The sequence below is a fragment of the Carcharodon carcharias genome, chromosome 15 (assembly GCF_017639515.1).
Source record: "Carcharodon carcharias isolate sCarCar2 chromosome 15, sCarCar2.pri, whole genome shotgun sequence".
NCBI classification, from domain to species: Eukaryota; Metazoa; Chordata; class Chondrichthyes; order Lamniformes; family Lamnidae; genus Carcharodon; species Carcharodon carcharias.
This window is the reverse complement of record NC_054481.1, coordinates 87,668,997-87,957,354: the sequence shown is the minus strand read 5'-3', so window position 1 is coordinate 87,957,354 and position 288,358 is coordinate 87,668,997. Positions and strand designations below refer to the sequence as shown.

The following is a 288,358-nucleotide window of genomic DNA, read 5'->3' as shown; positions in this document are numbered from 1 at the left end:
GTGTAGGTGTGTGTGTGTGTAGGTGGGTGTGTGGAGGTGTAGGTGTGTGTGTGCGTGGGCGTGTGGAGGTCTAGGTGGGTGTGTGCGTGGGCGTGTGGAGGTGTAGGTTTGTGGGTGTGTGGAGGTGTAGGTGGGTGTGTGTGTGGAGGTGTAGGTGGGTGTGTGTGTGGAGGTGTAGGTGGGTGTGTGTGTGGATTTGTGGAGGTGTAGGTTTGTGGGTGTGTGGAGGTGTAGGTTTGTGGGTGTGTGGAGGTGTAGGTTTGTGGGTGTGTGGAGGTGTAGGTTTGTGGGTGTGTGGAGGTGTAGGTTTGTGGGTGTGTGGAGGTGTAGGTTTGTGGGTGTGTGGAGGTGTAGGTTTGTGGGTGTGTGGAGGTGTATGTGTGTGTGCGTGGGTGTGTGTTGGTGTGTGGAGGTGTAGGTGGGTGTGTGGGTGTGTGGAGGTGCAGGTGGGTGTGTGGGTGTGTGGAGGTGCAGGTGGGTGTGTGGGTGTGTGGAGGTGCAGGTGGGTGTGTGGGTGTGTGGACGTGTAGGTGAGTGTGTGGGTGTGTGGAGGTGTAGGTGGGTGTGTGTGTGTGGGTGTGAGGAGGTGCATGTGGGTGTGTGTGTGTGAGTGTGAGGAGGTGGGTGTGAGGAGGTGTAGGTGTGTGGAGGTGTATGTGTGTGTGTGCTTGGGTACGTGGTGGTGTAGGTGTATGTGTGCGTGGGTGCGTGGAGGTGTAGGTGGGTGTGTGCGTGGGAGCGTGGAGGTGCAGGTGGGTGTGTGGAGGTGTAGGTGGGTGTGTGTGTTGAGGTGTAGGTGGGTGTGTGTGTGTTGAGGTGTAGGTGTGTGTGTGTGTGTGTGTGTGGAGGTGTAGGTGGGTGTGTGTGTGTGGAGGAGTGTGAGTGGAGGTGTAGGTGTGTGTGTGTGGAGGTGTAGGTGTGTGTGTGTGGAGGTTTAGGTGTGTGTAGGTGTGGGTGTGTGTGTGGAGGTGTGGGTGTGTGTGTGTGGAGGTGTGGGTGTGTGTGTGGAGGTGTAGGTGTGTGTGTGTGGAGGTGTAGGTGGGTGTGTGTGGAGGTGTGGGTGTGTGTGTGTGGAGGTGTAGTTGCGTGTGTGTGGAGGTGTAGGTGTGTGTGTGTGGGTGTGTGGAGGTGTAGGTGTGTAGGTGTGTGGAGGTGTAGGTGTGTAGGTGTGTGGAGGTGTAGGTGTGTGGGTGTGTGGAGGTGTAGGTGTGTGGGTGTGTGGAGGTGTAGGTGTGTGGGTGTGTGGAGGTGTAGGTGGGTGTGTGTGTGGAGGTGTAGGTGGGTGTGTGTGTGGAGGTGTAGGTGTGTGTGTGTGTGTGTGGAGGTGTAGGTGTGTATGTGTGTGTGTATGTGGAGGTGTGGGTGTGTGTTTGTGTGTGTAGGTGTATGTGTGTGTGGGTGTGTGGAGGTGTAGGTGTATGTGTGTGTGGGTGTGTGGAGGTGTAGGTGTGTGTGGGTGTGTGGAGGTAGAGGTGTGTGTGTGTGTGGATTTGTGGAGGTGTGTGTGTGTGTGGATTTGTGGAGGTGTAGGTTTGTGGGTGTGTGGAGGTGTAGGTTTGTGGGTGTGTGGAGGTGTAGGTGTGTGTGTGTGTGTGGAGGTGTGGGTGGGTGTGTGTTGGTGTGTGGAGGTGTAGGTGGGTGTATGGGTGTGTGGAGGTGCAGGTGGGTGTGTGGGTGTGTGGAGGTGCAGGTGGGTGTGTGGGTGTGTGGAGGTGTAGGTGAGTGTGTGGGTGTGTGGAGGTGTAGGTGGGTGTGTGTGTGTGGGTGTGAGGAGGTGTGTGTGGGTGTGAGGAGGTGTAGGTGTGTGGAGGTGTATGTGTGTGTGTGCTTGGGTACGTGGTGGTGTAGGTGTATGTGTGCGTGGGTGCGTGGAGGTGTAGGTGGGTGTGTGCGTGGGAGCGTGGAGGTGCAGGTGGGTGTGTGGAGGTGTAGGTGGGTGTGTGTGTGGAGGTGTAGGTGGGTGTGTGTGTGTTGAGGTGTAGGTGTGTGTGTGTGTGTGGAGGTGTAGGTGGGTGTGTGTGTGTGTGGAGGTGTAGGTGGGTGTGTGTGTGTGTGGAGGTGTGTGTGTGGAGGTGTAGGTGTGTGTGTGTGTGGAGGTGTAGGTGTGTGTGTGTGTGTAGGTGTGTATGTGTGTGGAGGTGTAGGTGTGTGTGGGTGTGTGGAGGTGTAGGTGTGTATGTGTGTAGGTATGGGTGTGTGTGTGGAGGTGTGGGTGTGTGTGTGTGGGTAGGTGTATGTATGTGTGTGTGTGTGGGTAGGTGTATGTGTGTGTGGGTGTGTGGTGGTGTAGGTGGGTGTGTGGAGGTGTAGGTGTGTGTGCGTGGGTGTGTGGAGGTGTAGGTGTGTGTGTGCGTGGGCGTGTGGAGGTGTAGGTGGGTGTGTGCGTGGGTGTGTGGAGGTGTAGGTTTGTGGGTGTGTGAGTGTGTGGAGGTGTAGGTGTGTGTGTGTGTGGAGGTGTAGGTGGGTGTGTGTGTGGATTTGTGGAGGTGTAGGTGTGTGTGTGCGTGTGTGTGTGGAGGTGTAGGTTTGTGGGTGTGTGGAGGTCTAGGTGTGTGTGTGGGTGTGTGGAGGTGTGTGTGTGTGTGGAGGTGTCGGTGGGTGTGTGGGTGTATGGAGGTGTAGGTGGGTGTGTGGAGGTGTAGGTGGGTGTGTGGGTGTGTGGAGGTGTAGGTGTGTGTGTGTGTGTGTGTGTGTGTGTGTGTGTGTGTGTGTGTGTGGAGGTGTATGTGTGTGTGTGTGTGGAGGCGTAGGTGTGTGTGTGTGTGTGTGTGTGTGTGTGGAGGTGTAGGTGTGTGTGTGTGATGAGTGTGGAGGTGTAGGTGTGTGTGTGAGTGTGGAGGTGGAGGTGTGTGTGATGAGTGTGGAGGTGTAAGTGTGTGTGTGAGAGTGGAGGTGGAGGTGTGTGTGTGAGTGTGGAGGTGTAGGTGTGTGTGTGTGTGTGTGGAGGTGTAGGTGTGTGTGTGTGTGTGGAGGTGTAGGTGTGTGTGTGTGTGTGGAGGTGTAGGTGTGTGTGTGTGTGTGGAGGTGTAGGTGTGTGTGTGTGTGTGGAGGTGTAGGTGTGTGTGTGTGTGTGTGTGGAGGTGTGTGTGTGTGTGTGGAGGTGTAGGTGTGTGTGTGTGGAGGTGTGTGTGTGTGGAGGTGTAGGTGTGTTTGTGTGTGGGTGTGTTGAGGTGTAGGTGTGTGTGGGTGTGTGTGTGAGTGTGTGGAGGTGTAGGTGTGTGTGTGCGGGTGTGTGGCGGTGTATGTGTGTGGAGGTGTAGATGTGTGTGTGTGTGTGTGGAGGTGTAGATGTGTGTGTGTGTGTGTGTGGAGGTGTAGATGTGTGTGTGTGTGTGTGGAGGTGTAGATGTGTGTGCGTGTGTGGAGGTGTAGGTGTGTGTGTGTGTGTGGAGGTGTAGGTGTGTGTGTGTGTGTGTGTGTGTGTGTGTGTGGGTGTGTGTGTGTGTGTGGAGGTGTAGATGTGTGTGTGTGTGTGGAGGTGTAGATGTGTGTGTGTGTGTGGAGGTGTAGGTGTGTGTAGGTGTAGGTGTGAGTGTGTGGAGGTGTAGGTGGGTGTGTGTGTGTGGGTGTGAGGAGGTGTATGTGGGTGTGTGTGTGTGGGTGTGAGGAGGTGTATGTGGGTGTGTGTGTGGGTGTGACGAGGTGTAGGTGGGTGTGTGTGTGGGTGTGAGGAGGTGTAGGTGGGTGTGTGTGTGTGGAGGTGTAGGTGTGTGGAGGTGTAGGTGTGTGGAGGTGTAGGTGTGTGGAAGTGTAGATGTGTGGAGGTGTAGGTGTGTGGAAGTGTAGGTGTGTGTATGCGTGGGTACGTGGAGGTGTAGGTGTATGTGTGCATGAGTGTGTGGAGGTGTAGGTGGGTGTGTGTGTGTGTGTGTGTGGAGGTGTAGGTGTGTGTGTGTGTGGAGGTGTAGGTGTGTGTGTGTGTGGAGGTGTAGGTGTGTGTGTGTGTGGAGGTGTAGGTGTGTGTGTGTGTGTGGAGGTGTAGGTGTGTGTGTGTGCGTGGAGGTGTAGGTGTGTGTGTGTGCATTGAGGTGTAGGTGTGTGTGTGTGGAGGTGTGTGTGTGTGTGGGGGTGTGTGTGTGGAGGTGTAGGTGGGTGTGTGTGTGTAGGTGTGTGGAGGTGTAGGTGTGTATGTGTGTCTGGGTGTGTGGAGGTGTAGGTGTGTGTGTGTGTGGAGGTATAGGTGTGTGTGTGTGTGGAGGTATAGGTGTGTGTGTGTGTTGAGGTGTAGGTGTGTGTGTGTGTGTAGGTGTATGTGTGTATGTGTGTAGGTGTAGGTGTGTGTGGGTGTGGGGAGGTCTGGGTGTGTGGAGGTGTAGGTGTGTGTGGGTTTCTGGAGGTGTAGGTATGTGTGTGTGTGTGTGTGTGTGGAGGTATAGGTGTGTGTGTGGAGGTGTGTGTGTGTGTGTGTGTGTGGAGGTGTAGGTGTGTGTGTGTGTGGAGGTGTAGGTGTGTGTGTGTGGAGGTGTAGGTGTGTGTGTGTGTGTGTGTGTGGAGGTGTAGGTGTGTGTGTGTGTGGAGGTGTAGGTGTGTGTGTGTGTGTGTGTGTGGAGGTGTAGGTGTGTGTCTGTGTGGAGGTGTAGGTGTGTGTGTGTGTGGAGGTGTAGATGTGTGTGTGTGGAGGTGTAGATGTGTGTGTGTGGAGGTGTAGGTGTGTGTGTGTGATGAGTGTGGAGGTGTAGGTGTGTGTGTGTGGAGGTGTAGGTGTGTGTGTGTGTTGGTGTGTGGAGGTGTGTGTGTGTGGAGGTGTAGGTGTGTTTGTGTGTGGGTGTGTTGAGGTGTAGGTGTGTGTGGGTGTGTGTGTGTGTGTGAGTGTGTTGAGGTGTAGGTGTGTGTGTGGCGGTGTATGTGTGTGGAGGTGTAGATGTGTGTGTGTGTGTGTGTCTGTGTGGAGGTGTAGATGTGTGTGTGTGTGTATGGAGGTGTAGGTGTAGGTGTGTGTGTGGAGGTGTAGGTGTGTGTGTGTATGTGGGTGTGTGGAGGTGTAGGTGTGAGTGTGTGGAGGTGTAGGTGGGTGTGTGTGTGTGTGGAGGTGTAGGTGGGTGTGTGTCTGGGTGTGTGGAGGTGTAGGTGGGTGTGTGTGTGTGTGGAGGTGTAGGTGGGTGTGTGTGTGTGTGGAGGTGTAGGTGGGTGTGTGTGTGTGTGGAGGTGTAGGTGGGTGTGTGTGTGTGTGGAGGTGTAGGTGGGTGTGTGTGTGTGTGGAGGTGTAGGTGGGTGTGTGTGTGGAGGTGTGTGAGTGGAGGTGTTGGTGTGTGTGTGTGTGAAGGTGTAGGGGTGTGTGTGTGTGTGGGTGTGTGGAGGTTTAGGTGTGTGTGTGTGTGTGTCTGGGTGTGTGGAGGTGTGTGTGGGAGCGTGTGTGTGTGGGTGTGTGTAGGTGTAGGTGTATGTGGGTGTGGGTGTGTTGAGGTTTAGGTGTGTGTGGGTGTGTGGAGGTGTAGGTGTGTGTGGGTGTGTGGAGGTGTAGGTGTGTGTGGGTGTGTGGAGGTGTAGGTGTGTGTGGGTGTGTGGAGGTGTAGGTGTGTGTGTGTGGAGGTGTAGGGGTGTGCGTGTGTGTGTGGAGGTGTAGGTGTGTGTGGAGCTGTAGGTGTGTGTGTGTGTGGAGCTGTAGGTGTGTGTGTGTGTGGAGCTGTAGGTGTGTGTGTGTGTGGAGGTGTAGGTGTGTGTGTGTGTGTTTTTGTGGAGGTGTAGGTGTGTGTGTGTGTGTGTGTGTGTGGAGGTGTATGTGTGTGTGTGTGTGTGGAGGCGTAGGTGTGTGTGTGTGTGTGTGGAGGTGTAGGTGTGTGTGTGTGATGAGTGTGGAGGTGTAGGTGTGTGTGGGTGTGTGGAGGTGTAGGTGTGTGTGTGTGGAGGTGTAGGGGTGTGCGTGTGTGTGTGGAGGTGTAGGTGTGTGTGGAGCTGTAGGTGTGTGTGTGTGTGGAGCTGTAGGTGTGTGTGTGTGTGGAGCTGTAGGTGTGTGTGTGTGTGGAGCTGTAGGTGTGTGTGTGTGTGTTTTTGTGGAGGTGTAGGTGTGTGTGTGTGTGTGTGTGTGTGGAGGTGTATGTGTGTGTGTGGAGGCGTAGGTGTGTGTGTGTGTGTGTGTGTGGAGGTGTAGGTGTGTGTGTGTGATGAGTGTGGAGGTGTAGGTGTGTGTGTGAGTGTGGAGGTGTAGGTGTGTGTGTGAGTGTGGAGGTGGAGGTGTGTGTGTGAGTGTGGAGGTGGAGGTGTGTGTGTGAGTGTGGAGGTGTAGGTGTGTGTGTGTGTGTGTGTGGAGGTGTGTGTGTGTGTGTGTGTGTGGAGGTGTAGGTGTGTGTGTGTGTGGAGGTGTAGGTGTGTGTGTGTGGAGGTGTGTGTGTGTGGAGGTGTAGGTGTGTTTGTGTGTGGGTGTGTTGAGGTGTAGGTGTGTGTGGGTGTGTGTGTGTGTGTGAGTCTGTGGAGGTGTAGGTGTGTGTGTGCGGGTGTGTGGCGGTGTATGTGTGTGGAGGTGTAGATGTGTGTGTGTGTGTGTGGAGGTGTAGATGTGTGTGTGTGTGTGTGGAGGTGTAGATGTGTGTGTGTGTGTGTGGAGGTGTAGATGTGCGTGTGTGTGTGTGTGGAGGTGTAGATGTGTGTGTGTGTGTGTGTGGAGGTGTAGATGTGTGTGTGTGTGTGTGGAGGTGTAGGTGTGTGTGTGTGTGTGTGGAGGTGTAGATGTGTGTGTGTGTGTGGAGGTGTAGATGTGTGTGTGTGTGTAGTTGTAGGTGAGTGTGTGTAGTTGTAGGTGAGTGTGTGGAGGTGTAGGTGGGTGTGTGTGTGTGGGTGTGAGGAGGTGTATGTGGGTGTGTGTGTGTGGGTGTGAGGAGGTGTATGTGGGTGTGTGTGTGGGTGTGAGGAGGTGTAGGTGGGTGTGTGTGTGGGTGTGAGGAGGTGTAGGTGGGTGTGTGTGTGTGGAGGTGTAGGTGTGTGGAAGTGTAGATGTGTGGAGGTGTAGGTGTGTGGAAGTGTAGGTGTGTGTATGCGTGGGTACGTGGAGGTGTAGGTGTATGTGTGCATGAGTGTGTGGAGGTGTAGGTGGGTGTGTGTGTGTGTGTGTGTGTGGAGGTGTAGGTGTGTGTGTGTGTGGAGGTGTAGGTGTGTGTGTGTGTGGAGGTGTAGGTGTGTGTGTGTGTGGAGGTGTAGGTGTGTGTGTGTGCGTTGACGTGTAGGTGTGTGTGTGTGGAGGTGTGTGTGTGTGTGGGGGTGTGTGTGTGGAGGTGTAGGTGGGTGTGTGTGTGTAGGTGTGTGGAGGTGTAGGTGTGTATGTGTGTCTGGGTGTGTGGAGGTGTAGGTGTGTGTGTGTGTGGAGGTATAGGTGTGTGTGTGTGTGTGGAGGTATATGTGTGTGTGTGTGTTGAGGTGTAGGTGTGTGTGTGTGTGTGTGTAGGTGTATGTGTGTAGGTGTAGGTGTGTGTGGGTGTGGGGAGGTATGGGTGTGTGGAGGTGTAGGTGTGTGTGGGTTTCTGGAGGTGTAGGTATGTGTGTGTGTGTGTGTGGAGGTGTAGGTGGGTGTGTGTGTGGAGGTATAGGTGTGTGTGTGTGTTGAGGTGTAGGTGTGTGTGTGTGTGTGGAGGTGTAGGTATGTGGTTGTGTGTGTGTGGAGGTGTAGGTGGGTGTGTGTGTGTGTGGAGGTGTAGGTGGGTGTGTGTGTGGAGGTGTGTGAGTGGAGGTGTAGGTGTGTGTGTGTGGAGGTGTAGGGGTGTGTGTGTGTGTGTGGTTGTGTGGACGTTTAGGTGTGTGTGTGTGTCTGGGTGTGTGGAGGTGTGTGTGGGTGTGTGTAGGTGTAGGTGTATGTGGGTGTGTGGAGGTGTAGGTGTGTATGGGTGTGTGGAGGTGTAGGTGTGTGTGGGTGTGTGGAGGTGTAGGTATGTGTGTGTGGAGGTGTAGGTATGTGTGTGTGGAGGTGTAGGGGTGTGTGTGTGTGTGTGGAGGTGTAGGTGTGTGTGGAGCTGCAGGTGTGTTTGTGTGTGGAGGTGTGTGTGTGTGTGTGTGTGTGTGGAGGTGTATGTGTGTGTGTGTGTGTGTGGAGGTGTAGGTGTGTGTGTGTGTGTGGAGGTGTAGGTGTGTGTGTGTGTGGAGGTGTAGGTGTGTGTGTGTGTGTGTGTGGAGGTGTAGGTGTGTGTGTGTGTGTTTTTGTGGAGGTGTAGGTGTGTGTGTGTGTGTGTGGAGGTGTAGGTGTGTGTCTGTGTGGAGGTGTAGGTGTGTGTGTGTGTGGAGGTGTAGATGTGTGTGTGTGGAGGTGTAGATGTGTGTGTGTGGAGGTGTAGGTGTGTGTGTGTGATGAGTGTGGAGGTGTAGGTGTGTGTGTGTGGAGGTGTAGGTGTGTGTGTGTGTTGGTGTGTGGAGGTGTGTGTGTGTGGAGGTGTAGGTGTGTTTGTGTGTGGGTGTGTTGAGGTGTAGGTGTGTGTGGGTGTGTTGAGGTGTAGGTGTGTGTGGGTGTGTGTGTGTGTGTGTGTGAGTGTGTGGAGGTGTAGGTGTGTGTGTGGCGGTGTATGTGTGTGGAGGTGTAGATGTGTGTGTGTGTGTGTCTGTGTGGAGGTGTAGATGTGTGTGTGTGTGTATGGAGGTGTAGGTGTGTGTTTGTGGAGGTGTAGGTGTGTGTGTGTATGTGGGTGTGTGGAGGTGTAGGTGTGAGTGTGTGGAGGTGTAGGTGGGTGTGTGTCTGGGTGTGTGGAGGTGTAGGTGCAGGTGTGGGTGTGGGTGTGTGTGTGGGTGTGGGTGTGTGTAGGTGTGTGTGGGTGTGTGTAGGTGTGTGTGGGAGTGTGTAGGTGTAGGTGAGTGTGTGTGGGAGTGTGGAGGTGTAGGTGTGTGTGTGGGTGTTTGGAGGTGTAGGTGGGTGTGTGTGTGTGGGTGTGTGGAGGTGTAGGTGTGTGTGGGTGTGTGGAGGTGTAGGTATGTGTGTGGGTGTGTGGAGGTGTAGGTATGTGTGTGTGGAGGTGTAGGTATGTGTGTGTGGAGGTGTAGGGGTGTGTGTGTGTGTGTGTGGAGCTGCAGGTGTGTTTGTGTGTGGAGGTGTGTGTGTGTGTGTGTGTGTGGAGGTGTAGGTGTGTGTGTGTGGAGGTGTAGGTGTGTTTGTGTGTGTGTGGAGGTGTAGGTGTGTGTGTGTGTGGAGGTGTAGGTGTGTGTGTGTGTGTGGAGGTGTAGGTGTGTGTGTGTGTGTGGAGGTGTAGGTGTGTGTGTGTGTGTTTTTGTGGAGGTGTAGGTGTGTGTGTGTGTGTGTGTGTGGAGGTGTAGGTGTGTGTCTGTGTGGAGGTGTAGGTGTGTGTGTGTGTGGAGGTGTAGATGTGTGTGTGTGGAGGTGTAGATGTGTGTGTGTGGAGGTGTAGGTGTGTGTCTGTGTGGAGGTGTAGGTGTGTGTGTGTGTGGAGGTGTAGATGTGTGTGTGTGGAGGTGTAGATGTGTGTGTGTGGAGGTGTAGGTGTGTGTGTGTGATGAGTGTGGAGGTGTAGGTGTGTGTGTGTGGAGGTGTAGGTGTGTGTGTGTGGAGGTGTAGGTGTGTGTGTGTGTTGGTGTGTGGAGGTGTGTGTGTGTGGAGGTGTAGGTGTGTTTGTGTGTGGGTGTGTTGAGGTGTAGGTGTGTGTGGGTGTGTGTGTGTGTGAGTGTGTGGAGGTGTAGGTGTGTGTGTGGCGGTGTATGTGTGTGGAGGTGTAGATGTGTGTGTGTGTGTGTCTGTGTGGAGGTGTAGATGTGTGTGTGTGTGTATGGAGGTGTAGGTGTGTGTTTGTGGAGGTGTAGGTGTGTGTGTGTATGTGGGTGTGTGGAGGTGTAGGTGTGAGTGTGTTGAGGTGTAGGTGGGTGTGTGTCTGGGTATGTGGAGGTGTGGGTGTGGGTGTGGGTGTGTGTGTGGGTGTGGGTGTGTGTAGGTGTGTGTGGGAGTGAGTAGGTGTGTGTGGGAGTGTGTAGGTGTAGGTGTGTGTTTGGGAGTGTGGAGGTGTAGGTGTGTGTGTGGTAGTGTTTGGAGCTGTAGGTGGGTGTGTGTGTGTGGGTGTGTGGAGATGTAGGTGGGTGTGTGTGTGTGTGTGTGTGAAGATGTAGGTGGGTGTGGGTGTGTGGAGGCGTAGGTGGGTGTGGGTGTGTGGAGGCGTAGGTGGGTGTGTGTGTGTGGGTGTGTGGAGGTGTAGGTGGGTGTGGGTGTGTGGAGGTGTAGGTGTGTGTGTGTGTGTGGAGGTGTAGGTGGGTGTGTGTGTGTGGAGGCGTAGGTGGGTGTGTGTGTGTGTGGGTGTGTGTGTGTGGGTGTGTGGAGGCGTAGGTGTGTGGAGGCGTAGGTGTGTGTGTGGGTGTGGGTGTGTGGAGGCGTAGGTGGGTGTGTGTGTGTGGGTGTGTGGAGGCATAGGTGGGTGTGTGTGTGTGGGTGTGTGGAGGTGTAGGTGGGTGTGTGTGTGTGTGGGTGTGTGGAGGTGTAGGTGTGTGTGGGTGTGTGGAGGTGTAGGTGTGTGTGGGTGTGTGGAGGTGTGGGTGGGTGTGGGTGTGTGGAGGTGTGTGTGGGTGTGTGGAGGTGTAGGTGGGTGTGGATGTGTGGAGGTGACGAGATGTAGGTGGGTGTGGGTGTGTGGAGGTGGCGAGGTGTAGGTGGGTGAGGGTGTGGGGGGGGTGGAGGTGTAGGTGGGTGGGGGTGTGGGGCGGTGCAGGTGTAGGTGGGTGTGGTTGTGGGGGCGCGCAGGTGTGATGGGGGTGCCTGGCATTATGTGGTGTGTGTGCTTTATAATTTTGAAATTACAGTAAAGTTCCACCATTCGTGGGGGTTCTGTTCCCATGAAATCTCTCAAAGGGTGAAATCACAAACGGTGAACATACTTTATAATGGGAGTGAATTAGATAGGTTCCAGCCATCCCAAAATTTGACCTTTTTTAAAGGAAAAAACAATAAAAATGTGTATTTGCGTACATTTAAGACAATTTTACTGCAGAGATTGTTTGGCAACTCAAGAAAACAAGAACAATGTAAAACATATCAATTACAGAATATTATAAATTACAGTACATGACTGTACTGTCCAGGTACCATATTATACTTGCGAGTGGAGGTAGAGGGAGTGGGTGACGTGGCTGGTGCAGGCGTTGATGTGGCTGAAAAGAACAACATTATTGTTGACCGCTCCACCTTCTGTTTTTCAATTCTGTTAAGTTCTCTGTAAGGAGCTATAGCTGTCAATCGCTCAACAGAAGGCAATGCTTCTTTCCATTTTTGTATCATGATCTGTCACCTGTTTCTTCAAATCTTCGGCTGACCTTATGAGATCTGCTTGGTTGTGAATTGTGAATCTTAGTTGTGAATTGAACCTTTTTAGGCTCTACTTCCTGCTCCTGCTCCTGTTTAGGCTCATTTAATCTCATCAATTCAATCAATTCTTCTGTAGAAAGTTCCTCTTGATGAGATTGAAGCAACTCATCCACTTCAGCTATAGTGATGTCTTCAAAGCCCTCCCCTCCAACTTGTTTCACCAAGTCAACAACCCTGGCCACTTCAGAATCCACATTGGGAATTCTATGAAATCATTCACAGTCTCAGGCCAAGTTTTTTTTCAGCAGGCATTTATGGTTGAAGCACAAACTTCATCCTGTGAATGTTTAATTATGCTGACTGCTATGAGGATGTTGAATTGCTTCCAGCAATCACAGGATGTAGTTGACTGGTCTGCTTCCAGAAGATGAAAGATGTGGCTGAAACTTCATTGGGTGTAGTAAGCCTTGAATGAGGCAGTGACCCCCTGGTTCACTGGTTGGGTAAGTGAAGTTGTATTTGGGGGTTTAAGCAAAATGTCAACACCTGGATGGTTCTCAGTGAGAAACTGTGGAGGCCCAGGTGCATTATCGAGGATTAGTAAAATTTTGAAAGACAGGTTCTTTTCCCTCGGATAAATGCGGACCTCTGGCACAAACTGGTCTTCAAATATGGGTAACCCAGGCATTGCTGTTAGCCTTCCTAAAGACTGGCAATCAATATTTATTTTTCCCTTTGAAAGTTCAAAGGTTTCCTGACCTATAAACCAGCGTTGGTTTACGTTTAAAGCCAGCCACATTGACACATAGCAGAAGTGTCAACCTGTCCTTTGCTGCTTTAAACCCAGGAGCTGTTTTTTCTTCTTTTGAAATGTAGCCCTACTTGGCATCTTCTTCCTGAACAGGCCAGTTTTGTCTGTGTTGAAGACCTGCTCTGCGTGATAACCTCTCTCCTCAGTGTATTCCTACAGCATCTTGGGAAACTCTCCTGCAGCTGCATGGTCAGCTGAAGTGGCCTCCCCCACCAACTTCACTTTATACAACCGAAAAGCTTTTTAAAGCGATCAAACCATCCAGTGCTAGCTGAGAATCCTTTGGAAGTCAAAGGAGGAGCACCTCCTGCACCACCTTCGTCATCTTTACTACTCTATGTACTGGTACAATTCAAGTGCTTTGTTTCAAATGATTGGACCATTAACTGGGGTCAGCCTTTGATGCTGGTGCTCTATTCACATAGAGGAAATAGAGAAGCTACTCAGTGTGGATCTCTCCTGCTCACAAAAGTTAACCTGGCAGTATGACTACCAGAAACATTGACACTGGCACTTATTTTTCCACCAGATCTTATGGATGCCATTTGTGCAATAATCAGGAGATAGATCCAGTTTGGGTGGAGATGAGGAATAATAGGGGAAAGTGGTCACTAGTGGGAGTGGTCCTAATAGTAACCACAATGTAGGACAAACAAGAATAGAAGAATAAATATTGGCTGTTTGTGGTAAGGTCACAGCAATAATCATGGGTGACTTTCATCTACATATAAACTGGGAAAATCAGACTGGCAGTATTAGCGAGGATGAGGAGTTCATAGAATGTTTTTGAGAAAGTTTCTTAGAGCAGCACGTTCTGGAACCAACCAGAGAGCATGGCATGCTATATTAGACTTGTTATTGTGTAATGTGACAGGATTAATTAATAATGTTAGGGTAAAGGCACCCCTAGGTAGCAGTGACCACAAAATGATTGAATTTTACATCTGATATGAAAGGGATAAGAATGGGTCTAAGACTAATATTTTAAACTTAAATAAGGGCAACTATGTGGGCATGAAAGCTGAGCTAGCTGAAGTGAACTGGGACACTAGGCTAGGGATATATTAATAGAGAAGCAGTGGCAGATATTTAAGGGGATTTTTCAGAATACTCAGAATAAGTACATTCCTACTACAAAGAAAAATTCTAAAGGGAGAACCCACCATCTGTGGTTAACTAAAGAAGTTAAGGAAAGCATTAAACTTAAAGAAAAAACATATAACTGTGCAAGGATGAGTGACAGCTCAGATGATTGGTTAGAATATAAAGAATGGCAGAAAATGACTAAAAGGTTAATCAGGAGAGAGAAGTTAGAGTATGAGAAGAAGCTAGCTAGAAATGTAAAAGAAGATAGTAATAGCTTCTTCAGGTATTTAAAAATGATAAGAGTAAGTAAAGTGAGTGTTGGTCCTCTAGAGAGTGACAGTGGGAGTTAATAAGGAAATGATGGATGAAATGAACAAATATTTTGCTTCTGTCTTCACTACAGAGGATGCAAAAAACGTTCCAGTAATAGTTGTAAATTGGGAAGTGGAAGGGAGAGAGAAACTTGGTGAAATTACAATCACTATGGAAGCGGTAGTAAGCAAACTGATGGAGTTGCGGGCTGACAAGTCTCCGAGTCCACATGGACATCATCCTAGGGTCTTAACAGAGGTGGCTAATGAGGTAGTAGATATGTTGGAGTTAATTTTCCAAAATTCTCTAGATTCTGGAAAGGTTCCATCAGACTGGAAAGTAGCAAATATAACTCCTGTATTCAAAAAAGGAGGGAGGCAGAAAACAGGAAAGTATAGGCCAGTTGGCTTGACATCTGTCATGGGGAAGGTGTCAGAGTTAGTCATTAGGGGTTATAGCTGGCTAGCTGGGCACTTACAAAAACACAGGATAATGGGGAAGAGTCGGCATGGTTTTGTGAAATGAAAATCATGTTTAACCAATTTATTGGATTTCTTTGAAGGAGTACATGCAATGTGGATAAAGGGGATCCTATAGATGTGCTTTACTTGGATTTATAGAAGGCATTTGATAAGGTGCCACATTAAAAGTTATTGCGGAAAATAAAAGCTCAAGGTAGAAGTGGTAACATATTAGCCTGGATAGAGGATTGGCTGGCTGGCAGAAAACCGAGCATGCATAAATGGGCCTTTGTCTGATTTGGCAGGATGTGCCTAGTAGAGTCCTGCAGGAGTCTCTGCTGGGACCTCACATTTTTACAATTTATATCAATGACTCGGATGAGGAGAACGAAGGCATTGTAGCTAAAATTGCAGATGAGACAAAGATAGGTAGGAAAGTATGTTGTGAAGAGGACATAGAGTTTGCACATGGATATAGATAAGTTGAGTGAGTGGGCAAACATCTGGCAGATGGAGTATAATGTGGGAAAATGTGAAGTTGTTCACTTTGGCAGGAAGAATAAAAAAGCAGAGTATTACTTAAACGGAGAATGACTGCAGAATTCTGAGCTGCAGAGGGATCTAGATGTTCTCGTGCATGAGTCACAAAAAGTTAGTATGCAGGTACGGTAAATAATTAAGAAAGCTAATGGAATGCTATCCTTTATTATGAGAAGAATTGAACATAAAAGTAACGATGTTATGCTTCAGTTATACAGAGCATTTTGAGACCGCAATTGAATATTGTGTGTAGTTTTGGTCGTCTCATTTAAGGAAGGATGTAAGTAATTTGGAGGTGGTTCAGAGGAGTTTCACTAGTGATACCTGGATTGAGTGGGTTGTCTTATAAGGATAGGGTGGATAGGTTGGGCTTGTTTCCACTGGAGTTTAGAAGAGTGAAGAGTGACTTGATTGAAGTATATAAGACCCTGAACGGCCTTGACAAGGTGGATATGGAAAGGATGTTTCCTTTTGTGGGTGAGTCCAAAACTAGGGGGCAATGTTTTAAAATTAGGGGGTCGTCCGTTTAGGACAGAGGTGAGGACAATTTTTTTCTAAGGGTTGTGCGACTTCGGAACTCTCTGCCTCAGAAGGCGGTGGAAGCGGTGTCACTGAATATTTTTAAGGCAGATTCTTGTTAGGCAAGGGGATCAAAGGTTATCGGGGGTAGATGGGAATGTAAAACTCAAAACACAAACAGATCAGCCGTGATCTTATCAAATGGTGGAGCAGGCTCAAGGGGCTGAATGGCTTATTTCTGCTCCTGTTTCGTATATTCATATGAAATACATTGATACGCTTTATAAGCACATAATATGCAAGGTTTTACTTAACATCAACCAGTTACTACATGGATGAATAGTTTGTGGTCATGCAATCCTTATTGACATTGACTTCAGCATATCCAAAATTCCTCTGCCCGTACCCTAACTTGCACCAAGTCTCATTTATCTATCATCCCTGTGCTCACTGACCCACATTTACTCCTTGTTCTGCCACACCTCAATTGTTAAAATTCTCATCTCTCCTTGGCCTTGCTCCTCTCTGCAACCTCCTACAACCCTTCTCGAACTCTGCTGGTCTCTAACTCTGGCCTTCTGTGCAACTCTGATTTCCTTCACTCTGCCATTGGTGGGTGCACCTTCGGCCATCTAAACCCTGTGCTCTGGAATTCCTCTTCGTCTCTCTATCACTCTCCTTTAAGACCATCCTTAAAATCTTTGATTAAGCTTTTGGTCACTTGGCACCATGTGTCCTCCTTTGCTTCTGTGTCAGTATGTTTCTGGTTATGCTCCTTGTCTTGAGGCATTTTACTACTTTATGGGTCAAAAACTCATTTACGGCACAGAAGGAGGCCATTCAGCTCATCGATTAAATATGATGGTTCAGATCTTGTATGAAGCAGTTATCATGATCGGATTGCTGCTCTTCTCAAACCTTTCCATGCCCAGAGGCTACTCCATATTTCTTGCTGGGTCTTTCCAGCCTGGCTTCTCCAGAAATGCAGAGTGCAGCAATCATCAGAGAGCTCCATCACAGGACCGTGGCATTGTGGGGGGAGACAAGTCACCCCATCTTTTTACAGCATTAGCTGCTGTATGCTAAGTTTAAAGATCCCATGTGATTGTTAGTGAATGGATGAAGGTGTGTGAATAGGTGAGTAGATAAATGAACTAATGGGTAAGGTTAGGAGGGGTAGTTGGGTGATCGGGGTAGTCGGATCTGGATGGGAGGGACAGCCATCTGGTGGGGGTCGGTGGGGTGCTGGTCAGGATAGGAGGGATAGTTGGATGCGGGGGGTAGTTGGGTAGTCGGGTCAGGGGAGTAGTCATTGTGAGTATTGGGGAGCTATAAATTCTGTAGTTAAACAGAATTTGGACTAGGTTTTAATCTGTCAAACATTTCCTGGGTAACTATTCAGCTAAGTTCTGCAGAACTGTCTGAAGTCTCTGACTCTAACTCCGAGTCGGAGGCATTCATGGAGGGTCCCAGGGAGGAGAGGAAATTACCCATTGGCAGTTCAAACATCCAGGGCAATTCCCACAGAGGTCAGTATGTCGGGACTTCTGTGGTGTCCCAACGTACATCTTGGATTATATGTCTGGGCTCCAACTATCCGGAGACCAGAAGGCCTGAGTCATTAATACTATAATAAAGCTATAATAATATGAAGAAATAATGGAATACTAGGACACTAGGCTAAATGGTTTCTTTTGTCCAAGAACTTTGTTTTGCTTTTGATCAGTTAGCTTGTGGTGGAAATAATTTCTCCTGCAGTGATATTTGTGGGATGTTGTTCTGCTGTTGGGGTTGTAGCAGAGTTTTGTCAGTGGAGGGAGCTATATTCTCACTTATCCACGAGGTTGATTTTAATACCACATGCCCAGTGGCGGGTGAACAGTTAAGAATGGGCAAACTACTTGCCTGCGCAGTACTTGGCCCTTTCTCGTTCTGCATATGGATCACATGCCTACCAAAAAAGGGCAGGAATCTCTGTAAATTGGGTCTTCCTGTGCCATCATATTCAGAGTCTGAGCTTGGATGGGTTTTACTGCCAGGCTGAATCAGGTTAGAAGCTGGTGGGAAGGGAGAAGAGGCTATCCAGGTTAAGTCAAAAAAAATGTCCTTTTTGAGAGTCCAGGAGGAACAGAAGTGCTCCTCTGGACCCTGTGAGGAAGATCACGCTCTCATGAGACCGTCTGAAATCCTAGTCCCACGTTTAGCTAGCTGTAAAGTTTGTTTAATCCTTGCCTGTTTCCAGCCACACTGTTTCCATAATATATAAAGCTGAATTGTGTTTTTGGCTTGTTTTCCCTAGATAATGCAAATGGAAAGGAGATATTAGATTTCTTGGACCTGTTGAAGTTCCACGTGAAAATTTGTAACCATGAGTCCATTGTGAAACTGTTGGGATGTCGAACAGAGACACTGCCCCTTTACCTGTTTCTGGAGTATGTGAGTGGGGGATGTCTATTGCATTCCTTGTGGCAATTACGTGAGGTTTGTGAATAACTTATTGTGTTGTATAATTCCCGAGCATTTAATGAGGTATGACTGAAAGTGTCAGTTCCCTCCAGTCAATCTCCAGTCAACCAAGGGTCACTTCCACAGGTGCTAACTTAAAAACACACAGTTAAAAAAATCCACACAAAATTATTGATTTCATCACAATATCCTTGTAATTGCCTTTATTTAAGTTTAAATCACTAGTTTCAGACAGAGATTTCTTACCCTCAAACTGAAAATGGAATTCATCGTGCGATGATTACTTTTTTCTAGAGGACCCTTTTACTATTTGGTAATTATTTAAACCAGACTAACCACTTTACCGGATCTCTAAAATTGCCTGGCCCTTGGTTCCAGAATATGTTGTTCTCAAAAAATGCCCCAAATATATTCTATGAACTCATTGTGTAGGCTACGTTTGCAAGTTTGATTCATCTAATCAATATGAAGATTAATACCTCCCATGATTATTGTAATTCCTTTTTAAAAGGCATTTGAAGTGCTATATAAATAAAGGTTGCTGTTACAATGAGTACCAAAAGTAATGGTAAAAGTTTTGCGGAATATATTTCCAAAGTGGAAATGGGGGTGGGAGGAATGTGTGGTCCATTACAGTGAGATGCATGTGAAGCTGTAATAGATAATTAAACATAACAGACTAGCTAATTGATCATATTGCATTCATTCTCACAGAGGAATAGAACCAAACTTCTGTGGTACAAGTCAAGGAGAGGAACTTACTGACTTAATATAATTAAGAAATGGTAATGGAAAAAATAATCTGATTTAAGACAAACAACCCTCCAAGAGCTGATGGTTTCTACCCCAGGGTAATGCAGGGAAATAGGTGAGGAAATTAGAGGCATTGTTACAGAAGCAATTTCCCAAAGCTGTCTGGATTCAGTAATTGTGGCTTTTGGAGTGTCAAATCGCAAATGTTGCTCAATTGTTTGAGAGAGATGGGAGGTGAATACAGACCTGGAAATTACAGATCTACCAGTTTAATGTCTGTTGTTAGGAGTTTACTGCAGTTTATAATTTGACCGAGTAGTTGGACAAAGATGAACTGATCAGAAAGAGTCAGTGTTAACTTGTGAAGGGCAGCTGATTATAATCCATTTGAATTTTATGAGGAGGTCATTAACATGGTCAATACAGGAGTGTCTATGGATGTTGTCTTTATGGACTGCTGAAAAACATTTGATTATGATGCTCTACATTAGAGGTTATCAGCAAAAATTAAATCGTACAGAATTGGGGGTAACCTTGTGACATGGATTGGTTAGTGGTTGGGAGCTAGGAGATGGAGAATAAGGATAGATGGTAAGTAATCTGATTGGCAGGATGTGTAAAGTGATGTTCCCCAGGGATCTCCATTGCAGGCCAGATCAATGACTTGTATAAAGGAGTAGAGAGTTGTTTATCCAAATTTGTAGATGACAGCAGGAACAATAAGTCCTGTAGATGAGAGGATAAAGTTAAAATGGACATATATTAAATGAGCAGGAAATAGAATTCACTGTGGGAAAATGTGAGGTTATTCACTTTGGCCCAAGAAAGAAAAATGGGATGATTTTCATAATGGAAAGAAACTTGATATATATAATAAATTATAGTAAATATAGTAACTAAGAACAGGAAGTGATGGAAATACTCAGCAGGTCTGGCAGCATTGGTGGAGAGACAAACAGATCTAATAGGCCCTAACTTCCGAGCTCTCCAGTGTCGTATTTGAGGGGTACCCCAGAGATGCGCTGGGAAATCTTCTTTGGAAGTTCCCAGGTAACAGTTTGCACGGCAATTGCCCAGAAGCGCTGACTTCTTCTGGGCAATTGCCCTGCATGGAAACATCTGAAAATGCAATTTAAATCGCAAACCCCAGATGGTTCCAACCATGTTGCACCAGTAGTTACCCAGAAAAAGCTAGAAAAATTAAAACCTCTTCTAACTTCTGGGTAACTATTGTACAGATCCAGACCCCCTGCCCCACAAACGGGGCTTCACCCATGCCCCTGACTAGCCCTGCCCCCCCCACCCCCATACCACAGTATTCCCCACACTCCTGACATCCCATCCTAGGAGGAAAAAACTGTTAAAACTGGGAAATAAGAATACTGGTCTGAACAGGGCTTGTATACTTTAAAATGGAACATTAGTAAAACTAGTAAATATGAGCACAGGTCCAAACTGTTTTTTCCTTCTGGGATGGGATTCACTCCACCTGCACAGGACTTGTCCCTGCCCCCCAACCCCACCTCTTCTCTCCAGGGGCCCAACTCTCACCCCCACACACACATATACGCACACTTCAGGCCTTCCCCACCTCCGCAGGCCCAACCTGACCTGACCCAATCCCCCATGCAGGCCCTACTGGAACCTGATACCATATCTCCCAGCCTGGCCCTAACCCCACTGACCTCCTATCCTTCTCCCTGGCCAGTCAAGCACCTTTAAATTTTCAATAGGACCTCTAACTTACCTGGTTTATAGCAGATCGTGCTGTGAGAAAAGGGGCATGTCCTTCACTTCAACGGAGCTGGATTTGGGTGCTGGGCCCAGGGGAAGAGCTGCACTGCCTAGAACTTGCCCAGCGTGAGTCGGAAGTCCGGCAAGAGAGGATTGGAAGAAAAATCACATAAGTAATTGGGCACGAAATGGCAATTTGATGCTGATTGCCACTCCGAGGAAGTTACGGCCCAATATTTCGAGTCGAATATAACTTCTTTGGCACCGAAGGGAGCTAGAAATGTGATGGGCTTGATGCTGTTTAAGGTCAGAGGGAGAGATAGAACAAAAGGGATAGGTTAGCGGGAGTGAGAGATTAAGTAGCAAATATGTTATGGAACAAAAGGCAAAGGGAGTGGTAATGGTTGTAGTAGAGAAACAAAGCACTGGTTCAGAGTTATTTAACCATGATGAAAGTGTTCATTTCTACTGATTTACTAAAAGCAGGTATGCTGGTACAAGAACTAATCCAAAAGGCTAATGGAATGTTGACCTTTTAAGTTAAAGGAGCTAGAATGCAAAGTAATACTAAAGTCTTGGTCGGGTCCAATTTATTAATACTGCACCTGAGGACAGATATATTGGCCTTGGAAGATTCACCAGAATACTAGGGTTTGAAGAGTTAAATTATGAAGATAGATTGCATAATGTTTGAATTTGGAAAGTTGAGGGATAACCTAATTGAGATATTTAAAATGACAAAAGAATTAAAAAGGGTAGAGAGAGAAACTATTTTCAGGCTTGAAGAGTTACTATAATGGAGACAGATTTGAGAAGTTAGGGCTTTTCTACTGGAGCTGAGAGGGTTAAGAGATGACTTCCTAGAGATCCTCTAGATTTACAGATGGCTCTGGTAAAGTAAGTATCATAGAACAATAGAAATCATGGAAATTTACAGCACAAGAGGAGGCCATTTGGCCCATTATGTCTGTGCTGGCCGACGAGGAGCCATTCAGCCTATTCCCACTTTCCAATTCTTCTGGTCTGTGTAGGTCCATGTAATCCTTGTAGGTTATGCCACTTCAATTGCAAATCCAAGTACTATTTTAAATGTTATGAAGGTTTCTGCCTCTATCACAGCTTCTGGCAGTGAATTTCAGATCCGCTGTGGGTGAAAATGTTTTCCCTCAAATCCCCTCTTGCCCTAAATCTACACCCCTTGGTTACGGACCAATATGGACTATAGTGTATCGGGCCTTCCTGTCCACCATAGTGGTGAATTCTTTTGCATGTCCAGTGAAAGCTTAAAAGAGAACACAATGTTTTAAGATAAAGGAAAGGGTAGAAACATTTCTTTGTAGAGGATAATTATGATATGGAATTTTCTTTCACAAACCACTGTTCAAACAATGCAGAGAAATATTTTTAAAAAGGGAAACTAAGTTGAGTGTGTTAGTCAAATTGGACTGAGCAGCTCATAATATACTGGCATAGAATGGATGGTTTGACTTGCCTGTTTCTGTACTGGACCATCCGATATTCTATAGTTCTCTCAGGTTTTGCAACCACTTTTTCACCCTTAATATTTGTGAGGCAAATCTATTCTTTCCCCCTCTTCACACCTGTCAGTCATTTCTAGACCATGAATGTGAATTATCCTTTTGCAAAAGTTTTTAAATAAGAACTTGTTTATGTGTCTCTGGATCTGCACCCAACCACCAATATTCAAAATAATGAGCATTAAAATACTCTACAATGAACATTTTGTTCTAATCCAGATTTACAGTTTGCACCATCTTTCTAAATTATGGAATAAAGCTGAAATTTATTGTATTCTCAGGGAATTCAATGTTTGGGCCATGTTAGATTTTACCTGGAGTACCCGGTTTATTTTTCTAATGTCTATTTTTTTTCTCTATTAATAGACTGAAGCTAGATCTGGAGAAGTTGTACTGAGACTCACAGAAAAAAGTGTGTACAGCATTGTAAAACAAGTAGCATGTGGACTGGTAGGTTTACACTTAGAATTTTGCTTTAATTTGTGTGCACCACAGATAACATATGGATTTCTGCCCTGTATTTTCATTAGTGAAACTGGCTAGATACTATAGTTAGTCACCCATAAAGATATACAGTGAATTTTAATTGTTATAAATGCTTAGTCTGACTGGGTTGTACTGGTTTATATTCTTTCATTTCTGAGGCTTGATTTTGAATCTAGCCCAAACTCTAGGTAAAAAGCCATTTCTTTTCACCAGCTGGCCTTAAGAGTCTGAAGTGAAATAAGCTGGGGCCGTATCGCATAAATTCCTTATCAGGTCTATCCACTAAAACCGAGTTTACCAAAATTTGGAATAGCCAGCATTATTTTAGCAAGAGAAAGTACAGCTTAACTACCATAACAAATAGTCACATTCACATTTGGGATGATGCATCTAATTGTCAGATAAGTGTTCTGCACTTGGCCCAGACTTAAACTAATTTTACAAAAGCAAAATGCCAAAGAAGCTGGAAATCTGAAATTAAAACAGAAAATGCTGAATATATTCAGCAGATCAGGCAGCATCTGAGGAGAGAGAAACAGAGTTAATGTTTGAGATGTATGACCATTCAGCAGATCATGAGAGATATCAGTGCCAGGAACTGGTTTCTCGCCAAAAATATGTATAAAGTGCCAATGTCAGATGCTTAGTTTGAGTGACACAACCAATTGAATTGCCAAGATTCCCTGTGCTGTTCCGCCTTCTTTCATAAAGGGAAGAAGGCAAATTATAAGCACAACTCAACCCCAGCTTCTCCTAAAACTTGTTGCTTATTCACTCAGGAAGATGCTGGATGCTTTAAACATGTGTTCCCAAAAGGGCAAATGTTTCATTAATAGCTTATAATAGCAAGGATCCATGAGTTTGTAATGAGAAGGCATGGATTTAAGATCATCAAAAAAGCAAAGGAATTTAGAAGGATTTCTCTTTATGCAGAGAGCTGTTAACATGGAATGCCTGACCAGAACTAGTGGGAGAAGCAGAATCTATAATAGAGTTTAAAAAAGAAATGGATAAATACTTGAAACATAAAAATTGAGTATGGAGAAAGGGTAGAGGAATGAAACCAGTCGGGTTAGAATGGGTTGCTGTTTCGGAGAACCAACACTGGTGACATGGTATGACATGTGTGCTCTAAAATTCTAAATTAATTTTAGAGATTTTTGGATGCCAATACATCTTTGATGGAAGGATATTAATTCTTGAAGGGCTAATTCATCAGGTAATGATTCTAAATTTATAAATTGGAAACTGCAATCAATATTAATCGACAGTAGGCATTTAGGGTTAATCAAGGAGAGCCAACAGAGAGGCTAGCATGGCCTGTTTGACTAACTTGATTGAATTCTGTGAGGCAACACTAATCTAAGTAGTGCAGTAGATGTTGTGTATATGGACTTTCAGCAGGCATTCAACAAAGCATGGAACTATATAAAACATTAGTTAGGCCCCAACTTGAGCACTTGTGTGCAGTTCTGGTCACCTCATTACAGAAAGGATATAATTCCATTAGAGTATGTACAGAGGAGATTTACAAGGATGTTGCCAGGACTGGAAAATTGCAGCTACGAGGAAAGATTGGATACATTAGGGCTGTTACCTTTGGAGTAGAGGAGGCTGAGGGGAGACTTGATTGAGATGTACAAATATGTGAGGGGCCGGGACAGAGTGGATGGGAAGGACCTATTTACCATAGCAGAGAGAGGTTATTGACTAAGGGTTAATAGATTTAAAGTGACTGGTAGAATGATTAGAGGGGAGATGAGGAAAAATAAATTTCACTGAGAGGGTTGTGGGCATCTGGAACTCACTGCCTGAAAGGGTAGTAGAGGCAGAAATCCTTAACTCATGTAAAAGGTGCCTGGATATGCATCTCAAGTGCCATAACTTGCAGGACCAAATGCTGGAAAGTGGGATTAGTTTGGGTGGCTGGTTTTTCGGCCAGCACAGGCACAAGTGGCCTCTTTGTGTGCCGTAAGCTTTTTATGATTCTAAGTACCAGACGAGAGGCTTATTAAGAGGAGATGGAAGCCCATGGAATTAAGGGGTAAATGATGGTATGGATTAAGAAAGGGTGGAAAGAAAAAGTGGTTTTGGGTGGATGGTCCTCAAACTGAGAAGTGGTTTTGGAGGATGAATTTTGTGTTCATTACTCTTTTCAATTTTTATAAACAATCCAGACTTGGGTGTAGGGAGCAGCATTATTAAGTTTGTGGATAATATGAAATTTGGTGAAGTAATAGATAGTGATGTGAACAGTTCTAGGCTTCAGTGTGAAATAGACAAGATGGTGAAATGGGCAAAGGTATGACAGATAGACTTAAATGTGGAGAAATGTGAAGCAATGCACTTTTGAAGATCTAATAAGGAAAGACAGTATGCCACAACTGGCAGGATTTTGAAAAATGTTGATGAACAGAGAGACTTTGGTGTTCAAATTCATGAATCCTTAAGGGTGACAGGACAAGTTGATAAGGTAACTAAGAAAAAACATATAGGTTAATTGGGCTTATAAGTTACTACTTAGGCCTCGGCTGGTGTATAGTGGACAATTTTAGGCACCACACTTTGGGAAAGATGTAAAAGCCTTAGAAAAGCTGTGGAAGAGAATTGCCGGGAATGAGGGAGTTCAGTTGTGGGGTGGGGTTGATAAAGTTAGGACTGTTTCCCTTGGAAAAGGGAACGTTAAGAGCTGGTGGATTAAAGGTTTTCAAGAACCTGAGAGGTTCTTCTGGAGTAGATAGAGGAAAATTATTTCCTTTAGATGTCAGCCATGGCTCAGTTGCCAACACACACGCCTTTGTGGGTTCAAGTCCCACTCCAGGACTTGAGCACAAAACTCAAGACTGAGTCTTCAGTGCATTACTGCAAGAGTGTTGAAATTTTGGAGGAGATGCACTGTATTTTGGAGGTGATAGTAAACAGAAACTGTGTCTGCGATCTCAGGTGGACGTAAATGACCCCATCGCACTATTTTGAATAAGAGCAGGGGAATTATCCCTGAAGTCTTATCCAATATTTATCCCTCAAACAACATTACAAAAAATTCAGATAACCTGGTCATGATCACATTGCTGTTTGTGGGAGTTTGTTGTGTGCAAATTGGCTGCTGCATTTCCTAAATTACAACAGTAACTACACTTCAAAAAATACTTCATTGGCTGTAGAGGGCTTCGAGGTGTAGCTGTGAGAAGAGCAATATAAATGCTAATCTTTAATTTTTGGGGAGTGGGGCAATAACCAAAAATCATGGATTCAGATTCATTGACAAAGATTAAGCAGGGAGGTGATTTTTTAAAAATTTACCCAGACAGCTATCAGAACCTGAAATGTTTTATCTGAAAAGATGATGGAAGCTGATTCTATAGATAACTTTAAAAGTGAGTTGGACAATTATTTGGAGTTGAGGAACTTACAGGGTCATAGACAAAAAAAATGAAGTGTGGGTCTAAACATAACTTCTTTCTTAGAGTCAGGCGAAGCACTTTTACAGTTTCTGGGCCAAAATCCTGGAACTCCCTCCCTAACAGCACTGTGGGTGTACTTACACCACATGGACTGCAAAGGTTCAAGAAGGTGGCTCACCACCATCTTCTCTAGGGCAATTAGGGATGGGCAATAAATGCTGGCCCAGCCAGCGATGCCCACATCCTGTGAATGTGCCTTTTTTTTTAACTCAATGTGCCAAGTGGCCTGCTTCTGTATTTCTGTGATTTTGTTGTTACTTTCAATGCTAGAATATGGAAGGTCAAATTTCAGAGCAAAAAATGTTTGTGCTGGGACGTATGTTGTATATGGTTGCCCCAAGTCAGCAGTGTCCATCCAAAGGGGTGTGGGGGCACTGCTTTCATTGGAATCCTAATCTAGAAGTTCAAGGCTCTTAATCAAATTCTGCCTCTTTAATGTACTGGCTCTAATTATATTGCATTTGATTAGTTAGGTTACTTTCAGCAAAATGATTCTAAGCTTAAAATATTGAGTTGTGCCCCTAATCTCCCATCTTTCAGGTGGGGAAGTTTTAATGCTCATAATTTCCTGAATTACTTGGTACAATTTGACCTCTTTCTGTGCCTTTGGAAACCTCTGGGTGGTGCTGCATTGACACATGTTTGAACAAGGGTGTTTCTGGCAATAGGACTGAATAATGAAACCAATACCAAAATGGACATTAAGGGGGGAAAAAAAAATTATCTGCTTTTCTGTACATAGTTATGTTGTCCACATCTAGGGTTCAAGGAGAAGTTTCTCCACGGATTCGTAAGCTGATAGCCCTTTATATATTAACACAAACCAAAATCTTCCCATACTAGTTGTAATTAGTTTTGTTCCGGGAACAGGGTCATGTTTCATTTCTTCCACTTTGCAAAATGTTCCGGGCCAGATTTTCATGTCCTTGACAGGGGCAGAAGCGCATATGGCGGGTAGGGCCCGAATCCAGGATTTTGCCCCCATTCCCAGCATGAGCAATTTTCATTAGTGCAGGATAAGGGGATGGGTTGGGAGCCCACATGATGCAGTTTCAACGTTGTCGGTACTATTGTAAAAGTGGGCATTTCAGACCTTCCAAAATTTTGATAGAGGAGGGTGGGTTTTTGTAGGTGACTTGAATCACACCATCACCGAGGTGTTGGAACCATGGTTTGGAGCTGGAAGCCATATGAAAGGTAAGTACAAAAGGTGTTGTCTACTCCACAAGTCATTATGAAATGCTGTGACATAAATTATATATGGTTTTACTACAGTGACTAATAATAGGGATTTGATTTAAAAAGGTCAGTGGACATTAAATAATGTGGATGCCATGTTGTCCCTTCTGACAACTGGCAAGCTGTCAAGGGAAAGACCAGTATTGTAAGTGTGGAAAAGTTTTCAGCTGCAATGGAGTACATTATTGTCTGGATAAATTGCTATTCTGAATTGTGTAATATTCAAAGGCTAGCCCACTTTGGAATCCAGATATGATTGTGTGAAATGTCCCATTGCTTTCACCTTTTTTCTTGAAGTTCAGCTCAGCCATCTGTTTGGCTTTTTCAAAGCTTTGAACATCGCCAGAAGCTCAGCCATCTGCAAAGACTCTAATGGATTCTGCTCAGCAGGACATGTTGAGACAGCTGTCCAGGGGAATGTATGCTTGTTCTTTTTGACAGATTTATGAGCCTATCAAAGAGGATTATGGTTTTTAAGTTAATCTAGTAATGTTTGTTTATTAGTATAGAGAGAAGATTGACTAGCTAACAGGAACAGAGAGTAGGCATAGATGGGTCATTTCCTGGTTGGCAAGATGTAACGAGTGGTGTGCCACAGGGATCAGTGCTAGGGCCTCAACTTTTTATAATTTGTATAAATGATTTGGATTAAGGGACCAAAGATATGGTTGTTACATTTGCTGATGATACAAAGATGGATAGGAAAGTAAGCTGTGAAGAGGACATAAGGAGGCTACAAAGGGATATAGATAGGTTAAGTGAGTGGGAAGAGATTTGGCAAATGGAGTATAATCTGGGAATGTGTAAAATTGTCCATTTTGGCAGGAAGAATAAAAAAGAAGCATTATCTAAATACTGAGAGATTGCAGAGCTCTGAGGTGCAGAGAGACCAATACATCAATCACAAAAGGTTAGTATGCAGGTGCAGCTGGTAATTGGGAAAACTAATAGAATGTTCTCATTTATTGCAAGAGGAATTAAATACAAAATTAGAGACTTTATGTTTCAGTTCTACAGTACATTGATGAGACAATATCTGGAGTACTGTGAACAATATTAGTCTCCTTATTTAAGGAAGGATGTAATTGTGTTGGAAGCATTTCAGAGGTTTACTAGACTAATGCCTGGAATGGGAGAGTTGTCTTATGAGGAAACGTTGGACAGGCTAGGCTGGAGTTTAGAGGAGTAAGAGCTGACTTGATTGAAACATATAAGAACCTGAGGGGTCTTGACAGGGTGGAATTGAAGAGGATGTTTCCTCCAAGTGGAAGAATCTAGAACTAGGGGTCACTGTTTAAAAATAAGGGGTCGTCCATTCAATTTTTTCTCTGAGGGTGGTGAGTCTTTGGAACTCTTCCTCAAAAGTGTTTGAACATTTTTAAGGCTTAGTAAGATAGATTTTTGATAAGCAAGGGGGTGAAAGGTCATCAGGGGTAGGTGGGAATGTGGGATTGAGGTTGCAATCAGATCAGCGATGATCTTGCTGGGTGACGGAGCAGGCTTGAGGGGCCAAGTGGCCTACTCCTGTTCCTAAGTCATATGTTCAAATTTTGACTGACTATGAGCTTTTCACAGACTTCCAAATGTGGTTATAGGACTTGAGTTCTGTTTATAGTGGATACTGGGTGAGTTGGTGGGGGCTGAGGGGGTGTATGGGAGGTATGCAGAATGATGGTAGGGGTGGTGGGGGAGGAGGGGGATGAGGGGAGGGTGAAGAGAGGCATATGGGGTGAGAGGTTCAGCAGGGGGCAGAGGGTGAGGGTTGGGGGCCTCACACTGATCTCCAGAACTGGGCTGATGTCTCAGTAAACAGATTTAATCTGGCCACCTTGATGTCAGCTTGGCTCTGCTGCCTTCTCTGAAATCTACTTTGGCTATTATTATAAACCAGGCCTCATGTGAAAATAAAAGCGTCGGCTGTTCAAGACTCAAAGCACTATAATTTTAAACGAGGGGACCATTAGGTATTAAAATGGTGTAAATTAGTTTGGGAATTAGTTCCAATTTTCCAAAAGAAAAGCTTTGCAAGTGGTTCAATATTGTTTAAAATTTAACTGGAGCAGCTGGCCAATAAAAGAGACAGCTTCTGAAGACTCGATTAATAATGGAAGCAGGCCCAACTCTGTCAGATGTAAATAGTGCAGGCGGGCACGACCGGATTGGAAGCACGATCGCGACATTGGGAAATCTCCGACTCCCACCTCTAAGATGACTCAGTTATTGCATGGAAAGTCCTTTGTTCCAGCGTTAACACTTTTTCTTTTAGATTTTTGAACATTGAAACAAGAAAGCTCTTATGAAAGATTTTCCCCTGTGATTTTGGGTTGAAACATTTGAAGTTTCATTCCATGTTCATCCTAGTGATATCTTTATGCCTTGGCCTACTGAGGTTTGATGGTTTGGAGATAGTTGAACAGGTTCTGGCTGCTAGTGATGATGACTAATTTAAGGATTCCAGTGAATAGAAGAAGAAGTGAGAGGAGATCCAATTGAGGTATATAAGATATACAAAGTAGCGTGGAACGGATGTTTCCCATTGTGGGGCATTCTAGAACAAGAGGCCATAGTTTTAGGCTAAGGGGGGGGTTAGATTTAAATCAGAGATGAGGAGGAATTACTTTTCTTAAAGGGTTGTGAATCTGTGGACTTCACTACCTCAGAGTGCAGTGGATGACGGGATGCTGAATAAATTTGAGGAGATAGACAGATTTTTAATTAGTAACGGGTTGAAAGGTTATGGGGAGAGGGCGGGAAATTGGAGTTGAGACTGAAATGAGATCAGCCATGATCATATTGAATGGTGGGGCAGACACGAGGGTCTGAATTGCCTACTCCTGCTCCTAGTTCTTATGTTCTAATATTGTGGAATGTTACCTATGATCAATCATATTTGCATTTCCTCTTTATATTGTCTTCTAATAATTCCTACCTGTAAAGGTGTTTAGCCTGATGCAATTCTTTACCTTATCATACTGCCTGCCTTGTTTTTAGTGATTTTCGTGAGGCTGAAAGAGCGCACGGCTTTTAAGGAAGTCTTGTTCTGCATAGTCTGCAGTGATCCGCAGTGATTGAGAGCACACTGCCAAGGTAGAGAAAGTGTTTAATCTTTGAGGCTGATTGCACAGATGGAGGTACTTGGAATCACATCTATCTGATTAATGGAGGTCTTGAGTTTTTCAAAAGGTTGGACTTTACAGGGGGTGTGGGGGAGGGGCTGCAGACTGCTTGCCCCTCTCTTCCTCCCTGCCTCTACCGGAAGGAAAGTCGGTTGGCAGCTAATGCACTAGAAAGAAGCCTGTCCCACAGGCACCTAACATGGTGCTGATGGGTTAAACTAGGTGAGAGTGGGATTTCTGCCCTTCAGGAAGTCTCACCCTTGAGAGCTGCTGGTCAATCTGATTGGCCGGCAACTCTAGCAGTCCTGGCAGTGTCAGAGCTTGGTAGTGGGCACTGCCAATACTGCATAAGGAGCAGGAACAAGAGCAAATGATAAGTCTCGGGTTTTTAATGTGAGGAGGGATTCGAGAGCCCAGGGAGGGGAAGGAGGGTGGGGTGGGTGGGACAATTGGCTTTAAATATGGTGGGTGGGCTGTTGATTTTGGTATTATGAGGAGCAGCTTGGGGGTGGGCAGGAAGGTGGTGGGCTGGGCACCCCTCATATTTTATGTTCCCCCCTGCCCGGTTTGGATGGGGGCGGTGGGGGGGGGGGGCGCAAAAATAAAGCCCATAGTAATTATGAGGCTAAATTGGGATACAGCCATTGCAAACTAATTCACCGTGACCTGAAATTATTTATTTTGTGTGATAGAACACAGTTCATGATTTGGTTTTTCGTGGTGTTTATTGGGACTTCAGTCATGCTCAAAATGTGGGAGGAGGGGAACAACATTAACTTCTGTGCACTCGTACAGTTAGAGAGGGATAGTGAAAGAAAGATTTACAGGGCAAAGACCACAGAGAAAAATAATTGTTGTTTCATGTGGGTTCCAGAGTCCTGAATCAAAGTCCAATGAGATATTCCTTCATGGAGGTGAGCAGGCTGAAATTGATGCAGGTTAATTCACTTTTCTGGTGGTGTTGACTTCACACAATGAGGTAGGCATGCAGAAGTGAATCAGTCTTAGACTTCTATACCATCTGCTATCAGTAGAAACAGTGTAGTTGGGGCCATGTCACATGACTCATCTCTCTACACCACCTTTGACAAAGGACGTGTATCCCTTGTCTGGGCCCCCAACACTGTTAAATATCCCAACCATTAAGAATTGAAAGGAGACACAGTGCCCTTTGTCTTAGCAGACTCTGGTTGGCCAGCCCGGGATATGAAATGTAGATGGCCTTTGTATAGTTCTATTTGAATTTGGTGTGTGTAGCCCATGGGGATAGTTAGAGCTTGTCTAGAGATAACAAGGTGTAAGTTTCCCTGATACTGTCAGGTAGCTCTTTTTGTTCAAGGGTCACGGACTTCAGCCATTTTAAAAGACCTTTGTCCAGGTTTTAAAATTTTAGAAATAGCCATGAGGACATCTGTATGTATTTTATAAAAAAACACACAGGGTGAGGTCTTAATCTCACAAATGGCTCAAAAGTTTCCAAATTCTGATTCATCCTCTATATTTCTGGATTGTAGTAACAGATCCCTCTTCAATCAGGGACTATCTATGGCCCCCATGGTAGGGTAGGAAGCCTGATCTGTCCAACCATTTGTTCTGTTACAGTATAAAAGGCAAGTGTCTCAAAAATAATTAAAATATTTTCACTTTGGAAGTGTGGTTGTGTCCCCAGCGAGTAATGCAGATACTTTTAGCATCCTTCTGGGTCACTGGGTGAAATGGAGTGGTTCAGAGCCATAAAGTGTTTCTAGCTCCAATTCCTGTCAGAATTACAGCCATTAAACTTGATGAGCTGACCAGATTCAGATTCTAGCCCCATTTGCTGGTCATTCAGCCAGTTACATCAGGAGGAGACAGCTGTTTGGAGAGGAAACTCAAATGTGTTTTGTGGGAATGGGAAAATAAAATTGGAAAGAAACATTTAATTTTGTTCATTTACAGGATGTGGATAACGCTGGCTAGGCCAGCATTTATTGTCCATCCTTAACTGCCCTTGAGAAGGTGGTGGTGAGCTGCCTTATTGAACCCCTACAGTCCCTATGGCGTAGGTATACCCACAGTGCTGTTAGGGAGGGAGTTTTTGGATTTTGACCCAGCGACAGTGAAGGAACGATGATATATTTCCAAGTCAGGATGGTGAGTGGCTTGGAGGGGAACTTCCAGGTGGTGGTTTTCCCATGTATCTGCTGCCCTTGTCCTTGTAGATGTAGTCATTTTGTAGTACAGAACTTAAGTATTGTTGAAAAAATTGATTTTTTTTTCTTTTTTCTGTTGAAGCTTTTCGTCTTGTACTCATCAAGACAATTTGCAAGAAAATACCAATGTCAGGGGAAACAATACATTTATACTGTATGACAAGAGAATGCTGATTAGTTGGCATGTGGACTCTGGTAGAGGCATTGCCATGGAGAATGCATCTGTTGATGGTGACTGGCAGTTAACTGCCAAGCATTGTTTGAAATTTAAACCAGGCAGCTTGACTCTGGTCAAGGCATTGCCCTGGGGAATGAACCAGCGAATGGCTATAACTTATTTTGTTTTGTTGAAACAGGCGCAATATGTGAACATGATCTTTCAGTCTGCAAAGAACAAAGCCTTTGTATTAATATATGTAGCTTCCAGTACACGCAAATGTGCCACACTGAGTCCGATTGGCAATCTTAAATTGGTTGTCAGTGTAATTCTTAGCACATGCAGAATTATTTAGCAAATGTTGTCCAATCGCGGAATCAGATCTAATGTTGGACACTGTGTTTTGAGATTTGCAAACATGGGCTGGTTGGGTATCTTGCCCATTGTGAACAGTGGCTGGGACGTGTTGCTTGATGCGATCCGCCAGTCATTGGGACGTATGGCCTACATACCTAGCATCACACTAGCATTGAAATTCATACACCATATTACTCATTTGTGTGATAGGCAGGATGCCTTTTTGGCTTGATGGCAGCATCCTGTTAGTGGCGAATACCACTCGTGTTTCTACTGCATAGTAGCAGCATGAAACAGCTAGCTTTACCTGTTGCTCAAATTTTTGAGATGCAGATGTGGCATTTTGTGTCTCATTTCTGCCTTGCTAAAAAAACCTGTTCAATTTGTGGGCAAGAAGTTCTGTTGTGTCTGCAGAAATACTAAACTGTTGTGACTGAGTCAGATTAATAGAATGTCAGGGACAAATTCACTGGTAATTTGTAAATCACTATTCAAGTTTACAATAGTTTCAGAATTAGTTAGTAGATTAGGTAGATTTCTGGGACAAAACCTCTTTGGTATCCTGGTTGTTTGTCATAGCTGATACTTTTTGATGAATTAACTGGCATAAGCTGGTCACAGAGAGAGAATGGCAATCCTGGCCCTGTTGGTGTCATTGGCAGATTAACTGTTGTTTAGTTTCTTCAGCAGAATCACTGTCGCGTTCATATTAAAACCCATTTAAATAAGACTTCCAACACCGTGCATCCAAAACATTATTCAGACTGTCTATCCATTTGGAACAGGATTATCTGACTACAAAACACAAACTAATCCATGGGGATATTGCTGCCCGGAATATTTTGATCCATGAAGATCTGACTGTTAAGCTCACTGGTCTGAGTCTGGCATTTGATGTTTACAAAACTGGAACCCTGTCATCCCACAAAGCAGCCCAGGTTCCGATTAAATGGCTTGCACCAGAGAGGGTCATAAAGCGGCCAATCACAGAAAAGAGTGATACGTGAGTATGAGATAACTTATTTCAATTGGGAAAGGGGGACAGAGTTCAATTGGATCTAAACCATTGTGAGGTGTAACATGGGTACACAGTGGGAAAGGGTACTTTATAGATTCTGGGCACCACTGGGGTATTATTGAATTCTCCCACTTCCATTTTTTTCTTCTGGATTAGTATTTTACTTATTCCTTCATGAGATGTGGGCCTCGCTGGCAAGGCCAGCATTTTTTTGCCCCATCCATTGAACTGAGTGGCTTGCTCGGCCATTTCAGAGGGCGGTTGAGAGTCAACCACATTGCTGTGAGTCTAGAGTCACATGTAGGCTAGACAGAGTAGGAATGCCAGATTTCCTTCCCTAAAGGGCATTACTGAACCAGATGAGATTTTATGACAATTGATGATAGTCTCATAGTTACCATTGCCAATGGCTAACTTTCAATTCCAGATTTATTAATTAATCGATTTTCAATTCCACCAGCTGCCGTGGTGGGATTTGAACCCATGTCTCTCCAGCATTAGCTTGGGCCTCTAGATTAGTAGTCAAGTGACTTTATCACTATGCCACCATCTCCCTTCGTTATCATTTGTGGACTAGATCACGACACTTTCAGGAGCCACGAGGTGGAGAGCTCAGTCAAAGATAGTCAAACATGTCAGTGTCATGTCACATGTTAAATGGTCTTTGTGTCTGTGATTTAAATTCCTAGCTCACTTCTTAGCTACAGCCTGTTTGTTTGAAACTGAAGACCATTAAATAATGCTTTCTAGGAAGTCATTGCTAAATGGTTGTGATATTAACCCTTAATTGTACTTTTGCCTAAATATCCATTGATGCTTTGAAAGTGACCTTGCTCCTACACTGAAGGTGAAGAATTGTATTTCAATTTTGTTTTTATTCACAGGTGGTCATTTGGGATCCTTATCTATGAAGTAGTTACTCTAGGTATGTAACTCTGTAAACAGACTAATTTAATGAATTTTAAATGCATAATTCTATTATTGCTCTGCCACCCTCTCTTCTGATGTCTCTGATGGACTTTTGTCTCATGTTCCTAATTGATGTTAAGGACTCAATGTGAAACTCTTCTTTAAAAATATTCAGAAATACAGTTTTAATAAAGGCATTGAGACTTTGATGATATCACTAGTATTGAATTTCTGCAGAATTGGCCTCATGGAATTTCTGTGCTGCAAGCTGCTTAGGTGTCATTATGCAATAATAGCATTTGTATCATGCTATATATCACTACAATAATCGTGTAGATCCAGCCTCAATTCAGAGCCACACCCACAGCATGGAAGAAGGAGTCTCACTACACTTCACTCCAGAATCAGGTCAGGACTTGATACTGCATTTACATAAATCTAGAGTCAAATCTTGACATTCTGGTGTGGAGTGAAACTCCTTCCTCCATGCTGGGGTGTGATTCTGGATTTAGGCTGTATCTACACTGTTACTGTAAATTTATGAATTTAAAATTCACACTGGAAACCACTTTGTACCAGAGGCCTGGCATCATTACAAAGGTTTCCTTAACCCTTTGAAGTAGAAAGGTAGGAAGATATGTTGAATATGTACTTCAATGTAGTGGTTACTTCATGTTCCCTAAGTGATGTTTAAACTGCTGATTTGAAACATGGCTTTGGTTCAAGTACTGTCACCAACAGATAGATGTTTCACACACTACTGATGCGCCATCTAAATTCTATGTCTACAGTAAGTGTTTGACCCCCTAATCATTTTGCTTTACAGGTTCTCCTCCATATCCTGAGTTTCAGCCTCTAGAAATTTTTCCAAAGCTGCAGAGAAATTACAGAATGCCCAAACCATCTAACAGTAGCAATGCACTGTAAGTAAATCGCCATTTGCTATCTGAACAGAGAACTTTCACCTATTTTTATTGTATATATTCAGTTGTTCTTCTGTAGGAACGGGGTAGATCATTTAGCTGCTCCAGTTTGTGATCTCATTTGATTACATTATGGTTGATCTGTACCTCAGATCCATGGCAGCTTGCCTGCTTTGGCTGGTGAATAGCTGCTCAGCCGGCACCTGGCTAAGTTAGCCAGTGGTGGTGAAGAATTCAGAAGGATTTTCAAAAGGTCATTAGGGCTGGGGTAGGGGGTGGAACCGGAAGTAGCAGTGGAGTCCTGAGCAAGCACAGCTGTTCCTCCTGGCCCCACAATCATAAAATCTTAAAATAGAGAAGAAAGCCATTCAGCCCATTGAAAGAACTGTCAGGTTAGTTCCATCCACAGTGAGTGGACCGCTTTGAAATTAACTTCTCTTCCAGCCAATTTCTGACAGGAGGAGGGTGTTGAAACTCTCCCAGGATTTACTGTGTGGAAGATTACAGAAACTGTTGTCAGAAGTTCAATGAACATTAGCGATTACCGCCCATGTAATATATTTGGTGCAATCAGATGTGCATTGTTTTTTTAATATTTTCTGGATGTGTTATCACTGGCAAGACTGCATTTATGCCTGACTCCTAATTGTCTGAGAGGGTGATGGTGGGCCATCTCTTAAGACTGCTGAGATCCATGTGCTGATAGGGCTCCTGTGATGGTATAAGGTAGCCAGTTCCAGAATATTGACCCAGTGACGTTGATGAAATGGTGATGTACGACCAAGGCCTGAGTAATTTGTGCAGAAATTTCCTCCTGGCTTTCTTTTTATTCTCCTATTTGGAGTGTAATTAATCTAACGAATCTTCCCTCTTAGGGAGACTGCAGCTTCCAAGAATTTGGGAGTCCCTCAATTATTATCTACTCACTATTGGCTTGCGAGCTCTCCAGAATTGTCCTGGAATCTCTAGGAAATCAAGTTTGGCTAATTGAAGTTGACTTGCCAACCAATCAAAACCCTTTTCCCCTGTAGTATAAATTATTGTGATGGTTCAAAATTTGGTATTCTTGCATTTGTCCTGATGAGTGCAAGACGAAAAACTTTGGCAAAATGTGTCATTTCAGCAAAATTGAAGATTAATCGCTAGGATGGTCTAGAAAAATTATAGGGACATTTTAAGAAAATGTTTTGCTTGTTCTCTATTAATACTTGCATATATCAGTTATAAAAGTATTGGAGATGGGGCAGGAAAGGCTGTTTCACTTACAGTCACTATGAATCCAATTGAAATATCTGAGGAGATTGTTCGCTTTCCAGTTGGCCATGGAAAGGCAGTGTGCCTGGAAGGTGGACCAATGGTGGAAGTGTGAGGGCAGAGCAACTTGGGACAGGAGGCTATTTGATGAAACCTTCATAATTGAACCCAACCAGATTTTATAACGATATAGAGGCATCAATCGCTCATAAGGGATTGTGCAAACATGTTGTGGGTTCATTTATTAAGAACAGGCACATGTGAACATATATATAGAAAGCTTGAAGACATCAGCAGCAGGGATGTGCCTGCTGTGTTCTGTTCCAGACAAAAGTGAAACTGAGGCTTGATCACATGAGACAATGCGATGGCATGCTGCTATGCCTTAAAGGCATATTGCAACCAATTTGGTAACCCAACTCACTAGCCATCTACTATTTAAATACTGCAAGGACTCGCGTGGAGTGTCTTCTCCCCTCACTATTCCCAATCCCTGGCAGATGCACAGGTTGCCTTTTTTTAAACAGACAACAACCACTGGTCCTGTTCTGTGTCTGTATTGTAGCAGTATATTGTTCTAGACTTTTATTTTTTCCCTATCTAATGGATTAAAGGATGTGACTCTTCCATTTCCTAGTGTCCTTAGCAGCCAAGGGAAGTGGTGGCATAGTGGTATTGTCACTGGACTAGTATTCCAGAGACCCAGTGTAATCCTCTGGGGACCTGGGTTCCAATTTCATGGCAGATGGTGAAATGTGAATCTAACAAAATTCTGGAGTTAAGTCAATGAAACCATTGCTGATTGTTGTAAAAATCCATCTGGTTCACTAAGGTCCTTTTAGGGAAGGGAATCTGCCATCTTTCCCTGGTCTGACCTACATGCGACTCCAGACCCACAGGCCAGGATTTTCCCCTCGGCGATTTGGGGGCAGGGTCTGGCTGCCGAGGGGAAACTGATGCGGGATGATGTCGGGAGGAATCCCCAACGTCATCCTGAGCCATTTAAATTCTTAGGAAGGCGGGCAGACAGTGAAATCAGCTGTCTGCCCGCCGACCTGTCAATGGCCAAGTGAGGCCATTGACAGACTAGTTGAAGCACTTAAAGAACTGCCTGGCCAACCTTAAGGCTGGCGGGCAGGCCAGGAGTCCCAGCGGGCTTCTGATTATTTATGAAACTTCATCCACTGGCGGGATGAAGTTTCATGTCTGTTTTGTGCAAAAATAATAAAGTTTATGTGTTCTTTATTAACATGTCCCATCTTGTGTGACATTGTCACATGAGGGGTACATGTTAATAACTTTTTAATGTTTCTATTTTTAATGTTTTTACTACTGTCAGTATTCTCCCTGAGACAGGACTTTGCCTCAGGGAGAAGTGCGCTCTTTTGTGCACATGCGTGAAAGAGCACACTTTGACAGATGGGGAATCCCTTCCCCCACTCGGAACAGGAAGCGCTTAGCGCTTCCCGTTGGTGTTGCCACTGGGTGGGCCTTAATTGGCCCGCCAACTTAAAATGGCGGCGGGCCCTGTTTCAGTGGCAGGGGTTGGCTGCCTGCCTGCCATCCAAAGGCAAGATTCTGCACACAATAATGTAGTTGACTCTTAAATGCAATTGGGGATGGGCAATAAATGCTGGGCTAGCCAGTGATGCCCACATCCCATTAACAAAAGCCTTATTTTATCCTGTTTATTTCAGCTGCTATCCATGGTTAACACTGCATGTTGGACACCTTTCCTGATGAAGGCAGGCAACTGGCCTGCTTGCAGGATCTTGACCGCCTTGCTTTGTAAAAACTAAATAGTGAATCTGATGCACTTTTAAGCTCCATTTATCACTTCCCACAAGTCACATCAGAAGCTTGCTGTTTTTTCTGATTCAGTGATTTTTTTTTTTGCTCTCACTTTATTTCATCTTTGTGGTTTTGGATTCCATGTACATATTTCCAAACCATTTTAATTATGAATGATTTAAAGATAAAACATTAAAAATGACATTCTGTTTAAATAACTTATAGCTAAACAAGTTAACTTTTTTATGTTCTATGAAATATTAAATCTGGTCCTTTTATCATTAAGTTGCTCACTATTTGATGGTGGAATGTTTAGTTTAATGGGAAGCAATGTAACTCTGTCTGAGGGCAGAATCGTCCCAGATTTACACACAGTGCGATAGTGGGCGGGAAAAAGGACGTTTTACCCGCTGGCCACACTGGTGGCTTTTTGCGCTCTATCATCCCGTTCCCGGCATGTCCTGCCTCATTAATTATGCATTCACGGGGAACACGATGGCTTGCTGGCGGGCAGGCTCAGATTTTCCCACCACACTGTGATCTCAGAGCTTTCTCGCTCTGGGTGCCATTCTTAAAGTGCACCAGAGCACAGTCTACTTCATGTCTTTAGACCAGGACTGCTCCAGGTGACAGATGGCTCCGAAAGCAAAGAAGACGGCAGCCCCCAAATTCAGTGATGTCACTCTGTGTGCCTGCTGGATGCAGTGGAATGCTGCTGCAATGTCCTCTACCCCCACTCTGGCTGCAGGAGATCCACCAGGGTCACCAATCCGGCTTGAGAGACAGTGACAGTGGCAGTCAGTGCCACGAGAGCACAGAGGAGGTCAGCCATTCAGTGCAAGAAGAGGATGAATGCTCTCATCTGTTCCATCTCATCACCGTCAACTCTCACGCTCAGAAACCCATCACACATCCACAGGGATCTCACACCCCAAGGGACAACACTGCTAGTCCTCTCAAACATGCTCACATCCCCATCAGTCTCATATCCTCTGGAGCTCATGTCCTCATCCAGTCCATGGCTCCGCTCACCACACAAACGTTCCACGCCAGAATCCTGCTCTCACTCTCTCCACCTGTTTTCATATAGGAGAAGCTGGGTCACAACAGCAGGGAGAGGTCCCAGATCAGGGGTGGAGTGACGCACGTTAGGCCCCTCACTCACTGAGGGTGTGCCATCACACTGACTGGTGAGGACGTGGGCCGTGGCTGTGGTGACAGTGATGTCGGCGGCAAATACCCATGTGAGGATCCTGCACCACATCATCCCTCTCGACGCAACTTCGAGTACTCCCTCCTGCTTTTGACACTGCTGTCATGCATTAATTATCTATACTTTGGTTCACAGGGAGCTCTGCCAAGTGACTGACACCCTCAGCCAGCCAGTCTCTCAGCTCCATCCATGTACTCACTTCCAGCCAAGAGGACACCTCCTCCATTAAAGAGCTGGAAATAAGCAGCCGTCCCAGCACTTACCCACACCCTCCACCAGCGCAGAGAGATACACCTCGGTGGGACCTAGATCTAGAGCAGGCTCGGGTCACCACAATGGCACGTGTATGCAGCAGGAGAGCAGGTTCAGCCAAGCGCCCTGACATTCTGAGGACTGCTGGGGAAGAGGTATCTGTGAGCTCTGAGTCAGATAACGAGCCTCTGGATTTGGCCTTCCAACTCATTGTGGCGAGTCAGCAGAAGACGGGGGAACATCACACAGCTGTTGGAAACCCTTCACAGGGTGGCTTGTGAGTCAAAAGTACATCCACCTGCTCTCTGATGAAGTGGTGCTCACATATGCGTGGAGGTCTCCTTGGGAAAGCCATAGAGATCCTGGTTCAGCAGAACGTGGAGATGTGCGCAGACCTGCGCTACATCACGGTAGCCACTGGTGAGTTCCTGCACTGGCCACATCAGAGGGAAATGGGGCACCTTGATATCCCTTCAGGTACTCTCTCAAGGAGTCATGTCAGGGCCCTTGGGCACCCGAAGGGAGGAGGAGCTGTAACTGGACACCTGTAGGTCATCCACTCAAGAATCTCGGAGGCTATCCTCTTCCTCCAAGTCCCCTTTGCCTGTGACCCCTTCAACTTGGTCCTCTGTAACCACAAAGGGAGCAGCTGGCCCACAGGTGGACAGCCAAAGCAAGCCAGGCCCTCAAGGACTCGGCTGTACAGAGGACATACACCATTGCCATCAAAGACAATAGGGCCATCCATTGCACAGGCTGTCTCCACCCCTCCTACGGATGTCAGGGCAGCACCTAGGAGAAGTAGCAGGCCTGGAAAAACTAAGAATTTCTGATCACAAGTAGCTACACGGGTGAACACATTTTGTCACTTTATATTCTGAAAATATATTCACATTCACTGTGTAATGTCTTTCAGCTTTATTTACAGGTTTTGCAGGTCCTTGCCCTGCATTCTACCCCACTAGCCGTTCAGCTGCATGCAGCAGGACTACAAGGGAGCAGTGTGTGTGTGTTGGGGCCTTTCTGATTCTCGTGCAAGCACTCTCCTACGTAGGCAGAGCATTCCTCCATTACACTCATCTCAATGTCCTGAGCATTTTCAATGCTGCCTGCTGGGGTTCTCTTTCAGTTGTCCATCTGAGCTGAGCTGCATCTCCGCCCAGCCACTGATCACACTCCCATGCAGCACCTGTGCCTGTCCAACACGAGGCTATGCTTACTTTCCATTTGAGAAAAATGGTAGTCATCATGTTTCTGCTCAGCTCCCCTGTCCTTTTCCAGTCATCCATGTCCTTACCCTCATCACAGTCGAGGGGTGGTGGAAAAGGAGTCGGGGGAGCAGGGGAGAAAGGGGGCAAGGGGGGAAGGAGTCACCCGTGTCCTGTCCCTTATCACTGTTGACCGCCCCCTCCCCCCCAACATCACCTTCCACCTCCCTACAACCCCGAACCCTTTTCTTTCCAGGATGTACACGTGAACATGCATGTTTCCTTCCTTTCTGAGAATCCCACCCGTTCAACATTGACCTCCCCAACTTCCTCCATCCCATCCCCGGAGTCTGTGTCTGCCTCCGAGTCCCCACCAACCACCTATTGCCGTACCCTCTACTGCTACTGTCGCAGACTCACCCTCCCACCCTTTCAGCTCACTCTGCCCCCTTTAACACTTGCCTTTCAACCCTACCAAGCCCACCTTCAGTTCGTTCCCCAAGAGGCAGGCATTGACTCCACAGACCTCTCCCTTCCACATTCACCTGACACCACCAGCCCCCTTACTCACTCACCCATACTTCTTCCCTCTTTCCCCCTCCACTGCCCTCTGACTCCTTCCCCTCCGCTGCCCCCCCAACTCCCTTCCCCAATGCACCCTCCAAACCCCCGCCTCCGAACTCCTTTTCCACCACCACCCCCGACTCCCTTCCCCACTGCACCCTCCAAACACCCGCCCCTGAACTCCTTTTCCGCCCACTCCTGGACTCCTCCTCCCCGCCGCCTCCCAACTCCCTTCCCCACTGCACCCTCCAAACCCCCGCCTCCGAACTCCTTTTCCACCACCATCCCCGACTCCCTTCCCCACTGCACCCTCCAAACCCCCGCCCCTGAACTCCTTTTCCGCCCACTCCTGGACTCCTCCTTCCCCCCCCCCCCCCCCCCCCCCCACCCCCCCTGGAATTTTTGGCATATTGTGCCTCCCCCCCCAGTAGCCTGAACTTTAAATGATTGTGGTGCGGCATTACATTGAACACTTGGGAGCAAGAATAGTTGTTGGAGAGATTTATTGTGACGCTTTAGACGTGCAAACAATTTGGAGATGAGCAAAAAGATCTGGCATTTTACTCGCAATTAAATGTCAAATATGTTCTTGCACAATTACAACTTTAACTCTCCCTTTCGTCTATTTGTTTTTTGTTAGGAATAATGTTTTTGATTTAAGTATGAAGTGCTAAGGACTTGGTTATAAAACCATGTTTGGACTAACTGTGGAACCCAGTGAGTTGAGTGCACAAGCACAATTGAAAATAAGTAATCACTGCAGCAATCCAGGTTAATGAGTTCAACAGATATTCAGCTGTCACATCGTTCATCTCAAGAGCTCATCCAAGCCTGTTCCTTCCCCATCTTTATGTTGCCATTAGTGTTCTGTGTTCAATCAGCTATATTTTTCTTCTAGGCTATTATACAGATCTAGGAATCATTTTTTCTATTTTAATAGGTTAATTATAGGGTAATTTTTGGTGCCTAGCAAAGCTACAGAAACTAAGAAATGTTGCACAATTTGAAATACTTTTTCTCCAATTTCTTTCCTTCCCTTTGAATATATCCTGAAGATGTTTATGGGTAGGCTTCGGTTCTGTAGGCTGTTGGTAAGTGCGGTTTGGTTTTACAAGCTGATAAGAGTATGATTTGGTTCTACTGACACCAACATCCTCCTGGTACATTGGTTAAGTGGTTATTCTTCACGTGTGACCCTCAATGCCGACAGGCTACTTGACTAAAGGAAAGTTTACAAACAAACCACAATGGCTTTCAACTTGCATCCACATAAACATTTTCCAATAAAAGGATGTGCACTTTTATGCTTTTTGTTCATTCATGGGACATGGTCATCACTGACAACACCACCATTTGTTGCCCATTCCTAATTGCCCTTGAGAAAGTGGCAATGGGCTGCCATCTTGAGCGGCTGCAGTCTGTAGTGTAGGTAAACCCACAGTGCTGTTTGGGAGGGAGTTCCAGAATTTTGACCTAGCGACAGTGAAGGAACGGTGAATATAGATCCAAGTCAGGATTGTGTGTGGCTTGGTGGGGAACTTGCAGGTGGTGGTGTTCCAATGCATCTGCTGCCCTGTCCTTCTAATTGGTAGAAATTGGTGGTTTTAAAGGTGCTGCTGAAGGAAACTTGATGAGTTTCTGCAGTACATCTTGTATCTGGTACACACCACCGCCACTAAGTGCCAGTGGTGGAGGGGATGAATGTTTAAGATGGTAGGTGAAGTGCTAATCAAGCACTCTTGGTGTCAAGTTTCTTGAGTGTTGTTGGAGCTGTACTAATCCTGACAAGTGGAGAATATTCCATCACATCCCTGACTTGCGCCTTCTAGATGATGGACAGACTTTGGGGAGTCAGGAGTTTAGTTACTGCAGAATTCCTCATCTCTGACCTATTCTTGTATTCTGCTCAGTATTTATGTGGCTGCTCCAGTTAAGTATCTGGTCAATGGTGACCTTCCAGAATGTTGATGTTGGGGGTTCCGTGATGGTAATTCCTTTGAATGTCAAGGGGAGGGAGGTGGTTGAACTCGCACTGGAGATGGCCATCTCCTGGCCTTGTGTGGGACAAATGTTCCTTGCCTATTCTCAGCCCAAGCCTGAATGTTGTCCCGTTCTTACTGCATGCAGACAGGGAATGTTTCAATATCCGAGGAGTTGCGAATGACACTGAGCACTTTGCATTCACCACCAAATATCCTCACTTCAATAGTAAACCACACCTTCCCCATAACAAATAAAGTCTATGCAATATCTCTAGGAGATATGGTAGTGAGGAGATGTGATAATTGGGCTCTGCCTGGAATTGGGGAAGTAATAATGACCTGGAACACGCTCCTAGAGGTCCACCCAGACCCAGACTCACAGAGCAATACCCAAACATTCTGAAGCTCCTTGCTCTATTTTTGAAGACACCTGATGCTTCCAATTTGGTTAAATTTCAGGGACTCTTAGTAAAACACCTTGGATTCCAAATGGTACACAATGTACAAAGTACCCTAATGGACTAGTGTATTTCTATGCAAGCACTATATGCTTGCACATGGAAAACATCTGTAAGCGAAGAGGTTTTCAAGATGATTAAATATTTTAGAGAGCAAATAATGAAAGATTGCTTCTGTTGAATGGTGAATCTGTAATGAGTGGGAATCGAGTCAGGATTTTCTGAATGAATGAAGGGGAAGTTAGAAAAGGCATTTACGTACAGGGTTATTAACATATGGAACACTTTACTACAATTGACTATTGAGGCAGAGATTATTACATTTTTTAAAATGGAATTTGAAAAGCTTTTGAAAGCAAAGAATATAGAACGATGAAAGGAACAATCAGCGATCTGACCAGGCACAATGGGCCAAGGGTCATCTCTCTGTGCTGTAATTCTTGCGCTTCTACACCTGTAAGTGAAATTAAAGTATTAATGAAAGATGATAAATGGAATTGGCAATCAACTATATGAGATATGGAACACTCCAAGTTAGAGTTTAGAAGTTATAATGGTAAAAGTGAATATAGATTAGCTTTATGATCCATCAATGATTTTCTGTAGCTGTGGACTTCATGGGATGACTATAACCAGCTCTGGCTATCACCAGAAACCCTTCATTTCTCCATCCAGTGTAATGGAACACATTAGTCCTGACAATTGATCAACAAAACCAATATCAGTGAACACATTCAGCACTAAATTACCATTGATGCTGTTTGTTAACATCTGACTGAGTATGATCATTCACCTTTACGGGTGGGATCAAGTGTTAATTTTTCATTTGTTAAAATCTGATTCTTAAGCCTTGCAACTACTAGATCCTTCACCATTCAAGTGTAAATGTTGTCGAAGAATTCTACCAAATGTTATACACTGTTTTGCCACTGTTTCTAAAATCCAAATGTTTTTGAATTGTTCTGGTGTTTAAAACTTCTGACTTTCTCTTTGGTGTTCGAGGAGCAGTAGTTAGAAAACTTTGTCCATTTGGTCTTGAGATATTATTCAAAATAAAGATGTTTTGAGACTTGCTGCTTTGATTTTTAAAAATAGGTGTTTTGTATTCATCGTTCTCCACATAAAACGATTGATCCTAATTGAATTAGCCTTTCTTTCCTCTAAACCCCTTCTGATCATGAGGGATACATTCAGTAAAACACTCTGAGAAATTGTCCAAGTCTGGTCATATAGTCAGACAAGGACAACAAAACAAAATGGGCTAACTGACCCAGGAGAGTGATGCTGAACTCTTTGATGAAACCAGAATGGCTGGCGCTAGGAGGCTTAACTGGCCCTTGCCAGGTGGATCTCAGTGTGACTTCTATCAGAAGGAGCTGATTAGTTGGATTCACTGCTATTTCCCATGCTATATTCACCCACTGGTCCAATGTGACAAAATCAACAGGCGCAATTGGAAAACTGGTATTCAATTCACAGATCAATTGAGCTGCCCTGAGGTGGTATTGCCAGATACATGAATTGGGCATGTATTTTCTGTTGCCAGTTATTGCACTCTAGATTGTTTGGTGTGTAATTATTCATCTTCTGTAAAAACAATGCATAATCCAAACTCATTTTAAAATATTTAATTTGATCTCTGAGGTTGAAAAAATGCATAGAATGAGAAAAGAGCATTCAACCCATCAGTCCTGTTCCTTCCACATATAACTTGCTCCATCATAGCTTGCCCGGTTTATTTCATCTCCCAACTGAACATAGTCATGATGGCATAGAAGGAGACCATTTGATCCATCGAATCCATGCTGGTTCTCTGTAGAGCAAACCAATCAGAACCACCCCACCACTCTATGCCTATAGCCCCGCAAGTTTATTTCCCTCACATTCCTATTCAATTTCTTTTGAAGTTATTGATAATTTTCACTTCCACCACCCCAGCAGGCCGAGAGTTCCAGGCCATTATCACTTCACATTTCTATGCCCTCCCCACACCCCACCAGTCATCATAACTCTTGCCTTGGATCTCAGTCCTCTTGCCCCGGTCCTGTACCATTAGCTAGGGGGAACAGCGTTTCTTTGTCTACCTTATCTAAACGTAACATAATATTGTAGTACTCTATCAAATCTCCCCTCAATCTCCTTTGCCCCAAGGAGAACAACCCCAGCTTCTCCAAACTAATTTTGTAGCTAAAACCTCTCATCCCTGGAATAATACTGGTAAGTCTCCTGTGCACCCTCTCAAGGACCCTCACATCTTTCCTAAAGTGTGGCGACCAGAACTGGGGGCACTATTCTAGTTGTGGCCGAGCCAGAGCTTTATAAAGGTTCAATATAACATCCTGGCTTTTGTACTGGATTCATCCATTTATGAAGCCCAAGATCCCATTTGCTTTGCTAGCTACCATCTCCTGCTTTCAAAGATCAATGCACATAAATCCCCAGATCTCTCTGTCCTTGCACAGAACAGATGAAACACAATGATCAAAAACCTACCCCTGACATTATAGCAGTGACATCCCCCAGTTACTGATCAATAGATATTAGTAACAGGAGGCCCTGCACTATTGGTCAGTAGCGATATTTGTTCTGAAAAGGAATTTCATGCAACAGAGAACAAAGGAAAGATCAAACATTTCTTCAGAAGAACTATTATCATGCCAACTATGAAAAGGAAGAATGTTCAGCACCTCTTCCACATAGTAAAATAGAATTGACGTCTCAAACACCAGCGTGGAAATTTTATGAGCTATATTCGTTTAAAAGAAACTTTTTTTTCTCTGCTTTGCCCTCCAGATATGACTTGATGAAACACTGCTGGCAATGGAAACCCTATGACAGGCCAAACTGGTCAGAGTTGATCAATAAGCTAGAGTCCTTGATGAACAATGCTGATGGAGTTAAGTTGCTGCAAGTAGCTGATGACCTTGACCTCAACCAATACAAACAAGCTGCTGGGGTTTTCTAACAAGAAGTACAACAAAGACAACAAGGCTGTGGGCAATTCATAAACTGAAACTAAATGCTCAATGGTGGCCACAGTGAGCACTAAGCTGAATAGCAGAATTTTTGCCTAGCTGGAGGAAAGTGGGAATTGCAGACTAGGTGAAAGCCGTGAATACAGGTTGACGAAATGCTATTATTATTAATCGAAGAATTTAAGGGGCTACCATCAGCTGAGGTAACTAAGCAACACGAATATACTCTGCTGCCAGGTGAATTTGCTGTGATGGCCGAGCTTTCAATTTAATGGAAAACCAGTTGTTCATTTCCAAAAGCAGCACTGATGCTCTTTGATGTTTGGCAACCGCAGAAAGTGGAATACTTTAGAAGAGATTGTGATTGTCGCAATGAGGGCAGTAACAGCTGCAAGAGATTAAGAATAGTTCAGGATATAACCTTTAAATGCCATCTCTGAAGTACTGGGGTAATGATCAGCAATGGGCTGAGTTCACATGTTAAAGGTTAAGTAATGCAAAAGTTTGTTGTAAATAATTGTCTGTACTCGTATCAGTCTTTCTCCTAAGGATAACACATTGATTTGGGAGTAGCACGGAGGAAATGAGGACGGGGCCAGTTTCCTTGTGACTTCTCTGCCACCACTTGTGGTTTCCACCATAGTTCCACTAATAGAATATGAGATGTCTTGAGGAAATTCACCCCATAGTCGATTTGTACAACTAAGGCACTTTTTGGGGGGAGTTGGGAAGAGGCCGTTACAGAAAAGGAGGGAGTTGTCACTTTGTACTATTCAATACCCTGGCAGTTTTCCTGAATCCTACAGGGATTCCTGTATTTCACGAGAACAAAGGTACAGAAAGGAGAATTAAATAAGTTTAGAGAGTTAAATTATATCTTGTTACTAATATTAAAACCAGCAAAGGGGAAATGTTTGAAATGGGAACCCACTAGGCCCACTTTCTCCCTGAGGTACTGACAATGGAGAAATCAGAGTGGAGCCATCTGTTCTTGTTTATCCACACCAGAACAAAATGCCTCAGCCGAAATTTTTTATTATTTAGCCTAAGGGACTCTTTAGCCTAACCAATTATAATGTTCTAATTCCCGAACTGCTGATGATCAAGTAATTCAGCACAGACCAGGAATGGCACCTGGGAACTTGAGATGTGAATAAATTTGAACTACACTGATGCCATCTTTACTCAGTAGGAGCTGGAGAAGTTTAATTTTCAAACTTAAGGCTTCTGTATGGAGTATATATCTGCAGTCATAGAAAATATTCATGACCTAAGAGCATTGTTAACATGTCACCCAATCTTTGGGAAACTACATTTAGCAAATGTGATTAGCTGTTGGACTGGATTAGTAACTAACTCAGAAGACGGAAACATATTATAGCAATTGGAGATTTCTCAGCTTACTGCAATTCTTACTGGGGTTCCCACTTTAAGGATTCTTAACTTGACTCAGGTTGATACAGAAAGCATTGGGTGAACACTGTGGGTCATCTTCGACATTGAAAATCTGATAGAATGTAAGTATTAAATATTAATATTAAAATAAATGAATGAAAATAAACCTTGGCCTGAGTTTCACTATTGGCTATTACTGTTGTACAAAATGTCTCTTTAGATAATATAATACAGCAGTCTATGAATGCCACCAACATCCCAACAGTGGTACTGAAGACTTGTGCTCCAGATCTTGCCACACACCTAGCCAAGCTGTTCCAGTATGGCTATGATACAGATATCTACCCTGCAATGTGGAGAATTGCCCAGGAATCTTCTGTCCACAAAATGCAAAACAAATCTAATCCTGCCAATTACCACACCAGTAGTCTACTCTCAATCATAACCAAAGTGATGGAAGGTGTCATCGGCAGTGCTATCAAGCAGCTCTTACACAGCATTAATGAGCAGGTTATTGCTCAGCTTCAGTCCTGAAAAGATCACTCAGCTTCTGACCTCGTAACAGCCTTGGGTCAAACATGGAAAAAAGAGCTGAATTTGAAGTGAAGTGAGAGTGACTGCCCTTGACATCAAGGCCACATTTGACCAAGGGCGTGGTGTCAAGGAGCCCAGCAAAATTGAAGCCAATGGAAATCGGAGTCTGTGGGGCGGGGGGGGGGGGGGGGGGGGGGGGGGGGGGGGGTGGGGAGCTGCGGTGGTGGTGGTGGTATGGAGCTCTCCACTGGTTGGTATCATACCTAGCACAAAGGAAGATGGTTGCTGGAGGACACTCATCTCAGTCCAAGAACATTACTATGAGAGTTCTGCAGGATAGTGTCCTCAGCCATTTTCAGCTGCTTCATCAATCAACTGGGCTGTTTTGCTCTGGATGGTGTCCAGATTCTCATGTGCTGTTGGAGCTGTACTCATCGAGGCAAGTGGAGAACGTTCCAATAAGTTCCTGACTTGTGCCTTGTAGATGCTGGACAGGATTTGGTGAACCAGGAGGTGAGTCACTCACCACAGTATAGCTAGCCTCTGACCTGCTTTTGTAGCCACAGTATTTATATGGCTAGTCCAAGTAAGTTCCTGGTCAATGGTGACCCACAGGATGTTGATGGTAGGGGATTCAGCAATAGTAACGATGTTGAATTTCAACAGGAGGTGGTTAAATGTTCTCTTATTGGAAATTGCCCATTACTTATGAGCCACAAATGTTTTTATACCACTTTTCAGGCTTAGGTTGATTATTGTCTAGGTCTTTCTGCATGCAAATGCTTCAGCATCTGAGGATTTATGAATGGTACTGAACACTATTCAATAATAAGCAAACATCCCCACTTTTGATGGAGAAAAGGTCATTGCGGAAGTGGCCGATGATCGTTGGTAAAAGTTGCCATTTCCTCTTTCTGAAGTTCTAATTAGCAAGAACATGTATTTGTTCCTGCAGCTCTATAGCATTAACACTGGACTCAATTTCCCAATTTTCTATCAAAGCAATCCCTTTCCTTTATGTTGTCATTAACTGTGACTCCTGTCTCTATTGGCTTTGCCATATCTTGTACATGCTTTATCTGCATTTTCAATTTGGGCTGTTTTATAGCTTCTCCAACAGTCATTAACTTTTCCCTCTTAGCCTGATGCTCCAATATCCTTTCTAAACTAGCAGGCCAAGCTTCTGACTCTCAACACATCTTTAGTCAGAGCATCAATTTTAACATTGGGTCCACGAAATAAATTTGTTTCTCCGAGTCACAGCCTTCCCTGAAATACTTCAGTTTCAGCATCCTCAGCAGGTTTTCCTAAAACCACTGGAAACAGCAATACTTTATCTCCAACCAAGTCCTTTCCCAATAAGAAATCTACCCCTTCAATAGGTAAACTAGGACAACCCCCACAGAAAAATGATCATTAATGTAATCACATCTTAACCTTACGCAGAGGAACAGGTAAATGATTTTTATCAACACACCACATCAATACTTATGCATTCAGCAAACTTTTTGGAGAAAGCTTTATATCACCTGCGTTCCTCTAAAGATAACAATTGCCTTGTCTGCCTCACCAGACAAAATTGGGGACACTTTACCCTTAGGGCAGTACCCTATGGGAGCACACTGTGCAACTGTACTATTGCTATAGACTTGCTTTTCCACTTCCAACATTCCACCTTTACATGTTCTCTTTTGTGACAAGGATAACAAGACATTCCCTTGAATCAAACTTATCCCCCAGATTTTCCCTTTTAGCAAACTGAGTACCTCCTATTTTTTTACCTTTGCCATTTTTCTCACCAAAACGAGCTATTTTTTCACTATTAAGTCCTCTATCTCTCCGGTTTCCCTTGTGAGTTTCCAAACTGGGGCCTGTTACCAATATGCTTGGGTCAGTTTGTGATTACCGCCATTTCGGCAGCATCCTTTATTTTGCGCGCTTTAAGTTTGTCTAGTTGGGACTTTTTACCCACAGGAACACTTTTTTTTTAAGATTATTCCACCAGAATCACTTGCCTGATGTTCTCAAAGTCTTGTTCAACATTCATCGATCTACACCACCTATTAAATGCCAATTCTTTGCTCCAGCAAATTCCACAAAGTCCCTCTGTTTTCTTTACAAATTTCTAAATTTCTGCCTGTGGCTTCTGCTACTAACTCAAAGGCACCGAGAACAGTATTTTTACTCTGTCAGTCACCTGATTGCCCTTCTGAAAGGAACCTCTAAAGCTTCCCCCTCCCGAAAACGCCCTGTAGGTGTACACTCCAGTCTTTTTTTAGGCCATTTCAGTTTTGTAGCAACTTTCTCAAATGACACAAAGTACATTTCTACTCATTCCTCACTAATTTTAGGCACTAAGCAAATACTCCTTACTAATTCAAAATGATGAGTTGTTGGCCCTGGGTTACCCTCACCATTCCCTTCCAATGCACGTGCTCTTTCCAATTCCCTGCCTCTTTTCTTACTCCTTTCCTCCCTTTCTCAGTTCTCCCTTTCTAATTCTAACTAAAGTTTTTACATTGCTCCTTCTCTTTCCTTTTCTGCCCTTTTAATTCATTTTTTTTCATTTCTTTCTGCAACTGACAAAATTTAAGTGTTTTCTTACTGTCTGTGATCTAAGTGGTTTGTTATGTGAGGTGTATGTATGTTCTTACCCTCAGAGTGATTGTCTCAATTTAAGTAATTCCTGCAGCAAGCTTTTTTTTAATTTAAAAATAAACATAGTTATTTATTTATTATTTCACGCTTGTTCTGGAGGTTTAAAAAAGCAATGCCTTGCTCATCCATCTTACACGGAACAGGTACAGATGAAGAAAAAATATATAATCACAAGGTATAATTGTCTGTTTGTTTTATGGCAGGCCTATAGTTTGTTAGATGAATTGGTGCTTTTAGTTGAAGTGAAGATATTGTAAACAGAGACTTCTGGTTATATTTCCAGGAGATTGGTTCTCAGATGAATGCGAAGTTGGAATAATTTGGGAGAATCTTTCTCCCACTTTCATGGTATTGCTGTTTATTAACTTGTGTAGTTGACTTGCAGTTGGTTCGATGTCTTCTCTGATGGACTTTGATGGAACTCTGTCTCTGCAAACAGGTTTTTCTGTTTTTTTAAAGCAGACAAAAACATAGCTGTTCTTGGCATTTGACTTGTACAAGTTCAAAGTTCTTTGTCTAAACAAAGGTGGGATGTTGATTACACACCCTGCGTTGTCATTTGACACATCGCAATTCACCCTGTCTAGTTTGGATGACAGAAATCATCATAATAAAATGGAGGGTTGATGAGATCCCTTTTACATTTGTCTAACATACATCGAATTTTGATGTTTCCTTTGTCCATTGTGAAATAGAAAGATGAGTTAGCTGGAATGCTATAGTTTTGTTGTTGATGGTCCATTCTTAAACAAACATGTGTGAATTTCCCAGCTGGCTGTGAATGTCCATTCGACTATCTGCAGCCCAAAATGCCAAGGATCACGTGAGTTCGGTGGCCATTTTAATAGTCTTATTTGGGTCCAAAATTTTAAAGTAATGTCTGATAGTTCATAATATATTGGCGCATGGCACTAATTTCATCCTCTCTCTAATTCAATGTTTGCTAATTCGACCTGAACATTTGTAGAACCATCCTTTTCTTCCTTCGGCTCCAAGTGCTGAGCAACTATTTCAACAATCGCTGCATTCCTAGTTCCTGATTTTCATGTTGACTCCTAATTCATCTTCAAGTTAACCTTTGTCAACTGTTCTAAAGCACTAACAGACAAATCATCTTTCTCCAAAAAGGCCTGAGCATGAAAGGTAGCCAGTTTTATTCCTAATGAAGACACAGAAGTAAATGTGAAATTTTGTTGGTTAAAATTCTGGAAAATTCCAGTGTACCTGTTTTCCTGCCTGTGTTTTGAGATCCTGGCTGAGCTCCAATTTTGTTACGATCCCCACAGAGACCAATACCCTTTTGAAAAAAAGGAATCCACATGAAACCAGTAAAAAGAAAACCAATAGACAGGATTTAATTTTTTCTTAAATTCCTCATGGATGCGCAGTTTTGAGTTGCTAGTTTATCGGTAATGTCACAGAACAAAATGAAGGAGGGTGTCATCAATGTGAAGACAGGACTTTGTTTCCCCAAAGCCTGTGGGTGATCACTCCTCGCAATGCTGTCATGTTCAGATGAATCTGCAGCAAGTTCATTGGCAAGAACGAGGTCAAGCAGGACTTCAGTAAGCTGAAGACAGCAACTCATCATTGAGTGCAGCTAGTCACAGAGTGTGAACTTGAGAATTTGCTCATATAAAACTAGATGGTCTTGCCAAGCGCACAAAGAAAGCAGCTTATCACTGAGTGAAACTTGTGACAAGAGTGTGAGCTTGGAAATTTGGTGAGTAAGAGCATTTGGTGCAGTGAGGGAAGAGAGAAGTAAGTAAGTGATTGGTTGGTGAGTATTGTGCTCATTTATCATACATTTACTAATAAATTAATAAAAAGTTTCAAAAGTGCTAATAAAGTTTGCTAGCAGTAGTAGAGCCCACTGGGAGTAGTAGGATTTATTAATTAAGAAAATGATAATTAATTAAACATTATAAATATGTGAGAAAAGGTGATATATTGCGGCTGCAAAATATGGGATTTCCTGGCCACCAGTGTGATCCAGGGTAAGTGTCCCTAGTAAGTGTCAGCAGCTTAAGGACCTTTGGCTCAGAATCATTGAGCAGGAGGCCTAGTTGCAGATGCTGCAATGCTTCAGGGAGGGGTAAGTTTCCTGGAGGCTTTGATTCAGGAGGCAGTCACACCCCTTAGGTTAGGGCCTGCTGATTTTTTCAGGAACAGGAGAGTGTGACTGCAAGCAAGCAGGTAAGGGGATCGAGAAGGTAGATATGGAGGAGCATGAGCCCATGCAATTGCCCAATAGGTTTGAGGTTCTTGAAACTTGCAGAGATGAAAGTGGAGCTGCAGGGTGGTTAAGTGAAGTGACCTTGGAACCGTGGTACAGGAAGTTGTTCAAGTGGGGGGTAGTTAATAGAACGTAGTGGCATTAAGGGACAATATAGTTAGGGGGATTGACACAGTTCTCTGCAGCAGAGAGTGAGAGTCCAGACAACTGTTGCCTGCGCAGTGCCAGGGCTCAGGACATCTGCCCAGGACTATAGAGGAACTTGCAGTTGAAGGGGGAGGATCCACTTGTCATGGTCCACGTTGGTACGAATGACATAGATAAGATGAGGGAAGAGGCTCTGTTTAGGGATTATGAGCAGCTAGGGGCCAAATTTAAAAGCAAAACCTAGAAGATAATAATCTCTGGATTATTACCTGAGCCTTGAGCAAATTGGTATAGGGTAAATAATGTTACAGAAATGAATGCATGGCTCAAAGTCTAGTGTGGGAGAAATGGGTTTCCATTCATGGGGCATTGGCACCAGTACTGGGGCAAGTGGGAGCTGTGCCATTGGGGCAGGCTTCACCTGAACTGTGCTGGGACCGGTGTGCTGGCAAGTTTTTTTTTAATATTCACTTATGGGATGTGAATGTCGCTGGCTAGGCCAGCATTTGTTGCCCATCCTAACTGCCCCTTAATTTGATGGTGAGCTGCCTTCTTGAAGTGCTGCAGTCCATGTGGTGTGGATACATCCACAGTGCTGTCAGGGAGGGAGCTCCAGGATTTTGACCCAGTGGCAGTGAAGGAACGACAATATATTTCCAAGTCAGGATGGTGAGTGGATGGAACTTCCAGGTGGTGGTGTTCCCATATGCCTGCTGCCCTTGTCCTTTTAGATGGTAGTGGTCGTGAGTTTGGAAGGTGCTGTCTAAGGAGCCTTGGTGAGTTCCTGCGGTGCATCTTGTAGATAGTACACACTGTTGCCACTGTGCATTGGTGGTGGAGGGAGTGAATGTTTGTGGATGAGGTGTCAATCAAGTTTTTCGAGTGTTGTTGGAGCTGCATTCATCCAGCAAGTGGGGGGTTATTCCATCACACTCCTGATTAGTGCCTTGTAGATGGTGGACAGGCTTTGGGGAGTCAGGAGTTGAGTTACTCGCCGCAGGATTCCTAGCCTCTGACCTGCTCTTGTAGCCACAGCGTTTATATGATTAGTCTAGTTCAGTTTCTGGTCAATGATAACTCCCAGGATGTTGATAATGGGTGATTCAGTGAAGATAATGCCATTGAATGTCAAGGGGTGATGGTTAGATTCTCTTTTATTGGAGATGGCCATTGCCTCGCCTTTGCCACTTGTCAGCCCAAGCCTGGATATTGTCCAGGTCTTGCTGCATTTGGACATGGACTGCTTCAGTATCTGAGGAGCTGCAAATGGTGCTGAACATTATGCAATCATCAGCGAACATCCCCACCTCTGATCTTATGATGGAAGGAAGGTCATTGATGAAGCAACTGAATAGGTTGGACTGAGGGCACTAACCTGAGGATGTTGGTAAGGAGGATTTTTGCAGGGTCGATAGGGCTGACTTTGTCATTGTCATTTCTGGTGCATTGGTTGATGTTAGCTGGTCCGTCCAGTTTCATTCCTTTTAGACTTTCATTCCTTTTAGACCCACACCTTACAAGCCATTTCAGAGGAGTCATGTAATGGCAGGATGGCAGACTAGTGAACTAGATGGATTTTTACAACAATTGACAATGGTCATCATTAAATTAGATAAAAGCAAAATACTGTTGATGATGGAAATCTGAAACAAAAACAGAAAATGCTGGAAAAACTCAGCAGGTCTAACAGCATCTGTGGGCAGAAAAACAGAGTTAACATTTTGAGTCTGTATGACTGAAGAAGAGTCATACATACTCAAAATGTTAACGCTGTTTCTCTCTTCACAAATGCTGTTAGACCTGCTGAGTTTTTCCAGCATTTTCTGTCTTTGTATCATTAAATTAGACTTTTGATTCCAGATTTTATTGAACTCAAATTTCACCATCTGCCCCAGGGCATTACCCTGGGCCTCTGGATTACTAGTCCAGTGACAATGTCACTGCACCAATGCCTCCCTTCAAATAACTAGTCATATAACTAGTGCAGTAAAGAGGGCTTTAAACTATATAGTGGAGGGGAAGGGATTGTGTGAGAGGAGATGTTGTAAATCAAGGGGTAACAACGAAGTACTAGAGTAGGGTAGTGATTTGGTTTAAGCTAACCAGAGTGTGGCGCAGGAAGGGGCAGAGAATACAAACTTAAGAGTGCACCAGCAGATGAGGCTAGAGATTACAAAAATGGTAAAAAGATAGAGTTAAAAGCTCTGTAGTTGAATGTATGCAGCATTTGTAACAAAATGGACGAATTGTTAGCATAGACAGAAATAAATATGTTTGACCTGATTAGCCATCATAGAGACATGGTTGCAGGGTGACCAAGATTGGGACCTCAATATTGAAGGGTGTTTGACATTTCAAAAGGTAAGAAGTTAGGAAAAGGTGGTGGGGTAGTTCTGTTAATTAAGGAGTACAGTAGTGAGAGATGACCTTGGCTCGAAAGAGCAAGATGTAGAATCATTTTGGGTAGAGATAAAAAATAGGAAAGGTAAAAGGTCACTTGTGGAAGTAGTTTATGGGTCCTCTGAGAGCAGTTATACTGTAAGACAGAGTATACAGGAAGAAATAAATGGAGTGTGCAAGAAAGGTACTGTAATTATCATGCGATAATTTAATCATGTAGATTGGAAGAATCAGATTGGCAAACGTGGCCTGGAAAATGAGTTCATAGTGTATATGGGACAATTTCTTACAGTAGTACCTTCTAGAACCAACTAAGGAACAAGCTATTCTAGACCTGGTAATGAGCAATGAAATAGGATTAATAAATAACCTCCTGGGAAAGGAGCCTTTAGGTGATAGCAATCATAATACGGTAAAATTTCATGTTCAGTTTGAAGAGTTAAAGTATGGGTTTAAGACTACTGTTTTAAATCTGAAAAAAGGTAATTATAAGAGTATGAATGCAAGGCTAGCTAAAGTGAACTGGGAAACTAGCTTAAAAGATAGGACAGTAGAGATGCAGTGGCAGACCTTTAAAGAGATATTTAATAAATCTCAGCAAAGATGCATTCCAGTAAGAAAGCAAGACCCTTTGAGAAGGATGCATCATCCGTGGCTGAATAAAGAAGTCAAGGATTGCATCAAATTGAAAAAAAACACTACAAATCTGCAAAGATTAGTGGTAGGTCAGAAGGTTGGTCAGATTTTAAGTGAATGACTAAATCAATGAATGTCTAAAAAAATAAAGAAGGAGAAAGTGGAGCATGAGAGAAAGATAGCTAGTAATATAAAAAGTTTCTACAAGTAAGAGTTTCTACAAGTATTTAAATAGGAAAAGTATAACTGAAGTTGGTGTTGGTTCTTTAGAGAGTGAGTATGAGGAATTGGTAATAGAAGACAATGAAATGGCAGAGGTGTCGAATGGGTATTTTGTGTCTGTCTTCACTGTAGAAAACCTTAGAAAATTTCCCAAATATACTTGAAAATCGAAAGGTGGACAGGAGGGAGGAACTTAAAACAATACTCATCAAGATGGAAAAGGTGCTAGGATAAGTATTAGACCTAAAGGCTGGCACGTGCCTAGGACACTGCAGAGATGGTAGATGCATTGGTTATAATCTTCCAAAATTCCTCAGATTCTGGGAGAGGTCCCGTGGCATTGGAAAATAGCTAATGTGACACTTTCATTCAAGAAAGAAGGGAGAGAGAAAGCAGGCCAGTTAGCCTAACACCTGTGACAAGGAAATTGTTAGAATCCACTATTAAGGAGGTTATAGCAGGATACTTAGAAAATCAGTGTGGTCAGGCAGAGGCAACATGGCTTTGTGAAAAGGAAATTGTGTTTAACTAATTTATTTTAGAGTTTTTGAGGAAGGAACAAGTAAGGTGGATAGAAGGGAACCTGTAGATGTGGTATACTTGATTTCTAAAAGGCATCTGATACGGTGCCACATCAAAGGTTAATACACAAGATAAGAGCACATGGTTTGGCGGTAACATATTAGCATTGATAAAGGATTGGTTAGCTAACAGGAAACAAAGAGTAGGGATAAATGGGTCTTCTTTGGGTTGGCACGCTGTAACTAGTGGAGTGTCATAGGGATCAGCGCTGGGGCCCCAACTATTTACAATCTATATTAATGACTTGGATGAAGGGTATGGTAGTTAAATTTGCTGATGGCACCAAGATGGGTGGGAAAGTAAGTTGTCAAGAGAAGGTAGAGAACCTGCAAAGGGATATAGCCAGGTTAATTGAGTGGGGGAAAATTGGCAGATGGAATATAATGTGGGAAAATGTGAACTTGTCAATTTTAACAGGAAGAATAAAAGAACTGTATACTGTTTAAATGGAGAGAGATTGCAGAACTCAAGTAAAGAGGGATCTGGGTGTCCTGATACATGAGTCACAAAAAGTTAGTATGCAGGCAACTGATTGGGAAGGCAGATAGAATGTTGGTGTTTATTGCAAGAGGAATGGAATATAAAAGTAAGGAAGTTTTGCTGCAGCTGTACAGGGCCTTGGTAAGACCACATCTGGAATACTGTGCACAGTTTTGGTCTCCTTAACTGAAAAAGGATATAACTGTGTTGGAAGCATTACAGAGAATGTTCACGCAATTCATTTCTGGGATGAAGGGCTTATCCTATAAAGAAAGGTTGAACAGGTTGGGTCTATAGCCATTGGAGTTTAGAAGAATGAGAGGTGATCTTATTGAAACATATTAGATCCTGAGGGGACTTGACGGGGTAGATATCACACATAGGGGAGACTAGAACTAGGAGACACAGTTTAAGAATAAGAAGTCTTCCTTTTAAGACTGAGAAAAGGAGAATTTTTTTCTGAGGGTTGTTAGCATGTGGAATTCTCTTCCGCAGAGAGCAGTAGAGGCTGGATCATTGAATTTATTCAAGACAGAGTTAGGCAGATTTTTGATAGATCAGGGAGTCAAGGGTTATGGCAGACAGGTGGCAAAGTGAAGTTGAGACCACAACCAGTTCAGCCATAATCTTATTGAATGGCTTGCAGGGCTGAATGGCCTCCTCCTGCTCCTGAGTCATATGTTCCCTTGTGTTGGTTTGTTCACCAACTGCCACAGGCCCAGCATGGCACATATGTCTTTGAGGACTCCACTAGTTCAATCAGTAGTGGTGGTACTGAGCCATTCTTTGGTTTTGAAATTGAAGACCATCCACCTGTGCCTTTGCTACCTTTGGTTTTTCTTTGAAATGGTGCTCAACATGGAGGAACACTGACTCATAAGTTGAGGGAGAGTGATGCGTAGCAAGCAGCAGGAGGCTTCCTTGCCAGTATTTGACTTGATGCCATGGGACTTCATGAGATCTTGAGTCAAAATTGAGGACCCCAAGGGCCACTCCTTCCCAACTTATACCACTGTGTGATCACATCTGGTGTATCTGCCCTGCCAGTAGGTTGGTGATGGAGGAGTCTGGAATATTGGTTGCAAGGTTGGCCATGTGAGTAAGTCAGGCTGTTGCTTGACTAGTCTCTGGGACAGCTTTCCCAATTTTAGCATAAGTACTCAGATGTTATTTGAGAGGACTTTGTAGGGTTGACTGGGCTGGATGTCTTTCATTTGTGCCAGAATCTGGTGCTGAGGTCTATGCAGGGCGATCCATTCAATCTTGTTCTTCTGGAGTTTGGTAGTGGTTTGTTGAATCTGAGTGGCTTGCTGGACCATTTCGGAAGGAAGTTCAAATATGTTGCTGTGTTTCTGAATTAATGTATAGGCCAGACTAGGTAAAGACAGCAGATTTCCTTCCCTCAAGGACATTAGTGAACCAAATTTTTATTTTGCAATAATCTGGTAAATTCATGATCACAAATACCAAAGCAAAATACTGTGGTTGCTGGAACGCTGAAATCAAAACAGATAATGCTGGAAAGACATGTCAGGTCTGGGAGAAGAACTCTCCACAGAGGTTGCTGAGTATTTCCAGCATTTTTTATTTTATTAACTGACATTAAGGGCTAGATATTCACCAGACTCTGTGGACTTTTAAAAATGGTAGATGGGACCAGATTCCAGGATTTGTGCCCCCATTCCTGGTGCCCCCAATTTTCACTAGTGTGGGAAAAGGGTCTGGGAAATGAGTCCACACCCTGCACACCCAACCTGGCCAACTCCATTGTAGGGGTGTATCTCTTAGCACCCTGAAATTTTTGAGGAATTTTGCCAGCTTCTCAAGGGCTTGTGGCTCATGGACCCTCAGAGGTGTAGTAAACTATAGGGTGAAATCGTCCGTGCCCGCTGGCATCGGGCGTGTTCAGTGGAGTGAGCAGACAATATAACGAGGAGGCCAAAAATTGGTTTCATGACATCGTGCAACCAGTTTACAATCATCCACTCTGCCCATCGATGGTGAGCATTCCTGGCCATCGGACATTGGGAACCTCATTGTAATACATCTGCATATCATTAAAAGGCCAGCTCGCCAGACTCATCCACCCCACTGGATCATCTGCCCAATCATGCCGACGTGTTTCACAATATTTAAAAGGTGTGCCCTTAGTGGGCTGCACTTTGACGGGGGAACTTGGAGGTGAGTGCACAGTAACATTGCAGGGCGCTCATGAGGGATGCCTGTTGGACTTCAAGGTTGAGGCGTATTGGGGGGTGGGGGGGGGGCAAAGGCTGCCCTGCAATTGAGGCACATGGTGGGGGGGAGGCTGCCCTGCAGTTGAGGTGCGTTGGGGGGTGGGGGAACAAAGGCTGCCACGTAGTTGAGGTGACTTTGGGGGAGTAGGGTACAAAGGCTGCCTTGCAGTTGAGGCGCGTTGGGGTGCTGGGTAAAGGCTGACCTGCGGTTGAAGGTAGCGCAAAATCAAGTGCAGCCTGATGGGGGAGGAAAGCGGCAACGCATTAGGGACACCTTGTATAAAGTGAACATTTCTCCGCAGCTGAGACAGTTCGGGGGCAGCCACGTTGATATGTATGGAGTCGGGCCTCTAGCTTATCTGCCCACTCAAGCAACACAGAGGCTTGAAAATGCCACCAAATGCTCCAGAACTTTTCATCCGTCGGGTACAGACTGCAAACTAATGAGCATCTTAGTGGACTGCAGAACAGTTGGGTGACTGGGCACATTGTACACTCTCCTTGCTAAAGCTGGCCATGGAACAGTCACTGGTGGAGGAGCTTACAGCCCCTTGCAATGTTGTCAACCCTGTTTAGCCCAGTCTCCCCCATGTTCAAGCTAACAGTGCAGCCTTGCAGTGTGGGTTAGGAGAATGCCTGAGCTGAGAGCACAGCATGCAGTCTAATAGGCAAAGCTGCCACCAATTGGTCGGGTGGAGTGGGGTGGAGGAAGGTGGGGTTTTGGGCAGTTATGCAGTGCGCTAATATCTGGCCATCCAGGTGGTGGCCAGCACTCCAGGGTGCATTCAGGGGCCCTCAGACTGAACAAATACAAGTTCTTAGTGCAGCCATGCTCATCCACACGTCTCTCTCTTTCATCCTGCAGCAGGAGTACATAAGGGGCATGGAGCCTGGCGAACGAGCTGTATGCCTAATGACGCACAGAGAGTGAGGACGATGGAGAAGAGAGCAACTGAGGCACCTAGCCAAGCAGAGGGAGGAGCAGCGCCTTCTAGTAAAAGGGGTGGCTGGGGCTCCTGCACACTCTATCAAAGAGCACAGCGAGCAATCGCTGATTGGCGCCTAGCTAGACCCGGGGTCTATAGATGCCACCTTTCGCTGCAGATAACCAAGAACCAGTATCTAAGGAACTGATCTGTGAGTTACTGCAGGATTTAGCGCCACGGGACATGGAGGGAATCCACTGCCTCTGGCCATCCAGTGGCACTCAATTTCTATGCCAGTGGGTCCTTTCAGGGGTCCACAGGTGACCTCTGTGGGATATCACAAGCCTCCACCCACAAATGCATTCAGGAGGTCACAGATGCCATCTTCACGAGGGCACACAACTTTGTGCATTTCGCACAGGACCAGGAGAGCCAGATGCAAGAGCGATTGGATTTGCCCAGATCTTGGGTTTCCCACAGGTGCAGGGTGCCATCTACTGCACTCACATGATGCGCAGATCTCTGTTGCAATACACGGTCAACTATGTTAATTGCAAGGGATTCCATTCGGTGAATGTGCAGTTGGTGTGTGACCACCACAAATACATCCTGCAGGTCTGCACATGGTTTCCAGGGAGTGTGTATGATGTCTGCATTCTCAGTCAGTTGCATATCCCTAATGGTTTCCAGAGTCCACAGATGTGGCTTCTCGGGACAAGGGTGACCTGCAGAGGACGTGGTTGATGATATGCGTGCGGTGGCCTTAGACTGTAGCAGAGCGAAGGTATAACGAGGTTCATGCTGCAACTCGCGACTTGGTGGAGCAAACCATCAGGTTGCTGAAAATGAGGTTCCAGTGCCTGGACTGGTCTGGTGGGGTCCTGTAATATAGTCCACAGAGGTCGTCACGTATCGTCGTTGTCTGCTGCGCCCTTTACAGCCTGGTGCTGCAGTGGGGAGAGGAGCTAGCTGAGGAGGAAATGGAAGGAGCTGGAGGTCTCCTCCAATGAGGAGGATGTTGTTGGTGATGAGGGTGAGGAGGTCCTTGAAGGTGATAATGATAGCTTATGAGGCCCTCGCACTGGCCAGACAAGGCAGGCATGCTCGAGAGACCCTCATAGCTGCTAGATTTGTGGAGGATGATGACGACACCAGAGATCCTCACATTGCATCCGTGAATGTTTGACTCCAGTCTGGCTTATGGCAGCACACATACCCTCTGTGATAAAGCTCCTGTCATGGAAGTGCAGCAGAGGCCCTCTAATAGTCAAAGGCAAAATTCTGCAGATGCTGGAAATCTGAAACAAAAACAAAAAATGCTGGAAAATCTCAGCAGGTCTGACAGCATCTGTGGAGAGAATGACAGAGTTAACGTTTTGAGTCTGTATGACTCTTCTTCATATGGACTCAAAATGTTAACTCTGTCTTTCTCTCCACAGATGCTGTCAGACCTGCTGAGATTTTCCAGCATTTTTTGTTTTTGCCCCTCTAATAGTTGCTGGATACCAGGAGGATGATGACCACGACATACAATGAGGACCCTCCATAGATCTTCACATAGCCTCGGAGAATGTCTGACTCCTGTCTGGCCGAGGGCTGCTCACTTGCCTTCCATGATCATGGAGATGCAGCCATGAAACTTTAGAGGCACCTAATCCTTTGTCCACCTTCAGCACCTGGGCCCTTCAGGAGCACAGCGAGACTGGTCACAGATACTGAAAAGATGGGGGCCAGCCCCTCCATAAAGGTGCTGGGAGCACACAGAGAGAATGAGAACATTCTGTGGCATCTGCTCACGACATTCTGGCAGCAATGACGAACACTGTCGCGGTGCAGGCATCAGTAATGTGTCCAAGGAATGTGAGGCCAGACCATAACTTTGGTCTGAAGGCTGCACAGAGCACAGGGAAGAGGCCTTGGACTGAGACACCTGTCTTTATCTTGTGCAGAAAGATTTCACATCTGAGTGACATGAATATTGCTGTGTGGCAGTGCCACCCTCTTCAAGCTTCTGGGGTCACAGGAAGAGGAGATTCGGATGGGCTGGACACTCCCAGAGTCACCTGGATGGATGGCCCCAGGGTGTGCACCTGCTGATCCTCCTCCCTACGGGTGCACAAGGCTGACTCCTTGAGGAGAAGGGGAAGCTGGAGGGATATTGAGCTGCCCCACACTCCTCTTGAGTTGACACTGTTGGAGGCCAGCAATGGTGTCAGCAATGGAGTTCAGCCTATGCACAGCTGAAAGATGTCTTGGACCAAGATCTCCATGGCGTCCGCAATCCTACCAGTGTTGACCTCAGTGCATTGGCATGCCTGTGCTATCACCTTAGACTGAAGGCAGATGGACTCCTCCATTGTACCTTGCGATCTGAGGAGAGCAGTGGACATCCCTTCCTGATGTTCCTGAGCATGCCTCTGCAGCTCCAGCAACTGAGGTATGATCGAGTCCAGGGCCTCATGACCTAATTTGGGCTCAGCAGATTTCTGGTCTCCAGCAATCCTCCGAATGCCGGAAACCTGCAACCACCTGCTATGGATCAGACAGTGTGATATGCTCACCAGATTGTGACCCTGAGGCTACCTAAAGCTAGGTCCCACTGAGGTGTGTGCCTCTGCACTGGTGGAGGGTGTGGGTGGATGCTGTGATGGGTCTTCACTGAGAGTTGCAACAGATTCCACTCCTGAGGTGCCTTTGGGGCTTGAGTCGTGGACTACCTCAGCTGTTTCCTAGATGTGCCTGCAAAAGCAAGGAGAGATAATTAGTGCATGACGGTGATCTGTGGAACAGGACACATCACTCACAGAATGGTTGTTTGATGAATGTTGCACTGCTGGATCCTCACTTGGTTGAGCACTGTCAGCACAGAAGTGGTCCAGATCTTCGCTGGCCAGCTGGATGGCTCTGTTTGCAAGCCCATGGGGACCTTGATTTCAGGTATTCCTCCACCAGTCTGTGACCTCTCCCTTTTGTGTGCCAGCTTTTCCTGCATGAACAAAGATGGAGAGAGTGTAACAAGGTGCCTGCCAGGCCAGATGATAAGTACGCCTGGCATGTGTGGGTGGTGAATGCTCCCGTGGATGAGATGAGGACAATGAAGGTGTGTGTGGGAGAGAAAGTGAATGGTGATGTCCTTTGAACTGGCAGTGCATGAGATCCCTGTGGATGCGTGCGATGGGTTTGTGAGAGTTGAGATTGATGAGAAGAATGATTTACCTTAGCAGAACAGAGGAGATTATTCATCCTGTTTTGGCACTGGGTGGCAGTCCTCTTTTGCAGGGCATTGGCACTGACCACCACTGCCACTGTATCCCAAGCCAGATTGGTGGTACTGTTGTCGCTTCTGCCAGGGCTAAGGTACAGGTCATCATGGTGGGCATCCACTGCGTCTAAAAGTCATTTCAGGGATGCATCACTGAATCAGGGGGCTGCAGTCATCTTGCCTTTTGGGGCCACATCGGGGTTAGAAACACTGAGGTGTGCACACAGCTGCACTTTAAATATGGTGCCTGGCGTGAGGAAGCGGTGAGGTGATGGTGTGGTGGAAGAATTGGAGGCTGTCTGCCAGTGAAATGGCGTGTTTGTGCATGATTAATGAGGCAAGATTGGTGTGGTACGGTGTGAAAAGCCACTATTGCGGCCAATGGGTAGAATGTTCTTTTCCCTGCCCTCTACCGCACTTAGTGCAAATCTGGGATGATTCCACCTCTAGAATCAGCTAAGTAATAGATTGCCTCTGCAACTTTATTGATTCTATCTTCATGGAATGCTTACTCTACATCATTCTAACTGTGTTTCCAACAAAATGGCTAAACACGTTGTTTTAGTCAGGTTTTGACAGTTTGCCACCTCACTACGTTGTGTTTGAAAATGCCAACAATTACAAGATTAGTTTATTTATAATAGACAGTCTTCCTCATTGTGTTTAATTGAATGAAGTTAAATCTCCCAGTCACCCCCATCTGTTTCTGGTCAGTTTTGCTTTACTAAATTGCACTTTAAGGCACTATGAATCGAGTAGTAATATGGACCCTGGGTTGATACAAATTCTGCACAATTCTAGTGTCTTTTGCTGCTGTTAAGCTGCCAAAGGCATATTAATTCACCAATTCAGAGTCAGGAGAGGATAGCCCACTTGTACAACACACCAATCAGTTTTTCAGAGGCCTTATGGGCATTTTGTACAGCTAATTGATCATCTCTTTAGAAACCGGGGGTTTGACTGTGTCTGGTACATCATGGGCACTTTTGGAAACTGGGGGTGATTGCTGGAAGATCACTGGAGCAGTTGGAAAGGACTAGAGATCACTGGAATGTTAGAGGAAACACAAGGATCAGTCAGAAAGTAACAGAAAGAAAGGGAGTGGAAGAGAGGGGAAGAAAGTAACTAACACCAAAGTAAAAGTAACTGTTGCAGAGAAAAGGAGGGAGTAATGTACCAGGTGAACAATAGAAAACAGAGTAAGAGAAATGGGGATAATGTAACAGGGAAATGAAAAGTAAGAGGGAATGAATAGCAGATACAAGAAAACATAGCAGTAAACAGAAGAGTAAAGGGTTACTGATAGAGGTGGAGTAGTAGATAGGCATACTTAAATTGATTTTAAAAACCAAAATTGGTGTCCCATCTGTTCCTTAGTAAACTTGATTAATTGAAAGCTGAACTTTGCTCATATTTGCTTGCTTTATCATGTTAGATTTACCCATGAAGCAAAGCACATCCTTAAAGAGGACAGGAAAATTGCAGGTAGCATCATTTCAAACTTTCTGGTTTATGCTGCCTAGAATAACAGCTGACATCTTAGCACTCAAATAGTACACTTGAGGAGGATAGCGGGATCTACAAAGCAACGCTCAGGAGACTCCTCTCTCGTTATATTGAACCAGCCCTGAAATAAATTGTTTTAATATGAAAGTGGTTCTTTCCAGTTTCCTTGGACCCTAAGCTGCTGCTTTTGCCAGAAAATTCTCAAAATAGGCATGGAGTAAGGACAAGTGCAATATAATTAAAATAAGAAAAATATATAGTTTTATTTTAAATTACGAAAAGGAGTGAAACAGAGTTGAGTGTTTAACCTGGAATTCATATCCAAAATCAGCTATTACCTGATCATTCAGCCTTCAGAGTGCGATGTTTTGTATTAAATTCAGTCATTCTGATGTGTGGAACAAAATAAGTTTTGATACCTGCGAATGTCTTTAATCAACTGGCAGTGCTGGATTTGTCAAAGAACTAACAGTTGGCAAAATCACAACATGGAGTATCTCAGCCCACCACAACATCCCACCACCAGCCCCACTCACCCACTCCCTTGGCCAACTCTCCCTCATTGTGTTTCTGTCCCTGTCACTTTTTCTATGCTACCAACATTTGATGTTCATCAGCGAATGTCCCCACTTTGCTGCATAGGTTGGTGGGAATATCAATGAAGCAGTTGAAGGTGATTGGACCTACAACACTACCCTGAAGAACTCTTACAGAGATGTTCTGTTGCTGATTTGATTGGCCTCCAATGACCGCAACCATCTTCCTTTTGTGCTAGACGCAACTCCAATCAGGGGAGAGTTTTTGCCTGATTTTGCTAGGGCTCCTTGGTGCCACACTCGGCCAAAAGCTGCCTTGGGCTGTAAAAGGGCTGGTTGGCTTGGAGTTTGTCAAATGTGTTCAGGAAAGTTTTCTAAATCAATATATAGAGGTACCAACGAGAGAGGATGCAATACTTGATCTCCTATTAGGAAACCAGACAGGTCAGGTGACAGAAGTATGTATAGGCGAACATTTTGGGTCCAGTGACCACAATGTCATTAGTTTTAAGTTAATTATGGGTAAGGATAGGTCTGGTCCTTGAGTTGAGATTCTAAATTGGAGAAAGGCCAATTTTGTGGAAATGAGAGAGGATGTAGGAAGAGTGGATTGGGATAAGTTGTTTTCTGGCAAGGATGTGTTCAGTAAGTGGAAGGCATTCAAAGGTGAAATTTTGAGAGTGCAGAGTTTGCATGTTCCTGTCAGGATTAAAGGCAAAGTTAACAGGCATAGGGAACCTTGGTTTTCAAGGGATATTGGTGATCTGGTTAAGAAGAAGAGAGAGGTGTATCGCAGGTATAGGCAACAAGGAGCAAATGAGGTACTTGTAGAGTATAGAAAATGTAAGAAAATTCTAAAGAAAGAAATCAGGAAGGCAAAAAGAAGACATGAGGTTGCTTTGGTAGATAATGTGAAGGTAAACCCGAAGGGTTTCTACAAGCATATTAAGAGTAAAAGGGTAGTAAGGGACACAATTGGTCCCCTTGAAGGTCAGAGTGGTCGTCTATGTGTGGAGCCTCACGAGATGGGGGAGATCTTAAACAGTTTTTTTTTGCATCAGTATTTACTCAGGAAACTGGCATAGTGTATAAGGAAGGAAGGGAAACAAGCAGTAGTGTCATGGAACATATAGAGATTAAAGAGGAGGTGCTGCCTTACAGTGAATAAAGGTAGATAAATCCCCCGGGCCTGACATGATATTCCCTCCGACCTCGAGGGAGACTAGTGTAGAAATTGCAGGGGCCCTGTCAGAAATATTTAAAATGTCCTTAGCCATGAGTGAGGTGCTGGAGGATTGGAGCGTAGTTCATGTTGTTCTGTTGTTTAAAAAAGGCTCCAAAAGTAAACCAGGTAATTACAGGCCAGTGAGCCTGACGTCAGTAGTAGGTAAATTATTGGAAGGTGTTCTGAGAGATCGGATATACAATTATTTGGACAGCCAAGGGCTGATTAAGGATAGTCAGCATGGCTTTGTGCGTGGTAGGTCGTGTTTAATGAACCTTGTAGAGTTTTTCGAGGAGGTTACCAAGAAAGTAGATGAAGGAAAGGCTGTGGATGTTGTCTACATGGACTTTAGTAAGGCCTTTGACAAGGTCCCACTTGGGAGGTTAGTTCAGAAGGTTCAGCCACTTGGTATCCATGGAGAGGTTGTAAACTGGATTCGAAATTGGCTGTGTGGGAGAAGACAGTGGTAGTGGATGATTGCTTCTCAGACTGGAGGTCTGTGACTAGTGGTGTGCTTCAGGGATCTGTGCTGGGACCATTGTTGTTTGTTTATATCAATGATTTGGATGATAACGTGGTAAATTGGATCAGCAAGTTTGCTGATGACACTAAGATTGATGGCGTTGTGGACAGCAAGGAAGGCTTTCAAAGCTTGCAGAGGGATCTGGACCAACTGGAAAAATGGGCCAGAAAATGGCAGATGGAATTTAATGCAGAAAAGTGTGAGGTGTTGCATTTTGGAAGGACAAACAAAGGTAGGACATACACAGTAAATGGTAGGGCACTGAGGAGTGCGGAGGAACAAAGGGATCTGGGAAATCAGATACATAATTCCCTGAAAGTGGCGTCACAGGTAGACAGGGTTGTACAGAAAGCTTTTGGCATACTGGCCTTCATAAATCAAAGTATTGAGTATAGGAGTTGGGATGTTATGGTGAGGTTGTAGAAGACATAGGTGAGGCCAATTTTGGAGTATTGTGTGCAGTTCTGGGCACCTAACAACAGGAAGGATATCAGTAAGACTGAAAGAGTGCAGAGAATATTTACTAGGACATTGCCGGCTCTTCAGGAATTGAGTTACAGGGAAAGATTAAACAGGTTAGGACTTTATTCCTTGCAGCGTAGAAGAATGAGGGGAGATTTGATAGAAGTTTACAAAATTGAGGGGTATAGACAGAGTAAATGCGAGTAGGCTCTTTCCACTTAGATTAGGAGAGATAAACACAAGAGGACATGGCTTTAGGGTGAAAGGGGAAAGGTTTAGGGGGAACATTAGGGGAAACTTCTTCACTCAGAGAGTGGTGGGAGTGTGGAACGAGCTGCCATCTGACGTGGTAAATGCCGGCTCACTCTTAAGTTTTAAGAATAAATTGGATAGATACATGAATGGGAGAGGTCTGAAGGGTTATGGACTGGGTGCAGTTCAATGGGACTAGTAGAATAATAGTTCGGCACAAGCTAGAAGGGCCAAATGGCCTGTTTTTCTGTGCTGTAGTGTTCTATGGTGTCAAGGGCAGTCACTCGCTGAGGCGCGAGTGCGATTTGGAGCTCAGTTCCTTTACCCAAGATTGGTCAAAGGCTGCAATGAGAGTCTAGAGTTGAATCCAAACTAAGCAGTGGTGAGCAGGTTATTGCTGAGTAAGTGCCGCTTGATAGCTCTCTCAACAACACCTTACATTGCTTTGCTGATGCCTGAGAGTGGGCTGCATTTGGCTGGATTGGATTTGTCCTGCTTTTTGTGAACGGGACATACCTGGGCAATTTTCCACTTTCTCAGACAGAATAATTAAATCTATGAACAAATTTGTTTGGAAGTTTGGGTTCTTGCAAAAATAAATTTGGCATAGCTAATATCCCCGACGTGAGGGACAGCGGAAGTAGAAATATTGTTTGTTAGCAAGAAAAGGGTTTGTTGTTGCCACAAGGCATTGTTGTACTGTGGCCTTGTTGCCTATATGTATTAGAGTTGATCTGCAGACAACTTTCTGAGTGGAAACATTAGGCTTATTTACAATATAGCCAACAGCAACTACTTTCAACTCCACCTCCAACTCCATACTGATTGTGGAGGCAGCCCATGCTGCCAACACTTTGTTTTACTCCAGTCATGTGATTTTATATCACAGGACTATTCTTAAAGGTACAGTCAAACATTTAACAAAACCATAATTACTACATTCCTCCCCCTTTAACTTTGCTGTACATATTTTATTTACAAATATATTTACCTTATGACATAATATTTACACAGGTCATGAAGTTTACAAGTTCAGTCTTTCAGGTGGTTTCCTGATTCATGTGGAATGTTGCAGCTCCACGACTTCCAGATTCCTTTTCAGGAACCACATTCTCTGGAACCGCATGAACATCAGGTACCTTGTTGGGCACTTGCAGTTCAGTGCCTTCCACTCTGATAGAGACATCAGACATGTCAGTCCTTGGTTGAACATCTTCAACAGGAAACACTGATTCAGTAATGGTTACAGATGGAACCATATTTTCTTATGCTATTTCTTTTTCTTAAAAGATCCACATGCTTACGGATGATTCAGCCTTTCACTTCCACATGGCATGATAATGGTGCAGTCACTGAACTTACTTTATCTGGTAAGCGCTTCGGTCCTCCACTGAAATTCTTTACTTATACTGATTCTCCAACAGTAAATTGTCTCTCACAGCTATGCAAGTTATGTGTAGCTTTTTGGTTTCCTTGACTCTCTTTTCCACCTTCCCCTCCAAATTTGGAAATATTAGGCTCAGTCTTGTCCTAAGACGGCGCCTCATCAACAATTCTGCAGGTGTTGCTCCTGTCGTTATATGGAGGGTCGTTCGGTAGTGAAAAAGAAAGCAAGCTTGGTCTCCAACGAATTACCTGTTAACTGCTTCATGCCCGCCTTAAAAGTTTGAACTGCCTTTTACACCAGTCTGTTTGATGATGGATGGTATGGTGCAGTGCTTACATGGGTGATAACATTGAGGCTGATAAATCATTGGAACTCAGCACTCATGAATGCAGTGCTGTTATCGGATACGGCTGCTTCTGGTAGTCCGTGGGTGATGAAGCTCTGGAGTAGTTTCTCTATTGTAGCGCCCGATGTTGGTGATTTCACCTCATGAACATCTAAGCACTTGGATTGGGCATCTATAATCAGTAGAAAAATGGTTCCAAGGAACAGTCTGACTTGGTCGATGTGTAATCGCACGCAGGGTCTACCTGGGTGCCACTCCCATGGGTGCAATGGAGCTGCTACCGGCAACTTTTGCATTTGCTGACATTGCACACAGTGCTTTACCACATTTTCAATATCATCATCCACCCCCAGCCACCATAGCTGCACGCTATGGTCTTCATTCAGGAAATTCCTGGATGGGCACTGTGTAGTTCGACTAAAAGTGGCTCCCTTCCCTTTGGAGGAACTATTACAATAGAATGCCATCTTGACTGCTCATCTCTTCTTTGGTTGAAGAACGGTTTCATTTAATTGGAGACTGGCTCCTGAGGCTAACCATGTAACCCTTGATCTCTCACTCGAGATAGGACTGGGTCCCCACTCATTGAGTTTCGGGATCTGTCTGGCACATACTGGCAAGGCATCTAGAAAATTTAACAATAAAATGAGTTACTATGGAACTAGGACATGTTCCTCATTCTCTTGTAAGGGCAGGCGACTCAGGGCATCAGTATTTGCGATGAGGTCAGAGGAAGATGGGATTCGGATGGGCTGAACACTCATGGAGTCACCAAGGTGCTGATCCTCCTCCCTATGGGTGCCCCAAGGGTCCCTGGCTGACTCCTTGAGGAGAAGGGAAAGTTGGAGTGATATCGATGTGTCCCACACCCTTCTCGCATACACAGTGTTGGAGGCCAACTATGGTGTCAGCGATGGAGTTGAGCCCGTGCAGGAGTGAGGTCCTAGACCAAAGTGTCCATGGCGGCCACCATCCTACCAGTTTTGACCTCAGCTCATTGGCCTCTGAGCTTGCCATTCTAGCTCCAGCAACAGTGACATAACTGAGCTCAGAGGTTCGTCATCTGACTCGGACTCAGCAAATTTCTGGCTTTCAGCAGCACTTCGAGTGCTGGACACCTGGGAAGCCCCTGCTGCTGCCTGCTGTGGATCAGAGTGCAATGTGCTCATCAGATTGTTATCCTGAGGCTACTCTAAAGCTCCGTCCCGTCAAGGTGTGTGTCTCTGCGCTGATGGAGGGTGTAGGTGAGCGTTGTGATGGGACTTCAAGGAGGGTACATTCAGGTACCTCTTCAGAGAGGTTTCTTCTGGGCTTGATTGGAGGCTGTGGGCTGAGGACTCCGTCGGCTGTTTGGCAGATGTGCCTGCGAAAGCAAGGGAGATAATTAGTGCATGGCAGTGGCCTGTGAAACAGGACACATCACTCACAGCATGGTTGCTTGATGCATGTGGCACTGCTGGATCCTCAATGGTAGAGCAGCACCTACCTCACTATCAGCACAGGTATGGTCCAGATCATCGCCGGCCAACTGGATAGCTCTGTATTCAAAGTCCGTGAGGACCTTGATTTCAGGCATTCCTTCACCGGTCTGCCCTTGTGTGCCAGCCTGTCCTGCATGAATAGAGATGGAGTGTAAGCAGGACGCCTGCCAGCCATATGATAAGTATGCCTGGCATGTGTGGGTGATGAGTGGTCCCATGGATGGGATGAGGACAATGAAGTTGTGTGTGAGGGAGTGAATGGTGATGTCCCTTGAACTGGCAGTGAGTGAGGTCCCTGTGGATGTTTGTGAGTGTGTGAGTTGATGAGAAAAGTGGCTTACCCTGGTGGAATGAAGGAGATCATTCATCCTCTTGCGGCAATGGTTGGCTGCCCACTTTTACAGGGCGTTGGCGCTGACCACCTTCTGCCAAGCCGAATTGGTGATACCACTGCCCGCCCTGCAGCCAGAGCAGGGTAGAGGACATCAACTGAGGAAAAAGGAAGGCATATTGGAAGCACAAGTATTGTCCGAATAGGTGCGTCAGAATCGGAGAAACCGGGAGAAAGGAATTGAGTCTTACAGGAAGTTTAGGATAAGGATGTGTAGTCAAGGTAGCTGTGGGAGTCAGTGGACTAATAGTGAATACTATTTGATAGCCCATCTTCAGAAATGGAGACAGAGAAGTCCAGGCAGGGAAGGGAAGGTGAAAGTGAGAGAAGGGTGGAAATTGGGAGCAAAGTCAGCAAAATTTTTCAGTTCAGGGCAAGAACAGGAAATGGCATTGGTTCGGTGAGGAGTTTAGGAAAGCGTGCCAGAGCAGCACCAGGTATGCAAAAAAATTAAGATGAAACATGGCGCAGCTACAACACATCACTACTTGCATGCTAAACAGCAGAAACAGCATGCTATAATAGAGCTAAGCGATCCCACAAACAACTGATCACATCAAACCACCCCACTCTGCCAAATCCAGTCATGAAAGGTGTGGTCAGTCAAATAACTAACCGAAGAAGGAGGCTTCAAAAACATCCCTAAATTCAATGATGGGGGAACCCAGCATGTCAGTACAAAAGATAAGGCTGGAGCATTTGTACTTATCTTCAGTCAGAAATGTTCTGCAGTTAATCCATCTCGGCCTCCTCTTGGGTTCCCCATTACCATCAATCCCAGTCTTCAGATAATTAGATTCACTCCATACGATATCAAGAAATGGCTGAAGGCACTGGCTACTGCAAAGTCTATGGGGCCTGACAACATCTTAACTGTAGTAATGAAGAATTATGCTACAGAAGTAGCCGCACACTTAGCGGAGCTGTTCCCGTAAAACACTGGCATCTACCTGACAATGTTGAAAGTTGCCCAGGTATGCCCTGTCTGCAAAAAGCAGGACAAATCCAATGCAGTGTATTATCAATCATCAGCAAAGTAATGGAAGGTGTCATCAATGGTGCTTTTAAATGGCACTTACTCAGCAATAACCGACTCAATGATACTCAATTTGGGTTCCTCCAGAGCTACTCAACTCCAGACCTCATTACAGCCTTGGTCCAAACATGGACAAAAGTGCTGAACTGAAGATATGATCTGAGAGTGATGCCTTTTGACATCAAGGCAGCATTTAACTGAGTGTGGCATCAAGGAGCTCTGGAAAAATTGAAATCAGTGGGAATCGGGGGAAAATCTCTCCACTGGTTGGAGTCACATGTACCACAAAGGAAGATCGTTGTTGGAAGCCAATCACCTTAGTCCAAGGGAACTGTTGCAGGAGTTCCTTAGGGTCCTATGCCCAACAATCTTCAGCTGCTTCACCAATAACCTCCTCTCCAGCATAAAGTCAGAAGTGGGATGATTGCATAGTCGTCAGTGCCTTTGATAACTCCTTAGACTCTGAAGCAGTCTGTGTTCACATGCAGTAAGACCTGGACAACATTCAGGCTTGGGCTGGTAAGTAACAAGTAATATTTGCGCCACACAAATGCCAGGCACTGACAATCTTCAACAAGATAGAATCTAATCACAGATCCTTGACATTCAACAGCATTACTATTACTGAATTCCCCACCATCAATATCTTGGTTGGGGGGTCGGGGGGGTTACCATTGACCAAAAACTGAACTGCACCAGCCATAAAAATACTGGCTGCAGGAGCAGGTCAGAGGCTGGGAATTCTGCAGTGAGTAACTCACCTCCTGTTTCCCCAAAGCCTGTCCACCATCTATAAGGCACAAAACAGGAGTGGGATGGAATACTCTCCAATTGGCTGGATGAATGCAACTCCATTAACACTCAAGAAGCAGCCTCCAATATCAGCACATCAGTATTACCTTAAACCGCTACTCACTTGATCAGTGACGCACATTTGCCACAGTGTGTGCCTTTACATTATGTAATGCAACAACTCACTTAGGCTACTTTGACAGCACCTTCCAAACCCTCGACCTCTACCACCTAGGTCATGGGCAGCTGCTGCATGGAAATGCCACTATCTACAAGTTCCGCTGCAAGTTGCACACCACTCAGACTTGGAACTATATCGCTGTTTCTTCACTGTCACTGGCTCAAAATCCAGGAACTCCTTCCTAACAGCACTTTTGGTGTACCATAGAAAAGTTACGGTGCAGAAAGAGGTCATTCAGCCTGTCATGCCTGTGTTAGCCAAAAAAAAAGAAACTAGTCCACTAATTTTTAATCCCACTTTTCAGCACCCGGTCCGTAGCCATGCAGGTTACAGTGATTCAGGTGCAAATCCAGAGTCTATAGAATCTTGGAAGATGACCACCAATGCATCCACTATTTCTAGGGCTCTGGGATGTAGATTATCAGGCCCCAGGGATTTATCGGCCTTCAATCCCATCGATTTCCCCAATACCATTTCCCTACTACTACTGATTTCTTTTAGTTCCTCCCTCTCACTAAACTCCGTGTTCCCCAACATTTCTGGTATGTTATTAGTGTCCTCCTTTGTGAAGACAGAACCAAAGTATGTATTTAGTTGGTCAGCCATTTCTTTGTTCCCCATTATAAATTCTCCTGTTTCTGACTGCGTTTGTCTTCACCAATCTTTTTCTCTTCACATACTGAGAAACTTTTACAGTCAATTTTTATGTTCCCTGCAAACTTACTCTTGTAGTCTGTTTTCCTCTTCTTAATCAATCCCTTGGTCCTCGTTTGCTGAATTCTAAACTGCTCCCAATCCTCAGGTCTATTGTTTTTTCTGGCCAATCTGTATGCTTCTTCCTTGCATCTAATACTATCTCTAATTTCCCTTGTAAGCCATGATTGGCCACCTTTCCTATTTTACTTTTGCACCAGGCAGGAATAAACAATTATTCCAGTTCACCCATGCGCTCTTTGAAAGTTTGCCATTGCCTATCCACTGTCACCCCTTTAAGTAACATTTCCCAATCCATCATAGCCAACTCATACCATCGTAGTTTCCTTTATTAAGATTCAGGACCCAAGTCTCAGAATCAACTACACCACTCTCCATCTTGAAGAATTCTATCATATTATGGTCGTTCATCTCCAAGGGGCCTCGCACAACTAGATTGCCAATTATTCCTTTCTCATTACACAATACCCAGTCGAGGATGGCCTGTTCTTTCATTGGTTCCTCAATGTATTGGTCCAGAAAACCATCCCGTATACACTCCAGGAATTCCTCCTCAATGGTATTGTTACTAATTTGATTTGCCCAATCTATAGGCATATTAAAGTCACCCATAATTACAGATTTTCCTTTATTACATGTGTCTCTAATTTCCTGTTTAATGCCATTCCCAACATCACTACTACAGTTTGGGTCTATATACAACACCCACTTGTGCTTTTTGCCCCTTAGTGTTTCTCAGCTCTACCCTTCCAGATTCCACATCGTCGGAGCTAATATCTTTCCACACTATTGTGTTAATTTCCTCTTTAACCAGTGCCTTTTCCTTTTTGTCTGTCCTTTCTAAATACTGAATACCCCTGGATGTTTAGTACCCATCCCTGGTCACCCTGCAGCCATGTCTCCGTAATCCCGACTATATCATACCAGTTTACATCTATTTGCGCGGTTAATTCATCCACTTTATTGCAAATGCTCCTCACTTTAAGGCACAAAGCCTTAAGGCTGGTCTTTTTAACATTACTTGTCCCGTCCCCACTATTGTTCACTGAGGCCCTATTTGAATTTTGCCTTTGATTTCTCTATCACTTCTCTTATTCCGCTTTCTGTGTTTTGTTCTTGTCTTTGATTCCCCTTCCTCTGACTCCTTGCATAGGTTCCCATTCCCCTGCCATTTCAGTTTAAACGCTCCCCAACCACTCTAGCAAATGTTGCCCCTAGGACATCAGTCCCGGTCCTGCCCAGGTGTAACCCGTCCAGTTTGTACTGGTCCCACCTCCCCCAGAACCGGTCCCAATGCCCCAGAAATCTGAAACCCCTCCTTCACACCATCTCTTCAGCCATGTGTTCATCTGATATATCCTATTTCTACTCTGACTGGCACATGGCACTGTTTGGAATCCTGAGATCACTACCTTTGAGGTCCTACTTTTCAACTTACTTCCTAATCCTTATATTCTGCTTTTAGGACCTCATACCTTTCTTTTACCTATGTCATTTGTACCAATGTACATCTAGCTCTCCCAAACACAGCTGGACCTTCCTCTCCACCCCCTCCTTGGCAATCATCCACTTGGAGCAGACTCTCGATGGTGACTTCCCTGAACTGCTTCACAGCGGACCCATGTCCATTAGAATCCGCCCAGCATGCAATAGATGTTCCTCCAGGTTCCCCTGCTGTCAGGCTCCAGCGCCTTCTGTTCTTCGGTTGTTTGTGATGTGATGGTAAATTTTGAGTTCTGCATTTCACACTTGTCAAGATGAGTTCTGCACCGGCGTGTTTTTCCACCAAAGTGGGTGGATGATGCAGCGTTGGGGGATGATTCCAGTGGGCTGGGCTTGTAATGATATGCAGATGTATTACAATGAGGTTCCTGATGTCTGACGGCAAAAAACACAGCTCACCATTGGCGGGCTGAGCAGACAATTGCAAACTGGTTTCACAACTTTGAACATGCCTGATGCCAATAGGCATGGAAAATTTTGCCCCACACCTCGAGTAAAGTGTACAGTTTTGGTCTTTTTTAAGAAAGGATATAAATGCAATAGAAGCAGTTCAGAGAAGGTTCACTTGACTGATTCCTGGGATTGGGAGGGGTCGGGGGTATCTTTTTGAGGTAAGGTTGGACAGGCTGGGCCTGTATCCATTAGATTTCAGAAGAATGAGGTGGTCATTTTGAAACACATAAGATCCTGAGGGGTGGATGCTGAAAGAATGTTTTCCTTTCTGGGGCAGGTTAGAACTAGCAGACACAGTTTGAAAATAAAGGGTCTCGCATTTAAGATGGAGATGAGGAAAGCTTTTCTCTGAGCCATGACTCTTTAGAACTCTCTTCCTTGGAGAGCGGTGGAGGCAGGGTCCTTGAATATTTTTAAGGGAGAGTTGATAGATTCTTGACTAACAAAGGAGTCAAAGAATATCACAGGTAGGCGGGAATGTAGAGTTGAGGTCACAATCAGATCAGCCATGAGCTTATTGAATGGGGGAGTAAGCTCAAGGGGCCGAATGGCCTACTCTTCCTAATTTGTATGTATGTTTGCATCATATAGCTTGACAAATACATGTCCATATGTGAAGAGGGAACCAGTGTATTGGTTTGCAGTTCCATTAGAAAAGCTGAAAAGTCACAGCACAAAATAAAAATATAAGCTGGTCAAGTTGTTTCTAAAGAGAACTTCAATGTTCCTTCACTACGTTCGATTATTTTGGTTAAGTTCTTATAACTCTAAACACAAGAGGTGTAATTGTGTAATATGAAAAGGCAACTTGTACAGTATCCAACAAGCCATTTGTTAAAAGTTTATGATAACTTGTAAAGAAACTGTAAAGCTATTGTAAACAAACTTTCATTATTGTGAAACTTTCTTTTTCCCAAGGGGTGGAATTGTGAGGAAGTCAATATTTTTGTCTGTTTGTTTTTATAAGTTAGCACCTGTGGGGATGACCTTTGAATGGAGATTTCTTACTTAAAGTACAGAATATATCAAGGTTGATACATTAGACCCTGGCTCAGAGCAGAGAGGAACTTCGTTCCGAGATATTAACAGGTCACACGGATCAGTTCAAGGGGCAGAGGGAACAGCAGCCTGTGGTGAGCAGTGATTGCTCAAGTGAGTCTGGACCTGGAGAAGACCAGAAGGTTGCTAGCTTTGTGCTGCTGAGGCGATTCAGGTTAAGAGTAGCCCAGGGCAGTTATCAACCCAGTGAAGCTGAAGTGAAAGGCAGTCGTTGATTCTGCTCAGAGTAACTAGAGAGCTGAAATTGTGCCAGTAACTAGATGCTGAGGTGCACCCTTATGAATCCAGTGGGGCACAGTGTTGGGAGGAGACTGAGCAACTGGGATGTAAGCAGTCATTGGGCAGTCTGAGTTGGAGCGACTATTGAGGGAAATCAGCAGATAGATTATCAAAAGAGTGGTGCTGAAATCCCTCAGGAGCAAGACAAAGTTTTAAAGACTTGCTGACATCTGGGTGTGTTGTTGAGAAAATTCAGAGGACCTGGCTACGTTGTGACTGCCATGTAATGTCCAGTTTGTGATGTGCTTGATCACAGTTTGCCTGTTAATTCATGTTTATCTCATATTAATTCTGGATGTTAGAGTATACGATAGGTGTTGTTGGCTGTTTGCTTTGCTGACTTTTGTATAGCAAAAGTTTGTTTAAAGCCATGGAATCTTGTGGCTTTATTTTCTTAGTAAGTAACTGGGATTTCAAATTTTCTCCACCTTACAACAAAAGTTACTGTTACTACCCAGATCCTAACAAAATTTGGGATTCTGGTGTGGGATCATAACACATGGACAAGATGAGCTTTGGGAACTTATGGGGGGAGATAGGATAGAGGCTATAGAAAGATGCAAGTTCCAGGCAAGGGCAGAGGGAGCTTTAGAAGAAGTTTGGACTGGCAGGCTAATGAAAGGGAGGGAAATGTTTGAGGCAGCTGATTGAATGATCGCATTCTCAGTGACAAAAAAGTCAATAAGCTCCTCACACATAATTGGAGGTGAGGGTGGAAAGGACAGTGGAAAGGAGTTTAAGAAGACAGTTGCCGTAGAACAAAGAAGTAGTAGGGTGGGGGGGTGGGGGGTAGGGAGGGCGCGCGTGGGGTGATCCAGGAATAGTGAGCAGTTTTAACAGACGAGAGCAAGGCCTGATAGAGCTTTTTGTGGTCCAGATCTGGTAGCAAATGACTAATCAGTTGTCCACATAATCCTTTCATGTCTGCATCCTTTGTACTTAAGGGGGTTCACTTAAGGTGAAGGCTGTACCAGGGGAACAGTCAAGGAGAGAGAGAGAATAATGATTTTATTGGGGACTAGGGTAGCAAAGTTTGAAGTGAAAATGTGGCTGAGGAAGTCCTGCTGGCTTCAGTCCATCTGTGAGGGATGATGGGCATACAGCCTTGGAATTTAAGTGCGATCAGTTGGGATTATCTACTGCACTTTTTTTGGTGGCTGAACAAGTCGATTTTAGAAAGGCGAAGTCTGCCACAAGTGTCACACATGAAGTTGTCCCTTGTTGGTGTTGCCGGATGATCTCTGCTGACGCCTTGTTTGCAAGGCTGCGCGTCAGCTTTGGAGCTTCAAACCATATGTCGTTATGGTAGCTGATTTCATCATTTGCATCGATCCTCAGCTAGAGTTTCGGATTGTCATTATTGATGTTGAGAGCTTTCATGATATTTTTGACAGCATCCTTCAATTAGCGCTTAGGGTGCCCTGCTGGTCTCTTGGGATGGGCTATATCCCTATATAGCATATCCTTGGGGATGTGGCCATCTTTCATCCTGGGCACATGCCAAAGCCAGTGAAGCCCTCTTTGTCTGATTAATGCTAGGCATGCTTGTAGAATGGACTGCTTCATTTATGACTTTGTCTTTCCATGTGATGCCAAAATGCATCATAAGCCCCGAGATAGAAGTTATTGAGCCTTTTTTCTTGGTAGGTGTAAATTATTCAGGCTTTGCTGCTATACAGTAAGGTGCTGAGGATACAGGCCTTGCATATAACCATCTTGGTCCTACGAGTTTGTTGTTTTTCCATGCCTGCTTGTTCATCAGCCAATGATGGTGGCTGCCTTTTCGATCTGTGAGCTGAGCGCTTTGTCAACAGGCAGGCTGACACTGTAGATCCAAGGTAGCAGAATTTACTGACTCTTCCAGTGGTTTATTGTTGGGTCTAAGCACAGGCAGAGACACAACAGTCTGTCTCATAACTAATGTTTTTTTTGACACTGATGGTGAAGGAGAACATGACAAAGGCATGGACAGATGATCCATGAATCTTTGGAGCTGGCCTTCTGTCTGAGCAACTAGTATTGCATCATCAGCACTGTTATGAACAGGGAAGGGGAAATAGCTGAAACTCCTAATTCCTTTCCTCTTGCTACCCTGTAATCAATGAGGTTTTGGAGAGGGAGATACGTGTGGTTCTTAGCGCCCAGTGTGTATGTGGTGAATATAGAAATAACAGCAGCAAGTGTTTGTAGATTTACATAAAGAGGGTTATTTATTCACATTCTACCTGAAAGTCTAAGTGGTTTATCAATCACTCCCACACACAAAAAAGCGCACAGTTAAAGAAAATGGTATACATTTACAAATTGTAAACAAAAGAATAGTTCATTGTTCATGTGTCCAGCTCATTGTAGGAAAGCAGTCTTTGAGGGTCTGGTGAAGAAGGAAGTCTTTTATATCTTGAGATGTAGTTTGGACGATAGTTGGAGTTGGGTATCAAGATTATTGTAGGATTTCCTCTATGAGATGAATTTTCAGCAGGTCATGAAGCTAGGCACTTGTGGCTTTCGTGTCAGGACGTCCAATTTATTTGCAGGTGGACTTGAATTTAGGAATCAAGCTGTGAGGCTTTTGAAGACTTTACAGCCTCCAGGTTCTTAAAGGGAAAATATGGTACTGCTTTTTCCACAGCTGTTGTCCTTTTGGAGTTTCTCTGCAGACTGCCCAGGTCTTTTTTAAAAGGGGCCTTTAGATCAAAACTCGTTTTCTCCAGCTGGGTTTCCATCAAATGAACAATATTGGTATTGTTTAACCAGAATGGTTTGGAAGTCCAAAGATGACATTTCACAATAGGAGATAGATTTACTTATTTACTTAGTGAATACAAATCCCTGAAGCATGTGATAGCCTCCTCATTTGCTGAGTTCAAGGTGATTAAGGAGATAGATTGTAGTCTTTCACACTTGTGGATAACTGGTCACTTCAGCTCTCTGGTGTGAAGCATTGATCTTGGAGACAAGGTCTATTGATTGAGTTTGGAATAAACTTTGAAGAATGGCAGGGGTAAATTCCACAGAGGGTGGTATCTAGGCAGGCCCATTCAAGGGGAAGACCCCCCACGCAGGATGATTTGATTGGAACTTTCCGGAAGCTTGAGATATTCTATGTTGAAGCTGCAATGGTTACCTGACCCTTTGGCAACCATCTTCGCCACCTTGTGGATATCCATTTTAAAATATAAAAGACAGTTCCAGAAGCATCCACAGGAACACAATCCAGGTTTGAAGTCATGAATAGGACATACATTCACTGGGCATGACAGCCATACAGAAGTTCTCTGATCAGGACATGCCAATCTTTTGGCTTGGCTTTCAATCTTGAAAGGTTGTGGAGTTTCCCATCTTATCATGTGTGGAGGTAAACTCCTCCCATGTCAGCAGGCAAAGCACAGGTTAGTAGGTCAAACAAAAAGATACCAAACAGAGTAAGGGCTAAAACACAGTCCTATTTCACCCCATCCTTGATCTCAAAACCATTAGGGGTGGAGCTGTCAGACAGAATGGTGCTATGCTTATTATCGTGGAAAGATCATATGAGACTGTGAAGCTTGGGAGGACAGCTGGTAGAGACATGTCCTGCTCACAATGTCAAATGTTTTTGTGAGATCCACAAAAACAAGGTGGAGTGGTGTTTGCTGCTTTCTGCACTTCTCTTGAAGCTAACATAGGGAGAATATATCTACCATAGTTCAGCCTGTTCTGAAACCATCTTGTGCATCTGGGTATATTCAGTTGGCTAATCAATGAAACTTCCTTAGAATGACTCTGACGAAGGACTTCCCAGTGATGCTGAAGAGTGAGGTGCCCCACCAGTTGTTACATTACCATCAATCGCCCTTATTCTTGTACAACACGATGATCTTTGAGTCACAGATATCCTGTGAGACAGAGCCTTCTCTCCAGCAGAGGAGCAGGAAGTCACTGAGGATGGCAACAGGTGTGGCTTTCCATTCTTGTGTTGCTCAGCTGGTATTCTTTCCTTTCTAGGTGCTTTCCTTGCTGCTAGGGAGCCAATGGCCTTTTCAAGCTCAAGTAATGAAGGTTTTGCATCAAGCTCAGACATGACAGGTAGCTGCAGAAGATCATAAAGCACAGGCAGAGAGATGTCCATCTCATATGAGTATAGCTCAGAGTAGTGCTCTATCTAGTGGGCCATTTGCTTGTCCCTGTCATTCAAATGGGCAACATTGGTGATGATGGGGATGAGTGCTTTTTTGATACCGGCATACATAGCACAAAGGTGCCATTGTAACTAGCAGTTTGTATTTTTCCGCATGGATTTATCCAGTACTTTTTGGCACAGTGCCTTGTTGTTTTCTACACAACTGCCTTGGCGAGCATGAGATTGTCACATGTTTTAGGGTTAGAAGACATGATGCAAAGCAGGTGAGCTGTGCTCTTCGCTTCACTGACAGGACTCATTTCTGTAAGATGGTTCTCGAACCAATCTTTGTTCCAGTTTCTTCCTTTGCCAAATATGTTTACTTTAGCTTCATAGATGATTGACCGTTGAGATTTCCATGCTTCATCAGCATTATCCGGTGACTCCCCCTCCCCTGGTGGAAGGTACTGCCCGGGAGTTTCTGACATTTGTTGTCTTTCCTTGTATTTTCTGTGGTTGCACCTTCACCCTGCTACTGATAAATAAGTGATCAGTATCGCAGTCTGCATTGTGATAGATGTGAATGTGAAGAATGCTGGACAAATCATGTGTTCTGGTGATTATCAGGTGAAGCCGGTGCCAATGACCAGATCTTGGATGGCACCTTGACGTCTTGTGTTGATGTCTGCCCTAGAAGAAGCTGTTGGTAACACAAAGCCCATGCCAGGCATAAAGTTCTAGTAGCCACTATCCATTTTTGTTCATCTCGCCAACAACATGATGACTGAGGCACATTTGTCATGAAATTCTGTCTGATCCAACTCTTACGTTAAAAGTGCCCCAGGAGAAGTAACTTTTCTCCATTGGCAGATGCTGTAGCGTATCAACCAGAATGTTGCAGAGTGATCTTTGTCTTTGGCATAGGAAGCTGGTGCATAAGCACAGACAAAACCTCCATCTGATTACCATCAAATGGATGCGAGTCATTCAAATGTCGCAACAGGCCTCTCAATTAGCTCTGTCAATTTGTTGTTGACAGCAAAGCCAACTTCATGTTCACAGTGGTTATTGCACTTTTGCCATGATAGTAGAAGGCATAATTGGCCTCACGCATTGATCCAGTGTTCACCAATCTAGTGTCTTGGAGAACAGCAATGCCGTTGTTGAACTTTTGTAGCCCTCAATCAATCAGAGCCATCTTACGTACATTGTCTGTTGACTGCAAGCCATCACACAGTCCTAACGTTCCAGTTTTCAAGCCAGAGAATCTTCACCTTTTGCTTCATGGATATCCATTTAGCATCTGCTTATGAGGGTATGATATTTAATCCTCACACAGCTAGAAAGGAAAGCAGATGTTGCTGGATCAGTTACTTATTGGGTCGGGGTAGTCCAGCTTGAGGTGGACACTGACCATTAGAATGCGATGATCTTTCCCAATGTCACCAATTTAATGGGGCGTAAAACCCAGAAACTGCAACCTCCTGTTTGGTTCCCTCTGATAGCATTAAGGATGAAGTGTCTTCTGTATTTGTTATTAAGGGTGAAACGCTCTCTCCATTGCTGTGTGTTGCCATGAAGAAGGCACTATCAGGCGTCATGGTGATGCAGAGGCTGTGTATTGGCAGGGCAGACTTAGGCTCTCGGCTCTCTCTTCACAGTAAGCTAACCAGCGGCAATGGATCATGCAGCTGCACTTGACACACAAAATCATCATGTGGTAAACCAGTGACATACTGAAATCGATAGCTACAGAAAGGTTGTGGTAATTGGGAGTTGCAATTTTGAAAGCGCAATTGCAAGCGAATTCAAGCATTGTTTTTCCAGGGGTGGATACAGAAGGAAATTAAGTTTGGGCTTGGAAGGGTGATGCGGGTGGAGAGTGATACAGGATACAATGAATTGATCAAAGATAGCCTTATCTGTTATTGGTATGATGGAAGTAGCAAGAGCATGTGAAATGGCAAGGTCAAAAAGTGGCAGTAATTTGGTGATAAGCTCCAAACTGACAATACGATGGTCTTGATGGAATAACTGGTGCAAAGTATAGCCAAGTGGGGAGGCTTTACTTAGAAAAAAGATGTCATCACCCCTCAGTCAGGTTTCCATTACGGCCATGATGTCAATGCAACCATCCACAATAAATGAAAAGGGCCTTGTTCACATGTGAACAGAGATACGTAGAGAGCTGGTGAGAGCTGATCCACAGGGAGATCCCTAGCAGGAAGGGTAAGTTAGACGGGAAGAAAATTGGCAAGATTAGCTCCCAGTGGATGTACTGGGTGACAAATGCCTCCACATGGAAGAACCCTTGGAGGGATGTTTAAAATAAAAATTCAGAGGCTCTTTGGATTGGTGGGGAAACAGATCTTCATGGTTCTGGGAGGGGGATGTGGGTGGGAAGGGTGAGAGCTGCCTTTCCTAACTGTGGCTCCCTTTTTGGGGCATGGCACCTCCTGTTCTGATGGCCCCCCCTCTAATGCCACAGGGGCGGTGCCTCCAGATGGCGTCCTCTCAATGTAGCAGGGCACCGCTCTTCTGTCAGCAAAATGCTGGTGGGCAATTTGATGGCAGATTCTTCTCAGCTAAAGGTCATGGGAAGGCTTGTCCCTGTGGATTTTTGCATGATCATTCATGTCTGAAGAGGCCAATTCTTGATCTGCAGTCTCTTGAGCTGTTGGGCAACTGGAACTCTTGGCTTGGAAGGGGTCTGATATAGGCAGTCTCCTTCGGCACTGTGTGCCTTTCTTTCACAGTTTTGCATCTGTTTGCTCTGAACAAGTGGTTTGCTTTCCTGTTGTTGTGCGCATCAATGTCACCAGCCTCTTGCTCCCATACCCATCGGTCAATGTCAACCAGAGACAGCTGTCATTTCAGCTGGTCTTGGAAGTGTTTGTGAGGTGCACCTTGATCTCTCTTACTGAAGCATAGTTCACCATAAAGCACCATTTTGGCATTCTAGGATCCTCCATGTGTGACACATGTCTTGCCCAGTGCAATTGGTGTTGGAAGAGAATGCATTAAATGCTGGGCAGATTGGCTCTGTTGAGGACTTCATTTTTTGTGATGCAGTCCTGCCACCTGAAGTTTTGTGAGGTAAGCAAAGGAGCCATTGGCCTTGGACGATGGATTGTCTATGTCCTTGGTGGCAGTGGTATAATTTGAGATAATGTTACCTAGATAGGTAAACTGTTCTCCTGCACTGAGTTTGCTGCAATCAATACTGATCTGCAGTCAATTGTAATTTCCTCAGGGCCATGGTTGGTACAGCACTTCTATTTAGACTAATAGTAAGGCCAAAGGCATTTGCCGCCTCAGAGAAAATGCTTACAATGAGTTGCATTGCCTCCTGTGTGTCTGTCAGAATAATCAGAAAACAGAATCTCCACTATAAGCTCATATGTGGTTTTGGCATGTGCTAAATAGTTTGAAGGGGCTACTGTCTGTTTGGAACAGGTTGTATATGTTCTCTGTCAAGCCTGCCTTTGCCTCTTGAAACATCATACTAAAGAAAATAGAGAAAAGGGTTAGTGCCAGCACACACCCTTGCCTTGCCTGGATGGCAGTGGTTCAAGATGTGTCACTGCCACCTTCTCAAGAGCAATTAGTGATGGGCAACAAATGCTGAGCTTGCCAGTGAAGCCCACAAAAGAATAGAAAAAATACACCACGGGAGATAGAAGCTGGTTGAGAGGGGTTCATTCTGCTTGATCTGACTTTTGTGGTCTTTGTGCAGTTGTCAGAGAATGGTGAGGAATTTTGGATGACACCCCAATCTAGATAATGTCTGGCTGGCTATATTGAACACATTGGTGAGATCTACAAAAGTAGCATACAGGCCCATTTGTTTTTTTTTTTGCTGGATCTGTCTCAGGACAAAGGTTATGTCTTTAGTTCCCCTCTTGGGTCTGAATCCACACTGACTTTAATGGAGCCTTTCTTCAGCTATTGTTGGAACAAGTCTATTTAGAACCACTCTGGCCAAGATTTTGCCTGCCAGGATAGTAAGGTGATACCTCTGAAGTTTGAACAGTCAGATTTCTCTCCCTTGTTTCCGTAGAGGGCGACAATCACTGCATCTCGAAGGTCCTGAGGCATTGTCCCTTTCTCTCAGCATGCTGTAAACATACCTATCTAGAATCACATATCCTCCCTGTTTATAGGCTTCAATTGGAATCCCATATCTTCTGGGGGCTTTGTGTGATTTTAATTGTGCCGCAGCAGTCTTGTTCTCTTCATTGTTCATCCAATTCAGATTTCATTTCTCACTGGGAGATCGTTGTAATGGACATCACCTACACCATCTGCTGGTCACCTAATAGGTTCTCAAAGTGTTCTGACCATTATTGTCAGATGGACTCTTTATCCATAAAAATATGAGAAATAGGACCACGAGTAGACAACACAGCCCATTGAGCCTGCTCTGCCGTTCAATACAACCATGGCTGATCTTGGGCTTCAACTCCATTTTCCCGCCCACTCCCCAAATCCCTTAATTTCCTGAGAGACCAAAAATCTGTCTATCTCAGCCTTAAATATATTCAATGATGGACAATGAAAAGGGTTGTACCATCAGAAGATTTTAGTGGTGCCTGCATCTAATAGGGAGGTCCAAGGCTTTGTAGAAGGATCTCATCTCCCATTTCTGCAAACATTTTATTCCATCAACAAGTGCTGTCCACCAGTTATTTTGGATGACTCAGGGATTGTTTTGTATATTCAGTTCTTCTTGTTGCCTGGTCATCAGGGTGTGAAAGTAATCTATTGTGGAGAGTGTTTCTTTTGAAGAAGTCATTTTCATCAAATCAGTCTTGGTATCTTCCGGTTGAGAAGCCAACCACTTCCGCAGTTGTTTCTTTGAGTGGATTTTAACTGTTCCTATTGCTCTGTTGGATTAACATCACTGCCCAGAATTGGGTCATTGCAGAATCTGTCTTCAAGCTTTCACTGGAAACTGCTTTTACTTTTGCTAGATAGAATCTATGGACTTGTAGTTATCTTGTTTGTGGGCCTTTCCTTTTGGGTGATGGTTTGATTCTGAAAGCAACGATAGCTTGAACCAGCCAGCGGTCGGTGTAACTGTCAGCAATGGGCATAACTCTGCTGTGTAATACATCCTGTTGGCACACCAGAATATAATGCAAAATGTTACAGTTCTTTGAGCATGGGTGCCTCCAAGTGATCTTCAATCTGGCTTTCTGCTGGAATACTCATTGCAGAATTCTGGCAGAAGTTGACCATTGTCATTGCATTTGCCAATACCATATCTGCCTAAAACAGCGTGGACATAAATTTCCCCCGGGGGGGGGGGGGTTGTGCAGGGGTGGGTGGGAACAAGCGTGAACACGATTGGCACCCCCAATTGGTTGTGCGCCGCCATTTTACGCGGGCAGGTCAACTAAGGCCCGCCCAGAGTGACGCGCTCCCTGTGCGGGCGGGGGGATTCCCTGAGTCAGGGCCTGCATTCTCTTGCGCATGTGCGTGAAAAATACGCAAAAATCTCACTGAGGCACCTCCATGCCTCAGGGAGATTAGTTTAAGTTTTGAAAAATGTAATAAAGGTTAAAAAAAAATTTAAGGACATGTTCCCTCATATGAAACTGTCACATGAGCTGGGACATGTCCATTAATTTTTCAAAAAAATTTATGTAATTAATAAACCCTTGAGACCAAGATGTTCGCTCAATTAAATGGTACTGAAATTATCAACAGCACAAGCAGATGGACTCAAAATTCTGGAGTCAGTTTAAAATTGCTCAAAACAGAATTGGTGGGCTTAGCTTTATTTCAGCTCAATAAAATTGGAGTAATTATTTTGAAGCTGACTTCATCACTATACAAAAGACACAATTTGAGCAGTTTGCTTGTTTACCATTTCCTATTGTTCTACTACCTAAAAACATTCAGCACAAAAATATCACAATTCATTTAACAGTAATTTTGTTTTATTTTACTGGCGAAAACAGTAGTTTTATGTTCAAAAATGTGTATTTGAACTACAGGTATTACATTTATGAAAATTTCAAACTTCTAAGCTGCTACCAAGAACAAGAATGTTTTGTCATCAGATTGAAACTCTAATCCAGTGTTGGGAGAAAGCAACCACAAATTTGTCAATAGTAGATTTAGTTAGTTGCTACCTGCATTTCGTTACAAAGCAAAATGACAGATCAATAGTAGATTCCACATTTGTTTCCTTGTTTACAGACAAACTTTGTTTTTCCTAAGCCAAGTTAATTGAGTCTTCCCAAGAGGCCTGACTGCTGGCATAAAGCATTGCATAAATTTGTTGTTTCACCAAATGTTAAAGTGAGTTTGCAACAATTCCACACGATGCAAATTCCCAATCTCAGGTAGGTTAAGAATCTTCCCTGCAGGGGAATGGGGCAGAAAATAAAATATGAGGCAGTTCAGATGTTATTGTCCACCCCTCACTGACTCATTACATATCAGTATCAGCTGGTCTCCAGAATAAGGGATTGTAAAAAAACAAGAAAAATAAAAATTCTTTACTAAAAGTTGGCAGCTAACATTCAAAGCGAATACTTCAGTGATCTGGATGCAAATTAAAATCACACATTGCAACAACCCCTCCACTGGAACACTTGTAGCATAGTAGTTATCTCTCCACAAAATGGCTACTTTCATTCATAGGCAACTATCATCTTTTCTTAGAAAAACATAAAACATACCAAGTTTTTACATATAACAGAACAGTGGCTGAAGCAGCCCAATATGTGCTGCTAGTACCAATTCAGTATTGAGAAAATGTTTTAATCGCTGTGCCATTATGATTTGTTTATGTGTATTCTTGTCAAAGATCCATGCTGGCACTAACTTTCAAGGTAACTCAGTGTGTTACATATGATAGGGCAAGATTCTGTAGTAATTAATTTGTATATACATTTTCATAAGACCACAAAGTAACCTATCAAGCTTCTCCCCACTTTGGATGTTGTTGATATTTGTTGAATGCTGTTTAAACACTTACGGCATTCAAAACAAAGTTATGTAATTTTTCAGTTGCATGGATACTTATCCAATTCTTTACCAGAAGGTCCATTTTAAAGTACTCACAATTACATTGTGCAAACAAGTTTATATTCTGAACAACACACTATGTACAAAATGGAAAAGAAATGACAAGATAACTGCTTTTACTGTCAATGGCACATATCAGAAGTAATATTTATCTCAGTTTGACTAGGTTGCTGTCACAAAGTTTGTCTAATAGAATGGAAACAGAAATAGCTATCAAGATGAAAACAGTTCAGCATTTAAATCAGATTTGCAACATCCACCTTTAGGTTCTTAAAGAATAGGAATTCCCCATAAAACATGCATTCTTATTTTTATAGAAAATACCTTTATGGTTCAAAAGCAGTTCACAATTTCTAGAATACAAAGAAAATTGGTCACAGTTCATTTGAGTTTCTTCAGTTAGAAGCCTGCAATTGGTTTACCTCTTTGCATGTCATTCACAAACCAATGTATTGAAGTTTCATCTGCCTGAACTGCCCAAAACATGAATTTTTTGGAAAGAAGAGTCTTGAGTTAGTTTGAATACAACAAACCCCTCAAACAGAAGCTGGTTCATATGTATTAAGCTGACTTCAATGTGATGTTTATATAGCTTAAGCTAAGCTGACCCCAAACGTGCTCTGGGAGTCTTTAGGCGTATTTACACACAAGTTCTGATAACTAACTTATATACACAACCCTCTAAGGTGTATGACAGTGTTATAGATTTTCAACATTAAATGAATGACAGTTCCCTCTATGGGTTTTATGTTTTTGGCCATTAAACAGTGAATCCATTGTCCCTTTAGTCTTAAGGATGCAACTTTCTCATACCTCATGAATGGTGTTTACATTTTACGTTTTGTTTTCTGTGGAGAGGGACTTTAGTGTTCACCTCCCCTCGTATTTTCTAAAAATTAAAAAAGAAAATCATGCATTAACATGATTGTTCTGTTCTGTACACCATCATCTATAACATTTGCAACAGGATATGGAGGGAAGAGGGATTTTATCTACTAACTAAAAATGCAAGACTAACTTGTGACCAAATATATATTAAAAACTATATTAGTACACATATGCAGATAGAATAAACCAATGTAGAATTCCATTACTGTTCCATGAACAACTGTCATGCTTTCAAAGGCCTTAAAATCAAATTGAGTTCAATCCAGTTCAAAATATTTGAATTTAATCTTTGAGCACTAAAAATACATTTTTAGCAGCCACGAAATGTTTAAAGAGAGTTTAAAAATGAGAATAAAGTTCGTCATGACTTAAAGTAATCTGAGCTTTGAATATTTTGATTCTCATCACCCATGGATATTGACAGAATGTCTTCTTATATTATGGAATAGAATATTACCAAGAAAGAAACTGAACAGATCCCTAATTTAGTGGAGAGCAGGAAATAACTATGCGCTATGCAATAAGCTCAGGCCTAGAAAGAGGACCCAATAGTGTGGGAAGTTGGCTAAATTCAATGACCTTTTCCTGTTCTTTTATTTCACTCCTAGCTCTGCTGGAATATATCTTTTCCCATAATTTCCATATGCAGCTGTAACATTCTATCAAATGTTAATAAAGTAAAACTTAAAATGTGTTAGGATACAAAATCAATTGACGCTTGTTTGGTAATGATGGCTTTTTGGCACTAATTCCTTTCTATATGCCTATCACAGAATATTTCTCACAAATATTCTAATGGATTTTCACATATAATATTTGATAAATGGGATGAGAAATCATAGCGAGAGTCAATCATCAGTCCAAAGTAATTTGGGTAACTGACATTTCATCCTCTCCCCTCTAATTTAGACTTGCAAAAATACTACATATAAAAAGAAAACTGCATGGCTGATGCTATGGAAAATCCTCTTCAATCATTTAATTTATTTAACAATATGTTTTGTCAACCTTATGTATGTAATTTTTGTTCTGATAAATGAAAAGGTTACTCAGTTTTTGTACAGTAGATACTGTTTATGAATGGGCTACAAAAAATATTTGGCACAGAAGCAGAAATGCATTTGCTATACTTGAAGCACCACGTACAATATCCTGGCACAGAATTAGAGAGGTGTTGTAATTATGTCATTTAAAGCAGAACTCACCAAAGTGCCAAGAGATATATTTAATGATTTGAAAGTTATTTTGCCTAATAAATGAGTTCTCGCTTTGATGGTGATGGAATGTTGTGGCCGCAGCCATTAGTATGGTTAAGATCTTTGTGGTCTCACAAGATAAGTTGAACCATAATGTCCAACATATTTCCTAATTTGATTTCACAATAGCTTAGGCACAACATCATGCTATCATTTACAAGCCATGTATAGGATATAAACCCAGTTACTCATTATATCTTCTGTTTATACCACATTCCTGTAATAAAAACTAAAACCAATATAAATTTTTCATTTCAATTACAGATTACAAAGATTTGTGGATTGTGGACTGATTCCAGAAATTATGACTAAAGTTACAGGTTTAAGATTTTCAAGGGAAAAATGTTGAGTTTCACACAATATAATCCTTAAATACGGGAACCACCCTCCTGCAACCCTGCACCCCAACCCCCACCACCCCAACCCCCCTCCCCACCACAATGTAATAAACAGGATTTGACTTATTACATCACCATAAATCGTATGGCCTGATTACAAACAGATAGAACTGTAGAATACAATCCCTGAAACATTTACAAAAATTTCTGAAGCCTCAAGTGCTAAAAACTGAACTTATTCATTCACCAGTGGCACCAACAATGTTGATTCATTGCTTCAGTGTGAAGTGTTCTCAATTGTGCTGCCATTATGTGACATGAACTACCAGAAATGTTTTAACGTGATATCTTCATATATAGAAAATTGAGTTAATTAAAGCTAATCTTTATGCATTTAAATTTTTATGTTATGTAACAGAACACACAATAGATACTATTTGATCCTGTGGCTACACTTCTGCAAAGTCTCAAATGAAAGGTCATGCATCTTGGACCAAGATCCAAAGCAGTTGTAAAAGCATATCAATTGTATTGTTCATTCATAGTTGAAGCAATTAGTAAGCCAAAGTGCTCCTGAAAAGCACCCTCTTTGTTTCAATTTGTGAATATGCCATGATGATTCTTTCTGCGTCCACAGTCTAATGCTGGTATTAACCTGTTTAAAATAGATTATTTCTGGGCCTGGTCATCCTGAAAGTGACTCTCTTCCACCATACAATGAACTCTCAGTCACCATGGGTGGTGATATATAAAAGGGCTGTCAATTATAGTTTGCAACCTGACATAATGATGTGTTCCGAATTTCACCTTTGTATGTCTGTGGCCAAGTTGGGGCAATTTGCAACAGAAGTAACAAATCAAGAGTTGGCAAGAAATCACTGTGAGAGACCTTGTTAAAGTTTTCATTGCATCCAATATAGTAGCTGAAATAAATCTGATGTTTGGTAAAGCAAGCTGGTAGCTAAAATGAATGTGAAGGAAAAAGGAACCTGAGACATTTCTAGTACAACTGCACGGGAAATGTTCAGGCGGTCAGTATTCTCTTATGAACGTTTTATCTAGGCAGGAAGCAGTTACCATCCTGAATATCTGCATGTCAATCAGGTAGCTGAAGTCTCATAGATCAAAAATCAGGCATGTAGTAGTGTCCTTCATTTATAATACAAAAAAGGTGAAGTGCCTCCTTCCTCCACTGTGTTAAGGGTGAAATAATGCAGCGACATTGTCTAAACTGCATCATCCTCAATCAGGGACTGATTGCAGCAATTAACTTAAGCAACAATGTGAATATGAAAAATCATTTAAATGGATATCATTCAAACCTCATCATTGGTTGCACACTGGAATTTCAGAGAAGTTGTAAGAAAATCAACAGTTTGTTATGGAGATAAAGTTTTTTCTGATCTCCCTTTTGCTGTAGTCTTATTTTAGGATTCAGTGCATTGATAACAGGATCTTTTCTGAAGATTTGATGCTATAATAGGAGGATCTCTTTGCCACTATAGTGTGAAAGAAAAAACTACTGATTTGCCTCAGTGCACATGGTTGCACGAATGGCTTTGAATTATTTTTCATAAATTTTATATTGTATTTAAGGAACTTTTGCAGCAGGTAGGTAGTCATCAATATAAGAATTTCCAAGAGATTGGTCTGATCAATTGAGAAACTAAAGATGCAAAGGCACAAGTAATGGCAGTAGTTCAGGTGACCATTTCCTATGCTTCAAATAGCATACTGATCTGAGATTTTTAAATTTGAGGTAGCAAAAGTGTGCATTTGTCTCATCATCAATTAGGATAAAGTTCCATTCAGTAAACCTAGCATTATGCTATTCTTATCTGTTTTATGTCATGGGCCTAAAGCATCTCTCTCAAGTCCAAGAATTTAGGTTCCTTTTCATGAAGTATAGAGTAGCTCACTCCAAAGAGAGAATTCCTAAAATTTCTCTGCACCAAATGAAGTATAGAAGAAACAGCCCAAAGTCTGCTGGCCATAGTGTACGATTCTTTATTCAGGGCCTGGTATAAACAATTTCATGGAAGGAAAATAGAGATTTATCTATGGTCTGCCAAAGTCAGTGTACTAAGCCTTCAAATGCCCAGGAACAAATATTAAAAGGTGACTTGGGTTGAAACTTCCAAAGGGAGTGAGAACAGAACTGTTTTATGTGGCTTGCGTTGATAGTGTATGGAAATGTAGAACTCTTGCATTAAGTTGATCCAGGGATTTTCAGGAGTGTATCGCTGGCCTGGGATCCCTACCCTTTGGTTCATTTGAAGAATTTGGCTGAGAAAATGGAAAGACCATGCCAGGGAATGTGCATCATGCAGGACAGTCAATTCCATTGTTCAAAGACAGGATCCTTCACTTCACTAGGCAATTAAGAACGGTTGGTAGAAAAAATTAAGACCCCAAAAGTGTTATTCCACTGGCCAATGCAGTTCAACATTTGCTCATTAGGGTAAACCATAAGCCAGCCCAGCTTGTAGCTGATGTGACTGGAAGAAGCATGTTTTCTTATGACTAAACCAGTGAGAGATGAGTTATAAGGAAGGCATATGTCTTTCACTGGACCTGGTCTGAAGGTGGTCAAGAATAGCATGACCTCTACTAAATTAGGAAATGGAAGCTTCTGAAGTTATATATCCTGACTCTGGGCCAGCGAAATGCACCTTAAAACAGCAAATAACATTCAAGGAGAATTTCATTATGTCTGACTCTGGAGCTAACAATGTTTGAAAGCTAACTCAATTTCAACTGTTGTTGGGCTCTGTCAGTGGCAGCATGCCTCAGCAGTCCTCAAGTGTAGCGTGAGTAGCAGTGTGTCCAATGCTTTGTACCAAGATAGATGGTCATTTCAGTTTAGTGAACAGCTAAGCAGGTGTTGCTGACATATTCAAATCAGGCGGCTGTAAAGGGTGGAAATGCCTACTGGAATTTTACACAATGTATTTATCCACTGGATATCCTTTTTTGCTTACATTGCTGGATGAAAGACAGGAAAAGAAAACGTTAAAAGTAAACCTGAAAACAATTATAAGCTGTTACTCTGGAAAGAGTTGCAGAGTATCTCTGAGGTTAGTGGTGAAGGCAGGAGTGAAAAAAAATGACTAAAAGAAGCATGACTTTATATGATATGGGAAGATGATTTAAAGGACCGCTGCTTAAGTTATTATTGATCACACAATTCTCCAAAACCTTGGGCTTATTCTAATTACCAGGTATCGTGGCGAATAAAACTAAGCAAATTGTTTCACTTTATTAAAGTGAAAGTACAGAATTAGGAAAAAATACTATTCTGAATACATTAATACTTCTCTGAATATATTAAAAATGTGCTCAAACTTTTAATGAGCAATTTCAATATAGTGATCTCATTCCCCAGAACTCAGAATTGGAATGGAGGAATAATATGTTGTGTGCCTGTTTTTTGGGGAAAACATCAGAAAGAGGGGATTTATATCCAAAAGCAAATGCCTGTGAATGAGCAAAACTGTTACGGAATGTAAAATAAAAAGTAAAAGTACCTCCAGAATCTTCAGAAAAATTAAACAGAAATGGAGATTATATCAGCCTGTCAGCTAGGTCAGAAAGATAATCCTTCTACAGTTTTCATGCATGAGGCTGTCTTTTTGTCATTTGACAAGAATGACTCTTGGGCTCTGGTTGCTGAACTGCAGCACCAAGCCTGTCCCTGTGAAGGGAAAGCATGAAACATGGAGTTACCACTTGCAGCTCCACAGAGTAGATGGGAAGAGGGTGTAGGAGAAACACCAAATCAGATAGTATATGCAGGCCAGCTTTAGCGGACAGCAAAACAACACCATCAGACCTAAAAAACAGAGGAGAAAAATAGTTTAAAATATTCAATATAGCCTCTATTTGCTTCTAATTACATTTGCTATTAAATAAAGCACTTGTTTAAGATGAATTCATTCTAAAAAATTGATGGAATTTAATTCTTCTTCAAACAATTTTTATTTTATGATTTAATAGGCTGGATTTTTACCTTGTCGGGCGGGCGCAATGGGCGGGCCTGGGATTGGTTACGAAGCCAACTGCTGCCCGTGATCGGGCCCCAACATTGATTTCACGCTGGCTGGCCAATTAACGGCCAGCTGGCACGAACCATGCGCTGCAATGCTGAGTGCAGCTGGGGTGGGAGGAGGACAAGCATGGAAGTTTGCACGTGCATGCGAGTGTGCACAATGAAAGCTCCCTGAGACACAGAGCTGCCTCAGGGAGAGGAAGGTTTTTAAAATCAAAAATAAAGAAGTTACAAATGTTAAAAACATGTCCACTCGTGACTCTGTGATATTTCAATGTTTATTATTTAATTTTTAATTCCTGTTGGAAACCTCATTCTGCCCATGGATGAGGTTTCATAAAATATCCAAAGGCCCCTTGGCCTTTTTGCTTGCCTGCCAACTGTAAGATTGGACAAGCAGTGAAAAATTGCATTCATTTACTACTTTAATGATTGTAATGGGCCTGTTAATTGTCAGCAGCTGCACTACCAACTCCTGCGTGTGCCTGCTGACCGAAATATCGTGTGTGTGCAATGACGTAGGGACACTCGCCTGACATCATTGTGCATCATTTTACACTCGAGCGCTTCGGACATGCGCCTGCCCACTCATCGAAAAATTCAGCCCAATGATTACACAGTGTGTTAATTCATTTGGTTTTTACAGTATAGCATATGTGCATCCTCGTTAGAATATTAAATATATTAAATTCCACTCTTTGGGGCATCAACATTTTTGAAAGTTTGCATTAAGTTGCTAAATCCTGATTTTATGATTTACAGAATTATTTGAGCGCTACATGCTATCTGTTATTTTGGATACTTTAATATGCTTGTTACCATACACCTTAAAGGGAACGATATACATCCTGTTATGAAATATGGTTCACAAAGTGATATTAAAAATTTGATAATGATTACAGCACTTAGCATTCACAGTATGCATGTATGTAAACCAAAAACTGAAAATGCTGGAAACTCTCAGCTGGTCTGGCAGCACTGCTGGAGCAAGAAACAGTTAATATCTAAGGTCAATGACCTTTCTTTAGAACTAGATGAAACAGACAAATACATTGTAGCCTGAATAATCCCTGATTTTAAAAAATATTTAATCTGTGAAAGATCTTCTGAGTCTGTGTTTACTTAATAACAATTGAACTTTTTCAGAAAAAATCTCAAATTTGACCTGCAATCCAACCAATCATTCATTTGAAGAATACAGAACAATTGCACCCATAAGCCTTAAAAGGGCTGTTACAAATTGAGGTTTGACATAGACACTTTCTCATGGTTCAACGTGCTAGTTGTTCACATAAGTGTTTTTATAATGCCAATCAACCTCTGGCCCAGGAATGGAACAATTTAAACTGTCCAATATCATTCCAGCATGTAACATCTAAGTCAATGAAAGGAACTATTTCTGTAACAATAGCAGCATGGAACCTCTTTATATTACAAAATGGCGAGCACTTTTGGCCATTTTTACTAAAATCAATGAAGAGGATATGAATCTGGAATGAACTAAAAATGCATACCCTCAGCATGTACACAACCTCATTGTATCTTGACAGTTCTACCCACCTCCAATGAAAACTACTTTTTTCCAGATCTGTGACTCTAAGACCTTGTCATGGGGGTAGTTGCCCTGGTCAGTCATGAAGAGAATCATCACCACTGCAGCAATATACAGGAGAAAGCGATTGCCTCCAGTCAACAGAGAAGTGCAGGCTAGGATGGCTGAAGCATAAGGACATGGAAGGCCACGGTAAACAAATGCGATTCCTGAAAGAAAAATGGTACCAATAAACGTTAATATCTCAATGTCAAGACTCACTTCTGCAGTATAACGATCTGGCACATGTAGGGTTAACGTGAGACTGAGTACAGCACTGCCCACACAGTGATGGAAGAGAACACATAACCCACACCTAGGGGTCAGTGTTGTGTTGGACAGAGAAATGTGCACAAGCAAGCATGGAGACAGCTTCTAGCTTGAACCCTTTTACTGTGTATATGTACATAGTTCCTGCAGTTAATAACTTACTCCCAGGATTTGCCTTATATTACTCCAGTCAACTCTCAGAAGTATGCACTGTCCTGTGTATCAACTTGCCCTCCTGAACCTGATGCAATGTTTCCTCAGTGCTGTGCTGTTGGGAACTCTACGTAGTGGAAGATTAACCTGCACTGCAGTACATTATGACTAGAGCTCATAGCACAAACAAATCTTCTAATGTTCTGTTGAAGAGTCATACGGACTCGAAATGTTAACTGTGTTCCTCTCCGCAGATGCTGCCAGACCTCCTGAGTTTTTCCAGGTATTTTTATTTTTGTTTTGGATTTCAAGCATCCACAGTTTTTGCTCAAATCTTCTAATAGTTGAATTAGCTCTGTTTGGAAGGTTTTAAGAGAGCAATATGGGTTGCTGGCACTGTAGGCAACCCATATAATACTTAGCGTAAACTAGGAAAATATTTGCAATCTCAGTACGTACAGTAATACTTCATTACTTATAAACCAAAGGAAGTGAGCTCTTACCACTAGAAAAGAAGCAGAGGCGTGCAAACACAGCCATAACATAGCAGATGACAAACACACCATTTAGTATGCCTTGGGCCTGCAGCAACAGTGAGGTAGCAATTCCAAATGTTGTGAAATCTGCAAAATCATCCAATTTGGCTCCTGTAATCAAATGAAAATCGGACTAGTAAAATAATATATGCTATGTAGTACAGCAATTTGAAGGTGGCAGCTTCATTATGCAAACTGCCATACAGTCAGACCTGGGTATCAAGTATCTATGAATCTGAACAAATTTTCCTGACAAACTCCAAAACCCACTCCAAGTCAGAGTTGAAAGACAGCATGCATGTCATATATCCTCATTTTTATTCACATCATATCTAATCATTATTTTTCTTTACTCATTAAACCAAAGCAGCTCTTCTTCAGATTTATCTATTGTCACATGGAGAGCATAATTTTCTCCTAACTGTTCTTGGTTCCAGTTCTTTTCTATTTGAACACAGGCTTGAAGTGAGGAATTTTGGTCAGGTTTCAGATTTAAGCTATATGGGTGTGATGGCCATCTCAACATAAGTTAAAAGTCTTTTTTTCAGATATCTGAATAATATGCAGAAACGTTGCTGCCTTTGGGATCTGCTACACAGGGATTTATTTATTATTAAGAAAGCACATTTCGTCCCCAGGATGCCTCAAAGTGCTTTACAATGGATGGAACTTGTCATGCCCGCTGGCATCGGGCGTGCTCGGCGGCATGAGTAGACAATATGATGAGAAGGCCAAAAATCCATTTCATGATGTTGTGAAACCAGTTTGTGATCGTCCAGTCTGTTGATGGCGGGCTGCTTTTCCTGCCGTTAGACGTCAGGAACCTCATTGTAATACATCTGCAAGCCTGCCGGACTCTCCTCCCATGCTGGATCGTCCACTATAGGTTTCACAACTGCACATTAGTGATGTGCACCTAGCAAGCTGCACTTTGCTCGGGACATCGAGATTTGTTTTGCCTACCTTGCTTCGGGCAGCACTCGCAGTCATCAGCGCCAGACTTTGCAGACAGCACCATAGCACTTTTAGGGAGGATCAAGGGCAGGTTGCTACCTACCAGACCAACCAGAAGACAGGATTGGCTATGTCCAGCTGCAGGGCTAGTGCTTGCTTGCGGAAGGGGGAGAAGTGGCCTCAGGCAAGGGAAGAGGCTGCAAGGTGAGGGCTGTACTGAGGAAGGGGGTTAGTCCAGAGTTTGTGTGGGCGCACAAGTTGATCTGTGCAAGTGGTCTCAAGATGGTGAGGGTTGAGGAGGCAGTCTCCAGAGCAGATGAGGCCAGCTGGAAATGTGAGGGTGTGTGTGAAAGGGTGAGTGGTGATGTTCCTTGAGCTGGCAGTGAGTGAGATGCCAGTGAATGGTTGATGGGCTTGAGCGTGAGAGTTTAGAGTGATGAGATGGTTGCCCTACCATGGAGGCACGGATCATTCATCCTCTATTCTGCATTGGATGGCCAACCTATTTTGTGCAGCATTGGCACTGATCACCACTGCCATTGTCTACCAAGCCAAAATGGTAATATTGCTGTCCCTCCTGTGGCCAGAGGGGGTAGAGGGCATCATAGCGAGCCTCCACAGTGTCCAAAAGGCACTCGAGGGACATGTCACTAAACCTGGAGGCTGCAATCTTCTTGCTTTTTGGGGCCGTGTCTTATTTGCAGCAGTCCTGGACTGGAAGCACTGACAGCACCTGGCGTAATGACATGGCAAGGTGACAGCATGGCTGGCAAATCAGAGCAAATTGAAACAGCGTGTTTCCTGGGAATGTATAATTAATACGGTAGGCTTGGGACAATACGGCATGAGAAGCTGCCATTGCAGCCAGAGGGTGAAAAGTCGTTTTATTTCCCCACTACTGCAAATCTGAGGTCCGCCCAAAGTAACATAGGCGCTGTTATAATATAGAGAGTGCATGTAGTGTGAATATGGCATGACCTTGAACATTTCCCAACTATTAAAGGAACATAAATTAATTATGAACACTGTGTCGTAAACTAAAATTTTGCACCAAAAACTTTAAAGGTTTTTGAAACAATATCTAATTAATCAGATGGTATGCAATGTGAAATAAAATTACAAAGTGATTTTGGTCACATCATCTGTGACTGTATACAGTAAAAATTAATGATGTACAATGTGCAAAAATACAGTGCACAAGATGCATTAGTGCAATATTAAGGGAATTAGAACCTGGCTCTACAATTTTCTAAGTAACTTGTAAGTAACACTGTTTTATGACACAGTTTTGCTTGATTAACCTGGGGAGTCCTGGAGATAGGGTCCCTGGAGATGGGTTGCGGAACTCGACTCCTGAATATTAAAACTTGGATTTTCCATTGCTGCTGTGGTGCAAATCAGGCAGTCAGTAACTGAATGCGGGCAGGAGTTCCAACTGCCTCATAAAGTTGATGAATATTAATTTGTCTGATCTATCCTGCAAGAAATTTCCTGTCATTTACAATACCAGACCTAAATAAATGTTCATTTGAAAAGGGGATCCAGCGCTGATATGTGATGGAATAATATACAGAAAGTTATGAAAGGGACAGATAAGTATTAAGGTAAATTGTATTTCAACCTCTTAACTACTTTTATTTTTTTCTCCTGTTGGTATGTAGGTTCTTGAGACATTGGCCTGAATTTTCACGCAGTCAGAAAGACTCTCTGTGAAAATGCCCGCAGAGGCCCGAATCTAGAAGTCCTGCCTCTAAACCTGGCCTCCGCCATTTTTGTGGGGTGGGGGGAAATGGGGGCAGGTTCTAAATAGCACATTTGTAGTTCTTGCGGGCAGCTACCTATATAAATCCTCAGCTGCCTCCACTTATGTGAGTTTGGTGAGGTCTGAAACTTGAAGTGTGCAGATTAGACTTAGTAGAGTAGGTCTGAACCTTGTGGATTCGTTTGGGTAACCAGAATATCCCTTTGAGAGGTAAGATACCCCTTGCAAGCAGTAAGGCACCCTTTGGGAAAAGTCATGTACCCCTTGGAATTGTTAAAAGTAGAAGTGATTGTGCATAAAAAGTGCATAAACCCATTGGAACTGTCAAGCTGTCAAAGAACTGTCAGGCTGCCAAAGAACTGTCAAAACTCATTGGAGCTGTCAAAGCTCTAAAGAGATTTAACTCTGCTGGTCTTTAAATTAAAAGAAGTGTGGCGTTTCAAAAAATCAATGCTTGATTTTTCACACTGTTGACATAAGGCTGAGGACTATCATTATGGGAGAATTTTCCTCCCGTCGGGGATGGGCACGGACCCGATCGGCACTCCAAATCAGGTCCGCAACGCCATTAAGGCCCACCCAGCATGATGTGCGCCTGGAAGCGCTGTGAACTCCCTGTGCGGGTGGAGGGGTTTTCCTGAGTCAGGGCCTGCGCTCTTTCGTGCACGCAGAAATCTACCTGAGGCACAGAAGTGCCTCAGGGAGATTAGTATAACTTTTAAAAATTTATAAGAGAAGAAAAAATGTTAAGACATGTTCCCTCATGTGACAGTGTCACATGAGCTGGGACATGTCAATTTTTATAAAAATTTTTATTCAATTTATAAACACTTCATAAAACCTCATCCTGCCGTGGATGAGGTTCCACGAAAAATGCGAAGGCTGCCTGGGCTCTTTGCCTGCCTGCCAACCTTAAAATTGGACAGGCAGCTCAGTTTATTAGCTTAATTAGTTTTTAAATGGCCTTAATAGGCCTTTGACAGTTTGGCAGCGTCACCCCGCGTCATTTGATGCCTCAGCGAGCGAGCTTGCAAAGCCGAAAATTCTGGCCTATAGGCTTTATGCTGCATGACTGATTTTACAACCTAACATTATCACAGTGGGGTACGCGTTAAGTTAGCAGTTTGGTTGACAACTCCATTTGGTTATAGAATAGAAATGTTTATTTTCATAAGAGATTAGTTGAAGGAATTTCAATGCATTGAATCTTTTTTAATCAATGAAAGTTTTTAAATAGTGGTGTCATCAATAGTCGCATGATTTTATTTTATCTCAGCATGGCACCTGAGGTTGGCCCATGGATACTAGGTGAACTGGCATGTAGGGGGTAAGGGTAAAGTGTGGTGGATGGGGTCATGGGTTGGCATAACTTGATGCTAAGTTGGCATGGGGCTGTAAAGGGCTATGGGGGTGAGTGGGATCCATGGTTAGGCATGAGGGTGTGAGGGGCCATAGAGGTGGGTGGGGGCTATGAGGTGGCATAGGGGGATTGAAGGACTGGGTAGAGGGGCAAATGGTGGCAAGGGGGTAGATGGGGCCATGGGGGTGGGTAGAGCAGCATAGGGAGTATGAGGAGCCATAGGAGGTTGGTAGAGAGGCATAGGGTAGCATAGAGGTATTAGGGACCATGTTGGGTGAGTAGGGAGATGAAGTGGCATGGGTTGGCATGGATGGTACATGGAGAGTGTATGGGGGGGGGTGAAGGCTCGATGACTGTTTTTTGATTTGTTCATTTTTTAAAAATTTAGCAAAGTGACAGAGCACAGAGACAGGCCTTCCACCCAGCTTGCCTCCACACTTATTCTGGGAGCAACAGGCCGAAGTTCTGATCCAGCTCACTCTTCTGGAACAAAAATTCCAACTTCCAGGCCTCTTTTACTTGGGTGGGGTTGGTGGAACTTGAAGTGTCCCGTCTCTGCGGTCCCACCTCAGGAGCAAAATCCAGACCATTGTTAAAAATACAGGCCATTGTTAAAATCCAGGCCATTGCTCCCTCCCCACATCATTACCAGTACTAATGGGCATTCCAGTGGGAATCCCTATCCAAACTATTTGGAAGAGGACCAAAAAATGTTAATTAATTCAGACTGCACAAGAGGTGCCTGCCTACCAGCACCCACACACCAGCAAATTAAGATAGAGGTGAACACAGTTTGTATAAGTAGGCAGTGAAAGCAGAGGCTCCTATTCTTGAAGCTGGGAAAATAGACCTATTACATGTTATGATGCTGATCGATGAGGATGCATTGGCACAGGGGCCATTGTCCTAGCATTCATCTGGTGCAACAGCACTTCAGCACTACAAAACATAAGGTCAAATACTGAGCTGCTTTGTCATTTTCCAACAGACTCATGCCTACACCTTGAGTTTCCTTTTGCTGAATGTTACCATTACTATCCTTAGTCTCCTGGATTCTCAACAAAGGATGATGATGTGTTGATGTGTTTTTTGAGGTTCTTCAGAGGCTTGTAGCTTATTGTCCTTTATTGGGGGACAACTCTCTAAGCGTAGTCAGTCCCGAAAATTTCATTTACACACAATTTTCTATTGCTGCTCCTATTGTGGTCCCTACATATCCCTCCATCCCAGGAATTAGTTTGGTGAACCTTTGTTGCACTCCCTCTATGGCAAGCATACCTTTCCTAAGGTAAGGAGACCAAAACTGTACACAATACTCCAGGTGTGGTCTCACCAAGGCTCTATATAATTGTAGTAAGACATCTTTACTCCTATTCTCAAATCCTCTTGTAATAAAGGCCAACATACCATTTCTTCTTAATTGCTTGCTAGGTTTCAGTGACTCATGAACAAAAACACCCAAGTCCCTTTGAAGTTCAACGTTTCCCAGCCTCTGAACATTTGAGAAATATTCTGCATTCCTGTTTTTCCTACCAAAGTGGGTAAGCTCACATTTCTCCACATTGTATTCCACCTGCCAACCTTTCTCCAAATCTCCTCGACGCATCTTTGCATCCTCCTCACAACTCACACTTCCACCTAGCTTGTGTCATCTGTAAACTTGGAAATATTACGTTTAATCCCCACATCCAAATCATTGATATAGGTTGTGAATAGCTGGGGCCCAAGAACTGATCCACTCGTCATAGCCTGCCAACCTGAAAAATGACCCATTTATTCCTATTCTGTTTTCTGACCGTGAAAACCAGTTTTCAATCCAGGCCCTCAATCCTATGTGCTCTAATTTTGTTTACTAACCTCTTGTGTGGGACTTTATCTAAAGCTTTCCAAAGATCTAAATATACCACATCCACCAGTTCCCCCTTATCTATTTTGCTAGTTACATCCTCAAAAAACTCCAACAGATTTGTTAAACATGATTTCCCTTTCGTAAATCCATGTTGATTCTGCCCAATCCTATTATTTTCCAGTGTCCTGTTATCATGTCCTTTATTATAAATTCTAGCATTTCCCCTTTTATTGATGTAAGGCTAACAGGTATGTACTTCCCAGTTTTCTCTTTACCTCCGTTCTTAAATAGTGGGGTTACATTTGCCACCTTCCAATCTGCAGGAACAATTTCAGTCTATAGAATTTTGAAAGATGGCCACCAATACACCTACTATTTCTACGGCCACCTTTTTCAAATGCTGCGATGTACATAATCAGCTATAAGTCCCATTAATTTCTCTAGCTACTTTTTAAAAACTAATATTAATACCTTGCAGTTACTCATTTACACTAGTCCATTGATGCTCCATTATTTCTGGAATGTTTTTTGTATTTTCCTCCGTGAAGACAGATGCAAAGTTTTTGTTTAGTTTCTCTGCTATTTCCTTAATCCCCACTATAAATTCTCCTGACTCAGTTCGTAATGGACCACATTTGTTTTTGTTGATCTTTTTCTTTTTACATACCTATAGAAGCTTTTGCAATTCGTTTTTGTTTCCCACTAGTTTACTCTCATATTCTATTTTCCCTTATTTAACCCTTTTCTTGATCCTCTTTTGCAGAATTCTAATCCTCATTCAGGCTTACCATTTTTTTGGGGCAATTTTATAGGCCTTTTCCTTTAATCTAATACAATCCTTGATTTCTTTCGTTAATCACGAGTGGAACACTATCTTTGCTGGGCTTTTGTGCATTAAAGGAATGTATTTTTGTTGTGAACTATGTATCAGTTCTTTAAATGTTAGCCATTGTCTACCATCAGACCTTTCAATGTAGTTTCCCAATCTACCACAGCCAATTTACTACTTATACCTTCATAGTTTCCTTTGTTTCGATTTAAGACTCTTGTCTCTGATTGAACCACATCACTTTCAAACCTAATGTAAAATTCTATCATATTATGGTCACACTTTCCTGAAGGCTCCTTTGCAACAAGATTATTAATTAGCCCATATTTATTTCACAACACTAGATCTAAAATAGCCCCTTCCCTAGTTGGTTCATCTATGTACGCCACAGAAAACCATCTTGCATTCCAAGAATTTGTCTTCCAGAACATTAGTACTAATTAGGTTTACCCAGTCTATATGCAGATTGAAATCCCCTGATTACTGTATTACCTATGTTATACACACCTCTAATTTCCTGAATTATACTGTGATTTACATTACCACTACTGTTTGGTAGCCTATAAACAGCTCCCACCAATGTTTTCTGTCCCTTGCTGTTTCTTAGTTTTACACAACTGATTCCATGGGCAGGATCTTCTGTTTGGCATGCGGGGGCGGGCCCCAAACGCCGATGTGTAAAATGACACACGGTGACATCGGGCACATCATTCTGATCTTCCGTTTGGCAGGCACACACTGGAGTCAGCTGTGCGCCCGCCAAACTGTCAAAAACCTGTTAAGGCCATTAATAAACCAATTAAAGTAATTGTCAGGGCTGCCAATCCAACCTTAAGGTTGGCAGGCAGGCGAAGAGCCCAGGTGGCCTTTGCATTTCTCGTGGAATCTCATCCACGGGTGGGATGAAGTTTCCTGAAGGGTTTATTAATTAAATAAAATTTTTCATGAAAATTTATAAACATGTCCCAGCTTATGTGACACTGTCACATGAGGGGTCATGTCTGAATAATTTTAAATTTTTTTTTCCATCTTTATAACTGAACTTAATCTCTCTGAGGCAGCTCCGTACCTCAGGCAGATTATTGCACTCTTTCGTGCGCATGTGTGAAAGAGCGCAGGCCCCGACTCTCCGTCCTCCTCCCCGCTGCACAGGTAGCGCTGAGCGCTTCTGGGAGCCCACTCACATAAAATGGCAGTGCGCAACCAATCGTGGGTAGCGATTGGCTCCGCATGCGCTCGCTCCCAAACAGCCCTCCCGTTGGGGAGAAAATACTCCCCATGTCTTGATCTTTAGAAGGTCATCTTTCACTACAGTACTAATGACCTCTTTAATTAACTGAGTTATCCCATATTTTCCCAGCTTCTTGCCCTTCCTGAATGTCACGTACCTTTTGGATATTCAGATCCCAGCTTTGGTTTCCTTGTTGCCATGTCTCTGTAATGCCTATCAGGTAATACATACAAATTTCTATTTGAGCTGGACAATTCATCTGTTTTATTGCGAATGCTGCAAGCATTCCGATACGGAGCCCTTAATTCATTTTTAAAAACTGTTTCTGTAAATTCCGGCCCTATCCTAAGTTTGCAATCACTGTCCCTTCATGCCATGTTCTGACTACCATTACTTTTTCTTCTGCCTCGATCTATTTCCTTGTTATTTCCCTTTAATTTACTCATTCCTCTCCTTACATGATCCTTTTCCCCATCTATTTAGTTTAAATCCTTCCCTACTTCCTCAGTTATTGGACTTGCTAGATCACTGGTCCCAGCACAGTTCAGGTGAAGTCTGTCCCAATGGTACAGCCCCCACTTTCCTCAGTACTGGTGCGAGTGCTTCATGAACCAAACCCACTTCTCCCACACCAGTGTTTGAGCCACACATTCATTTATCTAATCTTATTTACCCTATTCTAATTTGCACATGGTTCAGATAATAATCCAGAGATTACTAACTTTTGAGGTTCTGTTTTTTTAGTGCCTAGCTCTTCATACCCCCAATGCAGAACCTCTTTCCTAGTCTTACCTATGTCGTTGGTAATCACATGGACCTGACAACTGGATCCTCCTCCTCCTCCCACTGCAAGCTCCTCTCCAATCCTGAGCATATATCCTGAACCCTGGCACCGGGCAGGCAACATATCCTTCTGGATTCCTGCTTTCAGCTGCAGAGACAGTGTCTATACCCCCTGACTGTACTGTTCTACTACCACTAGAATCCTTTTAACACCTCCCACTTGAATGCCTTCCTGTATCACGGTGCCATGGTCAGTCTGTTCATCAACACTACTGTCCTTGGTCTTGTCCATAAGGGCTGCAAGAACCTTAAACTTGTTGCTCAATTGCAAGGGCTGAGGCTTCTCGACTCCCACCTTTTTGATCCCCTTACCTATTTGACTCCAAGTCACACCCTCCTGTCCCTAACTACTGACCAAATCAGACAATGCTAACCCTGACTGTCTGTGTAACTGCCTTCTGGAACAAAACATCCAGGTAACTTTCTCCTTTCCTGATGTGTTGCAATGTCTGCAGCTTGGCCTTTAGCTCATTAACTCTGAGCTGTACCTCCTCAAGTCGCAGACACTTATTACAGACATGGTTGCCATGGATTGCAGTGGCATCCAGGAGTGCCCACATGCTGCTGCTGTGACACACCTATCCTGCCATCTTTATTGTGTTAATTAGATTTATTTTTCTTAATTAATTTTAAGTTCCCCATTTCACCAAACTCCCTCACTCACCAAACTGCCAGCTTCACATTCTGTACTCAAGCAACACTCAGTACAGATAAGCAGCAAAAGCAATTATGAGTCAGTTTTGCTAAAGCTCAGAAACCAGTTAAAGCTAGCTACATAATAAACTAGTTACAGATGCTCTGAGAGCTTGTATATCCCTGTTTAAGACTGGAAGGAAATTAACTTACATCTTAAACAGTAACATTTAGTTAATTGCTAAAGGAGGGTTTCCCTGGAACATTAGAGGCAGATAAGTTCCCAATGGTCAAAGATCTCTGAGGCATTGTTGAGCCATGTGCAGACAATGAGGCTCCATGCAGTGTATGTGCATTGTTATATTCAAAGTTTTGAGTCCTCCATTGAGGGGGTGGTCCAACCCTGTTGGAAAGCCATATGCAGCACCACTTTGAGTGGATGCAGGAGTAGTGTGTGGAGCAGCGCACTGATATGCACAGGAAGAATGACGTTCTGCAGCATGGACCACTCAGCACCACTGGTAGTACAGAGATGCTTGGAGTGGATGCCACCTGCGTCCCAGTCAGTGGCCTCATCCAGGATTCAAAGAATAAAAAAAAAAGTTCTCCCACATCACAGACCATGGCACCACAGCAAACCCAGGCCCCCCAACTCCCACATGTCCATGCTTGGCCTGCTGCAATGTTCCAGTGAAGCTCAACGCAAACTGGAGGAACAGCACCTCATCTTCCGACTAGGCACTTTACAGCCTTCCGGACTGAATATCAAGTTCAATAACTTTAGATCATGAACTCTCCTCCATCCCCACCCCCTTTCCGATCCCCCCTTTTCCAATAATTTATATATATTTTTCTTTTCTCGCCTATTTCCATTATTTTTAAATGTATTTCCATCCATTGTTTTATCTCTACCTTTTAGCCTATTTCGATCCCTTCCCCCCACCCCACCCCTCGAGAGATATCTGTCCCTTGCTTTCTACCCTTAATGTCACCGTTAGCACATTTCGTGGCTAATATCACCGCTGTCAACACCTCTTTGTCCTTTTGTCTATGACATCTTTTGACAATCTCCACCTAGGACTGGCCCTCTATCTAGCTCTACCTGTCCCAACCCCCTTAAACCAGCTTATATTTCACCTCTTTTCTATTTTTACTTGGTTCTGGTGAAGTCATACGGACTTGAAACGTTAATGGTATTCCTCTCCGCAGATGCTGTCAGACCTGCTGAGTTTTTCCAGGTATTTTTGATTTTGTTTCAGATTTCCAGCATCCGCAGTTCTTTGCTTTTATCCCAAAGTCCTTTTCCCTGTTTCCATCAAGCATTAATAACACACAAGTCTGACTGAGAACATAAGCAATTATTACAGGAAAGGAAACGAACAAATTGTGACATGATCGAGGTGACCCATCAAGTGCAATGGCACACTAATGGCATGGCACCTTACAATCCTGTCCACTTCCACGGAGTGCCCCTTCTGTGGCTGCAGAAGTGGTGAAGGCAGCTTGCTCCATTGCCTCCACGGTTTCTTTTATTTTTTCAGGGGCTTTGAGCATCGCTAGTAAGAAGAGCATTTGTGCTCTTCCCTAATTTCCCTTGAGAAGATGGTAATGAGCCACTTTCTTGAACGGCTGCAGTCCATCTGGTATAGATACACCCACAGTGCTATTAGGGAGTGAGTTGCAATACTTTGATCCAGTAACAGTGAAGGAACAGTGATATGGTTCCAAGTTAGGAAGGAGTATGGCTTATAGGGGAATTTACAAGTGGTGGTGTTTCCACGTGTCTGCTGCCTCTGTCCTTCAAGGCAGTGGAGGTTGTGAGTTTGGAAGGTGCAGCAGAAGGAGCCATGGTGAGTTGTTGTAGTGCATCTTATATATGGTACATACTGCTGCCACTGTGCGATGGTAATGGATGGAGTGAATGTTTAAGGAAATTGATGGGGTGCTGATCAAGGAGGCTGCTTTTTCCTGGATTGTCGAGATTCTTGAATGTTATCGGAGCAGCACTCATCCAGGCAGGTGGAGAATATTCCATTACACTCCTTACAGGTGGAGAGGCTTTGGGGAGTCAGGAAGTGAGTTACTCGCTGCAGAATTCCCAGCTTCTGACCAGCTCTTCTTGTAGCCATAGTTTTTATATGGATGGTTCAGTTAAGTTTCTGGTCAATAGTAACCCCCAGGGATGTTAATTCAGTCATGGTAATGTTATGAAATGTCAAGAGGAGATGGTTAGATTCTATTGTGTTGGAGACGGCCATTACCTGGTACATGTATGGTGTGAACGTAACTTGCTACTTATCATCTCAAGCCTGGATATTGCTGCATATGCACACGGACTATTTCAGTATCTGATGAGTTGAATGGTGCTGAATATTGTGCAATCACCAGCAAACGTTCCCATTTCTGACCTTATGATGGAGGGAAGTGTATTGATGAACCAGCTGAGGATGATTGGGTATAGGACACGACCCTGAGGAATTCTTAGAGCAATGTTCTGGGGGTGAGATGTTTGACCTCCAACAACCACAACCATCTTCCTTTGTGCTGGGTATGACTCCAGCCAGTGGAGAGTTTTCCCCTAATTAGTTTCAATTTTGCTAGGGCTCCTTGATGGTCACATTGGTGAAATGTTGCCTTGATGTCAAGGGCTGTTACTCTCACCTCACCTATCAAGTTCAGCTCTTTTGTCCATGTTTGGACCAAGGCTGTAATAAGTTAAGGAATGGTGTGGCCCTGGTGGAATCCAAACTGAGCATTGGTAAGCAAGTTTTGCTGTGTAAGTGCCACTTGATAGTATTGTCAACAACAGCTTCCATCCTTTTGCTGATGATTGAGAGTAGACTGATTGGGCTGTAATTGGCCTATTGGATTTGTTCTGCTTTTTGTGGACAATCATACATGGGCAATTTTCCAAATTGTCCAGCAGCTGCCAGTGTTGTAGTTGCAGTGGAACAACTTAGCTAGGGTTGCCACTTGTCTGGAGTACAAGTCTTCAGTACTATTTGTTGGTACTTTGTTAGGGCCCAAAGTCTTTGCTATATCCAGTGCCTTCAGCTGTTTCTTGATATCACATGAAGTGGGCTGAATTGTGATTTTTTTTTGGGGGGGGAGGTTTCAGGAGGGGGCTAAGATGATTGAGAAGGGGTTGTTTTATGAGGAAAGGCTGATCAGATTGGGCCTATACTCATTGAAGGTTAGAAGGACGAGAAGTGATCTAATTGAAACATGTTAAGATTCTGAGGGAGCTTGACGGGGTAAGTACTGAGAGGATGTTTCCTTTCATGGGGAAATCTAAAACTAGGAGGCCCATTTTCCAAATATGGAGTCTCCCATTTAAGGCTGAGATGAGGCGGAATTTCATCTCTCAGAAGATTGTTAATCTTTATAATTCTCTACACCCGAGAGCAGTGGAAACTGGATTATTATATATTCAAAGCTGAGTTAGACAGATTTTTGATTGACAAAGGAGTCAAGGGTTAGGGGGAACAGGCAGGAAAGTGGAGGTAAGGCGACATTCAGATCAGCCATGGTCTTTTTAAATGCAGGCTTCAGGGGAAAAATGGTCTCTTCCTGCTCCTATTTCTTGGGATCATCCACTCGGCACTTCTAAACAAAGATGGCTAAAAATGTTTCAGCCTTATCGTCTATAGTCACATTCTGGGCTCCCCTATCATGAGGATGGGAATGTTTGAAGAGCCTCCTTCTCCAGTTAGCTCCAATTGTCTACCATCATTAATGACTGGAAGTGGCAGGAAGACAATTCTGAATTATTGGTTGTGGGATTGCTCAGCACTATTCATCGCATGCTCCTCTCCTCGTTTGGCATGTGGTCCTGTGTTGTAGCTTCACCAGGTTGGCACCTCGATTTTACATATGTCTGGGGCTGTTCCTGAGGCATTCCCTCCTGCAGTCCTCATCGAACCAGGATTGATTTCCTGGTTTGCTGGTAATTGTGGACTGAGTGATATGCTGGACCAGATTGTGATTGAATACAATTCTGCTGCTGATGGCCCACAGTGCTTCATGTGTGCCCAGTTTAGAACTGCTAGTTCTGCTCTGAATCAAACCCATTTAGCACAGTGGTAGTGCCACATACATTGATGGATGGTATCCTTAGTGTGAAGACAGGACACTGTCTCCACAAAGTGCATTGGTCACTCCTATCAACACTGTCATGGACAAATGCATCAGTGACAGGTAGATTGGTCAGGACGAGGTTAAGTCGGTCCTTTTGTTTTCCCTCTTGTTGGTCTCCATACCACTTGTTGCAGTTCCAATCAGGCAGTTATGTCCTTCAGGCCAGCTTGGACAGTAGTGGTGCTACCGATACATTCTTAGTGATGGGCATTGATGTTTCCCACCCAGAGTACACTCTGTGCCCTTGCTACCCTCAGTGCTTCTTCCAAGTGGTGTTCAACATGGAGGAATACTGATTCGTTAGCTGAGGGAGGATGGTAGATGGCCGTGCGCAGGAGGTTACCTTCCCATTTTTGATCCAATACTAGGAAACCTCATGGAGTCCACAGTCAATGTTGAGGACTCCCAGGGCAACTCCCACCTGATAGTATGCCACTGTGCCACCACCTCTAGTGGGTCTGTCCTACCAGTGATGGAGGAGTCTGGAACATTGGCTGTGAGATAAGATTTGGTGTGCATGGCTTTGTCAGGTTGTGGTGCACAGTTTCCCAATTTTGACACAAGCCCCCAGATGTAATTAAGGAGGACTTTGCAGTATGCCGTTGTCATTTCCGCTGCCTTGGTCAATGCTGGGTAGTCCATCAAGATTTATTCCATTCTGACTTTTTTATTGTGGTTTGCTACAACTGAGTGGTCTTTTTGCAGAGTGGTTAAGAATCAACCATGTGGTGTAGGTCTCGAGTCACATGTAAGGATGGCAGATTTTCTTCCCTACAGGGCATCAATGAACAAGGAAGGTTTTTATAACAATCAACAATAGTTTTGTGGTCATCATTACAGAGAATACCTTTTATTGCAGATTTATTAATTGAATTTAAATTCCAACAGCAGCCATGGTGGGATTTGAACTTGTCCCCCAACCCCATCAGAAAATTAGCCTGGGCCACTGGATTACGTTTTGAAGAAGAGTCATCTGGTCTTGAAACGTTAGCTCTTTCTCTCCACAGATGCTGTCAGATCTGCTGAATTTTTCCAGCAATTTTTGTTTTTGCCTCTGGATTACTCATCCAGTAAGACTACCACCACACTACTGTCCCCACTGGTAGTGGAGACCCCATTCTCAATATTATTGGAATGCAATAAGATTCTTCGGATGTTTGTGTTTGCCAGATGATTTCTCTCCACAATGGAAGGCGATTTATCAGTCATAAGGCTGAGAGATACTCCAGTGAAATGTTACTGAATTAGGATTGGCCATGCTAGCCTGCCAATTGTTGTGAGGCTTGGGACAGCCTTGTTGGTCTCCTTCCAGTGCCTTGGCACCTCTACAGCGCCCCCTTCATTCTCCTCTTCTTCCTCCACCTCTCTGTCCTCTTCCAAGGAAGAGTAACACTCCAGGTCCTACTCTTCATCCAGCTCCAGGCCTCTTTGTATAGTCATGTTTTGAAGTGGACCTGTCCACAGCTGACTCTGCTGCTCACCCAAGCTTCCCATTTTAATTTTCACTTAGTTCCAACCGAGGTCAGTGTGCCTTTGCTGGTGGGTGGTGGCAGAGGAATAATGTGAGGGTGCAAACCCTGTTGAGTCTCCCCTCACCGAGGTCAGCGATGACTGTTAAAGACACACAGCTCCCCCTCTGCTAGATGCCCTGTGTGAAACACAAGGTGGTGATGAGAACTCGGGCGACTCAGCAGGTGCATCAACTTGCGTAACTCCATTAATGACAGCTGTCTAAGAGCCACAGCGTACACTGAGCAAGAATTTCCTCCATGCCCTTTGCCTGCAGATAGAGCAATCAAACAACCCTGCTTGTCATGGCCTCCCATCTAGCCACTGTCCATGGCCTGCTGCAAAAACACCCTCTCAATGTCCAGTGCCACCGCCACCTCCATCGGTGTCAGATTGTGCTGGTCCGCCACCCGTTCCAGACATCTTGCAATTGATGTGAGCTCTTTTTTCCTGCAGCATGAGAAGCTTGGCCTCCCTCACCTTTTACAGCATGATGCTGATATGGGCAGTTGTGCTCCTCAGTGTTGCCCCCTTCTCAATTACACCCCATTGTGAGGGTAGCTGACTTCTCAGTGATGCAACTGTCCATTTACTGTGACAATGTTAGGAAGAACTCCATGCACTCAGTTTGCTGAGCTCATGTGCCTGCTGCTGCATACAGAGTTAAAGACCTGTCACCTGTATGTCGGTTACCACTGGCCTTTCCAGACCTTATCAGATTATTGAATCTTTTCCAACAGTGGACCCACATCTTTCTGGTCACTCCTCTACTGCTGATCTCTGTAGAAACTTCCATCAAGGCCCTTTGTTGAGTCTGGGTGGATTTCTTCTGCTAGATGCCGGTAACAATATCTCTTGCCCCTCAGTGACTGTCTCAGTTAACACCTCAAGGGAGGCACTTGAGAATCTTGAAACTCTCTGTAGATGCCTGTCTGTGTCAAATCTGGAACTTTGCCAACCTTCCTCTGCCATCTCCTCAGCAACCAGCAAGCACAGTCATGACTGCTATTCCCCTTTTCAGAGCTCTCCATTTCTAGGTCACACTTCTAGGCTGCTCCCAGTGCCATCAATTGAGTGCCGAACTTGCCCCTAAGTCAATTAGGCCCTTTGCATTTTAAAATTGCATCACTGGTGTTGAGGTAACACAGGGACAGGGCCTGGAATTGTTCCAAATGTCGGGTTTCCGAACCTGGATGGAAAATCCACCCTCTCTTGTGCCACTTTCCTGCATAAGGGGCCAGGCCTAAAGTATGCCTATAGATAAAAGTTGAAAAAGCAAACCACTGTCAAATTGATCTGTTTTTAATAGTGGCAGAAAATCACAAAGCTTTTGGTTTTTACTGTTTGGGAGAAAGAGTTTAATAAAATTTAATTGAGCTTTTCTTTGTTCTTTCATGGGATACGGGTGTCACTGGCAAGACCAGTATTTGTTGTCCATCCCTAATTGCCCATGAACTGAGTGGTTGGCTAGGCCATTTCGGGGGGCAATTAAGAGTCAACCATATTGCTGTTGGTCTGGAAACACATGTAGGCCCAGACCAGATATGGCTGACAGATTTCCTTCCCTAAAGGACATTAGTGAACCAGTTGGGTTTTTATGATAATCAAATATAGTTGTCTTGGTCATCATTACTAAGAATAGTTTTATATTCCAGATTTATTAATTTAATTTAAATTCCACCAATATATAAAGCATCAGCATGGCCTTCTAGATTACTCGTCCAGGGACATTATCACTATCGCCATTTCCTCGTATGTCAGCTGCACAGGACCATTGAGGAATTCCATAGATTCAAATGGGCTCCCAGGACATGGTGGAAATTTTTAATGACTGCTTTGCATCAGCCTTTACTTCTGCAGTCCATGTTCAATTTTTATTGATGCACATTGTAGTTGGCACTAAAGTTGCAAATGTCAAAATGGATGTTCACCTGATTTTGAGGAGCTTCATGAGGAGCAAAAGGTGTCTCAAATCAGATGATATTTACTTGAGGTTGTTTAAAGAAATGGGAATTGTGTTAAGTGAGCTGTTTGCTCATATATCTTACTGCATGCTGGGGTCTAGGATCATTCTGGATGACTGGAAAGAGGCTAGTGCACTACTATTCAAAAAAGCAAGTCAGAACCGATAAATTATAGATCTGTTAGCTTGATGTCAGTTGTAGGAAAAACGCTAGAAGGGATCATTAGGGATGTTCTATATGACCTCTGTTGTTATGCTACCTGCATATGGCCTCCTGTTTTTTTTATTGTGATTGTATTTACATACACTGTCAAGTCAAGCGCGTTGGCTTAAATGTTCTAACCATCCATTAGCTGAGTGAAGGATATTGTTTGTCAATTACGGAACCATGCAGCCCCTATTGTGAGATGCAGTCTGCAAATATGGAACCACATGGTTACTGTGCTTGCTGGTGAGCTGACTGCAAAGCAGCAATGACTTTGCTGAAGTCCCATTAAAAGCAGTTTCTGAGCAAATCAGATTAGCATTTCAGCCTCTTCTAGGAAAGGCAGTACTGTAGACAACTCTGGAGGAACCACCTACTAAGGCAGATTGCAATGCTTCCATTCCAAGCTCTTTAATATGAGCTCCACACATAGAGTTTGTGATGAAAACTGGTAGGTAGGCAAGGTCCTCTAATGATTCCAGCAATGTGCCATGCATGAAAAACAACCTTTTAAAAGCTGACCAATGACTGGTTGAATGGTATGATCAAACAAATAAAACAAATTTAAAGCCAGAAAATGAATTTGTGTAAGACGGATTCATTATCAAAAGATTTTCACAAAACAGTAAAGAAAAATTGTGAATTGAATATAGCAAAATAAATAACAGATAATAAAGACATTTTTGTTATATTAAGGGTAAAGGAAAGTTGAATGAAATAGGATCAATGAAGTGGGATTGTGTGAGGGCATGACAACTGAAGCTACAAAGATTACAAAAGTGCTACAAAAATAAGTTATTTTGCCTCAATATTTACCAAAAAGGAGATGGATGTCTTATTTTAAATATAAAGACAGTACAGGATGCAGGGTCAGTTTTCATATTTTTCACATTAATTGTGCAACTTTAAGGTAAATAAATATCAGGAGCTGAATGATGTATCTAAGAATCCTTAAGGAAAGAAAGGAAGAAATTGCAGGAACTCTGGCACAAATCTTCCAAAAACCATTGAATACTGGACTGGAAAAGAGCAGGAGCTACTCTACCTTTTTTAAAAAAAAAGTAGAAATGACCCAGGAACTATAGACAATGGAGTTTAGTGTTCATTAGTACAGCACAGAAACAAGCCACTCAGCCCAGTGGCTCTACGCTGGTGTTTATGCTTCACACAAGCGTCCTCCCATATTATTTCAGTTCATCCATCTATATATCCTTCTATTTTTTTCTCCTTTATGTACATATCTACCTTTCATTTAAATGGATCTATGCTATTCATTTCAACCACCCACCCATTCTCATCCCTTTTTAACTAAAGGTACTTATCAAGATTTCTTCATTGGATTTACTAATAACCATCTTAAATTTATGGCCCTCAGTTTTAGTCTACTTCATAAATGAAAACGTCTTCTTTATGTCTACCCCAATGAACTCATTCATAATTTTAAATTCCTCTTTCAGGATACTTCTCAGTCTTCTCTTTTCTAGGATAACGAGTCTGAGCCTGTTCGGTCTTTCTTGATAGTTGTACCTTCTTTGTTCTAGTATCATCTTGTAAATCCTTTCTGTGCTTTCTCCAATATTTTTATATCTTTCGTGTATTGAGATACGAAGTGTGCACAGTATTCTAAGTCTAACTGACTTCTATATATGTTTAATATAGCTCTTCTTTTGAATTCTATTCCTCTAGAAATGAACCCAGGTGCTTTGCTGGAAATTTTTATGACTTTGCTAACCTGTTGCTAATTTTAATGATTTGTGAATCTATACTTCGAGATCCATTTGTGTTCTGCCCCACTTAAACTAATATCCCATGATTTCTTCATTCCTCTGACCAAAATGCATCACTTCACATTTATGTATATTGAAATGAATTTGACATTGACATGCCTATCCTGCAAGCTTATTATCTTTAACAGTAAGGAAGACTGTGACAGGATAAGCTATACTGACCTCCCCTCTCCATATTCAGTGTCATCAGCATATTTTGATATTGTGCTTGATTTCAGAGTCCAAATTATTTATATAAATGATAAACAATCATGGTTCCAGCACTGATCCCTGTCTGAGTAACTAACTTTAACTTGCACTGTCTTTTTATTTTATAGCCAGTTACTGTCCATTCTGCTACATAATTGCACCTCACTGTAATTTACAAATGAATGAATCAATGCTATTGATTTCCACAGTCTCCCTAGGAAGCCTGTTCATTCGCTCCAATATCCATTCTGCCATTTTCTCCCCAGACCTCAGTCATTAGTCTACTGAGAGGTAACTTTAGAAAGTCCATGCGCTGAAATTTCAGGTTCCACCATGGCAGGTGTGGGTTGTACAGGGCGTAAAAATACTGGCGCGGCTGGCATGCCAGTTTCACCAACTTCGGCCAATTATTGTGGTTGATGAGCTAATTAAGAGCTTGTTAACACGGAATGTTGAGATTTCCATAAGGATGAACAGGTTGCACAAGCTATCTAGGGCAGACCAGGTGATGGGAGGCGAGTCCACAGTGGGGAGCCAGTATGGCTGCCTCAGAGAATTACCATGACCCCATAAAAGGATGAACGTAGCAGAGAGAGACTCGGCCACTGTCATGCAGGTGCCATCAGCTCAGTGCAGATGGTGGGGTGAGTGGACAGTAAGTGCATGGGCATCATGAAGCACAAGGGAAGAGGGCTAGACTGCCTTGGGTGAAAGCTGAAGCTGGCAATGGCAGCATGACCCTCTGATTCTGCAGGAAGAACAGAACCTAGGCATCAGTGGGGCAGGGGAGAGAAACGAAGGGAAAGAAGGACATAGAGACGATACCTTTAACATAGGTTCTACTGATGAAGGCAAATCTACCCTGACATGACCAAAGAACCAGTGCCACAAGAGACTGCGACTCTCCAGTTGGATGGTCACAGACATCTGTGTCCTCGTCACTGAATACCTTACATCTTGTAGCGCTACCCTGCCAGTAAGCGTTTGTTTCAGGCTCCTTCCATCAGCTGCAGATCTTGGCGGCATCTCACAAATGACAGCAGACCACGGCACCTCACAGGTCACTGATGACCTATTTTCCAGGGTTGGACAATACATTCGTCTCATGACAGGAGGCACAGAGAGCATTGGATTTCACTACCATCACTGGATTCTCCCAGGTGTAGGGCATCACAGGTTGCACCCATGTGGCCGTTATGACACCGAGTGAATGCACAGTGAAATTCAACAGGAGGGGCTTTGATTCTCTCAACGTTCAACAGCTCTATGACCACAAGGCATATCCCTTGAAGAGAAACAATTCACCCCTCTACAAAAGCCCCAGACAGAGGCACAGATGTGATACAATTAATGCCCCCTGCTTACCAGGACAACCCTAAGCAGGCCATCGAGCTTCTGAAGATGTGTTTCTGGTGCCTGGGCCTCTTGGGTGGTGCTGATCAGTGCTGGGGCCTCAACTATTTACAATCTATATTAATGTCTTTGATGAAGGGAAGGAATGTATAGCTGCTAAATTTGCTGACAACACAAAGGTAGGTGGGAGAATAACTTGTGAAGAGAACATAAGGAGTCTGCAAAGAGACATAGATAGATTAAGTGAATGGACAAAAAACTAGCAGATGGGAGTATACTGTGGGAAAGTGTGAACTTGTCCACTTTGGAAGGAAGAAGAGGAAACAGCATATTATCTAAATGGAGAGAGATTGCAGAACTCTGAGGTACAGAGGTATCAGGGTGTCTTGGGACATGAATCACAAAAAATTAGAATGCAAATACAGCAAGTGATTAGGGAGGCAAAATGGAATGATATCATTTATTGCAAGGGGAATAGAATATAAAGGTAGGGATGTTTTGTTACTGTTGTACAGGGTGTTGGTGAGACCACATCTAGAGTACTGTTTATAGTTTTGGTGTCCTTATTTAAGAAAGGACATAACTGCATTAGAAGCATTTCAGAGAATGTTCACTCGACTGATCCTGGGATGAGGGGTTATTTTATGAGGAAAGGTTGGACAGGTTTGGCCTATATCCATGGGAGTTTAGAAGAATAAGAGGTGATCTTATTGAAACATATGAGATCCTCATGGGCCTTGACAGAGTGGATGCTGAGAGGATGTTTCCCCTTGTGAGAGAAACCAGAACTAGGGGACTTAATTTAGAATTAAGGGGTCTCACATTTAAGATTGTGATGAGGAAAATTTTTTCTCTCAAGAGGGTTGTGAGTCTGTGAAATTCTCTTCCTTAAATAGATAGAGGCAACATCTTGAATATTTTTAAGACAGGAGTAGACAGGTTCTTGGCTAACAAGGAAGTCAAAGAATATTGGGGTATGCAGTAAAGTGGCATGAGGCCACAATCATAATCTTATCATAATCAGTCATAATCTTACTGAATGATCAAGCAGGCTTGAGGGGCAAAATGGGCTACTCCTGCTCCTAATTTGTATATTTGTATCATTGTGGTGGTCTGCTGCATCCTCCATAACAAGGCCCTCAAGAAAGGTGTGAACTTGGAGAACAGTAAGGCTCTGGAAGGACACAGTTCAGTGGAGAAAGGGGAGGGGCAGGAGGTGGAAAGGGATTATACAGAACACAAAGGTGCACCGACCGCACAGGGAAGTGGCTGGGCACTGCGTGAGGCATGAAGGAATCATTGGGATGCCATAAAGGTCCGGAAGCAACTTCTTTAGACAGGTGGCAACTGAATCCTTCTGACCCAGGATGAAGGGCATGATATGCAAGCCACTCTGAGGTACCTGTGCTAACAAGTCAATTAAAGACCCAGCCTGCAGCATATAAACACTTACCGCCAATGAAGGAAGCACATCTGCCCAGAGGCTTTGCTGTCACCATAGAGCTACCCTTGACCTCCTTTATCACCTCATACCACTTTTTTTGTTCCACTATCAATGAAAAGAATCTCAGACATGTAGGTTAAAGTGCAGTGTTCAAAAGAGAAACAATGCACAGATAAAGCAGTGACCCCTCAGTGCTCAATACTGTGCTTCTATGTTTGGTCACCCACATCCCATGAATGAATAAAAATACTGGATGGACTCCTCCATTCTCTGTCCCTGACTCTGCACTGCTTCAGGGAATTCTGACATGTGGAAGCACGTCTACTGTTAGTCGAGGTTGAACATCCTTTCCAGTAACTCCTGAGACTCTGCATCTGTGCCCAGCTGAGTAGGGCTGTGACTGTCCTCGCTCTTCTGAGGGGAATGGCTCACAATTGCCTCTGCGTCTGACACCTCCTCTTGCATACTAGTGCTGTGCTCCTCAACCAGTACCATTCTATCTAAATGTACACGAGGACCCACCAAGCTGACTATCTATGCTGGTGGACGGTGCGCTCATAAGATGTGATGGCGTTCTTTGGTTCCTTAGTGGTTATCTGATGCCGAGGAGGGAGCGGAGGTGGGTCTCATGAGGCGGCCACCTATTCTTTTGGGAGACACAAGAAAAGATCATGAGAGCTAGCCCTGGAAAGCCAAAGCCTCTGTAGTGCTGGGGCTTCCCAATGTAACTCAGTATTTGCCATTATGTTCATCAAACAGACTAGAGTGCAGGGCTTCCCTTAATGAGCATTTTTGTCCCTGAAATCAGATCATAACCAGGAGTGCCCATTTTGCCAGGACCAACTTCTTCCTGGTCCACGATAATGGTTATCTTTACTGCTTGATCCTCCATTGCCATTATGATTTTAAAGGGTGGTACCCTCCGTGTGGCCTTTCACAGGCATTAATTGCCTGATTCTCTTGTAAGGACAACAGAGAACATAATAAGGCACTGCTGTCCTCAATGGCCAATGGCATCTGCTCCAATTCATTAGAAGCTGCATGTATCAGTGGTTACAGGTCCCCAGCAGCAGTCTGGCACTGACCATTTTGGGGAGCAAGTGACCTCTGTCCTCCCATGTTCAGGAATAGCATGCACCCTGATGCCCTTCAGCCTGTGTGTCTGCTGGAGGGTGATTATACAGAGGCTGTCCTGTGGGCTCAAGGTTATACCCACCTTGCCAGAACATATGAAGTTATTGAACTTTTCCAACACTGCATCCAGGATTGTCTTACAACACTTCTGCTGCTGACAGTTTTGACCCAGTTTTGTGTGAATGGCCTCCTCCTCCCACCCTGAGGGAACAGGATTTTCCTCCTCTCTATTATGACCTAGAGCATCACTTCTAACTTATCTGAAAAATGAGTTGCTGCTGTGCCCTGGGTTCCAGGCCTCTAGCCCTCCTGAGACATCACGGAAGACAGCAATATAGACCAAAGCTCAAGGAGAATCTTCTCTGCACTGTTTCAGCAGTGTAATGGCAACCACAGTAATGGCTGCCATGAGGACATTAAACTGGACTTGGACTTCAGTTGGCCTGAGTCCATTCTCACTCCCGCTGCAGCTAATTGGCCACCAAATTTGTCTGATCAATTAAGGAGTCTTCCCTGTTAAAACTGTGATTCAATTCTGTCTTCCCCTTGGTGGCAATTTGGGGTCCAGAAGTCCTGACTTCCATTTCCTGCCCCAACATGAAAATCCAGTCCTATATATATTACATCCACTACATTACCCATATTTGCTATGGTTGTTACTTCTTTGAATAGTTCAATAGCTTGGTAAAACATAACCTTGCCTTTGAAATCTATGCTGACTATTCTTTATTATATTATCTGATTTTAGATGTTTTTCTATTGTATTTTTGAGGAAAGATTCCAATATCTCCCCTTTCACCAACATAATGCTAACTGGACTATAATTCTCTGGGTCATGAGGACTTGAAACGTCAACTCTTTTCTTCTCCGCTGATGCTGCCAGACCTACTGAGTTTTTCCAGGTAATTCTGTTTTTGTTTTGTTTATATTCTCTGGATTTGTTCCACACCACTTTCTGAATATAGAGAAAACATTAGCTATCTGCCAGTCCTCTGGCAATATTTTCTTTTTGATTGAATTTTTATGGATTATGTTAATGCTTATTCATATAAAATCATTCAAAATCTGGATAGAAATAAATCACAAAAGATAGGCAATAAGGGTTCATGACTGGAAGGTCTGTAACAAAACCTCCTGCTGATTACCACATACCGCCCTCCATCAGCTGATGAATTAGTGCTCCTCCATGTTGAACACCACTTGGAGGAAGCACTGAGGGTGGCAAGGGCGCAGAATGTACTCTGGGTGGGGGACTTCAATGTTCATCACCAACAGTGGCTCGGTAGCACCACTACACACCGAGCTGGGCGAGTCCTAAATGACATAACTGCTAGACTGGGTCTGCGGCAGGTGGTGAGGGAAGCAACAAGAAGGAAAAACATATTTGACCTCGTCCTCACCAATCTGTCTGCCACAGTTGCATCTGTCCATGACAGTATCGGTAGGAGTGAGAACCGCACAGTCATTGTGGAGACAAAGTCCCTTCACATTGAGGGTACCCTCCATCATGTTGTATGGCACTGCCACTGTGCTAAATGGGATAGATTTCAAACACATCAAGCAACTCAAGACTGGGCATCCATGAGGCCTTGTGGGTCATCATCAGCAGCAGAATTGTACGTGAACAATATCTGTATTCTCATGGCCTGGCATATCCCCCACTCTACCATTACCATCAAGTCAGGGGATCAATCCTGGTTCAAAGAAGGGTGCAGGAGGGCATGCCAGGAGCAGCACCAGGCATACCTAAAAAATGAGATGTCAACCTGGTGAAGCTATAACACAGGACAACTTGTGTGCCAAACAGCATAAGCAGCAAGTGATAGAGTTAAGCGATCTCACAACCAACAGATCAGATCTAAACTCTGCAGTCTTACCACATCATGTCATGAATGGTGGTGGACAATTAAACAACTCACTGGAGGAGGAGGCTCCACAAATATCCCCATCCTCAATGATGGAGAAGCCTAGCACATCACTGCAAAAGCTAAGGCTGAAGCATTTACAACAATCTTCAACCAGAAGTGCCGAGTGGCTGATCTACCTCAGCCTCCTCTGGAGATCCCCAGCATCATAGATGCCAGTCTTCAGCTAATTCGATTCACTCCACGTGATATCAAGGAATGGCTGTAGGCATTGGATCCTGAAAAGGTTATGGACCTTGATAAGGTCCGGCAATAGTACTGAAGACTTGTGCTCCAGAACTTGCTGCACCCCTAGCCAAGTTGTTCCAGTCCAGCGATTATACTGGCATCTACCTGGCAACATGAAAAATTGCCCAGGTATGCACGGTACACAAAAAGCAGGACAAATCCAACCTGGCCAATTACCGCCTCATCAGTCTGCTCTCCATCATCAGTAAAGTAATGGAAGGGGCCATCAACAGTGTTATCAAGTGGCACTTGCTTAGCAACAACCTGCTAGCTGACACCCAGTTTGGGCTCCGCCCAGGCCACTCAGCTCCTAATCTCATTACAGCCTTGGTTCAAACATGGACAGAGGAGCTGAACCCCCAAGGTGAGGTGAGAGTGACTGCCCTTGACATCAAGGTCGCATTTGACTGAGTGTGGCATCAAGCAGCCCCGGCAAAACTGGAGTCAATGGGAATCGGGGGAAAACTCCGCTGGTTGGAGTCATACCTAGCACAAAGGAAAATGGTTGTGGTTGTTGGAGGTCAGTCATCTCAGCTCCAGGACATCACTACACGAGTTCCTCAGGATAGTGTCTTCGGCCCAACCATCTTCAGCTGCTTCATCGATGACCTTCCTTCCATCGTGAGGTCAGAAGTGGGCATGTTCACTGATGAATGCACAATGTTCAGCATCATTTGCAACTCCTCAGATACTGAAGCAGTCCATGTCCAAATGCAGCAAGACCTGGACAATATCCAGGCTTGGGCTGACAAGTGCCAAGTAACATTTGCGCCACACGTGTCAGTGAATGACCATTTCCAACAAGAAAGAATCCAATCATCGCCCCTTGAATTTCAATGGCATTATCACCACTGAATCCTCCATTATCAACATCCTGGAGGTTGCCATTGATCAGAAACTGAACTGGACTAGCCATATAAATACTGTGGCTACAAGAGCTGGTCAGAGGCTAGGAATCCTGCGATGAGTAACTCACCACCTGACTCCCCAAAGCCTGTCCACCATCTACAAGGCACAAGTCAGGAGTGTGATGGAATACTCCCCACTTGCCTGGATGAATGTAGCTCCTGCAACGCTCAATAAGCTTGACACCGTCTGGAACAAAGCCCACTCGATTGGCACCACATCCACAAACATTCACTCCCTCTATCACCGATGCACAGTAGCAGCAGTGGGTACCATCTACAAGGTGCACTGCAGGAATTCACTGAAGCTCCTTCAACAGCACCTTTCAAACCCACGACCACTACCATCTAGAAGGCCAAGGGCAGCAGATAGATGGGATTACCACCACCTGGAAGTTCCTCTCCAAGTCACTCACCATCCTGACTTGGAAATATATCGCCATTCCTTCACTGTCGCTGGGTTAAAATCCTGGAATTCCCTTCCTAACACCATTGTGGGTGTACCTACACCACATGGACTGCAGCAGCTGAAGGAGGCAGCTCACTACCACCTTCTGAGGATGGGAAATAAATGCTGGCCCAGCCCGTGAAGCCCACATCCCATGAAGGAGCAGTAAAGAAAAGCGCTTTATCGAGATAAAGCTATGGACATTGTGTACCAATATTTTAGTAAGGCCTTAGTAAGTACAGTTCCTCTGGAAAAGCTGGTACTGGAAATAAAGAAAGCAAGAATCAGTGGAAATATTTTTCAGCATAAGTCTGGGAGAATGTTAAAACTGAGGTCTCATGGGACCTCTTTGTTTAATCTCTTCATAAATGGTCTAGGTCACAAGCACAATGACTAAAATTGCAGATGGTACAAAGCTAATGAAGTTGCTAGATTCCAAAGTTAAACAGGATAAACTGCAGTGGGGTTTGAATGTACTTGGGTGGCAGATGAAACTCAAAGTAGAAAATACCAAGTGCTTCAAATGGGCCCAAAAATCCAGGTAGGAACCATTTCTTAAATGGAAAGAAAATAACGCACATGGAAATTAAAGAGATCTAGGGGTCAAGATTGACAATAAATTGAAGTTATCACAACCATGTTCAGTTATAGTGATATAGCTAATCAGATGTTAGGGTGTATCGGAAAGTCAATACTGAATCCAAATAGTGTGTTCATCCTGCCACTTCATAAATCATTGGTGCGACCACTCTTAGAATGTTGGGTTTCATTGTGCAAAAAGAATGTTACAGCTATTTAAATGGTACAGAAGATAACCAAAATAATTGAGGAGCTGGAGGAACTTGATTATGAGGAGTGAATGTGCACATTGGCCATGGGTCTGGAAAAGGGATATGATTGCTATTTTTGAAAAAGATGGTATGATTGTTCTTTTCAGGATTCTAAAGGGATATATAATGTTTCAACTTGCAGAAAAGCAGAACCAGCTTAAAGCATGGTAAATTCAAAGCTAATTTACTGAAACGTTGGCCGAGCTATTAACAAAAACTATGGAGTGTGTGGAGAAGACCCAAAATGACAAACTTAATGGCAGGACCTTGTTAAAATATTGTAGGGCTGCTTCCCACAGCAGTCAGCCTAATGGCCAGCCTGGCTGTCAAGCAGGAGGAAATATTAGTGACAAGAGGTTGTAGGTAGGGGCCCTTGCATTGTGAAGACAGTATCAATGCCACTTGGACATTGGAGAGCTCGGGAAATAGACAATCATGAGAATTGGTGGGAGACTAGAAATCGATAATGGGAGAGCTCATAGGCTTCCTTGGGGAGTTGGAGGGAAACATTCCTACTCCTCCCGGCCCACATTGACTGCTAAAAGAGTCACTGACCTTGGAGAGTCAACTTCAGACTCATGCCTGCCTTTTGTGTGAGCCATAGTCATGGCCTGATATTGGTTAGAAATTTGTAAGGCAGAAACTTCGACAGCTTGACAGCTCTTCGACAGTTTTGACAATTCCTTGACAGTTATTTGACAGCTTGACAATTCATTGACAGTCCCTTGACAGTTCATTGACAGATTGACAGTACCTTGACAGTTTATGCACAATCGTGTTTACTTTTAACAATCCCAAAGGGTGCCTTACCTCTCCCAAAGAGTTGCTTACCTCCCCAATAGGTGTGCCGGGACCAGATCCAAAGGGGTAACTTACCTCTCCAAAGGGGTAACCCTGGCTGTTCAAGTGAATCCACCAAGTTCCTGACAAGGAATTGTGTAATTATAGTACATTTTATATCTGTAGTGAATGCAAAAGCTTTGAAGCCATTTCAAATGGGTGGAGTGATTAAACTTCAAGCGTGTACAATCATTAGCTTTCCCTTTGTTTACCTTCTATTAAAGTCAAGAGTGTGGGCCAATGCCATTGTCTTCTGCCCTTATGACAAACTCCATTCCCAACCACCAATTTCATTCCTCTCTGAGGCTGAACCATACCAGTTCTGACGCCAAGATAAGTTTCCAACCACATATCTGCATAATCACTAAGATTTCCACCTCTGTAAAACTAACTGTCTCCACTCCTGCCTCAGCTTATGTATTCAGCTGGCACACAAGTGTTAATTACAGAAAACACAACAATGTTTAGCAAAAAATAAAAGGACATTGTTGTGGCCAACTGTTTGGCTCATGTTTTGCACTATACAACAAGATATGCTGTCAGAAATCTTGATGTTTATGCAGAAATCATTCTTAAGATATATGCTCACTTTGGCATTTCTGCCAAAAGAACACAGCAACTGAAAGAATTCTGTGATTTTGTTGAAGTGGAAAAGTACAATCTATTTAGGCACATTGTGACCAAGTAGCTTTCTTTACTGCTGGGTTACTGACAGATTGCTGAAATGCTGGAAACCTGTGACAAGCTACTTTCAGAATTTTGGTGAGGAAGAGTGCCCCAAAATACTATGGAGATGCTTTCAGGACAAGGGGATTGCCAATAAAATGGCTATTTTCTCTTTCTCAGCAGTGCTCTGAAACTATTCACGGACAGTACTGAAGCTTTAGAGGACAAGCTGTTCAATGTCCTCTCTGTATGAGCTGATGAGTGACATGACTAGGAACATGGAGGGAAGGATTCGGGATAGGTTTTTGGGGTGATAGACTGCAGCAATTAACACCAGATGAGGCAAGAAAATGCGAGAAAGAATTTTAAATTTTTTTTTACAAAAGATTCAGGAAGTACTTGATTGACAGATATGCTAAAACACTTTCACAACAGAATTTTCAAAATTTGTCCTTGCAAATGCTGTGTTCTTTGAAGAATTTTACATTGGTGTTCAAGCATGCAATTTTAAAGAGATTGACATGGTGAGGTGTGTGAAGAATTGGGCATTGTGGAAAGTAAGTTTTCCTCCCATGAGATGAAGCATTGCAAGATCAGTGAGGAGAGGTACCTAACGAACACGAAGAAAATCAGTTCGTTTGTATTTTCCATACTGTGCAGGAATGTTTACACAGGCTTCTTTCATGATGACTTTTGCTTGGAGAAATAAGAGCAACAGGTTGGAAGTGGACAACGTGAAAGAGCTCTAAACCTGCATCAATTTCTTAGAAGAATGCAAAAAAATGTACTCGGAGTTCCTGGGGAACAAAAATCTACTGAATGCTGCCAGGAATGGACTACTTTTTTTTTATTTGTTCATCGGAGTCACTGGCTGGGCCAGCATTTATTTTTCAGAGAATCTGGAGTCACATGTAAATCAGAGCAGGTAAAGATAGCAGATTCCCTTTCTTTGTTTTTATGACAATCCACAATGGTTTCATGGTCATTAACACACTTTTAATTCATTTGCTATGGTGGGATTTGAACCCAGGTCCCCAGAGCATGGGTCTCTGGATTACCAGTCCAGTGACTATGCCACCACCTCTCCTACTAGTTAGCATTTGGCTGGGCTTAGGCTCATAGCCATTTTTGCATGTGCACATGTGTAGGAGCTGGCTTACGGGGGAGGCGGGATCTATGTCTGGTATTCCTGGCCTTTGCCAGTGGCTCAATAGCCCTGAACTCTCTCAGCTCCAATGGGTCCCTGGCCTCTGATTTGAGTTCACACTTCTGATTGTTTTTTCACTGCCCACCTTTTTTTTTGGATTTCCTGTCTTAGCTCGAACTACACACTTTACCTCCAGTATGCATCTTTAAAGCGTGGAGCACAATTTTAGCTCTTTTAACACTAGGACATTTCCTTATCTCCTGTTGCACTATTTGCGGCTGCCCGATCAGCCATTACGTGTCTGCTCTGTCGGGCTTCTTAGCCCAGTTCTTCCACTTTACCACCTTATACCCTGATTTTGAAAGCATTTTCAGAACTCCTCTTCAATTGTCTTTGATTTCCAAACCTTCTCCATCTATCCATTTTCCCTTCTGCCTAGTGTTTATTGTTTGGTTTTCTTTTGCCCTGCCAACGCTAAGTCCAAGGGACAGCTTTTTGTTATAGAATTGCAAATAGTTGATGTGATAAAACAAATCAGTAACTATGGCTGGGATTTTCTGCTCCCGATCACAGCGGGTGTCATGGCGGGCATGAGAAATACATCTCGTGAGAAGGCCCAAAACCGGTTTAACAAGGTTAAACAAGGAAGCGATTTTGCGCTTCAGCCGTCAATGGCGGGTTGCATTTCCTGCATAAATCAGTATCTCATTACGACACTTGACCAACAGACTCATCCCTCCAAGCTGGATTAAGAGCCCATGTTGGCATGCAATTAGAATGGCATGTTTCACACCAGGATTTAAAGAACATGCAGCTGGTGACCAGCACTTTGCTCCTGACTCTGCAGATCTAATCTAGAGATTAGAGGGTAGGAATGTAACCCCACGATTTAAAAAGGGAGGCAGAGAGAAAACGGAATTATAGGCCAGTCAGCCTGACGTTGGTAGTGGGGAAAATTCTAGAGTCCATTATAAAAGATTTAGTAGCTGAGCATGTGGAAAACAGTGGCAGAATCAGACAGAGTCAGCATGGATTTATGAAAGGGAAATCATGCAGAACAAATCCACTGGAATTTTTCGAGGCTGTAACTAGTAGAGTTGATGCGGGGGAGCCAGTGGATGTGGTTTATTTGAATTTTCAGAAGGCTTTTGACAAAGTCCCACATAAGAGATTGGCGTGTAAAATTAAAGTGCATGGGATTGTGGGTAGTGTATTGAGATGGATAGAAAACTGGTCGGCAGACAGGAAACAGAATTTTCCGGCTGACGTGCGGATGGCATAACCCATATGTCAGCGCGTAAAATGACGCGCGCTGACGTCGTGCGAATGTGCCGATGTCAGCGCACACCATCACGATGTTTCAGTGGATGGGCATGATCAGTTTGCCCGCCATTAATTGAAGGGCTCATTAAGCTCCTTAACTTGCCAATTGTGTACGATTTTGAGGGGTCTGTGCTAACTTCGGGTCGGTGCATGGGGCCAACGGGAAGGCTGGTAGGAGATTATTTAAGAAAACTTTTGCAAAGCCGGGTTATGTGGATTCAGATGGGTTGGTCATGTTTTTCACAAAGTTATAATTGATGAAAGTGTTTAAAACATACTGTGTGATTGTTAGTAGTTCTCATCGATGTCCAAGAGGTTTTCGTGTAAAGTGAAAGCATTCTGCAGACAGCATTCTTTTTCGGCCTTGCAGCTTTCCAGAGGCCTCCATTTAGCGTGGGGCTATGGGTTCTGACCTTCCCAGTAGAGGCAGCTCCCCTGAGGAGGAAGGGAGGGGTGGAAAAAGGAGGAGGCCAGGACTGGACAATCAGCCTCCAAGGGAGGCACCTTTGGGTGTCCAGGCGCAGGCACAAGGGGCACAGGGCCAAGAGGTTGTCCAAGGTGTAAGGGGCTGCATACGACGCCACTATCCTGCTGCCAGGGTATACAGGTGGCGAAGCATACTTCAAAATGACTGAGGTGCAGGGCCGAAGGAGGCTCCGACTCTCAAGGGAGACAGTCAACTATATCTGTCAGATGATTGGCCCTGAGATCTCCCCTGTGTGGGAGGACACCCCATGCCAGCGGCTCTGAAGCTCACAGTTGTCTTCTGGCTCCTTCCAGGACTTGGCGGGTGATCTTTGTGGTGTCTCCCAATCAGCTGTCCACATGTGTGTCAAGCAGGTTACAGACGCTCTGTTCAGACGGATATCCACCTTTATCCACTTCCGCTGCGACCACGCAAGTCAGGCACAGTGAACCAGAGGCTTCGCAGCCATTGCTGGATTCCCCCGTGTCCAGGGTGCTATAGATTGCACACATGTGGCCATCAAGGAGCCAGCAGGTGAGCCCAGTGCCTTTGTCAACAGGAAGGGCTTCCAGTCCATGAACGTACAGATAGTGTGCGATCACAGGATGCAGATTTTACAAGTCTGTGCAAGGTTCCCAGGCAGCTCCCACGACGCCTACGTCCTCGGACACTCTCAGGTGCCGGGGCTCTTTAGTGCTCCGGCTCGGCTAGATGATTGGCTGCTGAGTGACAAGCCCTGTGAAGGTGGCTCATGACGCCAGTACACCGTCCAAGAACAGAAGCTGAGCATCAGTACAATAGGAGTCAGGGCACCACAAGGGCTGTGGTGAAAAGAGGCATCAGTCTTCTCAAGATGTGCTTCTGTTGCCTGGACCGCTCAGGGGGCGCACTCCAGTAACCCCCAGATCGCATCTCTCTGATCGTGGTAGTCTGCTGTGCCCTGCAAAATCTTGTGCTGGAAAGGGGGGATGCAATTGATGATGAAGACCTTGACGCCCTGGATGAGGCTGCACATGATGAATCCAGCAGTGCCTCAGAGGATGAGGAAGCACAGGGCGATGATGAGGGCCACAACAACGATCCGCGTTTACACCATGGAGGTAGGGACACCTGGGACAATTTAATCGAAAGTACCTTCAGCTAGCTCCACATACATGGATCAGCAGGAGCAGCATTGCCTGGAACTTCCACATGTGGCACTTAGGTGCTACCTCTTCAACCTTATCAGCTGCAAATAAGGCCTTAGTACAGAAACATCAATCTCCACCCTAACACTCATGATAATTATATGAAAATGAAAAAAGCACCACAATGAAAAGACGTTCAGCCATGGTAACAAAGGTGGACTTTATTCTGTCCACGCTTAAGGCCCACTTGATTATTCGACAATGTTACAAAAAGGGGTCCAAGGCCAACACAAAATCACCAGTGACATACCCCGGGAGTGCCTAAGGTGCCTTATGTTTTCGTTTCCTGGTGCTCCATTCAGGTGCTGCCCCATCACTCGGAGTGGCTTGTGAGACAGCCTGCTGACTCTGCTGTCCAATTGGCCTAGATGACCTTGGCGGGCGTCCTCTGGAGCCTGTAATGGCCCTGCCTGGGAGGAAGTGGCCAGCTCCTGAAGTGGCACCTCCCCAGTTGTCACAGCCTCAATGGAAGCAACATTGACTGGCAGAGGGGCGGAGGAGCTGTTGCCCTCATCCGGAGCACCATGAGAGAAGCTCGTGACGGCAGGCAGCTGCGGTGCTGACGTGAGGTCCAAATCTACCTCCCTAACACCGCAGACGCATGGGCACCGAGTGCCGGCGCTTGGTATCCACAACATCTCCCACAGTGGAAAACACCACCTGTGGCCAGAACTGCTGTGCGGGCTTGCAGGTCAGAGCATGACCCAATCATATTTTGATCCATTTGGTGGAAGCCCCTCTCTATGAGAGTTGCCAATCTCTCATTGAAGGAATCCTGATGCTCTGCTGAGGGTAGATTCTTCGTGTGCACTCTGCCTAGACTCCTCCATCGCAGAAAGCAACTAACCATTCCCTCATGCAACCCTGCCAGATGCAAACACACTTCCTACCACCTTTCCTGTAGCTGCTGCAATGGGGACAACTCCAGAGGCATGTCATTAATGCCGGACTCAGTTTGTGCCTCCTCCCCTGCAGCCCTCCGACTGCTGGAGCCATCAGCACTCTCTGCCCCTACCATCTCCTCCAGCGATCATGATGTGCCCTCTCCGCTGTGACCCAGGACACTAGCCGACGGTAAATTCCCCACCGAGGTGTGTGTGTCTGCCCTGGTGCCTGGCTGGCTGAAATGATGTGCTGCAAATTGCACATGTTGCCCCTCAGGTGTGGAGGGGGGGGGCTGCGTTGAGGACATGCGGGTCACTCTGGTATGCTGAAATTAACAAGGACAGTGCATCGGTTAGTGTGCATTCACTTCAACCTTTTATCCCTTTCCCCTCCACCCTCATAAGTAGCTCACCCTTAAAGACCCTTAAAAGAAGAACATTGGTGAGGTCCAAATGAGTCAAGACAGGCTCCAAGCATTAAACACACATGCAAACAGGCTGGTCAGATGGCCTCATGAATGACACATGGCTTGTAAAGAACCAGAGGAGTGGGGAGAGTGCAGAAGTAACTGATGTCCACATTGTTGCCTGGATAGTTGCGCGGCTGAGGAAACATTTCAAACAGTTGTGCCATTTCCCGCCGAACTCAGGAGATTGAGAGGTCATATTATTGCCCTTCGTTCTGTAAGGAGGGGCATTAACCGGGTGGCCAGAAGGCAACATTTCCCCTTGGCGCAAGGATGAGTAATGTGATGGCATTCATCTAAGTTGAGTGCCATGAGGTTCACAGCTGAGGTGCTGAGGACCTACTGGACAAAGTAATGTGGGGCGCACTGGCTAAAAGGGTACAGGAGGTCCCAAACCCCCGAAAATGGAATAAGTCTTTGGGTGTGAGCTGCGATCCAATGGCATATGAGACCATGATGATAGTGGTCACAAATGGCATAAGGTGACTTTGGAAGGCGGTGGAGAGGCTATTCCTCAATGGGATGAGGGTCCCTCCTGTATGACCCAGACATCAGAATGCCTCAGTCAGTGAATGAGCATTGTTGCAGCATTAACGATTGCAGCAACCATCAGTGGTTTGGATGGTGGGCATACAGAGTGGATGGGACTGTGGACCTCAAATACCTGCCCGCTGGACCCCAGCCTCACCACCTCCGGCCGCCCTGGTCTCCTGCCTATCTCCATGGTCTGCTCCTCGAATGGGGTGAGGCGCTGGAGGAGGGCGCTCCCACCACCAGTCCTCAGGCGCTCCCGGGCATTGTGGTTACTTTTTGCCTGCAAAACACATAAGAGGATTTATTGGGGCAGGTCCCTCATGTACTCTGCACGCACAAGCTGCACCCCAACCACAGTGGGCCATCTGAGGCATCCAGCAGCTCCTGTCCACACTACTAGTAATGAGTCCCCAGAAGATAGTACGGCTGGTCCCAAATCCCTTCCCCAACAGTCCCCTTGGACACATTCGGCGTCAATCACTTTGAATAGCACACGGGTCCTTGCGCCCATGGAAAGGAGGATCAAATAGATGCAGTGCCAATGCCAGCAGATGGGACTTACCTAAAAGACCTTGAGGCACCCCTTGGACCATGTCATTACCATCAATATGACATGTGTTGGAGTTCTATGTGTCTACTGGCCTCCCCTGCCGCTTGCCCCCAGACTACTCAAATGCCACAGAAACCAACATATGCTGTGCAGAAAGCTCTTCTTCTCCTCAACCACTAAGGCTGATGTAAGCATTGTCAGTACCCATTTGCCCACCCAGTGTGCAACAGATGCCCTATGCAGTAACGGCAGCCATACATGGTGGGGTGGTGGGGGGGGGGGGGGGCGAAGGCTAAGGCTGCCTTCTGCCTCAAATAGCCCAGGCAGACATGGTACTCACCTGTCTGGAGCGCAGCAAGTCATTGAAGCATTTTTGGCACTGTGTGCCGGTGCGTCTGATGTCATCATGGGCACTTAAATCCTCGCCCGCCTCCTCCCACACCTGGCTGGTAACATGGGGAGCCCTCCTCCTCTCATCCTCTGGATACAGAACATCACGTTGCTGGCCCACCTCTTCCAGCAAGGCATGTGTCTGAGAAATCTGGGTGCACAGTGGACCCCTCTGGCCTCTCCTGCAGCCTGCCTCCCTCCTCCTCCTTTGCCCTCGGAGCATTTATACTTCTCTGAGTGGCCATGGTGCACTGCTTCAAGCAGGCTGCCTGGCCACTCTTTAAACAGGCTGCTGGCTCCCCATTGGAACCAGCAGTCTGAGGCCACCTGCCTCCACGACTATTTTCCCGTTCTCCATGGGAGTCGCAAAGCCGCGGTGCAGGCTTTAATTGGCTCGCCCGTGGAAAATGGCAGCGCGGCCCGTTTCGCCAGCGGCAATCGCCCGCCCGCTGCTGAGTCGGTCGGGCAGGACGAACGTAAAATTCTGCCCAAAGAGTAGGAATAAACGGGTCTTTTTCCAAATGGCAGGCAGTGACTAGTAGGGTACCCAGTTATTCACAATATATACTAATGATTTAGATGAGGGAATTAAACGTAATATCTCCAAATTTGCAGATGACACAAAGCTGGGTGGGAGGACGAGCTGTCAGGAGGATGCAGAGATGCTTCAGTGTGATTTGGACAAGCTGAATGAGCGGGCAAATGCATGGCAGATGCAGTATAATGTGGATAAATGTGAAGTTATCCATTTTGGTAGCAAAAACAGGAAGGCAGATTATTATCTGAATAGCTAGAAATTGAGGGAGGGGAATTGCAATGAGACCTGGGTGTCCTTGTACACCAGCCGCTGAAGGTAAGCAGGCAGTTGCAGCAGGTAGAGAAGGCAAATGGTATATTGGCCTTCATAGCCAGAGGATTTGAGTACAGGAACAGGGATGTCTTGCTGCAATTGTACAGGGCCTTGGTGAGACCTTACCTGGAATATTGTGTGCAGTTTTGGTCTCCTTATCTGAGGAAGGACGTACTTGCTATAGAGGGAGTGCAGCGAAGGTTTACCAGACTGATTCCTGGGATGGCGGGACTGACACATGAGGAGAGACTGAGTTGATTAGTATTATATTCGCTCGAGTTCAGAAGAATGAGGGGGGACCTCATAGAAACCTATAATATTCTAACAGGACTAGACAGGGTAGATGCAGGAAGGATGTTCCCGATGGTGGGGGAGTCCAGAGCCAGGGGTCACAGTCTGAGGATATGGGGTAGACCATTTAGGACTGAGATGAGGAGAAATTTCCTCAGCCAGAGAGTGGTGAGCTTGTGAAATCCATTACCACAGAAAGTAGTTGAGACCAAAACATTGTATGTTTTCAAGAAGGAGTTAGATATAGCTCTTAGGGCGAAAGGGATCAAAGGGTATGGGGAGAAAGCAGGTGCAGGATATTGAGCTGGATGATCAGCTATGATAATGCATGGCGGAGCAGGCTTGAAGGGCCGAATGGCCTACTCCTGCTCCTAGTTTCTATGACCCCGAGGTGAGTTCACATTGTTAAGTGCTCGCGGGGGTCAGCGCCAGGCTTCGCAGGCTGGACCGCATCAGTTTCAGGGAGGTCTCAAAGAAAGTCTCTACAGGTATCACAGCAGGGTTAAGGCTGGGGTGGCTATTCCTGTGCTGCAGGGCAAAGGCTCCACTGGGGAAGGGGCCAGACAGTACTGAGGGAAGGGAAGGGAAGGGACTGCAGGGCAAGGGTTCCATTGGGGTCAATGAGTGAGGAAGGTTGCACTGGGACATATGAGGAGAGCGAGGGGAGGGGGGGTGAGGAAAGGCAGTTGCAGGCAATAAAGGGCCACCCAACAGATTTGATAGCTCCCCTGTCTGAGGACAGAGGCACAGCTGAGATAGATTAGCAGCTGTTCAAATGACATTCAAGGAGTCAGTAAAGTGAAGCAATAATGCTCATTCATGCAACACTGATCTCTCAAAGTAGCAATGATTGTTCCCCTAGTTTTATCCCCTCGTTTGCAACCTTCAAAATCACCAGAGTGTTATGGAACTTCAGAACTATTGGGCGCCTGGACAAGTTTGAGAACACCCTTGGAAATGTGGCCATTCACCACTCAGAGGATAAGCCTCAGGACCCCCTAAATTAACCTCATGTACTCACTGAACATTAATCCTCATGTTTAGTCCAAACAGCACAGTCTTGGACTGCAGGTCATGATGATCCCAGTGTCTGGGCTGAAAACAGAACACCCAGTTACCTGGTTGAAACTGCCACCAGTCGGTCATGTGGGCTGGGGGGATGGTGAGGTTGTGGTTAACATTCATGTGCACCCTGCACTGGGCATCATTTCAGGGGCTAGTACTCTCTGGTATGTGTGAAAGGCAGACAGATAGAAGTGAACCATTAGCAACAATGTTTCTCATTGATATTGCAGTGAGGAGACTATCAGGAAGATGGAGCCTAGTGTTATCACTGCCTGAATCATTGCTTATAGGCAGGAGAGAAGAATGAAAAGGTGACAGAGGTGCCTGGCTCACAAAAGCGAGGATTAGAGCCCTAAAGACCAAGGGGCAGCAGGTCCTCCTCCGAATGCACAGGATGATCCTCAGAGAGCGGTAATTTGTAGGCGTCTCAATGGACCCTGGGTGTATAGACATTGCATGTGTTATCTGCAGATGAGACCCAGTGTCACAGACGCCTCCACATGTCAAGGGAACTGATGACTCACATTTGCCACATTCTGCAGAATTTGGCGCCACTGGGACTTGGAGGGCATCCGTTGCCAGTGACTGTGAAAGTAACCGCCGCATTCAACTTCTACGCCAGTGGCTCCTTCCAGGGCTCCACTGTAGACCTCTGTAGGATCTCCCAAGCCACACATGCATCCAGGAGGTCATGGACACCCTTTTTGCAAAGGCCCACCATTTTGTGCACTTCGACAGAGATCAAGGGAGCCAGGACGCCAGAGCGCTGGGCTTTACAGAGTTTTCCGTTTTCCCAAAGGTGCAGGGTGCCATTGACTGCACTCATGTGGTTATAAAAGCTCACTGGCTACAGGCAGTACAGTATGTCAACTAGAAAGGCTGACACTCACTCAATGTGCAGCTAGTGTGCAACCATAACAAACTTATCATGCAGGTGTGCGCCAGATTCCCAGGTAGTGTCCACGATTCGTACATCCTAAGTAGGTCTTAGATCTCTGACATCTTCGAGGGACCGCACAGGATATAGGGTTGGCTCCTCAGGGACAAGGGTTACCTGCAAAGGACGTGACTGATGATGCCTGTGCAGTGTCCTCAGACTCCTGCAGAGGGAAGGTACAACGAGGCTCATACTGCAACCAGGATTTCGCTGGAACAAACTATACGTTTCCTGAAAATGCGATTCTGATGCCTGGAAATATCTGGTGCAGCGCTCCAGTACACTCCCCAGAAGGTCTAACGTGTCATCGTAGCGTACACAACCTGGCGCTAGAAACGAGGGAGGACTTGGCAGATAGTGAGATGTAGGAGCTGCACGTCTCCTCCGATGAGAAGGACCTTGAAGGGGATGATGGTGATGAGGTCTTGGTAGCAGAGGATGCAGGCAAGGAGGCTGTTGCATGGGCCAGATGAGGCAGGTGTGCTCGTGAGGCCCTCACTGCCAGCAGATTTCAAGAAGACGGTGACGAGGTGCACTGAGGATCCTCCTGGACAACTCTCCTCCATCACGATCACCAGCATAGTTATCCCTCTAATTTCATCCATGAGCTTCCAGATGACAGTGCATCGTTGCACAGAACACTCATATAGCCCTGATGCTGTGAAGGATGAACAAGTCTCAAGGGCATCTGTCCATGCTGAGATGAAGTGCCATCTGGAAGGGGCAGGCGGAGGGGGGCTGGGATGTTCCAGCATCAGACATCAGAAAGTGCTGCCTCTTCACACATCCATCCAGCAGCCCAGTCGCAAGAGCAGCCTACAAGATGCAGGAGCATTTGTACGATTCTCAGTGGCCTAGAGCCTGCATGCCTTCAATCTGGCAAGGCTCCTCATGGAGATCCATCAGAACCAACGCAGCCATCACGATGTGTTACACCAATGGTGACACAGAAACATAACACTTGGGACAAAGCAGCCAAAGAAATACCGCGGCTGTGACTTAAAGATGACTCAGCCGGCTGTGAGACACTCCGCAAAACAACAGTGACATCTAACAGTTAAAGCTAGGGATCCTGAGCTGCATTTCCCCTAACCCTAATATGGAGGCAGAGCACTGGAGCATGACGAGGTCAGACACTTGGCTGCCTGGTATTGAGATGCCTCCTCTTACACACAACCAATGTGCCCTCATGGCCACACAACCAATGGCCCTAGCGAAGTCCAACATGATCAGAGAACATGAAGCCCTGAAGGGCATGAGCCATGGCTAATGAGGAGCACCATTCTGCTTCATCACATACTCACTCCCATCCCTTTGCACCCTCCACCTTGCCTGAAGCAACAATGTGCAATTCCAGAGCATGCCTAAAGACTGTTCTGGTCTCCACAAATCACCACCTGGAAGTAGCGCAGTAAACTCTTGTGTCAAGGCGGTGAGACAAATATCACTGTCTACGAACTTTGTGACCAGACCCTTCTCCCTGCAATATTCACAACTACAGGGAAAGAAATGCTTAAGGTTAGATGTCTCAGCACCTGCATAAAAATGTGCCATTGATTCATCACCTTGAAGTGGCAAGGGTGTCCCGGTTTTGCTGAGCTCAACAGATTGACACTGGGGATGTTGGAAACCTGTTTGACTGAGGGCAATGCACACAAGTTCTGAGTATAGGCTCATATCATTATAACCCGGCCGAGAGACAGCGGGCACATGGAGTTGGACGGTACATGAGCCTTCTCCAATGGTAACTGCATCTCTCCTTAAACACCTTCACCTGTCAAGAATGCAGATGAGATAGAGGCGCATCCCTGCCTCAATCGTTCAGAGCCAAGAATGCACATGACGAGACCCTATAAGGAATGGGAATGAGATTCATTCCACAAGCACACTTAACATGAAGGTGCAGGCATTACTGATATGGAGCATTATGTTGAAAGGGTCACTCACTGTAGTGAGATGGTAGCACACTGCACAGAAGAGAGGCCCAGGGTAGAGTCAGTTGACATAAATGGGGCAAGAACCAAGACATCATACATGATTGACAGTAACACAGCTCATCATGAGGAGGCATAGACAAGAGGAGATATGAAATGATTGTGAGTCTATTTACATTTGTGAATATTATACACTTGTGGTTAACATCTGTGCCAATGTTGTGCAACAAAAAAAAAGGGTGCGGAAGGGGGTCGGGAAGGAGGAGGACCTCCTCGTGAACCTGCTCCTGGGCCTGGCCAAGTTGGCCATTAACAGGCAGCGGGCGAGTAACGGGGGAGTCCCGCCCAATTGTTTGTCCCTCTTCCGCGGCTACGTTCGCGGCCGGATGTCCTTGGAGAGGGAGCACACGGTGTCTGCCAGCACTCTCGAGGCCTTCCGTGCTCGGTGGGCACCGCGGGGACTGGGGTGCTTTATTGACCCCTTTAATCACATTTTGGTTTAAAGTTTGTAAGGTTCCTTTAAACTTTGTCCTTAGTTTTACAGCTGACCTGAATTAGGGGCTGTGCTTGATTTATCCCTAATTTTGTTAATTTAGTTTAATTGTTTTAACTCTTAAAAAAGAGTGACATCACCTTCACTTTTCTTACCATGCTGCTATGTCTTGGTGCTCCCCCGACATCCACAGCGGATGTGGAGGTAGCCTGCCGACTGCTACGACCTGTTCTCTGTGATGACCTAGGAGGCTGTCTTCTGGAGGGCCGAGACCTGGTGGGCCCCGGCCTGATTTAAGTGTCATGCTGTGGAGCAGGTGCACCCTCCCCAGCCTGTAGATCTGGAGCTGATGGAGTCACGGGAAGAGGGGATTTGGATCAGCCGGACAATCCAGAGTCACATGGGTGAACGGCCCCGGGTTATTGAGCTGCTGGTCCTTCTCCCTATGGGTGGCTGAGGGCCCCTGGCTGATTCCTTGAGGAGAAGGGGCAGCTGGAGTGAGAGCAAGGTGCCCCACAGCCCTCTCGCATTGACATTTTTGGATGCCACCAATGGCTATAGCAATGGAGAGCAGCTCCTGTAGCAGTGCAGGTCTGATGTCCTGGACCAAGGCCGCCATGGCAGCCGCCAACTTGCTAGTGTTGACCTTGGTGCATTCGCATGCCTGTGCTACCACCTCAGACTGAAGGTGGATGGACTCCTCCATCGTGTGTTGCAATCTGAAGAGTGCAGCTGACATCCTGTCCTGATGTTCCTGTGCTTGTCTTTGCAACTCCAGCAACTGATTTAGACCTGAGTCTGGAGGCTTGTCATCAGACTTGGGCTCAGCAGATTCATGGCCTTCAGCAGTCCTCCAAGTGCAGGTGACCTCTGATGTCCCTGCCTCCTCCTGCTGTGGAACAGATGGTGCGCTGTGCTCACCAGATTGTGACCCCGAGGCTACTCTAGAGCTAGGTCCCACTGAGGTGTGTCTCTGAGCTGGTGGAAGGTGTGGGTGAGCATTGTGACAGGTCTTCAAAGGTGCTGTCCTTAGGTTCCTCTTCCGAGGTGTCGTCCGGTCTGGAGTTGAGGGAGTGGCTCATGGATGCCCTGGGCAGCTTCCCAGAGGTGCCTATAAAAGAAAGGAGAGACAATTAATGCATGGCAGGTGACTCTGAAACAGGCGAAATTAGTCACAGTATGGTTGTCTGATGGACGTTCTAGGATCATCACTTGGGTGTGCCGCTGACCTCACCATCAGCGCAGGTATGGTCTCATTTTTCTGCAGCCAGTTCTATGGCTCTGTTCTCAAAGCCTGTGAGAACCTTGATCTTGAGAACTCCATCCCCAGTATGGGACCTCTCCTTATTGTGAGCCAGCTTGTTCTGCATGAAGATAGATGGGGAGAGTGTGAGCAACACACATGCAAGGGTAGATGATAAGGATGCCTTGCATGTGTGGGTGACGAGTGGAGCCCTAGACAGGTTTCGGACGCAAATTCCAGAGGAGATGAGGTGAGATGGAGATGTGAGGGTGTGTGGAAATGAGTGGTGATGTCCCGAGGTGGCAGTGAGTCAGATCCTTGTGAATGTGTGATGGGCTTGAGAGTTTGTGAGTTGTGAGTGATGAGATAGTTGACTTACCCTGGTGGAACAGATGAGATTGTTCATCCTTTTTCTGCACTTGGTGGCTGACCTCTTCTGCAGGGCGTTTGCACTGATCACCACTGCGCCTCCCAAGCCAAATTGGTCACCTTGGTGGAAGGCCTGCAGCCAAAGCAGGGGTACAGGACATCACAGTGGGCCTTGACTGTGTTCAACAGGTGCACCAGTGTGGCGTCACTGAATTTGGGCGCAGCATACTTTTTGCCTTTGGGAGCCATGTCTTCATTGGAGCTGCTGCAGAGAGTGCGAACGCTGTGCAGGGACACTGTTTAAATATGATGCCTGGAGTTAGGGAGCGCTAAGATCAAGGTGGGGCAGGCGAATCAGATGCCACCTGCCAGCGGAATGGCATGTTTCCCATGGATGAATAATTAATCAACTGTGATGTGGACAATTCACCACAAAAAGCCACCATTGCAGCTGGCGGGTGGAACACCATTTTTTCTGGCCGCTAACGGACGTTGCGCAGTTCAGAGAAAATCCCAGCCTGTGGCTTGAGGTTGCTGTCTGATATTAGCAAACAAATACTTAGCACAATCGTCTTAAAACACTCTATTTTAACAGTTGCATGGGTCAACACTTTCACCGAAACAGTTGATGGAGGAATTTCAGACAAACATATTAAATGCTTTTATGCAAGTACACAGTTTAAGATCCTTAAGTCATTGAACGATATTTTAGGCTGCAAATGTCCACAATGGAAAAACAGTTCACAAAACAGTAATGCTTTTGATTTTGTGACTAATATATCTCCACCAAGTTACTCATCAAGTCTAATGACAGAAACGGTGGTGTACCACTAGCTTCACTGGACTGGTAATCCAGAGACCAAAGTTAATGCTCCATATGGAATCTGGTGGAATTTAAATCCAATTAATAAGACCTGGAATTTAAAGCTAGTCTCTGTAATGGTGACCATGAAACTATCATCGATTGTCATTAAAACCTAGTTCACTGCCGTCTTTATCTAGCTGGCTCTTATGTGACTCCAGATCCACAGCAGTGTGGTTGACTCTTAACTGCCCTCTGAAATGGCCAAGCAAGCCACTCAATTCAAGGGCAGTTACGGATGGGCAACAAATGCTGACCTTGCCATTGACTTCTACATCTGATCAAAGAATAAAACATGAGATTTTCCAAGAATGGCAGAGACACTTGAAACTCAAAAATGAATTCCTCTTCGATAAAGGTCAAATATTCCATATATGCAGAAAGTAAACAGTACAGATGCCAAAAGTATTGAAAAGAAAGACTTGCATATTTATAGCACTTTTCATGACCACTGACCATTTCAAAGTACATTACAGCCAATGGCGTTTTTTTTGGAAGTGTAGCCACTGTTGTAATGTAGGAAATGCAGCAGCCAATTCCCACTCAGTGAGCTCCCACATATAGGGATGTGATAATGGCCAGATAATCTGTTTTTTGTGACTGAGGGATAAATACTGGCTAAGACACCTGGGACAACTACCCTGCTCTTCCTCATAATAGGGCGATTGGATCTTTTACATTCGCTCAAACAGGCAGATGAGGCCTTGCTTGGTTTAATGTCTCATGCTGCACTCAGTGCATTGGAGTGCCAGCCTTAATTATGTGCTCAATCCCTAGAGTAGGTCTTGAACCTGGAACTTTGTGATTTCAAGACAAGGGTTCCACTAACTGAATCAAGGCTGACACACTCATGTCATTAAAAATGGACACATTCTAAAAACTTTCATTTGCATGGGTGTTAAAAGAATTTATGAGAATTCCATTCTATGCTTCATTCCAATACAACTGTTTCACCAAGAATTGTGCTCTGCATTGTGTCAATGCTGTTTCTGGTGATACTTCTTTGTACAGAGTTATGTTCTTTGGCCAGATCCCCATGTTTTTGGTAAGATTTGGTTAGGGATCAATAAAGTTTTGGTTAAAGTAGACAAAGTTTGAGATTCAAGCCACTTGTTCAGTGAATAAAGCCACAAGAGTCCACTGATTATGAACAAAGATAAACTTTACTATATAAGGTCAGAAAGATAAAGCAACATACAAAATCTATCTTACACTCTAACATGCAGATTAAGTATGAGGAACATGTGAATTAACAAGCCAACTGTGGTCGAACACACATTACATAATAAATGACAGATGCGACCAAGACAGAGTCCATGGATTTTTCAACAATCTGCCCAGTAACGCTGTGAGTCAACCAATCTCACTTGAAACCCTGTCTCTCTCTCTCTCAAGGCATTACAATCTTTATCTTTGAAGATCTAACCTGGGAATTCTCGCAAAAAATGACTCCAACTCAGAAGGCATCAACAACGGCCCACCTTGCAGGATTTCACTCTCATCTTCCAAGATTCTGTTTCCTGGATTTCCAAGTCTAAACTCAAGCACCAACTCAGGAGCACAATTTCAGCTCTTCAGCTGTGCTGAGCATAATACCACTGCTCCAAAGGAGTACCTTTGCTCCAACGACCCACAACACTGAGTCATCAACTTCCTGTTGCCTTCTTAGATCCTTAGGGATTCTCCTGGCGCGTTTCAATTGCCAGACTTAGACGGCACCAATGACAGTTCACTTTGCAGGGTTTCAATCTTGTCTCCCTTGATTTTGTTCCACTGGATTCTGAATATGCACTCAAGCACCAACTCACAAGCACAACTTCAGATCTTCAGCCGCGCCGAGCAGAATACTACTGTTCCAAAGGGTACCAACGTTCAGCTACTTGTTTCACTTAAGTCTGCTCCCCATTGTCCTTTACCTGTTTAGAGCCTGTTTCTTTGCTTTTCTCTTTTTAACTGAACTGGGACTTTTTCCAGACCCTGTCTCCTCTCTGGAACTCTTCTTTGGGACCTCTCCGTGTCCCTTCTCCTTTTGGGACCTTTCCCTGTCCCCTGCCTGGGACTCTTCTTCTCATTAGCACTCTGCTCCTGGTCACCTGACTCAGTTTTTGTGCCATTTTTCATACTGCATTTTTCATCACTGGGTCCACAGGGCGTAAAAATGTGGTGCGCTCCCAGTCTGCACATGCACAAAAGCTCAGAGGTTTGTGGAGAGTTGAAGTTCCCGACCTCCGCTCATAATGTTAAGGTAAGTATGGAATCGTTTTCCTAACAACAGTTACTCAAAAAGTACACTTACAGTGAGAGAGTTTGAATGATAGGCGGCACCCCCCCCCACCACAACCACGCTCCCATGTTGATCGCATACTCTGCTCAAGCTTACATTTTTATAGGAATGTATAAATGCAAGTTGTTGTCATTGCTATTGCAATCTGCTAACAGTTTCCACTTTCCTTTTAATGGTATATTTTGTATGGAAAATATGGGAGATTGGTCTACACGGCCTAAGATACTCAATTTGATTAGAAGACTGATGAGCCACAGTGATTTCAGAGCTAAATACAGGTGCTTATACAGGTTTGTATACCTCGGTCTCATGTAATTTGTACCAGTAGTAACTGGAATAATGAATGCTACAGTTGTAGCGTGCTTTTCCCATTTGTGTGGTATTATTTTCATGCTGCACAAATCTCAAAACATGCAGTGGCCAAAAATCTGCATTATAGTACATAATTGCTGTTCTGATTTGAGGTCAGGAGTGGAGGTCAGTGAATGGTATAACATGGCATTTATACCGGGATTTCATCTCTGCAGATTTCTATACATTCCTTTTATCATTTTAAGAACTTTGGTGTTAATTTTGAGACCACCTGGGAATGCATATCTTGGATGGACAGCGGTTTACTCTAGCTGCAGTGCAAGTGTCACCAATGTTGTCATCTGACCAGTCTTACAATTCTGGGTCTTCTCTATTAATTCTACATAGTTTTTTTTTTAGTTTTATAACTTATCTCTCTTATTTGTTTCTTTGGTCCTTCTGGTTTCATTGTGCAATATAGTTGTGTGCTTGCTGTGTTGTGAATATACATGCATAAAAACCCAGAGCACATGGACTAAAACTCCACTTCAACTGTACACAAACAGTTGGCTTACAAGGTCCAATGGTATAATTGATTCATCAACCAACTTATTTAGTCTGCTGATAGAAAAGAAACATAAACCCAACTGTATGCAACTGTGTTTTTTTCCCTATTGAAGAGGTATTTGATTCATAGGTCCTGATGTTTACTGATACATTAGTAGAGCCGGGAGGGGATGGGAGGAAGGAGTTTAGGAAACCAGGTAACTTGAAAGACAACTTAAATCTGAGGCATATAGCCTCAGTATAATGCATAAATGGCCAACCTGAATCCTGGAAGCTGGCTGGTTTCCTGCCACCTACGCTGCACCCCACTGACAAACCATGTCCCATCTCCTTTAAAACCATTAGTGGGTGGGCTGTGGACATATTGAGATTTAAAAATGTTAACATCCCACCTGACCCCCACCCATGTGTTTTTTGGTGGATAAAATTACCCCTGTAGACACAAAACATTTTTGAGCCACAAACATGATTTTCAAGATCCTTGTTCTTTGTCTACCTAGCAGTTATTGGCTGAGAAATTCCTACTTTTCTGGAAGCAATTGGAGCTTCCACTGTAAATCCAGTAAAGTTATAGAGTGAGAGCAACTTTGAGGAACTTCCCAGCTATTACAATGAATCTTTAGATTTAGTGACAAAATGATTTAACAGCTAAGAAGTTCATTGGTAGGTTCAAAGAATGTTTAACCAATTTCCGGAAATAGCTCTTTTAACCAATTTATATTAATTTATGTGTTGTGCAATTCTTTTTGCTAGTTAGCAAGGTTCATGTTAATGGCTATTTTTGCAAATCATTATGTAGAATGAAGCTTGGTTTGGTGTTTCAAAACACGAGAAAATGCATTTGGTATAAGAATTTTCAAATGATTTCAGGCATTTTTCTTGAGTTTTGTGTGCCTTTTTTGTATTATAGTAGAAGAGGTAGATGCATCATTTATCATTTATGTTTCTTTTTGATGGTAGTTTGCTGATACCATTAGAAAGGGAAGACTAGCATCGTTTGTAAAATTTTAACTTTAGAACTGCATCATCATATAAGTACCGAAGTAAAACATTCTTTCACATTACTAATGAGTGCAATTAATACTCAACTGTTTAATTTGGGTTGAGTTAGGCTTTACCTCCATTATTATTGCACTACAGTGTGACCACAGTATTGTTGAGGTTGTTGTACCTGAAAAGGCTGCATGCCTGTTGAAGTCTGAACTTACCCAGAGCAGAACACGCATTAAGTTGTCTAGCAACAGCTCCATCAGCCAGGTCAAGAAGAAATCCGAAAAGGAGAAACCAGCAAGCATAGTAGTGGTGCCTATGGAATAATTATAGAAGTTCTTAAATAAAATGGTGACATTGCTAAATAGCTTTATGATTCACATAACTGTTAACAGGAAAATGTCATGTTTAAGGTTCAAATAATCTTTTGAGAGTTATAAACCATTTTAATGTACAGTACTTTAGTCTTTGTACTAAAAATGTATTATTAATCTCACCCAGGGCCTGGGAGAACGGATGCAGACGTTACAAACGTTGTGGCCCATGTTCAGTATTCTAAATGGAGTTTCTTGACGACCAGTGCCACAGATCTGACAGATTGGCTAAAAAAAAATCAAATCTGTCAGGCTGAAGGCTCTGATATTTAACAATCAGGTCTGACAGTGTCAGTGTCAATTTCACTGGTTGCTGCACTGCTGCTTCTAACCACTGGGCAGCTTCTTGGTTCCGATTTTTCTTTTGAAAAGCCAACCAGAAAACCAAAAAACAGACCAAAGGTCAGCAGCAGCGCAGAAACTGTCAGAGTGAGAATGCTCTTTGTTAAAAAATGGTAAAGTCAAATCCCTGTAATTTTAGAACCAACTGGACGCTGTGTATTTGTGTGGGAGGGGGAAATTTGCAGGGGGGGGGGGGCGTTTGGAGGGGAGATTAGAGGTGGGTTGGGCGAGATTAGAGGTTAGATTGGGGGGGTGGTTTAGAGGGGGCTGGAGGGATGTTGGAGTGGGTGTTAGGGGGGATATTAGAGGGGCTTTGTGAGTGGGAGGTTGGAGTGGGTGTTAGGGGGATATTAGAGGGGGGAGGTTGGAGTGGGGGTTGGGGGAACATTAAGGGGGGTTGGGGGAGGTTAGGGTACAAGGTTTTGGGGGTAAGACTGGAGGGGGTCTAGGCAGGAGGTTAGCTACAGGTTTGAATTGTTTTTGTAAATGTAGTGATTTCTTTGTAGCCACTTTTCTAACATCAATTGATTGCTCTGTGATTAATTATCTTTAGAGAATCAGCATTGGGCCTCTAATTTCATCATTGCTATCATCACTGCCTACTGCATGTAGATGTAAGAAAGACAAAATGTACATTTATACAGCACCTTTCATGATGTCCCAAATTGCTTTACAGCCAATTAAGTACTTTTGGAGTTACAATCACTGTTATAATGTAGGTAATGTTATCAAATGGTGGAGCAGGCTTGAGGGGCCGAATGGCCTATTCCTGCTGCCAATATGTATATTAGTACATTATTCTGGATGGATGAGATGAACGGCGCTAGATGGCTTTGTCATCCATAATTATCTTGCGACCAGAGGGTGGAATCATTGCTGGAGTTCTGTTTATTTTGTTGCTAATAGAAGTTTACTGTAAGTGGGCTTTGTGGGGTGAGATTGCCAGGACAGAAGTGTGTAATGAGCTCATAGTGAATCAGTAACCTGTTTTACAGTGCACATGATTCTCAAGAATCTTTTCCATTGACTTCAATCTTGTCCTTTTGTCTACTTACCTATCATCCCACTCCATCTTGGTGCTTTTATGAGTTTCTTGAGGTATTGAAATATCGTGATGAAGTTGTGTTGCATAGTAGATATTGAAAATATATTGCAGTGAGAAGCAGCAAATCAGCAGAGTGTTCAGGCTTGCTGATCAAGAAAATACAAATACAATGTGAACCATTCGGTCTTTGTCCTCTGGCTTCTTAAAAATTTTGTTGCACAGAGACACCTGAGGGCTCCAATGCTTTTCACTGAACATGATGCCCTCTGTTGTTCAATCATTCCACTTTGTTGCTCGGGAGTCATGGATCTTTCTACCCTGCGAGATTACTGATAAATTAGAATCCAATTGCACTCCTTCTATGAAATAATTATATTGAATAATATCATGTGACCAGGCAGAAGGAAGTCTTCTTCTTCTCCTACAGAATGAAAAAACCTTGTGTAGTTTATCTGGGTTGCAATATTGAATCTTTCTCCCACATACGAATTTACTGTCACCGTGTCCATATGGTGCAATGTGCAGAACATGTTAATGAGGGCTGAGGCAGTCATCGAAATCAGTGTTATTGTCTGCACAGTGTTATAAATAATTAAAGGGTTGTTTTCCTGTCAAATTAACAATATTGCACAATGTTGTTCAAGTAAAATTTGTACTCTCTGGTTTATTTAATAGTCAAGGTGGGATCACCTACAGGGTGCATACAAACTAACACTGCATTATATCATTACTGCTCTTAACATTAATAACCCATGCTGCACATATATTGGACGATATTTGTAATCAGATGCCAACAATGAGAGCCATCTACTAGGGTCTTTCTGTGATTGTTTGGTGAATTGATTGGTGAATCTTGAAAGGGGAAAAAAAAAATCATTCATGATTAAGGGGGAGGATTAAAGTGAGGGGCATGGGGCGGGGGGCGGTTGGTTGGGATAAGGGGACTGGAAACAGGAGAAGCACCAAGGCCCATGATTTCTCTTCCCGGCCCTGATCTCACCACACAGTATTTGACTCCCTTCTGATTACTAGCAGCAATAACAATATAATATAAAAAAACAGCATTATAAAAATAGTTAAAAGATAAAACTAAATGCACATGGCATTCATAACAAAACAGATGAATTGACAGTGCAAAAAGAGTTATATATGTATGATCTGACAGCCATTATAGAGTCATGGCTATAGGATGACAAAGACTGGGATCTGAATATTCAAGAGTGCATGACATTTAGGAAGGAGAGGAAGCTAGGGAAAAATGGAGGGGTTGCTCGGTTAATTAAAGATGACATTGGTACAACAGAGAAATGATGACCTTAGTTCTGGAGATCAAGATGTAGAATCAGTTTGGGTAGAGATGAGAAATAGCAAATGTAAGAAGTCATGTGTGGGAGTGGTTTATAGGCCCCCTAATGGTAACCACAATGTAGGACAGATATACAGGAAGAAATAATGTGGACTTGAGAGAAAGATATGGTGATAATAACGTGTGATTTTACTCTCATATAGATTGCACAAATCAGGTTGACAAAGGTAGCCTAGATGATGAGTTCATAGAATGCTTTCGGAACAGTTTTTTTTAGAGCAGCACGTTCTAGAGCCAACCACAAAGCAAGCTATTCTAGATCTGGTAATGTGCAATGAGGCAGGAGCAATTAATGACCTCAGTGAAGGTGTACCTAGGTAGCAGTGATCATAATATGATAGAATTTCAAATTCAGTTTGAGGGAGAGAAGACTGGATCTAAGGCTAGTGTTTTAAACTTAAAGAAGGACAATTATGAGGGCACAAGGACAGAGTTGGTTAAAGTGAACTGGAAAATTAGGTTAAGAGAGGTCAGTAGAGGTGTAGTGGCAGACATTTAAAGAGATGTTTCAGAACACTCAGCGAAGATACATTCCAGTGAAAAACAAAGACTCTAAGGGAAGGATGCACCATCCATAGCTAACTAAAAAGTTAAAGATAGAATCAAATTGAAAGAAAAAGCATATAATTCTGCAAAGATGAGTGGCAGGTCAGAAGATTGGACAGAATACAAAGAACAGCAAAGAATGAGTAAAAGATTAATAAAGAGGGAGAAATTAGAGTACGAGAGAAAGCTAGTAAGTTTCTACAGTTACTTAAAAAGGAAAAGAGTAAGTAAAGTGAGCGTTGGTCCTCTAGAGAATGAGACTGGGATTAATAATAGAAAATAAGGAAATGGCAGATGAACTCAACAGATATTTTGCACCTATCTTCACTGTAGAGGATACAAATAACATCCGAGAAATAATTATGAATCAGGAGATGAAACAGAGGGAGACATTTAAAACAATTACAATCACCAGGGAAAGGGTATTGAGATATTAGAACTAAAAGCTTACAAGTACCCAGGTCCTGATGGACTTCATCCTGGGGTCTTAACTTTGGATCTGCTGTACTTATATTTCCAGAAGGCATTGACAAGGTGCCATATCAAAGGTTACTACACAAAATAAGAGCTCATGGTGCAGGCAATAACACATTAGCAAGGACAGAGGATTTGTTCGCTAACACAAAACAGGGTAGTGATAAATCGGTCATCTATCACTGTCTCAACTATTTACAAACTACATCAGTGGGTGGATGGGTCCCAGGTTTGCACTAAGTGTGATAGCGGGTGCATAAAAGGACGTTTTACCTGCTGGCCACAATGGCGGCTTTTCACGCTGTATCGTCCCAAACCTACTGCATTAATTATGCATTCTTGGGAAACAGGCCATTTCAACGGCAGGCGGGTTCTCATGCGCCTGCCACGTGATCACCTTGCCACTTCATCACACACTTCTCAGTGCTTCCTGCCCAGGACTGTTGCATGGAAGACAGAATGGCCCTGAAAGGCAAAAAGACTGCAGCCACCTGCTTCAGTGGTGTGAACCTTGAGTGACTTTTGAACACGGTGCTGGCCCGTCGTGGTGTCCTCTACCCCAGCTCTGGCCACAGGATGGGCAGCTGCATCACCAATCCAGCATGGGAGGCAGTGGCAGTCAGCACCAATGCCCTGCAAAAGAGGACAGCCAGGGTAACTCACTCTTCTCATCACTCTCAACTCTCACACTCTCAAACTCATCACACATCCACAGGGATCTCACACCTCAAGGGACAACACCACTAACTCTCACATACATCCTTACATCTCCATCAGGCTTATACACTCTTGAGCTTGCGTCCTCATCCTGTCCACGGCGCCACTCAACACAAAAACATTCCATGCAGTACTCACACTCTCTCCATCTGTCTTCATGCAGGAGAAGCCTGTTCACATCAGTAGGCAGATGTCCCAGATCGGGGATGAAGTGGCCTACATTAGGCCCCTCACTCATTTTGAGGAGTGTGCCATCATGCTGACTGGTGAGGACATAGACTATGGCTGTGGTGACGGTGAGGTTGGCAGCAAAAATCTCTGAGGATCCTGTACCACATCATCCCTCTCTCAACGTAAATGTGAGTGCTCTCTCGCTTGCTTTTGACTCTACTGCCATGCACTACTTATTTCTACTTTGGTTCACAGGGAGCTCTGCCAAGCAACCGATACCCTCAGAGCCAGTCTCTCAGCTCCATCCATGTCCTCGCCTTCAGCCAAGAAGACACCTCCAGCGCTTACCCACACACTGCACCAGCGCAGAACACTTTGGTGGGGTCTTGATCTAGAGCAGTTTCAGGTTCACAATCTGGTGGTCACCGCAAGGACACACATCCGCAGATGCAGTACGCAGGTTTGTGCGTGCCCTCTGGCACTCAAATGGCTGCTGGGGATCAAGCATCTGTGAGGTCAAGTCAGATGACAAGCCTCTGGATTTGGCCTTCCAACTCATCCTGGAGTCAGCATAAAGCTTGGAAACATCATGCAGAGCTTTTGGAGGCCCTCAACAGAGTAGCACGCGAGTTGGAGGAGTGCATCCACCTGATCTCTGATGAAGTGGTGCCTATATGTGCATGTATGGACGTCTCCAAGGGGAGGATGGTGTATGCCATGGAGACTCTGGTCCAGCAGAATGCAGAGACATGGGCAGACCTACACTCCATTGCGGGAGCCATGGGTGAATTCCTGCAGTGGCAACACGAGGGGGAAATGGGGCACCTCAACTTCCCTCCAGGTGCTCCTTGCCCTCAAGGAGTCAGGCCAGGGCCCCCGAAGGGAGGAGGAGCAGCAGCTGGACACCCCTGGGTCATCCACTCAGGAATCTCAGAGGCTGTCCTGTCCTTCTGAGTCCCCTTTGCCTGTGAGCCCCCTCAACCTCATCCTCTGTCTCCGCAGAGGGAGCAGCTGGCCAAGAAGTGATTCTGGAGGGAGCAGTGTGTCTGTGGCAGGGCCTTTTGGAGCCTTGTGCAAGCCCTCTCCCATGCACATTGATCCTTCACATATCACACTCACCTCAATGTCCTGAGCATTTTGAATGCTGCCTGCTGGGATTCACTTTCAGTTATCCATCTGAGCTCACCTGCATCTCCGCCCACCCAATGATCACGCTCCCATGCAGCACCTGACCTCACCCACCACATCTGTCGTTTCACTTTCAATTTGGACAGCATGGTCTGGATTCGCTTTTTCATCAGCGCCCCCATCTTTTCCCCTCCCCAGTCACCCATTTCCTTTCCTCCATCACTGTTGACCCCTCCTCGCATCACTTTCCACCTCTCCTCTGTGTCCTACCAGCCACAGCCCTTTTCCTTTGGGTATGTCCAGGTGAGTGTGCATGTTCCCTACCTTCTCTAAAATCCCACCCCCTCCTTCCCATCGTGTGTCTCCCTCCAAGTCCCCACCAACAACCCTCGCCGTCCCTTCTATCACTACAGTCCAACCCTCGCCCTCCAACCTACTGGCTCGCTCTGCCCTTGGTCATTCTCACCATTCCCTTGTTCCACACCCACCCTCAGTTTGCTCCCCAGCAGGCAGTCATGGACTCATCAGAGCCCTCCTTTGCATGCCCCCACCCTGACCCTTTCCCCCCCCCTCCAGACTCCCCAAATCCCAAACTCCACCCTCGCTTAGTCCTTCCCCCTTCTTTCTCCAGCCTTACTCCCTCCCCTCTCCGCACTCTTTCCTTCCCCTGGGCAGCCTTCCCTCTCCACATTCTTTCCCTTGCACTTTCCACCCATATGCCTACCTCCCCAGTTGCCATTTTCTCCCCCATTAACCCCCCTCCTCCCTCCCCCCGACACCTTCATTTCCCCCCTCCCAACCTCACCCCTCCTGATACCCATCCCTTCCTCCCGACCTCAGCTCATCCCAACACCTCTTCCTCTCCCAGTCAATCCTAGGTCTTCCTCTCCCAACCCTCGGAACATATTCCTCTCCCAAACACAGCTGGACCTCCTCTACCGAACCCCCCACCAACCCCCCCCGACCCCCCCCCACCCCCCCCCCCACCATCATCCATTGTGGCCAGACCCTCAGTGGTGACTTTCAAACTTCCTTGGGCTGCCTTGCAGCATAACTATGTCCATGAGAATCCACCCAGCATGCCACGGACGTTCCTCCAGTGTGCCACTGGTGTCAGGCTCCAGCATCTTTTGCTCCTCGGATATCTGCGATGTGAGCAAGGCTCCTTGTGGTAAGATCCGACTTCTGCACATCACGTTTGTCAAGACATGTTCTGCACTGGTGTGCAATGATGCCACCATGGACGGACGATCCAACTTGGAGGGGAGGAAATGAGTCCATCAGGTTGCCCTTATAATATGTAGGTGTATTACAACGAGGTTCCTGATGTCCAATGGCGGGGAACGCGGCCCGCCATCAACAGGCTGAGCGTATGATCGCAAACTGGTTTGATAATGTCGCGAAACCAATTTTTGGCCTTCTCGCCATATTGTCTGCTTACTCAGTCAAGCATAGCCGTCCCCAGTGGGCATGGACAATTCCACCCAATGACTTGGATGAAGGGATTGAATGTGTGGTTGCTAAATTTGCTGATGATAAAGATAGGTAGGAAAGTAAATTGTGAAGAAGACATAAGCAGTCTGCAAAGGGGTATAGATAAAGTGAGTGGACAAAAGGTTGGAAGATGGAATATAATGTGGGAAAATGTGAACTTGTCCACTTTGGCAAGAAGAATAGAAAGCAGTATATTATCTAAATGGAGAGAGATTGCAGAAGTCTGAGGTGCAGAGGGGTCTGGGTGTCCTGGTACATGAATCTTAAAAACTTAGTATGCAGGTACAGCAAGTGTTTCAGAAGGCAAATGGAAGGTTGGTGTTTATTGTGAGGGGAATGGAATATAGAAGTAGGGATATTTTGCAGGTGAGACCACACCTGGAGTATTGTGTACAGTTTTCTTAAAGAAAGGATATGAATGCTTTAGAAGCAGTTCAGAGAAGGCTCACTCGACTGATACCTGGGTTGCAGCATAGGGGTTTGGTTATCTTATGAGGGAAGGTTATACAGGCTGAGCCTCTATCCCTTGGAGTTTAGAAAATTAAGAGGTCATCTTATTGAAATATATAGGATCCTGAGCAGCCTTGACAGGGTGGATGCTGAAAGGATGTTTCCCCTTGTGGTACAGACTAGAACTAGGAGTCATGGTTTAAAAATAAGTGGTCTCCCATTTAAGATGGAGCTGAAGAAAATTTTTTTCTCTGAGGGTTGTGAATCTTTGCAATTCTCTTTCCCAGAGAGCAGTGGAGGCAGGATCATTGAATATATTTAAGGCAGAGATAGACAGATTCTTGAGTAACAAGGGAGTCAAAGTTTATTGGGGGTAGGCAGGAATATGGAGTTGGGGCCAAGGTCAGATCAGCCATGATGCTATTGAATGGTGAAGCAGGCTTGAGGGGCCAAATAGCTACTCCTGCTCCTAAATTGTATGTATGTAACAATTCCTTGCTATTGATCTCTTTGACACAATCAATTAGGAATAGCTGTGCTGTGATACAATTTTTAAAATTTAACCAAAACCCAGCTATTTAAACCATTTAATATCTATTAAATCACAGTATCTTTACAGTGTAGAAGGAGGCCATTCGGCCCATCGAGTCTGCACTAGCTCTCTGAAAGAGCATTCCACCTAGTCCCACTCCCCTGCCTTATCCCCGTAACCTTTCTCATTCTCACTTTTCATGTAGCAATCCAAATCCCTTTTGAATACATTGTTCGAACCCACCTCCATCACCCTTTCAGGAAATTTGTTCCAGACTCCAAACACCATCTGGGTGAAAAATTTTTTCCTCACATCACAGTTACTTCTTATGTAAATTATTTTGAATCTATGCCCTTTAGTTCTTGATGTTCTTGAGTGGGAACAGTTTCTCATGATTTAGCCTGTCCATGCCCCTCAGGATCTTGAATACGTCTATTCTCTCAGCCTTCTTTTCACCCAGGAAAAGAGTCTCAAACTCTCCAATCTATCTTCATAGCTACAGTTCTTCGTCAAGGGAACCATTCTTGTGAATCTCTTCTGTATTCTCTCCAATGCCTTCACATCCTCCTTCAAGTATGGTGCCCAGAACTGGATGCAATACTCCAGATGAGGCCTAACTAGTGTCTTATACAAGTTAAACATGACCTCCTTAATCTTGTTCTCAATGCCACTATTAATAAAGCATAAGATACTATATGCTTTATTAACTGCTCTCTCAACATGTCCTGCCTTCTTCAATGGCTTATGTATGTATACACCGAGGCCACTCTGTTCCTGCACTTGCTTTCAAGCGTCTCCCTCTATTTCAGACTGTCTCACCATATCTTTCCTGCCAAAACGAGTCACCTCACACTTCTCTGCATTAAACTTCATCTGCCACTTGTCTGCCTAATCCACCAATTTGTCTATGTCCTTTTGAAGTTCAAGACTATCCCCATCACAGTTGACAACATTTCCAATTTTTGTATCATCTGCAAATTTTGAAAGCATGTCCTGCACACCAGTCTAGGTCAATAACATATATCAGGAAGAGCAAGGGTCCCAACACTGACCCCTGAGGAACTCCACTACAAACCTTCCTCCAATTTGAAGAACCATCACGACTCTATTTCCTGTCGCTCAACCAATTTCATATCCAAGTGCCTACTTTCCCTTTTACACCATGACCTAGAATTATGCTCACAAGTCTGTTGTGCAGCACTGTATCAAATGCCTTTTGAAAATCCATATACACGCCAACAGCATTACCCTTATCAACCTTCTCTGTTACCTTCTTAAAAAACTTCGTTAGTTAAACATGATTTTCTCTTAATGAATCCATACTGGTTTTCCTTAATTATCCTGCACTTATCTAAGTGATTATTGATTTATCCCGTACTATAGTTTCCAGAAGTTTCCCTACCATGGAGGTCAAACTGATGGGCCTGAGGTTGCCAGCTTTATATTTGCATCCCTTTTTAAACAAGGGTATAACATTCTCAGTTCTCCAGTCCTCTGGCGCCTCCCTTCTGTCTAAGGAAGGCTAGAAGATTATCACTAGTGCCTCTGTAATTTCCAATCTCATTTCCCTCAGTACCCTTAGATGCATCTCATCCGCTCCTGGTACCTTATCTGTTTTACCTCCTTCCTTTCAATTGTAAGTTCTTCTGGTGTACCAGTTATCTCCTCTCTCACCTCGACCTGGGTAGCAAATTCTTCCTTTGTTAAGACAGATGCAAAGTACTCATTCAACCTCTGCTATTTCTCCAGCCTTCACATGCAAGCCCCCCGCCCCCCCACCCTTTAGTCCCTAATTGGCTATACTCTTTGTTTGACCAACTCTTATTATTTACATGCTTATATAAGACCTTGGGATTCCATTTTATGTTTGCTGCCAGCCTCTTTTCATGCTCTCTCCTTGCTTTTCTTATTGGTTTCTTCACTTCCCCCCCGGGTCCTTCTATATTCAGCCTTATTATCCATTGTATTTTCTACTTGGAGGTCAAGTTTCCACTGTTAGTGGAAAATACCACTACATGTAGCCACTGCATAAAAACAGCATAAAATGGCTTCCTTAATTTTTTTTTGAGTTATTTTGCCTTTCCAGGGTTATTTGAGGTAGAAAGGACTTTTTACAGGTCTGAAAGTGGTGGCCTTTGGTCCATTTGTGAATTTACATGATACACACTGAAAATGATCTGATCAGGATAATCACTGTCCTGCAGGATAACTTTGATGTACTCTATTTTTGCATCAAGCTTGCAAGGGGAGCAAATAGCTAGGGCTCCATTTACAAGATTGTTGAGAAGGCCAGTCTTACAGCGTGTGCAGCTATACGAATCCCAATGTGTATTGTGAGTGAAGGTAGGCTTGTGGTAGACCGTAGTGAAGAACCCATTAGCGTATTTCTGAACTGGCACATTGAGGAAAGGGAGCTACATTTAAAGATTCCTCTATCTCAGAAGTGAATTTTAGTATAGGATAAAACATGTTAAGATGTGTAAGGAAATCCTTTCATGCAGCTGCAAAGTCAAAGATCGTGAACATATCATCCATGTATCGGAAATATGTGTGTACTGGGAGATTAGGGCTCATTCCATTAAAAACATGTTTCTTGCGGAAACCGACAAAAATGTTAGTGAGCATTGGACCTGGAGGGGATTCTGTACTGTACTCAACCAACCTGCGCTTGCAAAGCCCAAACCAAATATATATTATTAGACAATTCCACAATTGGGCAGCAGCTGATCAATCCTGAACACGCTAACAGCTAGACTAACAACCAATTTAAGATAATCAGGCAAACGACATATATTCATATGCAGGGATCTGCTCTCTGCAAACAAAAAATGTTCAAGCCTTGCGCCTTTTTATCATTACCTGGAAGCTTGGGGTGCCTATAGTTCCTCTTTGCTTTCTCCATGACAACACCTCGGCCAGTCAGGGTAGACTTACCAACCAATCAGCACCCTTTGCTGTAGTATAAATTGTTGATTGTTTGAAATTTGGCATTCTTGCATTTGTCCTGATGACTGCAAGATGAACAGCTTTGGCAACATGTCTCCCTTTTCAGCAATATTCAAGCTCTGTCCTATGAGGTGACTTTTTATTAGCAAATATTCTGAGGGTTGTACAAATTGTCATTTAGAAAGGCACAGATTCATCGAGGGCAATCAGCGTGGATTTGTTAAGGGAATCTCTTGTCTCACTAAATTGAATCCTTTGAAGACCTGACAAGGAGTATTGATGAGGGTTGCATACTTACACTGATTTCAGCAAGGCTTTTGACAAGGTCCCACATGGTGGACTGGTCAGAAAATTAAAAGCTCATGAGATTTAAGAGAAAGTGGCAAGTTGGATCCAAAATTAGGCCAGTGTCAGGAAGCAAAGATTAATGGGTGTTTTTGTGACTGTAAGGCTGTTTCCACTGAGGTTCTATAGGGCTCTGTGCTAGTTCCCTTACTTTTCGGGATATATATCAATGACCTAGGGCAGGATTTTCGCCTGATTATGGATGTGGGAATGACAAAAACATCAAATTTTTTTGCAGTAATTTCAAATTTGTGGTCTTTCCGACCCCACACTATGCTTGTGTGGCTTTTTCATGGATTGGGAAGGCCTTGGGTTGCAATTCAGTTCGCACCTCTTCTGAGGTCAGGGCTGCCATTGTGAGACCTACAGGAAAGTTAAATTTCCTGCCCCTGTGGCCACTCTCCCCACCCCCTCCCCCTAGCAATTTTCATGGGCTGGTGTGGGTTTTAGAAGCACTAAAAAAAAAACAACTCGTTGGAGAGTTTATAACCACTGGGGGAAGCTTGCTGAGCAGTTGGGAACATTCTGAAGGTAAGTATTAAATGTTTGGACAACTTCAAATGTCATTATTAGATGATGCAGTGATTCATCATTGGGCTTTGTCCTGAAAAGGCAAAGTGATTATTATATTACCAGTATTGTTTAAGTGTTGAAATGCATTGGAGTACTTTTCCTATTGGACAAAATGCTACACTACATTCAAAACTGTCAAAAGACATGCTGGTAAACCCTGTTTTCATGTTTTGGACTAATTTAAATGTCCAGAGATCTTTTAACTTTGAAAAAAAAATTGTCCAGCTGTTGAAAATTAAAATCTGCTCTGCTCCATTACTTGGCAGGCAATATGCTTTGAAATAAAAAAAAAGCACCATTTTCCCTTCAGTTATATTGTTTGGAGCTGCAATGGTCTGTTTTGACAGCTGTGGCAATTACGAATGAGTTTCAAAGAAGCTAATGGCCTGAGTTCATCAAGTAGTCTACTGACACAGTTGTTCAGGGGAGTGAAAGCAAGGTTTGATTGACAAATTTTAAAATTAATACATAGTACATGGGTGTCACTGGGTAGGTTAACATTTATTGCGCTTGAGAAGGTAGTGGTGAGCTGCCTTCCTGAGCCACTGCAGTCCATGGGGGGTAGGTACACCCACAGTGGTGTAGGGAGGGAGTTCCAGGATTTTGACCTAGCGACAGTGAAGGAATGGTGACACATTTCCAAGTCAGGATGGTGAGTGGCTTGAAGGCGAACTTACAGATGGTGATGTTCCCATGTGTATGCTGCCCTTGTCCTTCTTGATAGTAGAGGTCGTGGGTTAGGAAGGTGCTGTCTAGGAAGTCTTGGTGAGTTCCTGCTATGCATCTTATAGGTGGTACACACTACTGCCATTGTGTGTCAGTGGTGAAGGGAGTGGATATTTGTGGATGCGGTGTCAAACAAGGCAAATGGAGATTATTCTATCACACTCCTGACTTGTGCCTTGTGGATGGTGGACAGACTTTGGGGAGTCAGGAGGCGAGTTACTCGCCGCAGGATTCCTAGCCTCTGACCGTTCTTATAGCCACAGTATTTATATGGCTATTCTAGTTCAATTTCTGGTCAACGGTAACCCCCAGGATGTTGACAGTGGGGGATTCAGCGATGGCAGTGCCATTGAATGTCAAGGGTGATGGTTACATTTTCTCTTGTTGGAGATGGTCGTTACCTGGCATTGTGTGGCATGAGTGTTACTTGCTATTTGTCAGCCCATGCCTGGATATTGTCTATGTCTTGCTATATTTGGACATGGACTGCTTCAGTATCTGAGGAGTCGCAAATGGTACTGAACATTGTGCAATCACCAGTCAACATACCCACTTCTGATCTTACGATGGAGGGAAGCTCATTGACGAAACAGATGAAGATGGTTGGTCCGAGGGCAATGCCTTGACGAACTCCTGCAATTATGTCCTGGGGCTGTGACGATTTATCTCCAACAATGACAGCCATCTTCCTTTGTGCGAGGTATGACTCCAACCAATGGAGTATTCCCTCCCTACCTCCCCCGATTTCCACTGACGCCAGTTTTGCTAAGGCTCCTTGATGCCGCATTCAGTCAAATGCTGCCTTGATATCAAGGGCAGTCATCACACATCACCTCTGGAGTTCAGCTCTTTTGTCCATGATTGGACCAGGGCTGTAATGAGGTCAGGAGCTGAGTGGCCCATGCAGAACCCAAACCGAGCATCAGTGAGCAGCTTATTGCTAAGCAAGTGCTGCTTGATAGCACTGTTGATGATCCCTTCCATCACTTTACTGATGATTGGGAGTTTACTGATGGGGCAGTTATTGATCGAGTTGCATCTGTCCTGCTTTTTGTGTACAGGACATACATGGGCAATTTTCCACATTGCTGGGTAGATGCCAGTTTGTAGCTATACTGGAATAGCTTGGGTAGGGGCGTGGCAACTTCTGGAGCATATGTCTTCAGTACTGTTGCCAGAATATGGCCAGGGCTGATAGCCTTTGCAGTATCTTTAAGAGGTTGTAATACCTTTATCAGTCTTTGATTTGATTTCAGAAAACATGTTTATTTGTTTTCAAACTTAATGACCATTTAAGGGGATTTCAATTTTTTTCAGTGGAAATATAGTTTCTTTCATTGCAGTATGAATGGCAGTGTGTTTGAATGGCAGTTTTATTAGATTACATAGTGGATACTGGGTGAGTGGCTATGGGGAATACATGGGAGGCATGGAGGGGCCATGTGGGAATATGAACGGGCATGGAAGTGAGGGTTAGGAGGCATAAGAATGATGTTGGGAGATAGGCTTCTGTCCCCGCAAACTGAGTTGGGCCTTCTAACCAGCCCACTTCCACACTTACCCTACCCTACTCTTCATCGCGGCTTGCAAAACCTGACCGCTCCCTGCCCATATGGCTGGAATGGAGTTTGGAGGGGGGGCCCAGGAGCCTGATATTGTGAATGGGCTAAAGTCATGTGTCCTGAGCCCGAGACAAAAATCCAGGCCCTACTCTTAGTAGAAGGGGCATTATTAAGAAGTTTACAGATGATACAAAAATTATAATGAAGACAGCAGCTGCAGACTACATATGGAAAAGGTCAATGGACTGGTAAAGTGAGGAGAAAAGTAGCAAATGTAATTCAACCCAGAGAAGTGTGAGGTATTGCATTTAGAGAGGCTTAAATACGGCAAAGAAACACACAAATGATGTGAAACTGAGAAGTGTAGGGAACAGAGGGATATTGGGTGCATGTTCACAGATTCCTGAAAGTAGCAGGACAGGTAGATAAAGTAGTTAAGAAGGCTTCCTCTATTAGCCGAAGCATTGAAATATAAGAGCAGGGAGGCAATGCTAGAATTGTATGAATGCTACATACAGTTTTGCATTAGGGAAGGATGTGATGGCACTGGAGAGGATCCAGAGGAGATTTGTGAGAATGTTGCCAGAAATGGAAAATCTTAGCTATGAGGAAATATTGGATAAGCTAGGGTTGTTTTCTTTAGAACAGAGGCGGTTAGGGGGCGTATAATTGAGGTGTATAAAATTATAAGGGAACTAGGAAGATTGGATTGAAAGGACCTATTTCCATTAGCAGAAAGGTTAATAATCTGGGAACATAGTTTTAAAGTAATTGGTAGAAGGTGTAGAGGGGAATTGAGGAGAATTTCTTTCACCTAGAGGGTGGTTGGTGTCTGGAACTCACTGCCTAAAGGGTGGTAGAAGCAGAAACACTCATCAGGTTTTAAAGATAGTTACGGATAGTTACAGCTTGAAGTGCTGTAACTTACAGGGCAACAGACCAAGAGATGGAATGTGGGATTTAGCTGAATAGCTCTCAGACAGCACAGACACAATGGGCTGAATGGCCTCCTTCTGTGCTATAAATTTTCTGTGTTCTTTGAATAGTTAGAAGATGATTCCAAGAGGCTCTGCTCGACAGGATCCTTAAGCAACACAGGGAAAGGTGGGGGTTTGTAAGCAAATGATTATGATACTGCCCTAATCCATTTTACACACTGTTCCCAGCCTGCTTGCATTGTGTGATTTATAAACATGAATGCGTGATAATGTGGCAGTGGTGCTGTTGAAGAAGCAGCATTGCTCTTTAGTGTGCTGAGTATGCATGTGGCGCAATGAACTAAAGTTGCATATTAAAGTGAGGCCAGTTCATTTAAATAAGTATTCAGTGTTTCTAGCACACAAAACTCAGAAGGCTCATTATCTGGCATCAGCTGCTCTTCAAGGCTGGCTATTTTCCATTGTATTTATGCTGAAGGGTAGAAATGATTGCAGCAAGACTGGAACAACAAATGACATCCTTCTAGGATACGATTTCATGGCAGCGAAGGAAGCACAGGCAGAATGAGAAAATAGGAACGAGTTGCACAAGAGCAGCCTGGATGGAGGTGGGAAGAATCAGTTCAGTCTTAACCGTGATCAGATCCTGGGAACTGGTGAGGTGGATGTTTACTGGCTTCAGTAAAGCTGCCAAAGTAAGTCTGTTCACTATTTGCCTAAGTTTGCAATGTTACCTAACAATGCATCTTAAAAGTTCATTGGGCAGGGATCTTCCAAGCAATGATAAGCGGATTGCTGTTGCGCTCGAAGATTCCCCCAATTCGACGCTGGTACGCAGTTTCTCCGGGATCTTCTGATCCCGGCTGTCAAAGAAATACACAGCACAGCGCCCCTCTTAAAACTCTCTCAGAGCTGAGCAGAATTGGGGGAAGAAGACCCCATTTTTACAACACTAGCTGCCAAATGCTAATTTTAAAGATCCCGTCTTTGAATGTTAATGAAGGGATGGATGGGTAAATGAGTAGGATGAGTGGGTGGCTAGATAGGCAGGTGGGTGGGTAGGATAGGTGGAGTGGTGAGGTGGGTGACAGAGGGAGAGGGAAAGAGAGGGAGCAGGAGAGGAAGAGAGGGAGAAGTACAGAGAGAGATGGGAAAAGGAAGTGCAGTACTCTATCAGTGCAGCTCTCACAACACAGCGCTCCTTCACTAGGTCCATCTGACAATACAACACTTCCACAGAACTGCCTGTCTGATGGCTGATTAGTATTCAGCTTACAGCAGTGCAGCACTCCCTTAATCCTGCCACTCTGACAGCATGTTACACCCTCCAAACTGCACCTCTGACTGTGCAGCAGTGGATTAATATTTAACATCTGACATTGCAGAGGTCCTGCTCTACTGCATTTCTGACAGTACTGCAGCCCTTTGTTACTCTCACTAAGAAAGGGCAGTACTCCTTTTTAACTGGCCTTTGAGTAATGCAGTGCTCTCTCAGTCCTGGCCCTCCTGGCGGTACCCCTTAGTACTGCCCCAACATCAGTTCTACTTTCCCTGAGTCACAACCTCAGACATTACAGCATTTCATCAGCACTGTGCACCAACAGGACAGCATTCTCTCAATACCAACCAGTAGACAGGCAGGTTCGGGATGGCACAAGGTTGAGTGACAGCTCCGTTGGGGTTTGCTCCTGGCCTCGTAACTAGCAGAGATTTTGCAGGCTTTGTGACTCTTTTATCTTTTGCTGCTTCTCTTCGGCCTCGTTGTCCAACAGTTGGTCAAAGTGATTGGTGACAGCATATCTCCTGCATGGCAGCAGAGAGACTGGCCAGACTCCTTGACCTCCAATCAAAGGTTCCCTTTCTCCTACCCTTGCAGCCTCAGCAATCATAGATCTGTCTCTGGAGGAGCAGCAAGAGTAGGAGTGAGGGAACCTGTGATTGGAGAAGCTGAGCAGCCGGCATGGGAGAATTTGAGACTGGAGCAGCAATCTGTCTCTCCTACAATTCGCTGCTCCTCCAATCACAGCTCTGCAGTCATTTCCTGCTCTCACTGACTGACAGCAAAGTTGCAATTTTTTTTAAACCCGATCAGCCCCAAAGGTTAGAACTGGCGAATTTCTGAAAAACCAATGTCAGAAATGCACCAAGCAGTGGAAAATTCTCATCCCTGCTGACACGAGATAGTTATGGTGCTTTTCAGTCAGTAAGAGCTGCACGGTCAGAAAGGGGAGACTTTGACCTGAGTGACACAAAGACCGAGTGAGTATATTTGGGACTTTGGTTCAAAGTGAGAATTTGGTGCATGGTGGGGGGTGGGGTTGGGGGGGGGAGTGGGGGGAAAGAGGTGCTTTCGGTAAGGCTTACTGCAAAAAGTAGTGTGCTGAGTGGGCAGTTCGGTGAAGAGCGGGGAGGAGGTCCTTTTTATCTTCTACAATTTTTAGCCTCCAGTATTTGATTTCTGCTTTGGTGCAGCAGAAGGAGCAGGTAAACCAGTAACTGATATTATTAGTTTTATCAGTATTGTAAGCTGTATTGTTTTATCAGTATTGTAAAGTTTACTGGCAGTGCTAAAACTCATTGAGAGGTGTGACTTTATTAATTATAATCAATTAGCAATGATTAATTAATGGATGGGGTGCCAATCAAGCAGGTGCTTTGTCCTGGATGGTGTCAACCTTCTTGAGTGTTGTTGGAGCTGCACTCATTCAGGCAAGTGGACAGTATTCCATCACACTCCTGACTTGTGCCTCGTAGATGGTTGACAGGCTTTGGGCAGTCAGTCTGACATAGTCATACTAACAGAATTATATCTTACATACAATGTCCCAGACATTGTCACCCAGGAGTCAACCAAAGGCTATCCCTTGAAAAGGTGGCTCATGACACCACTCAGACACCCAAGGACAGAAGCAGAGGAGGGGGACAATCAAAGGTCATGCCTCTACAAGGATGTTTATTAAGAGGGTCATTGGGCTGCTCAGGATGAGGTTCCGCTGCCTGGACCGATCGGGAGAGTATTGCAATATCCTCCAGAGCGCATCTCACTTATTCTTATTGTCTACTGCACTCTGCACAATCTGGCTCTGTCAAGGGAGGGACCTATTGGAAGACGATGGCAGGGATGTTGCAACACAGGCTGCAGAGGACAATTCAAGTGACGGGTCTAAGGAGGAGCCGAAGGAGGCCCAGGGTGAGGAGGTGGATGCCGAAGTGAGGAATCTTATGGGAGAAAGGAAGAACAGGGTGGCCTTGATTCTCTGTACTTTCAGCTGGGCATCCAAGGCATGGCTTGAAAGTGAGGGCAAGGATGAAGCCATCTTACTGACCGTCCTGATGAGGCCACCCTATTACCCTTGTGTCAAGTGTCAACCTCTAAAATAAAGTTTGCTGCCCTTCCTGTCTGTCACATGCCACTCTCATGCCCCTCACCTATGAAAAACATAAAGCACATTTAGGTCATTACACATAATGAAATATTTATATGGTGGTGCTGGAAACACAAATTGCACAGAGCTGACGTATCAATTAAAGTTATATCACCTGTGACAATCCCTTGTGTTTAAAGTGCCTTAAACTTCACCTCGCAAGTGCTGCATATTGGTGACCACCCTAACCCCCACCGCTGGCAGCAGCACTGAGCCAGCCTGCTGACTCTGATGACCTGTCGGGCTTTATGACCTTGGCAGCCATCCTCTGGCTGGTGACACTTGTGTAGGCAACGTCTGGGTGGGAGCGTCCAGCGTCATGGCTGGGCACTCATCAGTCATCGTGACCTCATCAGAAGCGATGGTCACTAGCAGAAGAGCTGTGGAGCTGCTGCTTCCACCCAGAGCACCCTGTGAAGTGTCTGTAAAGATGACATGCAGCTTGCCCGGCAGCATGTGGTTGGTTTGAACCTCCCTGCTCACTACTGATGGATGGGCACCTAGCATAGTCACTAGGTGCCTCATCCGTCTCACACTGGTAGTGACCTGCTGAGGTCACTGCCAGTGTGTGGGCTTGCAGGTCCGAGCACAACCCCAGAAACCCCTGATTGAGTTCCTGGAGCTGCCTCTCCATGATAGGCACCACTCTCTCTCTGGAGGCAGCTATGCGTTGAGTTCCGGGTCAATGCAGTGCTCACGCTCCATATAGATTTCTCCAAGACAGAGACCACGGGCTGAATCCCCCCCAATATTGGGGGGGGGGGGTCGCGGTGGTGGTTTGTCCGGGGGCAGGGCACCCAATCGGCGCCCCCGATTGGTGCTCATCACCATTTTATGTGAGCGGGCCAGTTAAGGCCCGCCCAACGTGAAGCACATCTGGAAGCGCTGTGCGCTCCCTGTGCGGGCAGAGGAGGGTGATTCCCTGAGGTGGGGCCTGCGCTCTTCCGTGCATTTTTATTTATTTAAGTTCTGATTTGTTTCAGTTAACTGTCACATGAGCTGGCACATGTCCATTAATTTTTGCAAAAAAGTTTTATTTAATTAATAAACCCTTCATGAAACCTCATCCCAACCTGTGAATGAGGCGTCATGAAAAATACGAAGGCTGCCTGGGCTCTTCGCCCGCCCGCCAACCTTAAGTTTGGACAGGCAGCATTCTTAACAACTTTAATTATTTCTTAATGGCCTTAATTGGCCTTGACAGATCGGCAGGCCAAACTGACAATCTAAATGATGCGTGGTGACACTGGGACGCACGCCCGATGTCACCGCGTGCCATTTTAAGTGTCGGCGAGCGGGTCTCGAGCCCGCTCGCCGACCCAAAAATTCTGCCCCATGGCATGCAGACCCTCAGGGATTTCCACCAAATCTTCCCATGCATCCCACATCTGCCACCTGATGGACGACTCCAGCAGCTCATCACCTACCTCGGACTCAGCATGATGCTGGTCTCCAGAAATCCTCCGACTGCTGGCTCCCGGGGCACTCGCTGCCTCCACCATCTCATCATGCAAGTGTGATGTACCGTCATCACTGCGCACTACTATCTGAACCGACGTGCTACCGCCCACCGGTGTGCCTGTGTCTGCGCTGGTGCTTGGTACAGAGAGGATGTGATGCGGGTGCATCTGTCTGTGGCTCCTCCTTTGGTGTCCATCTCAAACTTGGGAGAGGATCAGGAAGTTGGCCACTCCATCACCCGTTTATTAGCGCTCCTGCGCCATATAGCTTCTCTTCTCCTGCACAGAAAAAAGTGCTCTCATTAGTCCCCCCTCTATCTGGCACACTATACCTGCCTCGCTACCACTCCCCCCTCCAATGAGACCCAGTTTGAGGTGCCCGTCAGATTGACACACCTCATCCTTGTACACAACCAAGCCAAGTGCCCACATTTCCCAGACAAGAATATGTGCCATTTGGCACTCTGCATTTCAGAGCCCTGAGCACCACAAAGAGTGGCCCCCCCTCCAATACATCTATACACAATTTCATGCCAAGTTGGTGCTTATTCTTGCGGAGCACATAAGCTCACTGAGCCTTTACTGGCAGTGGATCCATGTGCAGCACACATCATCATGCCCACTCAACTGCAAGCCACCTCCATCCATGACTTCTTGGTTTAGTGAGGTGGCCTCCTCTTGCCATCCCGTTGTATTAGGATTTTCCATCTGACACTCATTGCCTCCAGGAGAGCGCGTATGCAGTCATCAGAGAAGCGGCGGGGGTGGTGGGGGGAGACAGTGCCCACTGGCATTGTCTTTCCGTCTGGTGTGAGCAGTGGCTCCTGAGGTCATAACTCCTGCCAATGGAAATCCTTCAATTCAATCTGAAACAGCTCCTGGATGCTCCTCAGCAACTTCTGACAGCCTTCAGGGAACTTTACAGCCTTTATAATTTTTAACCCTCCTTGTGGGTCTCCATTGGACTCTACGCTCGTCATGCTCTCACTGGCAGTGTTAAGCAACTGTCAGTGCACATTTCATGCTGGCCAGCCCTTAATTTGCCAGCTGGCGTGAAATTAGGTTCAGCTTGCGATTGCAAGCAGAATAGGTATCACATCTGCTTCTGGCCCACTAATCATGTGCGCACATTGAGCGCAAAATTCAGGCCATGGACAACTGAAGTGATAAGGAATAACTTAGAACTAAAAGAAAGAGAATACTAAATGTAAGAACTAGCATAAATCCTGGTGACAAGGAAGGATACAAAGAACAACAAATGGTGACAAAGCAGATGGTAAGAACGACAATAAGTATGAAGCTTGAGAGGGCTATCAAAATCAACACAAAAGAACTTTACAATTGTCAGGAAAAAAGAGGATGGTCAGGAGCAATGTGATAATATTGATATTGTAATTACAGGAAGATAATGGTAGTCAAAAGCATAATACTTTCCAATAGTATTTACAGTGGAGGAAGAAGATGGCATGCTTGAATTCTCAAGGAAACTAATATTGAATTAGGGACAAGGATTTACCAAATGAATGTAAGCAAATAACAGTAACAAAGAAAATAATGGCGCCAAAGAGTGACAAATCCCTGGGACCAAATAGTTTCCACGACAGGTTTTAAAGGAAGTGGATGAGAAACTTGCAGATTCCCAACTCTAATCTTTGAGTGTTCTAATCTAGGGTCTGGATGATTGACACTTTTATTCGGTTGTAGTAAAAAGGCTTTTTAAGAAAATGGAAAGTTATCAATAAATGACTGGTTTTACGAAAGCTTTTTTTTACACATCCTACTATCACTATAGCGTTCATTGTTTCTATACGGTATATAGTAGGTGAATGGGCATGGAAGTGCCATAGCTTGGCATGGGAGACATGAAGAGCCATGAAGGTAGTTTGGGGGGCCATGAACCACAACTCTTTGTAAAGCTGGCTCAACTCCATGAATATTGCCGAGCACTAGGACATGCCCATTCCTGCAATGAAGTTAGCCAGGTTGGCTATACAGGGCGTGGACTCTCAACCTGAACCAGACCAGAACTTAAAAGACACTCCCAAAAATCAGAAACCTGGGAACGGGGTCAGGAATCCCCGAATCAGGACCTACGCATCACTTTAAAAAGTTTCTAAGTCATCTCAACTCAGTGAAAATCCAGCCCTCTGTTTCACCCTGAACAAAAGGAAACATTGAAACTCAATGTATGTAAGGTGGGTGTGAATGGATCCTATCAACCTTCCAATGTATTTTGATGGTTTCTCTCATCCAGCCTAGGCTGGGTGAATCTGAAGTTATCAAAGAACAACACAGGATGAGTGGGATCAGACACATCACCCTTTGTTTGGAAAACGAACTTTGAACTTGTGGAAGTCATGTGAATTGAGAACATTTTGTTGTCTGCTTTTAAATCAGGAAGAAGCTGCTTGCAGACAGTTCCACCAAAGGCCATTGAACTAGCTGCAAAGTCAGCCAGCAGCCAAAGTAATAAAATCTTGAAAGTGGGAGACCCCAACCCAAGAGAAGGACTCCCCAGCCTGTTCTAGTCAAAATTCACCTGAGAACCAACCTGCTAGAAATTTGACAACCAGAAACTACACAGCCCACTGAAGATTCCTCGTTTTACAAAACCTTCATTTCAATTTTAAAGCATCAACTGCAAATAAGAAACTACAGGCCTGCCATGAGCGAGAACTGAGATAATTATAAACTATAACAGTAAATTAACTTCATCTGTATCTAATCTTCGTGTGTGAGAGACAAGTGAGTGAAATGTTACATTAAATTCAAGGTGTGTGTGATAATAAATAACCTTTTTAATCTCACAAAAAGCTTGCTGCTGGATTTCCTTAATTAATACATACTCCATAGAAAACACACACCTCTTACATACAACATATTGATCATGGGCAGTAAAGAAACAAATTGGAAAACCTAGAGGTGGGATGCTAATGCTGTAGCTGAGTTAGAGCCAAGGCAAGGTCCACTAAAAACAAATGGGTTCCCTATCCGCTACTAGCTTCCCTGTTGTACGCGACTCTGTTCAGATAAAATTACACCCAATTGCTCCAATCCTCCTCGTTTCATAAACCCCAACTCAACTAACATAGCTGCCTGTATCCTGTACAAAGCTCTGTTCACCAGTTACTCCCATGCTCACTGATCTACACTAGTCACAACAGAGATTTGAATTCACTGCCCTCATCTTCAAATTCCTTCATAGCTGCTCCATTGGCACATTTTAAATTCCTTCAGCCTTACATTCCTTGCCATATCTTTTGGTCTTATGTAATCCAGATGACTATCCATAAGATATATTCATTTTAAGTATGTCTTTAGTACTTACCCATTTAAGCTGCACAGAATTGAAGACAGTCCCATCACGAGATTTGTAAGAGATAGTGCATTGGCAGCATTCTGGCGTGCAAATTCTTGAAGGTGGATCCGGCCTGCCTGCTCACTAAGAAACAACTTCTTAGCATACTGGAAAACACCTAAAACCAAAAATGTAGCCAATCAGGTAATTACAATGTTAAATCTAGTAGCCGCTTCTAGAACATCTATACAGTACATGTGGGTTTGGTCAAGAGGAGAAAAAGCTGAGCAAAATACTACACTCCTGGCATTATCTCAGTTTAAAAAAAGGGATAGTTTGCCCAGGCATAACGTAACTTGGTGTATCTGAAAGCTTGTGGGTATTGGATCAATGTAGACATTTCTTCCCCATCGACATAAAGGGCTCAATTACTGGCTCAAGGACTGCTATTCAGTCCATTAATAGCAATGACTGAGTTCATAAATTTGGTAGAACCTGTTAGCTAGTAAATAAACAAAACTTGTTGCAAATGCACATAGTCCAAGGGGAACATTAAAAAAATTGATACTACTTTGTATCAGAGAAGGGCTTTCATATCAGTAGAGATATTTGCTCTAAACAAAGAGCAGACATAAATTTCATTCTAATGGCCCACCTTTTTGCATGGGACCAAGAATTGGCAAGTGGCAAAACAATCCAGTAGGGATGTCATGATATGATTTAATACTCCGATAATCTGGTTATTTTTTGCATCAGTATTTCAAAATACCATTATGAGTAATCCATAACAATTTACTGACAACACTAGAATTCAGAACACCTTTCTGAAAAAGTTGGTCCCAATAAAAGAAACACTACATTGTCATTTTAAGCTCTTTGATATGCCAGGATTATATATGGCTATTGTGATAATGGTCATATTGGAAAAAGCAAACTGATAGTTGTATATATAAACTAATATCAGTATCTGTAATTTCAAGGCATCCCTACTTTAAAAGCTTGTCTAACATAATCTCAATATATCCAACATTAGCAGAACATTTGCGTTAAGTGCAGTCAAGCCAAACATATTTTGTATGTACACCGATTATTTCTTCTGTTGTGCCAGCGTGCCCCGAGTCAAAAACCTTGAGTTTTTGTAGTGGCTATGGGCATTATTTTGTGAATCCAGGCCTATTATTAATGAATCAGTATGAAGGAAGGTTGAAAATGGTCAGTTTGCCTTTGCACTGGGTGGGTATCAGATGTGACAAATTAATATTGTTTTGAGCCTACTATTATTAATAAAAAATGTAATGCCCTTTAAAATTAATTTTTGGTTATTGGTGGAAATAAGATAGCCACTCCCTTCCGGTAATTAAAGTGCATAATGAACTAAATGACAAATATTATGGAGCAGACCAACTCAAACAAAAAGGTACCAGACTCGTAAGTTCTGAGCAGAACAATGGACATCTCAAAACTTTGGGAATGACTGCACTAATTTGCAATCTATAGGGTTAATTCTTCGTTCAGCTCAATTCAGATGTTTAACCTTCTTCCATTCAAAACATAAATAATCCACAAAATTGTGGGCCAAAGGAACCAAATTCCATTTTCATTGAAATAACATTTGTATAGCTCAACTAATTAAAATGGATTTGTATTGAGAAAAACCACACGATTCTAAAATTTTCTGTTCAGTAATAATTATATTTAATCTACTAGTTATCGTAAATTAGAGGAAAAACTCCTGGCTGCAAACAACTTATATTTCATGTTAAATTCTTCTCCAGCATCTGGTACCTAGGACTAATTTATTTCTTATTAATTTCAGCTAGCCAGTAAAATATGTCAAAGTGGATGTTTCACCTTTCCTTGTACTCTCTATCAACTGCTGAATAAAGCACAGTCTTTATGTAGCATGTGTTGCCAGTAGTTACTAGAAACCAAGGAAACTGCACCATAATTGGAAACATTAACCTAGGTGGGCTTTTGTTGTTAACGAAAGGAGCTACTCTGCTTTAACTAAAATATTAATATTTTTCATTCCAGTTTAGATAAATTTTATTGTCAAAATTAACTGCTATAAGCCTCGCCACTTTGGAATCAAAACTCCAACCAAGTACATTATTGCACCAGGCAGTTAATATAACATGTAGTAACATTTGCTTCACTTAAGGAAAAATTGAGCTACTAAAATTTGATTTTGTTGCTGGAAAATGCCAACAGTAAGCCCTTTTTCAGTTTAAAAAATGTTTTGAATAAGATAAGACTTATTGATGTCGTGTCTTAAAATAGATTTTGTTCTTACTGATGATCACTACTTTATTCTGATAAAAGCAAGCAAATGTGGATACTTTTAAAACGTAAACATCGATATTTCTAAATATTTCATCAAACCAGCATGCTGTGATGACCCCTCCCTCCATTAACTAAGTATAAGATGATCTATAATAAAGCTAATTCTGTGACTATAAGGCTAAAAATGAATTAGTAATGGGAAGAAGGTAGTGGGGGATCATTTAGAAATTATTTACATGCCTGGAGGTCTCTTATCATCCTAGTTGAAGCTATCTCTTCTAAAGATCATTTTCACTTGTAACAATGATAGAGAAGAAAAGTCATGAGTGTATACTTTTCTAGAACAAAGAGTAAAAACAACAGAGCAATATTTCTTCCATTCCAAATTATAATCTCAAGATTAATCATACTTTTGAATCAGTTACAAATTTAGCAATGAATGGAACAAGGGTTAAACCACTCAGGTTTGAGTTAAAGATATTTTTGGTCTTTCACAAATCAGCTTACCACACTGAAATTTTAATTATTTCCCCAAACCTAAAGAAAGGGTTAAAGACTTTTCTCTATCCCTCTCCTGCTGCCCACTCCAACCATTGGACAATGACATGCTGCTTTTCCACATTTCCCAACTTTCAAATGTGCGTGCTTTTTAAATACCTAAATGCTAAGCTTTACGTGGGAGAAAGGCTTAAGGTTCAAGTCCTACTATTGTATTTTGCACCCTGCACTTCACGTGTTTTCCAAAGCCAGCCAAGTTCAAGCCTTTTTCGATCTGAAAGAAAACAGCAGATCAGAGCAACACAGAAGCCAACAAATGTCTGCTAAATCAGCATTGCATAGAGACCCCCACTCAGAAGTTTCTAGCTTTAAAAAATCCTTCATATAAATGGCATCTGTTCAAATCACACTTTCCTTACATTCAATTAAAACTCTCAGAACATAAAGGTAAATGCAGTAGTAATCTGCTGTGGAAAAAACTCACTGTAATTCACCTAAATGGCAATAGCATCACATGACATATACCAATCAACAATTAGATGACAAACTGTCCAAATCTCATTAAGTGTATAAAAATTTATAAAAACTTAACAGATTTAAAAACATTAGGTTTACCTACCGTAAGTATAATCTTCTCATTCTTTGAATGCGGTTCAAACTTCACATACAAATGAAATACTTGCAATCTAAACATTGGCCCTTTTATGATTTTAATGACAAGTAGTAACTGTGTGGCCATGTGGTTCTTCCCAGCCACTGCTGCACTTAAGGTCTTATTCTTATATTGCACCTCAGATCTTTTGCAACACGTGGCAATAAGTTAATGCAGTTAAAGTATAAAAATGTTGTGCACAGACTACACAAAAAAAACACGCTCCATGTCAGGGAGAATTAAGTTAGTGAAAAGTGACAGCTTTTGAATGTAATGCAGCCTCGACTTAGAATGAGGGAGACAAATCTAAAAGATGGTCATTTAACATTCGACCTAATTTTTTCCTCCACATACAAATGAAAACCACCAAAGAGGAAAGGAAACTGAAGTAGGCAACTGTAATTTAATATTGACAGGTATTTGGAGCACAGTACTGTCAAAAGAATTAACCAGTTGTATTGTTCGGTAAATGCACGCCTGAGATACGATAGCCTTGTGCTTATGTTAATGGACTAGTAACCTAGAGGCCTGGACCAATGATTTGCAGACTTGTGTTCCAATCCTAACAAAGCAGCTGTGGAATTTAAATTCAATTAATTAAATTAAATCTGGAATTAAAAGGCTGCCATTAATAATGGTGATCATGAAGCTACTGGATTGATTTAAGAACCCATGATTCATAATGCACTTTAGGGAAGGAAATCTGGTCTGTATGTGACTCCAGACCCATCTAGCTGTCTCTTAACTAGCCTGTGAAATGGTCTAGCAAGCCACTTATATTCAAGGTAACAGCTCACCATCATCTTATCATGGGCAATTAGGGATGGGCAGTAAGTGCTGGCCTTTATCAATAACACCCACATTCTGTGAATAAATATAAAATTCCTGTCATCTACAACAGTATTCAAAAAAAAGTCACAAGTTGACTCTGAACATGGCCAGAGCGTGAATGGAATGTGTCTCCCTAAACTTCCAATTCTCTCTCTCTAGCTTTGAAAACTTCTTACGATCTGTGACACAAAATTACTTCTTGACCTATAGTCTTTTTTAAAAATTCATACCTTGTACAACCAGAGGTCATACACAGTATAGCAGCAGCTAAAATCAGAGAGTATATGGAGGAGTACCAGTATGTTGTTTTTGCCCACACAACGGTAGTCTGAGGTATAACTGGCTAATTAGATTGATAGGCTATTACGTACAAACTTGTATAATCAGAGGTGACCCAATTGTCCCTTGCCAAATACCCACTGTGTCACCTCATTGTTCTTAGAGTCCTCTTTTCAATTTGTAAAGCCAGGCAGGGTAATGGGGATGTGCCTAGACATACATCAAATAAAATCATAGAATGGTTGTATGCACAGAAAGAGGCCATTTGGCCCACCGAGTCTATGCTGGCTCTTTGAAAAAGCAATCTAGCTAGTCCTGCTTCCTTCCTTTTTCCACCCACAGTCGTTGACAGGGCCCTCAACAGTGTCCAGCCCATCTCCCGCACATCCGCCCTCAAGCCTTCTCCTCCCTCCCAGAAACATGATAGGGTCCCCCTTGTCCTCACTTATCACCCCACCACCCTCTCTCAATTTATAGCCATTCAGATAATAATCTGCCTTCCTGCTCTTGCCTTCAAAATGGATAACCTCATATTTATTCACATTATACTCCATCTGCCGTGCATTTGCCCGCTCACTTAGCTTGTCCAAATCACACTGAAGCATCTCTGCATCCTCCTCACAGCTCACCCTCCCACCCAGCTTTGTGTCATCTGCAAATTTTGAGATATTACATTTAATTCCCTCATCTAAATCATTAATATATATTGTGAATAACTGGGGTCCCAGCACCGATCCCTGTGCTACCCCAATAGTCACTGCCTGCCATTCAGAAAAACACTCGTTTATTCCTACTTTGTTTCCTGTCTGCCGACCAGTTTTCTATCCATCTCAATACACTATCCACAATCCCATGCGCTTTAATTTTAAATGCCAATCTCTAATATAGGACTTTGTTGAAAGTCTTCTGAAAGTCCAAATAAACCACATCCACTGGCTCCCCCTCATCAACTCTACTAGTTACATCCTCAAAAAATTCCAGTAGATTTGTCAAGCATGATTTCCCTTTCATAAATCCATGCGGACTCTGTCCGATTCCGCCATTGATTTCCACGTGCTCAGCTATTAAATCTTTTATAATGGACTCTAGAATTTTCCCCACTACCGACGTCAGGCTGACTGGTCTATAATTCCCTGTTTTCTCTCTGCCTCTCTTTTTAAATAGTGGGGTTACATTAGCTACCCTCCAATCTGTAGGAACTGTTCCAGAGTCTATAGAATCTTGGAAGATGACCACCAATGCATCCACTATTTCTAGGGCCACTTCCTTAAGTACTCTGGGATGTAGAGCAGATCTACCTTAGCCTTAGGACATGGTGTCTGACTATTTCTAAAGGGTAGGCTAATTAGGACTGAGATGAGAGCAAATTTCTTCACTTGATGGATTGTGAAACTTTGGAATTCTCTACTGCAGAGCACTCTGGGATGCACAATTATGAGTATTCAAGACAGAGATCGATACATTTTTGGATAAAAAGGGAATCAAGGGATATAGGGATGGTGCATGAAGATGGAGTTAAGGTATAAGCCATGATGTTACTGAGTGGGAAAGCAGGTTTGAAGGGCCGAATACTACACTCCTGCTCAAGTTTATGTAAAAACGTACAATACAAAATAAGATTCTGAACAATTCCAGGGGGAGGAAGTAGTTTTATTATTTGCAACAATGAATGGTTTTGAAGTCCTAGTCTAAACAGGCTATAGTTTTGACAACACTGAGTCAATACTATGCAAGACAAAATCAGCATTGTGGGGAGGAAGAGGAAAGTTTCAGATGCACCTAGAGTTTGAAAACTTAAGGTGAAAAAATTCTCATGTCACAAAAGGTGGCACGGTTGTCTACTGTGGTGAAGCAGTCTTGGAAGAGTGTCCTGCAGTCAGCAGCACGCTGAAGCAGTCTGGGAAGGGTGTTCTGCAGTCAGTTCTTGTTGAAAATAACAAGAGTGGCATCAGAAGACAGCACGAGAGAGCAGCAGAGAGATCAAAACCAGCATGAGTGCGGGGAAGCTTCAAAAAGTGACGTCAGCACAAAGGTGAGAGCTGATTGGTGAATAATGGCTAAGTGTTTTTCTCCAGTTTAAAATAGGTTAAACTAAGGAAAGGGGTTCTAGTTTTTATTTAAAGTACATAAAAAAGTTATCTTTTTTAAAAATTACATTTAACTTAAAGTAAGTGTTTTTTTTTCAACTAGAGGCATGGCAGAGCAGGTCAGTCCTGTTATGTACCGCCTACAACATGTGGGAAATCCTAGACGCTCCTTGTGTTCTGACCAACGTTTGCAGGAGGTCCCACCACCTGCAGCTACTTGGAGCTTGAGCAGCAGCTGGAGGCACTGAGGTGCATCTGCGAGGGGCTGAGAGTTTCATGGATAGTACGTTTTTACACATGTTCACCTCATACTTTATGGAAGTGCAGACAGAGAGGGAATGGGTGACCATCAGTCAGAAGAAAGGCATCAGGCAGGTAGTCAGGAAATCCCCAGGGTGCATCTTGCTCGAGAACCGTTTCTCTGTACTGGAAAACGGTGAGAGTGACGGTTCCTATGGGGAGTGCAGCCACGATCATGGCACTGACTGGCTCAGCTGCATGGGGAGGGCGGAGGAAAAAGAGGAAGAGCAATAGTGATAGGAAACTCGAAAGTAAGGGGAACTGACAGGCATTTCTGCGGCTGTAGATGTGACTCCAGGGTGGTATGTTGCCTCCCTGGTGCCAGGGTCAAAGATATCTCTGAACAGCTGCAGAGCATTCTAAAGGGGAAGGCAAACAGACAGAGATCGTGGTACATATTGGTGCCAATGACATAGGTAGAAAGAGGGATGAGGTCCGCAAGCAGAATTTAGGGAGCTAGGAAACAGATTGAAAAACAGGATCTCAAAGGTAGTAATCACTAGGTTACTTTGGTGCCACGCGCTAGTGAATATAGAAATAGGAGGTTAATCCAGGTGAATGCATGGCTAGAGAGATGGTGCAGGAGGGCTGGCTTTAGATTTCTGGGACATTGGGACCATTTCTGGGGGCGGTGGAATCTGTACAAGGTGAATGGGTTGCACCTGAACCGGAATGGGACCAACATCCTTGAGAGGAGGTTTGCTAATGCTGTTGTGGAGGGTTTAAACTAACTTGGCAGGGGGATGGGATCCTGAGAGGAGGTTCAGCAGGGGGAGATGCACAGCCAAGATTAGAAGAGAGAGCAAGTGAGTCTGGAAGGCATATAAATTATAGGCCAGTTAAGGCACAAGGGAGTTTGGTAAGGTTGGATGGTATTTATTTTAATGCAAGGAGTCTGACGAATAAGGCAGGTAAGTTGAGGGCACAAATTACACACATGGAAGTATGATGTCATTGCTGTCACAGAGACATGGTTGAGAGAGGGGCAGGATTGGCAGCTCAAAATTCCAGGATATAGGGTCTTCAGGTGAGATGGGGAGGAGGTAAAAGAGGAGGGGGTATCGCAATATTGATCAAGGAATCAATTACAGCACTAAGAAGGGATGATATCTGGGAAGGCTCCTCAAATGAAGCCATATGGGTAGAACTGAAAAACAAAAAAGGAGCAATCACATTGTTGGGAGTGTACCATAGGCCCCCAAACAGTCAGACAGAAATAGAAGAGCAGATATGTAGGCAAATTTAGAGAAGTGCAAAAATAATAGGATATTAACAGTGGGGGATTTCAAATTCCCCAACATTACCTGGGTTAGTCATAGTGTGATATGTTTAGAGGGAGCAGAATTCTTAAAGTGCACCCAGGAGAGTTTTTAAGCCAGTACATAGAAGGTCCTGGTCATAATTTTAGGGAATGAAGCCAGGCAAGTGGTAGAGATATCAGTGGGTGGGGGGGGCATTTTGCAGATAGTGATCATAACTCCATTAGATTCAAGACTGTTATGGAAAAGGACGAGGATGGGACAGAAATCAGAGTTCTAAATTGGGGGAAGGCCAATTTTAATAAGATTAGATATGATTTGGCTAGAGTGGACTGGGAGCAGCTACTTTTAGATAAATCGGTGTCAGAGCAGTAGGACTCGAGAAGGAAATAAGGAGAGTACAGGGCCAAAATATTCCAGTAAAGACAAAGGGTGCGACCAACAAATCCAGGGAACCCTGGATGTCGAGGGATATACAGGATTGGATAAAGAGAAAAAGGGAGGCTTATGGCAGATACCGAGGGCTCAAAACAGCGGAAGCCCTAGAGTATAGAATGTGTAGGGGGAATACTTAAAAAGGAAATTAGGAGAGGAAAAAGGGGACATGAAAAAACATTGGCAGATTAAATAAAGGAAAATCCAAAGTTATTTTACAAGTACATTAACAGTAAGAGGATAACTAGGGCAAGAGTAGGGCCCATTAAGGACCACAGTGGTAATTTGTGTGTGGAGCCGCAAGACGTAGGTAGGGTTCTAAATGAATACTTTGTGTCGGTGTTCACAAGTGAGAGGGATAACGTGGGTATGGAAATCAGACAAAAGGACTGTGATATAATTAAAGAAATTAGCATAGAAGGGGGGGAGGTTCTAAGTGGTCTGGCAGGCTTAAAAGTAGATAAATCTCCAGGCTTGGATGAAATGTATCCCAGGCTGTTGAGTGAGGCAAGGGAGGAGATAGCAAGGGTGCTGGCAATAATTTTCAATACCTCTCTGGCCACAGGAGAGGGGCCAGGGGACTGGAGGATAGCTAATGTGGTACCATTATTCAAGAAGGGATAAGCCAGGAACTACAGGCCAGTCAGTCTAACCTCAGTAGTGGGGAAACTATTGGAAACAATTCTGTGGGACAGAATTAATCTACACTTGGAGATGCAGGGACAGTCAAGGACAGTCAGCATGGTTTTGTTAAGGGGAGGTCATGTCTGGCCAATTTGATTGAATTTTTTGAAGAGGTGACCAGGTGTGTAGATGAGGGCAATGCATTTGACATAGTTTACTTGGACTTCAGCAAGGCCTTTGATAATGTCCCGCATTGGAGGCTGATAATGAAGGTTATCCCCATGGGATCAAAGGCAATTTGGCAAATTGGATCCAGAATTGGCTGAATGGCAGGAAGCAGAGGGTGATGGTCGAGGGGCGTTTTTGTGATTGGATGCCTGTGTCCAGTGGGTTCCACAGGGATTGGTGTTGGGTCCCTTTGGTCTCTGTTTGTGATATATATAAACGATTTAGACTTGAATGTTGGAGGGTTGATCAGTAAGTTCGTGGATAACTCAAAAATTGGTGGGGTGGTAAATAATGAGGAGGACAGCCTTAGATTACAGGAGGATATAGACGGGCTGATCAGTGGCAAATGGAATTTAATCTGGATAAGTATGAGGTGATGTACTTGGGCCGGACAAACAAGGCATGGGAATACACGATGAATGGTAGGACCCTGGGAAGTACCGAGGTTCAGAGGGACTTTGGTGTGCATATCCACTGGTCCCTTAAGGTAGCGGGACAGATAGATAAGGTGGTTAAGAAGGCATATGGAAAACTTGCCTTTATTAGCCGAGGCACAGAATACAAGAGCAGGGAGGTTATGCTGGAACTGTATAAAACGCTGATTAGGCCACAGCTAGAGTTTTGCATGCAGTTCTGGAATCTGCATTATAGGAAGGATATGATTGCACGAGAGAGAGAGTGCAGAGGAGATTTACCAGGATGTTGCCTAGGCTGGAGAGTTTTAGTTATGAGGAGAGATTGGATAGACTGGGGTTATTTTCCCTGGAGCAGAGGAGTTTGAAGGGTGACATAATTGAGGTGTATAAAATTATGAGGGGCAGAGGTAGAGTAGACAGGAAGGAACTTCTCCCCTTGGTGGAGGGATCAATAACCAGGGGGCATAGATCTAAGATAAGGGGCAGGAGGTTTAGAGGGGATGTGAGATAGAATTTTTTCACCCAGAGGGTGGTGGGAATCTGGAACTCACTGCCTAAAAGGATGGTAGAGGCAGAAACCCTCATAACATTTAAGAAGTATTTGGATGTGCATGCAATGCCATGGATTACAAGGCTATGCGCCTAATGCTGGAAAATGGGATTAGAATAGTTAGGTACTTGTTTCACTGGTGCAGACTCGATGGGCCAAAGGGCCTTTTTCTGTGCTTTAGACCTCTATGACTCGTTCTATGGATATTATAAGTCACGTGTGAATATATGGTGTGGCTCACTTTAGTGATGTGTGTTGAATAGTCACTAAACAGACAGGTAAACTTAAAAGGCATGGCACTTCATTGACTAGCAATGATGAGTGATCTGGGCCTATAGTAACTCCATTTATTGTGTGGCCTCTGAGTTAGTGGCATCTTGTAGGTCTAGTGGGTTCCTTGACATGAGCAGGTTTCTATTTTAGGCAGCTTTTGCAAGGTTAAGGGTTTAGAACCTAGCTGACAAGCTGGAATGTGGCATTTACCCCCTTATCCTCTATCAGAAGCTGTTGTTTAAACAGTATCGGTAGCTGAAGCATACCATACATTGCAAGTGAACGCACAGAATTCTTAGTAAGGCATTGTTAGCATTTGGAGCGTGTATCATTGATTCATGTTTGACTTCCTTCCAAATCACAAGTGTGTGTGGCTTTAATGATAGCATGAATATGGACTTGCTTGTGCCAAGGAACTGCAGCACTTTTCCTTCTATGTGCCAGAGATCATGGGAATGTAACTTGGCCGGGAAGGAGTGTGCTGGATCTGCTGACGCTTCTGCCACAACATTAATTGGGGAGGAGGTCAAGAGACCTTGCAGGGGCCTCACTCATGTTGGAATCGGGTGTCAATAAGGATGTTCACAGGCCTGTCTGGTGCTTTGTCCTATTGCTCTCATATCTGCAGCTGTAGCCGCACCTTGAACTCCCTCAGGATCATCAGCCTCTTCCCCTTCTTCATTTGAGGAGGCCTCCAGATCCTCCATCTCTCCATCTAGCAATTCCTCACCTCTTTGCAGTGCAAGGCTGTGTAGGGCGCAGTAGACACTATGATTCAGTAGTTGAGCAGTCCAGGCAGTGGAACCTCATCTTCAACATTCCAATGGTCTATTCTATTGTTTCCCTTGTTGAGGCATGGGAAGCATTGTATCTCTCCTCTGATGGGCTTTGTGGGTTCTGCATAGGTGTCATTAGGCAGGCCTTGAGTGTATATCCCCTGTCCCCCAGGAGCCATCCCTACAGTTGCTTAAGGGGGAGCAAGTTTTGGCATTTGAGAGCGACTGAGGATTGTTACGAATTTCTAATTTTATGATTCATATGTTTTAAGATCACAACCTTAAGTTTTGGGAATTGAATTTTTAAATTCATTATAAATGAGGAGAAAGCTTGGTTTGAGCAACTGATAAACACCTCTAGGATAATTACGATTTAACGAATGATTCATGTTTACTTAAAGGGGTCAGAATTAGAGGTGTGTAAACAATAAACAACAGATGGTCCTCTCTTAGCTTCATTAGGGAGTAGTGAGTCTGGTAAGATTGCAGTTGGCCATATTCAAGCTATGAATTATTCATGTGGGTCCTAGGATCAAAGGGATATTTTGAAAATTATGTTACGCGGTTTAAATCTCCATCTGGAACATCCCAGGTATGTCGTATTGCTGTGAAGATAGACTGCAGGAAGCTTTTTCTTTTGTTTTGGATTTATCTGTGTGATTTCTCACAGAAATAGACAGACAGAAGATTGGGTCAGGTGCTGTAAAGCAACTGTGGACAAGGAACAGGGGCTATCAGAGATCAGGGGCTGAAATCTCGGGAGTGGGGGCGGGGCCTGCTCGCTGATGCATAAAATGACGCGCGGTGACATTGGGCGGGTGTCCTGACGTCACCGCGCGTCACTTAGATTTTCAGTTCGGTAGGCGTGCAGCCGAGTTGGCTGCGCACCTGCCAAACTGTCAAAAGCCTGTTAAAAACTAATTTAAACAATTAAATGAGCTGCCCATCCAACCTAAAGGTTGGTGGGCAGGCGAAGAGCCCAGGCGGTCTTCACATTTTTCACGGAACCTCATCCACGGGCGGGATGAGGTTTCATGAAGTGTTTATAAATTCAATAAGATTTTTTAAAAAAAATCATTGATATGCCTCAGCTCATGTGATACATGTTTTAAAAGTTTTCAAATACTTTATTTAGAAATTTTAAACTTAAAACAAATCTCCCTGAGGCACAGAGGTGCTTCAGGGAGATTTCTGCACACGCGAAAAAGAGTGCATTCCCAACTCAGGGAATTTCCACCCCCCCCCACCTACACAGGGACGCTCAGCACTTCCGGGTGAGCGTCACACTGGGCGGGCCTTAACTGGCCTGCCCACGTAAAATAGTGGCAGAATCAAATAGCTCGCTCCCGCCTGCTCCCGCACAACCCTCCGACAGGGGTCAAAATTCAGCCCCAGTGGTACTTCTGAGTTGAAGTGACTAAGCAGGAATGCAGCGAAGCCCATGCATGAGCTGGGGTGGCCACAATCATGAGGTGCTTAAGGAGGGTTGGAGAGATGCCTAGCCAGATGCTAATGAAAAGACCCCAAGAAATCTCATACCTCAAGGAATAGTGGGAACACTGGGTACAATCAAATTGAATTCCCGAAAGCTGTGGCACACCTTGGTTTGGTCTCAGAGGAAGTGACGGAGCCCTCAAGATCCTGTAAAGTATAAAGGAACACTTGGGTGGAAATAAAAGTAGAATGAAGAGTGTCTGTTGAGATTTGAGACTTTTGGGCTTAAAGAATGTGTTCATGAAATATAGGGCCAGAACTTCCGAGGGGTGGCAATCACAGCCGGATTGCCACTCTGCTTTTTTTACTTAACTTAATTGGGAGCTGCACATTTCTCATGCATCCTTCTGACTCGGGCCTCGGAAAAGTGGGTCCCCAAGGTCTTCTTTACATAGGTAGGGGCCTGCCCTTTTTACAACACTAACTACCGTAAAACAGGTAAGTTTAAATGTCCCAGCCACTTTGAGAAGCCAGGGAGAGGTAACTGAGAGTAGGATGGGCTGGGGTGGGGTGATAGGTTTGGTTGGGGTTTGGAGGGGGGTGGGGGGCGGTCGAATGGTCAGTCAGGGGGCGGGGGTAGGTAGGGGTGGGTGAGGAGGGTAGTCGGGTGGTGGGGAGGATCTTGGAGGTAAATTGGGAGGGTTGGGTCATCACTAGTATAGCTACCCAGGAGTTAGAAGTGGTTTTAAACCTTCTAACTTTTCCTCAGTAACTATTCTTCCAAGAGAGTCAGAATCATCTGAAGTCTCCGATTTAAATCCGAGTATCGGATAGTTCCCAGTGCAAAGTAATTGCCCATCGGAAGTTTGAACTTTTTAACTTTGCAGTTTAACTTTGTTTAACTTTGCAGTCCTTGCTTGGGGACTTCTGGGGGGCTCCCAGCGTATCTTTTGGGATACCATCTGCGTACAACCCCCTGGAAATCAGAAGTTCTGGGCCACAGTGTTATGTTAGTAGTACTTGTTTTGTTTAATTCTTGTACAGTAAAGGTTTTTGTTTAAAATGTGAAATCTTGTGGCATAATTTTTTCAGTTGATAATTGGGAGTTCAAATTTCTTTTTAAAAGTTACTAGTCTCCACCAAGATCATAACAGGATGTAGGAGTCATGAGAGCTGCCTGGGAAGTAAACACACACCTGCAGGATGAGTTTGCAGTGGTGACACACCAGCTGCACTTCCGAGAGACTGAAAACCCTTTTGATGGCAATTACAGCTGTGCGGAGGGATGCTATATTAGAAGGATCATAAAATGAGGCCATATGAATTGATGAAGGTACAAAAAAGAGGCAGACACTACTGGGAGTGTATTATAGACCCCCAAACAGTCAGAGGGAGATAGAAGAGCAAATATGTAGGCAAATCTCTGAGAAGTGCAAAAACAATAGGGCAGTAATAGTAGAGGATTTTAATTAGCCCCAATATTATCTGGATTATTTTTTAGCGTGAAAGGAATCGAGGGAGCAGAATTCTCGAGGTGCAGTCATGGAAACTTTTTTTGGCCAGTATGCAGCAAGTCCAACAAGAAAGGATGCAGTTCAGGACTTAGTTTTAAGAAATGAAGCTGGGCAGGTGGAATGAGTGGCAATAGAGAGCATTTTGGTGATAGCGATCATAATTCAGTTAGTTTTAACACAATTATGGAAAAGGATAAAGATAGAATAGGAGTTAGAGTTCTAAATTGAGGCAAGGCTAATTTTACTAAGCTGAGGAGTGATTTAGTAAATGTGAGCTGAAAGCAACTATTTGAAGGTAAATCAGTGTCAGAGCAGTGGGAGGCATTCAAAGGGAAGATTCAAGGGGTTCAGAGTATACATGCTCCCACAGGAGAAAAAGGGTGGGGCAGCCAAATCTAAAGCCCCCTAGATGTCAAGGAGCTTACAGGGTAAGATAAGGCAGAAAAGGAATGCTTATGTCAGACATGAGGACTCAATACTATAGAACGCCGAGAGGAATATAGGAAGTGGAGGGGTGAAATCGAAAAGGAAATTAGGAAAGCAAAGAGAAGGTATGAAAGAATATTGGCAAGTAAAATCAAGGAGAACCCAAAGATATTTTATCAATACATTAAGAGTAAGAGGATAACTAAAGAAAGAGCAGGACTCATAAAAGACCAAAAAGGTAACCTATATGTAGAGACAGATGATGTTGGTATGGCTCTTAATAAATACTTTGCGTCTGTCTTCACAACTGAGGGGCATGATGCAGATATTGTAGTTAAGGAGGAGGAGTGTGAAGTATTGGATATGATAAACACAGGGGAGAGGAAGTATTAATGGGATTAGCATCTTTGAAAGTGGGTAAATCACCAGGGTCAGATGAAATGTACCCCAGGCTGTAAAAAGCCAGGGAGGAAACAGCATAAGGTCTGACCATTATTTTCCAATCCTCACTGGTTACATGTGCAGTATCAGAGGATTGGAGGGCTGCCAATGTTGCACCCTTATTCAAAAAGGGAGTGAGGAATAGACAGAACAATTACAGGCCAGTCAGTCTAACCTCAGTAGTAGGCAAATTATTAGAATCAATTCTGAGTCACAGGATAAACAGTCATTTAGAAAGGCACAGATTAATCAAGGAAAGTCAGCATGGATTTGTTGAGGGAAGATTTGGACGACTAGATTGAATTTTTTTGAGGAAGCAACAAGGAGGATTGATGAGGGTGGTGTAGTTGATATGGTCTACATGGATTTTAGAAGGCTTTTGACAAGGTGTCACATGGCAGACTAGTTAAAAAAATAAAAGCCCACAGGATCCAGGACAATGTAGCATGCTGGATACAAAATTGGCTCTGCAGCAGGAAGCAAAGGTTAATTGTTGACGGGTGTTTTTGTGGCTGGAAGGCTGTTTCCAGTGGAGTTCCATAGGGCTGAGTACTAGGCCCCGGCTTTTTGTGGTATATATTAACATTTGTATGTAAATGTAGGGGGCATGATAAAGAAGTTTGCAGACGACACGAAAATTGGCCACATGGCTGACTGAGGAGGATAGCTGTAGATTTGCAGGAAGATATCAATGGATAGGTCAGGTGAGCAGAAAAGTGGCAAATGGAATTCAACCCAGATAAGTGTGAGCTGATACATTTGGGGAGGTCACACAAGGCAAAGGAATACACAATAAATGGGAGAATACTGAGAGGTGTAGAGGAAACGAGGGACCTTGGAGTGAATGTCCACAGATCCCTGAAGGTAGCAGGACAGGTCAATAGGGTGGTTAAGAAGGCATATGGAATCCTTTCATTTATTAGCCGAGGTATAGAATAAAAGAGCAGGAGGGTTATGCTGGAACTGTATAAATCAATGGTTGATTTATGCTTGAGTACCATCTGCAATTCTGGTCATCTCATTACAAAAGGGTGTAATGGCTTGGAGATTTACAAAGATGTTGCCAGGATTGGAAAAATGCAGCTGAGGAAAGGTTGGATAGGCTAGGGTTGTTATTATTGGAACAGAGGAGGCTGAGGGGAGAGTTTATTGAGGTGTACAAGGTTGTGTGGGGCCTGGTTAGAGTAGATAGGAAGAACCTATTTACCTTAGCAGAGAGGGTCAGTGACTAGGGAGGTGGAGATTTAAAATGATTGGTAGAAAGATTAGAGGGGAGATGAGGAAAGATTTTTTCACCCAGAGGGTAGTAGGGGTCTGGAACTCACTGTCAGAAAGGGCAGTAGAGGCAGAAAGCCTCAACTCATTTTAAAGGTGTCTGGATATGCAGCTCAAGTGCCGTAACCGGCAGCGTTACAGATCAAATACTGGAAGTGGGATTATGCTGGCTGACTTTTTTTGCTGGCAAAGACACAATGGGCCAAGTAGCCTCTTTCTGTGCCCTAAACTTTCTATGATTATAGATATAATACTTATAATGTACATGTTTGAACAAAATCGTAATACAATTTTAAATAAACCAAACTGACTTATCAAGAATGGCTAAACAGGTTATGCCTATATTCATCAGAGTTTAGAAGAATGAGGGTGATCTTATTGAAATGTACAAGGATCTGAGGGGGCTTGACAGGATAGATGTTGAGAAGATGTTTCTACTAGTGAGGGAATCTCGAACTAGGGGGCATACTTACAGAGTAAGGGGACACTCATTTAAAATTGATATGTGAAGGAATTTCTTCCCTCAGAGGATAGTGAATGTCTGCAATTCTCTACCCAGAGAGTTGTGGAGGCTAGATCATTGAAAGTATTTAAAGAGGAGGTAGTTAGGTTTTTGAAATATCAGGAGTTGAGGGCCATGAGGAGCTGGCATGAAAGAGGATTGGAGGCCTGGGCAGGTCAACCATGATCTCATTGAATGATGGGGCAAGCTTGAAGGGCTGAATGGCCTACTCTTCCTATTTCTTATGTTCTTAAACTGTCCAGTGGTCTTTGTGACGCACAATAGATTTCATATAATAAAGTATATATTAGATTAAGCAAATCCCTAGAATTAGATTGATGGAGATTAAGCGAAATCTTGTTGACAAAACTGGTAAATCAAAAGTATTCATTTGTCAAAATATATTTTTTGCTAACAACAAAATCAACATTCTCAACTTTATGTAAAAGTTGAGAAAGAAAAAATTGATACAAAGCATGTCAGAACAAGTGATGTATTTCACTGAATCACTCTGAAGTTGATCTGTGAAATTGATTGTTTATTGATCTAGAATCAGTATGTCATTATACACGGACTGACAAACATGTCTTTCCTTTCTCTCTTTTAAGCTCTCCCTGAACCACTCTCTGGCCAAGAGGCAGATGTGTGACTTGCTCACGGGTATCTGCCAATGTTGCTTTCATTGGTCGCTAGGAGTTGTGCGAGTGGCCTGGGGCATGTCCCTTGTTGATTTTCACCTCTCTCTGTTGGGAAGCACTTCTCTCTGCTCAGCAACAAACATGTTTAAAGCATATGCAGCATTGAACAGACAATTTAAAAACTTTTCCAAATCACTTCAGCGATTTCTATTTTATAAAACCAAAACTGATATAGTGGGACCTACTTAAAGTGAACAGATTCCAATGTCAACGGACTAACTCAATTTGAACTGATGCTTTCTTTCATTCAACTAGCATGTTGTAATCAACTAATTTCTAATGTTAAAACTCATGCTACAGTGACGACAAACTACACCAAGTCAGATATCACGATAAAAAGTCCCACAATATAATTTATCTTAACATGATTACAAGTTGAACAACTTATCAAAAAGTAGTTTTCTATACATCATAAACTGCCACATATGGGGCTGGATTTTACAGCAACCCCCAGGGCTTGATTGGTTGTTGGAGGGGGTCAGAAACTGTGTGCCATGCTATGGGTGATTACCACCTACCCCAGCCACAACTAAACTATCTGGTCGTCTTTGTGGCACACAAAATAGCCATTTAGGGGCTTCCAGAGAAGCCCACACCAAATGCACCAACTGTGAAGCCCGCAGCTCTTGATGCTTGGACTGGTGGCTAACAAGGGGGAGACTACCTCCTTTATGCCACTCCCATCCTTCCCCCCCACCATTTGGAAGCTTCCCTACTCTGCCCCTCCCCCACTCCCCAAGGTCTTACCAGCCCTGCATTTCTTCTCCTCTACCCTGTATATCCCAGACCCCCATCAGGGCCTGTCAGCCTGGCCCCAGCGATAATCCCCCACCCCGCAAATTACCTTTGCCCGACTCCACTGATGATGGATTGGGAATTGAATGCAGTCCCAGCTGTATCCGCTGCTCCCAGTGGCGCTCCTGGGCAGAAAGCCACTGGCCATTTTGTTGGCCGGCCACTCCTAGAGGCGGACTTCTTTTCCAGTTGAGCGAAAGGCATGCTTCATACAATTAACAGCCTGATGGCCATTAAACACTGCTGCAGAAGTCCTGTCCGCATTTCCAGTAGATCCCATTTTTTCTGGGAAGGGGAAGGGGGCAGGCTGTGAATTGCACAAGCAGGAAACCCAAGCTCAGCAAGGCTATTTAAAATTAATGTGGAGTTCCAACAGACATGGTATTTGTTGTCTGAGGGCCTTAATCCGCAGTGTGGGAACCAAGATTTTAGGGAGAAGGCATAAACGCTCAAAGGGTGGGTAAGGTCTGTTTAAGTGTCATCATCTGAAGTGATTTAAATCCCCATCTCTTTAAAAATGTAAACAAAACAGGCTGCAGCTTTCAGTTAGAGTAAAAAAGCAGACACCTGCTGTTGAAGTGCATTGACTAAGAGGCCATTTGGTGAAGCTTAGAATAATCCATTAGATACCTGTTCCTGCAGTTTCAAAAGACTTCATTGTTGACATCTCCCAAGAGTTGTCATTACAGCTGAGTCCATAATGAATGCTTGGCTGAGTTTCAAATGCTTATAAACCACCTATCTCAGCAAGGGGTGGGTGAGTTCACATTTTTATTGGCAGTTTTAAGATATCATTAAAGGATTAGAAGCTTTTAACATGGTTAGTGAATAGATATTTGTCTCTTTGTACAACTGGTTGACACATGGGGTGGGGGAGTTACACTTTTTTGAATGGATTTCATGAATGAGAGGATTTTTCAGTATCAAATGTGTATAAGTGAGAGTTCTCTTAGGTTGTCAGAAGTTTATTTTTTTCATCTTCGCATGACTCCTGAGGTTTGCCCTTAGCGAGTAACTGTGGAGAGGCGATGTGTGTGGCATGAGTAGTACAATGGCATGGAGGTGACATGTGGGTATGAGGAAGCATGGGGGGAGGGGGGAAGAGAGGTGAGGGACAGAGGGCTGAACAGTCTTTTATACAACTGAGCTCAAGTCTCAGAGGACCAAGGTGGGCCTTCTAATCAGGCTGCCTCAGCACTTGCCCGCCTCTGAACGGTCTCTGGGGGCAGCGGGGATGACTCCATCCCATCCCTGCCACCCCAGAACAAAAATATTGTGAGCAGAGGACCTTTTAAAAGGGGAAGAGACCACCAAGTCAGGAGATTTCCTGATTTGAGCTTCTCACCTCAATGGCAAAAATCCAGCTCAGAGTTTTGTGCGCTCTTTTACTGTAAAGCCACTCCACTTAGTCCAGGGAACTGAGATGTAGATTGGCAAGAGCCAATGCTTAGGGATTTCCAAGTGCTTGTTGGAGTACAGTTGGAGTAATACTAGCTAAAACTGTAGCTTGTCATTACAGAACACCAGAAGAATTCTACTGCATATTCATCTTGTACCACTGAAGTTCCACACATGAAGTTTGCCAGTAAAGTTGAAACCCATGGAACGAAAGGGGCAGTTGCAGCTTGTTTAGAAAACTGGCTAAATGACAAGAAATGAAGAGTAGTGAACAGTTGTTTTTCAGCCTGGAGGAAAATGGTGTTCCTAAGTAGTTCTTCACAAGGATCAGTACTAAGGCCACTGATTTTCTTAATATACATTAGTGACTGGGACTTGTGTGTACAAGGCACAAATTTATAGTGTAGTAAGGAGGACAGTGATAGACCTCAAGGGGCCACAGACAGTCTGGTGAATGGGCAGATATGTGACAGGTGCGCATATCATGGAAGGTAGTAGTTAAAAAGGCACAAGGGATCCTAGGCTTTACAAATAAGAGGCATGCAGTACAAAAGCAAATTAGTTATAATGAACCTTTATAAAACACTGGGTCACTCTCTAATAGAATATTGTGTCTAATTCTGGGCACCTCTAGTTTATTCAGCTCATGTCAATGTTAGACCCAAGGCTATAATGAGATTTGAAGCCAAGTGGTCCTGGTAGAACCTAAATGGAGCATGGCTGAGTAACCGTTACTTGAAAGGGCCATGGTAATTGATGGAGTTGTATTTGAGTTGTATTTGTCCTGCTTTTTATGAAGACAAATTTGGGAGAATTTCCACATTGTCGGGTCCAGCTTCAACTTGACGTGCAGGTATGGGAACTTTTACAGTGTCTATAGTATGCTACTTTCCACTGTTTAGCATGCTGGTAATTGTGTGTTCTAGTTTCACTAGATTGGCATCTGTGTGGGAATCGATGGCCCAGATCTTCAGAGGAGCCCCACATGAAAATTCCTCAGTCTCACTGCTGCTCCATATTTTTTCTGCAACATTCTAAGCCCAGCTTTCCCAGAAATGTGAAACACAGCATCATTCACCAATGAAGCAAAGCAGAGTTGGGGGAAGTCAGGATATGCCCCCTTTTTACGGCACTAGTTGCCATATGGTAAGGCGTCAATGTGAGTGTGAATGAATGGGGCTGGGTGGGGGTGTTCAGTTCTGGAGTTAGACTATATTTTAATCTCTCCAATATTTCCTGGGTGACCATTCAGGTCAGTACATTGGAGCTGTCCAAAGTCTCCAAATTCTTACATAGGTTGGCGTGTCAGGACTTCTAATGGGTCTGGACACGTATCTTTGGTCGTACATCTGGTCTCCGATGATCTGGAGCCTGGAAATTTGCCCCTATATTTTTATACGTAATTTGTATGTTTTTGAGGCTGAATCTACTTCAAACAGAAGCTGAATTGAAAATTAAATTGAAAGAAACAAAAAAGGTAAACCTCCAAATTAAACTAAACTTCCCAGTCTCTAAGGAAACAAAAAACCAAAAAAGGTTGGGAAAATTAAACTGAAACCTTGTTACAAAATATAAAAGGACACAGATGAGTCCAAGTTAAGCAGCAGTTGTTGAGTCCATTGGAGCAGTACAGACTAGCTGAAGACTCAAGAAGAGGCTAGATCCAGAAGCTGAGAATAAGCAAAAGAGAATAAGTTGCTGCAGCTTTTCTGTTACTTGAAGATAACAGTGGTGGGTCTACTCCAGACCAAGTTGAGTAGGTTCTGCAGACGTGTGCCATTTGCAGAGAAGACTGTGCTTGTGCAACTAGGGTTGGTTGTTCACTGCTGTCGGCTGGGGATCAGACTAGCTCCTAGAAAGAGAAACTGCAATTCCTCATGAGGAAGACAGAGCTGAAGGACACTGAGTATGATCACTACGATCGGAGTGGGCTGCTGTAAGGCCTGTCTTAGTTATATCTGCCATTTACAGTTTATATTCGACTACATTTTGCCTGTTAATTCATATGCAACAAGGTAATTCTGAAAGTACAGGATAGACAGTATTTAGCATTTGCTTTGCTGATTCTTGAATAATAATTCTTCTGTTTTAAACCATGGAATCATAGGGATTCATTCTCTTTACTTGAAAAGAAAAGTTACTGGTCTCTGTCGAGATCGTAACAAAATTTCATTTTCAGGTATGCCTCATGCTGCTTCCAGAATGCTCTTCTCACTCCTTATTTAACTGGAGTTGGTCATCTGCCTTGCTGGTGATGGAGCGTAAGTTTTTCAAACGGCTGCATTCTCACAGGGTTGAATGAAGGAATACTTGAAGGTGAAGGTCAGGTGTGTAAATGGGCCTATAGTACTTCCACAGCAACGATATGATATACTTGATGCTGAAGCACTTCGACACAGTTGTAAGTGGCAAATATGGTCAGAGCAAATCTGAGTAGGTGTAGCTGGCTTCTCCTAATTTGCTTGAATTGATAAGGTCATTAAACTGTTTGTGATGCTGAGTTGCTGTACAAGATTGCAGAATTAGCACTAATCATCTCCAACCACTGGACATGACCACTCCATTTCCAGGTTCTCTCCATTCAATCCCAATAAATCGTCCTCTGCTTTTTATTTGGCCCAACAATACTTTCACTAGTGTCCATGTAAACCTGGGAGATTTGTATTATGCAGTGGGGTCTCAAGACATTTTTCAAACATTTTCACCCAGGCTAAATTGTTAGTTGCTGTGCTATTTACCACTTTCCCTAACATTCCCTTTTCCCTGCCCCCAAATGGATGAGTTCCTAGAGGTCTTAATAGACTGGAGCAAACCATGAATATTCCAATTAGGCCAGCACCTGAACTTCAGCAGGTTCCATGATGGGATGATTGGCCAGATAGAAGTCCTGCTTCAACACAATTCTGGAAATGATCATGAAGAACAGAACTGTGCTTCTGATAACATAATATAGGGTGAGATTACTGCATCCCTACAAAAACATAGGCAAATTAGAAATAGTCAACATGGACTGTAAAGCAGTGTCCATGGTAAAATTCATTGCATTTTTTCATAAAAATGTATTCCGATAAAGGAAGTGTTAACTGAAGTTGTACTTTGTATTTTCACAAGACATTTGATATAAAATTACAGAAAAAAGCTTATGCCGCGTGATATTCAAAGGAATATAACTAAGTGTGGAGTTGGTCAGGGGAACAGAAAGCAGAGTAGGGTACGTCTTTCAAATCAATGGGTTATGGATAGTGATGTGCCTCTGGGGTTTGTGTTACAATTTCATTTGTTTTCCCATTTACAGAAGGTTATTTGGAATGATATCAAAGTTTGCTGGCAATACCCAAGTAGGGGCAGGGAAAACTCTGCAAAAGGGCACCAAAGAACAGCATTCAATACAAAGGAAAAGTGAAGTGGCACATTATGGGAAAATGAACAGTGAAAGTAAGTATACCCATAAGCAGTGAAGTTCTTAAGAGTGAAGGAACACAATGATTTAAAGAGTCATAGATCTTTAAGTGGTGGGGGTGTAGAGGTAGAAAGTTATGAAAAGGCAAATAGAGGTATTGAATACAAAGGCAGGGAATTGATTTTTGCCAGTGGCTAGGCCACATTTGGGAGTATTGAAAGATGTTATAGGCTCTATCAGCAGAGGATATTAAAGACTTGGAAAAGATACAGTGAAGATACATCAGAATGGGGCCAGGAGTGGGAAATCTAGAGGCTCAAAAATTGGGCTGTTCTCCCCCTCACTAGAACAGAAGAGGGATCTAAGAGATTTTCAAAATTGTGTAAAATGAAAAATTGTTTCCACTGATTTTCCAAATTGTGAGAGAGCATAAATCAAAGATTGTTGCTAGAATAAGGAAGGGTAATTCGAAAAAATGGGTTCACATACAGGGCTTGTACATTTTGTCTTATCATATGCAGATATTGACACAAATTCATTTAAAAAGGGAATTAATAAGTATTTAAAAGACAAAATATGGACAGGTTCAGGGAAAGGGCAAGGAAAATGAATTAAAGTCAATTGCTCCAGTTAGAGACTGGCATAGACATGAAGCTTCTTTTGCACTGTAAGGTCCGATTATCACATCAACATAACATTTTAATCAGAAATAAACACAATCTTGCTTCAAAATGCAACATTAAAATCTCTCAGGTTGATACTTAATGTGTTCAATAAGGAACTTAATCTAGTTAGTCATCATACCAGGCCTGTTTTGAAATTAAAATAGCATTGTGATATAGTCATGCCTTAGTGATAAAATGCAAATAGAGTGAAACCACCATTATCTGCTAAAAGAGAGGGGATATGGGCCTTCAAGGTGGGGTTAATGAAAATTTGGGATAATTGAATCCGGCATAAAGTAAAACAATGATCTAGGCATGGGAATGAACTCACGTACAATAAAAATATCACATTTAACTTTGTATCTATGGCCCTTTGTTCTCGGCTCACAACTCCAAGGAACATGAAATAGCAGTAGCCCATTTAACCCCTTGAGGCTGTTCCGTCATTCAAAGATTGATCTGCGACCTCCCTCTATATACCTGCCTTTGTGCTATATCCCTTAATATCTTGATTAACAAAAATCTGTCAATTTTCCATTTAAAATTAACAATTGATCTGGCATCAATTGCCGCTTGTGGATTAGAGTTCTAAACCTCTACTACCCTTTGCATGTTTAAATGTTTCCTAATCTCACTCCTAAAGGTCTGTTCTAATTTTAAGACTATAATCCCCTAACGCTAGACTCTCTAACTAGCAGAAATAGTTTCTCTATACCTACCCTGTTTCCTTTAATAGCGTGAAACCTTTGGTCAAATTTCCTTTTGACTTTCTAAATGCCTGAGAATACAACCCTAGTTTGTATAATCTCTCCTCGTAATTTAAACCATTGAGTCTTGGATCATTCCCTCCAAGACCAATGTATCCTTCCTCAGGTGATCCAAACTGCTCAGAGTACTCCAGGTATGTCCTAACCAGGGTTTTGTATAGCTGTAGCAGGACTTCTTCCCCCTTGTTTTCTAGTTCTTTCGATATAAAGGCCAGCATTACATTAGCCTTTTTTGATTATTTTCTGTGTTCATGACATTTTAATGATCTGTGTAGCTGGACACCCAAGATTCTTTGGGCTTCTACTGCTTTGAGCTTTTCACCATTTACAAAGTACCTTGTACTATCCTTTTTAGGTACAAAATGGATGACCTTGCACCTGCCTCCACTAAAATGCATTTGACAGTTTGATGTATCTCAATATCTCTTTGAAATATTATACTTACAATGATGCCCATCTTTGTGTCATTGGTAAATCTGAACATGTGGCTTTCTATCGCAAAGTTGTTAATAATTATGGTGAATAGTTCAGACCCTAACACAGATCCTTGCAGGACACCACTAATTACATCCTGCCAATTAGAGTACCAGTCCATTATCCGTACTCTGTCTCGTACTGCTCAACCAATTTCTAAACAGGTCAATAATTTGCCTTCAATTTCAATGAGCTTCAACTTTAGCTAACTGTCTCTTTTATGAAGGGCTTCATCAAATGTCTTTTGGAAGCCCATATAAATAACCCCTAAACACATATCCCACACAATACATTTATCATGATCTACCCTTTACAAATCCATGCTGGCTCTCTGATCAGGTGAAAGTTTTCAAGGTAGTCAGTCACCCTATCCTTACTTATAGACCAGTAATTTCCTGAGAACATGTTAGGCTAACTGGTCTATAATTGCCTTGCTTTCCTTTTTCACCTTTCTCAAATAGCTGGGTGACATGTGCAGTTTTCCAACTTAAAGGCATATCTCTTGAATTGAGAACACTTTGAATATTATCGTTAGGGCACCTGTAATGCTCTCACCTACTTCCTCTAAATCACTGAGATGGAAACCATCTAGCCTTGGTGATTTGTCACTCTTTCATGCCATTATTTTCTTCATTATTGTTATTTTGCTTATGTTAATTTTTGTACATCCCTATCCCTGATTCAAGTTTTGTTGAGATTTGTGGCATGCTGACCTCGTCCTTTACTGTAAGTACTGACGCAAAGTAATCATTCAATATATTCTGGATACTTCCTGTGTCTAACTATCCTGCCCCATCCTTTGCAGGTATGTTCCTGGAGCTGAGCTTTGCTAGGAGTTGCAAAGTATAAATGTATTAATGGGACACTGAACAAGGTTTCTGATTTGCTTTCTATTTAGAACCATATTGGAACATCTATTAATTAATATTTAATAGAGTTTAGCAAACCTCCCATTTCATTTCTCAAGGTGACTCAGATCTGCTGTACAATTTATCACTTGCACTGGGATGTATTTTAGCATTGCTCAAAATTAAGTTAAAGCTTATACCAAATAGAATGCAAATCTTCACCGACAGAATTTGGATAGGTGCTTTTTAAATAAGAAATCATCTCAAACATCTACAATTTAATTCCAAAACTAAATTTTCCTTTTCTTCTAATAAGTAGAGTAAATAAATGGCTAACCTCACATACCACAGTTACATAACTGAATCATTCATGGCATATCTCAGGAGTGGGAAAGGCACTTCTATTTTTCACTAATGACCAGCATATTATTTTAAATACATCGACATCTTGTATGTTCAACAGGTCGGTGTAATGCATTGGTGTGTGGGTGAAGAGAGTTAATGTGCTTTTCACTTTGTGTGCTAGTTTGCTTCTCATTTTCAGCCTACACCACTGGCTAGCAGCAGTACAAAAAGGAGAGCCAAATGTGCAAGTCTCTCCCTATCAGTACACAGCCTCTCCATTGACAATTCCTCTGCTGCGCCTCCTCGTGGCAACACACAGAAACTGGATCCCTTGTAACCTTAGGCTAAAATTTCTCAGGTTTGGCCCCAGACATGCAATATGCAGGCCCTCTGGCATATGAATATGCCCTTGTGCTAAAGAACCAAACTCCCAGTTGTAGGAGAATAGCTCCACTGCTTTGTGGATACCTTGAGAGAGTTGAAGGATAATGGAGTAAACACTAGCAAAAAAAAATCTGGAGTGGAGCCCAAAGGCAGACTGATGTCTAAATGTCATCACCCCAGCAACTTCCCTACAACCGAGTTGGTGCCAAACGTAGTGCTGTGTATTCCTTTGGACCCAACTGAGGAGGTAGAGAGGGGGACCTTGATGTTTGGGCACCTGGAATCTCCACAGATTTTGCCCAGGCTTGTGTCCTGTAAAGGACACTCTAGTTTTGCTGCAGTATTAATAGAAAACAGGAGATAGCAGTTATTTGTCGTAAGCCCATTTTATTGGGCTATGATTATTATTGAGAACAGGTACTACAGGCTGACTCCAAAGGCAGGAGAGATCATTCTGTCCCACTGGTCAGCTACTACCCTCCATAAGTTGGGCAGCTCCCAACCATTAAAGCTCCTTGCCACAGTCCACCTGCTTCAATGGGTGCTTGGAGTTTCAAGTCTTTATTCAGCAAGTGAACCAAATCCATTGCATCAGGCAAACAAATTATAAGAAAAGGTGATGTTTGGCAAGCTGGAACGTTAAGGCCACATGCATGGGACTGACAGAAGACTTGCAGCTGATCGATAATGCTGGCTAGACAGCTGGGATGGACGTGGAACTTGATAAGGCTGAACATTGACATAGCTTCCCTAGAAGAGATGAGACTCACTGGGAAAGGATCACTGAAAGGAAAATATTACGTGGTCATCTGGCGGGGGAAGAATTCAGAGGAAACACATGGGCAGGGTGTAGGCTTTCTTGTAAGGGACATGCTTTTCTCAATGATTGCAATCCCCCAAAAATGGTCCAGACCAGATTCTCTTTTCCCGCCTCTCCACTCAAGCAGGTCCAGTTAACTCACAAGTATCTCTGCTCCCACGCTATACAGGCAAAAGACTAGTTCTTCAGGTAGCTTGACATTGCTAGCAGCAGAATCCTGAAGTCAGAACATGTTTACTGACTACAGGATTTCAACACCAGAGTAGGTGTGGACCATGAGACATGGCCCTCCTGCCTCAGACATCCTACCTGGGAAGGATAATTGAAAGTGGACAGAGACTACTCGAATATTGTTGTTATTAAGAGTTTCATGTAGCTAACACTTTATTTCAGAACAAACCATGTCACAAGGTGTCATGGAGACATACAAGATCAAGGCATTGGCATCAGCTGGACCTCATCATTACCAATGACTCTCTGAACAGCGTTTTCAAATCTTGCAGCCAGCACAGTGCCGACGGCAATACAAATCATTCCTTAATGTGCACCAGGGTTAGGATGCAACCAGTGAAGTATTTTCATACAAAGCAGAAAGGCTGTCCTCACCGTATCAACACCAATCATACTACCTATCAGATAAAAATCAACAGTTCTTTGACTCGACTGAACAGGAACTCACCAACACTCTAGAGTGCTGAAGCAAAATGGCACAGGCTTCGGAACACAATTCACACTCTCAAATTGGGAAACATTGTTTTACTGGTGCTCACTTTTAGGAACCATGTTTTGCAGCAGTCAGGCAGCTTTGCAATATTGTCATTTAGTTTATCTCCCAACTCAGGGAAAATTTGAACCTGTATGTTACAGCTGATATCATCTGCATAGATAAACTTCCAGGGCCAGGTTGGGAAGGGTAGGTTGTTTGTGTATAAGCTGAACTGGACTGGGACCAAGGCAAACCCCTATTTGTCTGTTTCCTCCAGGAGCTAGATTTGTCACCCATATGCACTCTGAACCGTCTGTCCTGGAGTAGCAGTCCAATGGTGTTAGTAACCCAGGAGGGAGAACTCTTAATATTTTGACAATAGGCCAATGTGCCAGACTGTACTGTACACTGCAGTGAGGTCAAGGAAAATTGCTCCTGTTTTAAGATTCCTTCGAAAGTCATTTTCAATAAAACTTAAATATCTTGCCTCTGTCTGTCCCATGTTCTTCAGACCAAAAACATTTTAAAAAGACTTGCATTTCTATAGTGTTTTATATGACTTAAGATGCCCCAAAGTGTTTTACAGCCAATTAAGTACTTTTGGAGAGTATTATATTGTAGGAAATACAGCAGCTAATTTGAACACAACAAACTCCTACAGACAGCAATGTGATAATGACCAGATAATATATTTTTGTGATATCGGCTGAGGGATAAATATTGCCAAAACACTAGGATAACTCCCCTACTTTTCTTCAAAATAGTGCCATGGGACCTTTTACGTACATTTGAGGAGGCAGCCAAGATCCTGCTGCAACACCTCATCTAAAAGGTCACTCTGGCAGTGCAGCCCTCCCTCTGTACTGCACTGCATGTCAGCCTAGATTGTTGCGCTCAAGTTCTGGAATGGTAAATAGACTAAAAGGTACGGTGATAAATGAACATTGGAGAAACATTTAAAGAAACAATTCAAAATGTTCAACAAAGATAGATTCCATTAGAAAACCAAACCTCAGCAAGAAAGATCCATCTGTGGCTTACTGAGGAAGTTAAGGATGGTATTAGGTTAAAAGAAGAGGCTTATAATGTTGCCTGAAGATTGGGAGTGTTTTAGGAACCAACAAAGAGCACTGAAAAAGTTGAGAAAAAGTGAGTAAACTAGCCAGGACTATGAAAACAGATTGTAAGAGCTCTCACAAGTATATAAAGAGGAAGAGAGTAACTAGAAACAGAGAGGAAAAATTACGTAGAATGAGGAAATGGCACAGACATTGAACAAATATTCTGGGTGGGATTTTCCGTTTTTAAAACTAAGGGTGGGGGTGGGTGGGTGGGTTCCGCAGCACATATCCCAGTGCTTGGAATGGCGGGAAATCACGCCCAACTCTGCGCTTGGAAGCTCATTAATTGTGCAAAGGTGAGTATCTGTCCATTCAGCTGGCGGATTGGGAGTTGATTCGTCTGCCCTGCCATTACCTGATAGGGTGGAAGGTCAGGAAGCCTTATTTAAATGTGACCCGAGCACGCACATCTCCTCTCTCCAGCCCACCTGTCCCCAGGAGATCGTTAGAGATGTCTGGCAAATATATGAAGGCTGAAAGCCAGAAGCAGGCAGCACCCCGCTTCAGCCACAATGTCCTCTAGGCCTTTGCAAGAGAAGTGTGTTATCCCAAGCACGGTTCCAGAAAGCACACCAGCCTCAACACTCTGGCCTGGCAGGCCATTGCAGAGGAGCTCAGCGTGCTGGCCACTGTATCTGAAACACCATCTGGTGTAGAAAGAGGTTGAATGATCTCATCTGCTCCTCCAGGGCAAGTCGTCCTTCAGTTCCCTCCAATTTCAATCTCTCATCATGGAATCATGTACTCAAAAAGCTACAAAGAGGCAATAACAGGCGGCGTGGAACATCAGACGCGGTAGTCATTCAGCAGACTAGAAGGAAGGAAGAGTATGTCTGCATTCTGTCTGATGTCATGGCCCTGACATGCGAGCGCCTCGAGGCCACCATGGGAAAGTTGGCGACCACCATGGAGACCTTGTTCCAGCAGGTTTTGCCAGATTTGCGCTTGGCCCTGAACTCCATGGCCACACGCACTGGTGAGCATCATCAATGTCTAACTAAGAGGGGGACAAAGTACCTTGACCTCCCTCCAGATGCCCCTTCTCCTCATGAAGTCAGGGAGGGGCCCTCAACAACCCACAAGGAGGATGAACGTCAGCCAGATACCCCAGGGGCCTCCACTTAGGACATTCCAAGAGTGCCTAGCCGCTCCAAGCCACTTCTACCCGTGATCCCATCCACTCCAGCTGCTCAGGTCGAGAAGGGTGCATCTTCCCTTGAGCTGGAGACCCTCATCAAGCCTGAGGCCCCCTAAGCCTCGGGCCACCAGAGGACATGCCAAGGTCATTACCAGCATCAGGGTGTAGCTGTCAGCAGGCTGCGTCCACCTCTGCTACAGATGTCAGGGTTGCACCCTGGCGTAGTGGTAGGGTTAGGAAAGTAAAGAAATATTGAAATCACTTTTGGGTCAGGGGTGTGCAACCACTTTAAAAATATTGCACTTTTGTTCAAACATTTGATGTTCATGCAAATGGCTTGGTCAACTGAAGGTGTAGTAATTATGTACATTGCAATCCTCTTATTTCGAGGTTTAGCCATCCTCCCACACAGTAATAGTGTTCCACGGTGAGATTCACATTCATGTGATGTCAACCTCACTGAAGGAAGTTTACCCAACCTTTATTGGAACTGTGTGATTAAAGCACTTGCAACCCTTCTTCCTCATGAAACACCATTGTGAGATGGCAGCTCAGCAGCCTTGAGGAATTAGCGGCAGTTGTGTTTCCTTGGTAGCAGTGACAAAGGACAAGACATGGATGGGAGGAGGACATCCCCAACCATAGCCTCATTTCACTGGCTAATGTAGTTGCTCATTAATATGGTAATGACTGCTTCAAGTAAGTTATCGCAGCGTTCTCACTGGTGAGTGAACTCTCACTTCCCAGAGCAAGTGCATACAGGGGGCACCGCTGACCTTCTTAGAGATCATGGCCTGGTGAATCATGAGGCTGGAATTTGCAAGTGTGGATGCTGAACTAGCTCTCGATGTGACAGATTGGACTCCCTTCGATTGAAATGGAATGGCATGCAGGGCCAGGAGAAATGTGGTCATCGCCCCTTGTTTTCACATTAAAAGCTACCAGGTTCCAGTAAGATTAAAGTGGCATGTGCACGTCTCCCATGTCTTGCTTCCTCTGTGGTGTCATCCCATGGAAGGTGACCCTCATCAGCCTCTTCAGATTCCTGGGCCTCCTGATCTTCATTCTCAGAGGAGCTCTCATCCTCCTCCATTTCACCTTCTGGCAAGAGTCCACCTCTTTGCAGTGCCAAGTTGTGAAGGGCACAACACACAATGATGCAGGAAACCCTATTGGGAATGTACTGTAGTGCGCCAGCTGAGCGATCAAAACATCTGAAGCGCATCTTCAGCATGCTAATGGTTTGGGACCATGTCGAGCTGTGAGCTAAATTATACCTCTCCTTCAAACCACTCTGACGCTGATGCACCGCTGTCAACAACCAGCATTTCAATGGGAACGCCTTATCCCCAAGCAGCCATCCATGTAGACACTCAGACCTTTCAAAAATCTGACGCACTTGGGAGTGACTCAGGATATTTGAGTCATGGCAACTTCCAGCGTACCTGGCACAAAGGAGCATTATACGCTTCTGATGATTGCACACCAGCTGAACATTGATGGAATGATATCCTTCACAGTTGATAAACATTAGGGGCTGCTGCTATGGAGCCCTTAAGGCCACATGGGTATAATCAATTGCACCCTTGGGAAGCCTGAGACAGGCTGTGAGACTCAATGGCTTTGCAGCTATCTTCTTCAACAGCAAACCTCATATAGCGATTTGCCTTGCTGTAGAGGGCATCTGTGACCTCCTTGATGCATGTGTGTGTCGCGGACTGTGAGATGCCACACAAGTCGTCTGTGGGTCCTTGGAACAACCTGCATGTAAAGAAACTGAGCACAGCGGTCACCTTTAAAGCCATTAGCAGGTGATAGCCTCCCACTCTACAGGGCCTTGGGTCTCCATGAAGAATGTGGCAGATATTATCTACCAGGACTCAGGACAAGTGCAGACAGGTGCGGCATTCTCTCTCACTCATCTGTAAATATGAGTCTTTTTTGGTATATCCTAGGTCTGGTGACTCACCTCTGTTGTCTGGGTCTCTCCTCCTGACCCTTATGCTCTTGCTGTGGACCTTGATCCTGGACCTCAGGCGGGGCCTCCTCCTGAAGCTCAGCGTCACCTCTCCCTTCTCTTTCTCCATTGAATTAGAACCCTCAACAAGGCCACATTCAGCCCTGGATCTATAATTGTTTTGTCCTTCTCTTTGAAATGATAGATTGAATTGATTACCGATTAATGGGTGAATACAGTTAAGATCACAATCTGTAACCAATAGCAGCTGTAATGGGCAATTGTACTTTCAGCCCCACTAGCCGTGTCGCTGATGCAGTCTTGTGTCTGAGGCACTAACAGGTGACCAAGATGCCATCCCTGAGACTTAACATCTGAATCCCACAGAGGTTGGAGAAAGTTTGAATGACACACGCGACCTGAACTATCTAAACGCTCCTATCTCAGATCTGGCATACTAATTAACAATAAGTTGTTCATAATTAATGACTGTATACCTTTTGGGCTGTTATGAATGCCAATTCTGGAAAACACATGACAGTCCTGCATTGAATAGATACCATATATGCTCACTTGGGCCTCCTTAACAGTGGCCTGCATATCTAAATTTCACATTCCTGTGTGTTAATGTTGAAATGCAGTGACTGTGATTAAGCCATAGACCCCTATATTTCCATGTTAATGCATTGAAAATTGGGTCGACATTCCAACCCTCTCCACTGAGCCCATCGCTGCTGATGCATCCAATCTCCATGTGGACCTCTACCCTCTCCATCTAGAGGCTGTGTGCACAGTCACCTACTGAGAATGACCCACCACCCCCCTCTCCCCCAAAACCAGGAAAGCTTCACATACCCACCGCCCCCCACCTCACCCACTTATTATGTGTACCCCATATACAGGCTGCAGATGCCTCCCATAACTGTTATCATCCGATCTGCAGCCCAGTACAGACAAGCTCATGGGCAGTGAATGCCCTGCACACCAAGCTGTGCATTATTCCAATTAAGCACACAGCCCTTGCCCCTCCCTGGAGCAGGAGTACAACGTGGATGACATGAATAGACCTGCAGCATGAACGCATGCAGCCCATGACTGTCTTAGCTCTCTTACTCTTGACTGTGAGATCCACAGAGCCCCAAGGGTGTCTCTACTCCGACTCCTGACTGTAAGCCCGAGTGGCTCCACTCACACTCCTGGTAGTAAGCCCCAAACCTAGGACTTTTGACTTTTAATGAGTTCCCCATTGCCCTCATGACTGAAGATCATACCTTATCCCTTCCTAACCGCCCCCTCCACCTTAAGTCTCCATGCGACCGTTCTCTCCCGTGCCACACTAATACACCTCCACCCTTTCCTATTCAATAGTCTGCCTGCATCCCCTCCCACTCATACATGTAGTATCCCATTCGCCCCCTTGATTGTCAATGTTTCAATTTCCCTTATTGGGCTCCAACTTCCCACCCCTCAGTCCCCCCTTGCCTGCCATCATTCCCCCTCATTCTCCACATCCTTGCAAAGCCTTTCTGCCCCCTGCCTTCCATTGCTCCCCCTCCCGCAACCCCTTGCAAAGCCTTCTTGCCCATTTGCCCCCCTCCCTTCCCCCATGTACTTGTTTTTCCAGCCCCAGTCAAAATGCTGATCTCTGAATGTTCAACCCGAGTTCTGCTGCACAGTAGCGTCCTTCAGGACAACAGTGCCACCCACCTGGAGGAGACCAACCCTACACCCCCTCCCGGTCACAATACTGCTCTCTGTCTGAATGTTGAGCCTTGCCTGAGAACTGCTGCAGTGGTGTCCTTGTGACTACAAAAGCAGCAACTGGGAGCAGACCAACCTTACACCCCCAGCAGTACAGCATTCCATGGCACTGCAATAAGCCCAGCGTAGTGCTGTGGCAGGTAGGCTACATGTGCTGCACTCACCTCAAAGTCACAAGTGAAGTGAGGTCCCACTGGTGCACGCCACTCTTTTTCCAAATGAGATTCAGACCAATGTGATTTCCTGCTGGCGTGATGCAAGTTTGGAAGATGGCACATGATTTCTGCAAGAAGCTAATTTAATGAGCATTCGCGAGATGGTAACAAATGCAAATGGCATTTAATCGCTACTCAGTGGGATACCCGACCTGCCATCGGGAAAATTACAAACAATTTTTATGCCGGTGAGTTTCTGATTCTTTTGGCTCCTGCTAGATTCTTCATTCCCATCTGCCATGAAACCTGTCGTGGACAAGCTGGGAAAATTCTGCCCTTTGCATCTTGTCTTTACAGTATAAGTTATAAATTACATACCAGAAACAGAAGATAACCAAGGGACTAACAAGAGTGAGGAACTTAAGGTAATTAATATCAAAGGAGAAAGTACTAGAGAAACTTATGGACTAAAATCCGACAGATCCACAGGATCAGATGTCCTACATCCTAGCATTCTAAAAGGGGCAGTTTCAGAGACAGTGGATGTGCTGGCTACGATTTTCCAAAATACCCTGGGTTCTAGAATGCTGGAAGTTAGAAAATGTAATACCACTATTTGAGAGAGCAGGGTGAAACAGGGAACTAATGCTGGAATAGATTATTAAGGGAATGTTAATAATGCACTTCGTGATCAAAGTCAACATGATTTCCAAAAGGAAAATCATGTTCAACCAATATATTAGTTTTTTTGAGGATACAACCAGTTGGGTGAATAAAGTGGAGACAGTAGATTTCCAAAAGGCATTGGATAAAGGGCCATACAAATGTTAATGCACAAGAAAAGGGCTCATGCAATTTGGGGCAATATATTAGCATGGTACTGGGCTTGTAACCCCAAGATCAAGAGTTCAAATCTCACAATGGCAAACTATGAAACAATGTAACTTCATCTGAAACAGATGGAAACGTGTTTGTACTCGAAAGAGTTACAGAAAGTAAAGAGTAGGAATAAATTAGGCATTGAGTCATGAGTGCCACAAGGATGAGGCTAGGGCCTCAGCTATTTACAATCTATATTAATGATTTAGTCGAAGAGACAGAGAATAATGTATCTAAGTTTGCTGCCAATACAAAGATGAGTGGAAATATAAGCTGTGAGGAGGTCACAAAGGGGCCGCAAAGAGATATAGACAAGTTAATTCAGTGGGTAACAAGGTGGCAAATAAAACATAATGTGGGAGGTGTTCATCTATTTTTATGACCAAAATGAATAACTGAAGGCCAAGGAAGTAAACCCTGACAAAAACTGCAATTCTTGCAGTCAAGCTGGTGCCAAAAATAGTGCTCTGGGGAGGTACAGAGGGTGACCCTGATGTTTGGGCATCCCAGGGTCACAGTCTGGTGAAGACACTCCAGTTTTGGTGACCACCATCACAAGACACATGGCTGCCAGGGAGAGCAAGAATAGAAAATTGTAAAAAAAAATTTAAAGTATGAAACTTGTAAATGAGAGGGGCTTAGGTGCATTTGAACAAGGAACCTAAGAAAGTAGTCCGCAGGTACAAAAGCTATTAGGACGGCAAATCAAATGTTGGCCTTTATTTCAAGAGGACTGGAGTATAGGAATAAGGAATTCTTGCTATAATTGTACAAGGTTTTATTGAGATGATATGGAGTAGTATGTGCAGTTTTGGTGTCCATATTTAAGGAAGGATATACTTGCTTTGGAGGCAGTACAGCGCACGTTCACTAGATTAGTTCCTGGGATGAGAGGCTGAGTAAATTGGGCCTTTACTTTCTAGAGTTGAAGAGAACAAGAAGTGATCTAATTGAAATATACAAGGTTTTGATGGGGCTTGACAGGGAAGACACAGAGGTTGTTTCCCCTAGGTGGGGAATTTAGAACATGAGGGAAAGTGCCAGAATAAAGGGCTCACTCATTTAGGACTGATGCGAGGAATAATTTCTTCATTTAGAGGGTTGTGAATCTTTGGCACTCTGTACCTCAAGTGATATACGGATCCTCCATTGTTGAGTGTATTTAAAGCTAAGAAAGACAGATTTTCGGTCTCAGGGAATCAAGGGATATGGGAAGAGGGCAGAAAAAGTTTAGTTGAGGCAGAAGATCAGCTATGATCATACTCAATGGCGAAGCAGCTGGAGGAGCCATATGGTTTACTCCTGCTTCTACTTCTTATGTTCTTAACCCACAACCTTCTGCCTCAAGAAGCGACAATGCTACCAACTGAGCCACAGCTGACACGAATAAAGATTAATTTGCTTCTTTAACTGTGCCAAATGTACTTCTTGAATAAATTCCCTTGGCACAGGACTGCATGAATGAAAAGGTTATGCTTAATATGTATAAATCCAGTCATTATTTTTAGAGTTACCCATTAAATTTAAATAAAGGTAGTGTTTTCACAAATTGCTGCTATGCTATATTTGGTAATAATTCCCATGAATATAGTAACTTATACGCAATTCCTGTATTAATTCCATCAGATAAAATTCCTAAGTTTATGGTACTAAGAATGCTGGACTTTACAAGATGGTTATGCTTCCAAATGCCTCCTTTAACTTAAGGTAAAATTGGGAATTCTGGAAGTATCCACACCCCAGCTCAGAGACATGCCTATGTGGTCTGGTTGCCACTGGGTGAAACTCTAACAGAAACCTATTGAAATGACAAGTGAGAGTTTCCAAACCTTTCCACAGTGACTCACAATAAAAGGGACAGCTGAGGCACAATAAGAGACACAAAGCAACTACTGCTATGGTGAAGTGCGGAAAGGGAATCAAGGGATATGGGAAGAGGGCAGAAAAAGTTTAGTTGAGGCAGAAGATTTGTTTTACTAAACAAACAGGATGCTTATGAGAGTTGTTTTTCTGTTTGAAAGGAAGGTGACAGAACAGACAGGGCTTTCAGGGATTTAAGGAACAAGGAGTTGCGGAGGTGGGCCTTACTAGTGAAAGTCAGATCTGGAAGACTCAGGCCAAGTGAAATAGCTTTTGAAGGACACTAGCGCGGGAGGGAGAAATGAACCTGCAGGAGAGCTTGGATAACTTTGGACTGGTTTTTATAATGTACAGCTGCCAGAAGCGCAGTGGATAGCGAAAAGGTTGTAAGACATGTCAATTGTGTTAGTTAACGTGAAAGTACCTTTTCTTTAGTTCCAGGCGTTAATTAATACTTGATCTACATTGATTTGTTACAGAAAAGTGAAATCTTACCCAACAAAAATAAATTGGTGGTCATTTGAGAAATCCATCTCTTAAAAATTATTGATCTTTCTGGAGATCATAATATGAAAGTTTTGACATATACATACAAAAAATTGAAATGACCTTGACTACTTCCAACAATGGCTTCACCTGGAGTTTTAGTCCTCAGCCTTTATTAATTCCAAGTCCATCTTCTTCCATGGAAAGAACAAAGTTGCAAATACAGGTGGGTCAATTTTCAGCCACAAAGGGATGGGTGGAAAAGACACCAACTTTGATCCCTACACCTGAATGGTGAGTTTTGAGGAAGCTTTCATATTTGACCTCATTCACATTAAGCGGGTGTACAGGACGAACTATCCAAAGAATGATCCAGAATTGGGAAAGGACATCGATCAGCAGTTGGATTGGGGACATGGGGTCAGGGCTGGTTGGGAAATGGCTTGCACTCTTTTAACCTTAGTTGGGAGGAGAACTCCCTGCTTCTCCAGGTTCCACACTCAGTAAGGCCTCTACCAGTTAGCATGTTGTTGTGTTGGGCAAATGAGGATTTGCGAATGGGTCATGTAAGATGAGGATGATATCAATTTAACTAATTTATTTCCCCTTTAAATGTTCTCGCATGCAATAACTTCAGCAGAACTTACACAGTGAACCCAGTATAACATTACAAATCTTTTCATTTTACACTAGATTAGGGTCTACACCTTTCTAGAGATTGAAAAATGAATCATCTCCAAAAGAGCTATTGTTTAAGAAAAATAAATACACTGTAATCTCTCCAGTCCAGAAATCTATCAATCATTCAGAACCACTAGTTGTCCAGAAATAATTTGAGCAGACCCAAGTAACTCACGTCATCTTTTTAGTACAGTACTTTGGGAGCGGAAACATAGAAAATTTGAATATTTGGATAAGTAAAACAGCTTTTATTACTGCTTTATGTTTTATCACTGTTTTATGTTTCAAGTAAGTATTTATATCTATGGTGCTTTCTGTTTCATGCACTTATGGTTAGGCATTCTAATATCATGCTAAAATCCAGAAAATTCAGAAATGACTTGATTCCAAGTAGTCTGCACTGGAGAGGTGACACTTTAGTGGGGACATAATTTAATGGTGCCATTTGACTTAAAGATCATTTGAACCCTTAAAGAAGGGAACCCTCTGAGAGTCAATGTTACTTCCTCCATTTACTCTAGTTGATCTCTTACAGCAGTGCTCTGAATTTATTGCTGAGATTCTTATCCAGGCCTTTGTCAATCTGATCTGTGAATGGCATATGATCTGCAGAATGTAATTGCATATCACTTAAGTGATTGCATAAAATGACCAGGTGAGGATTGAAAAAAAAAGGATACATCAGTTCAAATGTTGGCAAAGCAATGGAAAAGGTTAATCTCCCCTCTTCAAAAAGCAAATTATGAACTAAGCATAAAATTATGTTTCTCTTTCTCTCCATTTTCTCAAACAGCAAGTAATGAAAAACTAAGAAGTCAGTTAGGAGTGTTACTGAGTCCAGTATTGTAAGGGTACTGTCAACAATGATGATCATTAACTTAGGTTGCTAATGTCACATTACTATGTATAACAGTATGTTCTGTTCCTTCTCACTTGGTAGCAACTTCCATAATATACTAGTGTTATACGCATTCACTGTTAGGACCAGAAGCTGGTCGTGAAAAAAAAATCAATTGATGTTAAAGAAAAATTATAACAAAAAAAATGCTTTTCTGAACACCTGGTTGAATAATGGATTCTAGCTCTTTAAAGTAAAAATGATTCTTTGAAAGGGGCAGAAATTATGATGATTACATTAAATTTACTCTGTTTTTCATTGGTCCTAAGAACTTGCAAACTGGCAATAATGGCTTTTGCAAAGTATACATGTGTTTCGCAATTGAGGTGTACAAAAATAGATAACATGCAAAATTCAAAATCTAATTTTTGTGCAATTCTTGTGGCAAAACATGGAGAAGCAGGAATATCAGATCGATGTCAGCTTTTACATCACATCATTATTTTTTCACTTCTCACAGAATCACTTCTGCATGTTTGGAAGCGAACGGAACTTGAAGAAAATAGTAGCACATCCACCCACATGCCATTTGAAACGAATTATTTCAACATTTTTTTAAAATGGCAATATTTCATATCAATCTGCAAAGCAATTATGTAAGCATAAGGATCACAGTACCATAGAGTTTCACTTTGTTATATTCCTCTTATACCAACAAGGGATCAAAATAGGGCAATTTGTCAGCTTACTATGTGTTTTTACGATTGTTTGTTCTGTAACATTTCCTAGTGCAGTCAGTATATTCGCACAGTTACATTGCTTTCTGTGCACATTCCACCAAACCCAGGTTTAAAGAATAGGTTCTGCTTATCATCTTAAGCAAAAGCAAAATTTAAGCTTGGTAAAGCAAATGTTACCCACTTTTAGCCATCAATGCAAATCTTCAGGCCTTTCCACAATACGATAAGGTTCCTCAAAATCTTATTCAAAAGGCATCCATATGGACTCCTCACCTCAAAAAGATAGCTGCTCTACCTTAATATCTTCCCTCCTAATGCAGTTTACATCACAGATTTGCATGGCCTACGTTGATAATTCTTTTCCTGTAGGCGGTGCTTAGACTTCTTCCAATCCACGTAATCACTGTGGCTCTCCCAGTTGAAAACTTCTTTGGCAATGTTCCATAGACCCCGGCCAGCTCCTACCAGGTTCCTACTCATCAAAAAGAACTGAATACCAAATGCAATTTTAATTGCAAGGGGATTCATTCTGCAGCCATTGCTGTGGAGCAACTAAAATAAAACACCGTTTTACTCGAAAAAAACTGAATAATTAAGGACAAAATTCAATCCAGGCTATGTTTGGTCAAAACAATTTTGGCTTGGTTCAGAATTTGGTCCTATCCTTGCTCTAAATATATGGGTATCACTACTTCAAGCCCTTATGACAACCATTTACAAAATGCAGATTATATTACTTTTCAGTCATTAGAAATATTTGCAGGTAGTATTGTGTTTTGTAGCAATTAATTTAATGGATTTTTTTTTTCTTCAGTACATTCTTCTGTAGTCCCATCACTGCTTACATCTGGAATTTGGTCTTACATCATGTTCTAATACCAGAAAGTAAGATTTATCATTTAAACCACTGAACAACTACCTGTAAAAAGCTAAGTGGGATGTGGTGGGGTATGCAGGATTTAGAAAATAGACAAGCTAAAACAAAAATAACTGAGAACTCGAGAACGAAAATTCAGAGGCAGCAAATACAAGTTTGTGTGTTACTTATTACAACTGGCAAAGTTAAGTGACTGGCAATATGTACTTACTGGAAGGGGGGCTCAGTATAAACATCTTGCCTTAACTTGTGAAATTGATTAATCTTCTGCTGAAAGACAAAGAACAAAAATATACAGTAACATTAGGGATAAACCCACTAATTAACACAAGGTTATATCTATTTTTTCCCCAAATGGTGTTGAACCAAAAGGCTAGGATGAGATTCAAAAACAAATTCATATCTGAAAATTAAGCAGCATGGATTTACTTGTGGTTCAGATTTGAGTGTTTGTTTGTCCAATTAATTTAGGTCAAGCCTGCAGACAGTAACTGTTTGTTAGTGAAATTATGGTATCTGAACAATCAGTACTTTTTGACTTATCATTGGAATTAAGTTATGAAAACATAAAAGCAATGATTTTGCTTTTGAATTTTACTGTTCCAACTGGAAATGAGCCAGCTGATCAATGCAACTGAATGTAATATTTGCAATATAAAAAGTGGCTTCAGATGGGGTGGGAGAGAAAAAGGAAAGAGGAACATAAACTATTCTTGCAGCGCACTCGGATATTTTTACTCATTTAAGCCTGTTCGTTTGCCTCATGATTTGATGACGTAAAAAAAACTTGAAGAAAGCAAGGAAGAGATGAGACAGAGGGGACAAGTAGTTACTTTGCGAAGTTGCTGCAGGTTATGTATCACTCATTTCAATTGACACATAATAAGAAATAGTGCCTGACGTAGACCGTTTGGCCTTTCAAGCTTGCTCTACCATTGAACAAGATAATGATTGACCTACCTCGTCTACTTTCCTGTTCTTACCTCCATATCCCTTAGACCCAAAATTGTATTGAGATCTGTCTTGAATATATTCAATGGCCAAGCATCCACAGCCCTCCGTGTTAGACAATTCCAAATATTTGGAATATGAATGAAAAAAATTCTAATTTCAGTCCTAAATGCCATCCACCCCGATTTGACAATGCAACCCTGAGATCTAGATTCCCCAGCCAGGACAAACATTTTTGCAGCATCCCATCAGTCAAGCCCCTTAAGAATTTTATGTTTCGGTTAGCTCACCTCTCATTCTAAACATGGGAGAATATAAGCCTAGACTATTCACTTTCACCTCAGGACAATCCCCTCATCCCAGGATCCTAATGAAACTTACCTGTGGTTACAAGAGAGGAGTGCATCATGTCATCAGTGAAATTTGTACAAGTTTAGTATCAATGACCCTTGATTACCTGTAGGCCAAACCCAGTAGACACGACAGTAAGATGGTATTAGATATGAGGCCTGGGCTTGCACGAGTGGCAGAATCAGGCTGCCACTCTGCTCCTTGTTTCTTACCCGGAAAGCCGGCTGCTCCTTTCTCACCCGACCTTCTGACTCAGGCCAAGCACAAACAGTGTAGTGCAGTGCACTCCTGAGGTCTTCAGTCGAGGGCTGAGAGTCAGAGGTAAGGAAGCCACGTGCCATTTTTATGGCACCAGCTGCTGTAAAGCAGCTAAGTTTAAAGGTCCAACCACTTTGAGAAGCCAAGGAGAAGGTAGGTTTGTAAGGTAAGTGGGTAGGATGGTCAGTGTGGTGGGAAGTCAGCTAGTGGTCAGTGGGGCAGGTGGTTGGGTAGTGTTCAGTAGTATTAGTTAGCCAAGAGTTAGGAGTAATTTTAATTCCAACTTTTTCTGGGTTACTGTTACAGTAAGACAGTCAGAACCATCCGAAGTTTGTGATTTTTATCCTAGTTTCGGATGGTTCCAATTGCAGGGCAATTGCCCAATGCAAGTTTGAACTTCCCAGGCAATTGCCGTGCAGGCCATGATCTTTGTCGCATTCCATGCCACTCTCCAGAAAGATCTAATCTGAGAGAAGGAAGGATGAAAAGTGCTGAAGCTGTCATCATCTCTCAGAAACTCAGACAGAAAGGAATGAAATCTGTGCATCATTATATGAGTCTTTGTGGACTGATCACTGCACTAACCAAATGCTGGGATAAATATTTTGTTTCATCAATACATGAAGTTCATGCAACTGCTGAATAAGTAGCAATTTTAAAATCACAAAATCCAGAGATCACATATTCAGATTCAAACAGTTCTGAAATGAACATATAACATTCTGGAACAACCCGAGCAACAAAAGAAAATGGACCAAGATATCCTTAATAACACTTGCACTAAGTATATTCAGTTTGCCCCTCTTGCAGGCTCATCCAAGAATGGGAGCTGCAGCCCTTTCAATTGCAGATAATCAGAAAGCTCAAGAGATTCTGAGCCACATAAAGCAGTGGAAACTACCTTAGGTGGTAGCCCAATGAGCACTCTCTAAAGCATCCAAAACTGACTACTGACAAAGTGTGCACATTGCCTTCTGTGTCTGATCTTCTCTAAACAACAAGTATGTGATATGCCAGGTTTCACCGAGGGTGTGCTGCTTGTGGATGTTTGATTTAGTGAACATGGTAGGTTATTTCCAACCAGGGCATACATTGTGTAAAAGGGTTTTGAAGCTTCAGCTCCTCTTGAGAAAATATTGTGGTTTTCCCCAGGCAATGAGATTTGCTGTGCCTTGGTGAAGGTGAGATAAAGGGCTTCATTTGAGTATTGGGTCAGCAGGTTCTTCTATTGAGAGTATAATTCCCAATTAAGGCGGCTTCAAAACCACCCAACTTAGTGAGAGGATAACAAAAACAGAATTACCTGGAAAAACTCAGCAGGTCTGGCAGCATCGGCGGAGAAGAAGAGTTGATGTTTCGAGTCCTCATGACCCTTCGACAGAACTCCTGTCGAAGGGTCATGAGGACTCGAAACGTCAACTCTTTTCTTCTCCGCCGATGCTGCCAGACCTGCTGAGTTTTTCCAGGTAATTCTGTTTTTGTTTTGGATTTCCAGCATCCGCAGTTTTTTTGTTTTTATATTAGTGAGAGGATAATTCAGCAAGATGGAATTTCTGCTTGAGAACAAGAACGCAACAAATTTAACATCAGCAGCTGTGATACAAGGTGTTACGCTTCGATGGAATGTGCATAAAACCAATGGTACGTCTCCAGGACCTTGATGGAAATAAATAACAGAAAATGCTGGAAAAACTCAGGTCTGGCAGCATCTCTGCTAACAGGAACTAATGTTTTGAGTCCAACATCCTGGGGAGGAGGAGGAGGAGGAGAAGAGGGGGGGGGTTCAGGGGCGGTTACCATTAACCAGAAACTGAACTGGACTAGCCATATAAATACTTTGGCTATAGGAACACGTCACAGCCTGGGAATCCTGTAGTGAGTAACTCACCTCATGGTTCCCCAAAGCCTATCCACCATCTACAAGGCACAAGTCAGGAGTGTGATGGAGTACTCTCCACTTGCCTGGGTGAGTGCAGCTCCAACAACACAAGAAACTTGACACCATCCAGGACACAGCTAACCACTTGGATGGCATCCCATCCACAAACATTTAATCCCTCCAGCACCAACACATAGTGGCAGTGTGTACCATCTTCATTACAGAAACTCACCAAGCCTCCTCAGACAGCGCTTTCCAAACCCACAACCACTACTATCTCGAAGAACAAGGGCAGCAGATACACGGGAACACTGCCACCCGCCAAGCCGTTCACCATCCTAATTTGGAAATATAAATTCCTTCACTGTCACTGAATTGTCATGAAACTAACATTTGTTTCATTATATTCTTGTGGTTTATTGTAAAGCAAGTTTATGGGGGTAAATATGGTTGGGTCTGTGTGTGATTTAATTACATTTGGAGTCAAGTAGACTACAAGCTTCAAAAGAAGCTAAATGCTTGACAGGCTAATGAGTAATTGGCTTAGCATATGAGGTGTGAATGGAATTTGCATTTCTTTAGATAAAATGAAGAGATTTGGATTTGAGTCTGTTTCTTAGTCTGTTTACAACTAGCCAGGTAAGCAAGGCTAAGGAATGTGTTTATTTTTCCCTAAGGTTACTGGCAATAGTGGCAATGTGAAAGTTTTTAAATTGTGAGGAAGATACAGTTTCAAAGACAAATGGGACAATATAATTTACATATTAAAAAGAGAAACATATATAAAAGGAGAATGAAAGGCTATGTGGAAAGAGAAGGCCATGTACGATCTAACAGGAGTGTGTGAAATAGCCTTAATGAAGCCTCCAGCATTTGAGCATAAATCTGCTATATAATGAAACTGAAAAGTCATTTGGAATTCCACTGTCAAGTGGGTATTCTGTTGATTTGCTGGTTCTGTTTTAAATCTGAAATCTAATCTGGACTGTTGCCTTAAAGGGAGTGTAACTGGGAGTCAGGATAATTAGGAATTTTAGGAGTTATTATAGTATTAATAAATATTTTAATTTTTAAATTTCTAAAGGTCTTGGACTTAATACTTCTAAATTTAGTACACAAATCTCGTAATAAATACAAATTACAAAGCGTTGTGATAGCACGACCCAGTTTCCCTCATGGATGTGCTCTGCCTGGCATACATCACCTGCCATGTCAGAACAGAGTCAAAATCCTTCCCTCCCTAACAGCAGTGTGGGTGTACCTACATCACATGGCCTGCAGTAGTTGAAGGCAGCAGCTTACCACCACCTTATGTGAAATTAGGAATGGGCAATAAAAGCTGGCTTAGCCAGCAGCACCCACATCCCATGAGTGAATAAAAAAAAGACTCTTAAGTCATATTGGACTTGAAATGCTACCTGTTTCTCTCCACAGGTGCTTCCAGTCATGACAACTCAGTGACAGTCCAGAATTTTCTTGTTTTTATTTCAGATTTGCAGCATCCGCAGTACTTTGCTTTTACCTTTGTGAAAAGAGTTGGAACGTTCCTCCCAACCGGCCCCCTCCAAGAAAAGGGGATTCAGCATTCAATTTGAGATGAGTGATGCACCAAGTCCGACTACTTTTAATAGAATTAAGAACTTCCTCTATATAATGGTGATATTCATCTCTGAAATTATCGAAGAGAGGAAACAGCTCATTTTAACTAAGTTGTCTGGAGCAGAGCCACATGCTGTTCTGTAACTAACTTCCTGAGGAATAACAGAACTAAAAACAAAAATTTAGTTTATTTTTTTGGGGTGGTGGTTCTTTCGTTAATGTCTTAGCCATCAGTTCCTGGAATTTGGGAGTTACGCTAGCTAATACATTTATCATGATAGATATATAAGCTATCCTAGTGGGAAATCAAAATGAGAAAATGAATAACTACTGTGTGTCAATATCGACAAAGGACACTAATGTTGAACTAGGATCAGGGACTCACCAAAATTAAAAGTAACAGTAAATAGGAAAATAATTTTGACAGGATGCAAGTGCAGCTGGTTAGGCCAGCATTTGTTGCTCATCTCTAATTACCAGAATCACAATGCAGAAGAGGCCCTTCGGCCCATCGAGTCTGCATGAACACGTAAGAAACACCCTCGAAAAGACGGTAGTGAACCACCTTCTTGAACCACAGCAGTCCAAGTGGTATTGGTAGATCCACAATGCTGTTATGGAGAGAGTTCCAAGGTATTGATCCAGCGAAAATGAAGGAAATTCCAAGTCAGGCTAATGTGTGGATTGGAGGCAAATTTGCAGGTGGCGTTCCCATACGCCTGCTGCACTTGTCCTTCTAGGTGGTAGAGATAGCAGGTTTGGAAGATGCTGTCCAAGGAAGCTGGATGAGTTGCTGCAGTGCAGCTTGTAGATGGTACACACTGCTGCCACTGTGAGTCAGTGGTAGAGGGAGTGAAGAGTGGATGGGGTGCCAATCAAGTGGGCTGCTTTGTCCTGGATGGTGTTGAGTTTCTTGAGCATTGTTGGAGCTGCATTCCAGATAAGTGGAGACTATTCCATTACTCATGACTTGTGCCTTGTAGCGATGGTGGACAGGCTTTGGGGAGTCAGAAGGCGAGTTACTCGTTGCAGACTTCCCAGCCTCTGACCTGCTCTTGTAACCACAGTATTTATATGGTTGGTCTCATTCATTTTCTGGTCAATGGTAACCCCAGGATGTTGATGGTTTGGAATTCAATGTTGGTAATGCCATTGAATGTCAAGGGGAGATGGTTGGATTCTTTCGTCGGATATGGTAATTGCCTGGCACTTGTGTAGCACGAATGTTACTTGCCACTTATCAGCCAAAGCCTGAATGTTGTCCAGGTCTTGTTGCATATGGGCATGGACTGCTTCAGTATTTGAGGTGCATGAATGGTGCTGAACATCATGTAATCATCAACAAACATCCCCACTTCAGACCTTATGATGGAGGGATGCTCATTGATAAAACAACTGAAGATGGTTGGGATGAGGACACTACCTTGATGAACTCCTGCTGTGATGTCCTGGGGCTGGGATGATTTGCCCCCAACAATCAATCAATCAGTCATTGCCTTGTGCTAGACTTGACTTCAACCAGTGGAGAGCTTTCCCCCTGATATCCACTGATTCCAGTTTTGCTACGGCTCCTTGATGCCATATTTGTCAAATGCTGCCTTGATGTCAAGGGCAGTCACTCTCACCTCTGGAGTTCAGCTCTTTTGCCCATGTTTGAACCAAGGCTGTAATGAGGTCAGGAGCCAAGTGACCCTGGCAGAACCCAAACTGAGCACCCTGTGAGCAGGTTATTGCTGAGTAAGTGCCACTTGATAGCACTGTCAACAACATCTTCCATCACGTTACTGTTGACGAGAGTAGGCTGATGGGGGTGGAAATTGGACAGGTTGGATTTTTCCTGCTTTTTGGGTACAGGATATGCCTGGACAACTTTCCATATTGCCGGGCAGATGCCAGTGCTGCAGCTGTTCTGGAACAGACTGGCTAGGGTCACAGCTAGTTCTGGAGCACAGGTTTCCTTGCCCATGTTTGACCTGATGCCATAAGACTTCATGGGGTCCAGATTTGATGTTGAGGACTCCCAGGGCACCTTCCTCCTGACCACATACCACTGTGCCTGCCACCTGCCACCTCTGGTGGAACAGGACATACCCAGGGATGGTGATTGTGGTATCTGGGACAATATCTGTAAGGTGTGATTCCATGAGTATCACTATATTAAGCTGTTGCTTGATTAGTCTGTCAGACAGCTCTCCCAATTTTGGCACAAGCCCTCAGATGTTAGTAAAGAGAACTTTGCAGGGTTAACAGGGCTGGGTGTACCATTGTCATTTTCGGTGCTTAGGTGAATGCTTGGTGATCCATCCCATTTTATTCCTTTTTGTATGCTTTGTGGCTATTTGATACAACTGAGTGACTTAATTGGATTCTAAAATAGCCTAGTAAGAGTCAACCACATTGCCATGGATCTACAGTAATATGCAGGCCAGGCCAGACCAGGTAAGGACAGCAGATTTCCTTTCCTAAAAGTACATCTGTGAACCAAGTGGGTTTTCTTGACAACCGACAATGGTTTCATGATCACTTTTTACCAAAACTAGCTTTTAATTCCTGACTTTTATTAATTGAATTTAAATTCCACCAGCTGCCATAGTGGGATTCAAACTCGTGTCCTCAGAGCATTATCCTGGGCCTCTGGATTGCCAGTCTAGTAACATTGCCATTGTGCCACCAGCGTAGTGACTCTTAGATCACTTCGAGTTCAACTCTTTTATCCATGTTTGGACCAAGGCTGTAATGAGGTCAGGAGCCGAGTGGCCCTGGCAGAACTGAAATTGAGTATAAAGTTGAGTAGGTTATTACTGAGTAAGTGCCACTTGATAGCACTGTTGGCAACCCTTTCCATCACTTTGCTGATGACCAAGAGGAAGCTAATGGGGAGGTGTTATGGCACAGCAGATGGTAAATGCTGAACTGCTCAACTCCCAAAGGAAACTTGAAACAACTGCCACGACTGTTTTGCAATTTTTATTTTTATTTCAAGATGTATGCCTTGAATTCAGGGATAATAAGTCCACAGAGGCTTAGAGGTTTTTACAAAGCTAAATTAAACATTTATTAATAAAAGATTTTAAACACATACATAGGTCTACAAATTACTACTATGATATCTCCTAGCTCCCCTAATTAATCTGACTCCCATTTACACCCCCATTAAGGCAACGGTAAAAACAGATTTTAATAGTCCCAGGCAAAGCACACGATACCCTGGACAGAGCTTTTCACAGTGAATTCTCTTAGCTTTGGTTCTTATAGACAGTAGCTTGGCACAGAGACTGGAGGCTTTTCACATTTGTTAGATCTTAGAATGTCCTCTTACACAAACTCATCTCCTTTACACGTTTCTCCCTTTTTAATGTAAATCCCATTGTTCCAATATGTCTTTGGACTTTACCTTTCTAATAATAAAAATCTTTCATGGTAACAATTTTATCTGTAAGCTATGGAAAAAAATAAACACACTGATTTGGCTTCTTCTGGCTTAGTGTAACATTTCACCGTCTCTTGAAATTCAACTACTTTGGTTTATTTAAAAATTCAAATTTTCCATAACCCCTCACATTCTACAACTTCAGCCACGTTTACTTATTTAGCATTTCAAACCTAGCTTCTCTCCTAATACACCAAAGCCTTCAGACCAGCTGTCTTTAATTCATTTAAGTCACACACACACACAAACACACACCTATCCAGACCACACTATTCCTACTTTATAATAAATCCCAATAACATTGTGAAAATTATTACATTTATCACTCTTCCCCCTTTATCAAAAAATGAAGTCATAATTTTAAAAAGATGGCTCCATTTTCTTAGCTCATCTTACATTATCTCCTATACTTATTACACTATTACATTACCAGATGCATGCATAAAACATAACTATGATTGTAGTAATAAACTCCATCTGAATAGCCTTGCACTTCGGTCTCTAAACTTGTTTAGAAACTTTAAAAGATTGTGGTCTGTATAAACAATTGTTTGCCATGAAATCTCAAAATACTGCAATACTAAACACCAGACCCAGATCTCCTTTTTGATCGTTGAATATCCTCTGTTGTACATTCAACTTCCGTAAAAAATACCCCATCGGTTTCTCAATTCCAGTGTCATCTTCTTGTAACAATATGGCCCGAAAGCCTATATCACTTGTGTCAATGGCCAACTTAAATTGCTTGGCATAATTGGTGTTGCAGTCAATACAGTTTTCAAACTGTCAAATACCTTTTGACACTCCTGTGTCCATTGAAATTTCTTGTTCTTTTTAAATAGCTCAGTCAATGAAGCAACCACACTGCTAAAATTTGGTACAAATTTCTGATAAAAACCACTCATATCCAGAGATCTCAAAACTTTTTGTTGTAGGCACGGGGAAATACACGATAACCTTGACTTTCAACACTCTCGCAGACCATGTCCAATGGTTTGGCCTAGATATGTAACTTGCACTTATGCAAGTTCACTTTTAGGTAACTTCATCATCAAATTAGCTTCTTGTAATCAACAAAACAATTCTTCCAGATGCTGTAAATGCTCCTCCCAAGTTGTTAATGTAAACAGCAAAATTGCTCAGTCCTGCAATTGCTTTATTTGTCGTCTTTGAAATATTGCAGGTGCATTTTTCATATCAAATGGCAAGATTAAACTGATATAGTTCATCTAGCATCACAAAAGCTGATATTTCCTTTGCTCTCTCCAATAACGTTATTTGCCAATATCCTCTTAGCAAGTCAACCTTTGTGATAAATTTTGACTATCCCACTTGCTCAATGCACTCTTCGAAACACGGTATAGGATATGAATCCGCTTTTGTCATCGCATTCACCTTTCAATAGTCCACATATCGTCTTTGTGTCCCATGCGGTTTTGGTACGAGCACAATAGGCTAACTCCAGTTACTGCAGCTAGACTCAATGATATCAATTTGAAGCATGAATTCAATTTCTTTCTGTGCTTGCGATAACTTTGCCGGATTTAACTACAAGTATGTTGCCTTATTGAAGTTGAAACTTCTACACATACATCATGTATAGCTAAATTTGCTCTCCCTAGCTTATTTCCATAACTAGCTTTGTGAGACTTCAATAGCTTCTCCAAATCACTTGACACCTGTCTGGAAGGTAACTCAATATTACATTTCAATTCTCAAGTACCCCCTCATTATCCAATTTGATCAGAGGAAAATTAATTCCAGACTACTGCATTTCTACCTCTTTCTCTTTATCTACCACCACTAACACTTCCTTTTGGTCCTCTTCCCTGTCAAGGTACTTTTCAAACATATTTCCATGATACACCCTCTGATTCTTTCTTCTATCTGGAGTATTTATTAAATAATTTACGTCAATCCTGTAAGGCCCACTAAACCTTGCCTTTCACAAGTCATCCAGTGCTGGGAACAGAACCAGCATTTTTTCCCCAGCAAAAAAAACTACAAGCTTTTGTCTACCTTCACTTTCATCACTTGCTGTGAAATCTTTAAGTGTTGCCTAGCTAACACACATGCTCCGTCCAATCTTTCTCTGAAGCCTGATGCATAATCCAGGAGAGTAGTTTTCGAATTTTGACCCACCAATTTCTCATGAGCCAATTTCAGTGGTCCTCTTACCTCATGACCATCAACTAGTTCAAAAGAAATAAAACCAATCGAATCAGTAGGAGCATCCCTAATAACAAATAACAAGAATGGAATTCCCCTATCCCAATCATGTGGATAATCCTAACTCTCTGCCCTCATTGTAGTTTTTAAAGTTTGATGCCATCTTTCCAAAGCCCCTTGTGACTCAGGGTGGTAAGCTGTTGACTTAAGCTGTTCTATCCCTAAACTGTTCATTACTTCCTCAAACAGTGTGAAATGAAATTTGAACCCTGATCTGATTGTATTTCTTTTGGCAAACCATGTCTTGTGAAAATGCAGTCAACTCTTCCACAATTCTCTTTGTTGTAATATTTTTCAAAGGTATCGCTTCAGGAAACATTGTAGACACATCCATTATGTCAGTAAGTATGGATTTCCACTTTTAGTCTTAGGGAGGGGTCCTACACAATCAATCATGACCCTAGTGGAAGGTTCTTCAAATGCTGGAATTGGAATTAAAGGGGCCAGTTTAAGCACTGCTTGTGGTTTCCCTATCATCTGACATGTGTGACATGTTCTACAGAATTTCACTACATCTCTATGCAATCCAGAGTAGCAAAAATACAAAAACATTTTTATCTCTGTCTTTCTAATTCCTAAATGTTCCCCCATTGGAATTTCATGAGCTATCCAAGGAATCTCATTTCTATATCCAAATGGTATAACAATCTGATGCACTCCCCTCCAGCTTTCATTTGCTGAAACATGATAAGGCTGCCATTTTCTCATTAAAACAGTACCATTCTGCCTCAGCTTCTGAATAAGCTTTCTGATATAACTGTCTTATTTGTGTATCCCTTTTCTGTGACTCCACCAACTGTCTTGACCTAAATACCTCAGCTGCATTGTCCTCCAGTCTTTCTTCCTGAACAATCATATCAAACACAGTGTCAGCTCATTGGACTTCACACCTACTCTCTGCCTTTTAACTTCCTGTTCTTCTTGTTTCAACCTGTGAGCTTGTTATCACACAATCTGGAAACAATCCAGGATGCTCTCTCTACAACACTTCAGTGGAAAACACTTCTACAGAAAGCTCAACTACCATAGGCATCACCCACATCTGGGGCCCAGCTATATAATTACCTAAAATAAATTGAACCCCTGCAATGGGCAATTTTTCCACTGCTCCAATAATCACCTCACCTGTTTTCCATTTACTCTTTAATTTCCTTCCACGATGGAATAGGTTTAGCATCTCCATGAACCCCACTTATCAACTGTTCCTCCGATATCCCTCTGTACAACAAATGTCACTATCCCACAACATTAAGGATTGACCAGTCCGTGTCTCTCAAAATTTTAAGATCTTTACCTACTCCGCCCTGTACACACAGAAAGACTTTCCCTTTGCACACAAAATCTTTAAACGTTTCTGCAACTCGCTCCTCAGAACTCTTGGGTAAATTGTGAACACATTCCCACTTCTTTATCTATTACGGCTTCTTCCTGTTTTACCTGTACACAAACCACTGGTTTTTCCTGTGCCTGAACCTCAGAACCCTCAGTACTTTTACTTCCAGAGCCTTTCTGCACCCCAATGATCCCACCAGATTTTCCCTGCAATTTCCAACACACTGACTGTGTGTCCAACTTTATTACAATGAAAACATTTCAATTTGAGTGTCACTTCTACCCTCTGCACCTTTCTTTTTAATTGAGAAAAAGATTTCCGGGAACTTCCACCTACTCCTCTTCCCTGACTACCCATCTTCCTTTCACCTTCCCACTCTCTATCCTTTTCTGATTTAAAAGGGTGGCAAATAAAATGTTTAGCTCTATGAACTAACTCAATCCGCAGCTAGCTCTGCTGCTTGTCTTACCATTTCAACCCTCTGTTCCTCCATGAGTTCTCACTACTGAAGAAAATGAATCATTAAATTCTCACAAAAGAATTACTTCTCTAGGAGCTGCATATGTTATCTCTATCTTTAATGCCTGTATCCAGCAGTCAAAATTACATTGTTTTGCTCTCTCAAACTCAACATAAGTTTGCCCAGGCTGTTTTCTCATATTCCTAAATTTCTGCCTGTATGCCTCAGAAACCAACTTATATGCACTCAACAGAGCCTTTTTCAAACCACATCATTGTTCACTGACATTTCTTCAGACAGTGAAACATAAACCTCATGTGCTTTATCCACCAACCTGGATTGTAACAACAATGTCCAGTTTTCCTGTGACCATTTCATCTGTTTAGCTATCTTCTCAAATGAAATAAAGAATCGCTTTCTTCAAACTTTGGAAGAGCTTATACAAATAAACATTTCCCCACTGGGTTCTGATCTGGAAATAAGTCCTTCCGCACCTTCTGGTGTCTCTTTTTTAACCGCCAGCAGTTTAAGCTGGAATTCTCTCTCTTTTGCCTTTCTAACCTTGCCATGTCTACCTCCCTTTGAGATGCCCTCTCTTTCTTTTTTGCTGACTTGGTCTCTCAGGTATTCCTTCCAATTTCAAATGCTGTGCTATATCTTTCTGATTTTGTTACCCTTGCAGGTAATTCTAATTGTAACTTATCTGCCAATTCCATTAACTTAGCTTTGTTTGCCTTTTCTAAGCCAACCAACATTATAACTTCAACTCCAAGACAAGTCATAGCAACTGTTAAAGCCATATTGTAGTCTCACCACTTTAAAAAAAAACCTCACACTAACTCCTGAATTCAAAGTGCTTCTCTTACTTGTAACCTTAATATTCACCAACTCCAAACCAGTCAAGGGATTTCTGATATAACACATGCACACTCCAGACCCCACTATTCCTATTTTACAATAAATCCCAACAATGATATGAAAATTATTATATTTTCATGACAGGTGATAACTGGCTGGGTTGTATGTCCTGTTCACAAACCGCAGGACAAACGACTGGGCAATTTTCCACATTGCCAAGTAGAGGCCGATGTTGCAGCTGTACTGGAACAGCTTGGCTAGGGGTACAGCTAGTTCTGGAGCACGTCTTCAGTACAACTGCTAACCCTGGCAGTATCCAGCCGTTTCTTGCTATCATGTGAAGTGAATTCGAATTGGCTGAAGATCTGTATTTGGGATGCTGGGGACCTCAGGAGGCCAATCGAGATGGATCATCCCCTTGGCACGTCTGGCTGAAGATGGTTGTTGCTTCAGCTTTGTCTTTCACATGGATTTGCTGCGCTCCCCAATTAAGTACGGGGATATATTTACTAAGTCTGTGCCTCCAGTTAGTTGTTTAATTGTCCCCCACCTTTCACAATTGGATGTGACAGGGTGACTGAGCTTTGATCTGATACTTCTGATGCGGGATCATTTAGCTCTATCACATGCTATTTCCATTGTCAAGTAGCCTTGCCTTGTAGCTTCACCAAATTGATACCTCATTTTTTGTTATGCTGGGTCCTGCTTCTGGCATCCTCTTCTGCACTTTTCATTGAACCAAGGCTGGTGCCTGACTTGAATGTAATGGTAGAGTGAGGGACCTGCCAGGCCCATGAGGTTAGAGGTTGTGGTTGAATACAATTCTGCTGCTGATGGCACACAGCACCTCATGGGTGCCCAGTTTTGAGCTGATGGATCTATTCAAAATGTATCCCATTTAGCACATTACTGGTAACACACAACGCGATGGAGAATATCCTGTGTGTAAAGACAGGACTACATCTCCACAAAGACCATGCTGTGGTCACTTCTATTACTACTACAATGAACAGATGCATCCATAATAGGTAAATTGGTGAGACCAAGACCTAGTAGGTTTTACTGTTTTGTTAGTTCCTTCATTACCTGCCACAGATCCAGTCTGAGGGAGTGGGTGAAGGCGGTTGGTGTAGGTGGTAATCAGCTGAAGGCCTCCTTGTCCATGTTTGGCCCGAGACATCATAGGGTTCGGAATGAATGTTGAAGACTCCAGAGCAATTGCCTCCCCACTGTATACCACCGTACAACCACACCTGGCCTGGGTGGTTCTATCCTGCTGGTGAGACAGGACATATTTGGGGTTGGTGATGGTGGTGTCTGGGTCAATGGCTGTAAGGTATGACTTGGTGAGTACGACTGGATCAGGCTGCCATCTGACTAGTCTGTGGGTCGGCTCTCCCAACTTTGACACAAACCCCCAGATGTTGATAAGGATGACTTTACAGGGTTGACAGGACTGGGTGTGTCATTGTTGTTTCTGCTGCCTACGTCGATGTACGGTGCTCCGACTGGTTTTTTGACTTTTCTGTTGGTGTTGGTACAGCTGAGTGGCTTGCTAGACTATTTCAAGAGGGCAGTTGAGAGTCAACCATATTGCTGTGTGTCTGGGGGCTGGACAGATAAGGATGGCAGATTTCCTTCCCCTTAATGAGCCATATTTTTTTTTAAACCACTGATAATAGTTTAGACTTTTAAATATCACATGAAGGGACTGGAATCAAAAATATTCCATTCTTTAAATTCTGCGCAACCTCAGAGTTACATGCTTTATTGTAACAAGTTGCATCCTGTAACACATTTTCAACTCTAAGCTTTATCAGTAGTGTGTATTACTGTGCATTTATACTGGTAAGAACATACTCTAATTTGTACTTTTGACAACTAGAAGTTATTGAAAAATAAATTTTGCTAAAATTCTTCATCTTAAACATGCAAAGGCCAATCCTAATATGTCCCAATAAAATAGAGCATTATTAATTATAAAAAGGTAGTCATTTTGCTGCCGCGTTTGTTCAGTGAGACAAATCAGAGACAGAAAGTGATCACATGCCTTTTTACTTTGTTCCCCAGCAAACTATACCAAACACATCAGAAAAACAATCACATTGATGTCAAAGTTCAGCTGTCCTGCCCCATTAATAGTCAAAATAATGGCTGTCTCTGACTTTGGTGGTTTACATGTTTGGGAAGGACCTCTTCCAGAAGCACCAGCATAAATCGGTGGTGGGGTAAAACAATTCAACCAAAGCAGCTGTTTCATTATTGCACTCCAGTCACACCTGACATCAGCACCATCATGACATCCTGCAGTCACATGTTTGGTGTTGCAGTTTACCTCTCATTTCTTTTTCTGAAAGCTTATTTGATCTGTGCCACCATAAAACTGCATGAGTTGGTAAGGAGGTATAATTGACTTTTCTAATTCTCCGCAGGAGTAAGTTCAATTTTTCATCACCTTTACTCTAAGAATACAACTTTACGCACTGGTTTCATAAATTGGGATGTGGAATACAAGAATCAATATGTCACCATAAATGATCTTTAATGCTGTTTTTGCCTGTCTGAACTGTTTGGGTTGGTCTGTTTAATTGACATGTCTGTTGGTAGGGTTATTTGGTGAGCAGTACCTGGCATATGCCAAGGCATGTCAAGTGAGGGAGAGCTAAAATGTGGGACAATACGTGTGCCCAATGGTCAGTGGCAGTGTTGAGGATGGTGGGGGTGGGGTCAGGGGAAAGAGTAAAAACAACAGGAGATAAGAGGACCCCAACAACAAAGGTACCCTAACTGTAGAGACAGTGGGTGGGATTTTCTAGTCCCACCTGCCACCAGGATTGGCCAGTTCCACTGGAAGTCAATAGACTTTTGGCTGGGCCGCTGAACCTCCAGTAGCAGGTCCTGCCACAATGCAGCTGGAAAATCCCGGCCTGCTGCTGCGAGGGATGGAGATGGCAAGAGCAGAATCAAAGAAATGGGATGGGGATGGCATAGAAAGGATGTAAAGGCATGGGATAGAGGAGGTAGCATGGGAGTCATGGCTTAGATGATTAAATTGATTACGTTAGCAAAATGATGAGAACAATTATTTGATACAACTTATTATTCAAAAGCTATTCTTTGTGCTAATATAGATATTCACAAGATTTGAATGAGAAATGTTTTAGAAATGCTGTCAAATAAATTAAAATAATATATCAGTTTTGATTCTAGGGACAAAGATGATAATAGTCCATACTCTTCAGACTTTCTACACAATTTAACTCCTATGGACAAGCAGAAGCAGTTATAATGTTGCTACGAAACGGAATCCTAAACAATGACTTTGTCATAAAACAAGACTGGTAGTTAGGAAGATATTTTGTATGGTGGCAGATGCTGAAATTATAACATGAAAATTTCAAGGAAATATAGTGTTCATTCCTTGTATAATATTAAGCCAGACGTAACCTTGTGTCTTCAACTCAGGAGAAACATTCCAATTAGACTTTCATATTTTACGACTATAAACAAGTCACAAGGCCAGACCTGACAAAATCTGTATTTAATTTTCCAGACCTATTTTCACTCATGGACTGCTTTATGTAGCTTTTTGCAGTTGAGAGTTTTGAGTTTGTTAAGTCTTTGATGAAAGAATAACTAAAAATTCCGTATTTAAAGAATTACTGTTGCAATAAAGACACTAATTTGGCCAACACATGTTTTCCTGGTCTCTACTAGTATAAAATATTCCTTAAGAAAAAAACTCATATGTAGTTTTGGGTGCCCCATTGTGGAAAGGACATTAAAGCTACCAAGAATGTACAATGTAGATTCACCAGAATGATGACAAGGGATGGGAAACTATTATAGATTTGAGGAGACTTGAGATAATAGGACTTAGATGTTAGGGACTACATCAATCGGAGCAAAACAAGAATAAACAGCTTTTTTTGAATTGTTTTGGCAACCAACGAGGACAAGATGAGTTAATAGCCTTTCTGTCCTTTAAAGTTCTTTAGTTCTTCCAACTCGCCACAAAAAAATACATCCCTCAGTGACTTAATGTTACTGATCTCTGAATTCCAACTGATCAATAAATGGTGCTGTCAAATAACGAACCAAGGTAGTATGATGAAAGCAAAATACTGCAGATGCTGGTAATGTGAAATAAAAACAAAAAATGCTGGAAAAACTAAGCAGGGCTGGCAGCATCGGTGGAGAGAGAAATAGATGCTGCTGAGTTTTTCCAGTACTTTGTTTTTATGAACCTAGATAGTACATTGGAAAGCGTATGAAAGATGATGATATTATTTTCCATCTGGAACGGGGTGGTGTTATGTTGTATTATTCGTAAAGAGCTAGAAAATAATTGTTATTTGAATACGTAGCCTAGAGTGCCATATTCACTATCCCACTGCAGTCACGTGGGCAAGACCAGAAATTCCAGCCTGAAGTCAATGGACCTTTGGCTGGGGTCCGTCAAATTTTCTGTCCCACCCTCATCAATTCCCACGATGCGTGGGACTGGAAAATCCCACCCTATGTATCAGTCCACAAGCCACGTGGAGAGCAGCAAGGAATACACTCGATAAAACCACAGCACTTTGAGTCTGAAGTGCAATTGTTTCTGACTTATGGGAACCAGAAGACATAACAGGTGGCAAAAAATAAAGATGCACTGGACATTGATGTGGTGGAACAGATTTTAAATTATACCAAGGAAAAGGTCATTTGGAAGAATAGAACTTTGCACATTAACATCTTCAACAGCTCAAGCTCCCTCCCATCCACAATCAGAGGTTGATCAAAGTCAACCAGTTAATATCTCTATTGCAGTCAGGATGTGAATAACAGGGGAGCAAACCTGGTGTCCTCCCCCCCGCCCCCTGCGTCAATTGCAAACATACACATCAGCTGCATCGACGTACAAAGGTGAGTAACAAAAAATGAAATGTAGCCGACACACGGTTAGTCCGAGTCGGGGAGGAGGATGGATGGTCCAGCCAGGGATAGATAGATGGACCCTCAAGTCGGTCGCAAAGAGCGGGAGACGCTCTAAATGGCGCTTAAGCCAGCAGCACCGGGGAGGGGATCTCCAACATTTTGGTTGTCGATGCGACTTAAAAATCCCGAAGGCGGCTGCTGACGATTTCAACACATTTCACACAAGATCTAATCCCCGGAACCGACTCATCCAATCGGGCGAGATTGTATTCCTTTCTTTCTAGGGATGTCAACCGTGTATCCCCACAACTGAGCAGGGTATTGCTATTCAACAACAGAAAAAAAAATACCAATACCGCATCATTGTCGTTTACCCGAATGAGGGGTGAATCGAATAACTTACCTAAAAATGACAAACACGGGGTTAAGGTTTGTTATGACACAGAAGCGGCCGCTGTCTGAAGATGAGTGCAGAGAGCGTACCTTCACTCTCTGCCTCGTCCACCCGCCGCACTGACTGTGGCTCCGGCAGCTTCTCAATAAAACAGGTTCGGCCGCCTGGGCAAGAGTCGCGCGCACCGGCTTCCAGCGGCTTCTAGAGGGGAGGGGGAGGGGAGGGACCGCACGCGCGACAGGTGTGCGCCGGCGCCAGACTCAGAGAGGTCGGGACAGGGAGAGGGAAGTAGGTAAATTGGAAGCTTTTTAGCCTCCTTCACTCTTTCTAGTGTCGATTATCTTCCAAAACAATGGAATTTGTGGAGTTTTTTTTTAAAAACTCAGCACAATATGGGAAAGGAAACTTCATAAAGTCATAAAAGCTTGATTGGCCATGACATAGGGATGTGGTCATTAGACCACTGGGATGGTGGAATTGGAGATGATCAATGATTTCTGAAGGAAATTTGAGGTGCTCTTGAGGAAAATAAACTTGCAGGGCTACCAGATGCAGTGAGGGAATAGGGCATATTGGATTGCTCTACAGAGCGCTGGCATGGATCTGATGGGCAGACTGAATTTCTTCTGTGCTGTAATTATGTTGTGATAGTGCTAGCTTGGGGCAGGTGAGATCTCAAAATTCAGTAAGCAACAACTATGGGTTTTCAGGCTTTTCTTAAAATATATTTAAGTTACATTTAGTTCTAAACTTTTCATTTTGGATACCAAGTTTAAAAAAGATCATGTGACCCTTATTTTAAACGATTTACAGTATCTGTTGTGATATCTTTGCAGGACAGAAAAAGACAGTACGTGAGACGTAAAGTCAAGTACCAGCTTAAGCTAGTTTATTCTGGTTTGAATATATATAGATACATACATGCACAAAAGGCCACAAGATGTTGCTATTACACTATTACATTCCTCCTTGATAAAAAAAGTACACAATGTTAAAATTCCATACAACGTATATAGATTTCTTTTTTTTGGTTATTTATAAAAACAACTTAACCACTAATTTTCTATTCCTAAGAGGATACCTCCTTGACCCAAACTTCCAGAACTTCAGGAAGGACCTATTTTGGCTTGAACCTGAGGAGAAGTTTTCTCCAACAAGGACTGATTTTGACCTTCACCTTCAATTGAATTTTCCACTTCATCAGACATGTCTGTCTGACCCTGACTCGGATCTGAACTGGTTTAAGGCACAACTTTCATTCGATAACTACTGGTACTCTCCTGGTATCCCAAGCTATCCAATTCATCAGACTCATTTGATTCTTCCCATCTCCATTCTCCTTTGTGAACCTCTGAAGATAAACCATGGACCAGGATTTTATGGCCCTGCTGCAGTGTGTCTTTCCAGCGAACGTGGCGAGCCATTTGAATCTCCATTCAGTTTGGCAGGACCGCAATATCCTGCCCGGTGGGAGAGGTTGTAAAATACTGGCCATGATCTTTATGTACAAACCTACCCTTTTCACTACCAAGCATATTGATCAAATATGTGTGAAGACCACCTATTTTCATGACTCTCCCTGGTAGCCACTTCAGCCCATATATTGACCTTCTTTCACCTTAACCTTTTGATTCAATTTCAGACTTCTCTCTCTCATTATATCCCTATCCTGACTCTCTTTCCGCATTGATTGTTTCTCTTCTACTGACTGCTATATGTGTTTGGACAATGAAAATCTTGTTCTAGGCTGTATTCTAAGAAACAATTCAATTAGCATTCTGCAGGTAGTGTGAGGTGTGTTACAAAAATAAAGAAAAAGTTTGTCAGTTTGTGATTCAATGTTAACTGAGGTTTTTTCCAATTTGTATCTAGCATTTGTTGAACAAGGGCATGATTAATAATGTGTACTGTGCATTCTGCTGCTCCATTTGAAGCGGGATGAAACAGTTGAACTCTGGTGTCATAGGGTTTTACAGCACGGAAGGTGGCCCTTCAGCCTATCATGTCTACGCTGGTGTGTTTTAACCTGTTAATTCTCATAAATCATACAAACTCTTCTGAACAAAACTGATGTCCATTGTCAGACACAATTTCCTCTGGAAACCCATTAGCAGCAGAAAAAAACTACTCAAAATATCTAGAGTTTTGCTAGTTGTTTTCAATGCATTGGAAACCTCTCAACCTACTTCGAGTGGCTATTTATTACTTGGAGTGTCTATGTTGTCCTTCAAATTCTGCAAAACCTATGTGCAACCTCTGCCACACTAGCAGGTCATTTCCTTGGTTGCAAAGGTCTGATGGTGGCTTGTTTTCTACAGCTTGACATGCTCTCTATTGTTTCACCATGTCTTCAATGCCCTTATCTAACCCTGTCCACCTAAAATAGCTTTTTGCTAGACTCTTTGCCAAGCTGATCCCAAAGTTTTGATAAAAGCAAAATACTGTGGATGCTGGAAATCTGGAACAAAAACAGAAAATGTTGGAAAAAACTCAGTAGGTCTGACAGTATCTGTGGAGAGAGAAACAGAGTTAACGTTTCAAGTCTGGATGACCTCTCTGAAGAAGGGTCATACGAACTCGAAACGTTAACTCTGTTTATCTCTCCACAGTTGCCGCCAGACCCTCAAAGTTTTGATCATGGAGATCACATAGCAACTGCGATCTGTATCTTTCAGGAATTATAACTCTGGTTCCCCACATAACACAACCTTTATCAATAGACAATTTATTTTTATGCATTAAAAAATGGCCTGTTTCTAAATCCAGTATCAGGGTTGCCCACCCACTTGCAGTATTTAGCCGTATACCCTTCCCAATTCTCGACCCTTATGAGTTGTTCTACCAATGTCATCTACTGTTACTGGCAACTCATATACATGTGAAACGAAAAATCCATTCTTCCTATTGGGCTCTACCTCTGATGGGAATGGTAATCTAGACATCACAGTCGGCATTGCAATGATCTTCCGATTGTCTGTATTTAATGTCATACCGATTGGCAGCCAAAATCAAAGCTCATCTCTACATTCGGGCTGCAGCTAAAATGGGTGCTGGAGACTTTGGATTCAAAATAGCTGTCAATAGCTTATGATCAGTTTTGATTGTGAAACTATAACTATACAATTATTTATAAAATCTTCTTACTCCAAACATCAATGACAATACTTCATTTTCTATCTGGGAAAACATATATCCAACACATGAGAAATCACAGCATCTATTCCATATGGAGAAGAGACTTAACCTTTCTGGACACATCAAAGTGTACAAGCATTGTACCGTATACCAGTTTATTTTTCAAAACTGGAATGCTGTGTCACACTCCCTTGTCCAATTCTCAAGCGTTTATTCAATCGATGCAATAAGGTTGCCAAATTTGTTCTGAATTTACCATAATAATTCGCTTAGCCCAAGAAAGATCTGTGCTCAGAGATATTCTGAGGGTGTGGCGCATTTCTTAAGCTTGAAAATAACTTTTGGTAGGATGTAACCCATTTCTGCCTTGTGACCCAAACACTCCAGAGTTTTGAAACATTTCACATTTGTGTACCCTCACCTGAATTCCATGCTTTCGCAAATATTGGCACACTTTATTCAACCTGTCATCATGGATTTGGAGCTGAAATAAGGATGTTGTTCAACTAACACATGACTCCCTTAATTCGTAGCAAAATTTGGTTCATTACCCTTTGAAAAATTCCAGGGGCTGAAGAAACACCAAATAGCAGCCTATGAAATTGAAATAGACTCATGTGTGTTTTCATAGTCAAATGTGACTTAGACTTGCCCCTGTGGCAGGTTTAATGGCTGGGGGTGGGGGACAATGCGGCGGGAGCTGAAAAATTGGTTTCCCGCTGGTGTAAAATGACAGCAGGAACTTGCGCTCCTGCCTGCCGTGGTGGATTGCCATTCCCACCAGAGGCCAGTGTCAAAGAGTTTTGCATCCTGTTAATGGGGTACAGATGAAGGCCCGACTGAAATCAGCTCCCTGCTTGATTGTCTGCGTTGCCAGAGGGATATCACCCCAGCCCAGAACACGTGTGAACTAACGTGGCATGGAGATGTTGGACTTAACTGATGATGGCCTGGGGTAGCCTAGAGAAATTGGGATGGAGACCTCAAGTGACCGTGGACCCTGGAACGTGGTGTGCAGTGGGTGGGTGGAGCATCTGCCAGGTGGATCTTCTATCTTCAGGATCTTTAAGGGTGCCCACCTTCTATCTTCAAGAGCTTCTAGGAAATGGATCTCCTATCTTCAACAGTGGATCAGTTGATGTCCAGGTGCCTTTAAAATATGGTACCTAGATATGATGGCAGGGTGTAAGCAATCCAGCCTGCCCCGCTGAGCAAAACATTGGGAAACCATAATTAATTAGGCCAGTGTCGAGCAATACGGCGCAAATTCCCACCGGCCTCCAAGGCCAGAAACACTCCCCGTTCCGCCCCTGCCACGCAACTTAGGCCCGGAATGGAAAATTCCATCTATCATCTAACTCAAGTTGCAGATAGGCATTTGTCAGATCTAACTTTGAAAAAATCTGGCCCTGTCAATGTTGTGAACAGATTCTGCAAGTTTGGCAAAGTATCGGGTGGATTACATTCTAACACCTGATTTACGGTTACCATATAATCCCCGCATATTTTTACACTACCATCTGACCTTGCTACTACCACAGTGGGAGTAACCCAATTACTCTTCTGCTTTAGAGATAGTATTCTGAATCTCAAGTCTTTTCTCCCTTAGAGCAGAGGGTACTGGACAAGGCCTGCAATAAACAGGTCTTGTGTTCCTCTGGACCCGTACTTTGGCCACATATCCTTGAATCGGTTTGCCGGTTTCTCTAACACCTGAGAGTACTTTACAATCACGCTGTCTTGTGTTGTGAATTTTACTCCAATGCGAGAAAGCTCATTCCAGTTTAACTTAAGTGCTGTTAGCCAGTTTCTTCCTAACAAGGCTGGTTTTTCAACCTTCCTGCAATCCTGGGCAATTTTGCACTCTTGTTCCTTGTATGTGACTGGAACCGACACACTTCCCATTTATGGGGATTTTCTCTCCTCCATAACTTCATAATTCTATGTGTGATTTTATCAGCTGATGTTAACTCAATTCCATGTTCACCAGAGCTCCATTCAACACTGCTTGGACTATGGTGCCCTGCAAATTTCCACTAGACACCCTTAGGCTTCGGATTGTATGGGTCTCAAGCGACCCCTCATTGACCTGGTGCTGTTCAGCAACTTTATGCAGTGACTGCTGTTTCCTCCAGTCAGTGTTTCCTCCATTTACATTCCTTCAACATACCTTGGCAAGATGACCCTTCTTCTTGCAACTGTAGCACTCTGCCTTCAAAAATGGACAATTTTGTGCCCATTGTTGGTCTAAGCATCGATAACAGGATTTTGTAGCATCATTGCTGCCACCAACTGCCGTCTTCAGGGCCTTCCGTTTACTCAGCTTCAGCTTATTTACTTCAGCAGACGACTGGCAGTTGCTAACTCTGACTTCTCTCGATTCACGTTCCGCCATGTCCATGGACATATCTGTTTAGCAAGTTATGTTGAAAGTTAACTTTCAGAATTTCAGCAACTTATTACAAATGCATTCGCTTTTTAAACTGCGCACAAATCTGTCCTACAATGGTCTCTCTTCAAATACTCCAAAATTACCATGGATGGTCAGCTTTTTCAAAGCAATGATAAAGTCTCCAATGTCCTCACTGGGCAACTGATTCCTTGTTCCAAAATGATAGATTTCAGCAATCTCCAATAGCTTGCGACTGACTGTAGTGCTCAAACTTGCACAAAATGCCTGACAGTGTGGTGTCTTTTGGCCTTACTAGGGCGAGCAAATTCTTGAGCGTTTTATACACCTCTGGGCCTGCTTCCATCAAAAAGATCACCCTTTTCCTTTCCCCCACTGCTTGATTATCAGGAGCATTGACGATATTATTAGCAGTGAAATAAATCGCTAACCACTCCACATACACACCAAGAGACTGTCGGTCATGACCATACTCTCCCAGTCGCCCAATAATACCTGTTGATGAAGCCATCTTTGAAGGTTAGTCTACCCATGTGTCCGCAACTCTTCACTAAGACTGGATTTTTGGCTGGAATTTTCCAACCCTCCCGCACCACGTTAGGGCCAACGAGCCATTGAAATCTCTGGAAACCTGCCGGCATGAGGGGCTGGAAAATTCTGGCCTTTAAAACTATTTCTCAGCAAAAAAAAAACTCTATTCCTCTCCTGGTTTGCTGGAAGCTTTTTCAGCCAAATTTATTTGTCTGGGGTTTGCAGGTTAGAAAAAAAACAGTGGGCAGAATGTTCCAGGCCCATTGGTGGCAGGTGTGTTTGACAGCATGAGTGGACATTATGGTGAGAAGGCCAAAAATCAAGTTTCATGATATCGTGAAATCAGTTTGCAATCGTCTGCTCTGCCCGTCAATGGCGGGCAGCATTTCCCACTGTTGGACGTTGGGAACTTCATTGTAATATATCTGCATATCATTATAAGCCCAGCTCACCAGAATCATCTCCCCCATGCTGGATCATCTGAGCACATCAGCATGATTACATGATGACATGTTTAACAACTGTGCATAAGCGACGTGCACCTAGCAAGCTGCACTCTGCTGGGGACTTTGAGATTTGTTTGCCTACCTTGCTTCGGGCAGCACTCACGGCCATCAGCGCCAAGATTCGCAGAAAGCATCACATCATTTTTAGTGGGGCTGACGGGCAGGTCTCTACCCACCAGATCAGCCATAAGATGGGGTGACTTTTCAATGGCTGCAGGGCTAGGGCTTGCTTGGAGAAGGGTGAGAAGTGGCCTCGAGCAAGCAAAGAAGCTGCAGGGTGAGGGCTGTCCTGGAGACACAAGTTGATCTGTGCACATGGCTTCAAGATGGTGAGGGCTGAGGAGGCAGTCTCCAGAGGAGATGAGACCAGATGGAAAAGTGAGGGTGTGTGTGGGAGAGTGAGTGGTGATGTCCCTTGAGCTGGCAGTGAGTGATTTGCCGGTTTATGTGTGTTGGGCTTGATTGTGTGAGATTAGTGATAAGATGGTTGCCTTACACTAGTGGCAAAGATGAGATCATTCATCCTCTTTCTGCATTGGATGGCCAAACTCTGCTGTGGAGCATTGGCACTGATCATCACTGCCATTGCCTACCAAGCCGGAGTGGTGAGATTGCCGGACCTCCTGCGGCCATAGTGGCGATAGAGGACATCATGGTGATCCACAGTCTCCAAAAGGCATTCCAGGGACGCGTCACTGAATTGGAGGACTGCAGTCTTCTTGTTTTTCGGGGCCACATCTTCTGCGAAGTAGTCCTGGCTGAAAGCACTGCGAGGTGTGCGCATGGCTGCACTTTAAATATGCCACTCGGTGTGAGGAAGTGGCGAGGTGATGGCATGGAAGGTAAATGAGAGCTTGCCCATCATTGAAAAGGCGTGTTTCCCAGGAATGCGCGATTAATGAATGGGATTGGGAAGATACGACATGAAAAGCCACCATTGTGGCCGGTGGGTAAAATGTTCTTTTTCCTGGCTGCTCCCGCACATAGTGAAAACCTGGGATAATTCTACCCAGTGTGCCACATGTAAAGTCAAGTACCAACTGAAACTAGCTTATTCTGGTTTGACTATATATACAAACATATGCAAATGGCCACAAGAGGGTGCTATAACACAGTTACATGTGTCTCCTTTTTGTTGTCTAATGTTTACTACCAGCTCCAGGATCTGCAAACAGTAAACACTGCGCACCAACTCCCCAGCATTCAGCAACATCCTTCCTGCACTTGCTTCAAAGTGTTGGCATTTAGGTGAATGGCTAGCTTCATTTGTAATTTTCTAACTTCTCGCCATTTGAAAGTCCCAACTTCACCGCAGCATTACAACTAGAAAACACTCAGGAATGTTGACAGTAGTGTTCTCCAAACCTATTGCACCACCTACAGCCCCCACCACTCCCCACTCCCATGCAATTTAAAAAATTCCATATGCATGGAATTAGTGGTGCCATGGATGTGCAACCTGTGCTGTCAGTTTGGCAGCTCCTCTGCAATGCTATAGTTGGGGAGGTTCTGGATCCTTTGGATAGGGCTGCTTGTAGAGGAAAGCATTTAGCCTAGGCTGGGATTTTCCGGCCTGTCGTGGGCTGGGCCCGCTTCAGGTGAGGCGGTGCCCCAGCCAGAAGTCCATTGACTTGCGGTGGGACTGGACGATTCCCACAGCAGGCAGGTGCGGAAAACCCTGCCCCGAGGTCTCAAGACTTCTGTTTCCATTTGGTATTTATTAGCTGTTCTAAGGGCAAAGACTTTGCTTGCAACTACAAGAAACTTCAAAAATAGGAATCCATCTTTCTTGCACAGTAAAAGAAAATAGTTGAACTTGACCACATGTCAAAGATATTAGATTAGCCAAATCATTCTGATATACTTGTTTATGGGCCTGTGCTTTTTACTCGATCAATGTTCAGATACAGGTGATTCTGACAATACTGGCATTTATTGCTCATCATTAGTTGCCCTTGAAAAAGGAGTGACTGCTTGCCATATTTCACTGCTTGGCAAAAAACCCTTTCTCCCTATTGACTGTCTCCTTTTCTAACCAATTTCTAATGCATATCACAAGTTTACCATACTACCTGATGAAAATATAGGCAAAGCTCTTTTTAGAAGGGTTGCAAATATGCATCCATTAATGCTACTGTAAAAGTGACTTGAGAAGTTTTACTCATAAAAAGTACTATATATATGCAAGTAGTTATTGTTGAGATATTCTTTGGTTATTAAAAATGTGATAGTTAATTTTCCTCCCTTTGGCTGGTTGATTATAATTTGAAAGCTATCTTTCTGCTGAGAAATAACCTCCAACCATGGCAATCATTTTGTAGCTTTTTTATGGTTATTTGACCATAAATCTGAAATTTCAGTTTCTTGTTTTTATTCGCAATTTATTTAGAACAAACCTGAGTTGATCAGTTTTAAATTTATATTGTTAAATCAACATGCTATAAGAAATCTTGATTGATTTCTAAAAAGAGTTCAATCCTCACATGTAATTAGTAATTGTTGTCACTCTACATGTGAAATGTCTAATACTTTAATAATATTTGAGAGAATTCTTGCCTAAAACAGTCAAGTGAATACTCCCATTTCAATTTTACCACAACTTCAACTTTTAGTTAGAAGCAGCATTATTAAACCTAAGGAATCAGCAAGAGGACTGAAAACTTACTGAAAACAATAAAATTTAATAATACAGTAAAATTAGTACATATAAAAAAAACTTCAAATCTGTTCAAAAAGGCTGTAAGCCTGGCCGTGAAGCATAATTCAAGAAATGGGAAAAGCCTACCTTTAGTATATTAGCACTTATAATTACTGATTTGCCCTCCACATACAACAGTAGCATAAAATTAGCCCGTAGCATCTTGAGAATGCAGAACGTCAGGTCAGAAGGTACAATCTATGGCACAAGTTAATAAACTGAAACTAAAGTGAGCAATGACAGTCCAGACTGGTATTTTGGCTCTTGCCTCCCTAGGTACTTATAGCATCAGATTGTGATTTTCTCAGAATCTTTTCAAAATTGGCTTTTTTGAATTGGCCACTGGTTTTCATGGTTGCTAATTTAAGAAAAAACTTCATTCTTTACTCCTGGTTCTTCAAACTTATTGCCAAATTTGCTTCAGACAACCAACTTCCTGTGAACGGGCATGTTTACTTCAGCCTTTTATCAGGCTTTTGCCTGTCCATCAACCTGAAGTTTAAAGGTGACACCAGCAGAGTTAAAAGTTGTGGAAGGTGCCAGCACTCACAGACAGTAAAGATTTTCTTGACAAAGTTCACTTCCACTACTGCAGCTAATCATAACTTTGTTATGGCTTTTTCTTAAGTCTTATTTCTAAAGAAATGTTGTTGAAAAAGGTGTTTTAAGAAGCTAGCGTTTTGTACAAAATTATGCGACTGCAAGATAAAATGAGGTACTGGATAAAATATTGGTTTTTGACTTCCTGATGCATCTATAGATCAAAAACAAAATTGAAAAGGACAGATAAACCCTGATTTTAATGAGGAGCTTGAATACAGTGTGCAGAGCCCAAGGGCAGTGGCAAACGCCCATGATGGCACAGTGTGAGGCCCAGAGACAGATCTTAATCTCTGGGCCTCATTTCCACATTGGGTTTTCAATTCTTCAACTTCTTCACAAACGTAGTGCATTACCAGTGACTGGGAGCAGGATTTTGGGCACCATACAAGGCCATTGGGGATCCAAAACAGTGAACTCTAGTACTACGGCAAGCGATCAGGAGGGTTTGGAGGGAATCATTGTCAGAGGATAGGTTGGAAAGTCTGCTACAAATGAGACCCAAGTTTCCTTGTGGAGTCCAGAGCAGCACGCCGACCTTCCTGGGTCTCTTCTGGTTATGCAGCTGCTTCCAGCCAGGTTTTATTGGCATGTACACCATTGCACAACTTGTGCGATCTGGTGTGAAAATCACATTGGGTTCAATGGACCCCAATTTTAACATTTTATTGATTTGCTAAGCATGCTGTCAAAAATCCTGAAGCTTAAGTGATGCTGAGCAAGGGAAATAGCCTGCCGCTATTTTAACTCCTTACACGTTCCATTTTTGTCAAATGTGGAAAGTTAAAAGCAGGGCTGCTGTGTTTGAGAGCTGTCCTTTCTGTGTGGTATACAAATTAAAGGTGATCAACCACCAATGTATGCAGAGTCAATTAATTGTTTTAAAACAGTAATAATTCATTATGGGTCCAAACAGTTTGATACCAGCGTGCTCAGAATTGAATTCAAGTGATGTATGGAGACAACTCAAGGGACACAATGAGGCAAATTTCTATAAAAGTAAAATACTGCGGATGCTGGAGACCTGAAATAAAAGCAGAAAGTGTGCCACCATTTCTGCCGACTCCAGCATGGTACCACCACCAAATACATCTTCCCCTCCCTTCCCCTGTCAGTATTCCAAAGAGACTGTTGTTTCTTTGATGCCCTGGCCCACTCCTTTATCACCCCCAACACCTCATCCCTTTCCCATGGCACCTTCACATGCAATTGCAGGAGGTATAACATCTGCCCCTTTACCTCTTCCCTTCTCTTGTCTAAGGCCCCAAACACACCTTCCAGGTTAAGCAGGGATATAATTGTACTACTTTCAATTTAGTCTGCTGTGTTTGCTGCTCACAATGAGGTCTCTACACTGGGGAGACCAAACACAGTAATAATTCATTATGGGTCCAAACAGTTTGATATCAGCTTGCTCAGAATTGAATTCAAGTGATGCACAGTATAGTCACAATTTCCTCCAGTTTATATTCTCTTCTGGCTATGTAGTTCCCACTTTGTGGAACAAGTTTGCTTAGTCCAAAGGCATGACCCCGAACTTCCGGTCGCTTGCTATTTCAATTCACCATTTGCTCTCATGCTCACATTTCTGTCCTCAGCCTGCTACAGTGTTCTAATAAAGCCCAACACAAGCTGGAAAACAGCACCTCGTCTTCCGATTAGGCACTTTATAGCCTCCTTGACTCAACATTCAGTTCAACAACTTCAGAACATGGACTCTGTCCTCCATTTTGATTTATTTTTCCCCATGTGCCAGTCTGTATCTTGTTCTCATGTTTTTGCTTTCAGAGAGTACTGACCTTTATTTTGCGATTAACACATTCTGCTATTTTGCTTTCAGACAGCACTGATCTTTATTCTGCTATTATTACCTACTCTGGACCAATGCGTTGTAACTTTAATACTATCATCTCCACTCCCTTCGCCTTGTGTTCCATGGCATCCTTGTCATTTAATCTCCACCATCCTCTAATCTATCCCTGACCTTCTCTTTTACTGCACCTGCCTCCTCCTTTTTCAACAGCCTAAAATCTACCACATTTATACCTCACTTCAGTTCCAAAGAAGAGTCATATTAAACTCAAAATGTTAACTTTGTTTCTTTCTTCACAGATGCTGTCGGACCTGCTAAGTTTTTCCAGCACTTTCAGTTTTTATTTGAGGCAAATTAAGCAGTTTGGGATGTTCCCCAACCATTGTACTTCCCAGTGGTTGCATTTGGCTGAAATCATAGCAATGTTGACCTTCAAAGAGCTTGGCATGACACCGTATCCAACATTGTTTCTAGATACCACAGGAACACTGGCACATCATACTCAAGTGAGTTAAAATTTCAGTCATGCTTCAGAGTGTTCTCAATACTGACTGCTGGATGTTCAGTTTTCTCTGAGTCATGCTGTCAAAAGGGGTGGGAAAAGTTGCAGATGATAATAAACTAAGAGGCAGCTCAGAAATTTTAGAATGAATTTGATAAAATGTGTAAGTGGTAAAGCAATGAGAGACGAAATGTAATGCAGGTAACACACTGCTTATAGGAAGAAAAATAAGTGACACACTCCATGAAAGGTTGAAATAGCCAATAATGAAGCTGAAAGAGACCTAGAAGCCATTTCAGCTTTAACACTCAACCAACCCATATAAAAGTACTGAACAAATCCAATAGCATATTGAACTACATAGCCGGGAGAGAATACAAGTTGGAAGAAATTGTGACTACACTGTGCAGTCCTTTGGTCAAACCACATCTTAAGTGCTGTGTCCAACTTTGTAAAATGCCACTTTGAATTGGTGAGGTGGAGAGAGGAGAGTATCTGTATGAACTGAGACAGCTAGAGAAGAGAATAGTAATATTAACTCCTGGGGGACACAACCTGTATATCACGCTCCAGTCTGGAAAAACAACGGTTCACCAATACCCTCTGTTTCCTTCACTGCCACTGGGTCAAAATCCTGGAACTTCCTCCTTAACAGCACTGTAGGTGCACCACATGGACTGCAAGAAGACGGCTCACCACCACCTTCTAAAGGACAACTAGGAATGGGCAATAAATGCTGGCCTATTGAGCGATGCCAACATTTTGTGAAAGAATAAGAAAAAGCCAATTTTGCATCTTTGTTGCCACTGTCCTTCTAATCCCATGGGCTTTAGGTTTGCTGCGAGTCTATCAGATGGCACTTTCTCAAACACCTTTTACGGTCCATACACACATCATCAAACCTCTCAATTATTTCATCAAAGAACACGTCGTGGATTTTCTTTTTCCCACTCTAGGAAATTTGGGATGGGACTTTCCTAACCTCCCACCACCACCACTGCCCCCACCACCACCCTAAGCACTGCCAGAACTCTGAGATATTTTTCTAGTTTGGAAGCAGGGCAGGCTCCCATCATGATCTTGGGAGGTAAGCAGTGCCAGTCAATTAATCCAGTGTTTAGCATAAATGCCACTGTACTCCTATTAATAAAGCTAAGGATCAAATCTGTTTACTGAACAACCTTCTCAAAATCTTCAAAGATTTTTATTTATACACCCCAAGGTCTCTTTTTTCCTGTACCCTCTTTAAAATTTCACTGTTATCTCACCTTGTTCTTCTTACCAAAATGTATCTCTTTACTCCAACCTGTTGAATTTCATCTTTCATGTCTTTGCCCATTTTACCATTCCATGCTGCGTTGAAGCTTACTACTACTCCCCTCATTGTTTGCTACATTCATGAGTTTTGTATCATCTGCAGACTTTGAAATTATGCCCTGAGTACCCAAGGTCCATGAGACACTTTGGCCCAATCAGTAGGACAGGAACCGCCCGAAATAACCATGGTCATTGCAAACCAAAAGAAAGTTATCCCATTTAAATGCACTGACTTAGTCAGCGACCTCCCTTCAGGCAATTTGTATCTGAGCTTTACTGTGTGACGATCTTTATTTTTAAGCAGGGACAACCTCCTTCCCGAAAGCCCTACAACAATGTCTAACTCTTTAACATCAAGAGCAGCAACTCTGCCCAACTTTCTTCTTGGCAAAAGTGCACAGTTTTCTTTGGGCACCATAACAATCTCTTTTGTTTTAATGAAAGATTGCAGCCCTTTAAGAGCTGCATCAACATATTTTTCACTGCTTAGCTAAGGGGAAAGGATTGGTGTGTCAAATTGGAGGTTAGATTTTTACCCACACCAAAGATGTGATGAACTCTTTCCACTTGTTCGCAATAGTAACAATGGAGTAGAGATTCAGGATTATTACAAGGAGAATGGTGATATGTTGGAGAAAATGTCTTCTCAAACAGCATCATTAGAACAATTGACCTTTGAGGCAGAGTTGATACAATTGGTACTGGATAAATATTTGAAAAGAAAACATTTAAAAGAATATTGAAATACAGTAGAAAGTGGGTTTAGATAGGTAGCTTCAGTCAAGCTTTAGCAAAGGCACAGGTGCAAAGTGCTAAACATTCCCTGTGCTGTAATTTCTATGATTACGTCAAAACTGCAAACAATTTTCTGAGCGTTATATGAAGTGACCATAGCACCCTCTACTGATAGAATGTAATAAAGACAACCATAACTCGAGGACAAATTTAAAAAACTTCCCAAAACGAGTGACAAAACTGCAAGACTAATGAAATAAGAGTGCACAAAGCAAACTATACACCCGATTCAACAACTAAACAAAAAAATACCCATTATCATTATTACAATATAAGGCTAATTTTGCTTTAATTTGTAGATTAGCATCGGAGTACATTTATTCTTCAGGTCACTTCCTGGGCTTCCTGAGAGGGAAGGGATGGTTGCCCATACCTGTGATTGAGGCTGGTCAGGAGCAGTAATTTAAATAAGGTGAGGGTGAGTATTGCCAGGTGAATCCTGCCCCAACCTGCGGTATACATTTTTCCAGGCACTTGGCCCTACTAGAATAAGAATGAAAGCATGTGCTGATGGAACTTATATTGTCAATTAGGTTGTCACCTGTTCAGTTTTGAGCTACCTGTTGAGAAATTGCTAACATTAAAAAATGCAAAATTCTAAATTTCCTATCACTTACTAACTGATTTGGAGTAGTAATTGGACATCTAGAACTTCTGTCTTGCAGAAACATCATCCACTTTATGCTTCAGTGCAGTTTTCTGCGATGTTACAATTATTCAGGTGCATGAAATTGTTCCATGGTTCACTATGGGCAACTTTTTCCCCCTGTTGGGGGGATGTGTGGGAATGGGCGCAAGCAGGCGGGTTCCCGATCGGTGCCCCCGGTCGGGGGCGTGCTGCCATTTTATGTGGACGGGCCAATTAAAGCCTGTCCAGCATGATATCTGCTCGGAAGTGCTGTGTGTTCCCTGTGCGGGCGGGGGTGGTATTCCCTCAGCCGGGACTGTGCTCTTTCGTGCACGCACACGAAAGAGCGCACTGATCTCTCTGAAGCTAAGTGTTGCCTCATGGAGATCAGTTCCGAATTAAAAACTATAATACGAATGATAGAAAAATTTCCCTGACATGTCCCCTCATATGACACTGTCACATGAGTTGGGACATGTCCATAACTTTTTTTGAAACCTTTATTAAAAATTTAAATACCCTCATGAAACCTCATCCCACCCGTAGATAAGGTTATATGCTTTTTCTGAAGCTCGCCAAGGCTCCCGGCCTGCACGCCAACCTTAAGGTTAGATGGGCAGGTCCATTAATGATTTTAATTAGTTTATTAATGGCCTCAGTAGGCCATTGACAGGTCGATGAGCTTGCAGCTGACTCGGCTATGCCCCCGCCAACCTGAAAATGGAAATGACACAGAGTGATGTCGGGAGTTCCACCTGACATCATCCCGCATCATTTACCACGCCAGCAAGCGGGCCCCATCCCTGCTCACTGACGGGAAAATTCTCCCCATTAGCCTTGTAAGCGGTGGGCAAGAGGTTTCTGCCCTTACGAAGCACATTGGAAAGTCCTAAGTATTGTGAAGAATGCAATGGCCATAATGTGTGTTTTATCAATTTCATAAAGTGGAAGGGTGGCTTCTAGGTTTGTCCTCTTCACAGATGGCCTTTCTCCAATCATTTGATAGAATTAGAGTAATAATGCTTATGCTACAGTCATAGAATCAAACAGCATAGGAGGCCATTTGGCTCATTATGCCTCTTTGAAAGAGCTATCCAGTTAGCCCCAATTATCTGCTCTATCCCCAAAGTCCTGCATATTTTTCCTTTTCAAGTTTGTATCGAACTCCCTTTGAAAATTTGTTATTAAATCTGTTTCCACCATCCCTTTAGACAGTGCATTCCAGATCATAAAAGTGTGCTGCATAAAAATAATTTTTCTCATCTGCTCCTGGCTGTATCTGTTTACCGCCCTATCTGTCAATGAAAACCTCCTAAATCCCCTTATAATTTTGAACACCTGTATTAAATCTTCCCATAACCTCTTCTGCTCAAAGGAGACAAATCTGAGGTTCTTTGCTTTCTCAACATACCTGAAGTTCCTCATCACTGGTACCATTTGGGTAAATTTCCTCCGCACCCTTTCCAAAGCCTTGATATTTTCCCTAAAGTTTGGTGCCCAGAATTAAACATATTACTCCATCTGAGGCGTAACCAATGATTTATCAACATTTACCATAAGTTACTTGTTTTTGTATTCTGTAGAAGTAATTTTAATCCCACAAATTGTGGTGAGGAGCCTGGTGGTGGGAAATGGGAGTTAAATTCCAAAAATGAGGAGTTTGACCTCAACCTGCGTCCAACTTCTGGCTTTAGCTGAGGCAGGCTTGGGAGGGCAGGCTGAGCAATTAACATCATTAAGGCTTTTCTCCAATTTAAGTATTTTAATGAGGCTGCTTGCTGCTATTTTAGCAATGTTCTACATATAACAAATGCGGGATGGGTTTCCCGGACCTCAGGAAACCTGAAAGTTGAAGGAGAGCGAGAATGACTGAATCTAGCAGATAAATGTCTTTTCAGTATTGCTTGTGGGTTGGGAATGGCAGGGGTGGTGCTTCTCCACTTGGAGGAAAACAGAAAATGATCGAAAAACTCAACAGGTCTGACAGGGTTTGTGGAGAGAAAATCAGAGTTGACATTTTGAGTCCATCTGACCCTTCTTCAGAGCTACTGTACTGTATCTCACAACTGACAAAAGCAAACCAGGAGTTGCTAGAATTCCAGCTTCAAATCAGGAAGACATACCGCACAGAAAAAGACCATTTGCTGAAACCAGTCCATGCTGGTGTTTATGTTCCACTTGGCCCTCCTCCCAACTTTTCTTATCCAAATCTACCATCATAACCATCTCCCACCCTTCTCCCACTTATGTTCATCCAGTTTCCCCTTAAATGCACCTATACTATTTACTTCAACCACTCTTTGTGGAAGCGAGTTCTATATTCTCACGTTTTTTCAGAATTCCCTATCAAATTTGTTGGTGACTATCTTATACTGATGGTCACTAGTTATGCTCTTCCCCACAAGAGAAAACATTCTCTGCACTCTATTTCATAATTTTAAAGGCCTCAACCAGGTCACTTCTCCGCATTCTTTTTTCAAGAAAGAGAGCTTGTCAATCCTTTCCTTCTATGTGTACCTACACTTTTCTGGAATCATCTCTGTAAAGTTTCTCTGCATCCTCTTTAGTGTCTCTATATCCTGTTTATAATATGGAGACCAGAACTGCACACAGTACTCCAAGTGTGACCTAAACAAGGTTTGATGCAGGTTTAGCATAACTTCCCTACTTTTCCATCCTATCCATCTCGAATTGAAACTTAGATCTTGGCTTGATTTTTAAATGGCCTTGCTAACTTATGCAACTTTTAGTGATTGGTGTATTTGTAATCCAAAATTCATTTGTTCCTCTTCCTCATTTCTAAGTTGAGCTTCTAAGCTTCTAAGTAATAAGTGACCTCCCTAGTCTTCCTACCAAAAATGTGCTACATCTCATTTATCTGCTTTAAAATTCATTTGCTAATTAAGAACATAAGGAAAAAAAAACAGAAGACCGTACAGCCCATTGATACTGCTCCGCAGTTCAATGGGAAGAAATTTCCCCCTGTCGGGGGGGAAGTACAGGAGCGGGTGCGGGCAGGCGCACCTCCAATCAGCGTCTCCAACTGGGGCTATGCGCTCCCTGTGCGAGCGGGAGGGGATTCCCTTAGCCGAGAGTATGCTCTTTTGCGCATGCGCATGAAAGAGCACGCTCAACTCCTGAGGCTAAGTGCTGTCTCAGGGAGATCGGCACCAAATTTAAAAATGGTAAAGGTGCACAAACAAAATTTCCCTGACATGTCCCCTCATGTGACACTGTCACATGAGTTGGAACGTGTCCATCACTTTTATTCAAACTTTTATTAAATTTTTAAAAACTTACATGCAACTTCATCCTTTCCGTGGATGAGGTTTCATGCTATTTCTGAAGCCTGCCAGGGCTCCTGACCTGTTCACCAACCTTAAGATTGGATGGGCAGGTCCATTAATTATGTCAATTACTTTTTAAATGGCCTCAATAGGCCGTTGACAGGTTGGCGGGTGCACAGCTGATTTGGCTGCGTCCCCACCAACCTGAAAATTGAAATGATGTGGGGTGACATCAGGAGTTCCCCCAAATTCATCCCGCGCCATTTTACGCGTCGGCGAATGGGCCCTGCCCCCGCTCACTGACCTAAAGATCTTGGCCACTATGATTATGGCTGAACTAGGGCTGCAACTCCACTGCCCATATCCTTTGATTTCTGTAGAGACCAAAAATCTGTCTATCACAGCCTTAAATATATTCAATGATGGCACATCCAGTGCCCACTGGGGTGGAGAATTACAAAGATGGTGGGAGGCGGTGGCGCAGTAGTAATGTCACCGGACTAGTAAGCCAGAGCCCCAGGCTAATGCTCTGGGGACACGCGTTCAAATAGTGGAATTTATGTTCAACTAATAAATCTGGAATTAACAACGAGTCTAATGGTGACCACAAAACCATTGTCGATTGTTGTAAAAACTCATCTGGTTCACTAATATCCTTTAGGGAAGGAAACTTGACATCCTTACCTGGTCTGGCCTACATGTGACTCCAGCAAAGTGACTGACTCTTAAATACCCTTTGAAATGACCGAGCAAGTCACGCAGTTGTATCAACCGCTACGGAGTCTAGTAGGAATGAAAGCGGATGGATCGGCACTGGAAACAAGAATGGCACAACCAGCCTTGTCGATCCTGCAAGGTCTTCCTTACTAACATCTGGGGGCTTGTGCCAAAATTGGGAGAGCTGTCTGTCAGACTAGTAAAGCAACAGCCTGATATAGTCATACATACAAAGAATGGCCCAGACACCACCATCACCATCCCTGGGCATGTCCTGCACCACCTAACAGGACAGATCCACCAGAGGTGGCAGCACAGTGATATACAGTCAGGAGGGAGTTGCCCTGAGAGTCCGCAACATTGACTCTGGACCCCATGAAGTCTCATGTCCTGCTGGTTAACACCTACCATCCCCCCTCAGCTGATAAATCAGTGCTCCTTCATGGTGAACACCTCTTGGAGGAAACACCGAGTGTGGAAAGGGCACAGAATGTACTCTGGGTGGGGGACTTCAATGTCAAAGAGTGGCTCGGTAGCAGCACTACTGATCAAACTGGCTGAGTCCTAAAGGACATAGCTGCTAGACTGGGTCTTTGGCGGGTGGTGAGGGAACCAAGAAGAGGGAAAATCCTACCTGACCTTGTGCTCACCAATCCACCTGTCGAAGATGCATTTGTCCTTGACAGTCTTGGTAGGAGTGACCACCACACAGTTCTTGTGGAGACGAAGTCCTGTCTTCACATTGAGGATAACATCCATTGTACTACAACCCTGCTAAATGGGTTAGATTTTGAACAGATCTAACAACTCAAAACTGAGCAACCATGAGGTGCTGTGGGCCATCAGCAGCAGAATTGTATACAGCCACAACTTGTAACTCATGGCCCAGCATATCCTCCAGTCTACCATTACCATCAAGCCAGGGGATCAAACCTGGTTCAGTGAAGAGTACAGGAGAGCATGTCAGAGCAGCACCAGGCATACCTAAAAATGAGTTGTCAGCCTGGTGAAGCTACAACACAGGACTACTTGCATCTCAAACAGCAGAAGCAACATGTGATAGATAGAACTAAGTGATCTCACAACCAACAGATCAGATATAAGCTCTGTAGTTCTGCCACATTCAGTTGTGAATGGTGGGTGAATAATTGAGCAACTAACTGGAGGAGGAGACTCCACAAATATCGCCATCCTCAAAGATCAGGGAGCTCAACAGATCAGTGCAAAAGACAAGGCTGAAGAATTTGCAGCTATCTTCTGCCAAAAATACCTAGTGGATGATTCAGCCTTCTCTTGAGGTTCCCAGTCTTCAGCCAAATTGATTCATTCCATGTGATATCAAGTAATGGCTGAAGGCCATACTGCAAAGGCTATGGGCACCGACAACATTCTGGCAGTAGTAGGGAGGAATTGTGCATCTGAACTAGCCATACCCCTAGCCAAGCTGTTCCAAAACAGCTACAACATTGGCATCTACCCAGCAATGCGGAAAATTGTCCAGGCATGTCCTGTGGTTCAAAAATGGACAAAAGAACTGAACTCTAACGATGAGGTGAGAGTGACTGCCCTTGACATCAAGGCAGTATTTGACCAAGTATGGCATCAAGGAGCCCTAGCAAAACTGGAGTCAATGGGAATCAGGGGAAGAACTCCCTGCTGAATGGAGTCATATCTAGCAAAAGAAGATGGTTGTAGTTGTTGGAGGTCAACCCCCATCTCAGTTCTAGGACATCACTGCAGGAGTTCCTCAGGGTAGCGTTCTAGGCCCAACCATCTTCAGTTGCTTCATCAATGGCCTTCCTTCCATCATTTAAGTCAGAAGTGAGGATGTTCACTGATGATTGCACAATGTTCAGCACCAGTTGTGACTCCTCTGATATTGAAGCAGTCTATGCCCATATGCAGCAAGACCTGGACAACATTCAGGCTTGGGCTAATAAGTGGCAAGTAACATTCGTACCACACAAGTACCTGGTAATGGCCATCTCCAACAAGAGAGGATCTAACCATTGCCCCTTGACATTCAACAGCATTACCATCGCTGAATCCCTCACTATCAACATCCTGGGGGTTACCATTGACCAGAAACTGAACTGGACTAACTATATAAATACTGTGGCTACAAAATCATGTCAGAGGCTAGGAATTCTGTGGTGAGTAACTCATCTCCTGACTCCCCAAAGCCTGTCCATCATCTACAAGACCAAGTCAGGAGTGTGATGGAATACTCTCCATTTGCCTGGATGAGTGCAACTCCAACAACAGTCAAGAAGCTCAACACCATTCAGGACAAAGCAGCTTGCTTCATTGGCACCCCATCCACAAACATTCACTCCCTCCACCACCTACACATGGTGGCAGCAGTGTGTATCATCAACTAAATACACTGCAGGAACTCACCAAGGCACTTTTGACAGCACCTTCTAAATCTATGACCTCTACCACCTGGAAAGATATGGGCAGGTGATGCATGGGAATACCACACCCTGCAAGTTCCTCTCCAAGTCACACACCATCCTGTCTTGGAACTATATTGCCATTCCTTCACTGTCGCTGGACCAAAATCCTGGAACTCCTTTCCTAACAGCACTGCAGGTGTTCGTACAACACATGGTTTTAAGAAGGCAGTCCACTGCCGCCTTCTCAAGGGCACTTAGGGATTGGCAATAAATGCTGCCCGACGCCCATGTCCCATGAACAAATACATTTTAAAAAGACCAGTCAGTACCTACCCTGTCAGCCCCTTCATAATATTGTTTATTTCAATGAAATTACCTCTCTTTCTTTTAAACTCCAAAGAATATAGACCGAGTTTACTTAGCCTTTCATCACAGGACAACCCTCTCATCCCAGGGACCAATCCAGTGAACCTTCGCTGTACTGTCTCCATTGTAAGCATATCCTTTCTTAAATATGAAATCAAAATTGCACACAGTATTTTTGGTATGATCTCACCAAAGGCACATATACTTGTAGCAAGGTTCCTTTGTTCTTGTATTCCAAACCCCTTGCAATAAAGGCCACCATGCCACTTGCTTACCTAATTGCTTGCTTGCTTGCTGTACCCACATGCAAACTTTTTGTGTCCTTTGAAAGAATATACTCAAGTATCTCTGAACATCAACATTCACAAGTCTTATGTCTTTTTAAAAATATTCTGCTTTTCTGTTCTGAAGACCAAAGTGAACAACCTCACACTTCCCCACATTATTCCTGATCTGCCACTTTGCTGCCCACTCACTTGTCTATATATCTTTGCAGCCTCTTTGAGTCCTCCCCACAGCTGCACTGATGAAGATTGCAAGGAATTACAAGTTAATGTTAAAGTTAGGAATTAAATGCAAAATTTGACAAGATCTTAGAGCGAGATCAGCTCTTTAAATTCCCTCGTGCCAAATTTCCAGACTTAACTCCGTATCCTGTGGCAGCAGTACTCTGTTGCGCTGTACATGATGATCTCCACAAAGAGCAAAGGAACTTAAGTTAGCATTGGTATGCAGGGAAATGTGCTGCACAGAGTAACAAGGTCAATAGTATCTCGCTGTTCTTGGGCAGAAGTGACAAAATGTTACCAAGCAAAAGATGTTGAAGTGTAAGTCTGAGAATATTTTAATACAGTTTATGTGATTAAGCCAAATATGGAGAAAAGGGCAAGTTTTTTTGGTTTCTGTGTGAACAAATTGAGTTGAGCTATGAAAATAAGACAACATACCACAATAAAAGGGAAAAATTGGCCTATATACTGGAGTACACTGCATGAAGATTGTAGGATGGAGTTGGGGACCACAAAATTAGAACATGCTGTAAACGCCTCAAGTATGGTGACTGCTGTTAAATTTACATGCATTCCAAGATAGCTGAATAATGTAATGGTAGACCCTGGCCCCTCCAATAGTAGAGGGGGTCACAGCCCAGTCAGAAGTCCATTCAGCTTAATGGTGGTCCAGAGAGCTGAAATCAGTCACTCTGGGTCTAGGAACCAGGTTATATTTCTTGTTTACCATTTAATGTATTCTGTAGAACAGTTGTGTAAGAACTATACTGTCATTAGTCTATGTATGTACAAGCTTGTTGTTTAAAACCACACGGCCCTTAATCACACAAAGGTAATAACAACCCTTTGTTATGACTATAACCATGGGAAATCCTCTAACATCTGACATCCCTGGGTAGACCTAGTACAATCCTGGACCCAGAATTAAAAAGCTGTCTTGTCATGTTCCAGGAGTAACGGCCCATGCAACAGTTTTCAGCTTGATTGTATTGGCCTTTTCCAAAAAACTCAAATGTGTAACCAGTATGTTGTAGTTATTATAGACTGTTTTTCCAAATGGGGCTGGGTAGCAATCCAGTGGTAGACTGAATGTTACACTGACAGAACCTCACCATCTAGTAAAGTCCTTCACAAATATTTTCCAATGGAAGTTCTATTTCTTAGTTTAAACCATGGAGTTAAACCTCACCCTGACATTATCCAGCTTTCACGAGTTCCTGAAGCCTGAAACAATCAACTTTGACCCCATCTTCTTCTCATCTAATCCTGTGCCATCTCCTAAAACCTGATTTATTGACGCCTTGAATTTTCTGGCCTTGGAAACAACTTGTAGAGGTCAGTTTGGTCATACTGGCATACTTTCCATTATTTATGTTCAGTGATGTTTGTAATGGATATCAAATTATTCCAAATGATTTTTGATGTTTCACTGTGGCCTATATAACCACCTAACTTTTGCATAGCAGCAAGCATAATGACTAAACACAGCATCAAAGCATTGTTGTCTGTTGCTTTTAATTCTATTTGATGACTGTGGGTCTTGCGACTAAACATACAATGGCCTCAAAAGCATTCCCTTTGTCAGAGTCCAGTTGTTCTTGTCTATGTGTGGAAAAGCAGACAGCAGTTTTTAACAGCTTTCCTTACTTCAAAAGGACTTTTGGCCTTACAAAGCATGCTGGTCTAAAATTTGGTCAGGTTATATTTGGCCCAGTTATATCAATTCTGAATTCTTACAGGTTGGTTCAGTCAACAGGCCAGAATGCAGTGTTGGTGTCAATATAAAAGGGGCTGAGCATCTGGTGTCAGTGACCAGAGTGCCTTGAGAGGAGACCCCATTGCCTTCATCCATCCCTTCTCAGCCCTTTCAGTCCACACATCCACCCCCATAGTTGCCTGGAGTGGTTCAGCTCTTGGCAATGGAGAAATATGAGGCTGGCCCATCTGGTCCACACAGTACTCTGTAGATCTCATGGATGAGGCCATGATTGTGCACAGCCCTGCATCCACTTGGTGCTATGATGCAAATGTCTCTCCATGAGGGTTGCCACTCTCTCAACGGAGGACACAATGTGCTAACATGCCAGAGGAATGCCACCACTCATGGCATGGATGAACCCTTGTATCATTTGCGACTGGGGCTACACTGCCCCTGGAAAGTCCAATAGATATTCTCACAATTGATACTGCTGCTAAAGAGTCTGCTGCTTTGATGATGACTCCCAAAGCTCACTATCTGCATGAAATGTGCATCGCTGGACTTCCCCTCACTCCTCTGAAGCAATGTAGTTGCAGCAATTACTGCCTCCATTACCTCTGTTTATATGTCTTGTAATGATCCCCACGGAGACCAACAAACCAAAACAATCAAAGTTAGCGAATGATCCTAACGAGAAAACCAAGGGACAAGATTTCATTTTTTTATAACTTTTAATTTGACTATCAAACCAAAATCATCATCATGAGTTCCTCAAAGCAAGGAGGATGTTTACCACAGAGTACAGCCCATAGCAAGGGGAATGTAGCTGTTGTGCAACAACTACACATGGCTGACCAGGAGACTCTCCCGCTCTTATGGCCTACCATAGGCATACTGGAAGGATTTGCAGATTGATAATCAACCTGGGTGGCTACTTGATGAATGCACCTCCCATGGCTATCGAGTCCCAGATCAGCACTCAAACCCAGAAGTCTGGCTCAGAGGGAGGGATGCTACCTACTGAGCCATATGACCGCCACTCAAACTAAAATAAACATAAATTAAACATGAATTAACCGGAAAATTGCAGTCAATATAAAGCTACAATTATACTTTTAATAGCAGATGCAACAAAGATGGATCCTACAGATATACCAGGCAGTCCCCTCAGCACATAGGCCACCAATTCCAGCTGCAGAGTTTTTCAAAGGTCTGAACTTCCTCAGGTAGAATTTCAGCTTCTTTTGCTTGAGGATTTAGCCACTGATTTTCATCCGACAGCATCTCCCAACCAACCCAAATTCAATGGGCATGGTCTTGACCCCAAATGTGCACATTTCCTAAACCGCCTCAGCTCTGCTCAAACAATTTTGATGACATGGATTCCCCAGCATTACCTTTATCTGAAGCGTGGCACTAATTGCAGCTACAACAAAGCCCACCAATGTCAGTATATCTAGATAAAAACAAAAAACTGCGGATGCTGGAAATCCAAAACAAAAACAGAATTACCTGGAAAAACTCAGCAGGTCTGGCAGCATCAGCGGAGAAGAAAAGAGTTGACCTTTCGAGTCCTCATGACCTTTCAACAGAACTGAGTGAATCTAAGGAGAGGGGTGAAATATAAGCTGGTTTAACGTGGGGCGAGGGGGGGAGGGGAGAGAAGGGGGGGGGGGTGGGGTGTTTGCCCCTACAATCACACCAGCAACCCCCCCAACCTTAAACCAGCTTATATTTTACCCCTCTCCTTAGATTCACTCAGTTCTGTTGAAGGGTCATGAGGAATCGAAACGTCAACTCTTTTCTTCTCAGTATATCTACACTGGTGGAGGAGGCACTGGAATGAAGTGAAGCAATGTCTTGAGGTGGTCTGAATTATCCAGTGTAGCGGGAGCCCTTATCACTTCCCCATCTGCTGCTGGTGCTTTACCTTAAGCATGAGCTCACACAGGTGCCACAGGTCAGGGGAATGATAGTCACAACCATCGTTATACTCACTCTCCATAGCTTCCACACCTGCCTTGTCTTCAATGACAGGCTGCCCTGCCGTGACCAATTTAATGTCTATGGCCTCCTCCTCCATCAGTGTCACCATGGCAATGGAAGACACTCCCCCTCCTTTTTATTCAAGCTTCCTGGCATAATGAGCTTGCTTCTCCCTGCCAGCAGTGTCATTCCTTTCTCATGACCCAACTGTGCTAGTCACACTGAGGCACTGTAACTTGTGGTAACACACTGCTACAATGGCAGTTGTGGCCATTCAGCCATCTCAATGCAGTGTTCACCTATCACTGACCATGGGGTGCACTTGAAATGGGCTCCTCAGTGTGAACCCTGCTGCCTGGTGTTGCCCCATGCATTGATTTACCGGCTGGTCTCACATTTAATGGGCACCTTGTAATTCATATTGGGCTTCCAGTTTGCAATTCTAAATGCCACTCACCATTCCTGACCGCAACAGGTCATTAAATTGATCCCTGCCCTGGATCTAGGTTCTTGCAACAATCTCTTGGCTGTTCGGCATCTCTGCTACCTCTAGTTATGCGTTCTTGGTTAAGCTTGCTGGTTTCCTCCTCCTGTCTGCTGGAAACAGGACATCTCTCCTTTTACTTACCATGTGCAGTAGTGCCTCCAGGGAGACATCACTGAATCTTAGAGTGATCCTTCTTCATGCTGAGGTTGATTCCTCCACTGCCTCCATGTAGGCCCCTTCTTTGCCTGAGTCTGCAGCCTGCCTGAAGGCTGCACATGTGCCTTTAAAAATGGTATCTCACAGCATGCTACACTATGCCCCACTCATTGCCTTCACTTGGCTGGCCTTCCCACATTCTGGTAATTAATTGGCTGTACCTCATAAAATCATCGAGATCTTGCTGTCCATTTGTACGTATCACAGAATGACAGAATCTTTACAGTGCAGGAGGCCATTTGGCCCTTCAAGAGCATTCCACCTAATCCCACTCCCCTGCCTTATCCCTGTAACCTTGCACTTTATTTCTTTTCAGGGAGCAATCCAATTCCATTTTGAATACCTCAATTGAACCTGCCTCCACCCTTGGAGGAATTTCATTCCAGACTCCAACCATCCTCTGGGTGAAAATTTCTTTCCTGACACCACGTTAACTCCTTTTGCCAATTTTGAATCTGTGCCTTGGTTCTTGATGCTCTCTTGAGTAGGAACCATACCCCTCAGGATCTTGAATACCTGTATGAAGTCTCCTCTCAGCCTCCTTTTCTCCTAGGAAAAGAGTCCTAACCTTTCCAATCTATCCTCATAGCTAGAGTTTTTTATCCCTAGAGTCATTCTTGTGAATCTCCTCTGTGCTCTCTCCAATGCCTTCACATCCTTCCTCAAGTATGGCACCCAGGACTGGACACAGTGCTCCAGATGAGGCTTAACTAGTGTCTTATACAAGTTCAACATGATCTCCTTACTCTTGTACTCAATGCCCCTATTAATAAAGCATACAATGCTATATGTTTCATTAACCGTTCTCTCAACATGCCCTGCCATCTTCATTAACCGATGTACCTGTACACTGAGGCCCCTCTGCTCCTGCACCTCCTTTAGAGTCTCTCCCTTTATTTTGTACTGCCTCACCATATCCTTCCTGCCAAAATGGATCACCTCACACTTCTCTACATTGAACTTCATCTGCCACTTGTCTACACAATCCACCAACATGACTATGTCCTTTTGAAGTTCAAGACTTATCCTCATCACAGTTGACAACATTTCCAATCTTCGTATCATCCGGAAATTTTGAAATAATGCCCTGCACACCATAGTCTAGGTCATTAATATATATCAGGAAGAGCAAGGGTCCCAACACTGACCCCTGAGGAACTCCACTACAAACCTTCCTCCATTCTGAAAAAACAGCCATTTATCACTACTTTCTGTTTCCTATCACTCATCCAGTTTCTTATCCAAGTGCCTACGCTCCCTTTTATTCCATGACCTAGAATTTTGCTCAAAAGTCTACTGTGTAACACTGTATTGAATGCCTTTTGAAAATCCATATACACCACAACTGCATTTCCTTAGCATCCTTCTCTGTTACCTCCTCAAAAAAACTCCAGCAAGTTAGTTAAACATGATTTTCCCTTAATGAATCCATGCTGGCTTTCCTTAATTATCCTGCTGATTATTGATTGTATCCCAAACAATATTTTTCAGAAGCTTTCCTGCCAATGAGGTCAAACTGACTGGTCGGTAACAAAAAAAAATGCTGGAAAAACTCGGCAGGTCTGACAGCATCTGTGCAGAGAAAGACAGAGTTAACGTTTCGAGTCCGTATGACTCTTCTTCTGAGCTAAAGAGAAGGGAGAAGGAGAAATGTGGTGAAATATATACAGTTTAAGGGAGGCGGAACAGGTGAAGCTGGATAGAAGGCCAGCGATAGGTGGAGGCAAAGGAGAGATTGCGAAAGGTGTCACAAACAAAAGGTCAAAGGGGTGTTAATGGTGGTGGTACTCACTAAGGGAGGTGCTAATGGTGACATGAAGAGTGGAAAACAGAATGTGATAATGGCAGGACCAGGGTAAGCACTCTGGAAAGTGACAGATGGCCCTAGTGGGGGTGGGGAGAGGGGATGGTGGTGGGAAAAAAAGCTTGAAAAGACTAAAAGCTGGGGATAAAACAATGAATAAAAATAGAAAGAAATTTTAAAAATAATAATAATGAAAATAAGTGGGGAAATAAATAAATAAATTTGAAAAATAAAAATAAGAAAAAAGGGGGGATCAAAAAGGGGGTGGGGATGGAGGAGTGAGTTCGTGGTCTGAATTTGTTGAACTCAATGTTAAGACCGGAAGGCTGCAAAGTGCCTAATCGGAAAATGAGGCCCTGTTCCTCCAGTTTGTGTTGAGCCAAGGACGGACATGTGGGCATGAGATCAGGATGATGTGTTGAAATGGCAAGTGACAGGAAGGTCTGGGTCATGCTTGCAGACAGACCGAAGGTGTTTCACAAAGCGGGCACCCAGTATGCGTTTGGTCTCTCCAATGTAAAGGAGACTGCATTGGGAACAGCGGATGCAGGAGACCAAATTGAAGGAGGTTCAAGTGAAATGCTGCTTCACTTGAAAGGAGTGTTTGGGCCCTTGTATGGTGAGGAGGGGGAGAGTAAAGGGGCAGGTGTTGCACCTTCTGCAATTGTATCATGGGAAAGTGCCGTTGGAGGGGGTTGAGGTGATGGAGGTGCGGACCAGGGTGTCCCGGAGGGAACGGTCTCTATGGAATGCCAACAGAGGGGATGAAGGGAAAATGTGTTTGCTGGTGGCATCATGCTGGAGTTAGCAGAAATGGTGGAGGAGACTGGTCTGTAGTTGCCAGCTTTATCCTTGCACCAATGGATGTAGCGTTCCCACTTTCCTCAGTACAGGTGCCAGTGCCCCATGAATTGAAACCCATTTTTCTGGCTGGGATTTTCCAGCCCTACCATTGGCAGGCATCGTCGTTGATGAGACAGGAAAATTTGGAGAGCCGTTGACCTTTAATCTAAACTGATTTACCCTATGCCAATTTGCTTGTAGCTCAGGTAGTAATCCATAGGTTATTAGCTTTGTGGTTATGCTTTTAATTTAGCCTTTAGCTGCTCATAATCTCTAAGAAGAACTTCTTTCCTAATCCTATCTATGTCATTGATCATGATAACTGGATCCTTCCCCTCCCACTGCAAGTTTATCTCCAGCCCCAAGCAGATGTCCCAAACCTTGGCACTATTCAGGCAACATCGCCTTCTGGGTTCACTCACTTGGCTGCAGAGAAGTATCCCTATTCCCCTGATTATATACCACTACATTCCTAATTACTGACCCCACTTTAATGGCTCCCTGCACCACGGTGCTTTGGTTAGTTCGCTCATCCACCCTGCAGCCCCCACTCTCATCCATACAAGTTGAACCTCTTGGACAATTACAAGAGCTGAGGCTCCCCCACTTCTGCCTTCTTGATCCAGATATCTGCATCACTCACAGTCACACTCCCCTTCTCCTACCCACAGACCAAATTCAGAGTACCTAGCTTATGTAAGGGTGTGACTGCCTTTTGGAACAAAGTGTTTAGGTAACTTTCCCCCTTTCTTGTATATTGCCTTGTACAAAGCTCAGGCTCTTAATGGCTCATCAACTCTGAGCTAAAGTTCCTCAAGCTGCAGGCACTTGGTGCAGATGTGGTTTCTGTGGACCACACAGGGATCGACCCTTTTCCACACACCCCAGCTGCAACACATCAACTGCCCAGCTATCTTTATTGTGATTTATTTAATTACTTAATTTTAGAAATATCACTCAACAATTATCTGGAGCTTTATGAAGCAGTTAACAAGAAAAGCTTTAAATTTACTGTAAAACAAATATCGCCCCAGTACCAATTTAATCTACTGCCCCAATTTAGAGAGGGAAAAATAAATAAAATTTAACACAATTTAACTCACCTATCTGCTCACATAATTAATGCTTCTGAGCTTCAGCTCTCACTTTCCACTGCTGGCCTACAACTCCCTCTTTCGGCTCACTCATTTTTATAAAAATTTAGAACAGCTCCTCCTTCCTCATTGCACCAAATTTCCTCACTCATCAAATTCCCAAACTTACATCCTGTTTTGATCTGCAATCAGTGATGAGCTGATATATTTGTGCTTGCTTACTTTAAGGGAGAGAAGAGTACCACCAGTCTCTGATGTCACCACAAACGCTCTGATGTCACAACATCTGGGGGGAGGTGGTGGCATAGTGGTATTGTCACTGTACTGGTATTCCAGAGACCCAGAGTAATGCTCTGGGGACCTGGGTTCAAATCCCACCATGGCAAATGGTGAAATCTGAATTCAATAAAAAAAATCTGGAATTAAAAGTGTGATGATGACCATGAGATCATTGTCAATTATTGTAAAAGCTCATCTGATTCACTAATGTCCTTTAGGGAAGGAAATCTGCTGTCCTGACCTACATGTAACTCCAGACCCATGACAAAGAGGTTGACTCTTAAATGCCCTCTTAACAAGGGCAATCAGGGATGGGCAATAAATGCTAACCTAGCTAGCAACACCCACATCCCATGAATGAATAAATAAAAAAAAAAACAACCTCATCATGTCATCAGGAAACAACTTCAATCCCTTTGGGGATTACTTCCTGCCAACACAAATAAAATCAGTGGAATCATTTGTAATGATGGTGATGAACATTCAAATGCACAACCATGTTTACTCAGGAATTATAAAATCATCCTTTCGAGTCAAATGTAAATGAGATCTGACCAGTTTCATATTAGTTGGGACAATCCTACTGGAGTAAAAGAGCCTTGTTTTAATATTCAAACCCAGGTCCCCAGAGCATTATCCTGGGTCTCTGGAATACCACTATAGCCATAATATCACTATGCCACTGCCTCCCCCATGTTACTTGAGCTGGAAATTATACTTCCCCATTCAAACCTGGAATGATCTCATGAGTTAAAATCTTTTATTTCTGATGTATTTAATATTGATTTGAGCCACATGAGCATCCCACTTTGGGGAAATTCTGGTTAAAATATCTGTCCCATATTTCCAATTCTATACCTTTTGTCACATGTATTTTGAAAACCTGTGGCGTGAAGGGTTATGTATTAGTGACAAACAGCTGAGCAATCAATGTGGCTGCCAAGGGTTGTGACTGTTGTCTTGTCCATGTGGTCTGTATCTCAAGTTTCAGTCTTATCTCCCACCACCCACCTTAAACTGCCACAAATAGCTAGTGGCACATGACCCAGGGCCACTTCACAGCTGAAGGGTTATGTGATATGACCTTACAATGAAAACCATGACAAAACACAGAAACCACAGGAGTGGACAAAACACAGCAAAGTAATACAAACTGTGCATTTGTGCCTGAGAGAATGACAAGGACAGAGCTTAAGGACAAGTGCATTCAGCAACTGTTCACTGAAGAACAGAAACACTTTTCAAATAACATGTACATTATTGAAGAGAAAGTCAGAGGGCAGTCAGGTTGTTATCTGACTTTAATGAGTAACTGAACCAAAAATCTCTTTAACACTCAGGAATGAATTGGTTCATATATTTTGTTATATTGAAGCACAATAGATTTTAGCACCATAGTTTTTATTATAAACAATAGAACTAAGGTGCAGTGAGAGGGAAGGAACAATGTCTCATCCAGTAGTGAACCATTCTGCACTTCCAGTGTGCTCTGAGGTGACTGATAGAAAGTTCCTCAATGCAGAATGAGTCTCAGTTACCCAGGTGAACAAGATGGTTGAGGAAGGTGGAAGTTGTCAGCAGGAAACATCAAAGACTCTGCAGACACTGGGACATCATCATGCAGAAGTAATGTTAAGGAGCTGTCATTACTACATGATTATCTGTGCCAAGACGTCACCATGTGGACAACTTCACATGGTGTTAGTGTATTGGAGACCATAGTGATGATTATGAAGGAAACATTTGATCAAATTAGCCTAACAATAGCTGAGAAACGGATCTCTATGAGTGCTCTCAGGATGACAACATTAACAGAATCAGAAGGTAACAGCCTGGAATCTCCCAAGAATCTCCTGATTGCCCTGAGCTTCAGGCCTGAATATTTTGTATGGTGGGGTTTCCCTTCCTGCCATCTGAAGAGTCAGCGGGGAACACTTCCCCACCAACTCTGACTGCCCTGCAGCCATTTCGTGCTCAAATGAGCGTTAATTGGCTGCAGGCGGGACTTCCACCCTCACTCAGGGGGAAATTGACTTAGGTTTGACATCTGGGTAGGTTGCTGAGAAATCTATGGAATCTGTTTTGGCTGCATCCGCCATTTATTGTGCAGTGCGACCACAGTTTGCCTGTTAATTCACAAGTACCTCATACTTACCCTGAATGTTAAAGTATAAAATAGATATTGTAAATTGTTTTATCTTTCTGACCTTGTATTAAAGCTTATTTTTGTTTGTTCAAAACCTGTGGAATATTATGGCTTCATTCTCTAATAAGTATCTTGAATCTCAAACTTTGTCTATTTTAAACAAAATGTTATTGGTCCCTAACTGGATCGTGCCAAAAACCTGGGGGTCTGGTCAAGTACCGTAATCCATTTAACAAAAAAAACTAAGTTTTTTAATTCTTTCATGGGATGTGGGTGGCACTGACAAGGCCAGCATTTGTTTCCCATCCTTAATTGCTCTTGCGAGGCCATTTCATAGGGAAGATAAGAGTCAATGACATTGTCTGAATTCAGTTTGTACTTGAAGTGCTATAAACTATAGGGCGATTGACCAAGAGATGGAACATGGATTGAGGATTAAGGAACTCACAGTGGGGGTCAGGATTTATGGGTTTAGGGAGCCCAGGGCAGGTATTAGGAAGGTGGGCAGTGGTGGGGGCTTTGAGACAAACCCCAGGTCCCTGCTGTGTAGAATAAAGTTGTGATCTTCAGTGTTCACTCAGGACTGCAGTTGACAAAGTGCCGTGCATTATTACCAGGGAAAATCCCAGGGAAATAGAACAGATATTTCAAAAACCTGGGATTAAGTTAGATTGTTATCAGTGATTTTGGAGAATATACTCACAGAAATTATTTTGACTCTTTATTCATTCATGGGATATGGGTGTCGCTGGCTAGACAAGCATTTATTTCCCCTCCCTAATTAGCCTTGAGAAGATGGTGGTGAGATGCCTTCTTGAACTTGAACAGGTGGTGTTGGTACACCCACAGTGCTATTATGGATGGAGTTCCAGGGTTTTGACCCAGTGACAGTGAAGAAATGGCGATATATTTCCAAGTCAGGATGGTGTGCGGCTCAGAGGGAAACCCCCAGCTGGTGATGTTCCCATGAGTCTGCTGCCCTTCTCCTTCTAGATGGTAGCGGTCGTGGGTTTGGAAGGTGCTGTCAAAGGAACCTTGCTGAGTTCCTGAAGTGCATCTTGTAGATGGTACACACTGCTGCCACTGTGCGTTGGTGGTGGAGGGAGTGAATGTTTGTGGATGTGGTGCCGATCAAGCGGGCTGCTTTGTCTTCGATGGTGTCAAGCTTCTTGAGTGTTGTTGGAGCTGCACTCATCCAGGTAAGTGGAGAGTATTCCATTACACTCCTGACTTGTGCCTTGTAGATGGTGGACAGGTTTTGGGGAATCAGGAGACAAGTTATTCACTGCAGAACTCCCAGCCTCTGACCTGCTCTTGTAGGCACAGTATTTATATGGCTGGTCCAGTTCATTTTCTGGTCAACGGTAACCCCCAGGATGTTGGTAGTTGGGGATTCAGTGATGGTAATGCCATTAAATGTCAAGGGGAAATGGTTAGATTCTCTCTTGTTGGCCATTGCCTGGCACTTGTGTGGCGCAAATATTACTTGCCACTTGTCAGTCCCAAACTGGATATTGTCCAGGTCTTGCTGCGTCTGGACATGGACCGCTTCAGTACTTGAGGAGTTGCGAATTTTATTTTTTTATTCATTTATGGGATGTGAGCGTCGCTGGCTAGGCTAGCATTTATTGCCCATCCCTAATCGCCCTTGACAAGGTAGCGGTGAGCTGACTTCTTGAACTGCTGCAGTCCATGTGGTGTAGGTATACCCAAAGTGCTGTTAAGGAGGACGTTCCAGGATCTTGACCCAGCGACAGTAAAGGAACGGCGATATACTTCCAAGTCAGGATGATGAGTAGCTTGGAGGGGAACTTCCAGGTGGTGGTGTTCCCATGTGATATCAGGGATTGATTCAGAATAGGGAGGCCAATAAGGTAGAATCAGAATAGGGAGGTCAGTAACTGCACACCACTTTTTCAGGAATAAAAACAGGAAATTCTGGAAAAAGTCAACATCTGTAGGGAGAAATAGAATTAGCGTTTTAGATCGATGAATTCAACTCTCCACAGATGCCGCCTGACCCAGGGTATTTTCAGCATTTTCTGTTTTTTTTTCAGCATCTGCAGTAGTTGATTTTGTATCACTATTTTAGGACCCTTACCTCAGGATAAAGGTTGCCTTCTCCTTATCAAGGCTCGTGTGGAAGGGCAGATTTTTATGATTGACGCATAGTCCATGTTTTCATTTGTGGAAACTTCTGTTATATCACCTACAATTCTGGTCATTCAAGAAGCCAATTGTGTCGCAGAACCTATTCACACAGATGGGTCCACCCAATGTTCACCAGGGTGAGGCAGCAGCCAACCCGGTGGAATGTAAAATCCCACCCAATGTTGCAATTCCAAATGCAAAGAGGGTAGTTGTGGGTGACTGCGGGCGATTTCCTCTGTAAATTCCCATACAGTTTTTATTAGGGATACTGAACCTTACACAGTTAGGGGCGATTGTTAACCGAATGAAAATGCAGCTGTGGGGAACTGAAATAGGGAATGAGCAGGTATGGTGCCAATGAATAATGCAGTTGGTCCAGTTAATGTGGTGAGTCTGAAGGAGCTATTCCAGACTGGGGACTCATCTGGGGTTACTTGTTGGTGGTGTGACCGACACTGAACACTGCAAACATCACAGTATATCCCCACTTCAGAATGTTATGATGGAGGAGATTTACATTTATAGAGCAAAAAATTTCTCTTGGACAGTCATGGGAATCGAGCAGTGATGAACTGACTGTTTGTTATACACACCTCCTAATATTCATCTTCGCTGAATATCAAACCGGAAGCGTAACAATGCACATGCAATACCGTTCTGTGCTGTGCTATAGCCAAAAGCAAAACTCTACCCGACAAAGATTTTTTTTATGTGTAGAATCACATCATAGCATTCCACTGACTGCTCTTTCTGTCTTTGCAGTTTAAAGTAAGGAGATGAATTACACATAAGGCTGACACTCTCACTGGCTAGCTCTGGTGCTTTAGAAAACTGGAGTTGTTTCAAAGCATTCACTAAAAGATAACTTTATTTGTAAATTATTAATAGTTACTTCATTAATAATGTTTAAATATAAATCAAATGAAATCTGTTTCATTCCCAATAATGATTCATTGCTTCTAAATAATATAATTTCAGCAAGTTAAAAAAAGGCTGAGAGGAATAAAAGCCAGTTTGGGCTGGAATGACATTTGCACAAGGGAGAGAAGGGAACTTACACTGATGTTAGTAACTTCATCCAGATTATCAACTAGAGGTAAAGCTGAGCCTTGCTCGGGTGGTTCTCTGAGGGGAATGGGCTACCAAGTCAATCTGCCAACAGTTAAGTTCATGAGTTTTATTCGTTTACTGCAGGAATTATGTGTTGGAACAAAATGTTTCTCCAGTAATTAAGGGACAAGTCTGTTTGTTGACTTCTCATATGTAATTTAAAATAATCAACAAATCCAAGCAGGATCTGTTAAAATAAAATGATTCCAACTTTCTTACATTAACCTTGCTCTCAGTGTGGAATGCTATCTCTGTCTGTAGTGGTTCTTTCACACTGACCCATGACGATTGTGGACTCCTAACTGTTAGCAGAATTGCTGAATTCAAACCCAACCTCAGTTTTTCTGCAGCTGCTAAGACTGATTTACATTATTTTTGAACTCTTTACTCTAAAAATGTGTATCCTACCTTCCCACTCCTACCCTAAGCTGGTGTGCTGAGTATGAATGCACAGTGACAGCCAGTCCAGCTAAATGAAATGGCCTGAAAATTAATCTAACTGACCTCCCTCCCCAATTCCAGCTCGTCTGAAGGTGTGGGGTATGGTCCCCACACTACACAAGTGATAATTCTTCACATGTGTACCCAGAGAATGAGCAAGATATATGACTGATGGAGCACCAATGTTGAAATAACAGTCACTGAGTCATTATGGCACAGAGGAGGCCATTCAGCCCATCTATTATTGCCAGTTCTTTGTAGAGCAATCCAGTCAGGCCCATTGCTCCATTCTTAATGTTGTGATTTGGAACTTTCAGAAGGCAGTTGACAAAGTACTTCAAAATAGATTTGTTAGCAAACTTGAAGCCTATGGGATTTAAGGGCCAGGGACAGAATTGGCACAAAGTTGGTTATGAGGCAGAAAGCAGAGTGTAGTTGTGAACAATTGTTTCTCAGTCCACTGGGAAACATGCAGTGTTGCCCCACAGGTTGGTATTCAAATGTTGCTTATTTTTATATATATTAATGACCTGGCCTTGGATATACAGAGCATATTATTTCAAAGTTTTCAATGACACAAAACTTGAAAATAAAGCAAACAGTGAGGTGGATAGTAACAGACTTCAGGAGGACATGGACAGAATGGTAACATGGACAGAAACATGGCAGATTACATTTAACGCAGAGTAGTGTGAAGCTGTTCATTTTGGTACAAAGAATATCAACTAAGTGGTACAACTGTAAAGGGGGTGCAGGAACAGGGAGTCCTGGAGTGTATGTACACAAGTTGGCAGGACAAGTTGAGAGAGCTCTTAAAGCATATGGAATCCTTGGATTTATTAATCAAGTACAAAAGCAAAGAAGTTATTCTAAACTTTTATAAGTGGCTTTTGAAAAAGATAAGCACCTGAATGGAAAAAGTTTGCAAGGTTATGGAGAAGGGTTAGGGAAAGTGGGACAATCTAAATTGTCCTTATAGAGAGCTGGCACAGTCTCAACAGGACAAATAGCCTTGTTTATGCTCTAACCATTGTATGACTGTATAAAAACAATGGTTAGTCCTCTGTTGGAACACTGTGTTCAATCCCGTTAGGGAGGATTTCAAGGCCTTAGAGAGGATGCAGAGGAGATTTACCAGAATGGTACTAGGGATATAAAACTTCAGCAATGCAAAGAGACTAGAGAAGCTGGAATTCTCTTTAGAGAAGAGAAGCTGAAGAGAAGATTTGATAGAGACATTTAAGATCATGGAGTAAATAAAGAGAATTGGTTTTATACTGACAGGTAATTAGGGAAACAGCTTTACTACTAATTGGTAAGAGAACCAGAAGTGAGAGGAAAATATGTTCGGAGGAGAATCTGCCCCAAATATGTTCAGGCAGTGTGTTTCTGGAGTCATATTTTGAGGCTTTGCCATGATTCTACTTCAAATTCTACCGTCTTAATAATGAACCGTGATCTATCATTTAATAGAAGATAGCCAAATCAGCTGAGCTCAAACTGTCAGCTCATCACAACAGCCAAAATCCCTGACAGACTGAAACTAGCAGTCTCATGGCTTAATCAGCAGATCATTTTCCAAGAACCTATAACAGAGGTTTAATCACAAATATTATTGAGCTGGAGAATCTTTTACTTAGCTTATTCTCTGCCTCTGAGGTTTGCTGAGGTTATGCAAGGAATGCATTTTGTTTCCAACATTATTTCCAGTTTCTGGATGATATGAAAGAAGTTGCACGATTTCCTTGCCTGATTTGTATTTAACTCTGAGCTGGTACGTATGCAGACGCATTAGTAAACTTTGAATTCTTGGTAGTGCACAGTTCAGGGGCTTTTTAAGTATAGCTTCCAAAGGCTACATATGATCAGACTCTACCTCCACATCTTTGCCATGAAGAAACTGGTGGAAGCATTCTAGGCCAAACACAATTGCTAGCATTTCTTTCTCTATTTGGGCAAACCGCTGCTATGTTTCAGTCATTGCCTTTGAACCATATGCCACTGGTGCCTCATTTTGCAAGAGGACAGTTCCCAGGCCAGTCTTTGAACGGTCTGCTGAAATCTTGACCAGTTGACTGACATCGTTACACTTTAATACTAGTGCTTGGGTCAGTGTTCTCTTCAGACTGGTCAAAGCTTCCTGGTGGCTTTGTTCCCAGTGCCATTCCACATCATTTTGTAGAAGTTCTCTATGAGGTGCTGTCAGGCCTGACATGTTCGGAATGAATTTCCCAAGATTGGTCACCATTCCCAAAAACTTTTCCAAGTCTTCCTTACATTCTGGGGGTGGCACGTTCACAACTGCTTCGATTTTACTCTGGTCCAGCTTCAGTCCCTCACTTGTTAGCACATGTCCCAAGTACTTGATTTCATGAAGACCTATTTTTCACTTTCCCTTCTTCCAACTTAAAGTTCCTTTTTCTAGCTCTAGCCAGCATCTGCCTCAGTCTGTGCTCATGTTCTTCTTATGAGGCTCCCCAGACTAGCACATCGTCGACATAGGCTTCCATGCCCTCTCACCCTTCAAACAGCTGTTTCACTGTTCTGTGGAACACCTCTGGAGCTGAATTAATACCAAAAGGTAAGCATAATAACCTGTACTGCCCATATGGTGTATTGAAGATACTGAGATAGGAGCTGCATTCATCCAGCTTGACCTGCCAGAAGCCTGAACTCACATCCAAGACAATAGTATTTAGCATCAGCTAGCTTACACGTGATCTTTTCTACTGTGGGCAGCTGGTAATGCTCTCTTTGTACTGCCTGGTTTGGGTCTCTGGGATCCATATAGACTCGCAGATTCCCACTTGATTTTTCTACAATTACAATTGGATTAACCCACTTCGTCGCTTCTTCAATTTTCTTGATGTGAAGTTTCTGCAATCCGTCCAACTCTGCTTTCAATTGGTCTCTCAGCATTACTGCTATTTTCCTGGGTGGGTGTATTTTGGGTTTCACAGTTTTATCCATCTTGATGGTGTATTCTCCTTTTAGGCAGCCAATCCCCTGGAACACATCTTTATACTTGCTCAGGATATCATCAGTGGTGACCGTCATTATTCTCTTGATTAGCTTCGGATTTTCATAAGCTTTGATTCCAAGATTGGGTTTTGCATCAGTTTTCACCACTATGAATCAAAGTGCTTGAGACTGGTTTTTTTTGTAGTTCACTTTAAGTGCGCACGTGCCTTCTACAGCAATTTTTTCACCTGTATAAGTAGACAGCTTCACTTTTGTTTTAGTTAGCTGGTTTTTTTTCTTATGACACAGGCTTATGGGAATGACGTTTGCTTGTGCACCAGTGACAAACTTGAAATTCCTCATCATGTTGGCAATTTTTAAATCAACCTTCCATTCATCTTCTTTGGAATTTGTTGTTACTGCACCAACGAAAAGTTCAATTTCAGTGTCTGTGTTGTCATCTGCAATCGTGTACACTTTCTTTGATTTACACAATCTTAGCGAAGTGATTTAGTTTAGCATAATTCTTACACTGCTTTCCGTAAGTTGGACAACCAAATGGTAAATGCTCTGTTCTGCATTGGCTGCATTTAAATGTTTTAATAGCTGTTTTGTTCTTTTTACCTTCAGGCCATCTATTTGTTCTTTCCTGTGGCTGTTTCTGTTTAATTGCATCTAACGGCTCGACCATGTGCGGCTTATTACCTGCTGTCATCTGTTTAATCTGGCATTTTGTTGTCTCTGCCGCTCTGCAGATATTTATTGCTTTCTCCAACAACTTCTCTCAAAAGCCATTCTTTCAGACAGTCATTTGCGATCCCACAAGTTATTCTATCTCAGATGAGTGATTATGCAGTGTCCAAATTTACATGATTTAACTCATTTTGTCAGCTCAGTTATGTACTGACTAATGTTGTCATTGCCTTGTGTGCACGTAAAAACATAGTATCTTTCATAAGATGATGTTTTTCTTAGGGCTGCAGTAGGCTTTGAATTTTTCCATTACTTCTTTCAGGTCATTTCATTTCTCATCACTTTCAAATGTGAATATGTTATAGATTTCTAGGCCTTCTCCCCCCTGCTACGTGAAGAAAGGTGGAAGACTGTACCTGAGGGTCTTTTTTATCACTGCCTGTTGCTGTGATTATAGCTCGAAACGCTGCCAGAATCTCCTCCAGTTTTCAGCGAGATTGCCCTCATCTGTCAATGATTTCAGAACCTCCGTTGTTGTGTTTAATTTACTTCTGACACCGTCTTGTTTCTTGTTTTTTTTTTAATGATGCACACAGGCTGTCGACATTGTAGCTGAGCTAACTTTATTGATAGCACATTTTCCTAACATAAACACATATCTGCAATAACTGAACTCTACCAAGACAGGCTTCAACATGTGCTATCTGACCTGCAACCCCCAGGTCAAGTGACCCCATATAATTGTACAGAGTACCGTATACTTTCTAATACTGGAGTCCACAACCACAATTAACTATTATCATGTTAATATACTATCATGTTGATTTGTGAGCCTTGTTGACAGTCCAAGCACAATGTTTAGTGGGCAATACAGTCAGTTAATTTGAAATAAACACATGCTATTGTGTGGTCTTAATACTCCAGCTACTTCCTTGCTTAGCATATGGAAAAGTCAATCCACCGTGTCTCTGTCTCTGTAAGATTAATTGCTTCCTGTATTCCATTCAGCTCACAGCTTGTTTTAAACATTCACTTAAACATCCCCTTAATTCCCTGTGACAAGCTGTGATACAAAGCTTGGTCAATTTCTTATGATTGGTCAATTTCTTATGATTGGTCAATTTACAAATTTGCCTTTACATTTATCCTTTTAATATCAGTTTCCTTTAAGTCAAATGCTTTCTTGCTGCAGGGCTGCCTACAGGGGTCCACCCCCAAGTGACTGATGTATTGACTTCAGGAGCTTGCGATTTGAGGAGCTTCGGCACAGAGCTAATGAGCTAGAGGCAGAGCTGCAGATGCTGCAACACATCAGCGAGGGGGAAAGTTACACTTTGTTCCAGAATAAAAGCAAAATACTGTGGATGCTGGAATCCTGAAATAAAAACAGAAAACGTTTGAAAAACTCTGCAAATCTGGCAGCATCTATGGAAAGAGAAACAGAGTTAATGTTTCAAGTCTGTATGACTTCTCTTCAGAGCTTCTTCTTTGTTCCTTAAGGCAGTCACACCCCTTAGGTTAACGTTGTCTGCTTTGGTCAGTGGCCAGGGACAGGAGGGTAGGACTACGAGACAGGCAGGTAAGGTCTTTGAGAAGGTAGGAGTGGAGGAGCCTCATCCCTTGCAATTGAGCAACAAGGCTGAAGTTCTTGCAGCTTGCATGGAGAAGAGTGAGGGCTGTAGTGTGGCTGAGTAGACTGATCATGCCACCATGGTACGGGAAGGCATTCAAGTGCATGGAGTTAAAAGAAATATAGCGGTAGTAGGCAACAGTACATTCAGGAGGATTGACACTGTTCTCTGCAGCTGAGAGCAAGAATCCAGAAGGCTGTGTTGCCCGCCTGGTGCCAGGGTTTGGGATATCTGCTCAGGGCTGGAAAAGAACTTGCAGTGAGAGGAGGAGGAGGATCCAGTGCTGTGGTCCATGTAGTACCAATGACAAATGTAAGGAAGTTCTGCATAGGGATTATGAAGTGGTAGGTACTAAACTGAAAAGCAGAAGCTGAATAATAATAATCTCTGGATTATTACCTGAGCCACATGCAAATTGGCCTAGTGTAAGTAAGATTAGAGAGATGAATGCATGACTCAAAGACTGGTGTGGGAGAAGTGGGTTCCAGTTCATTGGGCATTGACCCCATTACTGGGGAAGTGGGGGCTGTATCGTTGAGACAGACCTCACCTGAACCGTGCTGGGACCAGTGTTCCAGCGAGTCGTATAAGTAGGAAAGTAGAGAGGGCTTTAAACTAAATAGATGGGGTGGGGGGGGGGGGGGGGGGGGTTTGGTGCAGGGGACGGAACATGTAGAGGAAGATTGACTAAATTAAAGAGAATTGACCAGGAAATAGATCAACGTATCAATAAAGGTAATGGTAATCAGAGTACGGCAACTGGAAGGGACAGTGATTGCAAGCTTAAGAGTGTACCAACGGATAGGGCCAGAGTTTACAAAAACAGCAAAAAAAACCTGAATTAATATCTCTGTATTTGAATACCTGCAGCATTTGCAATAAAACAGATGAATTGTCAACTCACATAGAAATTCATACATATGACCTGATAGCCATTACAGAGATGTGGCTACAAGGAAACCAAAGCTATGACTATCCAAAGTTATGTGACATTCAGGGAGGACAGGAAGCTGGGAAAAGGTGATGGGGTAGCTCTGTTAATTAAAGAGGTCATTAGTACTGTAGTGAGAGATGACCTTAGTTCTAAAGATCAAGATGTAGAAGCAGTTTGGGTGGAACTAAGAAACAGCAAGGGGCAGAAAACATTGGTAGCAGTTGTATTTAGACCACTAAACAGCAGTGGCAATGCAAATCACAGTATGAATCAGAAAATTAGAGGTGCATCTAACAAAGGTAATACAGTAATCATGAGGAATTTCAATCTACATATAGACTGGGTACACCCAATTGATACTAATATTGTGGAGGACGAACTCTTGGCATGTATGAAAGATGGTTTTCTAGAGCAGTACATTGATAAACCAACTATTTTGAACTGGAGCATTTTAACTATGAACTGGACTATTTTAAATCTAGTATTGTGCAATGATAAAGGGCTAATTAATTGTTGTAAAGGAGCCTTTAGGAAAGAGTGATCAAAATATGATAACATTTTACGCTGAGTTTCAAAGTGATGTGATTCAGTCAGAAACTAGGGTCTTAAATCTAAGCAGGTATGACGGGAAAATTGGCTATGGTGGATTGAAAAACTACTTTGAAAGGTATGATGATAGACAATGGCTAACATTTAAAGAACTAATACTAACAATATTGTAATAATATTACAATAAAAATACATTCCTTTAATGTACAAAAGCCCAGCAAGGAAAATGTTCTAACCATGGCTAATGAAATGAATCAAGGATTGTATTAGATCAAAGGAAGAGGCTTATAAAGTTACCAAGAAGTGGTAAGCCTGAGGATTGGGAAAATTTTAGAATTCTGCAAAAGGAGGACCAAGAAAAAGCTTAAGAATGACAAAATAGAATATGAGAGTAAACTAGCTAGAGACATAAAAATGGACTGTAGAAGCTTCTGCAGGTATGCAAAAAGGAAAAGATGAGCAAAAAGCAAATGTGGGCCTATTCCAAGTGGAATCAGGAGAATTTATAATGCAGAATAAGGAAATGGCAGAGGAAGTAAACAAATACTTAGGATGGAATTTTCCAGCCCCTCATGCTGGTGGAATATACTGGTCCTGTCGATGTGATCGGAGATTTCAATGGCTCGCTGACCCTGCTGCAGGGGAATCCGTCCCTTGAGGACAGGGGTGGTTTGAGGGGAGGGGGGTGGGGGGGGGTGGGTGGTGGTGATGGTGGTTGCGGGGCTTTGGAATGGCTCCTGCAGATTGGAAGGTGGCAAATGTAACCCCATTATTTAAGAAAGGAGAAGGAGAGATAATGGGGAACCACAGACTTGTCAGCCTGACATCAGTGGTAGGGAAAATGTTAGAACCTATAGTAAATGGTGTGATAAGAGGTCACTTGGAAAATAATGGTAGAATTGGGCAGAGTCAACGTGCATTTATGGAAGGGATATCATGTTTAACAAATCTTTTGGAGTTTTTTGAGGATGTAACTAGCAGAATAGATAAGGGGAAACTGGTGGATGTGGTATATTTAGATTTTCAGGAAACTTTTGTTAAGGTCTCACACAAGAGGCTAGTAAACAAAATTAGAGCACATAGGATTGGGTGGAATACACAGGCTTGGACTGAGAACTGCTGAATGGACAGAAAAAGAGATTATGGATAAATGGGTCATTTTCTGGATGGCAGGCAGTGGAGTACCTCAAGGATCTGTGTTTGGGCTCACGATCCATGTCAATGATTTGGATGTGGGGATAAAATGTAATATTTCCAAGTTTGCAGATGAAGTGTGATTTGTAAGGAGGATGCAAAGATACTTCAAGGAGATTTGGAGATACTTCAGTGTGCTTACACACAAGCAGGGAAGTGATTGCAGAAGTGTGATTTGTAAGGAGGATGCAAAGATACTTCAAGGAGATTTGGAGATACTTCAGTGTGCTTACACACAAGCAGGAAAGTGACCTCAGCCTGAGTGAGACATAGCCAGACTGAGTGGGGTATTGGCAATTTGGTGCACAGTGGGAATTCGGTATAGAGGGGAAGAGGTGCGCTTTGCATTTTTTCTTTGCTATCCAGCTTCTTACACCTTCAGAGAGTGGTCTTCCCCTACTGCAGCAGCAGAGGCTACAAGGGAGAGGAATGACTGGTAAGTAGTAGGTAAGGTCGGGCAAGTATTTACTACTTTTATCGCTTAAACTTTACGGTCTTTTTGTGTCTTATAGTTTGTATATTCTGTAGTAACGAAGATCAGGAAAGAAGGGCCCTAGAGTAATTGATTTAAAATGTTTAATTTAAAGGGATAAGTCATGGCAGAAGAGCGCAAAGCTGTGGTGTGCTCCTCATGCTATGTGGGAAACCGGGAACATTTCCAGTGCCTGGGACCAGCATGTGTGCAGGAAGTGTGCCTAGCTGCAGCTCCTGGAAGCTCAGGTTTCAGAGCTGGAACGGTGGCTGGGGACACTGGAGCATCCACGAGTCTGAGAGCATCATGGATAGCACATTTAGAGAGGTGGTCACACTGCAGCTGAAGGGACTTGAGGAAGGAAGGGAATGAGTGACCATCAGGCAGTCCAAAAGAAATAAGCAGGTAGTTCAGGAGCCCCCTGGGGTCCCGCTCGGAAATCGGTATTCCATTTTGGAGGCTGATGAGAGTGCTGGTTCCTCCAAGGAGTGCAGACAGAGCCAAGCTTCTGGCACCACAAGCAGCTTGTCTGTACAGGAGGGGAAGAAGAGCAATAGTAACAGGGGATTCTATAGTCAGGGGAACAGATGGGCACTATTGTGGCCATCAATGTGACTCCAGGATGGTGTGTTGCCTCCCTGGTACCAGGGTCCAGGATGTCACTGAACAGCTGCAGGGCATCCTGAAGGCAGAGGTCATGGTACATGTTGGTACCAATGACATAGGTAGAAAGAGGGATGAGATCTTCAGGGAGTTAGGCAGTAGACTAAAAAGCAGGACCTCTCGGATTGTAATCTCTGGATTACCCCCAGTGCCATGTGCTAGCGAGCTCAGAAATAGGAGAATAGCGCAGATGAATACGTGGCTTAAGAGTTGGTGCAGGAGGGAGGGTTTTAGATTCCAGGGTCACTGGGACCGTTTTTGGGGAAAGTGGGACCTGTACAAGCTGGAACCAGAGCAGGACTAACATCCTTGCAGGCAGGTTTGCTAGTGCTGTTGGGAGGAGTTTAAGCTAATTTGGCAGGGGGAGGGGACACAGAATGTTAGCAGAATAGGAACACATCATAATATAGTAAACAATCAAGTCAGAGGGAGTACAGCTGCATTAAGGTTTAGGGGAGTAAGGCAAGGCTGGATGACCTCTACTTTAATGCCAGGAGTATTACAGGTATAACGGATGAGTTAAGGGTGAGGATTGACACATGGAATTGTAATATAGTAGCCATCACAGAGACGTGGTTGAGGGAGGGGCAGGATTGGCAGTTCAATATTCTGGGATATAGAATTTTCAGGCGAGACAGGGGAGGAGGTAAAAGAGGAGGAGGCATTGCATTATTAGTTAAGGAATCAGTTACTGCAGTAAGGAGAGATGATATCTTGGAGGGGGCATTGAATGAAGCTTTGTGGGTAGAGCTTAGGGGAAAAAAAGGAATAGCCACGTTGTTAGGTGTTTATTATAGACCGCCAGATAGTCAGCGGGAAATTGAGGAGCAAATATGTGCACAATTTGCAGAAGTATGTCAAAACAATAACAATAGGGTAATTATATTAGATGATTTCAACTTTCCCAACATTAATTGGGATAGACGTAGTGTTAAGGGCATGGATGGAGATGTGTACAGGAGAACTTTTTAGGTCAATATGTAGAGGGTCCAACAAGGGACGGCACAGTGCTGGACCTAATTCTTTGGAATGAAGCCAGACAGGTGGCTGAGGTGGTGGTGGGGGAGCATTTTAGTGATAGTGACCACAACATGGTACAATTTAAGCTTGTTATGGACAAAGAAATGGACAAGTTGCAAAAAAATGTTTTGTATTGGGGAGAGCAGATTTTAGTAAAACAAGGCAGGACCTGGCCAAGGTAGACTGGGAACAGCTACTTTTGGGGAAATCTACAGAAGAGCAGTGGGAGGTGTTCAAAAAGGAAATGGGGAGGGTACAGGCTCAACATGTTCCCTCTAGGGTGATAGGAAGGAGTAACAAGCCCAGAGAACTATGGATGACCAGAGATATTCAGGATATGGTGAGAAGGAAAAGAGAGGCTTTTAGCAGTTACAAGGGGACCAAATCAGCGGAGGCATTAGTGGAGTACAGAAAGTGCAGGGTGCAACTTAAGAAAGCAATTCAGAGAGCAAAGAGGGGATATGAGAAAGCTCTGGCTGGTAAAAGTAGGGAAAATCCCAAGATATTCGATAAGTATACCAATGGGAAGAGGATAATCAGGGAAAGAGTAGGGCCCATTCGGGACCAAGATGCCAATCTATGGTTGGAGCCAGAGGACATCGGTAGATTGTTGAATGAATACTTCACATCCGTCTTCACCCAAAGAACGAGGATGAAGGTATGGAACTCAAGGAAAGAGACTGCGAGGTTCTTGAGCAAATTGATATAGGAAGTGACAAGTTATTGGAGGTGTTGGCAAGCTTAAAGGTGGACAGGTCTCCAGGTCTGGACGATTTGTGACCTAGACTGCTGAGGGAGACTCTGACCCAAATTTTTAATTCCTCTCTGGCCACGGGGGTGCTAGAGGACTGGAGAACAGCTAATGTGGTTCCGTTATTTAAGAAGGGTTGTAGAGATAAGCCAGGGAACTACAGAACAGTGAGTCTCACATCAGTGGTAGGGAAACTATTGGAGAAAATTCTGAAGGAGAGAATCTATCTCCACTTGGAGAGGCAAGGTTTGATCAGGGATAGTCAGCATGGCTTTTTCAGAGGGAGGTCATGCCTAACAAATTTGATTTATTTTTTGAGCAGGTGACCAGGTGTGTAGATGAGGGTAGTGCAGTTGATGTAGTTTATATGGGTTTCAGCAAAGCCTTTGACAAGGTCCCACATGGGAGACTTTAAAGAAGGCAAATGCACATTGGGTACAGGGTAATTTGATAGGTGGATTCAAAATTGGCTTAGTTGTAGGAGACAGAGGGTGATGACAGAAAGCTGCTTTAGTGACTGGAAGCCAGTGTCCAGTGGCATACCACAGGGGCCTGTGCTGGGTCCCCTATTATTCGTTATTTATATAAATGACATAGATGACTATGTGGGGGGTAGGATTAATAAGTTTGCAGATGGCACAAAGATTGGCCGGGTGGTTAACAGTTAGGTTGAGTGTCTTGGGCTAGAGGAAAGTATAGACGGGATGGTGAAATGGGCAGATAAGTGGCAGATGGAATTTAACCCTGAAAAGTGTAAGGTGATACACTTTGGAAGGAGTAATTTGACAAGAAAGTATTTAATGAATGGCATGACACTAGGGACCTTGGTGTGTATGTCCATAGATCTCTGAAGGCAGAGAGGCATGTTAGTGGGGTGGTGAAAAAGGCATATGGGACACTTGCCTTTATGAATCAAGGCATAGATTACAAAAGTAGGGAGGTCATGTTGGAGTTGTATAGAACCTTGGTGAGGCCACAGCTGGAGTACTGTGTGCAGTTCTGGTCACCACATTAGAGGAAGGATGTGATTGCACTGGAGGGGATGCAGAGGAGATTCACCAGGATGTTACCTGGGATGAAACTTTCGAGTTATGAAGAGAGTTTGGATAGACTTGGGTTGTTTTCATTGGAGCAGAGAAGACTGAGGGGCAACCTGATCAAGATGTACAAGATTATGAGGGGCATGGACAGGGTGGATAGGGAACAGCTTTTCCCCTTAGTTGAAGGGTCAGTCATGAGGGGATACAAGTTCAAGCTGAGGGGCAGGAGGTTTAGGGGGGATGTGAGGGAAAACTTTTTTTACCCAAAGGGTGGTGACGGTCTGGAATGCGCTGCCTGGTAGGGTGGTAGAGGCAGGTTGCCTCACATCCTTTAAAACATACCTGGATGAGCAGTTGGCACGTCATAACATTCAAGGCTATGGGCCAAGTGCTGGTAAATGGGATTAGGTAGATAAGTCAGGTGTTTCTGACATGTCGGTGCAGACTCAATGGGCCGAAGGGCTTCTTCTGCACTGTGTGATTCTGTGATTCTATGTAAGCTGGCAAAAAATTTGGCAGATAGAATACAATGGGGAGAAATGTGAGGTTATTCACTTTGGTAGGAAAAAGAGAAATATTTCTTAAATGGTGAGAGGCTGGGAAGTGTTGAACTTCAAAGGGACTTGGGTGTCCTTGTTCACTAAGCCACTGAAAGCTACCTTGCAAATACAGCAAACAGTTAAGAGGGCAAATGATAGGTTGGCCTTTATTACAAAAGGATTTGAATATAGTGGTAAAGATATCTTACTACAATTACATAGAACCTTGGTGAAACTGCACCTGGAGTATTATGTGCAGTTTTGGTCTCCTTACCTAAGGAAAGCTTTACTTGCCATAGAGGGAGTGCAATGAAGGTTCACCAAACTAATTCCTGGGATCGAGATATTATCTCATGGGGAAAGATTAAATAGACTGGGATAAAAACAGAAGATGCTGGAAAAACTTAGCAGATCTGGTAGCATCTGTGGAGAGAGAAACAATGTTAACATTTCAAGTCCATATCACTCTTCTTCCACGGTATTTTGCTTTTAAATAGACTAGGCCTTTATTCTCTTGAGTTTGGAAGAATAAAGAGTGATCTAATTCAAACATACAAAATTCTTATGGGGCTGGACAGGGTAGATGCAGGAAGGATGTTTCCCCTGGCTGGGTGTTAGACAACCAGGGGACACAGTCTCAGTATAAGGGGCAGATCATTTTGGACTGAGATGAGGAGGAATTTCTTCACTAGAGGGTGGTGAATTTTTGGAACTCATGCCCCAGGGGGGTTTGGATGCTCGATCACTGAGCGTGTTCAGGATTGTGATGGATAGATTTCTATATATTAAAAACATGAAGGGATATGGGGATAGTGCAGGAAATGGTGTTGAAGTAAAAGATCAGCCATGATTGCTTTGAATTGCAGATTGGACTTGAAGGGCTGAATGGCCTACTCCTGCACTTATTTCTTTTGTTCATATGTTCTTATGTTAGAAAGACATCAGGAAGACATAGGCAAGTGAATTGGGCAGGCGGATGGCAGATTAATAGAGAAGTCTGATGTGATGCACCCTGTTAGGAAAAATCAGGAGACTAATGTAAACCAAATCATCTACCTTTAAATGGGACACAGGAATAGAGATCTGGGGGTGTACAAATGTAAATCTTTGAAGATTGAACAAGCTCACAAGGCTGATAAGGCATACTTGATTCATGACTACATAAACAGAGGCATTACATTAAACTTTTATAAATTACTGTTCCATTCTAGGCAGAACACTCTGGAATGATGTCAAGGCCTTAAAAAGGTTGCAGCAAGATTTACTAGGATGGTACCAAGGATGAGAGACTTCAGTTGTGTGGAGAGACAGGTGAAGCTGGGGCTGTCCTCTTTAAAGCAGAAAATGTTAAGGTGAGATTTGATAGAGATGTTCAAAATCATAAAAACAAAAAACTGCGGATGCTGGAAATCCAAAACAAAAACAAAATTACCTGGAAAAACTCAGCAGGTCTGGCAGCATCGGCGGAGAAGAACAGAGTTGACATTTCGAGTCCTCATGACCCTTCAACAGAACTGAGTGAATATAAGGAGAGGGGTGAAATATAAGCTGGTTTAAGGTGGGGGGTGGGGGGGCGGGGGAGTGGGTGGGGTGGGGGGAGAGAAGTGGGGGTGGGGTGGTGTGGTTGTAGGGACAAGCAAGCAGTGATAGGAGCAGATAATCAAAAGCTGTCACAGACAAAAGAACAAAAGAACACAGAGGTGTTGATGGTGGTGATATTATCTAAACAAATGTGCTAATTAAGAATGGAGGGTAGGGCACTCAAGGTACAGCTCTAGTGGGGGTGGAAAAACTAGCAGGGCATAAAAGATTTAAAAATAATGGAAATAGGTGGGAAAAGAAAAATCTATATAAATTATTGGGAAAAAAACAAAAGGAAGGGGGAAGAAACAGAAAGGGGGTGGGGATGGAGGAGGGAGTTCAAGATCTAAAGTTGTTGAATTCAATATTCATTCCGGAAGGCTGTAAAGTGCCTAGTCGGAAGATGAGGTGCTGTTCCTCCAGTTTGCGTTGGGCTTCACTGGAACAATGTAGCAAGCCAAGGACAGACATGTGGACAAGAGAGCAGGTTGGAGTGTTAAAATGGCAACAGGGAGGTTTGGGTCATTCTTGCGGACAGACCGCAGGTGTTTTGCAAAGCGGTCGCCCAGTTTACGTTTGGTCTCTCCAATGTAGAGGAGACCGCATTGGAAGCAACGAATGCAGTAGAATAAGTTGGGGGAAATGCAAGTGAAATGCTGCTTCACTTGAAAGGAGTGTTTGGGCCCTTGGATGGTGAGGAGAGAGGAAGTGAAGGGGGAGGTGTTGCATCTTTTGCATGGGCATGGGGAGGTGCCATAGGTGGAGGTTGAGGAGTAGGGGGTGATGGAGGAGTGGACCAGGGTGTCCCTGAGGGACCGATCTCTACGGAATGCCGTCAGGGGATTTGAAGGGAAGATGTGTTTGGTGGTGGCCATCATGCTGGAGTTGGCGGATATGGCGGAGGATGATCCTTTGAATGCGGAGGCTGGTGGGGTGATAACTGAGGACAAGGGGGACCCTATCATGTTTCTGGGAGGGAGGAGTAGGCGTGAGGGCAGATGCGCGGGAGATGGGCCGGACACGGTTGAGGGCCCTGTCAACGACCCTGGGTGGAAAACCTCGGTTAAGGAAGAGGGAGGACGTGTCAGAAGAACTGTTTTTGAAGGTAGCATCATCAGAACAGATGCAACGGAGGCGAGGAACTGAGAGAATGGGATGGAGTCCTTACAGGAAGAGGGTTGTGAGGAGCTGTAGTCAAGGTAGCTGTGGGAGTCGGTAGGCTTGTAATGGATATTGGTGGACAGTCTATCACCAGAGATTGAGACAGAGAGGTCAAGGAAGGGAAGCGAAGTGTCAGAGATGGACCATGTGAAAATGATGGAGGAGTGGAGATTGGAAGCAAAATTAATAAATTTTTCCAAGTCCCGACAAGAGCATGAAGCAGCACCGAAGTAATCATCGATGTACCGGAGAAAGAGTTGTGGAACGGGGCAGGAGTAGGACTGCAACAAGGAATGTTCCACATACCCCATAAAAGAGACAGGCATAGCTGGGGCCCATGCGGGTACCCATAGCCACACCTTTTATTTGGAGGAAGTGAGAGGAGTTAAGGGAGAAATTGTTCAGTGTGAGAACAAGTTCAGCCAGACGGGGGAGTGCTGTGGTGGATGGGGATTGTTCGGTGTGACATTAGTCATCTGAATTTCTCTGCTCCTCTCACCCATTCTAATCTGTCTCTCTCTGAACTTACTGCACTCCGTTCTCTCAGGTCCAACCCCAACATTGTCATCAAACCCACTGACAAGGGTGGTGCTGTTGTTGTCAGGCGCACTGACTTCTACCTCGTGGAGGCTGAGCGTCAACTCGCAGACACTTCCTCCTACCTCTCCCTGGACCATGAACCCACCACTGAACATCAAGCCATTGTTTCTAGGACTGTCACTGACCTTATCTCCTCTGGAGATCTTCCTCCCACAGCTTCCAACCTTGATAGTCACCCAACCTCGGACGGCCCGCTTCTACCTCCTACCCAAAATCCACAAACAGAACTGTGTCGGTAGACCGATTGTGTCAGCCTGCTCCTGCCCCACAGAATTCATTTCTCGTTATCTTGACTCCCTTCTCTCTCCCCTTGTCCAGTCCCTTCCCACCTACATTCGTGATTCCTCTGACACCTTATGTCACATCAACAATTTCCAGTTCCCTGGCCTCAACTGCTTCCTCTTCACCATGGACATCCAATCCCTCTACACCTCCATCCCCTACCAGGACGGTCTGAGGGCCCTTAGCTTCTTCCTCGAACAGAGGCCCGAACAATCCCCATCCACCACGACTCTCCTCCGTCTGGCTGAACTTGTTCTCACACTGAACAATTTCTCCTTTAACTCCTCTCACTTCCTCCAAATAAAAGGTGTGGCTATGGGAACCCGCATGGGCCCCAGCTATGCCTGTCTCTTTATGGGGTATGTGGAACATTCCTTATTCCAGCCCTACTCCGGCCCCCTTCCACAACTCTTTCTCCGGTATATCGATGATTACTTCGTTGCTGCTTCATGCTCTCGTCGGGACTTGGAAAAATTTATTAATTTTGCTTCCAATCTCCACCCCTCCTTCATTTTCACATGGTCCATCTCTGACACTTCCCTTCTCTTCCTTGACCTCTCTGTCTCAATCTCTGGTGATAGACTGTCCACCAATATCCATTACAAGCCTACCGACTACCACAGCTACCTCGACTACAGCTCCTCACATCCCTCTTCCTGTAAGGGCTCCATCCCATTCTCTCAGTTCCTCGCCTCCGTTGCATCTGTTCTGATGATGCTACCTTCAAAAACAGTTCCTTTGACATGTCCTCCTTCTTCCTTAACCGAGGTTTTCCACACACGGTCGTTGACTGCGGCCTCAACCGTGTCCGGCCCATCTCCCGTACATCCGCCCTCATGCCTTCTCCTCCCTCCCAGAAACATGATAGGGTCCCCCTTATCCTCAGTTATCACCCCACCAGCCTCTGCATTCAAAGGATCACCCTCTGCCATTTCCGCCAACTCCAGCATGATGCCACCACCAAACGGCAGCATTCCGTAGAGATCGTTCCCTCAGGGACACCCTGGTCCACTCCTCCATCACCCGCTACTCCTCAACCTACATCTATGGCACCTCCCCATGCCCACGCAAAAGTTGCAACACCTCCCCCTTCACTTCCTCTCTCCTTACCATCCAAGGGCCCAAACATTCCTTTCAAGTGAAGCAGCATTTCACTTGCATTTCCCCCAACTTATTCTACTGCATTCGTTGCTTCCAATGCGGTCTCCTCTACATTGGAGAGACCAAACGTAAACTGGGCGACCGCTTTGCAAAACACCTGCGGTCTGTCCGCAAGAATGACCCATACCTCCCTGTTGCCATTTTAACACTCCAACCTGCTCTCTTGTCCACATGTCTGTCCTTGGCTTGCTGCATTGTTCCAGTGAAGCCCAACGCAAACTGGAGGAACAGCACCTCATCTTCCGACTAGGCACTTTACAGCCTTCCGGACTGAATATTGAATTCAACAACTTTAGATCTTGAACTCCCTCCTCCATCCCCACCCCCTTTCTGTTTCTTCCCCCTTCCTTTTGTTTTTTCCAATAATTTATATAGATTTTTCTTTTCCCACCTACTTCCATTATTTTTAAATATTTTATGCCCTGCTAGTCTTTCCAGCCCACGCCCACTAGAACTGTACCTTGAGTGCCTTACCCTCCATTCTTAATTAGCACATTTGTTTAGATAATATCACCACCTTCAACACCTCTGTGTTCTTTTGTTATTTTGTCTGTGACATCCTTTGATTATCTGCTCCTATCACTGCTTGCTTGTCCCTACAACCACACCACCCCATCCACTCTCTCCACCCCCCACCACCTGAAACCAGCTTATATTTCAGCCCTCTCCTTATATTCACTCAGTTCTGTTGAAGGGTCATGAGGACTTGAAATGTCAACTCTTTTCTTCTCCGCCGATGCTGCCAGACCTGCTGAGTTTTTCCAGGTAATTATGTTTTTGTTCAAAATCATGAGGGGTTTTTAACAGAGTGAATAAGAATCTATTTCCATGTACAGATGCAGCATTAACTAGAAGGCACAGATTTAAGATAGTGGAGAGAAGAACCGCGATGAGATGTGAATTTTCCTTTTACACAGAGGGTTGTTATAATCTGGAATGCACTGCCTAAAAGGTTGATGGAATTAGATTTAATTGAAACTTTGAGAAGGAGGCTGAATAAATACTTGAAGATTGATTTGCAGAGCTATGGGAGAAAAGCAGATTGTACAGTTCTTTCAAAGAACTGGCACATGTGTGATGGGTTGAATGGCCTCCCAGGATACTATATCATTCTATTCCATGATCCTTAGTGAATCAGTCACTTTCAAAGCAACCTTTCCTGTTCAAGCTGAACCAAGACCTCACTCATTAATTTTTGCTGCTTCTCCTTCCACTGACTTTTCTCTGCTGTTGCCATACTTAGCAAATGGATCACAATAAACAATTGGATTATGACCAATACATGAGGCATGATTCTTATTCAAGAATTTATCTCACTCGTAGTTCCCAATTCCATAATAATTTCCACCATGAGATAATTTTATTGTTTTGTATGTCTTTCCTCACTTCACTTTGTCTTTGTTTTAATTCCCAGAACACACCCTGGGTTTCCTTTCCCATGTGTAAGAGTTGTAGAATCCTATGTCCTTTTCATAACATCTGAGACAATTTAATACAGAGGTTAGTTGTAAAACTGGGCATGTCCAATTATTTCCATAAACACAAGATTCTACAATTGCGTTTACACAAAAGAACAAGGATTAGGAGCCGGAGTAGGCCATTCAGCCCCTCGAACCTGCTGTGCTATTCAATAAGATCATGGCTGATCTGATAGTGTCCACAACTCCACTTCCCTGTCCATCCCCCATAACCCTTTACTATACACAGTAAATTCCAATCCCTCTATATAGAGAGTTAACAATTTCATGTCTTCCTCATGTAGATTGCATGACAGAATTTGATCACTTTCCAAAGAATTCATATGTTGAAACAGAGAGAATGATTTGCATCTATATAGTGCTTTTCAGAACTACTGGGCACCTTAAAGCACTTTACAGCTAATTAATACCTTTTGAAGTATAGTCACTGTTGTAATGTAGGAAATATGGCAGCTAATTTGCACGCACAAAACTCCCACAAACAGCAATATGATCGTGAGCACATAATCTGTTTTGGTGATTTTGATTGAGGTATAAATATTGGCATGGACACTTCAAAATAGCACCATAGGATCTTTTACCCAAGCAGGCAGATGAGGCCTCAGTTTAATGTCTCACCTGAAAGACAGCACTTGTGACAGTAAACACCCCCTCACTGCTGTACTGGATGATTATCTTTGATTTTTTGCACTCAAGCCCTGAAGCGGAACTTGAACCCAGAACTGCAATTCAGAGATGAGTGCTCTGCCAACTGAGCCACAGCTGATTTGTCAGTAAGCGAGCAAGACAGTAATTTGAGCCTATAGATTACAAGGAGTGTGTCGTACGACAGGATCACTGTAAAGCAGGCTGGGAGGAGTATCAGTGAAGTTGGCTGAGTGACAGGAAACAAAGGGTAGTGGTGAACAATTGTTTTTTGTGCTGGAGGAATGTTTATAGTAGAGTTCCTCAGGGATCAGTGTTAGAACTTCTGCTCTTCCTGTTATATATCAGTTACATTTGAAGGAGGAGGTGGGGGGTGGGGGGTGGGGGGGTGTGCGGTTAATGATTTTGGGTAGGGGGGTGGTGTGCATGGGAGTGATGACGTATTTGCCTAAAACAAAAGAAAGAACCAGAGACACTGTATAGATTGAAGTAGCATAAGGGAATGGCCTTTAATTTAATACACAATAGTGCTATTGCTCATGTCAGTAGAAGCATATTAAACAATTAATCAGATACAATAATATAAACATATTGCGTGTTTTGATTTTACACATCTCTAATGAATTAAATAATCCAAGCCCCAGTGGTAAGTCTAGCTTCTGTAAATAACATTTTTTTATTTATCTTTAAAATTGGACTGTGGCTTTAAAAACTACCATGGCTGCAGTTGAAAGCCATGTTCGCTGGAATAGGATGAGGAATATCTACAATGTTGCTATCCTGGAACATAGGGTGACATAAGAGAACAGGATGGTGCTGGAAAGGGGTGCTGAATTAAGGGGAACTGCCTAGCAACAACATTTTAATTGGCTCCTGATCAGGTGACCAAGGTTTTGCGTGATAGCAGTGAGCAGAGAGATCCTAGCCTGCAGAGAGAACACATCTAAAAGCTGTCTCTCCTACGTGTGTAAGATTCCAGTAAATCTACAAGGCTAGATGGCTGCCTTTTTCTTCCTATCTCTGTAACCTGCTCTCTCTGAAAAAGCCTCTGTCAAGAGGAAAAGGGGAAAATCACCAGGAGAGACATTGAAAAGCAAGTTTTCAACCAGTGAACTACAGACTGAAAGTGCTGGGAGACTGTATCGTGATATTAACAATGAACTGCAAGGAATTTGGGAAGACATAAATCAAAATCAACCCACCTAATCCCATACTCTGGATTGGTGCTATTGAACTGTTTTATCTTACCCTTAAAATCCATGTTTTGTATGTCGTGTGTGTGTGTGTGTGTGTGTGTGTGTGTGTGTATATATGGGGTTAAGAGGGGTAGAGTTTAAGTTATAGAGTTAAAAGTTAGCAGTTCATTTTTCTTTTTTTGCCACTGGTTAAGGACAATTTGTTTAATAAACAGTTATTTACTTGTTAAGTTTACAAATCTGGCACTCGTATTCTGTTAACCTAAATGAAACAGGTAGAATTGAGCAATTTAGTGGTCTAATCAAACTTTTCACATTTGCCTCGGCTCAGGGAGCAATGGGGCTTGATATTACAGTGCACTATCCCCAGCGAGTTGTGACACTTCATAGAGTCTAACAAATATAAACTTCTGTGGATACAAAAATAATTATATTCACAGCTTATTGAACTTTAAGACCACATCCCCCAATGGAACATAAGGTTTAAGCTCTAATAAACACAGCAATATACACATCGTCCAGTATTGGACTCTACCTTTACTACATGGGTAGGATTTTATGGATGGCAGGTGTTCCTGCCCCGCCACCCGAAAAATTGACACGTAATGCATCTCTGCCAGCACCAGCTGTTCCGCAGCTATTTAACACTCAGCAGGGCATTAATTGGCTAAGGGTGAGACTTTCATCCC

The 288,358-nt window shown here is 43.5% G+C and overlaps 2 protein-coding genes across 12 annotated transcripts in view; one reads left to right on the top strand and one right to left on the bottom strand.

The window, feature by feature from the left end:
* The window catches only part of si:ch73-206d17.1 (tyrosine-protein kinase STYK1), a 130,991-nt gene extending 82,498 nt beyond the window's left edge, over positions 1–48,493 (top strand). For 3 of the 4 annotated variants that reach the window (XM_041207121.1, XM_041207118.1, XM_041207119.1), the window contains 6 exons: positions 17,238–17,419; positions 21,796–21,879; positions 33,226–33,443; positions 34,343–34,383; positions 35,194–35,290; positions 46,806–48,493. In XM_041207121.1, the coding sequence (XP_041063055.1) occupies positions 17,238–17,419; positions 21,796–21,879; positions 33,226–33,443; positions 34,343–34,383; positions 35,194–35,290; positions 46,806–46,977 (794 nt within the window). In that variant the 3' untranslated portion in view covers positions 46,978–48,493. The remainder of the gene's footprint in view (positions 1–17,237; positions 17,420–21,795; positions 21,880–33,225; positions 33,444–34,342; positions 34,384–35,193; positions 35,291–46,805) is intronic. The other variant, XM_041207120.1, reaches the window with a different exon arrangement.
* Positions 48,494–88,854: 40,361 nt separating this feature from the next.
* On the bottom strand, positions 88,855–230,782 carry tmem269 (transmembrane protein 269). 8 transcript variants are annotated; one of them, XR_005945398.1, is made up of 8 exons: positions 230,659–230,756; positions 212,196–212,251; positions 171,139–171,286; positions 147,415–147,512; positions 99,016–99,159; positions 98,059–98,259; positions 90,782–90,857; positions 88,855–90,441 (listed from the first exon to the last, which is right to left on the bottom strand). XR_005945398.1 is itself a non-coding variant. In XM_041207306.1 (8 exons), coding segments are annotated over exons 2-8 (723 nt in total). In that variant the 5' UTR covers positions 212,221–212,251; positions 230,659–230,756; the 3' UTR covers positions 88,855–90,856. The 8 variants fall into 8 exon arrangements, 7 of the variants coding, with proteins under 7 accessions (XP_041063240.1, XP_041063242.1, XP_041063243.1 ...); XM_041207306.1 differs by adding an exon at positions 96,177–96,282 and having other exon boundaries at positions 88,855–90,857; XM_041207309.1 differs by lacking the exons at positions 88,855–90,441; positions 90,782–90,857 and adding exons at positions 94,442–96,282; positions 174,049–174,163 and having other exon boundaries at positions 230,659–230,782.
* Between the last annotated feature and the right edge of the window lie 57,576 nt (positions 230,783–288,358).

What these genes read in the sequence shown, in the direction of transcription:
- tmem269 (XM_041207305.1), bottom strand. Translation starts at nt 212,220, where the DNA reads ATGTTTATACTGAGCCCCCCTTCCA. An exon ending in TATACTGAGCCCCCCTTCCA is followed by an intron (nt 171,287 to 212,195) that starts GTAAGTACATAT and finishes TTTTGGTTTTAG; the next exon opens with GTGTTTTCCAGTATGCTAAG. An exon ending in CCTCTGCTTCTTTTCTAGTG is followed by an intron (nt 98,260 to 99,015) that starts GTAAGAGCTCAC and finishes TTTTTCTTTCAG; the next exon opens with GAATCGCATTTGTTTACCGT.